Source organism: Anolis sagrei, chromosome 5, assembly GCF_037176765.1.
Source record: "Anolis sagrei isolate rAnoSag1 chromosome 5, rAnoSag1.mat, whole genome shotgun sequence".
NCBI lineage: Eukaryota > Metazoa > Chordata > Lepidosauria > Squamata > Dactyloidae > Anolis > Anolis sagrei.
Genome location: NC_090025.1, coordinates 128,382,834 through 128,641,459, shown reverse-complemented (window position 1 = coordinate 128,641,459; position 258,626 = coordinate 128,382,834). Strand labels below are relative to the sequence as shown.

General features: G+C 38.8%; 1 protein-coding gene across 5 annotated transcripts; it reads left to right on the top strand.

Moving 5' to 3' along the window:
* Positions 1-130,293: 130,293 nt before the first annotated feature.
* Positions 130,294-257,963, top strand: PTPRZ1 (protein tyrosine phosphatase receptor type Z1). 5 transcript variants are annotated; one of them, XM_060777729.2, is made up of 30 exons: positions 130,294-130,694; positions 170,599-170,664; positions 185,793-185,972; positions 187,524-187,675; positions 195,008-195,103; positions 195,305-195,371; positions 201,150-201,307; positions 202,235-202,385; positions 206,668-206,852; positions 209,717-209,843; positions 216,247-216,281; positions 217,968-221,409; positions 226,528-226,657; positions 230,938-231,029; positions 234,802-234,887; positions 237,699-237,719; positions 237,860-237,956; positions 238,767-238,849; positions 241,080-241,214; positions 243,100-243,234; positions 244,752-244,915; positions 247,096-247,231; positions 248,210-248,356; positions 250,097-250,190; positions 251,189-251,262; positions 251,990-252,118; positions 252,844-252,993; positions 253,865-254,007; positions 255,121-255,256; positions 256,976-257,963. In XM_060777729.2, exons 1-30 carry the CDS (start codon positions 130,634-130,636, stop codon positions 257,114-257,116), a joined length of 6,813 nt encoding a protein of 2,270 aa, XP_060633712.2. In that variant the 5' UTR covers positions 130,294-130,633; the 3' UTR covers positions 257,117-257,963. The 5 variants fall into 5 exon arrangements, with proteins under 5 accessions (XP_060633712.2, XP_060633713.2, XP_060633715.2 ...); XM_060777732.2 differs by having other exon boundaries at positions 130,302-130,694; positions 217,968-218,820; XM_060777730.2 differs by lacking the exon at positions 237,699-237,719.
* The last annotated feature ends 663 nt before the right edge of the window (positions 257,964-258,626 follow it).

The window sequence follows — 258,626 nt, the reverse complement described above, 5'->3', positions numbered from 1 at the left end:
GACAAAGGGGTGATCTCCCATTTCTTCCTGGTCATGCAGACACTATATTTTGACATTGGCAGAAGTGCCTATGTGACCAGGAAGAAAGAGGTGAGATTATTTGGTTGTGCCGATGCCTCTGCTGATATCAGAATGTTGCACCTTCCCCATCAGGAAAAAGGAAGGGAGCTCGGAATAGCTGTGATGGCAGCATGGTCATGATGCATCTCCTTTCTCTGCATTGATGGGTGCGATAAAGGGGAGTGGTGTAAGCGTAACCTGAACAGTGGTTCAGAGCGAAGCAAACCAGATCTAGTTGTCAAGACTGCTGCACATCCACAGGATACCCTAAAGTTTCCAGCAAATTCCAGTGTATTCCCTGATGTTGGCCAAAATGGAGAAAAGTCAATTTAAAGCAAAAAAACAAAAGTACGGGCTAATCACTGGAGGTAGCTGTGTGTCATAGGTGAGCCCAGGGTTTTGTTTTGTTTATTTTTGAAAGTGTAGACGGGCCATGAACAAATAACAGTTCTCAGGGTCCTTCTACATTGGACGTTATTCCACTTGGGAAGCAGGGAGGCACCATATTGTGACATTATGTCCCATTGTATTGGAAAGCAAATAATATTGTTTCTCAGATCCCATCACACGTTCTTTCTTTCCTTTTCTTCCAAAATCATCAATTTTCATATTTATCACATGATAAAAAAGGAAAACTTGGGGGGGGGGTGGTAATGGGGGGGATACTGGGCTTTCCCATCCAATCCTACTCTGGAGTAAATCCAAGGTGCTGATCTTAGCTAGACATCACTTTAGGGATATTGAGCTTTTCCCTCCAATCCCACCGCTCTGGAGTAGACTCAGTGCACTGATCTTAACTAGACGCTACTTTGGGGATACTGGTTTTTCCTCCCAATTTCAGTACACTCCATTGTAAATGTCAGAAATTTAAAATCTAGCTGTACCGCAACTTCAAAAGCCAAGAATACTATGAAGGAGAAATGACAGGAAAAACAAAGATATTTTGAAATTTTGGTATTTATAATTTCTACATTATTTTTTAAAAAATTACTATGCCAGGCTCACAAAGCAGGATTTTGAGAGAATAATGTTAATCTTGGTAGGGGACTTCCCACAGGAAAACCTCTTACTCCACATCAACATGGGCAAATTTGACAAATCTCATCCTGTGTGTTTTAGCTGTTTTTTTCCCCAGTTCTATACCAATTCCAGAGCTCAGAAGATGGTCTCTGATCTTCCTCTTCCACCCACTCCCACTTTCTAGGACTTTTGAAACACTTTACTGATGATTTATAATGGGCACAGACAGTAAGCTCCCCTTTGTCATGGGATGCGCTCCATCATACATTATCTTTCTGTTTTCAAAGTGTCTAGAAAGGGGGTAGGGCTGCAAGGGATAACGTACATTGACTATATAATGCAGTTTGAAGCATACTTGAGGCTGCAGTGGTCACAAAATGAACACTAGCATGGATTTAAATACCCAAGGAAGCCGCAAATGCTAGTGTATCCCAGGAACAACAAAAGCCCTTTGAAGAACTGTGTTTGTCCTTGTGTAGGTATGTGTATGTCCATGTCCATCCATATAATGCAAACCATAGTCAATTTTTTCCCCAGCTTCCGTCTTGTTTTTTATTTTTCCCCGCACCAATTAAAACCTTTTTACCATTAAGTTTATGAACCTTATAATGAGATTCGTCTGCACAGTCTGTACTATTAATGCCACAAAATCACTTAAAACTGATGAAAGGCAAACTCTTGCATGCATTTTAAATAGTACGCTGGACAGTGCACTTAATGTTTACAAAATGCAAATAATATTGGTATTAATATTTTCCAAATAAGACTATTTTATTAATGCCAATGAGTACTAACTTATTTCAGAAGTATTTTAGTAGTTTCACAGTATAAAATCTATAATTCATAATGTAAAACACACATCAAAAGCAAGCCAAAGATCCAAAACCATAACGTGCCAATCTTTCAGAGGGTGCTTTCAAACGGACAGTTTCTAGAACTTTGTTGTGTTGTGTGGTTCCAAGTCTTTTCTGATTTATGGTGACCCTAATGTAATTTAGGGTTTTCTTGGCAGAATTTGTTCAGGGGAGAGGGTTGCTTTGCCTTCCTCTAAGGGTGAGAGTACCTGACTTCCCCACAATTACCCAATGAGTTTCCATGGCCAAGCAGATTTGAACCCTGGTTTACCAACATCCTAGTAGAACACTCAAACCATGAAGAAGAACACACAAACTGGGAGTGACAACATTACTTTGATTTTACCTTACTCTTTTGGGTTAAGTTTCCACTACTTCCCCTTTTTGCTCCTGCCAAATTAATTGAGTGCAAACTACTTTTGCACTGGGAACTCAGTTTGCAGCAATGTAAGATATTGGATTTATAACTCACCCTTCTCCCAAAGTGAAGTCAAAAGAGGAAAGGCGGAAGGAGAGAGAAATTGAAACATTTTAAAAGCAGTTGAAAAAATGGGATGAATAAAAAATACACCTGTCAAGCAGGGACCATTGGAGAGGTAATGTGAAGAACAATGCAGAACATTTCCTTAACTGGGATCAAAATACAGAGATCAAGGATGAAGAACATGAGCATTTACTTTCCTTGCTCAAATACATCTCCTCCCCACTCCCATCTGTTATCAAGGATCTAGCATTAAAGAAAAGGAGCCAAATATCCCATTTGCCTCCTAGATTTGGAGGACCAAATCTAGCACACACTGGTAACCTCAAGGTTGGACTTTTGCAGCATGCTTTACATTGGGCTACTTTTCTACCAAGTCCGGAAACTCCAGCTGGTTCAAAATAGGGCAGCCAGATAGTTCACAGGAACATTTAGGATTTTACATCTATCCTCAAGTCCCTCCATTGGCTGCCAATTAGTTTCCAGGCAAAGTAGAAAGTGTTGGTTTTGACCTTTAAAGACCTACATGGTTTTGGTCCAGGTTACCAAAAGGATTGCCTTCTCCCATACCATCCACCCCAAACACTTAGGTTCTCTTGGGGGGTGACTACTCCAACCAGCCAGAACCCAACTGATGACCATCACCCAGAGGACCTTTTCATTGGCCACCCTAAGACTATGGAACAACCTGCTGTGAAAACTCTGACAGCTAAATGAGCTATAGTAGGTGGCAGATCTACCCAGCCAGTTTGAATCATGAGTTTTAAACTCAAGTCCTGTGTTTTAATCTCTGTTCTGAATATTTTAATATGTATTTTATAGAAATATATTTAAATATGTATATTTTATAGAAATGTATTTAATATGTATATAGAATCTTTTTAGAATCTTTACAATGTTTATGTGTTTTAACTATGCTGTAACTTGCTTTGAGCCATGAGGAGAGGCGGGTTAATAATAATAACTATTATTATTATTATTATTATTATTATTATTATTATTATTAGAGTTGAGCTCTTTCTCCATCTTAGGGGTTGCCTACACTAACCAAAGGGAAAAAAATCAGCTGCAATTTCAAGTATTCTGTTTTGGAATTCCCCTGAATTCGCTTTGTTGGTTTGAAATTGTATTGATAGGCACACACTATGAATTCAAAGCAGCATGTTTTTTTCCCTTTTACTTAATACTGCTCTCACAGTCAAGTCCAGCTATGAGATTAATAGTAAAGGGGTTGATGGTCTAACATCTCACCATTCATGGCATAGCTGGGCTCAACTGGGGAGCGTCTTTAAGCCCCAAGGAGAAGGAGTCCTTGGAGTCACTACCACTGCCACTGTCATTATTATAATTATAATTATTACTATTTCAAACATTTGTACCCCATCCTTCTCAGGGCGGCTTATAATTGGCAGCAATTTGATGCCAAGTAATACACCATAACAATATAAACACAGATTTACAATAATTAAAACATTAAATTATAAAGTAGCCATTTAAAACATTTAGAACATTATTAATAACAATATAATTGCATCCAAGTTCAATTGAGAGACCCAATCCTAAACCTGTCTTCCCAGCCAAGCACAACTTTTTTTGTTCTCCTTCTCTGGGTACCCACCTGAGACCCATGGTACCACTTCAACTACCACTTCCCCATTGTTTGCATGGTTGATTGTCTGGAGCTTTGCTGATGGAGATCTGCCGAGGAGGTGCTTGGCCATGGAGGAAGCTGTGGCAGTAGCCACATGGAGAAACAAACAAAATTTTTTTTTTTTCAACAGCAGAAGCCTTGATCTACCCCCACACTGTTGATCTCTTGTAAACCTCAGTGGTCTTCATTAATCAAATGATATACGAGATCAGCAGACTAAATGTTAAACCCTAGCAAAGCAACATTGTGTGAGTTTTTTTTAGAAGGTGACACTTGCCAGATGGAGCATGCCACCTGCTAATCTCGGCTGATAAAACCTTAATCCAGATGGGCACAAGGAGAAAAATATGTTTTCCTGGAAACTACAGAGCAAGGAGTGAGCTTTAAAAAATCTAATTAAAGCCAATAATAAGTATTTTTACTTTTAAACAGTTGTATATCATGTGTTCATACAGCACCAGAACAGAGATGGGCATGGATATTTTTTGCTAGTATAAATGAGACCTAGGTATGCCCTTCCTCAGGCCATAAGATACTTTTTACTTTTTGGACTTCATCAGATGGAGCAGGAGAAAACGGGATAAATTTCTTCTTGCATGTAGAATCATCTTCTTTGTGTGGGATTCCATCTTTAAAGAAGATGAAGAATTTACTTATCCCCTTCACACAGGATCACCTTCTCTCACCTCAACCATCCACTTAGAGGAGACCCAAGGCATCATTCTAAAGACAGACACTTCTGGGCTCTTTGACTTTCCCTCTCAATCCCATTACTCTAGAAAAGATCTAACATACTGTCCTTAAGAACACTCATTTCTCCAAGTCACTGAAATTATTCAACATGGGCGAATCTGACAGATCCTTTCCCACATATTTTAAGCGATTTCTCCCATTTCCAGGCACACCAGGAGCTCAGAAGACTATTTCTCCCCATCTTGAGTTCCCCCTGTTTCTCCACATTTCTGACATTTGTTCTGTATTTACAAGGCTAAACTACACCCTGACCTGAGATGATTTTTCCCTGCAACGCTTCCTTAGGGATTGGCTGCTAGGTCAGAATTGTGCCCTTGAGTAAGGCTGGATCCAAGGCATCCTGCCAACTTTCATTAAACAGTGGTGAGTTATGGTGCATTAAAAAGCAAACAAAAGGAAAGCTGAAAACATATTTCAAAGTTTAGAACAAACTGAACTATGTGACTTTTACTTTTTTTTAGAAAACCAGTCACGTCAGGAATTACATTTCTTGCTACCATTTTAAAATTAACTTAAACTGTTGAACAGTCAAAATTGTTTGTGGTTAATGCATAGCAACATACAGTAGCCTGCCATAATTATTATGTTTAATTGATTTTCTAACAATACGTTCTGTTTCACCTGTAGGGAAGTGAAAGAGTCTAATTTAAGAGCTCCGGAAAAGCTTTCTTTGAATCAAATTACAGAAGTGACAAAATGTCTCATTCCCAAAATGCTCTGTTATAGTGAAACCTATTGAAAGTAATGCCACCTCTGTCAACATAGCATTAGAAAGACCCTAGAAACTGGTGCTGTAAGACTCTTGCAGCTCTCAATAGGCTTACATTATTATCTTCAGATTTTATGTAGGAAAGGTAAAGTTTTCCCCTGACATTAAATCTAGTCGTGTCAGACTCTAGGGTGGTGGTGCCCATCTCCATTTTTAAGCCGAAGAGCCAGCATTGTCCATAGACATCTCCAGGGTCATGTGGTCAGCATGATTACATGGAGCATTGTTACCTTCCCGCTGAAGCAGTACCTATTGATCTACTCACATTTGCATGTTTTTGAACTGCTAGGTTGGCAGAAGCTAAGGTTAACAGCAGGAGCTCACCCTGCTCTCTGGATTTGAACCACCAATCTTTTGGTCAACAAGTTCAGCAGCTCAGCAGTTTAACCCGCTGCACCATTTAATGCTGTAAGCTTATGCACTTACAGCATCATTGTATATAAACATTTTGTCAATACAGTATGGCTCTCGTATCCACTGGACCAGTACCCGCAGCCAACAAAATATGTCCTCTCTAAGTACTTTCTAGATTATCCAGTGAATCTCAATGAAAATCAGTGAATCTCATTTGAAATTTCAATAAGGTTTTCTATTATCTGTGGTTTTGTGTATCTAGACAAAGTGGGCACTAATATGATACTGGACCTTAGCTTCCTCTTTTTTTTCTTTTTCTTTTTTTGGAGAAAACTGCCAGTCCCCAACTACAGATAGCTGGGAAAGCATTGTTCTAGAAGCCATGGAATCCTGCACATCATTGTGTTAAACTTTAGTTGACTGAATACAAGAATTAAAGTGGAGTTGTGGAATTACATAGTAAAGTGCATTTCCCCATGCCAAGCTGCTCATGGGCTATACTCTACAGGATATTTTCCATCAAATGCTCTATATCCAGCCTGAAAGACTTGAGCAGAAAGTACTCTGTTCTTGAACGAGAGTACATCTACATGTGACACCTTTGAAACTTGGAGGGAACGAAGTGTGGCCCTCCATATGTTGCTGAATTGCAACTCCCAGCATTCCTCAACATTGTCTATGTTGACTAGGGCTCAAGGGATCTATCATCCAATGATATTTGGAGGGCTGTAATGGTGAGGACCGCTTGGATGTGCTTTGTCTTCCCTGGTTTTAAACTATAGCCTTTTGCAGCTGTGTTGATTTATTTTTAGTTACTGAAGCATAGAACAAGAAGAATTTTGCTTAAGGACCAGCAGACCCATCTGGTGTTTATATTTGCTTAAAGTCTAGCCCATTGGATGTCAAATAGAGAACTGCCAGACTAAAATAACAACTAAATCCAAATGATTATGTCACAATGGAGTTATTCTACATTTCAGTTTGTCCTTGGTCACCAAGCCAAGAAGGGTTGGACACACAAAAGCAGCAGCTTCATTTAAGGAATACTTTATTTATTTATTTATTTATTTATTTATTTATTTATTTATTTATTTATGTATTTACTATATTTATATACTGCCCCACTCAGCCCAGAGGCGGATACATGGTTTCCTCCTCTTCCTACATTTTATCACAATGATTCCATAAAATAGATCAGATTGAGAGAGATGCCCCCATCTACACTGTGGTTTGTGCAATCACCCCCAGGCCTCAAACTGGTAACAAGGATTTCCTGCAGAATGAAACTACTTCCCTCGATACCAGCTTGAAACTGAATTAAATGGTCAGTGTAGATATACCCCGGGGGGGGGGGGGGAGAGAGAAACTGATCTAAAGACTTGTATACTGCTTCTTGGATAATTCGGAGCCCGTTCTATACTGCCCTATATCCCAGGATCTGATCCCAGATTATTTGCTTATTCCAGATTATCTGGCAGTGGGGACTCATGTAATCCAATTCGAAGTAGATAACCTGGTATCAGATCCTGGAATGTAAGGACAGTGTAGAAGATCTCTCAGATAAGTGCATGTGTGGGGAAACTTTTTTTAAATATTGGCAAACCCCATCTGTTTGGCCAAGATAACCTTAGATTTCATGTTAAAGAAACACCCTTATGGTATGACCCCTTTGCTGTTGTTAACTACTGTCAAATTGGCTTACTGCAAGTCAGGCCCGTAGCAAGAATTTCATTTCGGGGGGAGGGGGGGCTGAATTTTTTTCAGGGGGGGTTTCGGGGGGGGGGCTGAGTTTCGGGGGGTTGCGTCTGAGTGAAGGAGGGTCTAGCCTAGCAAACCTTTAGTATCATTACCCCAATACCCTTATGCATATGGGATATATTGAGTATGGTGATCAGATCATGATATGAATAAACATAACAGTTTAAATAATGCACCAGTAAGGCCTTTTCGCGAACCACCATGAGAATTTCAGGGCGGGGGGGCTGAAGCCCCTCAAGCCCCCCCCCCCCCCCCCCCCGGCTACATGCCTGCTGAAAGTGAGAGATCTCCAGTCCATCCTTTTATTCACTGCCTTGCTCAGGTCTTACAAACTTGGGGCAGTGGCTTTCTTGATTGAGACTATCCAACTGTAAAGTAGGGCTGCTTCACATAAGCATGAAAATGCAGTTTGAAGCTGTCTCAAAGTCTACAAAACGTACACTCCCATTGTGTGCTACACCACACATCCAATCCAAAACAGTGTGCCCAACTAGATATGCTGCTGCTCATCAGTGCATTCTGCCAGACAAGGCAAGAAAAGAAATTCATGCGTTCAGATTGGGTCTCATCCAGCAAAACTTTGTAGCTACTGTCCCAGATTGGTTTTTGGGCTGCTTGTGTAGGTGCTTCACAGCAAACCTGTTCTGTTCAATCCATATCCCAACTTGATTCAAATACCCATACTCTTTCTCTTTTCCTACTGCCTTTTACCTTACCAAGCATCTTTTTCTTTTCTAGTGAGTTTTCTCATGATATGCCCAATATCTTAACTTAGATATTTTGCTTCTAGAGAGAGTTCAGGTTTGATTTGCTCTAGCAACCATTCTCCTGCAGGATTTGAACTTCTTCCTGTGTTTTTGTTTTTGTTTTTTTTAGCCTGGGGTGCAATTGCATTAAGTTGCTTAGCTTGGGCTAAATTACATCAGCCTGCATGTGTGGATGCATGTAAGCTGATGCAAACCCCACAGTGCATTAAATGGTGGTTTAGAACAACCCTTCAAAACCCATTTGCAATTGTATTAAATGGTCAGTGTAAATTGGGCCTAACTATACCAGGAAGCAGATCTTGAAAGGATTTGGAACAAAGTTATCTCTCTTTCTAAAAAGAAATAATAACTATTCGAATTTGTAATAGGTGATGGCATATTCAACATTTTGAGATGAGCCAAAATAGTTTCTTTTTAATAGAATTAAAAACACTTGAGAATGGAAGTTCATGAGATGCAATTTCAACAAACCTGGGTGTACTTTCATCAGAGTTCCAGAATACTCATGAGAAGACAACAACATTTTTGACAAATGCAAAGCTATTCCCTATGTATTTCAGTTCTTATTTAATTTCTGCGCTTCATCTCCCTAAGTATATGTTGGAGGCCTGCATTCCCCTGGAATATGCCTGATCTACCATGCTGAATTAAAATTTAAAATAGTATTACTTTTGATGAAGGAGCCCTATAAATCTTAATAAAACCTTGACACAGATGGATTTGAATGCTTCAGCCCAACAGTTTTAAGAAATTCGAGACTTAGAGGATCTTATATTGCTATCTAGTGGTACATTTAAGTAATTGCACGAGCCCTTAATTTTACTGATAGCTTTTCTGGTTGAAATTAACAAATTTAAGCACATATAATTTAAGGGTTGGATTATGATTATATGCTATGGTTCAAATTCCCACTTGATCGTAGAAATCCATTTTGGGCATGTCATACACTATCAACATAAGAGGAATGCAAAGGTGAGCCCACCTGAACAAATTTTGCCTAGGAAATCTCGTAATAGGGTCACCTTAGGATCACCATAAATAGTGACTAGAAGGCAGAAAACAACAAGGAAGTGGTTGCAAATGGTTAATTATTTATTTATTTATTTATTTAGTACACTTGTATACCGCTAATATCTCAGCCTAAAACGGCGACTCATTGCGGTTTACAACATTTAAAAACAACAATATTCCAATTAAAAATATAAAACACATACATATACAATACACAGTATTGGGCCACTAATACAGACCAATGCATCTCTTAAATTAAAATCATAATCCAATTTCGTTGTCTGTGATTGCCAGTCCTTGATCAGAGATTTCATCGCATCGGATTAGCCGAATGCTTGCTCAAACATCCATGTCTTGAGTTTTTTCCGAAATACTATCAGCGAGGAGGCTGATCTTATCTCTATAGGGAGGGCATTCCAAAGCCGCGGGGCCACCACAGAAAAGGCCCTGTCTCTCGTTCCCACCAGCCGCACCTGTGAAGCAGGCGGGATGGAGAGAAGGGCCTCTCCCGAAGATCTTAGGGTCCTGGTGGGCTGATAGGTCGAGATACGTTCGGATAGATATGTTGGGCCAGAACCGTTTAGGGCTTTAAAGGCCAATGCCAGCACTTTGAATTGGGCCCGGTAGCTAATCGGCAGCCAGTGGAGCTGGTACAGCAGAGGAGTTGTATGCTCCCTGCGCCCTGCTCCTGTTAGTACCATGGCTGCCGCCCGTTGGACTAGTTGGAGCTTCCGAGCCGTCTTCAAAGGCAACCCCACGTAGAGAGCGTTGCAGTAATCAAGGCGGGATGTAACCAGAGCGTGGACTACCGTGGCCAAGTCAGACTTCCCAAGGTACGGTCGCAGTTGGCGCACGAGTCTTAACTGTGCGAATGCTCCCCTGGTCACCGCCGAAACCTGGGGATCCAGGCTCAGCGATGAGTCCAGGATCACACCCAAACTGCGAACCTGTGTCTTCAGGGGGAGTGCGACCCCGTCTAACACAGGCTGTAACCCTATACCCTGTTCGGCCCTGCGACTGACCAGGAGTACCTCTGTCTTGTCTGGATTCAATTTCAATTTGTTCTCCCCCATCCAGACCGTCACAGCGGCCAAGCACCGGTTCAGGACCTCGACAGCCTCCTTAGTAGCAGGTGGGAAGGAGTGACAGAGTTGGACATCATCTGCGTACAGATGACACCGCACCCCGAAACTCCGGATGATCTCGCCCAGCGGCTTCATGTAGATGTTAAACAACATGGGGGACAGTATTGAACCCTGAGGAACCCCACAAAACAAAGGTTGTGGGGTAGAACAGGAGTCCCCCAGTAACACCTTCTGAGACCGACCCTCGAGGAATGACCGGAGCCACTGCAAAGCAGTACCTCCGAGACCCATTCCCGCGAGGCGTCCCAGAAGGATACCGTGGTCGACGGTATCGAAGGCCGCTGAGAGGTCGAGTAGCACCAACAGGGACACACTCCCCCTGTCGAGCTCCCGACGGAGATCATCCACTAAGGCGACCAAGGCTGTCTCGGTACCATGCCCCGGCCTAAAGCCAGACTGTGCCGGATCCAGATAATCCGTGTCTACCAAGAATGCCTGGAGTTGTGAGGCCACCACACGTTCCATGACTTTGCCCAAAAAGGGGAGATTGGAAACAGGCCGATAGTTGACGAATTGAGTGGGGTCCAGTGATGGTTTACAAACTTATGATTGTATGTTTTCTGGCCAACGAGAACAGATGTACAGTAATTTTCTCTCTTCCAATGTCTCCATGGGCCACGTAGCCTTATTCAAGTTGAAGTACCTTGATTTTTCTTGGCAGTCCCTATTGAAATGACAAGAGGAAGTGACCATCCTATTGTTGCCAGGTTGAGAATAACTGTTGATGAAAACTGATGCATTTGGACTTGTTCTTTGAAGGAATTGTGAGGGCATGGGGTATTTTCTTGCATTTAGGCAGTTTAGAGCATACTTTTGGGGAAATTGTCATTGCTGTTGTGTGACTTCTCATCATTTGTGACTGATGGTGATGCTAAAGCCATTAAACCATGGGTTTGGGGGGGGGGGGCTGAGTGTGTGTGATGTGTCCAAGATCACCCAGTGGGTTTCATAGTAAAGTTGGGAATCACACCCAGACCTTAATTGCTCAAAGCACTACATCATGTTGGCTCTCTTTAATGAAAATACTACGACAGGAGACTGGTATGGGCTTTAGGGGTCCCAGAATCTGGGGCCTACATTAAACCCACATGCCACACTATGATTACCCCTGTTTTAAAGTATATGCAGTTTTTAAATTAATCACTGGTTCAGACCAGATTTTAATGAAGTTGCATTTCGGGGACTACAACTTCTAGAATATACCAGAATGCACTGAACTACAGAATATGAGTATACACAGTATAAACATACACAGACCATATAACATGATTTCAAACTGTGTTATAAGGCAGTTTTTATCCATGCATCTGGCCCAGCCCATCCTGATTTACTCCTTGTCTGTAACTGTTATTTCACTTCATACCCGGTGTTATATCCCACTGTGTTACCTTTCCTTTACTGTTTGTATGTTATTGTGATATATTATTTTAATTTAATTTGTATTTTAATTCTAACTACTATTTTGCTGAATGTATTTCATTTGTTCATTGTATTCGTCGGGCTTGGCCTCATGTTAGCATCCCCGAGTCCCTGAGGGGAGATGGTGGTGGGGTATAAACAAAGTTTAATAATAATAATAATAATAATAATAATAATAATAATAATAATAAATAATAGATGGGCCCCCAGTTACTCACCATGCTGATTAGAGAATTCTCTACTATCAGCCTTGCTGATTCAGGAAAGCACTGAAAGGATGATTTAAGAAAGAAAAGCCATGTTCACTGCCCTGAGCATTTTGATTGAAAAACTAGAGATAAATTAATAACACAACATTGTATTTTAAGATCTTGCTTTTTAAATATTTCATATATTTTTACCTTAAAGTAGCCTATTTTTCTTTCTGCAAGCCACTCTGATGATTTTTTTTGTGGAAAATTGGAGTGGAAATAACAATGCAAATAGTCTTCCTCCTCCTCCTCCTCCTCTTCTTCTGATGCAGGTTATCACGCAATTCTGGAACAGCTGGCTGGGTGGCAGGGATCACCCTGGAGTGTTTTCATATTCCTCTGATGCTTGAATGATCATGTGCCATCCTGCAGGGTTTGGTTCTATCGCTCATATATCCTCCAATATTTCTCAGATGAAAATTAGACATATATGCCAAGAAACATGGGAGGCCAATTGTTTTAATTAATGTTTTAATAATTAATGTTTAATTTTATGGTTTTAGTTGTATTTGTTTTTTATATTTATATGTATTGACATCGAATCGCCTCCTGTAGGGCTGCCCTAAATCCCTTTTTAGGGTGAAAAGGGCAGGATACAAATATGTGAAATAAATAAAATAAATAAGTTATTCATGAGGATGAATACACAAGCTAGGAAAGAATGCAGCAGTTTGATTTTGCTTCAACTTACTGGGACCTAGAAAATTCCTAGAACTGTGTCCTTGTTAGGAATTTACTAGTGTGACTTTAACATAACTTCAGACAGAATCAAAGATTTTGAAGAGAGCACAAGAGCCTTCAAGTCCACCCATATGCCATATAAGAACACACAGTCAAAGCACACACGACAGATGGCCATTCAGCCTCAGTTTCAAAAGGCAGCATATTCCACTATTGAATAGTTCATAGCATGAGGAAGTTCTGTCTAATATACATATGGAAGCACTTTTCCTTCTGTTTGAAGCCATTGCTCCGTTCACAGCATAAAATTTCCCGGAGAACCTAGAAAATTCCTGTATATTCCATCAAATGTTAGTAGATGAAACCATGGCCACCAATCACAAGAGTATAGGAGTTCTTCCTTTTATGCATGCCTCTTAAATATCCATCTACAGGATAAAATATGCCATATTAAAAATCAGATCCAAAGGAGTCAGTGTACATACCTTCCAACTATGATTTGACAATTGCAATCCCAAATAATCCTCTGTGTTCTTGTTTTTTATTTGCTTTTGAAATGTCCTGGGTTTTTTTCTTCCTTGTGCTCTCTACTTAGCTTAATTTATTATTGTAAACTGAATTTAAAATGCAATTTCATGTGTGAAATACTGAAGTGTTTGAGTGTTGTACTGGGAGGGACTCCAGGACAGAAAGGTTCACGTCCTTTTCTCAGTTTTGAAAGCCCACTGGGTAACTTTAGGCCAGTGGTTCCCAACCTTTTTTTGACCAGGGAACACTTGACCAGGGAACACTTTGACCAGGGAACACTTGACCAAGGACCACTTTGACCAGGACCACTTTGACCAAAAACCACTTGACCAGGGATCACTTTGACCAGGGATTACTCTCAAACATTAGTACCAAAAGGGTTACGAATCAGTTTTTTGTCAACTTTAGATTTGGTTTGGTTATTTGGGGTGCTGATTCAGAAAATTGCATTGGATAGACCACATCAGATCTAGTTTCTGATACAGAACATATGCCATCCAGTTGTAGCCATCTGCTCGCCCACAGAAAACCATATTTAGTAATCTAGAGCTGATGTGGTCTATCCAATGCTTTTTCTGAATCAGCACCCCAAATAACCTAAGGAACAAGCCTAAAAATGAAGACACCCCCACTTCCAGGCACCACATGGAACAGCTCCACTCAGGGGAAGGGAGGAGGAGGTGATGCAGCAGCCAGGAGGCTTGTTGATGCATCTTTTGTGGGTAGTCAGCCTCTCCTCTCCTGACCTCCCTGTTACCTCAGCACTATAAGAGGGTTTCGTGAGACCAGTCACTCTTGTTACAAAGGTGTAGTAATGGTGAGGCCACCAACCATAATTTAGTTCTTGGGGACCACTGGTGGTCCACAGACCACAGGTTGGGTACCACTGATTTAGGCATATCACACACCCTCAGCTTCAGAGAATGGCAATGGTGCACACCTACACACTCCTTAAGAAAGATTGCCAAGAACACCCTGTGAAAGATCATAATAAATCAGTGTCAGCTTGGAGGCACACAGGAAATTAGATATCAGGGGACAAGAAGCAGTTTTCCTGTTGCAAAGCAATTCACTTTCCACTGTAATGAAGAGTAATACATAACAGACGATTGTGCATCAAGCAGCAATTTAATCTTGGGGAATTTTCTGCTGAGGTATCGAAGTAAAGCATTTGGCTTGGGTGATTTATGAATGACAACAGACTTTGGAGATTAACCCAAAGTGGAACCCAATTGTTCGGTCTGCAGTTCTTCTTCTTGCCTACCACAGAAAAAAGACATTCAAAAAGACACCATGAATCGGTCTATTCAAATCAATAAGAAAAAAAAGAAAGCTAAATTGGAAGGATCCTGCCAGAAATATTTCTTGGAATTTTTTTTGCAACGAAGACATTACCATGCTTGCTGCAAATAATCATTTATTTACATTCACATACATAGATCTTCATCTTGCTGTTGAGCAGTATCTTAAGAGCAGCTATATTGTGGGTATCTGATACAGCAGTGCAAGCGGAATTAGATGCCACAGAGCTAAAAGGAGATTACAGTACATCTGGCAGAGGAGGGGGTTTTACAGCAAAATAATTTGTTCTGGATTATAAAGGGGGATTCTCTCCTAATGTAAACATGACATGGGGGTTTTGTGATGGGAAACAGAAAAAAAATCCCATTGATGCACTCAATTCTGGTGGGAAAGAAATATTAAGTATTAAGAGATTTATTAACTCACTAAAGTGAATTTTCTAGTACTCCTCCCCATCTAAATTGCATAAAGCTAATATTAAAAGCAACATTTTTGCAATTAACTGACACAGGAGCAATAAAAGGTATTAAAGCATTTTATCTGGCATATTAGTAATAAAGATTCCTTGCCAAGAAGCCACATTTGTAAAATTATCTCCTTCTGGCAGTGCAAAGGATTGAGATATTCTCTCTGTGCAAGCCGTCGTATGCCATTGATAGGTTTGTGTTGGATTTCAGAGTTAAAATTAAATCATAGAATTGTAGGGATGATTGCCAGTTGGCCTACTCCTCACCTCCAAGCTTTTTGACCAATTCAAATGAACCGTTTCACCCTAACCGACCTTCTCATAACAGCAATCTAGGGAGGGAGCCAGAAAGTGTACCAAAACAGACTCTGTACATTGCTGCCTATGTGTTCCTCTGCCCAGAAAGGCATTATATCACTAGAATTTCTCCAGTTGACATATGAAGTGTTTGACAAAAACCTTTGTTGATTTCTTAGTCTCAGGATCAACCTAGAAAACATGTGTATTAATATCTTAGAAGAGGTGTTCCTTTAAGTGATTAAATATATCTATTTGTACTAGCATGTCATTTCTCTCATCTGTATCTTTCATTCCAGTGTGATTTGTTTTCATATATTAAGCCTATTTTATCATCAGATGATAAAACAGGCTTAATCTTAAAGCCTGTCAGTTCAGAGAGTTTTTGGATTGCAAACCAAACCACTGACCCTGGGATGTTTTGAACCAAACTAGGGTCTGTCCTTGATTTAACATAGTTGCTAACTGCTTAGAAACAACACAAAAGACTGTAATAGATGATGAGAAATACTGGCAACATACTTGAGAGAGAGAGAGAGAGATCTGAGTCCCCCTGGGGAGATAGGGCAGGCTACAAATTATTATTATTATTATTTGAAACACAATAAGATTAGTACACAGCAAAGAAGATCACTATGCTGGCTGTTGTATTGGATCACACGTCGGACACTTCCCAAGTGTCCAGGACTATGTGATGTATCGGTGAATAATAATAATAATAATAATAATAATAATAATAATAAACAACTTTATTTATACCCTGCTACCATCTCCCCAAGGGACTCGGTGCGGCTTACATGATGCCAAGCCCATGGTACATCAATAACAAAGCAATTACAAAACAATCAATGCAATACAATTAATATAAATTACATAGACAAAATAATAAACAATAACACACAAGCATTTAAAAACCAATGGCCGGGCCAAATGTAATAATTTTAAAAAAATTAAAATAACGCTGAGCATGAACAAGGTACGATATAACTGGTATAGGGTTTTCAAAAAGAGATGAGGGAATGCAGTCGGTCCTAAATCAATGGTAATGTGCATTTTGAGGGCATATTGCTGTGAGTTTTCCTTATTCTGGGAAGGCACACTGAAACAACCACATTTTCAGGCATGCAGATCTGAGTAGGGTGGCCTTTTGCAGCTGACAGATGGTAAGTTTGTCAGCGCCAGTTGTGTTTAAGTGCAGGGCAAGGGTTTTAGGCACTGCACCCAGTGTGCCGATCACCAATCTTTAAATACTCATATTGTGTCAGCTTTTCCAGTTGTATCTCTTCAATCCTGCTGTCACCTGGTATTACAACATCGGTAATCCATACTTGGTTTTTTAACACAATTGTGAGATCAGGAGTATCGTGCTCCAAAACTCTGTCAGTCTGAATTTGAAAGTCCCAGAGTAGTTTGAGGTGTTCATTTCCTGTAACCTTTTCAAGTTTGTGATACCACTAGTTCTTTGTCACAGGGAGATGGTATTTGTGGCACAAGTTCCAATGAATCGTCTGAGCAATGGTATTATGCCTCTGCTTATAGTTTGTCTGTGCGATCTTCTTGCATCAACTGAGGTCTCCTTGGTCTCCTTTTTCAAAGTTTCACTTGTGAGCCAAATCCATGTTTTGCTTTGCCAATTTTGCTCTCAGTTTTTTCCAGGAACTGTCCATGAAGAGCCCTCTTTGGCCGGTTTTTCCTTCATTGTTGTTGTTGTTGTTGTTGTAAAAGGATATGTTCTGTTGACTGAAGGGCTCCACTGTTCCCTCCTTCTCCTTCCTCCCCTCCAAGCTTTCCCTCCTTTTTCTCTCATCCCCATCCCCCCTGCCTCCCTCGCCACCAAAAGCTTTTTTCCCTCTGCCCTGGTGAATTTGGTGGGGACCAGCAGGAAGCGTGGAAAACTTGCCTCCCCATGTCCTGCATCATCCACCTTCCCCTTCACATCATCCCACGAGGGGAAGAGTAGCTACCCGGCTTCCCCCCTTACTCTGTTGTTTCCTGTGCAACAAAGGAAGCCTCTCGTATTGTCTCCACTGCCTCCTGTGACACTTCCACTTCACTTGAGGGATGGAGCCCTGCTGAAAATAGATTGACATTGTGTGATGGGAGCCAGACGGCTCCATGCCTCAAATGAAGTGTCATAGGATGAGCAATATTGCCCATCTGATGTGGTCGTTATAGAAGCTGACAAAAGATAACTGCACCAAAATATCTTTGCCAACTTATTTGATATAAATTAGTATTTTAAGCTACCACCTTGTACAATACGAAAATAACACTGCCTGGCAACTGTCAAATGTAACTTGAAAAAATCAACATCTGGATTTCAGAACAGTGTGCCAATATCTTTCACTTTATAAAAGCTTCTTCCATTAAAAGAAAAGCAAGAAGGCAACTTGACAAGTGCTATCTTTGGCAGGCAGGTGAATATTTTTCTCCCTCTGCAGATTTTCAATCAGTGATGGGACAACTTCTTGATGTAAATGGTCTAATTGGAGTGCCTGCATTGAGCAGGGGGTTGGACTGGATGAGCTATGTGAGTTATTTCAGTTCTATGATTCTATAATTCTTTTAAAGTTAGGTTTGTCTGATATACGAGATGTTCTTGTCACAATGGGAAGGAGCAAAGTCCAGTACTGCCTCTTCAGATCTAAATATAAACAATCCCTCCCCCCCCCCCCCAAAAAAAAAACTACTGTGAGGAGCTACTCTAAAAGGACCAGGATGGGCTGGACACATGGCAGATCCTTGGAATACACAGATGTTCTGTGTCCTTGGAAGCTGATACATTGGAAAACTACAGTAAGATCCTTATAACCGTGGAACCAACATCTGTGGTTTCACTTACCTGCACTAGGATAAAATGGTCTCTTTAGGAATTTGCTAGATTCTCTGGGTGATTCTATGGTGTACTTCTCTTGGGAATTACCATAAGTTGTGTTGAGGAGATGGCAAATTCATAAAGAAGATACCTCTAGAGTCTCCAATGAAACTCAATGGTATGCTGGGACTGGTGTTTGGTTATGTTCATGATTTCACATAAGTACATCTAGGAATACACCATCTATGAATACTGGGGTCTTAATAAATTGACTTGTAAGTTAGGATTATTATTACAAGTAGTGCTGGCAAATAGCACTGCATGTCAAAACACACAGCCATAGCAATTGTTAAGTAAAAGTAAAGGTTTCCCCTGACATTAAGTCTAGTTGTGTCCAACTCTGGGGGTTGGTGCTCGTCTCCATTTCTAAGCCGAAGAGCCAGCGTTGTCTGTAGACACCTCCTAGATCATGTGGCCAGCATGCTGCATGGAGTGCTGTTAACTTCCCACTGAAGTGGTATCTATTGATCTATTCACATTTTCATGTTTTTGAACTGCTAGGATGGCAGAAGCTGGGCCTAACAGAGGGAGCTCATCCCGCTGTCATGAATAACTTTTCAATAACGTTAAAGTATAGGTTCTTTTATTGCAATTTCCAGTGTGAGAGGGTAGATAAGATTACAGAACATTTAGACAAAGAATGACTTTAGACATACAGACATACAGATTCTAAGCAACTACCTTGGATTCACAATTAAATGGCTAACAAACAAACAAAGGAGAATTACATTTTCCATCACAATTCACACACATGTACATGCATTCATCGTAATGCATCCAGACATTACCATATCCTTTTCTCCTTCCTTGGAGAAGCATCCGTTAGGCCAGACCCTGCTTTCCTACAACCTGCCAATACATAGTTCCAAAACTCCCATAACACCCTAACTTCAAAACTCCAACATGCATCCTTTCCCTATGCACAATGCCAAGGATTAGATCTGTGTTTTCCATACAGCAGAACCTGACTCTCCTTACAAAATCTAAGATCCCAAAAGCGCACTTCTTCCTCTTCCCTTGAGAAAGAAGCCCCAAAGTGACCAAAATCAAGCTTTCCCATAGCATACCCGACACTCTCCACATACACCATCTCTGTCCTTCCCATGGAGCAGAGAGGTGGGTGAACCAGACTCCTCAGGTCTATCACAATTTGAGCATTATTAGATTGAGTCTTTTATAGGAATTTTCTGCTGATGTAGTCCCAAAGTTGTAAATTAATGATAGACATTTTCATCCTGGTTCCATCTCAGTTTCCTGGCCAGATGTTGATTCTTCTTGATTGGTGTTGATCTTATGTTGACTTCCTTCTTAACATTATAAACATGTCTGTTATCACTGTCCCAGTTCTTATCAGAGTTTACTTTTCTGATCTTATTAGCAGCTTTTAATTACAGTCCAGCAAGCAGGTAGTGAGTCATTGCAGACCTTTGTCTTTTACTGGTGTTTCCAAAATTATTAACTCCATCCATACATCCTTCCATTCTTCCATTCATTCCCACACATCATATTAAATTCACATTGATCAAATCTGCAATAATATTTTCATAATAGCGCTCCCCAGATTCAAACTGCCAACTTTTCAGTCAGCTAGTTCAGCAGCTCAGCGGTTTAACCCACTGCACCACCAGAGGGCCATGAGCAACTGTTATTGAGTATCAAATATTTTGGAACATCCGAGAATGTATATGCAGTCAAATAATGTGTTAAGAATGTTTGCCATCAAATTCAGAAAGGAAAATTTGGAGGATGAATGTGTGGTGGAGCATGCTGCTTTCAGGGAAAGATCTGCATTGAGAACTTTTTTTGTATTATTTATTTTATTACTGACATGCAGTGAACTCAAAGTCAAACATAAGGCTGACATCCTGCACACTTTAACTTCACAACAAGCCTGCAAATTAAATTGGTCTAAGAGAGAGTGATTGTCCCAAGGCTTTCACCCAGTATTGATAATGAAGAATATCTATGACAGAATTGAGCCTTGGGGGGCTGCACAAGACCACTCATCCATCAGGAGAAAATAAAAACGCCTTAGGCGGATCCCTGTCATGCTGCCAGCTGGTCAGCAGACTTCAAGATTTGCATGACACACTTTATTTAAAAGGATTTTTTTGTTTTATTTCAACCCTACGTTTCAGCTCAGAAGCACTTAGAGAATATCTTACAGGATAAAAATGGGTAAATTCAGAGGAACACGTCAGTAAATGCCAAAAACGATGTGAAATAAAAAACCAGGCATTGAAACAGGCAAACACTTTGAAATGAAAGCTATTTTTTTTTCCTCTTTCTATCTATGCTCTCTCTTTTCCTCCAAGGAGTTCACTGGCAACAATGAATTGTAGTTCTCATAGCCAGGACTCACTGCAGCCTTCTAAATAAAGATAATGTAACACACTCTAGCTCAGAAGCAGTGAACACTTCTTATCTGATATTCCTTCCAAACTAGAAAGGTAAAAGAGAATACACAAAGAGACATCAAGTACAAAAAAAAAAAAGACAGATGTAACTGTAGTTGCTGTCTTCACATTGTCAGTTTATGCGGTCTATAAATAAATATAATTGTGCATAGGAAGCTCGCAGGAGGACCTTTTCAGTGCAGAGATTTCTGGAAAAATAAGGAGTGCTGTGGCAGTTCATGTTTTATTCTAACTCGCCCTAAGTAAAAATATCACAAGCTTCCATCACCCATTCTTATAGTAGCAGGATTGAATTTGTTGGGAAGGGTTCCCAACCCAGAGACCTTGGAAACATTCATTTTGTGTGGGAGTTATTGAGCTTGAACAAAGAATCCCACAAAACGGCAGTTCCCAGAATTGTTAAGGCTCTGGCGACAAAACTGCTTTGAAACTGGCTTGAATTCACCATGCAGAGGTGCCTCCCCCTGAATTAAAAATAAAACGTCCTTTACATCTTAATGAAATCCCACTCAGCAGTTTACAGGGAGAAATTCTGAGGACATCACCGTTCAATTCTCTATTTTAAAGTTGTTCACATGAGTTGTTTTAGGACAAACTGAAGGCTTCGGGCACTTTTGCTTTATTGTTTTGCTTTACTGTTTCGATTGTGATATGGTCAATAAAAAAAGGCTGGAGCCTGGACATATGCGGTTTTATCATTAAAGCATACTGAAAACTGAGTTGGTTGTGGGTAGAATACAAGTCCAGGAATGCCTCATTTAACAAACCCTCTAACAGTGAAAGTTCTGAGTTGCTGTGAGTTTTCTGTGCTGTATGGCCATGTGCCAGAAGCATTCTTTCCTGACATTTTGCCCACATCTATAGCAGGCATCCTCAGAGGTTGTGAGGCCTAAGAGTTGTGAGGTCTCATCCTCAGAGGTTTTCAGTAAAAGTTCTTTTTTCTTTTTTAAAAGGTATTTTATATCTGTCCAGACTCTCCTTTTCCTCCTTGTGTTCTGTATAACTAGACACAGACATTTTTTTCCTTCAGGCTGAAGTAGTATGCCCGCAATAAATAATGAAAAAAAGTTTGACTGGGGATGAGTGATAGTGCATGTACACTGTAGAATTAATGCAGGTTGACACAGCTTTAATGGTTATGGCTAAATGTTATTGAACCATGGACTCTGTAGTTTACAGAGTGTTAAGCCTCTTCTATCAAAGAGTACTGCTGTCTCATCAAACTACAACCCCCAGGATTCCACAGCATTCAGCAATGGCAGTTAAAGTGGTGTCAAGCTGCATTCATTATTAATTAATTTATTTATTTATGTCAGAAGCGAATTCAACGTACAGTTATAATGTATTTAAAAGAACACAAACAAAGTAAAAAAAAACTTGGCATTATCCTAGATGTCCTTTGACCAGAAACTGGCCACTTGGAGTGCCTCTGGTGTTGCGGTGAGAAGGTCTTCCGCTGTGCATGTAGCAGGACACAGACTGCATTGTAGTAAGTGGTCTGTAGTTTGCTCTTCTCCACACATGTTGTGGATTCCACTTTGTAGCCCCATTTCTTAAGATTAGCTCTGCATCTCATGGTGCCAGAGTGCAGTCTGTTCAACACCCTCCAAGTCACCCAGTCTTCCGTGTGCCCAGGAGGGAGTTTCTCATCCAGTGTCACCCATGGATTGAGGTTCGGGGTTTCAGCCTGCTACTTTTGGACTCTCATTTCCTGAGGTGTTCCTGCATGTATCTCTGTAGACCTTAGGAAGCTGTTTTTTTTATTTAAGTCATTGGCATGCTGGCTGACACCTGAACAGAGGATGGGCCAAAGATGTCAATGCCTTGGTCCTTTCATTACAGGCTGCTACTTCCTGACAGATGTCAGGTGATGCAATATCAGCTAAACAGTACAATTTCTCCAGTGGTGTAGAGCATAGACATCCTGTGATAATGCAGCGTGTCTCATTAAGAGCTACATGCACTGTTTTAACATGGTGAAATGTATTCCACACTGGGCATGCGTATTCAGTGGCAGAGTAGCAAAGCACAAGGGAAGATGTCTTCACTGTACCCGGTTGTGATCCCCAGGTTGTGCCAGTCAGCTTTCGTATGATATTATTTCTAGCACCCACTTCTTGCTTGATAGTCAGGCAGTGCTTCTTGTCAGTATTCATTCTTTGATTATGTACTCTGAGATTCCTCTCTAGCAAATTCCAGTTTAGCTGTTTGTACTTGACTACAACAAAGCATCTAAACAGCAGCTGCCTCCAGAGTTCTTTACTGGGCATTCATGAACAACAAAATAGAAAGAAACAGAGGAAAGAACTAAGCCTACCTCACCAACTCTTCCTGCCATGTTAAAAAAAAAGCAGAGATCTATGAGTATGGCCATAGAAATGGGGGGAAAATGGAGGTTGGTTAAAAAAATCAAGTTTAGATACATTTTAGCAGCAACTCAAGCAGTCGCCATAAGATTCGGGACAGTTTTCATAGGCAAGATTTATCTAATCGGCTTGTTTTATATGTGCCTATTTTTAGTTTTTAATAAACACTTTACTGAAACATCTTGAACTGCTCTTTTTCTGTAATGAAGGAGCATGTCCTAGTCTTTGTGTATTGTTTCTGCCTCTGTTGCCAAACTTTCTGTTCAAGAAGTAATGCCCAGGAACACATCTACTCGGTTAACTCAAGTATTTAACTTTGAATGTATTTTAATCATGTCTAATATGTTGTAATTTTAAACTATTTTAGGTGATTTTTTTTTATTTGAGGCACTGTGTATGTGCCATTGTAAGCCGCCTTGACTCCCCCTGTTGGGGTAGAGAAAGGCAGGGTATAAATATGGCAAATACATAAATTAATTAATAAACCTAGATTATCAAATGCAGATCTCCAGCAAGAGAGGCAAAACTAGGTCATGAACATTTTCCATGATCAAACATTCTGTGAGCCATCTCCCTTTTCTCCAGAATTTTTTTTTACTTTGTTTAGCAGAACTTAATAAAATACACCCTTTTGCTAGTAGCTTGCTCTTTTTACTAACATTAACAATATGTAAAGCAGTAGAGATTTTATTTGAATGTATTTGCCTTGGCCAAATAAGTCATCTTATCCCAAATGGCTGCATCAGGTGAAAATAACTGGCCAACCACAAATAAAAAAGAAGTGCATGTCAGCTGTGTCCATTGCCCAAGTCAGATTCCTCAAATAACTTTCTGATTATTGAAAGTGGAACTCACTGCTTACCCAGTGGATTTTCATAGCCAAATGTGTACCTTTCATGCAAATAAATGCATTGAGCCCTCCTGCTGCTGCTCTCTAGAATACATTGAACATCTTTCCCAACATCTTACTCATGATTAAAAGCAAAATGAGGTTGCAACTTTCATGATTTACTTTGGTCTTTAGTCAAGCATGAAGACATATACTTGTACTGGAAATCTTATCTTACTGCTTTGTATATTTCAAGTGCATCTCCTCCTGCATTATTTAATGACAAACTGCTCTCTCACTCTCTTTTCATAATGTTATCGTTTATTCCCCACCTCCATTCTGTTGTTGATATAATAGGTTGCATGTGGGTGCGCATATTTACTTTAGGACTATATTATTGCTCTGGATGTTGGGTGAGTTGAAAATTGTCACATGAATCACTGGTTTTATTACCATTGAAGTTGTTATCTCAGTCTTCTGTCAACCAATCCCACTGAAATTCAAAGTGATTGCAGCATGATGAGCTGTCTTCGGTAACCAGGTACATGAACATGTAGTTGCCATGTAGTGATTATTTGGCCAATTGGCACACTTCTAACTGATGTGTCAGATGAACAATGCAAACACAGGGTGTTTCTACTTAAGGAATATGCATTCCTTTCTAGACAGACCTTTAAAGATTGTGCTGGATTTTTCTACAAAGATATATGTGTTGCTCAGTGATTCAAGAGTCTTCACCTGCTGAAAAGTCCTGTTTTTCCATGGCTCTTAGTTATATTTTACTACATTACTACTCAATCCTTAGTAAAGCTGAAGATGACAAACCTGCCAACATGCCCTGTGTTTACACTCCAACATCCGAAGGGTTGCAAGCCTCTTTTCATTGCTAAAATATCATACTGGAAGAGGGAAATAACTCAGTGACAGGGAAAATGGTTTATATGTGAAGCCACAGGTTCTTAGCATCTAGAGCATTATGGGGACTGCAGCAAAGCATTCTATGCCTCCCTCCCCACTCCCATGCAAAAGTAGAATGGCAATGGTATAGAGACCTGCAAAATAGTTATGGTGATATGCTACTTCATAGGGTCCAGAACAAAAGTTATTTCATGCGACAGAACTATAACTGTAATTCTGTTGTGATTGCCATGAATCCCTCTTGGGAGTCACTCAAGCTCTCTGGCAGAAAAGTCTAAATACATTTCTCTAAACTGAAAATTCCATAGGATAATATGTCACATGATGGAATCATGGCAGCTAAAGTAGAATGGTGTGCTGTAATAGGGCAGCTTTAGCACAGCAGGTTAAACACCAGCTGCAGCTGCAGTAAATCTTGCGAAGCCAGGTCAGGATGAACTCCTGACCTTCAGCCCAGCTCCCCCGCCCACCTAGCGGATCGAAAACTGCAACATGAGTAGATGAATAGGAACTACATTAAGTGGGGAGGTATTTTAGGGATGTCATTTCGGAGGAAAGTTTACGAACAAAGAAAGATCTTCGGCAAGGAGATGGAGCGACAGCACCCCTTGTGGCTGGAACCGAGCACAGCCTCCAAAAGATACTGAATGATGAGAAAAAGCCTAAATATACCTCTATCTATTCTCTGTCTTGTTATTGTATAATCGGCATTGAATGTTTGTCGTATATGTGTACTGTGAGCTGCATTGAGTTCCCTTCAGGGTGAGAAAGGCGGAATATAAGTACTGTAAATAAATAAATGTTTAGTATGAAATGATTCCAGGATACCTGGAAAACATAGCTCTAGGAGAAAGAAATGTCTCCAAACACAGGATGATTGGTTTTGGATAGTGCCATTCTTGTTCTCCAGCATCTGATGGAGGTATTTCCTCTGTCAAATGGACTTGCTGGTTAAAAGAATCAGGCAGGAGAACACTGAGGCCCATGTCTCTAGCTGCAGCATTATGTTGAAAAACTCTACGTTATATGGGCCAGTCATCTGATCTGCTAAATATATGAACAAATCAAACTCTACAAACAACTGAGGGCCCAGCGCAGAAATCATAGAAATCTTTCCATCTCAGGGCCATATCCAGTCCAAAAAAGAAAAAAAAAAGACAGATAAACAAGCAGGTAGGCAAAACCTGGTAAGAATATCTGGCTTTTGATGTGATGATATTTTCATTTAATAATTTTAGTTCTTTGACATACAATGTATCTTATAATGTAAGCCTATTTTAATATTGCCTTTGTTTCCATCAAGAAAAGGATGCAGAGAATTACCCAGTGAACTTCATTTGAACTGTTTTGTGCATCCAGGTACTATTATAATATTGTGCATGGCCTTGATCCTGTTCTCTACTACATTATGTGCTGGAAACGCATGGTTGCTTAGCAATGCCTGATGCCATCCAAATACTCCAGTACAGAAGAACGTGGGCATTCTATTTACGTGTTTGCCTTTCAGCAGCCTTTAATTTATCTTTTAGTTTTAAGTATGCACCTGCAATATAATGTATCATCTACATTTCAGTTTTATTATTCATCTGTTAATGAAATACGAGAGAGTTGCTAACGGGGCGGATTATGTCTCACCTGCCTTTATGGAAAATATGAATGTGTCATCAAAGAAAGACAGAATATTCCTCTGTTAACCAGCATTATAGTCTTTTAATAAAAATATTTTTCTCACTGAGAAAATTGTCAGATCTTATAATCTTAGTAAAATTGCATATGCGATAAGTAAAAGCAAGTTGCAGGGAAGATTTAAACTAGGGAAAGGATTAAACTAGAGTTGATCAAAGTGAAGCTTTTGGACCACATGTGACCCGTCCTGAATCTCAGTATGGAAGAAACAAAAGCTGACTCATTTACTCATTCCCAGTTCATGGGAGTTTTTAGGAGGAATCAGTAACACAATTTTGTCACTCTGGAAGCAAAATTATTAGATTGGCTGTGCCAACTAAACAGAGTAAGCGGCACTCATTTCTAGGCTTGTGATTTTGGGGTAAACCTTGCCTAGTTTCATATCCCAGCTTTCGTTGGGGGCCCCAATCTGTTTTCGCAAGCCTTCCAAAATCGAGAGGGTTGTTTTCAGTTCAGGGCCCCAAAATCGAGCATTCTTCTTACTTGGCACCTACTGTTTCTCCTCTAGAGTAAGAGGCGCTCCATTGCAGGTGTGCTCCAGTACCTTCTGCACACCCCATCACACACACCCCGCCACACTCTCAAAGAGTGCAAGTGTGGTGGGGCCTGAATGCAGACCTGGAGCACGCCTGCCACCAAGCTCTGGGCCTGCCTGCACACCCTGGCACACACACACTTTCTTTCCAAGGCAAGGAGACTATTTTGCTCGACACAAAAGCAGGCTTTTGTGTCAATCAGATTTTCGTGTGGGGAGGGAGCTTCCCATTTTGTGCTTCCAAACAGAAGACATAAAAAACGGTAGAAATGATAGGAACAAATTTTGCACACATGTCTATTTATTTCTTTTCCAGCTCTCATTATTTTAATATAAATGTGCAAGAAAGAGTTACACATTCCTTAGTCTTCTATTTCCCAATTATTGACTTATCACTTCTAGGACTTTTTCACAATAAGCAATTATAGCACAGTGATTCCACTTTAATTGCCATGCTTGCATCCTATGGGATTTGGAGTTTTGCAAGGGAATTGCCTACCAGAGACCTGTAATGCCACCCAGTCAACATATCACAGGATTATGTAGGATCCCACCATGGCAGTTAAAGTGGAATCATAATGCTTATAACTTATCGCACCTGCACTGCTAATCAGATGTTCTTAAAAAGAACCATCTGAATATATCTGTGTTTCACTACAAATTCCATCATGTTCAACCTGCAGAATTCAGAAAGCTATTTAAAGATGTTTTGCTATGTGATCTGCAAGGTGTTGGATATAAGCTTTGAACAAATATATTTTATTGAATTCTAACACCAAGTATCATTCTGAAGAGGGACAGATTATAATTTTATAATTTTCCCTTTTGTATTGATAAATTTCTTCTCCAACCATATTTTAAGAACTGTGTCAATAAGAGTAATATGAGAAGTAGCTCTCAGTGACATCATGGAATTTCTTCTGAAAACTGTTTTCAAGTGTTGAAAGGCAAACATTTGAATTTTCCACTCCTATTGTTATACTTAGAAGTAAGTACTGTTTCTTAAACAGTCACACTATTCATGATTAAAAGGAGGAACAACAATATTGTCCTCTGTATTTCATACGATGTATTCAAACAGTGGATTTCATTGTGTGTGCAAGTGAAGGAACAAAACCTGTCTGGCTGAGAGCCGTCCATCCATCTACAACACTATCTTGATTAGAAGTTTCACAGAGATCACAAATAAATGTTTTGTGTTATCAGAATGCAATGAGAGCTCATTCAAATGACTGCTGGAGGTACAGTGCATTTCTCCTCCACCATGTGTTTCACTTCCACTGAGCTGCACCAAGGGCTTTATCACATATGGCAGGCAAGCCACTGCCATTCTGCCTTCCCCTGCCCCCACCATAGTTATCATGTACTTCAGTATTGATGGATAAAACCAATAGCTCACACTCTCTCAATGTTACCATCACCTATCTTGGTGCAATTGGTATGTTCCATTTTGGTGCTGGCATACTGGCACTAAAGTGATGTCCGGGGTGGAATTCCCTGCCTCTCTATCCACTCACATCACTATTTTCAATTTGTCAAGTTTCCATTTGTTTTATATTTTACAGTCATATTTGCCTTTTTTTGCTTTTTTAAAGCTGAAATTGCAAAATTTATATTTAAAATACCCAGAACAATATAAGTGTGGGTAGGCAGGGTTTTGAGGATGACTGTGGGACAACGATTCGTCAAACTGGCACAATTGCATGATTGAAGAGAAATACAATATCAAAAGTGCTTCACCTTACATGTATTGAATATCAACTGCAGTGGAATAACAGGTTTGTGTGATAAAGTCCTAGATGGTTTGTTCTGCCTATTTCTTTGACCTACAACATTCTCAAATGTCAAATAAAATGCAATTAATACTTGACCTTTTCATTATGAACCTTCAGATAAGGTTGGCATTATCATGGAAGGAACTGACCCAGAATGTAATGTTTTGGATTACAGTGGAATGATGTGAAATGGGCAACCTTCTGTAGCTGAATTGCACTCCTTTTTTACTTTGTTTCAGTTGAATTGCCCTAAGTTCAGAAAAGAAGTTGGAAAAGGTATCTTTTGGGTCAACTCCTCAATTTCTCAACTCAGCATGACCAGTGGCTATGACAATTATGGACACCAAAAGTAACTTTTATGCTCTATTTGAAAAGTTATAATTTACCCATCTTGCAGAGTTCTAGTGATGAAAAATATAGAAATGAAAAGCACATTGTATTCGAAAAATTTCTATAATGTTCTTAGAGAATCTCAATTGTAAAATGAATAATTTTAAATTCCCCACACACCTTTTAGTCAACGTATCGATTAAATTAAGGTGGAAATTCTGGGGCCTCCAAATGCAACTTCCAGCATTCCTCACCATTCTACTTCATGTTGCTGGGAATTGCAGACATCATAATCTGAAGAACAACAGCATCTTCATACACACACAAAAACACACATACAATTGTATATATAAATAACTATATTTAAAGAAAACTGAATACAAATACATAGAGAGAGCACATATTTTTATCCCATCCTTCTCACTCCAGACTCAGGGCGGCTTACAGCAGGCAACCATTTGATGCCATCAAACAAAGTCATAAATATCACACACACATATCTACACACACATTTAAACAATAAATCTCTAGGTAGATAGGAATTATTACATAAGCAATATTATGTAAAGAAATCTGTAGATTGCCAAACCATTCAATGACAGTACAGAAAGTGAAACTCATTTTTAAAGGACACATTTTTAAAAATCTGTAATATTTAACAATTAAGTTCCATCTTTAATGTTTCTGCATAATGTATTATAAAAGGTATAACATTCGTGAAACATATCCCCTGAATGAAATACACCCTTGCTGTTTGATTGACTAACATTATCTGTTGATGAGTTAATTTCCCAGGATCATAAATATATCTGACAGGCTCTTGGCCTTAATATATCTCTGAGAATACTTTTGTCTAGGCGTTCCCAAGCAACCAGCAAAAAACATGTGGTTTACCATGTCCCTTGTGAACTGTATCGTAACTGGCCACACCCAAAAGCGGAGTGAAGCAACCACTACATGCATCTGATGGCTAAGGAGTGGCTGTAAGACCTTCTTGATTCCCCCCCCCCCCCCGAACTCCCTGGTTGTTCTCCTCTGTAGCAATATATGCCACACACTCTGCTCTAAATTCTTAAAACTAGTTTCCTATCTAAGGTATGCTGCTATAAGTAAACAATGAAGGAGGGTACTTTGGATCATTCTAACTTTCTAATCCTATTCCTATTCCCCATTGTGAGGAATTTTTGACTTTTCAGTTTTAAGTGTTGCTGCACTGCCAACACCCCTTCTCAACAATGAATGTAGAAGTCCACAAAAATACATTATCCTCTTACAGGTTGAGTATCCCTTATTCGGAATTCTGAAATCCAAAATTGTCCACATATTTGGCTAAAATAAGGCTTATCTAAACTGATCACATAGATCCGTTCGGAAACCGGTTTGGCAGAAACCAATATCAATGTGCATTATTATTAGATTGCCATTGCAGGAACATGTTCAAGGCCAGAATGGTGATTACATTAACCATGGTAGGAGGCTTCAAATCAGTTCTGGAATCCACAGTATCCACAACTTGACAGCCAACAATTTATTTATTTATTTATTTATTTATTTATTTCGGTCATTTATACCCTGCCTTTCTCACCCCCTAGGGGGGACTCAAGGCGGCTTACATCTGGCACAATTCGATGCCCACAATTACAATAAAATGCAATAGCAAAACACAATAGATTAAAAACAGACAACAAGGATGCCTTCCCCCTCAATTTCTAGGCAAGATTGCCAATTAACCCCCTTGAACAAGTTTTCAGTTACCTGTCCTGAGGGGTCAATTGTCCACCTGCTGCTCAGCCATGCCCTTGGTCATTTTTTGTGAGCTTGCTACATTCTGAGCTTTACAATGTGCATCGGTGTGTTGCCTGTCCACAATTTGCTTCGTGGTCTGCGGAGCTGATTTTTCCGTGTGACATGGTTAACATTGCTGATGAGCTGCAGTGCATTCAGGTTATTCTGACCCCCCACCCCACCCCTTAGCTTAAGCCTATTTAAACTCCCTAAAGTGTGCTGAAGCATTCATAATATAGCTGCTGAAGTCTGAAGCTAACTTCTTAGTACAGCTGACATTCTTTAAAGCTTAGCTTCAAACTGCATTACATGGTAAGTGTAGATGCGCCCACAGTGACACTTTGTTTTCTGAGAGTTCAATGTATCAAAACTTTTTATATACTTCAGACATAAATGAATGTCATATTTAGACTTGGTTCCATGTTATCTCATTCTATGCATATGCGCAAATATTCTTTAAAAAAGAAACAAAAAAACCCACCTTTTGATCCCAAGCACTTCCGAATAGATATTCAACCTGTACCAATCCATATTTGTACACATCTTGGGAAATGGACCATGCACTTGACCCTACTTCTAGCTGCCATACCATAAAATCATAGAGCTGGAATGGGCTCTGTGTACCATCAAGTCCAATCCTTTGCACAATTCAAGATCTCCATCTAGAGCATCCCCATCAGGTAGATGTCTATTAATAATAAAGCTTTGGTAGCTCTTACTGTAGTAGAACCTCACCATGTGATAGAACTAGGCTTCCTTAAACCCCTGTATTGTGCTACCATTAGAAATTTTTGACTCTGATATAAAAATGACAAAAGAGAAGGATGCAGGTTGAAGGTACAGAATGGTCCCCAAATGAACTGTTTCTTGTTACTTCATAGTAAGACTAGCAGCAGCTAGTATGAAGAGACATAGATGTATATATATGTATATGTATATATAGAGAGAGAGAGAGTGAGAGAGAAAGAGAGAGAGAGAGAATTACTTATAACTGTTATGTGTAAGGTCTTAAAATACCCTAGGCACCATTTCCTGTCTGATCATGGAAGCTAAACTAGGTCAGTACTTGGATGGGAGACCACCAATGAATACCAGAGTATATTTCAGAAGAAGGAACTGGAAAACCACTCTGAAAATTCCTGCAGTATTCCTTAACTATGAAAACCCCATGAAAATAATAAGGTTGCCATCAGTCAAAAGGTGACTTGAAGACACACAAATACACAGACTTGTTATGTTAAGGCAGAGACTCCAGATGCCAACAGATAAATGTAGCAGATATAATCGGTCTAGAATAAAATTTAATCTGTGCACATGCAGTTCATGCTACATAGCCTGCCAGGCAGAAATTGTGTGCTGCAGTACAGTAATAGATAGCCAGGCCTTCAATTTTGTAATTTATGAGTAATAGTGTTCAGAACCAAAAAATGTAGACCTCCTACCTTTTATCTCCATTTATGCTGCTTTTGTGCTTGTGGATAGATGCCACATTCTCAGTAGCACCAGAATTATTGTTGATCATGTTCTCTCTGTAATCTCTTAATGTTCTCTTCTGCCTTTATTTGCTGCATTGCCCTTTGAAATATGTTGTTACCAGTGGCTAGCAGGGACAATTCACATTCCAACACCACATGAAATGCTGTAGAAAATAAATCTTAATGTTCCTGGGTAAGACACTGTGGAAATTGGCTACTGAGCCATTTACAATGCCACGGGGGTCTAGACAGAAATAAAGGCAGAAAACATATACTTAGTCCTGTTATTGTTCAGAGCAAAATGATCTGTTTTGAGGAAGAATCAATGATGGCATGATTTGTGTTTCTGTTGCTTCTTTTTAAGCTTTTAGTCCTGAAGTCAAATCACTAAGCATAGCGACTGGTCCCAAAATTGCAATACCTATGCATGCTGGGGCTTCTGGGAGGTGTAATCTTTGTTCTGTCCTGAACTCCAGTTAACCTTGAAATTTCTCTTGAAACTATGAACCAGGTTTAGCCTTGAAGCCATTTTTATGAGAAAACTGGAGGATAAATAAACATATCACAGAAGATGGGGGAAAAACAAAAACCTGAGATGTCATTAGATATAAGGTAGTACATGTGTGATTAGGATATCTCACATTTTAAAAATAATAATAATAACTACTAGGTAAAGGGCAAGGACTGGAACTTTGGATCTAGGAAAGATGGGATAATTTATTCTTCTTCTCGCACCATTTGGCTGATATAAATCACTCTCATCAAAACTATTGCTTCCTTGTAAGGGAAAGCATTCTGAAATCTTGTTGTAGCTGGAAATTCTCAGTTATGGGGGAAAAACAATGGTTCAGGGGGTGATTTAAATATGTAAATAATAATGAAGACTAACAACTCCTGTGTGGCAGCTGCTACTGTTGCTTCTTAATATACAGGAGTTAACTCAGAAAAAACTAGGTGGGATGGGATACTCCCCATAACCTAAGTTGGGAAAGTGGCTCATAGCCTACATGCATCCTGCAGCTCCCCAAAATCCTCCCAGCACCTCTCAAAACCATGATGCAACCACAAATTTTCTCAAGAATAGAAATGCCCTCATGGCAAAAGCCTCATGCGTCTGGAGGTTTCAGGGTACAGCCAGAACAGTGTCTCACTTTAGGCAGAATGACACTTAGGGAGTTTCCAGAGAGAGGTAAAAACCTGCTTCAATGTGGGTTTTTGTCCCCCAAAAGGGCCCCAAATCCCAGGTTTTCCTGAGCAGGGTGCCATCCTGGCAACTACCAATATGGCATGTAGACACCAGAAGCTCCCTGGAAGAAGCCCTTAAAATTTGAAACAACTCACCTGCCCCTCGAGGAGATGGGGCAGGTGTCCAAGGAGGGAAATCACTCCTGGCCTCCCAAGTTCCCCCCCCCCCCCGTCTTTTGGCATGTCATTTCTACACGCCAGGTGGACTCCAGGACTGCCTTAATGCCAGCCATATAAATTGTTTTACATTTTAAGGCCTTCTTTTGAGGTTTTGAGGGAGGGGTGAATATCCTCACACTTTCCCGGGCCCTTGGAGCTCAGAAAACCAAGATGGCTGTGTGGGATTGTGTGGAGTGGTCCTTGGGACCAATCCACACAGGGCCCACACCTGGTAAGACCTGGATCTTATCTAAGATCCGGGTCTTACCAAGTATCTAATTAATTCGCTTTTACTGGAGGCATCGTTTGGATGTCTCTGGTAAAAGCACCACAGGCCCCACATTTTTGGGCCTGTCTTGAAGGGCCCCTAGTTTTAGAGGAATGGCAAATCAAATAACTTCAGCCCCATGTCCAAAAGAATTAGGAACACCAGCCAGAAGTCATTTATGGATAGCACTTCCGAGCCAACAATCCAGTGGGTCAGCCCGCCATGAGGTGAAGGTTGGTCCATCAGTGAAGAAGGATCCATCCTACTCTTTCAAAATAGTTTCCAAGGAGAATGTATAAAACCAATTGCATAGGAGTCCTCTAACCCAATCCTACCCTTCCTAACCACATACCCAGTAATTGCTCTTGGAAGTGAACTTTCTTTGTGTACAATACTAGATCCCTGTTCTGCTGTAGAGACAGCTGCCTACAACTGTGAACAAAGCAACCTTTTTCATTCCAGAGTGCCTGAGTGTTATGTTGAGTTCCTTTGCTCTATCCTGCATTGCTATGGAAGCGAGCCCACACCTGTGCACAGTCAACTGTCTCATTATTGTTTATGCTTCGTGGATTTAAAGAGTCAGAGGCTGTTTATACAGAATGAATGGGGGAGGAATGAGATGTGCAGGGGTAGCAAGAGTTTGATACTGCTGTTACTTTGGAGGAAGAGAAGCAAGAATAGTTCCACCTGTAAAATGAATTACAGATGAGTTCTTGCTTGCTCAGTTTGAAGTAATGTTAATAACATCTTAACAGACCAAAGTTTTTTAAAAAACCAATAAATTAAAATTAATTTTAAAATGCACAATTTAAACAGTCAAGGACTAAAGGCTGTAAAAGAATGCAAGAAAAAAACTCACATAAAAGGATTTTAAACAATAGTTTTAAAATATAGACACCATTATTATAGGATCAAAAGCCATATGAAACAATGCAGACTTCATTTAGAAAGGAGTTCCATCAATGATGTCTTATTACCAAGAAAACCCTGCTTCTTTTGTTCACCATATTTGAATAACCAAAAGCTCACAGGGCTTCTGAAACAGCGTCATCCCTCCAGACCACAGTTTTCCAAACATATCTGTTGGTGATACACTTTTTAGATATGCATGATTTCCTGACAGTTTTACTAGCAAACCAAAAATCAAACCAACCTCTTATAAGCGATACAGGCACATACATAAATTGTAGTAACAATATACATGGGGATACAACATATCTCATGGAAACTCTTCCATTTATATTTCTTAAAATATATGATTTATTGCTTATTTCACATAGGCTCAGAGGTTTCTCATTACATTTGTGCGACACACTAAGGTGTCTCAACGCAGTTTGGAAAGCTCTACTCCAGACAGCTGACTATACAAAGACCTACATATATACATGCAGTAATCTTTTAAAAAAGTTGACACCATGCTTTCAAGGTAAGCATGGCACATGGACCCATGGACTTTGACCACCTTCCACCCATACTGTCAAGACCCAGGCCAGGCAGGAACACAAACGGCACCCGTTAGAGTTAAAAGAAGGTGTTTAATGTCTATTAACAAAACAAAGGAGACTCTTGCTTCAGAGATGCAAAATAGAGAGGCTTGCAGGCAGCAGAGAAGTAAACAAAGCAGTCCCAGTCAGCTTGGCTGACGAAAAGGAAAGTCTTTCTTAAACCAAAACAAACAGCTTGAATTCAGCAGGAAAACAGAGTCCATTCCAAAAGCCAACGAAACGGCATACAGCAATCCTCATGAGGAGCGGTTCAACGAAGTTAACAGGATAAAGCAGGGGCGTAGTCAGGCAGTCCGAGGGTCAAAGCACAGAAGACTCACGAGTCAGGAACCAGCAGGGTTGTTCACAGGATCAGGTAACACGAAGCTGTAACAAGAACTCAGGCAGGAGTTAACACAAGGCACACGGCATGCGACACTTTGAACTCTGCGATTAGTCTGTCCCCAAGCTGCTGCTTAAATCTCATCCGAATCGCTGGAGTTGCTGTCAGCTGGGTCCAATTCCTCAGGTGAATCCATGCTGCGCCATTGTTGCCAGTCAGCACTCCGTGCTCCATCCTGCAAGGAATTATCTACATCCCAACTATCCTGAAACCCCTGGAATTCATCGCTTGAGGTGGGGGCGTTAAGGACATCCATGACTTCTTGCACTTTAGTCCAATCCAGATTTTCCTCTTCACTGTCAAATTCCCCACAATCTGCTACATCTCTCAGGCGTTTAGCAACAGATCCTACATCGCTATTTGAGCTGCTGGCTACTCTTTTTACACCTCTGTAATCATCCAGCTCCATTTCCTCGCGAGTAAAACCTGCAAAATCTTCTTCATCGGTCGTCTCTAGGAACAAATCCCTGATCCTTTTCAGCTGCCGCTGAGCTTCATCATTCTCTAAGCTACGTTTCCTCCTACTACTAGTAGTAGGTGCATGAGACAGACGCTGAGTCTCAACACATACATACACTGAATGTTAGTTCTGAAAGGGACAGCTTCATTTCAGAAGCCCTACAAGGTTTACAGTTTTTGAATATGGAGCTGCATACATACATACATACATACATACATACACAGAATGTAAAAATAAAAAAAAATGGTGAGACCATACTTTTTAATTGCTGACACGGGTAGAATAATATCACAATCCATTACCATTTTCAAATATTGAAGTACATATTAAAAACATATCAAATATTGTTTACATAGTATTCTTATTAATTCCACCTTTATCTCCCACTTGTGTCTATTGATGTTACACCCCTCTCCTGCTCCCCCCATCTTCACCCTCTGGGAACAGTATTTGTCTTCATTGAAATATTAATTTAATTGAACAATCGAGTAAAGAGAATGGTTCGGCTCTTTATATCTTTCTTTTCCTTCGACTTTTTCTATCAGTCTTCCCCATTCTGAACCCAGGTCTTCTTGATTTAGCAGAAGAGCTAAATATACAGCATGCCAAATCAAAACACAATGCTTTCTTGACTTAGGTACCACCTCCATTCCAATTCTGGCCACAAGTTACACATTTTAAAAAACTTTTTTTCTAGAAACCGTGGAGTGAAAAGGTTTCTTTCAAAAACCACATTAAACCCTTCAGGCATCTAAAAGAAGTGCTTTCACTTCAAAACCGATGTGTGTTCAAACAGCATCAGCATTCAAGGTAAGAATGAATCATTTTGCAGAAATGGATTCCCTCCATGAGAGGCATTGTCTTCTCTCACTGATGTGAAGATATTCAGGAACAACAGGGTATATCTATGTGTTTCTTACTTGCTTGAAAACTACAAACCTCTCCTGAAGGGATCTGTGTGGGGCCAATTAACCTTACAGTACTTATATCTGATGAGCAGATTTGGACATGACTGGTACCTTATATGGCCCCATATCAATCTAATCCTATGAGAAGGCACTCAAATTATAGCATTTGATTACCTTAGTTCATAAGATATCCCACAGTAACCATCCTGTTATGTGTGTACTACGCGAATCCTAACTGAATAATACATGACTGAGGTCATTCCGTATTATGGAGGCAGGCAGCTTAGGTCGATTCTAATATAACAATGCTAACGTGAAACCTGATTTGATTCTGTGCAGTAATATTGTGCATATTTTTAGGGGAGGAAATTGCATTCAAAAACTGGCAAAACAATGCCACCTATAATGTTATGGATGAATAATACATTATTTCATTTAAATTATTAGCCTTTTAAGGTGAAAATACATCTACTCTATATAAAGGTATCCATTATATAGATTAAATGGCAGCCATTTTAGTAGGCTGTAACAAAGAGAACTAGTAGAGGATATTTTGAAGTAATAATTCATTTAAAAATCAAATGGAGAGAGATTTAATTTTTTTTCTCACCATAGGAACCAGGGCTGGGATAGGTCAAGGTCAAAGAAACATTTGGGATGGCAGCCCATGACCAACTATGATAGGGGAACAAAGCAGTTTCCTGCCCCACGGTTTCCCCACTGTCTCCCAGTTTCTTGACCTCCATGTGATGAGATCCTCAGATAGCATGCTAGGATCTTGCCAGTATGGTAGCAACTGTATTTTTATGTGATCTACATTTGTTCAGAACCTAGTAGTTCCATATAAAAAGGTAAAGGTTTTCCCCTGACATTAAGTCCAGTTGTGTCTGACTCTGGAGTGTGGTGTTCATCTCCATTACTAAGCCAAAGAGCTGGCATTGTCCGTAGACAACTCCAAGGTCATGTGGCCAGCATGACTGCATGGAGCGCCATTACCTTCCCACTGGAGCAGTACCTATTGATTTACTCACATTTGCATGTTTTCTAACTGCTAGGTTGGCAGAAGCTGGAGCGAACATCAGGAATTCATGCTGCTTCCTGGATTTGAACCTGCGACCTTTCAATCAGCAAGTTTAGCAGCTCAGCAGTTTAACCCACTGCGCCACCAGGGGCTCCTGGGCTGGGAAAATTGAGGATCATTTATAGTAAATTGATAATGTGTCACTGTAACCTCTAGTTTGACCTTCTGCATGAAATGTCCTCATGCTACTGAGGAAAATGCATTATTCATTACCAAATTTTATTGATGCTTCTCTTTGGAAAGAAGATATTGCAAAGGAACACAAGGTTTGCTCCACATGCAGAAAGGTCTCAGCAACCTCATTGTTGGAAAGATGAAAATTCAAACCCGATTACCACCTTTGTGATTGAGGCATTTCACAATCGTCCACAAGAAAATTGGAGCATTAGTCCCAAGGCCTGGCCATGGCTGGAGTTTTGCTAAAGCAAGGCCACCTCCTGAACTATTCCCACAGTTCTTGAAGAACAGCTGTGCAAGATTAATGTATTATCCACAACAGCCTCAGATGAATTGTCAGAACAGCTGCAAATCAAGAGATAACTTGTGCAGTTATTTTTGCTCCACCACTTTCTGAGTGAACATGAAGCTGACATAAATACTGGGGAGTGCTTAGTGCTAAGCTTGAGCTATGATTCTGGGAACTGTGCCTGCAATTTCTCCACTCATTTCAATACTTCCATTTGCCTCCTTTAGCATATCAAAGAATTTCTCAGCACCGCACAGCTCCACCTGCATGTAAAGCATCTGTTAAAGTATGCAACTCTTTGCTACAATTGGTATTTTATTACATGCAGTTTCTGCTAGCATATACCAAGGGCAAAATCTTGGTCAGATGAAAGGGAAATGGGGAAAGCAATTATATTCCTTGGGGATGTTATTGAAATTCAGTAGTTGCCAATTCCAGTCCAGTACTACACAAGGCTCTTCTAGTTTGGTCTAAAGAGGTGCAAAATCTCACAATACAACTCCTGCCTCTGTATCTACTCATTCCATTAATTGGGAGGCAGTTTGCAATAGAGCTGTTGATATTTGACTATACAATTCTCACAATTGAGGACAATTTCCACATTTTTCTCCCCATTGTGGACAAAATGACTATATCTATGCAGTTTTCACCCAGACTTTTGGAACAGCCTCCTGTGTGTTTTGTTTCCTGTAAGATGGCTCTTTTCTAGAAATAAATTTTAATGTGCATATGTGTGGTATTTTTACAATATTTATATGTGTAATTATTCTGTAACCTGCCTCGAGCCACAAGGAGAAGTCGGTAAGAAATAAAATCCTTATAATTATTATTGTTGTTGTTTCTATTCCAAACCCAACAATCATTCACAATGAAACCATGTAATGTTTTTAAAATCCAGATTTCTGGGGTTTGTGTAAGATTTTGTGTGTGTGAAAGATGTTCATTGTACAAGATTGCTGGAGTTTGTGTAAAAATTATATCAAGAACATGTGACTGTTTGAAACATGGATTGGGCATAAACTCCCACAATTCTCACATAAAAGCATGCATTTCTGCATAAAATAATTGTCCAAACTATATGTCCAGACTGTGCCAAAACTTACAATTATAGATCCCTGAGCAGGAAACCTTTCATAAAATAAAGACAAATGGAGGAAATGGTTAACATTTTATGATTTCTTACTGTTTGAAAATTGCCAATACAGATTTAAGACACAAAAAGAGTTAAATATGGAAGGTTGAGATATACAATGGCACCATTGTAGACAGTTAAAGGAAATGCATAATATAGACAAAAACATCTATGGGTTTTAAAAAAATATAAAAACAATTTGAAATACAGGTATGTACAAATGAGAAATAGCTGATCAGCAAAATGTATACGTTATTATTGAGGTTTGAAATGGAGGATGAACTAATGAAGGACTCTATGGCAAAATGGGCAAAAGAAAATAGAATTAGAGAAACAGGAAAAAATATGGTGGGAGGGATTTAAATGTATTTTATCCTACATGTTAAGAGTACATTTCTACAAAATGATTTACCATTGATACATAACCCCAGCCAAATTAGCAAAGATGTATAAATGATGTTGGAAGGTTCATTTTATCATGTCTGGTGGACATGTAACAAAATGGAAGATAAGGGAAATGATTCAGCTCATATTTTCCTAGCATTATCAATTTGAAATTCATAGAAATTTGAAACGTTGTCTTTTTCAACCACAGGTCCTGGACTCATCCTTCCACTGCCCAAACTGGGTGAAGGTATGGGGAAGATGTAGTCCCAAGAGGTACATTTTTAAAGATATGGAAGTTTCTATGGTTCCCTCTTACTTATACTTCTTGAAATCCTATGTGTACACACACACAGAGAAAAAACTGAGAATGAATCCACCCCAAATATCTCTAAGTAGAAGACTTTGTGATGGTGTGCCAGATATTGTTAAATCTCACAAGTTTGAATGCTAGCCAAACAATGAAGCTTTGATAAAATGACCATCACCAATGCTTGAAGAAGCTCCAAATTGTTGACTGACATATTTTTCAGCATTGTGGATGCAAAATAGCCTGTTCAAACCCATGCTAAACCCATGTCTATAATTTGATATTTGGAAGTATTTTTATAGTCAGCAGATTTTAACTAATAGTTAATGATCAACAGCTGTCCAAAACGAGCCATTTGAATAGTCAAAGTAATATGACCTCCTTAGATGGGTCACCGGATTTGCCACACATAATGGCAAATCCAACAGTGCCCAGTGAGGGGCATGGGGAACCCATTAACCCACACCCTGTATTGCCTGGCTTTCTCCCAACCTCATTCCATGGGGGGAAGTATCGACCACCTGGCTTCTCCACGTTGACTCCAATTGAACATGGAAAGCTTCCTATGTTACCACCATGGCAGCACAGGGTGACTCCTCTATAGTTTTATGACAGAGCCACCCTGGAAATAGTTCTATGTCGGGGATGGGAACCGGTAGGCTCCACTGTAAAACTATAGATGAACAAGTGCATGCTACCGAAAAGTACCCTGTCTGATGAGGTCTGATGTGTGGATATCAATGGAAAGGGAGTCATTTCACAAAAGGTGAATTACCTTTATATTCACAGAAGAAAAAACTCCTTCCCCAATTAAAACTTCCCTTCTATTAATATAGGAGTTCTCAGACTTTTTAAGCAGTGGGCCAGTTCATGGTCCCTCAGACTGTTGGGAGGCCAGATTATAGTTTGAACACTGCACATATCTTATTTGTAATGGGAAAAGAACAAGTAATATCAACACAATATTTAAAATGAAGAACAATTTTAACATACATTTATGAGAATTTCAATGGGAAGTGTGGGCCTGCTTTTGGCTAATGAGCTAGTCAAGTTAATTGGGACTGTTATTGTTGTGTGCCTTCAAGTTGCTTCAGACGTAGGGTGATCCTAAGTCTAAAGTTTAGGGTGGGGCCAGGTAAATGATCACATCTGCCCCACAGACCTTAGAATAGGACCTCTGTGTTCATGGAAGCCCTTTCCATAAGAAGAACTGTAGGGAATTGGACTAATCCCAGGGTGTTAGCCCTTTGGGATAAAAGAAATATATAACAACTAGATCTGTTAGGAAACAACCTCCCTCAAAAGAGTTTAGCACATGTAACTTGATGATACTGACCTAAGTGTAGGCAACATCAAGTTACAAATGAAAGAACTTTATTAATTGTTTTTAGAGTGCACATACGTTTGGAATTCCTACATTTTAACTAACTAATGATAAAAGTAAAAGGAAGAGCATCAGTTAGTATATAATTTTAATCCACCATCTCAACATTGAGAAGCACAGTGATTGGACAGAAGCGAAGAGGAAGTTGATAAGGAAGGGGGATTTTTATATGAACAACAACCCTAGAATTTTCTCAGGTCTCATAGTCTAGTTGCTTATAAATGCTTGATTTTCTCACAAGAACAATGTCTATAACTAAGGGAACATATACACTGACTGTTTAATGCAGTTTCAAACCAGTAATGAAGAAAGTGGTTTAACTGTGCAGAGGATTGCATAGGAAATCCTTGAACCAGTTTCAGGTATGAATGGTGATTACACAAACGGCAGAGCACAGATGCACATTAATGGCTTTCTTTTGGAAGCTTTTGTGAGTGTCGGCTGTCTGGCCATCACAGTTTGAAGCTTGCTTTGAACTATCTGCTGATTGTATCCCATTTGTTAGAGGATAGAAATTTCAGGGTTGAGTATTTTTTTTAAAAAAACTGAATTAATACCATTTGGTCTGGTAGTTTTCTTTATTTTAAATTTATCAATAAATGTATCAATAATCTATAGAATGTCATGTCTTCCCACTATTTGCCTTTTCCTCATCTACTCTATTCTTTAAAAAATGTCAGTTCAGGCAAAGGTATTGTGGAAGAATATCACCTATTGCTCAAAATATAACTTCCAGAAAGTTAAGGCAACCTAAGCACAAGTCATTATTTCCATGACTTTTACAAATATATATTCTCATAACATTTTATTCATAAATGGACTGCAATCATCATCACTGGCCCATAAATTATGTGAATCTGTTCCATGTATGCTTGGTTGCCTTATCCTCAGTGGACCATAGTCTAATTCAGGTCTGTTCCATCTGTGACCAGACTTATTGCTGTCTGTGGACTATGAATTCTCCACAGATCTGCTTCATCTATGCTTGGTTAGAAAAAAACTGTAGTTTTTTCCTTCAGGCTCAAAGTACATATTTAGTTTTATATAAGAGACCAAAAATATGAAGGTTCACTCTTGCCTCTAAACTGCCTGGGGAGAGGTGGGGAACAGAGATGAATGGTATTAGACAGGAAACAACTGTTTTCTTACTACATTTATAGTTAAAAGTTGTGTTTTTTAAAGGAATATATTCTGCAGCAAAAGATACTTCTTTTTGCAAAATGGAATTACCACCAACACAGCTGGTGGACTCTTCTCCTGTAATAGTTTAAGCAAGTCAAGCAGGCAACATGAGTCTAATTTCCATTCAAACAATGACACATTATGCCTCATGTGTTTGTGATGTACTCAATAAAAACAACGTAGGAAAAGCTCTGGAGCTCTTCAATGGTTTCTGCCTCATGAATTTCTGTAGATGAAAGCTGTCACAGAGAAAAATGCTCATGTAAAGAAGGGTTTATCTAGAACAGGGCTCCTTAAACATTGTCCACTCATATCCCTTTCCATCTGATATATTTTTATGTGAACTCAGGTACATAGGTATATAAAATAAGCATAAAATCAAATATTTACTGATAATAAATCAGTATTAAAAGGCCTATTTTGCAAGGTTTGCTAAACAGGTCTTTTCCTTTTTATTGAGTGTAGTTGACAGGGATGTGCAATCCAGCAAAAACCCATGCCATTTTTGGTGTCTAGTTTTTGTCTGCCCCCCCCCTTCTGTTTTTACTGAGTTTCCTAAAGTCAGGAGGGGTTTCAGTTCATTGTCACCAATTGGGGAAATTTAGATGCTAATTTCTCTGTCATTTTTAGGCCTATCATCATGGAACCCACCTCGCTTCTAGACCACCTTTACTTCTGCAAGCCTGCCAACTTTCAGAATGTTTCACCAATTTACCAATTTTTGGGAATTTTAATTTTTTTTTTACAATAACATTTTTTTTAAGAAAAATAATCCACAAGAGGGGTTCTGGGAACTGAAGTCCCAAGTGCATGCAAAATTTGGCAATCCAGCTGCCGGATCGTCAAAAACAGATTGGGTAGGACTTAACCAGAATGGATCGTGAGCAGCTGGATATTTCTGCAAATGGAGGCGATGAGGCTGGTGGCACTCTACCTGAGGCAGGAACAGGCAAGAGCTTCTTTCTTCCCTAGCAGCCTCCTCCATCTCTTCCTGAGCCCACCCCCCCCCCCAGCAGAGTGCCCACTTGAGGCAAATAAGGCTGGAAAGAGAGAGAGAGAGAAAGAGAGAAAAAGTCGAGAAAGGCTTCCCCAGGTCTCTCCTCCAGAGAGGGCCACAATGGAAACTTGCTTTCCTGGCAGCACTTTTTGTAGCACAGACATTGAAGGAGCCTTTGCGCTCCCTCCTGGGGCATGATAGGATTTGACTTTTTTTTTCTCTTTGTGTTTCTCTTTTTTTTTCTCAGCCACAGGTCTGATTGACTGTGTCCATTCTCCTTCCCTCTTGTGGTGCATACTGGTTGGGACTTCAATTCTCAGAAACCCCTCTTGTGGTTTTTTTTAAAAGTTATGATAAAAACTTTAAATTCCTCAATCAGTGGATTTGTGAAACTTGGCAGACTTGTAGCCATAAACGGACATACAAGTGAAGCAAGTTTCATCCTGGTAGGCCTAAAAATAACAGAGAAACAAGCCTCAAAATTGTCCTCATTGGAACCAATGGACTGAATCTTACCGGCACGAAAATAACACCACCTTCCCAGTTTCTGGAATTTTCCAGAAAATGGAATGGAGGCAGCTGAAAATGGAACCAAAAATAGTATGGGTTTTGGGTGTTGTGCATATAAAGACTAGTCGATGGCCAAACGATCAATCCCACCATCTAACACCCATATAAAGAATTCACACCACTTTGGCACCAATATAACGTTTGAGGGGATATCTCACTAATTAACTTCTGCTGCCACCATAAACTAAAATGCACAGGAACACCCTAGCTGTTTAAAATATTAAAAATGCTTTTTAAGGACCACCAAGCACTGTGTCTTCTTATTTGCTTCTTTAAAGAAAACTAGTTGAGGTTGAAAAGGGACTGTATCCACAAATGCACACTTGACTCAGGCTTTTTAAGTTTCAAAATAATCAAGGAAAGTTTATTGATGGAAAATACAGGAGAAAGTAAGTGCTGTTTAATAATCTTGGCTGTTACATAGAAATTTTGGTTCTTCTTGCAAGCGTAACGGTTACATGTAATGGCTCTTTCTTTGTTACAACATAGAGATTTTCTTCTCTTTAAAACCAAGTACACTTGACAGGAACTGAATCTCTGTCAAGATACATCTGTAGCTTAGCTACCCTGAACCTATGGCCTAGCTAACTACAAATCCAGCTATTTTTCCCCTAATAGCTGTTTCCAGTTTGCTACAGCTTACTTCGCTGGCAAACCTAAGGCAAACTGCCTATTCTTAACTAATCTCAAACACGAACTCCTAAAACTACTTCTCTAATCCTACTCTAAACTCTAACAACAACAGACTGACTCAAAAAGCCCTCTTCTTTCCCTCCAAACCATTCTAAACTCCGCCCCCTTTTCTAACCCAATCCTGGCTGTTCTAGTGCTGACTCAGGCCTAGGACACTCCCCCTCTCTAAAATGGTGCTTTCCCTGAACTAAAATGGCTACTGCTGCCCTCTGCCAGGCCCTCTAAAGCTGCAACCAACTGGCTTGCTTCTCCTAGGCCCTGCCATCCAGGCTGGCAAGGTAAGGGATCTTTACAGTGCACACCCCTAATTCATAACCCATATTGATCTATGCATCTGCAAACCCCATCACCAGCTTTGCAGGGCAATTGTAGAGGAACAAAGAATGTTCCTCATTCTGTTAAGAGCAAAACATGAAGTCATTTCCCCACATTATTCAAAAGAAACTGCAAGAAATTCATATTGCCCCTTATTCTTAATGTGGTATCTCCAAGCTCTGGCCCTTTCTTGGAAGCAGACATTGTGGACAGGGTGCTAATGCCTCCTAATTTGGCACAAATTGGCCAAAGTTTTGAAAAGCAAGGCTTTCTAGAATATGAGCAGCACCTTGTAGCCTCCTATATTCAGAGGCAGTAGATGGCATTTTCCCATCACCATCCCTGAAATAAGATTTATATGACAACTTGATCAGCTTTTGCTCATGAAATGTGGGAAGAGAGGAGCACAGTATCAGGGTCTTCGTTTCAGGCAACAGAATGTCTCATAGTGGCTCTGAATGACTTTGGGAAATGGGAAACTCCATATATATTTAATGAATTTGGGGAATGATGCTTAAAAAGTGTTGATAATGACATTCAGTCTTCAATTAATCTGTAATAAACACATCATGCTCCTTCACATTTACTTCTATATTTCCAGTGAGGAAATATTCAAATAAATAACACAACAGAGAGTCAGTTTAATGCTCATGCGAATGTGTTCCCTATTTTCACTCATAATTATCCTTGACCAATTGTCCATATCCAGCCATAGTAGAGTGAAACCAGATATTCAGTTTGAATTTGAACAATGTTTAAACCAGAACAATCCATAATAATACACAGCTGCAGGCATATAATGGACTTATTAGAGCAATATCATTATTGTTTATTTGCACATTTATCTTCAAATTATATCATCCCTGTGAATATTTGTCCAGGGTTTTTATGAAGCTGGAAAAATGAAGGCACGAACATTCGCATGAATATGAGATGTGTTCAGATGGATTGTATTTCAAAGAGGAATCTCAAATGGGATTGAATCATTTGAATATGTTGAATAGTAATTGAGTGGTATTTTAGGTATTGCTGCAACTGTATTTTAATGTAGATGTAGAGATCAGTAATGCACCACGTGTAAATAATTAACATTAAAAAAACAAACAATTTTTCCAAAAAGTGGACACTTGGATTGGTACTTAGAATTGCCTTCTTTTAAAGCATATTGCATGTGTTTATCCAAACTCACTACTGGGTGTGATTGTGTACTAAGAATCAAGATGTCTAGGCTAGTATAGAATTAATTGCTGTCTCTAGGGAATTATTTTAATCACAAGATCTTGCATTAGGCCTTCTATATGTTTATTAAGAAAGAAGAGGATTAAAGAAGACTTGCGGGACATTCATTTGGCAGCAAAGGCAATTAAAGCCCCTCTTCCATTCTCATTCCAGTTGAACTCATTACATGTCAGCATCAAATTTTCAGATTAAGAGCAAACAAACATGGTAATGCATAGATTGTTATTTATTCTTTTGCTTTTAGAGAGCATTCCTAAAGCATGTCGAGCAATCTTCATTTTCGATCTAAATGATTTCTTTCATACCTCATTACGTTCCAAGTTATATCAAACTAAATGATCGATGCCTGAGGGGGAAATGAAAACTTGACTCAAACAATGAAGCCTGCAAGGTGAGTTTCAACAAGACGCAACGCCTAACTGATTAGTCAAGCTTTGTGAGGAAAACTATTCTGACAGATATTTTCATGCCAACCAATAGATTCCATCTCAGAATGTCATCACGGTATCAGAATAAAACAACACATGAAGGAAAAGACAACCATTTAGATATATCTTTCAGCAAAATTAATTTACCATATGACAGGCGGCTTCCTGTTACGCGCTGTTAGCACCATTTGTCATTAAAGTTCTGAGAGCCAAGAAAACATTTCCTTTGCTTAGAGAGTGTTAAAAATATTGGCCTACAGGAAGATGCTATGAACTGTGTGAGGAAGTTGGGGATTTGGCATCAAGAAAATTCACTGGCATTTGTGTGTGTGTGTGTGTGTGTGCTTTCAAGTTGCCTGTAAACTTATGGTGACTCCATGAATCTCAAATGGTTTTCTGACACAAGAGTGTTCAGAGGGGATTTTGCTTGTTCCTTCCTCTGGAATATAGCCTAAAGCATCCAGAATTTACTGCCATTGTTTCTGTTGTGAGCCTTCAAGTAATTTCTGGTACCTTAATATAAGGCTGTGATTTACCTAAAGTCACCTAATGAGTTTCTATGGCTGAGGAGGGATTTGAACTTTGGTCTCCAGAGTCGAAGGGCGGATCCAGACACACCTTTATCCCAAGAGAATTCACATTTTAAAAATGCAGATTTTCATGGGGGCCTGTTCACACATACCCCAGAAAGTGTGTGCTTTCTGGGGTAGGTGTCCAGACATTCTCCCAGGACTAGTCCAGGAGAATGTCTGGAGGCCCTACCCCACTCCCACAAAGCCCCCAGCCCTTACTGAAAAGTAATGAAAACTTACCTGGCCTCCATTACAGGCTTCGAGCAGCTCTCCTGGCATGTAGAAATGATGCATCAGGAGAGCGGGGAAGGGAGGAACGAATTTCCTCCCTCCCCCCACCCTCCTGGCGCATCATTTCTACACACCAGGAGAGCTGCTCGAAGCCTGTATTGGAGGCCGAGTTCATTTTCATTACTTTTCTAAGGGGTTTGGGGGCTTTGTGGGAGGAGGGTAGGTATTCCCACAGTTTTCTGGGCTTATTTAACCTGGTAAACTGTGGGAATGGTGTCTGGACTGTAGTCCAGACACTGGAAAAAGTGGATTTATCCTGTGCCTTCCAAGAAGGCATGGAATAAATCCACTATCTAATTAATTTGCTACAAACCAGAGGTTTCCTGTTTTGTAGCGAATTAATACGGGACTGTCCAGAATATTGTCTGGATAGCCCCTTCTTTATTGCGGGAGTTACCACAATAAAGGTATTGTCTGGATGAGCCCACAGTCTAGCCCTTAAATCAGACTAGCCCTCAAACCACTACAGCACATCATCAGACGGGCTGATTTGCCCACCGTACACTCCCCCCCCCCCCCACACACACACTTTCAGCATGGAGCCAATTAGATGGCACAGAGATACTTTTAGCTGGACTCCGTGCTGAAAGTGGAGAGGAAGCAGCACACAGTACCTTCCCATGTTGCCTTACCAGCAATGGGGTCAAAACGAGGTAGCAACACTTCCCCTCATGGGATGAGGGGTAAGCCAATTTGTGCAATGCAGGGTGTGGAGTGATGGGTTCACCACGCCTCTCACCAGAAGCCCATGGATTCTCCACAATGCAGGGTGAATCCATAGGCCTTTATGATGAGGTTGAGATGGTCTTTCAGGTTTGAAGCATGGAAATGAACAGGTTAGAGATGTGTGTTCTCTTTTGCAGCCCTCTGCTTGAAAGCTGCAAGAAGATAGTCCTTTCTTCAGAGGCATCCTCTATATCAGTGGTTCCCAATCTTTTTGATTCACAGAAACCTTTTTAGAATCAATTTCCATGGCCTACCTTATGGTTTATAAGTTAATGGAGTTTAGGAGTAGTGTTATGGGGGAGAGGGGATGTAAAGTAAAGAGATATCTTAACAATTGTGCAATGTCCATGCAATGAAATTGTATTCTTAAAACTTTGAAATTTACCATTATCACAGTTTATTCTCAACTACCACAATACACATTATATTGTCAAAACTTGGCCATACAGAAAAATTCTTCAAAAATTCAATAAATCAAACCATTTGCATTACAATAGAACTAGAGTGAACTGCAGTGCAATGTTAGGCCTAAATTAAGACATAACATAAAATGACGTATGAACATTTAATGAGACACATGTGGTTGCATTTTTAAATGGCTTCTGTATTTGGTTTTGATACCTGTATAGGTGGAGAATCCTACTTCACAAAGGTATGTAATTAAGAAAAGCAGCAATACTAATTTTGCTTTCTCATACAAGATTTTGAATTGTAAATGCAGCCAAAACTCCAGTAGACTTTGGTTTCAAAACACGATTTTTAGTTTGCTGTGAGATATCAAGCCTATGAGGATTTTGTATTCTGCTGGGTTTAAGTTGGGTGGTTTTTTTGTTTATGCTGAACACACTCAGAACCCATTTAAAGCCTTCAGGCACGTCACTTAAGCTGTTGGAGAATAATGTTCAAGTGAGTCTTTCAAAGCTTCAGGATGCACCTGAATATTTTTCTGTAGTTTTTCAAGAAACAATTTGTAAGAGCAAAGTAATTCCAAAATATTGAATCTTATGTTTGCTCTACATGAGGGCTGTTAACAACACCAAATCTTTCATTTCATAGTATTCAGTTTCCAAATGCATGACAATAGTATTTGGAATCTGAATATTATAAAATGACAGATTTAGTATTGTTAGCAACCCTCATGTGGAGCAAACATAAGATTCAATATTTTAATTGTTTATTTAAATAATTGTTTATGTATTCCTGCATGGCAAGAGATTGGCGTGGATAGCCCTTGTTGTGGCCTCTTCAACTCTATTATTCCAAATACTATTGTCATGAAGGTGGTGAGTCCGTTCCTCCACGTTGGTGCCATTGGAGACTCCCCAACAACTGACGGGGTGAGCTGAACACAGATCAGGAAAGCCCCCTCACTAGAAACATTTAAAAAGAATCTCAAAACCTGGCTTTTCCGCTGCACCTTTGGTGAGTAGGTACACAGCATGATATATTACACCCCTCAACATTTTCTGCTAATGGAGTTCGTGCCCTCCAAATAGGATATTCTGCCCCACAACTCTGTGTGTTTTTTGAGTTCCATATAAATGCCCTGCTCCTATCTTATCTCATCATAGTTTGTTTACTGTTTTTTATCAGGAATATGTGGCCCACCCATTGTCATCACTATAATGATTTTGTTTATTGGAAAGTTTATTTTATTTTATTTTATTTTACTTATTTTTCTTTCATGTCATTTTGATAATGTTGTTGTTGTATGCTGTATAGGCTTTGATTTTATTGCTGTATTATGTTATCCGGGCTTGGCCCCATGTAAGCCGCTCCAAATCCCCATTGGGGAGATGGTGGTGGGGTAGAAATAAAGTTGTTGTTGTTGATGATGATGATGATTATTATGATTATTATTATTTGTTTATTTACATAATTGATTATGTATTCCTGTATGGCAAGTGACTGGAGTGGAGATCCCTTGTTGTGGTCTCTTCGATTTTATTATTCTAACTGGTTCTTGTTTAAAGCTTTAAGAGATAGTGGTTTTGGAAGAACCAAGTTCAACATGTTACATGGCACACAGCAACCATGTCACCAAATATTCTCAACAATCATAAGCCTTTAGGCAGGACTAGAATGATCTGGAAAACCGCAAACTAGTTGAGATCAAGATAGAGGTTCCTGCAGTGAAACTTGTTCTTTCCAAGAATTGTGCATTGTGTTTTATCCACTCCAAAGCTCACACTTATCACAATATTGTGAGTGTTTCTAGTGGCATTTCTCAGTTTTGTGACAGTATCTTCTTCTCCACAAATGTCACTTCTTCATAGTACTTGACCTCCAGGCCTCATTGCCACTCCCATTTCCAATATGCTTTGAGGTGCCTGAACCCATTGCTTCATCCCTTCCCAGAAAAAAACCAGAACACCCAAGACGTTTACTCAGTATTGCAACCCACATTTTAACATTTCCCAAGCAACTTTTGTCTTTGCACTAGGTTTTGCAATCTATTAGCTGCTCCCTTTTATCACTACACCCACTTCTGGGTTTATGTCTATTCAGCATACTGTAGATGATTAGCTCTCCAGGGCAGCCAGTCTAATATTTCAAAATTAAAACCACAGAAAAGAGATAATATTTAATTCTTATTTAACACTTGTGTGATTTGACAGCACTTGGAAGTCAGCAGCAACTCATGTGATAGTTTGTTAGTAGATTATTGGAGGATTCATAAATGCCAATTTTTTATTAGATGTCATGAAGCATCAATACTCCAAGAGCTCAGTTACTGAATGGTACAAAGCACAGGTACAGATGATGATGTAGCAACTAGTGCTGGGCTCTGTCATGAATTCCACAGCTCACCATGTGTCTGCCATTTATTGTGCAAAAATCTTCAAAATAAGATGTTTATTAAAGTTTCCCATTACAGCAAGGGAAATGTATCAAGGTGTTAACCTATCATGGTGTTTTCTTGACAACAGTTGTTCACGGGACGTTTGATTTTGCCTTTCTCAGGCTAAGTGAATGGGATCTGCCCAATGTCACCAAGTGAGTGTTCATAGCTGAGAAGGGATTCAAACTGCTCTGTTCAATGCTCAAACTACTATATCATGCTGGCTCTGCTAACATGCGTCTTAAAATTATCTCAGAGATCCAACTACACTATACACCTGGAATGGTTATGATATGAGTTTACCTGTTATGGCATCTCAAAGAACCCTTGTAATTGTAGCTTTAAAATAAGAATACTTCATGAGAAATCCCTTAATCTTCCTTAGAGCTAAATAGAGAACACGATGCCTTTCTCAACATGAGGATTGACTCCTTTACATGAGTCATCCTGAGCCCTTTCCCATGCTTTTAGCATCTGCATGAGATGAAGATAATTGTTTTATTTTAAAAGGATTCTATTTATTAGACTTTAAAACATACGGATTGATTCACAATATCTAATCAAAACAATCAAAATGCATAAAGAGAAAGAAAAAAGACAAGAGAAAGAACAGAAAAGAAAAATATCCTATAAATACATAATTCTCAAATGTAGCTCAGTGGTGGCCCCTCGGCTATGGAACGCCCTCCCTGGAGATACCAGATTGGCCCCCTCCCTTTTAACATTCCGGAAAAGATTCGAGACTTGGCTTTTTTTGAGCAGGCGTTTGCAAACACAACATAACTGACATAGGAAAATGGAATGGTTGGACGATGTGATTGGACAATGTTTTAACAAGGAGACTCTAATCAGGCATGTAGCCGGGGGGGGGGGCTCGGGGGGCTTCAGCTCCCCCCGAAATTCTCATGGTGGTTCGCGAAAAGGCCTTACTGGTGCATTATTTAAACTGTTATGTTTATTCATATCATGATCTGATCACCATACTCAATATATCCCATATGAATGGGGGTATTGGGGTAATGATACAAAAGGTTTGCTAGGCTAGACCCTCTTTCACTCAGACTCAGCCCCCCCCCGAAACTCAGCCCCCCCCTGAAACCCCCCCTGAAATTTTTTTAGCCCCCCCCCCGAAATGAAATCCTGGCTACGGGCCTGACTCTAATGATATTGTTTTTATTGACCGTGCTATGGTTTTATATTATCTTAATGATTTTAATTGTTTTGTAATTGTATTGTCGAAGGCTTTCATGGCTGGAATCACTAGGTTCTTGTGGGTTTTTTCGGGCTATAGAGCCATGTTCTAGAGGTATTTCTCCTGACGTTTCGCCTGCATCTATGGCAAGCATCCTCAGAGGTAGTGAGGTCTGTTGGAATTAGGACAATGGGTTTATATATCTGTGGAATGACTGGGGTGGGGCAAGGAGCTCTTCCCTGCTGCAGTTAGGTGTGAATGTTTAGCTGATCACCTTCATTAGCATTTGAAGGCCTGCCTGAGCCTGGGAAAATCTGTTGCTGGGAGGTGTTAATCTGTGCCTGGTTTTTTCCTCTCTGTTGTTTAGCTGTTATAATTTTAGAGTTTTTTAATACTGGTAGCCAGATTTTGTTCATTTTCATGGTCTCTTCCTTTCTGTTGAAATTGTCCACATGCTTGTGGATTTCAATGGCTTCTCTGTGTAATCTGACATGATGGTTGTTGGTGTGGTCCAGCATTTCTGTGTTCTCAAATAATATGCTGTGTCCAGGCTGGTTCATCAGGTGCTCTGCTATGGCTGACTTCTCTGGTTGAAGTAGTCTGCAGTGCCTTTCATGTTCCTTGATGCGTGTCTGGGCGCTGCGTTTGGTGGTCCCTATGTAGACTTGTCCACAGCTGCATGGTATACGGTAGACTCCTGCAGAGGTGAGAGGAGCCCTCTTGTCCTTTGCTGAACGTAGCATTTGTTGGATTTTCTTGGTGGGTTTGTAGATTGTTTGTATGTTGTGTTTCCTCATCAGCTTCCCTATGCGATCAGTGGTTCCCTTGATGTATGGCAGGAACACTTTTCCTCTGGGTGGATCTTCACCTTTACTCTCGTGGCTTGTTCTTGGTCTTGCAGCTCTTCTGCAAGACCAGGCACAGATTAACATCTCCCAGCAACAGATTTTCCCAGGCTCAGGCAGGCCTTCAAATGTTAATGAAGGTGATCAGCTAAACATTCACACCTAACTGCAGCAGGGAAGAGCTCCTTGCCCCACCCCAGCCATTCCACAGATATATAAACTCATTGTCCTAATTCCAAGAGACCTCACTACCTCTGAGGATGCTTGCCATAGATGCAGGCGAAACGTCAGGAGAAATGCCTCTAGAACATGGCTCTATAGCCCGAAAAAACCCACAAGAACCTAGTGTTTTGTAATTGTATTTTATAGTCCTTGTACCAACCCTAAATCGCCTGAGTGGCCTGCAGGTTGAGAGGGATAGTATATAAATATAGTAAATAAATAAATAAAAGCTAAGTACAGAAAACTAACACCATAACACTGTTCGAGAACCCATTTCTGTGATGATAAACACAGACTAACTAAAACACAGACCTCTTACCCCTTCCAAGAACCTCTAAATGAGAGAAAGATCAATTAATAACATTTATGTTGTTCTGTGATTATAGATCATTACTTAGTCAACCTGCTAGTGTTACTAGCAATCATGATAACCACACTTTACTTACTTACTTAGGTGATCCCTCATTGTCAGAGTAGGATGGTCTTCCAGGGTCATTGTGCAGTGTGTGGTGGGTCCGTAGGTGACTGTGGAGTCCTATTCTTGATCTGCATTTTCTCCCACAGTGAGGGCAGCGGTTTCCAGGTGGAAGGCGGTCCTGGTTGGGGTTGATTTGAAGCACCTTCCTCTTGGCACGTTTCTCTCTTGCTCCCTCCATTCATTCTTCTTCAAGTTCTACAGCACTGCTTGTCACAGCTGACCTCCAGCTGGAGCGCTCAAGGACCAGGGCTTCCTAGTTCTCAGTGTCTATGCCAGACTTTTAAGGTTGGCTTTGAACCCATCTTTAAATCTCTTTTCCTGCCCACCAACATTCCATTTTCCATTCTTGAGTTCATAACCACAAATCATTACATCATTAGGAGGCTTATTGTCAAACATCCATGAGATGAAGATAATTGTTGATAGGTCTCTTCTTTATACTACTTACACAAAGCAACCCCATGCATGTTGATTCAAAGTGAATCCCATTGCTTCCAACTGAGTTTACTTTCAGGTAACTGTGCATGGGATTTCAATCTTAACTGTACTGGTTTTGTCGGAACCCAGACGCCTTAAAGCGCCAGACTCAAGAGTATGTCCAAAAGTAGAGTTTATTTAAACAAAGCAAAAGAAACTCAGAGACACTTAACTCAGTGTCTCTGGTCAAAACTCAAAAGTAGCAACTAGTACTAGTTCAAAAGGTAAACTGAAGTAATAATCCGGATTATCCAGAGAAAAGATCTGGATTAAATCAAAACGCTCCAAAAGTCACACAAAATAACACAGCAAGTAAAGGGTTAACAAATAAAGAGCCGAAGGAAGAAGACATAGTCAAAATGAAGTCCGAGGTTGTAGTAAGCCAAATCCAAAGTTGCAAGGTTCCAAAATCCACGTAGGCAGTGTCGTAGTCAAAACCGGTCCAAAGTCAGAGAAGGGGAAATCCGCACTCACGAGAATCCAAGCCGAGTCGAAACACATACGAATGGAAGCAGCAACCTGCAGATCCAGGATCCAATACCAACACGAAATAGGCAGCGACAAAACTCAAGGCACGAAACCAACACTTTGCCTTCTGCAAAGAGTCTCCATTTCAGAGCCTACTTTTATCTTACACCTCATCATCCGAAGATGAGCTGACCTCCACCCCGTCATTATCTCTTACAGCTGTTCTTGACTCCACACGTGAACTCCGATGCCCGTCCCTCCAACTCCTCCATGTTCTGTCAAGACTTAGATCCCCCCAAGACTCAGAAGTATCTCCCGACTGCCAATCCCCACCACCAGAAAACCCCACAAATGTGTCACTAGATGTTGGTTCCCCACATACATCTTGTACCTCTTGTACCTTAGTCCAATCCAATGTGTCATCCTCACTTTCATCACTCTCTAACCCATCACTCCCAGAGAACCCTGCAAATGACTCTTCATCTGTGGGAGCAGTAAGTATATCCCAGATCTTCTTCCTTTGTCGCTCCTCATCCGATTCTTGCTCCTGAGTAACCCTCTTAGTTCCCCTATTCACATCCACTGTATGTCCTTCCTCTCCCTCACTCATTGACCCTTCGTTATCAGAGAACCCTTCGAATGAGTCTTCATCGGTAGGTGCCATATATATATCCTGGATCCTTTTCCTTTGTTGTTCCTCATCTAACTCTTGCTCACGAGCACTCCGTTTTCCCCTTCTGACACCCATGCTACCACTTGCACCTTATTTACAGGCTCTACCACAACAGGTTTATTTCTATAATGATAGTATACCGCATCGTCGTTCAATTTAAAAGTGGTGTAATATTATTACTTGTATTTATTTGTATTGCAATTGCAATAATCTCATTAATTTAACAGTTATGTAGCTAACATTATATTCTTCCCCTCCACATCCATTCAAAAAGTGATTTGAACCAAGATTATCTGCAGACATGTCATGACTAATACCAAATTCAACATGACAGAATTTCCTGGACTGGAAAAGTGATTTTTTTACCACATAGTAAAATGAACTTATGAATAAGTCTCATTAACAAATACCTAGAAAACTCTGCAGAACTTATAGTGTAAAACGGCCCTTTGCTGAATTATAAAATTAAGAGCAAGTGGCCTTCTGTTGGGAAACACAAAGCAATTGAAAGCTATACAGTGTGTTCTGGTGGAATGTAATAGCTGTTTTCCCTTGTAAGGAAATGAGCCCACTCAGAACTAATTAACATGTCAAACTCCATCAAGGCATACAGTGAGTCAGAGTGTGTCTGCTGTCACAGCTCAGCTCCAGGAGATTATTATTTACTATTCTCTTTATTTACATCAAGCTTTGATGCTCTTGACACAAGACAGGAGAAGAAGAAAGACTGGTCCTGTCCCCACAGAGTTTAATATAATGGGGCTTTAAAGCGCAGCCCATTTTGGGGCATAGCACAGTGCTATAATCACTGAAGGTTATTCCTGACAGTCAGGGTCAAGCGCCTACTGTTACTTCCTTTTCTCCCTCCCAATCCCTCTTTGATTGCAAAAGAAACTAAGCTGGTGATCCCATGCACACATGGATTTGTTTGTTTGTTTGTTTGTTTGTTTACGGCATTTGTAGCCTGCCTTTCTCAGCCTTACGGCGACTCAAGGCGGCTTACAGAATTGGCAGAATTTGATGCCATGCATTCATAAAGTACAATTAAAAGCAGTCAACCTAATATTATAAAAACCATATAAACTATTAAAACCATTAAAAACATATCATCACCAGTGTCGTCCTGTTAAAATTATTGTCCAGCAGCATCGTCTAGTCATTCCATGTTCATTCCTCCTATTTCAAAATTATTTATTTCGTTGCATTTCCAAACGCTTGTTCAAAGATCCAAGTTTTTACTCTTTTTCTGACGGTCAGGAGGGAAGGGGCCAATCTAATATCCCTAGGGAGGGAGTTCCACAGCCAGGGGGCCACCAATGAGAAGGCCTTGTCTCTTGTCCCCGCCAGGAAGGTGGGATCGAAAGCAGGGCCTCCCCAGATGATATTAAATTCCTAGATGGTTCATAAGGAGAGATATATTCGGACAGGTAAGCTGGGCCGGAACTGTTTAGGGCTTTATAAGCTAAAGCCAGCACTTTGAGTTGTGCCCGGGAGTAAACTGGCAGCCAGTGGAGTTGGTGCAACAGAGAAGTTGTATGATCCCTGAGCGCGGCTCCTGTTAGTAATCTGGCTGCCACCCGCTGGACTATTTGAAGCTCCCAAACAGTCTTCAAAGGCAACCCCATGTAGAGTGCATTTCAATGGTCTATATGGGATGTAACCAGAGTGTGGACTACCGTGGCCAAGTCAGACTAGTTCACATGCATTTTGGTGTATAAGGAACTGTGGCTTTTTTGAAGTAGTTTTTGGATCTATATTTTTGAAGAAGGCAGGGCATGATACATGATGCAATTCCAGCATGTATTCAACACGATACATTTAAACAATCCCCTCTTTTCAAATACCCACAGGAACATAAGTTAGTTTAAATTCAGAAGACAAAGCACCCAACTTCCTTCTTGAAATTGGAAGAGAGGGGCATTTTAAGAGTATGCTGATTGTGCAGCAGGGAACTTTGGTTTCTCAGACATAGAATATTAGGAGGAACTATAGTTAGTTTAAATTTATGCACATGGTTGCAATCTTCTCCTGGTTTATAGCAGATGACAAGAGGGAAAAGAAAATGTGTGCATGCCTGAGGCTTGGCGTGGCCAGTCCATGTGGCAAGAAAGCATTAAGTTCTGGTTTGACCACTCACCTGGAGTACCGTGTCCAATTGTGACACTACAGTTCAGGAAGGTTATCGATAAACTGGAACATGCCTGCAGGTGATGACAAAAATGGTAAAATGTCAAGAAATCAAGCCCTAGGAAGAATTGTTTAAGATGCTAGATATGTTAAGTTGAAGAAAAGTAAAGGTGGCATGAAGGCTATTCTTAAATATATGAAGACAGATGTTGAAAATGTAGTCAACTTGTTTTTCACTGCTTCAGAAACTTGGGCTGGATCGACACCTACTGAAATAACATGGAGCATTGTGCTCCAGAGCTGCTTTGCTTAGCATGGGAGCACCCTGGAGCCCCTTTTCTGGCCAGGCAGCTAACTGGGCTGACATTGGGGCCACCACCACTATTGTTTCACCTGCAATAGCAGCTTCCTGGTTTCTGATGAGATCACAGCAGGGCGCCCAGCTATATGATCAGAAGAATCAGGAGAAGCTATGCCACCAGCAAGGCTCAACTAGTGACACACCAGTGCATCTATCTGGCATGTGGACACTGCATTGGGCCAGATCCAGCTTGATCCAGCTGTCCACATCTCAAAAATACAGGGCTCACTTCATAGCTTACTGAATGATCTGGAGTAAAATCGCAGATCAAAATGAAAAAAATATGTGGTCAATCAACAACAGAGGATGGTTGAGATGACAAAAATGGTCAAGATGACAAATGAATGGATATGGAAATTGAGAGGGAAGACATCCAAAAGAAAATAAGTAATATAGTAAAGGAAAAATATACTGTACTAAGGGAAGTAAGAACGAAAATGTTACAGAAATTGTATAGGACTCCTGCACGACTTTCAAGTTTTTTACCAGGGGTAAAGGACAGGTGTTGGCATGGTTGTAAACAAAGAGGTGTGCTAATCAGATGATATGGGAATGTGATAAAGTACAGGCATACTGAAGAATGTTTGACGGAGTAATTAATAGGATATTAAATCTTCAAATCTTCAAATAATAATAGCCAATAGAAATGTATTACATGCAAGGATACCAAGAGTGTGTAATGTGCAAAAGGCAAGAGTTGTTGACAATTTAATCGCATGTACACAAATTGTTTTAGTGAGAGGTTGGAAAAATAAAATAAATTGGTATAATTATACAGTTAATATGTTAAATGTGGAAATAATAAATAGTAAATGGAACAATATAGATTAAATAGACATATTTTGATAATTAAGAGTATGTGGGATGAAGTTAGGAATTATTTAGAGAATGTATTAAGATGTGGAGTGAAAAAATTGAGATTCAGACGTTTGAAATATAATTTCTGTAGTTTATTGTACAAACTGTATGTCCAGGGGAAAAGGGCGGACGGTGGGAGTGGGGTAAAACAATAAAATGAAAATAAATATTTTAAAAAATGAGAAAAAGTTCTTAATAAGGAAGAATACACACTTTAGCCTGAATCTACTGAGAAAGGTAAAACTCTTTCTCCTCCTCTTCTCCTTCCTCACTTAGCTAATTCAGTGCAAGCTACTTTTGCACTTTAAACTTGGTTTGTAGTAACTGAAGTGCAAAGGAAGAAAATAAGAAGAGAGAAAAAAACTGAGACATTTTATAACCCATAGAAAAGTGGGACAAAAAAAAAGGTTAACAGGGACTGTCCTTGTCAAATTGGAATAGTTGAAGGACATGAAAAAATAGATGGCATGGGAGAAGACATGAAAACAAGAGCAGAGTATTTTGAGTGCTTTAAGATGAGGACACAGGAATGGGGGAGGAAGAAAATAAAGTGTGTAGGGCTCTCGCTTTAGACATTTAACCTATACCGTGGACTGAACTGGAAAAATCTTCAAAAGATTGCATTTTTGGTAAAGATAAATCAAAACTAGAATGTTAGAAGGGTCACGAAAGACCGCAATTTTGTCACGATGGCAATTTTGCACAGGGGAAGTTCCCTTTCTCATTTGTCACAGGAGTGGGAGTGGATAGACAAAAGAGTTTTCTGGGTAAAATGAATTGAACATGGACACCAGCCACTTAAATATTGCTTTATATGTACATAGAAAGCATCAAAGTCATTTACATGAGCAACCTATGCCATCCTGTTTACAGTACCACTATACTGTACATATTTTTCATCCCCAAACCAGTACAGTACTGCCATGGGTTTCCTGCACATTTTCAACATAATTGTTTCAGTCATAATATGGAATGATACTAGTCCCTTTGGTATAACAAACAAAGCTGCCTCGAGCAACTGTGCATTGTTTGCTGAATTCTAAAAGTATGGATTCATGTAAAATTCACAAAACTCTGGGGTTTTTTTGTCTTGTATACAAAGGTGCAACACTATTCTATGAGTGTTTACTTAGAAGGAAAACTCATTTAGTTTATTTGGTTAACACTGTAATATGAGTATTTAGTTCTACAGAAGTAGAAAAATGGTAAAAGGATGATATTGACACCCTTCCCATTCTAACATTCAGACAGTTTTTGCCTTATCCCTGCCTATTGCATGGACAAATTGGGTACAGACCAGAGTGGCTTCATGTCCAGAAGCATGTGGCCTGTGGGGAATGGGCACATTAAAGTGCATAAATGCATATACTTGAATCCAGAATACTGTGTATTTCTGTCTCCATTGAGACATGCATAAATGTAGCAAGGTGGTCAGATTATAAGGAAAATGGGACTGCATAACTGTCTTGTACCAAGAACAATTTATTTATTGTATCAGGAGCAAACCAAGGGTACAGTTTTAATGTATTTAAAAAGCAAACAAACAAAAAACCTCACAAAGTTTGAAAACTTACCATTATATTAAATGTCCTTTGACCAGTAGCTGGCCACTTGGAGTGCCTCTGTTGTTGCTATAAGAAGGTCCTCCATTGTGCATGTGGCAGGGCTCAGACTGCATTGTAATAGCTGGTCTGTGGTTTGCTCTTCTCCACATTTGCATGTTGTGGACTCCACTTCGTGGCCCCATTTCTTAAGGTTGGCTCTGCATCTCGTAGAGCCAGAGCGCAGTCTGTTCAGCGCCTTCCAAGTCACCCAGTCTTCTGTGTGCCCAGGAGGGAGTCTCTCATTTGATATTAGCCATGGATTGAGGTTCCGAGTTTTAGCCTGCCACTTTTGGATTCTTGCTTGGTGAGGTGTTTCTGCGAGTGTCTCTGTAGATCTTAGAAAACTATTTCTTGACTTAAGGCATTGGCATACTGGCTGATATCTGAACAGGGGGTGTGCCGCAGATGTCACTGCCTTGATCCTTTCACTGTTGGCTGCTTAGAAGGTATTTAGCACACCCAAATACCTGGAAGTTACTCTGGACCATTCTCTGACCTACAAGAAGCACTGCCTGAATATCAAGCAAAAAGTGGATGCTAAAAACAATATCATACGAAAGACAGGGATCACAACCATATACAGTGAAGACATCTGCCCTTGTGTTTTGCTACTCTGCTGCTGAGTATGCATGCCCAGTGTGGAACACATTTCACCATTCTAAAACAGTGGATATGGCTCTCAATGAGACATGCCGCATTATTACAGGGTGTCTGCATCCTACACCACTAGAAAAATTACACTGCTTAGCCAGCATTGCACCTCCAAGAACAATGAAGAAGCTTCTTCCTCTGTTGATTGTTTTGGAATATAATTCCTACTAGCTCACTTTGTACATCCAATAATTGGGATGTTTTTTGTGTCGGTGTGTGTCAGGAGCGACTTGAGAAACTGCAAGTTGCTTCTGGTATGAGGGAATTGGCCATCTGCAAGGACATTGCTCAGATGTTTTACCATACTGCGGGAGGCTTCTATCATGTCCCCACATGAGAAGCTGGAGCTGACAGACTGAAGCTCATCCTGCTCCTCAGATTCGATCAGCTGACCTTTTAGTCAGCAGTCCTGCGGGCACAAGGGTTTAACCCATTGCATCACTGGGGGCTCCATTGGGATGATGGGAGATGTGGCTCAAAACATTTGAAGTGTGCTAGGTGAAAAGATTAAGTGTTCATGCACCAGAGATCATGTTGTAATATATCTATGCATCTGTAAAATGTAGTGGGTAATTATGTTGTTTTTAGTGCTGCAGCCTAACAAATACCAACATGCAGCTTGAGGTGTGTGTGTATATATATATACACACAGACTTACTTACATACATACATACATAGGATAAATCAACATCCTGGCAGGTGTTGCGGAGACTTTCAGTGTTTAGCTGTTTTAGACATTGGAAATAATTAGGGTGAAACCATATCTTTAAATCATCATATTTGTCTGTTGAAGTAACATAAAGTTTTAAGAAAATTGGGACATAGTACTCAAAGCAAACTCCTTATTTTCAACTTTCACATCATTTTCTTCTAGTGTCAGCTTGTTTTGTTTTGTTACACTCTCTCAATTATTTACTTCAGGTGTCTCTCATTTCTACCATGCATAATGTATGGTGTCTGCATCTTTAATGCCCTATCTAATATATCAAAAGGCTTCAAACCACTAACCAAAACTTTCTTAGAACAGTTCAACATAGGCTGGAAATCTATGGGTTTTTCAAAACTATTTCTTCTCCTGGTCATTTCTTTCTGTCATGCTTTACAAGCATTGCTTCTCTGGAAAACAATATGCTATTTCAAGACCTAGTGAAGTGATGTATTTATTTCATTTAATATGTGTTGTAGATAGAGAGCAGAATACAAACCTTAGGCTATAATTTGTTATGATTTCCCAGGGTAATGCAGCAACTATCTCCCAAAAAGCTTTTGTAGGGAGATTGACACAATATTTGAAGTGTCTCAGGACTCCAGTAAATGTCACCTGTGGATGCCACATGCCATGTTTACAGAAATCCTCCAAGATACACAATCAGAAAAGTACCGTTCAGAAGTAAACTAACTCAGTAGCTAGTTATCCTGGAATGCAACACCTTTCAATGCATTATTAAAGGCTTGCCTACACTAGAAAAGAAATCTGTGTTCAGCCCAAATCTGGTGCTGGCAGTTTTCACAACACAGTGACATCTGATAAGTATCTGGAGGTGTTTGTGATTTGCTTGTTTTTTGCCTTTAACCTGACTTTTCCCCATACTAAGCAAAGCTGGGGACAGTCCAGAGATTGTAATTATATCCAGGGTATCATTTGGCTTTATAGGCATCTGAACAGCTGGATCAAGTGCATTTCATCCTGATCTATTGTCCACATCCACTGTAACTATCACCCTTTCTCTGCATCGATTAGCATAGCACAGGGTCATCCACTTGTTGCTGTTGGTGCTCCTTGCCAGCCACAAAGATCATTGTAAATGCTTAGCAATAGTATCTTCACTGCATTTATACTTTTCTCTCATGAACTGAGACTCAAATGGTTCCGTGCATGTGACTACCATCACAGTTGATCTGGGGCCAGCCCAGAACATAATACCACTCTAAGAAGGCCCTCTCAAATGTCCTCCCACAGTTTTCCCCTGTTGATGGCACACAAAGAAAGGCCCCTCCAATAGATCTAATTTCTTAGGCAGACATATATATATATAGAGAGAGAGAGAGGTGCTTTCTTAAATTTCAAGGCCCCAAACCATTCAGGGTCTGAAAGTGTTATTCCCCATAACTTTGAATTCCAACTGGAAGTTTATTGTCAGCCAGTGCATTTCCTTCAATGCTGTTGTTACATGGTATCTGGAATCCTAGTGAGCAGTCTACTTGTGGCAGTTTGCACTAGTTGCCATGTCTGAGTCATCTTCAAAGGCAGCCTCACATATAATGTCCTACAGTTGAAATATGCATTTATTGTACTTAAGAAATATGCATTTATTTCACGTAAGTTACAAATATCTAATTTTATGATCTCTGATGTGAACTATGCTGCTGACATGCTGTGTGTGTGTGTGTGATTCAATGTGCCTACTAGACCATCACTTTGGTAGTGTACAATGCACATTGGTTAATGTTAAAAGCTGAATTCATATGAGTATTTAGAAGTTTTATAATTCTGGAATTTCACTAAATTCTTTGCATATGGTTAACCATCTTTTGTGAATGAGACAAAATTCTGTTCTTTGCCAGTGATATAGCATGTGTATTCTCCTCTTTGCGGATGAAGCAACACATACTTAGCAAGAGATCAGTTTTCCAGAGAAAATGTATATAAGACCACTGGAGTGAAGAAAGCCTGTTGATTACAGGGTTTTATTTATTTGATAGTGTTTTAGACTGTCTTTTAAATTAACTAAGACTGCATATAAAAGCATGGATTTTCATTTACATATATCCAACTTCATAGATGCAAACCTACCAGGCATGACACAATTTGTAAATATCTTATTTGTGAGTCTGTAGTTGCTTTTTGTTTGTTTGTTTTTTTACTGAATATCCTTCAGGCTGTCATCCTGTGGCTTTCAGAGTTTGGAAGAAAGTAGTTAAAATACCCAGTTTTTTAAAATTTACTCTCTTTTCCTTGTAATGAATTTATGTAACATTAGATTACAATATGTCTGCTAACACCACTTCTTTGTGAATCATAATAGTAATTTGATTTCCTCTTATAAGAGGGGTATGGCTTTACTGAACAGTGGAGCAAAAATATGTGATTCAGTCATGGGCTTGCACTGCAGACCATCAGACAAGAATATTATTTTATGTTTTGGAGAATCTTAGAGAGCAAACAGTATTTTGGTTGTGATGCACAGAGCATTTTCTCCAAAGCTACAGATTTGGCCTTATATGCTCCACCTAAAAGAGGTCATCTATTTTACATAACAGGAACATAAAAGTAGGGAGATTGAAACAGCCAAGATCCACAAGGAGAAGAAAATACTATTTTAATTTAGCCATTATGCAAATTAGTCACTGGCCTTCTACTCTTTCTTTTGAGGTCCTTTCTTTTTTCTGTTATTGGATGAAGGTATGGGAGAATAATAGGATGGAGCCTCCAGCATTTATGGGAAACAACAAGAATTACTTCATGAAACAGTACATTGTAGGACTGCAGTAGTGGAGGGACTGTCTCTTGTTTAACAATTGCAATATTCTCTAATTAGCTAGCTTATATGGAACTACTAGGTTCTGAACAAATGTAGAGCACATAAAAATACAGTTGCTACCAAACTGGCAAGATCCTAGGATGCTATCTGAGGACCTCATCATATGGAGGTCAAGAAACTGGGGGACAGTGGGGAAACCACGGGGCAGGGAACTGCTTTGTTCCCCTACCATGGTTGGTCATAGGCTGCCATCCCACAATGTTCCCCTGCTATGCCTGGCTTCCTCCCATGCTGTTTCCAGCTTCTTCTATAAGTAGTCAGGGCTCCATGTCTCTATGCTACTGACACAGAGCCCAATAGAGCCCCACCAGAAGTAGCCTTGCATCATTTGATGGAGGCAGCATCAAATTTGTGCTGGCAGCACATAGTGATGGAGAAAACCATTAATGTGATAAGGTCCTAAGCTGCAGGCCTCAAACCACTATGGATCCAAAGCATTCTTTTTATGGGACAAAATGGTTAGCAGAACAAAAGCAAATGACATCAGTATAATAGGACATTGTTACCAACAATAGCTAGCCACCGGAAACATTGGGTGAGAATAAGTGCCAAGCGCACACTGCTACTTTGATCAAGGCAGGATCAAGGTAACATATTGGGTGAAGTCAGTAGAAATTGAAGTTTATTCAGCTGGCCAGATGGATGTCAGAACAGCATAAGTGCCAAAAGAACTGGCATAACCCATACAGGGAAGTGCAGCACATTTAATACATTTTGACAGCTATTCTAACCTCCCTCTCTCTCTCCTCGTTGGTCAGGAGGCATGCCTCCTAACATCCACCTTCTCATTGGCTGAGGCTTCCTCCTGACATCACAGACTGTGGTAGAGAATCTCATTCAAGTGAGTAAACAAAGTCCTTGATGAATCCTGGGTCCTTGGGGTTGCTGACCATCAGGCTCCCAGTAGGGAGTCCTCTCACCCACTGAAAAAATCTGTGAAGTTTCCCAAAGCAGGCAAGTAGTCAAATGTCATATAAGCACTACATAATATAAATTATGATATTTTAACAAACATGTATCCAATGGGTCCACTGTACTGCAGGGGCTCACTTGCAGACTGGTTAATTATTAGACCTGGTAGTTTGGCTATGCAATGTTGCGCAACAATGAAGAAGTTAGAAGGGGGGTGGGGAAGAGACAGTCCTGGCGGACCTAGCAGAGAGAAGGAACCAGGTCTATTTCATTCATATATATGTAATTTTTTATTGCACCCAGTCTAGTATAGTATAATATAACACAAAGGGAGGGGATGAATTGTTTTGATAAAACAAGACTGGAACTTGTGTGGCCCTTCAACTGTGATTAGTCTACTACTCCTGGCAGTCCTACCAATAGTGAAGAATGCTGGGAGCTGCAGTCCAACAACATCTGGAGAGCCCCCTCCCCCCCCCCCCACATTGTCACCCTAGTTTTCTATTCCCAGGGCAATTGCCTCTTCACTCTCCCCATACACTCTACTACCAATATAAGTATAATTATGATAACAATTTCAAAGTGTATCATTGATTATTGTGTCATTGATTATTACTTTCTTCCAGAGTGAGGCAACTATCCTGAGACACTGCTTCCAGTATCGGATAAACTGCATATATAATTTTACAATTAGGAAGCAATGGTTGTGATTTTTCAGCCTTGCCTGCTCTTGGGTACTAGGGCTCTTAAGAATGTTGGTGAATAGTGTACCTCGTGAAAAAACATAATTAGTAGCTACAAGTAGAAGATGAACAACATTCAGCCCCAAACCATCGCCACCTACGCTTTTGATAAGGTTACCACAAGGTACCTAGTCATGTGACCAGTAGAAGCAACTTTGTCAACAAGGCTCTGCTGGAGAGCTGTTTCTAGCTGAAAAAACAGTGATGATTCTTTTAGATGTTAGCCCTATCCAGCTGTCCCAACCTCAGAAACACTGGGATCACTCTGGAGTTTCCTGGAAACTCCAAAATAAATTATGGTTACCCTTGAGTTAAATTGATAGCTGGAATCATCACTTTGTATATCATGTAGATTCTTTGCAGCAGTTGCTAGACAAATCCTGTTTTTACCTAGATAGATATGCCCTAAGACTGACAGATTGGTAAATGCTGGTCCTGGTAAAGTCAGATGCAAACTTACTATTAATGGGTGAAGTCCAATGAAGGAAAAGAAGCCATCCATTGCCTTGCAATAGGAAGCCAAATACAGTATATACTCAAAGATAAGCCGAGTTTTTCAGACCTTTTTATGGGCTGAAAAATCCTCCTTCAGCTTATAATGGGGTCAAGCTGGGCAGTGCAGCCTGGAGGCCATTGCTTGCAAAATATGATATATTTCTCTTTTATCTTCCCCTCCCTAAACAATATGGTTTTTTGCTTCTGCTTCTGCTCTTCTTCTCCTCCCAGACTTGAATGGTTTGAAAAGGAAAAGGAGAGGAATAGAAGCCTTTGCAAGTCAGGAATATACATAAATCTTATAAAAACATTTGCCCCTGAAATATTTGTTAATCTATAGGCATTGTTGATACCATATTGTTTTTGTTGACAGTATTTTTCTACTTATAGAGCTAGTTTAGTGTTTTTCTTTGAAATACAGTAAATATTCAAAAACATTTAACCTACTAATGCCCCAATTAATGTAATTTTATTGGTATCTATTTTTAGTTGGAAATTTACCAGTAGCTGCTGCATTTCCCACCCTCGACTTATACTTGTCATCAATAAGTTTTCCCAGGTTTTTGTGGTAAAATTGGGTGCCTCAGATTATATTTGGGTTGGCTTATACTTGAGTATATACGGTATATTGGTCCAGTTCTTTGTATCTAAATAAACACGTGACATAATTTTTCCTGGTTTGAATTCATTTGTATCTAGAGCAGTGTTTCTCAACCTGGGGGTCAGGACCCCTGGGGGATCTTAAGAGGGTATCTGAGGGGTCGCCAAAGCACAGTATTTTTTGTTGGTCATGGGGATTCTGTGTGGGAAATTTGGTCCAATTCTATCTTTGGTGGGGTTTAGCATGCTCTTTGATTGTAGGTGAACTATACATCCCAGCAGCAACAACTCCCAAATGTCAAGGTCTATTTTCCCCAAAAGCCACAAGTGTTCACATTTGGGCATATTGAGTATTCATGCCAAGTTTGGTCCTGATGCATCATTCTTTGAGTCTACAGTGCTCTCTGGATGTAGGTGAACAACAACATCAAAACTCAAGGTCAATGCCCCCCAAACCCTTCCAGTATTTCCTGTTGGTCATGAGAGTTCTGTGTACTAAATTTGGTTCAATTCCATCATTGGTGGATTTCAGAATGCTCTTTGATTTTAATTGAATTATAAATCCCAGCAACTACAACTTCCAAATGACAAAATCAATCCCCTCCCCCAATTCTACCAGTATTCAAATTTGGGTGTATTGGGTATTGTGCCAAATTTGGTCAAGTGAATGAAAATACTTCCTGCATATCAGATATTTACATTATGATTCATAACAGTAGCAAAATTACAGTTATGAAGTAGCAACAAAAATAATGTTATAGTTGGGGGTCACCACAACATGATGAACTGTATTAAAGGGGTTGTGGCATTAGGAAGGTTGAGAACCACTGATCTAGAGGACTCTTCTATCATATTCAATAAAAGCCAATGAAGGAGAGTTCACCACCATCACTACATTTTCCAGAGGTTCTTTGCTGCTGTAATTTTTAAAAAAGCATGTATCTCAGGTTTAAATCTTTTATAGAATTGTAGAAGACAGAAAGGAAACAGAATACCATTAGAACTTATGTGCCCTAGGAAAGAACATTCCATTTATTAACAGACATACACACATATTCAATTAACTCACCCTTCTCTCCCTTTCACTTCTAATGTTTCTTTTGTGAAGAGAAACTGTGAATGTGTGCACTGACCTTTTTAGGATTACACACATTGAATATTTAACAAGCTTCAGGAAATCTGTGGGTCACTGCCTAATACACTTCTCCCATTTTATGAAGGCGTACAAGCAATCATCCACATTGAGCATAAACAAAAAAAATGATCCCTGGCATTTGTTTAATTAAAATATTGCTACTGTAGTGGGTAACTTCAAATTATGATCAATATTTTTAGCAACACTGAAGTTACTTCAAGCAATTGCTTACCTGTCTTGTGATAATTGTATTGGTCACATTTTTCCCCCAATCAGGCAAAATTGGAGCTCATTTTTCAAAGCACAACAGCATGTTTGTCAATGCCATAAATTATATGTCTTTGAGACAAATAAATGCCTTTCTTGATTTTCTCTCCTAAAGGCCAATATGTCATCGACCTGAATTCTGTTTCTATGCAAATTCTTCTACTGAGGAAAGGAGTAAATGGTGAGGATGACAAACGTATGATGGTTTCTGTGTCTCCTTACAACCGGCATACAGAAAACAAATCTCAGAAATGGAATTTGATGTATCCACACAAGATAACACAACAGTTTTGTTTCTTTAGTAGCCTGTCCAAAGCAGGGAGCTGGTGGATAATTTTACTTTTCTGCTACACACATAAAACAGTGATACACACACATAGTAGACAGCCCAGAACATTTTGCATTGAAACAAGAACAATTCACAACAAGATATTCTCACCTCCTCCTAAGCAGAAAGGGAAGTTTTGAGGGATGGCAAGTGATGTCAACTTTCATGCTAATCAAGAGAGTCCCAGTGCCCTGATCCTATAGAACAGTGATACCCAACTTTTGGTCCTCTGAGTGTTTTGGACTTCAGCTTCCAGAATCCCTGAATCAATCTATCCAGGGATTAAGGAAGTTGAAGTTCCAAACACCAGAAGGACCAAAGTTTGGGAACAACTTGTAGTAGACCCTGTTGCCACTATAGCTCTGTGCTCTCTTGGCTCTCAGACCAGTCATGCTTCTGTTATTTAAAATCCTATGTGCCACTTCAGATATGTAAAGTGGGAACTCCCACAGTTCACTATGCTATCCCTTAGTTTGTAAACTACCGTGGCCTGGAGGGTTGCAGTAGGTCAAGCATCTATAAGTGAGGTGGAAAACTGTGATCTTCTAGATGTTGGCTCATAGCTTGCATCTGTCTTAGAGCAAAGAATTAAAAATGAGGGTTTACAGGAGTTTTGAATCATCTAAAAATATCTGTTGGGCATAGTTCACACCATTAATCTCTAATAACCAGGCATATAGGTTCTCCAGGGGAACGAGTTAAACTCACAAGATACATTACTCATTATATTAACCCTTTGTAACTAAGGTGACAGATGCACTCCACAAGCAGGTTGCATTTATATGATTTTGTTGACTTCAAACATAGCGTTTTACAATATGTGGTTAGTGCACTGCAATTATAGAAAGTTAGAGTTTTGTTTTTTTAATTCTTCAGATGGATGTGTCAATTTTTGGGTGTAGTTGGTACTTGATATTCCTCTCCCACATCCCATATAGTAAGATCCTCATAATCACAGAACCTATGGTCCTTAGAAATTTGCTAGATCCTCCAGTCAATTCTATGGAAGTAGAATTTCCTTGGAAATAAATTCATTTGTAGGAAATCCCCATAGAGAATCGCTCTCTAGGAATCTCTAAATCTTCCAGTGTAATTCTATGGTAGGCTTGCATAGGAAGTCAGGTAACTTAATGGTGGCTGCTCACACCCTTGGTTTAAGGTAATAATGGTCTAGTCAATAAAGCATTCCACACAGACACAGGGGTGTTACTATATATTTTCCTTATTTCTGGTAACAGAACCAAAAGCTACATTGTCACTCTAGATGCCTAAAATAGTATTTGGGTGTTCTTGCCCCATATGTTCATACCAAAGATAGCATATTCAGATTCCATGAGCATATGATTTATGTAATGTGATTGCTTCTATGAGATCCCCTGAAGGTATAATTTTGTTGTAAGGCACCAAACAAGAATAGGCCTTTCATACAAGACTGCATGAGGAAAACCCATCCATAATTAAAAAGGGTGTTTTCTCTGTTCAGGTACTTATGCTATAATTGCCTGTTTAATTTTATATCACAAGCCTTAATTGAGATCTTTTGATAACCCAATGAGAGAAAGGGTGAGGTGCACAAAATTTCACAGCACAGCTTCATTTTGATTGTGCAATCATCACCATACCATTACCCGCTGCTTAGAAATGGACTTTCTGACACAATTTTCAATATATTTCTCATGGGAAATGTTAAATCTTCTCATCAGTTCCATGTAAATGGTCATGGTTTGGAAGCAGTTAAAATATGAATGCCTTACAACTGAAACTGCAAATATGTATTGTCCTCTAACAGGTTACAACAGAAATAAAGGAGAGAAAGAGAATCAGGACCATTGCATTGGTTCCATTGAGACAGGCATGGGTGCTTTTTCTCCCACTTCTGTAACAACTGTTTTAGTTTTTACAATAACAACACAAATGCACTTAATGTGTCTATCCATTCATTTCAAAAAATTATTTGGGCCCTGCTTGTTCTCTTGGGAAACTGCTGATTTGTGCAGCATAGCTTCAATTAATGCATCTCAAAATTTCAAAAAGCTTATTAGCATTAGAGCAACTTTTACATGTCAAAAAAGAGCAGCTGTTTCCAGCAGTTTCTCTTTGAAGAACCTGCAGCTATCAAAGATTCCTACAACTGAGATTTGATGCCTTTCATATACTGTGAAAAAGCACGCTTTCATTACAACTGTTCTATTTTTCTTCCTTTTTGTAGCCTATTGTTGGGTAGAATTCCACAACACACATAGATTCATTTATAGATTAAAGTGTCCATTTTGTTTTGCTATTAAAGTGTTTTTTGAAGCATGAGCTTTATCTTCTTAAAAAAAATCAAGTATTTAATTATTTTTGATATTTGGATCTGATTTGGCTTTTGAGCATTAAGAGAGAATGCCTCTAGAACACTTTAACTCCATCCTATTCAAGCCTAGAATCAGTAGTTTCATAAAGTTCTCAGAATTCACTAGTGCCTTCCCCTAACACGGTATTACGATTTGCTGGCAAAATGACAAATCTCAGGATTTTGTAGACTTGAGCCAATATGGGTAAACTGTTATCAAAGTACTATAATTGTGTAGTATTGACACTCCCCGGATAACACTCCCCCTCCCCGTTATAATAAAAAAGATATTGGATTATCCACTTTGGTTCTGGATTAGACTTCAATCTCATTGAGCAATTTACATAAATCTGTATACTAAAATGTGATTGGAAAGGATATAGGCACTTTCACAAAATGTTTATAGAACAGGCTATATCTCAGATTCCTGCTTATATTCATAAATATTGTGATACAACACTGTGACTACAAAGCCATTTAGGAATGATACAGAAGAAATTGGTTCAGGCAGCAGAAGATATCTCCACAAGAGCACTCAGTTTGTCACAAGGGTGAAAAGAAATAATTATAATCTATACTCTTAAAATACATTGCAGTAAGAGACCACACATCCTGGATAAGATCAAGGATGTAAATCTTCATAAATGTCATTATCACAGGCAATAATGAATAATTCTACCATTCTTCCTCTTCCCCATGAGAAAGTTTTCAAAAGCTTTAGAGTTTTTGAAGACTATTCACAGTTCAGGGCTTACTAGGAGCAACAAACATGCATATTTTTAAGGTACAGAAAAACAAATTGCACTTTCTACGCAGAAAACATTGATATTTATTTACATTTTATTTACAGTATTTATGTTCCTCCCTTCTCAACCCAAATGGGACTCAGAGCAAATCACAGAACACATATAGGGCAAACATTCATTGCTGTTATACAATGACAAGGCAGACAACCGTACACAGATAGAGGTATCTAGGCTTTCCCATCTTTGGCATCTTGGAGGCTGTGCTCGGTCCCAGCCATGGGAGAGTGCTGCCGCTTCATCTTCCCTGCCGAAGAGCTTTTGTGCGTAAACTTCCCCCTTCATCGAATCACTGGCATTTTTCTGGCATTTCCCTATAGGTGCCTTTAAATACCTCCCTGCTTAAAGTGGTACCTATTCATCTACTCACAATTGCTGTTTTTGATCTGTTAGGTAGGCAGAAACTGGACTGAAGGTCAGGAGCTCACCCCACCTGGGCTTTGAATTGTCAACCTTTTGATTGGCAAAATTTATTACTGCAGCTGGTGGTTAACTTGCTGTTCTAAAGCATGGCCCTGTACTTCACCCACAGATTTAATCTTGAATGGTCTATTCTGACCCATTTAGAATTCTCCTAGCCAAAGGTTTCTGACATTTGAGAAACTCTTTTTTTTTACCCTCTAGGGGGAATATTTTCACATATTCTTCACATTAATATTTGAGATAATTTGGCTGGTGTGCCATGACACCTTAATTCCTTGCACTGCTGTAACTTCAGTTGCTCTTTAACACCACTACAGGATATGAGAGGTATTGCAGCTCACCAACTCAGGTGATACATACCGCCAATAAGGTTACATCTGGATTTGTATTGTCAAAGACTTTCATGGCTGGAATCGCTGGGTTGTTGTAGGTTTTTCGGGCTATATGACCATGTTCTAGAGGCATCCTCTCCTGATGTTTCGCCTGCATCTATGGCAAGCATCCTCCGGGGTTGTGACCTCACAACCTCTGAGGATGCTTTCCATAGATGCAGGCAAAACGTCAGGAGAGAATGCCTCTAGAACATGGCCATATAGCCCGAAAAACCTACAACAACTCACATCTGGATTGGTCTAAAAAGCTGCTAACTCCCATTTGGCCTCTCAACCTCATTATTCATACATATATACATGCTTGTGTGCACTGATGTACCTGTTTAGATATAAGATACAGCCTTTGCAAGGTGTCTTGCACTGAATAAATAGGAAAACAGAATTCAGTGTCAGACTGTTAAACTGCATCTAAACACAGTGCTGTAGATCAGCCAGAGGCTGATATTTTAACTGATGATTTAAAGAGGATTGTGAGCTTTCCTGTGGCACAAAGTGATAGACCCTTGAGTCTGGAAAATTCAGGTCTGGGAAATGATGGTTCTCCTTGTGAGGAAACTGGCTCAAAAAGTGCAGGGCCTCAAGGCCTGTCAAGGGAGCCAGAAGTAGCAACAGCAAATAAGAAATTGAGTGAAGAGCTGAGTGATAAGGAGAGTTCCCAGGAGACACCATCGGTAGGTATGGAGATCAACAAAAGTTTTCATTAACAAATCAGAGCCAAAAATAGATTGCATTGTTCAGAGAGATTATGTGGGAAAGTTGTGGAGAAAATTCACGGGAGATGTAATGCTTTCATGGGTGTCTATTATTTTTTATAATACTTTTTATTACATTTCTATTAATTTCATTACAAAAATCATCTCTACTATTCATATAATTATTGCTTCTCCTTTTCCCCATTGTGCTACTCGTTGTGCTCCCCATTCAAGGGTGTTTATTAAACAAGTTGTTTACCTTAAGGGCAGTTCAGGCAACACTGCATCAGAGTGAAAAGCTAAGCCTGAATTCTCTGGTTCAAGTCAAGCCTTGGTTTATATATATCCTGGAAGTTTTCTATGTTCCTGTTCATGTATTTCTGTTCAAGTTTTGACTAGTTATACCTTCTTGCTTGTGGACTTATGCTGTACCTGTGATTTCTAGCTGTTCCTGGACCTTGTTGCCTCTGAAACTTTGTGAGACATTTGGATTATTGTTTGATTATCACCTGTTGCTCAACCTTTTTGGATTATATATCTTCTTTTCTTATTCCTGCTTTGTATATGCTTTTATGTGTCTTACAATAAACTATTTGCTTATATTCCTGGACTATTGTGTGGTCTAGAGCACAGAGCAGTATACACTTACCACAGGCCTCACACTACCTCATGGGATTGCCCACCCTGAATAGCTTTTAAAATTGCGGTTTTTCCATGTAACCTGGAATAACCTGTGCTTCCATGTAACCTGTGCCATGTAGGTTTTTAATCTTTGCAAATCTTTCTCCCATCTCCTAGGCCCTGCCCCATTTGAAATATGCCCCTGGCCCTATGCTTGGATACACAGAGAAAGGTGGAAAACTGAGTATTGCTTTAGAAAGTGTGTGTCTGTGTATGGTTTTTAAAAACAGAGCAAAAGCCTACAACACTAAAAAAATTCAGACAAATATAGAAAATACATGACAAGTAATAGCAGGGTAGCAAAGAATCAACATAGTGAGAATGAAATATTTAGGGCTCACGCAGTGGGTTAAAGCACTGAGCTGCTGAGCTTGTTGATCAAAAGGTTGCAGGTTCGATTCCAGGGAGCGGCGTGAGCTTCCGCTGTCAGCCCTAGCTTCTGCCAACCTAGCAGTTCGAAAACATGCAAATGTGAGTAGATCAATAGGTACCGCTCCAGCGGGAAGGTAACGGCGCTCCATGCAGTCATGCCGGCCACATGACCTTGGAGGTGTCTACGGACAACGCTGGCTCTTCTGCTTAGAAATGAAGATGAGCACCACACCCCAGAGTCAGACATGACTGGACTTAATGTCAGGGGACTACCTTTACCTTTACTTATTCATAAGAGAAGAAATGATCAGGGGTACAGTAGAAATAATTGGGAAATGCTACCTCTTTCAGCATTTATTGCCTGGGAGATTATGTCTCCATGCTTAATGATAGAGCTGGCCAAGGAAACCTTAGTGAGATCTATGTTTACTGTTGCTGACAAATGGCTGCTGATCTAAACACAGTTGCAAGTGAAAGAGGATATTCATAATACACACGTGTGTGTGTGTGTGTGTGGAGGATCTGGTTTTATGCCAATTTACATCTATAGAGCACTGATTCTGGGTTTTTTTCCCCTTCTCCTGAAGTATATTATAAAACCTGCTAGACTCAGACGTCTTTGTTCTTTTTTAAAGCAGAAAGTACTCCCAGCCTTAGAGGCACACCTGACATTGTGACCTTGGTGACTCCTCATATAATTGTGGCATATCTTATGTTTAAGTGCACTATAAGAATGAATAATTTATTGGGGACAATCTGGGTGTAGCCATTCCTTGTTTAATTCTGGATAGAAGGATAGAACCTGTTCTCTTCCATGCTAATTGCTGCCTTCTCAATAATAATAATAATAATAATAATAATAATAACTTTATTTTTAAACTCACCACCATCATCCTGAAGGGTGAATTATGACAATAGCTAATGTACAAATAATAAGCACTTACCCTGTCAGTCCATCACATCCATACATAGGCATGTTACCTAAAGAGCACCCCAAATGGATGCCAATGCATCAAAAGCCATGGTGAACTAAAACATGCTAATTCTTCCATTTGGCCAACCAAAAAGGCATCCAGATATCCTTTAAATGTAGAAAATATTGACAATATATAACTGATTATAACTCTTTTCTTTTCACTCGAGAAATAATAGATTTTTTAGTGTTAACATCACCGTCTTTTGTAATCAATGGATGCTGAAAAGTCCTTTCATATGAAAGAGTGATAGGATAGAGTCCCTTTCGTTATCAGATTTTCAAGTAGGTTAGTCTTCACATGAGTTATTCGAAGAATGTTAGCATTTTCATAATGTTAAGAAGGTTGCAATGCTTTAGATGTATCAGATTTGCATATAATGAAAAGTAGGTTACAGCAGCACTGCAGATAGAAATTCAACTCAGTTCTATTCCAGTTAATTTTAAAAATTGTGAGACACCAGACTGTGACTTCTACAAAGTCTTGTTCTACATGCAACATATTTGTCAGTTTCTTTGGTTTTAGAAATGTCTCACATAGTAGGGCAGATTTTAGCTTCATTTCATACATGTCTAGACAGTTGAAAAGTATTTAAATTCAAGAGTAGACCCAGTGATGTAGTGGTGTACCATTCTGTAAATAATTTGATGTAGTTTCCTCTAGTTAAGAGTAGTGCAACCGGACTTTCTGATTACTGTCCGTCCTTGGCCAAAGAAGCCTTATCCATGCATTTCTATTATCTGTCGCTATGCTTTCCCACACCACACCTTGAATTTGTCACAGATAATAACATTAAGGGACAGTTGGAATGTAACTATTAACAAGTTTGAATTCTACTGACATACCAATGCAACTATAAGCCATGTGTTTTTCTGTAATGGTAATATATTGCCCATATACATAAATTGCATGATGGACACATTGCTGTTTTTTAGAAAGTTTCACAATCCTAAACATGGGATGTTTTGGCCATGTTGTTTAATTCATATAATCTTTCTGGTACCAGATTAAGACTTTTGTGTTTCTTCTAGTATTATGTTGCCCCACTACAGTTTTAAAAAATTATCTTTAATGCCCTTTATTTGATAATTGCAATGATGGATACCATTCTATCATACCTGAATTTTTGAAATACCTGTTGTTTATTGAATCTATTGAAGGATGGTCAATTTTGAAAGAGGTTAAAGTAATTAATATACTTTCAGACATGTTCTACTCAATTATAAGGTATGTTTCTAAATGTTGTAATGCATTATTTTTTCTATAAATGAAAAAAATTGAAAACTCTGTATATACCACTTTATTTACTTGATATTTGGCTTTTGATCTTTATAATGGCACAGTTGAAGCTGCAAGAATGACACATAAAAAAGAGAATTCTTTCCACTCCCAAAGCTACCAATCAAACCTCACACATATTTTGTCACAATTTATGATAAGATCTAGAAGAATGGCCTTTCTTCAGAGTTATATGATTCCCATTTATTTGTGTGCCTGGGATAGAAACATTCTCACTTGGGATGAGCCAGTAGCATATATTCCCAATGCTAACAGCCTCAAAGAATTCTCTTGAAGGGGTTGTCTGATATTTGTTTTGTTCATATGTTTGTCTGTTGTCAAAGAGGTATAAATTATTTAAGCAGAACTATTTCTAAAGGAGATGCAGTATACATAAAAAGGTGTCACAAAGTAAAGCTCATCATGTAGGGTTACACCATTTTGGTGGCAGAATCTTCAAGAAAAAATAACAGATAATAATAAAAGTCCTAAATCAAAAGCAGTAATAACAAAATAAAAAGCTCTGTTGAGCCTAACTTTATCTGTTACACGCACTTAATCACTCTTTTGGTCACCACAAAAAAGTCATAAAAAAGTACAACACAAAGCAAACTTTCAAACTGATTTAAATTATTTTAAAATCCAATTGTAAAATCTCAAAGCTATAAGGAAGAATAACATTTTGACTGCTCTTTGGATACCTAGAAAGGATGAATCCAATCTAACATCCCTTAGGAATGAAAGAAAATCCCATAGTTAAGGTGATGTTATAAAGAAAACCTGTCATGTACTACACAACCTAGGATTCTGCAGTGATCGGATATGCAAAAAGGCCTTTGTTTAAGATATCTTTGATTCCATAATTACATAATCTAAGAGGTGCTTCCATGATGTCTTAAACTTGTTTTTCTGGTGGAAGAGTGTGTTTATGATGACAAGGTTGTGTTCATTTGGTGAGAAGCAGGATGCCATTCCAGTTACTGTTTCCCACCTCATCTTTTCCTATAGTCCCTGGCCACAGACTGAAGTCTTGTCCGACTCTTGTCTTAAAACCCCCCTGGAAGATTGTTTTGTCCCCCCTTAGGTATCTCAGAGAGGATGGTATCCAGCTGATAGTAATTTTTCCCTTGATAGCTTCATCAGCGTCTAGTATTGGTGCTTAGGCACTTATGATGGTTGCCTGCTAGTTTTTGGCAAGGTTAATTTGGAGCGTTGGGAGTCGTTCGTTAAAGCCAATGGGTGTTTCAGACAGATGCTTCACCAGGTCATTTCTGATAGCAAAGCCAATTCAGTGTATTCTTTGTTCTTCCTCAGACAGTCCCTCCCAGAAGAAGGTGTAGCCTCCTTTTTCTTCCTTCAGCTGCCCCTCTCCCACTCTCTGGGTCTCCTGAAGTGCTGCTATGTCAATGTTAAAGCACCTCAGCCCCCTTGCAATAACAGTAGTTCTGTGTTCAGGGTGTTCAGTGTCTGTGTTGTCCAATAATGTTTGGACGTTCCATGTTCCAAAGTGACCCCTCTGTACACAGCAGTCCAGTCAGTGATTAAAGAGGCAGATTATGCTTAGTGCACCCTTTCTAGCCCCCTTCCCTTATGCGGTGAGCAGAGTGGATTCTAAAAAGGCCACTCAGTCATGGATACAGCTGCCAGACTACTCAACTGTCTCAGACCTTGAATTAGAACAACTGAATCCATATCCACCATCCATGTGCCAGTCTGGGGCTTCCAGATTTCACAGTCCTGCCCCCAGCGCCACTCCTTGATTGCCATATTTTATTTTTCTCGGAAGACACCTGTGTGTGAGTTTTTTAAATATGTGGAGATCACTGCATGGCTGATCAACACACAGTCTTCACAGAATGAGGTTCCCAACCAGTGGCATGGCTAACGTGACAATGGTGGCTTATCATCTATTGCAGCCTTCTTCCACCTTCACAGCCATTATAAAAATGTACCAAGTTGTCTTCCGCCTGTTCCACCATTGAGGTCTTCAAGTCTTTGGATTGTGCTTGGTCTGCATCCTTCCCAGTGGCCCCTCCGGAGAGTACATGACTCTGGTGGTTACGCCTGCAGATTCACTGAAACATACTCAACACCATGATTATCCATCAAGGGGGTGTGATCACTATACTAGTCCTAATAAAATAGTGTTTTATATCTCATCTGATAAGGAATACAGTTCATGAGACTGTCCATCATATGACACCAATGTGCTTTGGAAATTTACAACCCTTGTACAATGTACTGAGGTGAACATTGTACAGATACAATTTAGATTACCTGGGAAAAGGGCTGTGCTATTTCACTAGTAAATCAATATGCCAAATTTGCTTTATGCTGCATTCTTCAATTTCATTGTGCGAATGCTTCTTGCAATGAAGATAAGAACTACATGCCATATTATGATACTGTGCTCAGCAAAAGGAGGCAATTGGTCACTCAACATTTCCTCTCTGTAAGAAAATCTCACTAGGATGCTTTGATAGCTTCTACCAGAGTTTGAAATAAAGGAACCCTAAGGATCAAAAGGTTTCATACTCTATAGTAAACTAATTTTGAAAAAGGTGCAGTGAAGCATGCCTTAACTGACTATAGCAGAAAGGGGCAACAGATGCCTGCAAGTAACGGACACTAACTGAATGCCAAGCTGTGACTAATAACCAAACCTTTCCCCAAAAGATTGGGTTTTATAGCGATGGGGAAGACATGTCAGTGTTATCAAGGACATCAATACCAACTTTACATCAATACGTATCCCTGCAACTAGATCAGTTTTTAGGGTTCTTAAAAGTCTTATGAAGTCTCTTTAGATGGTAACGTGGATTGCTTCATAATGTGCTAAAGCAGCTCTGTTGCATTTGAGGACTTCTTACTCTTTCTGCTCAATTGGACCTTGGATTTCTGTCCCCCTTCTTGCACCCTTTACATTCAATTTTACAATAACACCACTTACTGCATATTCCACTTGTCTAGTTTTAAGTCCATTCTGTGTTATCATCACAACCGTCATGTGACATAGATCCAGCTGAGACAGCAACTTGGGAAAAGTCATTCTGTGAATTTCGTAGGTCACTGGAGACTTGAACATTGATTTTCCAATTCTGAGACTCATCCTCCTTCCCTCACAAAAACTGTATCTTCACGGTTCAACTTCTGCTCTTTGTTTACCCTATCTCGATGCAAGTGGACTATATTAAATATTCCTTATCCCTAAATAGGTGTGAAGGAATATTCCTATTTTTACCTTCATGCAACAGTCTCTTAAGTCTTCTGTCTAAATTTCCAAATATAAATATATGTTCTTGTCCCTCCCCTCTCCCCCCCCCCCCCTCTGCATTTGTATCTGTGTATGTGGTGGAATGACAATCTGTGAACATTTGGTTGGTACTTGATGCATGATGCTCTGTGGCAGTGGTTCTCAACCTGTGGATCCCCAAATGTTTTGGTCTTCAACACTCAGAAATCCTAACAGCTGGCAAACTGGCTGGGATTTCTGGAAGCTGCAGACCCACAGCTTGACAACCACGGCTCTATGGCATCATCCTAGGTTTCAGAATTCAGCCCCTAAAACTCAGGACTAGAGTCAACCCTACAATTTCTCTCTTTTTTCCCCCTTATCTCCCAGTTACTTTAATTTACACAATACCTGCAGTTGGCCTTCAAAATCAGTTCATTCTTTTCTAACCCTTACACAACCAACCATTTCTCTCTAATCCCAATAACTTCATTAGAGACTTTAAAGCTGAGGTTGGGAATCTTTGGTCCTTCAAATCTTTGGGCTTTCACAATATCTCAGCATGTTTTTTCTGTTGGGTGGGGCTAATAAGAACTCAAAATGAAAACATCTCCCTATATAGGAACTAGAGGCATTTTAATGTAAATGCATTAAAATATAAATATAAAATTATTTTAAAAACCCAGGATTGTTTATTTTTAAGGGTTCTTCTGTGGACTGTAGAAAAGGAAAACCTTCAACAAGAAGCCTGTTATGGCAGACTCTTATACTACGTGGGGCACCATCAGAATAAAAGAGGGACAGATATGAATGTCTTAGAAGTAAATTAGCTGGATGTTGGTACAAATTCAAATTTCTCATATGAAAACTTTGAGATCAGAAGGATATTTCAAAATTAAAATGCATTCGCTGTCACCAAGGAAACAGCCCCTAAATAATTTTTCTGCAGAGCATTTTGTCTGCCGCTCAGGATTAAGAGAAAGATTGAAATCTTCCATGAAATGCATTTCATGCTAGTGGAAATCAAGTTCAGAACAAAGTAATGAAATAAAGGGAGGATGGGAAACATTGAAAGGGGCATGATAAAGAACAGGGCATGTACATGGGTAAAGCTCAAAGAGAAGTAATTTAGGGTGAAAACCTGCAGAAGAAAGGGTTGAAAAAAACAAAAACAGATGCGCCAGTTGTAGAAGGTGGTCAGATATGGCTTTGATATAAAAGACAGATCATGTGGGTGTGTTGGGAAAGGGGAACAGGAAAGAATCAGCAAACATGTTCCAAATAAGAACCTTTTTGTTTCATTAAAACCAAGAGAAACTATACAGAATCATAACTGTACAGTATAACTATCAAGTAAGCTAATGCTATTCCTATGTTTGTTCTCCTTAACACTGAATGCATATCCTCCTTGTGGCATTGGCTCCCAAGGATATCAATCAATATGAGAGGAAAGGAGTATGTTAGCTTTGCCACCTTTCTGCTGTCTCTTTGGTCACACAAAAAGTGATGACTGTGCATGGATGTTCTCTACCTAATGCCAAATCCCGATTTTCAAGAATTATGTTTTGCAAGAGGTTTCCCAAACATACTTGAAGCTCTTTGCTTCAGACTCAGAACTTTTCACATAAAGCAACAACCGGTGGCTTCCATATTTGTTTGCATTTCAACTCTTATAATATTTGACCTTGACTATGCTAATTGGGTTGGGATGGCAGATGGGAGCTGGAGTCCAAACTTTTGCCCAAATGACAATGGTTCCCCACCCCTACTTTAAGATGACATGGAGCAAAAGGTGAAAATGAATTAATCAATGCCATGATTCATGACAATACAAAAAGAAGTTAGTTTTTTTCCAGATTTTCAAGGGAAGAGACCAGATCAAGAACAGTCTTTTTAAGGGCCTTTCCACACAGCCCTATATCCCAGAATATCAAGGCATAAAATCCCAGATATCTGCTTTGAACTGGGTTATCTGAGGGCCCTTCCACACAGCTATATTATCCAAAATATCAAGGCAGAAAATCTCACAATATCTGCTTTGAACTGGGTTATCTGAGTCCACAATGCCATATATTCCAGTTGAAAACAGAAAATGTGGGATTGTATTGAGCTGTGTGAAAGGGCCTGAGTTCGCACTCTGATAATGTGGGATTATCTGTCTTGATATTCTGGGATATAGATCTGGGAGAATCCCCTGGCATCATTTCCTGGCAAATTTACTTTCTTCATTTTTACCCCGCCTTTCTAACCCAAGTGGACTTAAGGCGACTTACAGCTCTGGCAAGAATTCAATGCCATTAAAACCAACAATAAACAGTAAAAACATATCCCACAGTTAAAACAATTAACAGTAAATAAATAAGACACATAAAACAGTATACGAATAAAAAACATATAAGGCGCATAGTTCCATTCATTCAATAACCTTGTTCAAATCCTTAATTCAGCTCTGATCCTGCCCTCAGTCTCTCTATTGCAACCAATTGGAGCTTGCACAGACTCCAAATTTTGGACAACACGATAACTCATAATATATTTTGAGGGCTCGCAACAATCCAAGCAAAGATACTGCTGCACATATATTATATTTACTTACTTCACTTGTATGCCGCTTTTCTCACCCCAGCGGGGAACACAAGGCTATTTCCAACATAATTATGGAAAAAGGAAATGCCTCACATACAGAAACCTAACATAACAATAATAACATACAATTATGAATTAAATCATAAAACATACAGCATGAAACATTTTAAAAAGCTGTCAAAAAAGAATTAAATTTAAAAATTGAACTCTTTTGAAACTATTCACCCTGAAGGCCTTCTGTATGACTTCTGTGCTTTACCACCAGGTCAATATTGGTCTTATTTCTCTATCCATCTTGCTCCAACCCTGTCTTCCAAATGATCATATCATCTGCCCTTGATGAAAAAAGACAAAAAGCTGCAAAGGCCTTTGATCAATGAAGAGTGAAAATTGTGTTAACTACTAGTGAGTTGAGTTTTGGTTGTTCATTCTTTTCTCTCAACAACTGAAGAGAGAATGTTTGATTACAAAATGAACCATGTTTAAAAGGGATTTGTGCTAATTGCTCTACAGTAAGACCTAAATACCATACAGGGGCCCTTCCACACAGCCCTATATCCCAGAATATCAAGGCAGAAAATCCCACAATATCTGCCTTGAGCTGGGTTATCTGAGTTCACACCCAGATAATGTGGGATTTTCTGCCTTGATATTCTGGGATATAGGGCCATGTGGAAGGGCCCCAGATTCCATCCAATATTGGACATTAAGCAGGGTCGGCTCTGGTTACAACTTGAATGGGGGCCCTTCCACACAGTCCTATAACCCAGAATATCAAATCAGTTAATCCACAATATCTGATTTCAACTGGATTATCTGAGTCCAAACTGCCATATTTGGAGGACCTAAAGATGGTAGTGCACACGTTTGTAACATCAAGGTTGTACTTCTGCAATGGGCTTCACATTGGGCTACCCTTGTATCAAGTTTGCAAACTCCAGTTGGTTCAAAATACAGCAGCCAGATTGGTTATAGGAACATCCTGGAGTGAACATATTATACCCACTGGCTGCCAATTAGTTTCTGGACAAAGCATACAGTCCTATGTTGTTTGGATCCAGGTTAACTACAGGATTGCCTTTCCCTGTACAACCTGCCCCAAACACTAAGGACATCTGAGGGGTGGCTACTCCAACCTGCCAGAACCCAACTGATTACTGTAATCCAAAGGAATTTTTCATTGTCCACTCCAAGACTGTGGAACGACCAGCCGGAAGACATCTGACAGTTAAATGACATGTCGGAATTTAAGACACAGTTAAAGACCCAGCTCTTCTGGCAGGCCTACCCACCCAGTTTTAATTAGGAATTTTAAACTTGTGTCTTGTGTCCACTATATTTTTATCATTGTTCTGTGTATTTTAATATATGTATTTTGTAGAAATGCATTTTAATATGGCTGTGTATATCATTATTAGGTGTTTTTAGATATGTTGTAACCTGCCTCAAGCAACAAGGAGAGGCGGGTAAGAAATAAAATTGTTGTTGTTGTTGTTGTTGTTGTTGTTGTTGTTATTAGTAGTAGTAGTAGTAGTAGTATTTTTTCAAGGGGTGAATTGTAGGTGTCCGTCTTTCAACATTTTAAATGATATTTTAACACCTTTTTAGTCAGATTTTGCTAAGTTATTTGATAAATTTATGCATATATTTTATAGGGACATCTTGAATCTACCAATCAATCAAACTCAAACGCTACTTTGTTCTTTCATGACTGGAATATTGATCAATACTATAGTCAAATAATTGTAGCACATGTTGAGCAACCCTTATCTAGAAATCCAAAATAGAGCAAAATCCAAAATTGTCCACCTGGGTCAAATTCCCATGTATATTTCAATCCTAGTCTCCAGAGATGTAGTCCAACACTCAAAGCATTACAGGTAGTAGACTAACATTCATATTATAGGATTGAGATTTACCCCTAGAAAGTTCAGAAGTCAAAAGTTGTCAATTTTAGCATCATTATTAGCAAAATTGATGTAATTTCTGAGGGAACTTGTTTATTGGTCTGGGCTGTGTTACATAATTTCCCCATCATTATTTAACTTCTTCTCTGGAGCTATGTCCTTAGAAAAGTCAACATAAAATCTGTTTGTTAATTACAGCTCTCTCTACAAGGGAAATTGCCAAACGGTTGTTGACTTGCTAGGTGTAGCTGGGAGGTATTTCAGAGTGTTCTGTCACTTTCTTCCTCCCTGAAACAGTACTATATATGCATACTTTGCTTGCTATGCATTTGGCAAAACCAGCTAACACATTTCATGCCCTGGCTTGTGCAATGCCTTATTAGGCTGCAGTGAACTGTTATTTTTTGTGAATTTTGTTGTGCATGGCCAACTTGGCTGTCCTTGGAGATATTCACATTAGTGGTTGTTTTCTACAGATCTCACTATATTCTCTTGACTTTATACAGAAAGTTACTGGGGTCATGAGCTTCATGCTCCTTTTGTTAAATTCTCCTTTTGTGAATTGCAATTAAGTTTCTCGCAACGTGGCAGAGTTTTGCACAGCATGGTCTCAAGAAAATAGAACCTTCTGCTTTGCAGACGAGCCACAATTCTCACAAGTAAAGCATATAGAAATGTCACATTGTCAGTATTGATTTCAGAGAAGTAAAAGTGTCAACAACTGAGAAATTCACTCACCTTAACACATCATTTTTTCCAGTGAAATAATGATACAGAAGTATTTTTTAAAAAAGAGAGAACCAAAGGGGGGAAAGGAAAGGGAAAGGAAAAGGGGAAGTGGAAGGAAAGGAAAGGAAACGGAATCAATCTTTTATAAGTTGCTTCCAAAATCAATCAGAGGCCCTGTTGGGTATCCCAAGACCCCTTGAGACTAGACATGTGTTGGTGTGTACACAATCACAGGACAGGGTTTCTTTTGTAGTAGCTCTTCAACTGTGGAACTCCCTGCCAAAGGAAGTTGGGCTCACTCCATCTCTTCTCAACATCTACTGGGCGAGTAAGATGGTCTTGAAATTTCTCTGGTAATTGTCTGGCTTTAGAATTTTTGTAGGGACCATTTTTAATTTGTTTTAAAAGTTTTAATCTATGTATTTAAAGGGTTTCTGTGAGTTTTCTGGGCTGTATGGCCATGTTCCAGAAGCTTCTCTCTTGACGTTTCGGCTGCATCTATAGCAGGCATCTTCAGAGGTTGTGAGGTCTATTAAAAACTAGGCAAGAGGGGTTTATATATTTGTAGAAATCCCAGGGTGGGAGAACGAACTCTTGTCTGTTTGAGGCAAGAGTTAATATAGTAATTGTCCACCTTGATTAGTATTGAATGGCCTTGCAAATTCAAGGACTGACTGCTTACTGGCTGAGGGAAATCCTTTCTTAGGAGGTGTTAGCTGGCCCTGATTGTTTTCTGTCTGGAATTCTCCTGTTTTCTGGGCGTTGTTTTTTATTTACTGTCCTGATTTTAGAGGTTTTTTTTAATACTGGTAGCCAGTTTTTGTTCATCTTCCTTTCTGTTTAAATTGCCCACATCTTTGTGGATTTCAATGGCTTCACTGTGTAGTCTGACATAGTAGTTGTTAGAGTGATCCAGCATTTCTGTGTTCTCAAATAATATGTTGTGTCCAGGTTGGTTCATCAAGTGCTCTGGTATGGCTGACTTCTCTGGGTGAATTAGTTTATAGTGCCTTGTTTCAGCTATCCTGAGCCCCTCCTCGGAGAAGTTGAGAAGGACAGATAATAAATGTTCTAAACAAATAAACAAATAAATATTTGGGCACTGCATTTGGTGGTCCCTATGTAGACTTGTCCACAGCTGCATGTGGACACAGCTCCTGCAGAGGTGAGAGGATCCCTCTTGTCCTTTGCTGAATGTAGCATTTGTTAGATTTTCTTAGTGGGTCTGTAGATAGTTTGTACATTGTGTTTCTTCATCAGCTTCCCTATGCAGTCAGTGGTTCCCTTATGGCACAAACACCTTTCCTCTGGGTGGATCTTTGTCTTTACTCTCGTGGCTTGTTCTTGGTCTTGCAGCTCTTCTGGTGTCTCTGGTGGAGTATCCATTAGCTTGTAAAGCCCAGTTTAGGTGGTTCAGTTCACCTTGGAGGAAGTTGGGTTTGCAGACACTTTGTGCATAGGCTGCCAGGGCTTTAATGGTGCTTCTTTTTTTACTTGAGTGGTGGTTGGAGTTTTTATGTAGATATCTATCAGTGTGTGTAGGTTTTCTATAAACTGTGTGGCTCAATTGTCTATTGGGTTTTCAGATGACTAGGACATCTAGAAATGGCAGTGGATGCTTTGAGGTGGTCCTGGAACTTTTTCTTCTCCATGGCTCCAAATGGTGGAGGTATCATCCATATATATATGAACCATATAGTGGACTTTTTGTTGCTGTTTCTAGGGCTTATTTTTCAAAGTGTTCCATGTAGAAATTTTCTATGACCGGGCTATATGTATTTAAAATCTGTAACATTTTAATGTGTTTATCTCTTAAGTTAAAAAGAGATACATAGATGATCAATGAATCATTCAGTATTTCTACATATGACCAAGAAGTGCCTATGAGAGAAATGGTCAAGCCAGACTTATCCTACATAGTTATGTAAGAGTCTAGATATTGTAGTCAAAAAAATTATTCTAAAAAAAACAAACCTCTGCGCAGAATGACCCTCGGCTTATTCATGAGTCATGTCAAAGTCCATAACTTTGGCCCCAGAACTTGTCCTTGAGTTATACTTGAGGTGGGCTTATACATGAGAATACATATGATCTTAAGGGGAGGGATACTAGCACAATATTAACTCTGCTTCTGAACTAAGCAGAGTTAATGTATCCAATTGTTACTGCTCATGCTAAATATTTAGCACATTCATTTTCTGTTATTATCAAAATGATTTTTTTAAAAATTGAAATGTTTAATCAAAAGCTAATATATCCCTGCTTCCACAGCTATTCATTATTTTCAAATATACCCCTGGTATAATTCTGATACTATTTATGAAACTACTTTCTTTTACTGTATTGCTCTATCACAGGCATTGATTTTTGAAAAAGGAAAAGTAGGTCAGTCTCCAACCTTCTCAACTCCAAAAAATATTTTCATTGCCAGCTTCAGAAATCACATGCTGAGCTGCTGCATGCTATCAAGAATTGCCCATGATTAAATAAATGTTACTAGTATTCAGCAGTTCAAATTACACATTCTGTATGTAACAATAAAATAACCCCCTAATGCTGATTGGATTATGTTGTCATAGTATAGAAACTACTGCGGATTTTTACATAACTACTTATATCATAAATAAGAAGTTGAATCACAGGTCTTTAATGTGAGTCAGTTTTGTCAAAATCCACAGGACTCTGCTTCAGTGCTAGAACACCTGCGGAATTCAAGTTCCACCGCATACAAAAATCCTTTGTTCAAAAAAGCAACATATATAATATTGAATTCCTGCCTGATCCCATCTGTGCAGACCTCTGTGCAGAGCTCTAGTTCTTCAGAGCTATCTGTCTGGAAGGGAATATTTGAAAATAATACAAAGTGTTTTGAGATAAATAGCTATGGAAGCAGGGATAAATGGCATTAACCTTAGGTTTAACATTTCTTTGGCAGGAAGTTCCACAGCTAGAGTGCTAATACAGAGGATCCCTATCATCTGTACCAGTTCATTACCATCTCTTTTTCCTTCATGGATTTTGATGGCAGGAAAATAAAAAATGAAAAGAGCCTTGGGAATACATGTAAGAGTTACAAACAGAAAACAATATCATTTAGATTCTGTGAATGTAGTAAGATGACTGGCCAATAATGTTTTAATTTGGATGCAACCCAATATACTCTCACCATTGGTTGCCCTCCTGTCCCCGTTTTCAACCACAAAAAATCCCTGTGTACATTCCACATATTTGTTGACCTTATCACATAGGAGTCCTCCCTGTGCCATTTTGCCAGCAAACATAGTGAAACAGCAAGCGCAAGGGGTGACTCTGTCACCCTGTGTGCAACTCTGGCATGGCAATGCTTCCTCCATCACACGGGGGAAGTGTTGTTGATTAAAGCCATCACAACACAGGAAGTCTCCCATGTTTGGAGGGAAGCGACCAAGGATGCTTCCACTCCAGTTGAGGACAGGGCCTTTGCCAGAAGTCACATGATAGTGTGTGATGGCCAGCATGGGGATCCATCCCCAAAGCAGGCTGCAAGTATCCTAGGATGTGATTAGGTCCTATGTGTCTCCTAGGCAGTAATGGTGTCCTTTTTTAATCTAAGTGCTCCTCAGTAAGTGTTGAGCTATTCAGTTTCTCAGTTTCATGTCTTGTAACTTGCTTGTACATCCAGTCATGTCAGACATGGCCTTTGTCCACTTTCTTTCTCCAGCTTTTGATATGGTTAACTGTGATGCAGTCGAAGTTTCCTCCCCCCTCCCCCCCTATCTTGTTCATACATCTTCAGAGTAATCAGGCCATCTTGAAGTACATAAGAAACAGAGGCAATGGAAACATATGCAATATTAACTTCTCCCTGTCTCCATAATTCTTGTGACAGAGGGGAAAAAATCAAACAAACAAACCAAAAAAGAAAGTGGGTTTGAGAAATAGTGGCTTGTTCCAGTAATTCATGGAAAATAAACTGGAACAGAAAGTACATTTGGATATTATCTTTTAAAAGTTCAGAACAGATGGAATGACTGTCAGATTCCAAGGTTCTTTACAGATGGGTCCTTAACAACCTAAGTAAAATATATTGTTGAAAGCTTTCATGGCCGGAATCAATTGGTTGTTGTAAGTTTTCCAGGCTGTATGGCCATGTTCCAGAAGCATTCCCTGGAATATATATAAACCCAATTTTCCTAGTTTCCAACACACCTCGCAACCTCTGAGGATGCCTGGCATAGATGCAGCTGAAACGTCTGGAACATGGCCATACAGTCCGGAAAACATACAACAAGCCAACCTAAGTAAAGAATGCTGTCTTTTGCACAAGAAAAAGAATAAAAGTAAAAGAATACAAGTTAGTGGTGAATGGGGAAAACGTCTTTCTTCTGCTTTTGCTGGAACATGAAGCCTTTTGTTATCTTTGTGAAATATCTAGTTTGGCCCTTAATCCTTAAGACTGTATGAAACTAATTTAATATCTGTAATGGTTCACTTTCAACAGAACTTGGATAGCTGCTTCCCCATAAACATCACTTTGTGTATCTATACATTCTTCTCTTGTTCATGTTTCATCCTCTCCATCGTTCTTTTCCTTCCTGGCTAGGGCCACACTTTTTAGAAAAATAGATGGCTGGACAGAGAGATAGATAGGCATGAGGAAACATCTCAAGAAGAAGAAAAAGGTCTTATGTTAGTCATGAAAGGATCCGTTCAATTTCCTTTCCTTTTAAACTTTTATTTTTGCCACAAGGAAGCAGAGTTGAGAAGTCAAAACTGAATCTTCTTTATTCCCTTTCCTCCATCCCTCCCAAACCTAGCACTATCCAACTGTGCCTGTCTAGTGTGCCATGGAGATCACATAGCAAAAGCTCTGATAATTGGATCACTCAAAAGCTTTTCACATCCACATTTGAGTGTGATTCACTTCAGCCTGGAAAACGAAAGGCTGTCTGAAGTGTATCCCACATCTATGGCCAGACTGTGAGGTTATTGAAATCAGCAGAAGTATTCGCATTGACCTGAATAGGCTTTGGAGCTGGTCTCAGTGGTCCATTGAAGCCTTCTGTAATTTACTGTGAGCCTTCTAATGCTCCCTTCATGGATAAGTCCTTTGGTCCTGCCAACTCTGAGGGCACTTGCCATTATCCTGGCTTCCCCTCTTTTTTAAAAAAATTGCTCTCTGTTTGCCAATTGTTGGATGTGTTCTATACAGTTTGTGGGCAGCTAGGCCAACTCAAGTTGGCTTCCTCTGAGAAGATCCACCAATTTGCAGTCACTAAGAAGTTCCCCCAAAATACTTTTTTTTTCTTTACCGGCTAGGAGAAAACCCTTAATGGAAATGTGCCCTGGATTTGTCAGGCAATTTGAGTTACCATGGAGTCTGAAACACTACAGACTTTACTGTTGCTTTCTGTGCATTTGTTTTCTGCAAGCTTCAGAACTTCTACTCAAGTTAGTTGGCCTAAATAGATCAAAGTGGAAGAATATTGCATTGCTCAGTCTGTTCTGAAATTGTTGGGAGATACATTAAAAAGTGACGTTTTATCTATGTTGCTTATTATTCCAATGCAATTTTTTTTCTGCATTTTGTTCCACTGTGTGCAGTGAATTCATATGCATGCTTGTAAAAAAGCAGGTCCTGTTTTCAGTACAAAATATTGGCAAAAAGGGTCTGCACCAGGTTTCAACCCAGTCATGTAAGCATACTTTCATTACTGAAGAAAGAACTAAAGATATTGTATTCCATCACATTGCATAATGATCTCATTCCCATTTTTGGGATGCTGGTTTCAGTATTTTCTGATTCCTCGCATAATAGTTGTGTACACCCCCCCCCCCAAAAAAGGGGGTAAATTATGTCTTTTATACAATGAAATATGGTAGTTTTTACCTGAAACATAAAAAATAAAATGACAGTAACCTGGTAATGTCAATAAACTGGCCATTTTGATGTTTTGTTCAAATGATTGAAACATATACCTATATATTTTAAAATTAGTGCATTTTATGTGTTGCTGTATGCCTTCAGTTTTGATTTATGGCAACTCTGAAATAGAGTTTCCTTAGCAAGATTTCTTCAAAGGAGGTTTGGCATTGTTTTCCCCTAATGTGAACTGCCCAGATTACTTGATGGATTTCTATGGATAAAAGGAGATATGAATTCTGATTTCCCAGAGATGTAATCCAAGGTTCGAACCACTATATAATGCTGGCTGTCTTCGAATTATATACCTATATGAGGTAAATGGAATAACCTACCTCCCCTTTCAAGGTTCCCTATTCTCTTTGAGTTTAACTTTAATCCTTACAGTAGGGAGAAGAAAAGGGATTTGTATAGTATATTGTTGTAAAATGTTTGGGGATATGTATGCATTCTCTCACACATAAGCATACATATATTTATTTATTTCACATATTTGTATCCTGCCCTTCTCACCCTCAGAGGGGGGCTCAGAGCAGCTTTACAACAGGCATTTATTCAATGCCAACAACAGTAATACACGATAAAAGCAATTAAAACAATTTGTTAATGCTTTAGAATTACATTGTTTAAAACATGCAAGTTTGAAATCATAGATGATATGAATGAATGGAGATGGTTCAACTTGAGTGGAATGACCATGTGAACTGTCATAGTGAACACCTGCTCTTTGTATCACAAAAGGATTGCTTTGTAATCAGGATAAACTATTAGTATAAATCAGTGGTTCCAACCTGTGGTCCATGGACCACTAGTGGTCCGCAAGAATGAAAATATCATCACAGCCTCACCATTACTACATCATTGCTTTGACAAGAGCGACTGGTCTTGCAAAACTGTCTTATATTGCCAAGGCAACAAGGATGTCAGGAGGGGAAGAGTCTGACTATCCACAAAAAATTACTACTACCACATCAGCTCTAGATTATTAAATATGATTTTCTGTGGGTGTGCAGATGGTGACTACTGGATGGAATATGTTGGGAACCAGTGGTGTAAATGGTTTATCATGGTAGTAGCTGCCATATGCTCCAAGACTGGCCAGGATAGATGAGAAAATGGGCAGTAAGCTTGTAAAGGTTTACCTGAGTGTAACTATTCCAAAGATTGGGAATGGAGGAGAAAACTAGAGTTGTTGTGGGAAGCTAGATGTGTTAAAATACATCCTATTGCAAGACCCGCAATCTGAACCAATACACCTACTGAATCTGACTTTCCATCCTGCACAGTAATACTGTTCATAAATCATAATCAACATCCTCAAGAAAGTGACAGATTGGCTGAAGGTTCTTTCTTATGCATCATAGTATGTATTGCTAAATAATTCATTTTTAATATGGGCTTATTTTTCATCTCTTATGAGGTGGTGTGAATTGAAACCATCTATCCTGTTTGTCATGTAGTAGAATTCTCGTAAACAATGGGTTCAGTGCTGCCCATGTCAAATAAAGAAGAGCTTTTGTCATTAAGTTCAGGGATGTCATGTGGCTCTCATTCAGCCTAAATAATTCTGTCCACAACTGTCTCTCTCAGTTTATAATTCATGATGTCAAAGAGAGCTACTTTTTTTGGCAGTATATATCTATAGTTTAATCTCAGATGCTAAAAAAGCAAACAATTATTTAGCAGATCTTATACACACCATTTGATAAGTATATAATAGATGCAAACAGAAGGCTTCCAGAAACAAATTGAACCTTTCTTTAATGGAGCCTGGAATAGGATACTCTAAATTCATAAAAAGAATATAATGTTCTCTAATTACTGAGCTTAATTGTCTCCAAACTAGAGTATCCAATAACAAGAAGCTTATGAATTCTTCATGTATGGCTGTTTTAAAGTTCTCGAGTCAAGTTCAAAGCATGATAAGAAGGCAACATTATAAATGTTTATTCACCAGTCATGCTGCTCGCAAACAGTGCAATCCAAAACTACAATGTCCCTTTTGCTACAGTTGCCTCAAGCATCAATTCTTCCACTTCATTTTCTATGAAGAATACAACCAATGAAGCAGATGCAACCTTTGTTAAAAGAGACACCATATTTGAATGATAGCTACTTGTTTCAAAAGAAAGACTTAGAAGTAGCATTCAAGTGAACAGGGAAATATATAAAAGACTGCCCTAAATCCAATTGCTGTTAAGGTGTGCCTATTAACTCAAAAGCCAAATGATAAGTCAACACTTGTGTAAATCCCATTGACTCAAAGACTGAAGTCTAAATCCAGGTGTTCATTCCAGTTAGAATTATGTTTGATCTAAATAGATCCAGTATCCTTCCTTCCCTCCTGAGCCAGCTTTTGATCTAGCAAAGTCCTCAAGAGTTAAAGTGAAAGATTTATAGGGCGATTGTATAGGAGATGAATGGAATTTACTTCCAAGAAGAAGGTGCAGGATTGTAGCCTTGGAGCTCAAATTTATTTATTTATTTATTTTGTGCATTTCTACCCCGTCCTTCTCAACCCCCGAGGGGGGACTCAGGGCGGCTTACAAAAGGCACAATTCGATGCCAACAACAAACAATAAGATAAAACATGTATCAATAGCAATTATAAACAATTAAAACAAGCAAGATATATATCACAATCAATAAAACCAATCTAATCTTCAACGTTCGCCAGCTCAGAATCCCTATGTTCATTCCACATTGTCAAATCCTATCCGTTCTAGTCATCATTGTCCTTTGTCTATCTGCCAGATTACCCAAAGGCCTGGTCTCATATCCATGTTTTTAGTTTCCTTCTGAAAGAGAGGAGGGATGTCGATGACCTGATTTCCCCGGGAAGTGAATTCCACAGGCGAGGGGCCACCACCGAGAAGGCCCTGCTCCTTGTCCCCACTAATCTCACTTGTGATAGAGGTGGGGCCGAGAGCAGGGCCTCCCCAGAAGATCTTAAACTCCAAGGCGGGACGTGGAAGGAGATGCTATAGTTTGCTATAGCAGTGAATCATTTACTCCATGTGCAGGCTTCTATGCAAAAACTGATCAGGATCATACCTAAACATTTCAGGAATACAGCGTTTATCATTGGTTAAGAAAATTACAACCATATCTAGTTTATACTGGAAAACTGAAACATAGTGAAAGAAACTGAAACTGAAAATCTTGGTCCTAAATGAGCTCAGTTGTAAATATTGTTATTAATGTCATCCGTACATATTCTTACATGACTACATGTATGATTTACAATGGCACATATAATTACATTTTGGTAATATCGTTAAATTTTACCAGATTTTGATTCAAAGAAATTATTAAAATGGAAAGATTAATTATGCTCTTCTAACCATTGCAAAATAAATTAATCGGAAACAACTTTAGCACTGGGGCAGAACAACATTTTCTATTAAATCTGAGAGCATCAGAATAGTTAGGGGACAAAGACAAACAAGTAACTAATCATAAGTCCTCCCTACTACTAGATGGTTGAAATGAGGAATTTAAAATACCCACCTTGGGTTCCATGTCAGGTGAAAGGCGGGATACTAGAGAGAGAGAGAGAGAGAGAGAGAGAGAGAGAGAGAGACAGAAATAGCCATTTACTGTGAGATTCAATCAACTCTCCTTGTGCATCTATGGATTCTACCATCTATTATGTGATTTCAGCATACGCAAGAACTGTGGGTTCATAGCCCGGCATATCTGGTGTAGTGTTCCTGAGGGCCAGATGAAACACAGATGGGTTGAAGGCAAAAACAGAGTATTTTTCTCAATGGCCAGAGAGGAAGCAAGTGGAGACAGCACTCCAAAGAACTGACATACTGCAAGGGTAAATACATAGCATGTTTATTGATTTTTGACAGCTATTCAAGACTCCTGTGCTAGCTTCTGATTAGTTCAGGAAGAGTCTTGCTAGAATCGACTCCCAGGTTGTTCTGGGATTCTCTCCAATGTCATTGCTGGTTGGTCTCTATTGTGGTGGGAAATGTCAATAAACTGTCATTGAATTATTTTGAAGATTGTGTCCATTCATTGATCTGCCTCTGTAAAGGGCGTGATTGGGGAGGAATGGAGAGAGGTAAGTGATAATGGGCTGCAGTTGGTTTTGATGTTCCAGCCCCAGGGAGAGGTCCAGGTTCACGATAGGTATAAGGAAAAATTCCCATTAATAAATTGGATCATATCAGGTAGGAACAGGAAGAATACCACCACCACCACCACCACCACCACCCTCCCCCCTGAGCTCTTTCACAAGACCATTGTGTGATCTCCAAGTCTTCTCAGGGCACTGTGAGGGGATTATGATAATTACAAGATTATATCTTGAAGTCTAAGGTGTGGGAAGCAACTTTCCTGGGGAAATTCATGAAACATTTGCTGCCTGACAAATGGAGAAGATAGCACTATTAGCAATATATCTAAATGGGACTATGGTTCACATTCATAATGTTAGAGTTCAAGGTTATATGGCAAAGCTTGAAAATATTTTTTAAAAATCCACAAGGAAACCTTGATTTTGCCGTTTTGTAAAGGGGACATCGTTTTACTATGTAACTGTACAGAACAGGACTTGGGCATCCATGGATTCTGGCATCTGCTGGCAGGTCCTTGAACCAAACTCCTGTAGTGACCAAGGGACCACTGTATTATGAGATCCTTAATAGAATCTTTAGGCTATTCCACTGATTGCCTACGGCAATCAAGCATCACTTCCTGTTTCAGAAACAATCATTACTATCCAATCCAATATGGAACAAACTATCTAATCAGCTCAGTCTCCATATGTATTCCTAGTTGCCCTTGTGAACTGCCCACAGGACCATGCTTGAATCTGTGACACAGACAGGTGAGAAAAATAAAAGTTTTGTATGAAGGAGTTTATATCTTTTTCTTTTACAGTTCCTCATTACAGCTGGCAATTTCAGCAACAGATGAGCTCATAGTCTGCTGTGTGCCTGCCAGAGAGCTTGCATACAAATAGATGCCTTTGTACCGTGGCCCATAGAAACCAGCATCAAATTGGCCTTCTTTCCTTAACTAGAGCTGCACAAACAAAGATGAGTTTGTTGCTGATTAAGAAGCAGAGAGCTTTGTTTCCTAAGACTCTCTGAATGCAGTGCACTTTACCAGAAGAGAAGGTCTGCAACTTAAAAATAAAAAGAAGGAGAAGGGGAGAGAGAGCCAGGGAGAGCGAAAACAAGAAAAGAATAGTAACGGAAACCAGACAACAAATCAAAGTGTATACTTTTTGGGTAGATATTGGTGCTGGAAGTATGGTGAAACTTTTTTCTCCTTTTTTTCTCCTTGTGAATACTGGTCACATTTCACGAGCTGAATAAAAATGAAAGGGAAAGGGGCTTTAATTAATGGGATGCCTTTTGATTTGTAGAGCAAAACTGCCAGAGCAGATGTAGTAGCAAAGAGGATTAGATTGTCCCTTTGCTGACACTCTGAAATTTTCTTTTTCTCCCTTTTGGAAACCCCCATTGAGGAAGGGCTGCCTTTAGTAAATTCAGCACTGCTAAAGAAACTGTTGTATTTGATTACAATAGGCAGTTCTCCTAAGCCTAGACAGAATATGTGAGGAGAGAGCTAATATTCATTTAAATGTAAGGGTTTCATTAAGAAGAACTGCTGAGTCTGAATTCCTTCAAAGTCTATAGAAAGGGCATTAAAAAGAGCCCTGTAATAATCTCAATTAGAGATTTTCATTTGTATAGCACAAATAAAAAAGCCAGGACAGTTATATTTACTTTCTGTATGTTACATTAATTTTAGACTAATTTTGTCCATCTGCTTTCAATCCTTTTCTTTGGCACATTTAATGTCAGAACCTAGTCCCATACAGAGTGGTCTGCTGAAGAAATGAAATGATTTTCCATACAACAATTGATTCAGTAGGTTTACTCTACCTAGGATTAGCACTTTAGTCTAAATAGTTATATTGCTAGATTTCAATGCATTGTATAATTTTATTATTGATATTTTAAAAAATACTTTTATTTAAGAAAGAGGGAACACACTAGAACAGCAAACGTAAAACAAACAAGCAAAATTTTGCATCATGTAATACTAAAACTACACAGCTACATTTTACCTACTACCATCAGTTTGTACAAAATATCAACTAAACACAAAAACAAAACACATATACACAAGAACTAAGCTAACTAGCAGGAAACTATTCTATGAACCTCACACTCATTATCTGATTTTTTTTTATCCCTTACTGTTCTGCTCCATTTAAATAAACATACCTCTACTTTTGGTAACATTCTACTAATTCATCAGTCCTTTACAAAATACAATCCTCCCCCCCCCCCCCCCCCCCGCATCATTGTTATGAAAGGGTAATAAACAAGTCCCAATCTTTCTTAAAATTGGTCAAATATTTCTCCTTAATCAGCATTTGTCCATCTCAGCTAGTTTATAAATCTTCATCAGCTATTCTTTGTGAGTTGGTATCACTGGTAATTCATGTTGCAATTATCATATATTGATATCATTTTCCATTATTTTGCCTAAATGGCTGTCTAGCATCCCCCCCCCCCCATGTGTGATGGGAAGTTGCTGCCAATTGCAAGAGAAATAAGGTTGAACACTGTGAAAGCCACCCACTATATGGCTATTAGCATCCTCCCAGTAGACTCAAATCAAGGAAAAGTTTCATGAGAGCCACCACTCCTCTAAATGTTCCTCTAGCAACAGCAAGAATATTCTTGTATGCAGCAAAATCAGACAATTCCAACTGGATGGCCCCCCATGAGGATCTTCCTCCAGGGGCACACCAAGAATGGGCAACATGGAAGTCCCTGAACAGACTCGGAAGCAGAGTTGGCAGATCAAAAGACAACCTGGGAAAATGGAACTACCTAGAAGAATCCTCCACCTTGTGTGACCGTGGAGCAGAACAAACAACTTAGCATCTGTATGCTTGCCCATGGTGCCCTGCCTCATGCACAGAGGAAGAATTGTACAAAGCTACAGACAATGTGGTCACTGTTGCCTGTTTTTGGACTAAAACTATCTATCAGCTTGTGATCCCCTTATTTTATCAGTTTTAGATAAATTATTTAATCAGTTTTAGATAAACTTTTTTATACAATGCTTTTGACACTAAATAAATAAATTTCCAGCAAATGGAACTCTGGGCTTATCATAAAATTAACTTTATTTTTTCCATTTTTTTATCTTTCTTTTAAAAATATTTATGATTCCTTTTTATTTAATCTGTACTTTTCCTAACAGGAAACATAATGATACTGCAGGAAAAGAGGATACCAAGTTAGCTCTAATTACTTCTTCCTTCCAAACAACTGCTATGTGCAATGCCATTATAGTGGCCTTTGGTATCTAAAGGCCACTGTAGGTGTTGGATCTAGAACTCCCTAATGGATATTAAAATCCATGGATTCCCAAGTCCCACTATATATAATAGTGTAGTAAAATCATGTTACTTATATGAAACTGCAGAATCAACTGAGAACATAAATGCCCCAATTGAATCAATTAGTAAAAGGTTATCATAATCATACTTGCATAAATTCCATTGATTCAACAAGAGTCGTGTCAGAAAATGCATAGCAAGCTAAAATGTGGCCAGAGAAGGGTAACCAAAATGTTTGGTGGCTAAATCGTATGAGTTTAGGAAGCTGGGCATGTTAAGTTTAGAGAAAAAAAGGCCGAGAGGGGAAATTATAGCCATGTTTAAATATTTGAAAAAATGGCGCATTGATGAAGGGGCAGGCTTGTTTTCTGCTATTCTGGAGACTAGGACACAGACAATGGCTTCAAGCTGCAGGAAAAGAGATTTATTCTAAACATTAGGAAAAACCACCTAATGGTAAGAGCTGTTCAACAGTGAAATATGCTTCCTTAGAACACAGTTGTCTCCTTCTCTAAAGGTTTTTAAGCAGAGGCTGGATGGCTATCTGTCAGGAATGCTTTTAATGTGTGTTCCTGCATGGCAGGGGGTTGGATGGATGGTCCTTGTGGTATTTTACAACTTCATGATTCTATTATTCTCCCTTCTCCATGTCTTCTTTGGATGTATGCAGCCTCATTTCTGAAGAAGAATAGAAAGTGAGATCATCCCAGGCTGGATGACAACCAGGAGAATCTGCAGAAGTTGGCTTTATACACAAACATGTTTTACATTGCAAGGACCTTGAGGGAGTCCAGCTTTAACTCTTTGAGAAGCTATGTGGAGATTGGGGGAAATGGGAGAGTGCTGAAAAGAAAAGATTTACATATGTTTCTGGTCACCAAAGCAAGTTCTACTGAACTAATCCCTTTTATGTTTGAAATCATCTCATTTGTGCTCCTTCTTGTTTCTTAGATGAATTTTCCTAATCTTTTCTCAAGTGGTGTATTTGACTCTTGGTTCTTATATAGACAATCCTCAAGTTGCAAACATCCGACTTACAAATGACTCATAGTTAAGAATGGGGGTGAGAACACAGCAAGTGAGAGAAATCTACCCCTAGGTGTGTGTGTGTATGTGTGGCTGGAGTTACACTTTAAAAAGTACCTGTTCCGACTTCCATACAAATTCAACTTAAGAACAAACATATTGAACCAATCTTGTTTGTAGCTTGGGGACTGCTTGCAATGATTAACTCCAACCGTTCAATTTTATGTCCGCTACCCTGGTTATTTTCCCATTCTAGAGGTCAGCCAGAGATTCAACAGAATTGCCAGTTGAAGTGACAGAAAAATCCCCAAGAGCCATCAGGAATTCATTTGGATCCATCAGCCCCCTATGGTAGACCATCCTAATTGGTCTCCTACCCCAGTGAGTCTCAACTAGACCAAGTAATGATCAGTTCATGAAAATGGAACTGTAGAGGAACTCTATGGAGAGTTCCTCAACACCATGATCACCATCATCCCATCCCACAGAGGAAAAGGGTCCAGAGTGTGTTCAGCAGCATGAGTGGAACCAGACACCATTTTGGACAGACCCATAGTTTCATGGAAGTTGTGAAGTTCTGAGCCACTCCTGCAAGGGCAGTCTCAGCATGAATATTGAAGTCTCCCAACACTATTCACTGCTGAGACTCCAAAGAGACCCCTGGCTAAATCAAGCAGAGGATTGGGCAGTACAACAAGAGAATCCAATGCTGTCCTGGCTACCCACTTTTAGGTATATTCACACTCAAACCCTGAAGACTGAGGGATAGGTCACCTGATCAGGGAGATGTAATCATGATAAACCACTGCACCTTTTGGGCCCCCAGGTCTTGGCTGCTGCTGTACTGGTGGAGATGAATACCCCCCCCCCCCCATCTCATGATCTATAGAGACATTAAATTCAGTTTGAAGCCAGCTCGAGGGTGGGATGTCCACAAAATGTATACTGCTGATGCGTACTGCAGCATGCATTAAGCCAGAAGGAGTGCATTTTAAAAACTCACCAGAAAATCCAGAGCAAGCCAGATAATGTGTTGCAGCCAATCAGAGTGTATCCCTTGCAGGACTTTAAATCAGGATATTTAAATCACACAAACATGTGATTTAACAATAGAATCATGAAGTTGTTTAAATCAGGATATTTAAATCAGGATGTCTGCAGGACATCATCTACATCTCAGTAGACTGGTTAAGGGAGGAGGAAGGCCCCACATTTTCCCATGGCTGCAGAAATTGTGGCTGCTGGGTTTGGTTCCAATCCACAATTAATTAATTAGTGGTTCCTGGGGTATTTGTGTAGGCTCTGCACAGTGAATGTCTGCCATAGATGCAGGCGAAACATCAGGAGAGAATATTTCTTAGAACATGGCCATACAAGTCTGAAAAACCTACAACAACCCAGTGATTCCAGCCATGAAATGCTTCAATAACACATTGAAATCAGTGTGTTTTGCTCTACATCCAAACTGGATTATAGTGTCTGGGTTGAATTGCTTCTGGTCAAATGATGTCCTTATATAAAATGGCAAAATCATTTTTGAATTTCACAAAATTAAGCTGTGTCTAGTTGAATCTGTAGAGGCAGAATCTGTTGATATTCATTCAGGTGTATTCTACACAACCCACACTAAGCAGGGTCATGGAGATATAATGTTCATGCACTTTTTAAAACATTATAGACTTTTTGACATAGAATTTCCTCCAGTGTCATGAAATTTCAACATGCCTCAGCTCCAAGTATATTGTTCCCATGTACCTTATGAAGTGAATCTCCTAAGGGCTATTTCTAGCCATTCCAATGTCCTTCACCTTTGGTGCCCTTAAAACATTATGAATGCCGGAAATAATCTCTTAATGAACTTTATAGATGGAATGGGAAAAGTGGAACTTTGCCTTGTCTCAGCCTATGGAGGCTCACCGCATGCAGTCTCAGTTAAGCATTCGGTTTTCGAATATCTGTTGCTTGGCAACCGAGAAACCCTTATCTTCCAAGGGTGTTGTTTTGTTAAGCTGTACTTTTATATACCAGTCTCTCTTCCTTTAATATGCTACCTAGTAAACAATATCAAAAAGTCTTTAACACTGAGGGGCATCCGGAGACACTTCAAAAGTGTTCTGACATTTGTTATTCATGCAAAAGCTCTGATGCCACTGCTTAAATGACCCACATTTTGGATGTGCTGTAATTGAAAAGATATAATAGGCGTATCAGTTGCCATGGAAGAAGCTCCTTAAGTATGACACAGCCATCTTCCTCCCCCCATCACTGGCCTTGCCCCGACACCCTCCTAGGACATCAGCAGGCTTATGCCAAGTGGAAACGGAAAGGTTATTTCCTAGAAAGCATTCCAATTCTTTCAGCAGAGCCAAATTACTTATTTTGTTATCAGCCATTTGTGTCTCTAAAAATAAGTTACTACACTTGCATTGAGATTCTTCCACTTGCTCTGATATTTTTATATGAACATATGTTTTTAAGTCTGCAGGATTTGAATCACAATTCTGAAGAAGTATATTTGTATTACATTTGCAAGAATCCCCCATGCCATGCTGACTAGAAGATTCCAGCAATTAAAGTAACTTTTTCAAGTATCTCTGCTATAAATTGTCTCATTTGCACATAGGGAGAATGTTTAATTAAGAATGCAGAACAGAGAAAAGCTGGATTTTCTTCCTTCCCTCATATCAAATATGAACTCTATTTATATAATGAATTTCTCTCCTTTAGTTTGGTTTCATTTGACAGGCATATATTATATACCTATGCAAAGGTTTAACATCTGTTTTCCTTTGGGCAAATATATATAGAAAGCATTAATGGAAAATATGGGTAAGGCGACACATGCTAAAAAAAATTAGCAGAGAGAATATGAGTGATTTCTGCATAAATATATAAAGCATTTGCAGTGAGTGTGTTAGTAAGTGTTAGGCTGATCTCATGCATCATTGAAGCAAAATAACAGGAAATGCATCTTTGAGAATTGACCCAAAAGGTTTGCACAAAATCTACAAATGCAAATAGATATGTGAAAACCATTTTATAAAATACTACTATGATGTTAATAAAATACAATACATTCCTATTGATCTGGAAGAAGGCTAGGATCGCATGAGCTTAATCATAACATCCTTAAGCCTAGGAATGTCTGCTGTGCAACAGAGACACATATATAAAGAAAATTTGTTGTCATTTCAATGGTAAAAATAATAGCCAGGACAAAATTTGGGATATATGTTGATGTGCCAACATATTGATGTGGCACGATGTAGCATATTGATGAGACATGAACAGACACATATGCATAGCAACTCCTTGTAGGTAGCCACTAAAGAAGGGAAAAGTTACTTTTTGGACTAAGCTTCCAAAATTATCTAGCCTGGATGGAAATCATAAGAGATATAGTCCAAAAAGTAACTTTTCCAAATTCTGGTGCTGCAGCATCTCAAGTGATGGAAGAATTGGGCTTTTCCTGCTCCTAGGTGGCACAGGTAAATGCTACTACTAATTTGACCTTGCTTTTCCTGCTCTGGCACTGTTTGATCTTCATGATATGTATAGGTGTCTCTGCAAACATTTGCCACTTTTATAATGTAACCTCATGTTAACTCTGAAAATGCTGGGTTCATTTTCTATACCACTCTTAATATATTTTTGATCTGAACCAAGAGCACATTCAAAGATAAACCAAATTTAAAATTATTGGAATTATAGACCAGATAGTGAAAGGTAACATATGACTATAAAACAGTGAGTAGTATAAAATACGAGATAATGGTGGGCAAAAGTATGATAGCTAGGACCCAATGCTGCTGCAAAATTCATACTGCTGCAAAATTCGATTATGAAGTCCATGAATCAATGTCTTCTGGAACCAAGGTTCATCGGAGGTGACAGCCTTTATGCCTCAAACACTTTTTCTTTGCTTCTGGCACTACAAAACATGCAATAAACATAAGCCACAATTATGTTCTTCTGATAGGCTTCCATATAAGCAACTGACCACAATAAAACCAGAAAATTGGACTAAGGTCCTCTCTAGCCCCCGCCCCCCCCCCCCCCGGCTGCCCCCCGGCTGCCCCCCGGCTGCCCCCCGGCTGCCCCCCGGCTCCCACTGGCAGCCAATCTGCTACCAAGCACAATTCAAAGTCCCTGAATGGTCCTAGTCCAGCTTAACTATCTGAACTAATCTCCCTTTATGAGCCAGTTACAGCACTGAGATCAGCTGGGAAAGTCCTGCTCTTGGTCCCACCATGAGGGCCTTCTTGGTGGTGGCCCCTCAGCTGTGGAACTCCCTCCCCAGTGAGATTAGATCGGACCCCTCTCTCCTGGTGTTAAGAAAACAACTTAAAACTTGGTTATGTAAACAAGCTTTTGGTGAGTGATAATAACATCGAAGCAGATAGACAACAATCTTGGGTCCAATGCAGTGTCTAAATGTTTAATATGCAGTGTCTAAATGTTTAATATGTTTTAGGTCTGTGTTTGAAGTTTTATAGTTTTAATGGTTAAATTTTTAGCTTTATGTCTTTGTTTTAAATTTGTGATGTGTTGTTTTACTATATGTGAAGCAATGCATTTTGCCATTTACTTGATGTGCATCACTTTGAGGCCCCTAGGGGTGGGAAAAGTGGTATAAAAGTGCAATAAATAAATAAAATAATTGTCAGACCCAGTGTTGCTCTTTATATGTTGTTGTTACTGATTTTTTGTTGTTGTTCAACAATGCTTTAAATCAGCAATTTAATCTGAAAATTAAGAAATACACAAGTTTTGAAGATTCAAAACTTGCTCATAGGATACACAGAAGGAAAAAGAAAATGAAAGGAAAGCTATAATTGTGGCATAGACTTAAAACAGACATACACTTAATGTTGCTTGAGTCCCTGGCAAATGCTTACCAAGTTTATAACAGATAAACTCTACCAGTATGAAAAATATATTCTGGAAGTGAATTGCACCAGTCCCTTTGTTTTGTGGTCCTGGCAACTCAAGGGACAATGACAGCAGGAACACTTGAGCTAAATTAACAGGCAGTATCGAATGACCTAGTTCCTTACATAAAGCAGATCCAAAAAGGGTTCCATTGAAAGAAAATGCTGGTTGTTGAAGAAAAATGAGAGCAGAAAAATCTGCTGTCATACAAAACTATGTTGCTGCCATGTATACTGGAGACATTGTAAATGAACAGTGCTCCCTCACACAGAGATTATCCCTTTAGCTTTGCCAGCATCAGTTCCTAAATGGTTGATCTGCCAAGGAAATGCCAGTTTTCTAATATACACTTTTCAGGCATGGAAGCAATCCTCACTTTCACACCCATCTCCTGAATTGGCAGTCTTTGCCCTTTTTGTGCCAACTTTTCCCATTCAGGACTATTGTGGCTCCCATGCAAAGTCAATGTCTATGTGTTTGCTTGGTAGGAAATTATACCGGGTAGTTTTTATATTCCACCAAAAGCATGAAAGCTGGCATGATTTCCCATTGACTTTAATGGAAGGGAGAATTCTGTAACCTCAAAGCTTTCCTCTAGTGATGAATGGTGAAGTGCTTAGATGTAAATTAGAATATGTTTACTGAAATGTAAGGGTCATCCAAAGAGGAAATAGGTTCTTGTCAGTATTGAGTACTTCCAGTTCTTTTCATTTTGATTTACCGGCATGTTCCCAGGATAGCATCCAAACTCTTACTTGAAGTGTCTCTTGTGATCTTCCCCTCCCACCAATCATCTATATTCATATAACATTTCAGAAATTGATTTTCACCTATTTCCACAGAGTCTTAGACATGTAGACCAATAATGGCAGTCCCAAACTGAAGCAATTTACTTTCTTTGAACTTAAAAGGTTTGGGATCTTTTCCTCAAATGAAGTAATGCAAAAGCTTTAAAAATACTTGATTTCAGACTATTTTTTTCCAGGAACAGTCAAGGAAGATTCCTGCAGCAGTCTATGCTCTAGCTAATGAAAAGGGTCAAGTTAGTCATCTTCTTGCTTTTTCTGGAAGCAAGAAGGCCAGACCTCTAACAGTCCTTTATGCGCTCAGCATTTGGCTGTGGACAGACAGCCCAGAGAGTCCTTACTCCTAATCACATTTACCTAAGCTAGATCCAATATTACTCTTGCAGCAACAATCAAGCCTTTTTTCTCCATCCCCTTGGAGCCCACTGTGAAGAAAACTGGCTTTAGGAATGGACAAACTTCAGCCCTCCAGGTGTTTTGGATTTCAATTCTCACAATTCCTAACAGCAGTGGAGAGAAGACACTCCTCTCTCTGCATCTGATGAGGTTCATAGTTTCTTCAGAATGACTCTATAGTATTCTTGATCTTCTGATGGCCTTTGTTTCAATAGGTTATTCAATATTATCCATGGTTTTGTGTATCAATGAGAAGTCTGGAAATTATCCCACACAGATACACACAGTAGAAGATACAAGACTGGTTGCTTGTTTTGAGGCAATGCTAACCTCAAAATAATATAGAGAAAATTAAGAGTTTAAAAAACAAAACAAAATGGAATTACAGTTAGGATGCATTTAGGATTAAACATTTACACTGCCTTTGGGAGATGCTGAAATCTTACTGAAATCCATTGATGTTGTTACACAATGGACATCAATCTTATTGTTTTCAAGGGCTCACAGTAGGCAAGCTTAACATAACATGACTTATATGTCTAGGCTTCAATCCAGTATATGTTATATGATGCTAACATTCTGCCACAATCAATGATATTCAGCTTACAATGTTACTTCCTATCAACAGCAATAACCATGAAGTTTGGCACCTTAGGGAACACATCCACCAATTAAAATACTCTAATGACTTTCATGTCCTGCTGGAATGGACAAATGAGTGGCCCCACAGTGCCCTTCTGATTAGGAAGGGGTCACTGAGCTTCACAGGGTCTTTCCTCCATACTACAGCAATATGGTCTTTGGCGAAACCCTAGCTTTTAGGCAAGAGGGAAGTTGAGAGAATCTATGGAGATGTTCAATGGCACAAAGGAGCATGATTATTCAAATCAAGACAGGACCAACAACAACAAAAAAGGGGAGGCCTCTAGCAAGAAGTACTGAACCTGAAGAAGAGGCAGGCATGGTAGAGAAAGAAAAAACGGAGAACATGGAAAGAAGAAATGAATGTGGAAAAAGGATGGTCTGAATGGGAAGGGGAGAATTGTAAAAGGAGCTGAAAAGAAAGGGAAGGGCAGGAGCAAAGACTGAAGGGGAGGAAAAAGAAGGAACCCATTAGCATAGGGAAATTAAAACATAACTTGAAAAATTACTACAGCAGATTATTAGGCAATAGGGATAATCTCCACAGTTTACAGAGTTAAGGACACAGACAATTACACTGACAATATCTTGTTGAAAAGATAAAATAAAATGTAGAACACAGTTCTATTTATGTCTGGGACATAATAGTTAGTTACATAAAGATTATTGATCAAAGATAACCAACCAGGGCAAGTAGATATCAGTCTATCAAAAACTATTATTTGTCTGATTGATGCAAATTGTGGCCTACACAACTTCACTGATAAGATCTGTTTCTTTGTTTATATGCTTACTTTCAGTTTCTGCAATTACTTTTTTCTGAGTGGAAAATGTAATCATAAAGAGACTGCTTTTCCTGAGAGCTGCTTCCTGTCCCAGAAAGCATTTTAATTCAGTCAGAGACAAAGCACCCTGTTTAGTGTCTGATTTCACCCGGTGAATCATGAGAAAGGGAGGGAGAAATGGGAATTATTGTGAGATAAAGGGCTGTTGTTTCAGAAAAATGGAACATACAAAAAGTTGTATAAATAAATATTACAAAGTAAATAATGAAGACACTGACCACCTCATCACACAGCCTCTGAAAAAGGCAGACATTGCTTCACTGCGCCGCAGGGTGCAGGGAAGCCCCCGCCTCACGGCCTGCATCACCTGGTCCTCCTACTGTTGATCCCATGTGGGAAAGCATTCAGCTCCCCCCATTAAAGTCAATGGCAACACGGGAAGTTTCCCATGTTGCCACGGTGACACACCAGTCTTGCCCCACTTCAGCCACAGAGCTGGCGCAACATTGTATGATGGGAGCCAGCCAGCTCCATGGGTGACCGGGGCTAGATTGGCACATGGCACCAATTTTACCCCTGTGTGATGAGGTTGTGTAATAGCTCAAAATTGTCCATACTATGGTTCAGTCATTAATCTGAATGGAAACTGCAGAACTCAAATGATGAGCAGCTCTGAAGAATCTCAATTGTACAGATATATCATTTAACACCAAAGTCAGAACTCCCTATGTCACTGTGTTTCTGTTTCTATATATGGTTGGGAAAACTGGGCAGTGAAGATATCTGATAGCAAGAAAATTAAGCCATTTGAAGGTGTTGGGGGAGAGTTCTGCAGATATTACAGATTACCAAAAAGACAAATAAATGAGGCCAAGAGCAAAACAATCCTGAATTCTCCCTAGAAGCCAAGGTGACTAAACTGAGAGTTCTGTGCCATGGACATATTACGAGAAGACATAACTTAATTTAAAGATAATAATAATGGTGAGGTAGCATTCAATAAAAAAGAGTCTGCATTACAGGTAGATAGACTTAATCAAAGAAGCCATGACCTCCAGGATGTCTTGGAGGTCTCTCCTTTAGAGACCTGTTGAAAGTCAAATTGGACTTGAAGGCAATTAACAGCAACAATAACAAACTTGCTTAGAACAATGATGATTTTTTTTTAAAAAAATCCATAATATGACAGGTTTAGTTCTAGTGAAATTAAGTAGTGTGAACATTTACTGAGGTTCTCTGACAGTAAAGATAACAGTATGATTTATAAATCTATGGCTTATTATTAGGGGGAGGGGGAATCACTCATTGAAGCAGAGATGAGTATTGTCAGCTTTGGCACAGGATCATTACAAATCTATATAAAATATACATTTGTCAGGTGGGGTAGACATTTACCATTTCTGATGTTATGATGAAACATTTATTAAACATGAAGCAATGCAATGTTATTGTATTCTCTAGAGTGAGGTATTAAAGGGGAAAAACTTGTGCCAAATTAAATGCTTTCCTCTCGCTTCTTGCCATTTTTCCCCCAATATGCTTATGTTTTGCAACATCAAGTGCTTGCGGCATGGAATCTGTGTTTTGTCTTTTTGCCTGTCTCTTAGAGCCTTATTGTATAAACTTCCTCTTCTACTATAATTATGTTGTTAGTAAAAATGCTATCCATGAAGATTTTCTTTATTTCCTACCATGCCATTCGGGGATTGCACTATCCATTTGCACAAAAACCAGATAACATGCAGCACTTTGGAATGCAGGAACAAAACATTGTCCATGGCCCTCTTCACTGTTTAGTACACACACAGAGACAGACAGACAGACAAAGAGGACCCACCCCCAACATGAGACTCCATGACATTACAGCATTGTAGCATTGTAATCAAACCTTGATTTGATCCCACTAAAAAGGTGAGGGATGCCCATTTGGGTCTAAGACTCCTGGTCGCCATGTGCCCCACACTCCTGGTTGCTAGGACATACTCTGAGGCTCAGAGTCAAAGACTGGTATTCAGAGCTGAGTACCACTGTCTGAGAGCTTCTGCCCTTCATATTCACTATGTTTCCCCACTCAAAGCATGCTAGCCCACCCAAAATTGCTGCTGCCCACCAAAATTGGAGTGAATGCAGGGGCCTATAGCTTGGCATAAGAGGGAAAGAAAGTGATGAATTTTTTTTCAGTTATAAAAAATAATTGCTTTAAAAAACTGTCTGCCATAGGAGAACTGAAGAGTGACAACCACCACAACCAGGCACTATTGTCCTGCCACAGTTCCACTTTCCCTGCCTCTTAGGACCCTTCAACACAGTCCTATATCCCAGAATATCAAGGCAGAAAATCCCACAATATCTGCTTTGAACTGGGTTATCTGAGTCCACACTCAGATAATGTGGGATTTTCTGCCTTGATATTCTGGAATATAGGGCTATGTGGAAGGGCCCTCAGATTCCCAAAAGATGAATAGCATGGATTAAGACCAGCCACTGAAAGGATTAGGAAAGAAAGGAAACAAATATGAAATTTTGGCAAATAAATGAGACCTCTTTGGAAATGTATGCAGAGGATTGCTGTTTTAAAGTCTGCAAACAAATTGCAAGGCTGAAGAGGAAGTAGACAGTTCTTCTCCCTTTCCCTTTCTTTGTCTTTGCTTGGCCTTCCCCTTCCTTAGAAAGCTCTTGTTTTTCTGAGTAGCTGTTGTTTTATATCTAGAAAGTAACTTTAGTATTCATGGTACATTACCCAAGAGTTCTTTCCAAGAGGTACTGTGAGTCAGATTTTTTTGGCTAGAAAGGGATTCTTCCAGAACTAGAGCATGGTCGGGCCCACTAATAGCTCTGACTGCTGCAAATAAATCACTGTACTAATGGATATTCTAAATAATACTATTGTCATCTCTGGTCAATATCAGCAGGTGTTAAGGCCTTTTCAAATGATAACACAGATCATATTCAGACAAGCCTCCGCCTAGATTTGGAATGCAGATGGGGCAGAAACGCAATATGTAAAAAGTGAGCTCTGATCACATGGTAAAGCAAGCCATGAGGAAACACATCATTGTGCACCTAAAAGCAAGGATTGATTTCTAAAATGACATATGCTGAGGCTTACACTGACTGAGACCTAGAAGTTTATTTTTTCTAGCATTAGCTGTCCAAAACTTCAGCAACTCATTCATGTCCAGAAAGGCTATACAAGCAATTATTTATTAATGATTTAGTTCTTCATTGAAGAAATTATATCACCAAAATTGTACCCTCTGGGACCTGCCACTGGATTTCTTCAGCAGTAAAGAAGGAGGCCCATTATCACACAAGGGATAAAAACCTGTAAAGAGTGCCAACGAATGAGACCAACGCCTATTTAGGATGTCATTCTGTTCACACATTGATCAACTAGTTGACATTGAGAAGCACACCAGTAAGTCATAAATTCATTTCCCTACTTATGATTCAAGGTGCATGTTATGACCTACAAAGCCCTGAACAGTTTGGTCCCCACCTACCTTTGTGATCGCATCTTCCCCTATCAGCCTGCACGGGCTTTAAGATATGCCGGGGAGGCCTTCCTTTAGCTTCCACCACCATGACAAGCACAGCTGGTGAGGATGAGGGAGAGGGCCTTCTTGGTGGTGGCCCTCCAACTTTGGAACACCCTCCCCAAGGAGATTAGGCAAGCCCCCACACTGTCCTCCTTTCATAGGGATTTGAAAACCTGGATGTTCCAACAAGCAGTCAAGATTAAGTAGTCCCTAGTTCTACATACCCAGTCCCTAAGTTGCCAGGTAATGCTCTGTTTTGCACTTCAACCAGTTCCCCAGCCTTATGGTACATTATTTGCACTATCCCTTGCCCAGCAGTATTATAGTTTGGCCATGCCCATTTTAGAAATCTTAGTCATTGTCTTTGTTGAACCTGGTCGGATGGAGCTCCGATATAATTTGTTCAATTTTGTTATGCCTAGTCTATTTTATCTTGGCTGCTGTATTTTATGATGTTCGTATTGTTTTTGCTTTTATGTTTGTGGACTTCTATTCCACTTGTAAGCTGCCCCAAGTCACTTCAGGGAGATAGTGGCGGGGTATAAGAATAAGGTTATTAAAGTTATTATGATTCCCAGAAACTCTTAAACAGAAACATACTACCTGATACAAGATAATTAGACACAATATACAGTCAGCCCACCACATTAGTTGGTGTTATGGGCACAGGAACCCAGTGAAAGCAAAAAAAAAAATGCAAAATAAAAACTTCTATTTTTATTGCATTCCTTGTATTTTAGTATTATACAAATCTCATTTTTTTAAAAACATTTTTTTTTATCGGAGATAACACCTCTCTAGATCCTCCAGCACAACTCTATGGTCCAAATCTGCTAGAAGCTGATGGAATATTTGTACTGGAGTGCACAGAGATTCCCAGAGAGAACATTTTAAATCAAATTCATCAATAATTAAATCCACAAAAGTAAAAACCACAAAAATTGGAGGACTGACTATATAGTTATCATGATAATATCAATACTATACAGTTCTGAAAGTGCTCTGACTCCCATGATTTCATGAAATAAAATCCTGGGATTTGTACTTTGGTGAAATGCTTAGAATTCTCTGTTAAAGAGCTCTAACATATTTCCTTGAACTGCAGTACAAAAGCACTCCAGCAGAGAAGTCTCTCATCAAACTGCAAACCCCAGGATTGTGTGGGAGAAACCATGGTAGCCACAGTGGTATCAGACTTCTATCAAAACTCTACAATTGTGTAATAGAAATACAACCTAGATAGACACTGATGGCTATATCTTAACTCAAAGTTGTTTGTTCTCTCTTCTAAATACCATGAATAGAATCGCGGTGGTGCAGTATGTTTTCAAGAAGCTTCTGACATGATAAAAACGCGGTGGTGCAATGGGATAAACCCTTGTGCCGGCTGGACTACTGACCTGAAGGTTGGGTTGCTGACCTGAAGGTTGCCAGTACAAATCTGGTGAGATGGAGTGAGCTCCTGTCTGTCAGCTCTAGCTTGTGAGGATATGAGAGAAGCCTCCCAGCAAGATAGTAACACATCAGGCATCCCTGGGTAACATCTCTGTAGATGGCCAATTCTCTCACACCAGCAACAACTTGCAATACATTTTCAAGTCACTTCTGACATGATAAAAACACACACAACAAATTTGTGGTTATTACTGTAGTTTGTGACAGTAATTATGGCTGTGTAGAAGGAGTTCTTCGCTTGTCTTTTTTTGAATCTTGTATTATTTTGTTCCTATGGATGACTTTATCAACTTTCTTGAAAATATTGTAAATATTTTTCATGTCTCTATCCATCTACTACTGGCTCATCTTAATTATTTTTAATTCCTTGAACTAATTCTGAAGGATACTTGTTATGGGAACTTGCATCTCAAAGAAATGAAAAGGACTTCACACTTCATAGAAATCACTGGAAGTTTCTCTCAGCAAAATCAATTGAATTCTACATGTCAGCAAGCGGGCGTGGATATTGATTACAAACTGTGCAGTTATAAAGCCTACTGATTTTAATGAGACAGATTTGTGAGAAGATTTCTTATTGTGCCAGAAATATGATCGATATGAGCAACTTCCTAGCCAACTCAGCCAGTGGTGAGGGATGACGGGATTTCCAGTCCAATAATGCTCACCTCTGCCATGTAGTCATTGTGATTACTCCCAAGTGCTGTGCATATAATGGAACAGTGAAAAGGCATTTATCTTCCACTAGGCTGTGTGAGGAAAGCAGCACTTAAATAAACCACAACATCCATGGCTATAGTTGCACAAGACAATGTGTGTGCAAGAATCATTTTTGTAGGAGAAAACACAACGGAGGTGGCAAAACTGAAACTCCACAGCAGGAATGGCAGCTTTCGAAGGATAAGGGGTACCTCCTGCTCCTTCTGTAGCCAATCAACATTGCTATTATTTCCACCATGAAACACACACAGAACACTTCCAAAAAGAAACATTGTATGCAGACAACATTTGTCTTGTTTCCCAACCAAGCTGTGCTCCCAGAAGTCTATGGGGGGCAGAATTCTTTTGAAAAACAACGCGCACAATCTCTTGTTTTGTTGTCAGCCTTGACTTATGGTGCCTTCATGAATGAGAGACCTCCAAGTGACCTAATCATCAACATCCCTATTCAGGTCTTGCACATTCCTTATTTGAGTCTATCCACCTGTGATATGGTCTTCCTCTTCTGCTTCTGCCCTCTACTTTACCAAACACTATTGTCTTAGGCCCCTTCCACACAGCTGAATAAAATACCACACTGTCTGCTTTGAACTGGGATATACGGCAGTGTGGACTCAGATATCCCAGTTCAAAGCAGATATTGTGGGTTTTTCTCCCTTGGTATTCTGGGTTATATGGCTGTTTGGAAGGGCCTTCAGTAAGTCAACTCTTCTTATGACATGTCGAAAGTACAGCACTCTTATGGTGTATCATAATGCAATTTGACATCACTTTGACTGTCATGCCTCAATGCTATGAAATCACAGGAGTTGTAGCTTTAGATGGGCCCCTTCCACACAGCCCTATATCCAGAATATCAAGGCAGAAAATCCCACAATATCTGCTTTGATCTAGGATATCTGAGTCCACGCTGCCATATATCCCAGTACAAAGCAGAAAATGTGGGATTTTATTCAGCTATGTGGAAAGGGCCTGGGTTATCTGAATCCACACTCAGATAATATGGGATTTTCTGCCTTGATATTCTGGGATATAGGGCTGTGTGAAAGGGCCCAAAGCCAAAAGATGCTGGTGCAACTGCTATGATTCCATAGCACTGAACCATGGAGGTTTAAGTGGCATCAAACTGCATGAACTGTTCAGGCCCAACCTTTCTGTCCAACCACATCTCCCAATATGAGCCTGCCTGAGCCCTACGATCTGATAGGGAGGCCCTGCTCTTGGTCCCACACCTGTCTCAGGTGCAGTTGGTGGGTACGAGAAAGAGGGCCTTCTCGACAGTGGCTCCTGAGCTGTGGCACTCCCCCCTGCCCCCCATGGATGTCAGAATGGCCTTCTCCCTGCTTTCCTTCAGAAAGCAAATAAAAACTTTCCTCTGGAAAGAAGCTTTTGGGGAAGACAATGAGCAGTGAGCAAGCACATTAGATGACAATGGATTTTGACATTATAGCAATGAGGTGGAGCCGGTTGTTAATTATAGCTGGTTTTAACTATTGTTTATTATGTATTGTAGTTTTATATGATGTCTTAAAATTTTGTATCTGTGATTCATTTTTGTTTTGAGTTTTGTAATGTCTTAGATTCATATGGCATATAATTGCTGCCAAGTGTTAGCCACTCTGAGTCCCTCAATGAGGGAGAGAGGGTGGGATATAAAACAAAGTAAATAAATAAATAAATAACTTCTATAATATATATGCACCCCGAGTCCCCTTTCACACTGCCCTATATCCTAGGATTTGATCCCAGATTATCTTCTTATCCCAGATTATCTGGCAGTGGAGATATAGGCAACCTTTATACTGTCATATAATTCAGATGACCAAAGCAGATAATCTACATTATCTACTTTGAACTGGATTATATGAGTCTACACTGCCATATAATTCATTTCAAAGCAGATAATCTGAATTGTATATGGCAGTGTAGATGTGATCTCATAAAATTCAGTTTAAAGTAGATAATCTGGGATCAGATCCTAGGGTATAGGGTAGTGTAGAAGGGGCCTAAATTTAGTTATCTTGTATTGTTATCACTACCTCTGAGGATGCTTGCCATAGATGCAGGCGAAACGTCAGGAGAGAATGCCTCTAGAACATGGCCATACAACCCTAAAAAACCTACAACAACCTTAGTTATCTTGGTTTCTATAATAGTTCAGGCTTGATTTGCTCTTGAACCCATTTATTTGACTTCCTAGCAGTCCACGGTATCCATAGAATTCTTCTCCAGCAACAAATTACAATTGAGTTAATTTTCTTCCTATCAGCTTTCTTCTACATGCTATGCCTTCTGCAAGCTTCCTAGAGTATTAGGAGAGCAGAAGTAGTAGTAGCAGTAAGTGACACTTTTTTTAAGGCTTAAAAATGCTGGTAGCTGGGGTATGTTGTATGCACTCTATGTGTTGCCCACCTCATATGTAATGATGTGATGCCTCAGCTCTGTACTGCAGTCAGAACCAGCACGTACATACTGTGTTAATAATAGATTTGCTGCACATTGTAAATAAAACTATATACAATCTGGCTATTTGCCACATGCCATTTATATCACTCTGGCCTGTTTAGATTGTGCAGTAGTTTGAAAATAACCCTTTTATGCCCAAACACATAATGAATCATATAAGCAGAAGGAAACAGATGCAAGAAATTTTCAAGGAAACAAAATCAGAAAAGTGAAAATGGAGTAAACAAAATTAGCTAAGTTGTTTGCAGGCTAGCTTATGCCGCTAATGGCTTTAACATGACTCTCTGAATCTTGTGAATTGGTTTCTGCAAAGTACGTCTCGGTTTCTCCTCCTACATAACAAATGGTACCTGGGCAATGTTGCCAGTTTTATTTTAACACTGTGTAACCGATAATATGCAACCCACACACTGGCAGCCCTGATTAAAATTTTGTGACAGATTGCCTGGATATACTCGCTGTATGATATAAATACATTGAAATCACTGGGTGCTATCATAATTATGGCTCGAAAGAAAACAGGATACTGCCTGAAGTATTTTTGCGCATGACAAATAGCTGTTTGTAAGAATTTAAAACAAGACTGTCTTAAATTTGGCAGGGATATTTAAAACTATGGGAGTGGCACCTGGAACCATGCCCATGTAGGATGGTGAATGCAATGCATGAAAAATCTACTTCTTCTGTTGACAGCAGCTGTCAGTACCTCTCTCTATTCTTTGCTTTGAATTAAGCCTGTTCAAATAATAGGTGAAAATCTAAGTTCTTTTTCTCTAACACTCTTAGCATGTCATTCCAATGAGCAGAGAGAATGGTCTTTGAACCAGCAACAGTCTGAGCAGAACAAATTCAGTTTGTATTGCAATGACAGACAGGGTGGTGGAAAGCAATACAAATAACACTAGGTAATATAAAATATGAGATAATGCTAAGAATAATGGCTACAGTGTAACAACTCAAACAATTGTAAAATGACTAACAAATAAAAATATAATACAAGGTACTGACTAAATCATACCTATTAAAGAGACTATCAAGCATAATTACAGTTACAGTGTAGCTCGTCTAAAAGGCTATGATGAATAATGAATGAAATAGCAATCAAGACATCATAGATGTCAACTAGTGTATAAGCTAATCAGAACAAATATCTACTGTTTAATACTAGCTCAGACATCTACACTAGTCTAGCAAACTTACCATATATACTTGTGTATAAGTCGACCTCATGATTAAGTTGACGGAAGGTTCTTGAGCCAAAATATGGATTTTGATATGACCTGTATATAATGATCATTAAGCAGAAAGGGGAAAGCATCAGCTGCCCAGATAGTCACTGCCATTTTCACACCTTGGCATTTAAAAATACCAGAAGCAGCATTGCAGCAGAGTTAATAAAGTAAAGTTAGGGCTTCTTCTGGATCCCCCCCCCCCCCCCCCCCCGCAGGATGGCCTAAGCTCTCACCATTCTACACAGAGATAATTCCTGAGATTAGCTTTCTTTGGGCCCTTCCACACAGTCCTATATCCCAGGATATCAAGGCAGAAAATCCCACATTATCTGAGTGTGGACTCAGATAACCCAGTTCAAAGCAGATAGTGTGGGATTTTCTGGGATATAGGACTGTGTGGAAAGGCCCTTGGTGAACTATTATCCCTGAAAGCCATATAGGCACTTTCAAAATCTCTTGAAACCATTAGAAAGCATCTTTTATCTTGAAAGAAGGGGAACGCATGGATGATACCCACAGCAAACTGCAAGGGTGACATTTGCAGGTGGCTGCAAAGAGCAAGTTAAGGTATGATTTTGTGCTCTTTTTGCTCCTTATTTTCATTTCTTGAGCAGTGGTGTAGTTGAATGCATGTGTTTGAGAGGATTTCAGATGGCCCAAGGTATTCCAGGTCTCCTTGTTGTAAGTAGGCATGCGATTGAGTTTTTATGCCTGTTGCAGATCTTTATTTAAAGAAGTGGATTTTGGATATCAAAACCTGATCCTTGGTACAAAGCCATAAAATCCCTTTTTGCAAACATGCACATCCTGGATTTTTGTACTGCTGCTTTCTTAGATTTACTCAGAGTAAGCATAGAGAAGGAAAATTGTGTTATCATCTTTTTGTGGAAAGAGGTGGATTTTAGATGCTGTTCAGGCTCATGGATGCTTAGAGGATCTTCTGCTCATAGTTGAATTTGCGTTACGCTGGTGCCAAACTATGTCAGAGTTCCTATTCCATTAAGAACAGATGCAGGGGGAACAGCAGTAAAATAAAGCAGTAAAATTACTTTCCCCCATGCCTACTGTCTTCTGCTTTAAACCCAGCTGTTTCCACATTCTTCAACTTTGCTGGGTAGCTACCTGCTTCTTTGGTTTTTGTGCCAGATAGAGCATTGAAACAGCTTTTCCTTGCCCAAACTTTGCCAGCTACTTGCTATATATCTTTCCACAGGTCTTCCTCTAATTGCTTCTTGAGTAATAGCTTTAGGACCGAGTGGGCCACCTTTGGAAATAAATCAAATATGTATTTGTTGGCATTGCTCACTTTTGGCCACTGGGAGAAGTTTGGCAAAAAACGAATGATCACATATCAACATCAATAAAACAAAACAAATAAAATAAAATTCTTTTGTTAAGGAAGCAGCCTTGGCCTGGTAGGATTCCAACTGAAAAAAATATGTGAGAAATACTGACAGTGTGGTATCAAATGGGCCAGCAGTCTGTTGGTTAAGTGTGATCAAATTGCTAAACAGAAGTGACAGCTTCTTGGATAAGTTCTGTTCCCACAGGGGTAGAAAACCCAATATGTTTCCTATCAAAATTACTTATAACTTTGGCCAAAAAATTATAATTATTTTTGTTTAACTGCCTTTTGCCTGACTATTAACTCCAAGGGAGACTCAAGGCAGCTCACAGTAAAACTAATTACTTATCCTAAAATGTAGATGTCATTAGAGCCTTATCATTTCAGTCTTTTATTCACAATCATGAAAAATATAATTTCCTTAGAAAGGAAAAAAGGGAGAGATGGACAGGTGGAAGGAAGGGGTAAGTGAGGGGAAGAAGCTTCAAACTGAACCTCAGCAAGTGCTCTCTTCACATTGCATATGTTTCTAGTTGGACCATGGTTATCTGAAACTATAATAAAACCGAAAGTGGCTGACTTCTGGTTCCAGCATACCATAGAGTTGTGCAGGATGGCACAGCAATGCCTAGAAAATACCTTCTGTTTAGGAATATTCTAGGTCCTGCAACATGACTCCATGATAACTTCCAGGGGAAGCAAAGCATAGAATGGACTGAGCAAATTCCTAGAAACACTGTTTCTCCCCATGCGCTGATAAGTGAAACCACGGATATGGATTCCAACGTTATGAAGGTCTGAGTGTATTTTTAACATAGCAGCAACACAAGAGTGTGCATAGCTTTCGCTCCCCATCCCCTAGACATGCTGCAGTGTTACCATTCACCCCTTCTGTTGTCAGAAGAAAGCCACCAAGAAAATATTTAATGGGTACACCATGGGGCTTAGAAAGGAGACATAAAAATGGATTTCCCTGACTGAATTTGGAATTTTGTTGATTATTAGACAGCAAATTTCAATTGATTTTTTAGGAAGTAAAATGTTTTTCTTGGGATGCTATGACTGTATTCTAGGCATAGTGGGAAGGATTCAAACATATATTTTCAGGGCAGACATAAAATATGTCTGCCTTCACTCAGAGCATGGAATTTGAGTCTTGGGGTCAAACTAAATTACACCCTTGGAATATATTCAGAAGAGCAAAAGACATCTGCTTGTCCTAAAACAGGTTTTTCTTAACTCATTCATTGTGCATATTTGCTTACTTTGTTTTTTTTATTTGTCAACAGAAGGGAAACAATTCCAAGACCATTTTAATGCTAATAGTTACCCCCACATCACCACAGGTTTGACCTAATCAGGTGGGACAATCAACGCTATTTCACAATATTATTTCAGCACATGTAAAAATTATCCCTCCTCCCATTAAAATCCTGAAACAGCTTTTCAGCCATATCTTTAGCATCATGAACAGGCCAAAGTTTGCCTTTTTGTTTTCACTACATTTCCTAGAATACCTAAGCTAGCAAAAGACTCTGGAAGACGTGGACCCAAAAACCCCAACATTTTCCACTGCCTCTGGTATAGAAAGCAGTCAGAGTACCTCAGAATGTTAGTAAAATCCATAATATTTTGTTAAAATGCTATCTCCAACCTACGAGGTATACATACATCTTTTCCCTGCTCCAAGGTCACAGAGTGCTTATGAACTTTCATTCGACCAAATTTGTGCTAGAGGAATTAACCATATTATACACAACAGTCAGGGTCTGTTTTGTGTGTTGACTCAATGAAAGATATCTGTGCCGGAGGTGGTATGTGTGTGTGTGTTTGTGTGTGTGTTGAATAGCTCTGACCATCTGGAAGTTCTTTCTAATGTTCAGGTGGAATCTCCTTTCCTGAATTTGAACCCATTGCTCCCAGTTTCCATGGCATATATTTAGGGCAAGACAATGAACAACATTTCCTCAGCTTTTGTAATGATATACCACAATCTTGTGTGGACTAAATTCTACATATTCTATCAGGATACCCAGGAATACTTCCTCATGGACTGATATGGTACTAAATCAGAATCGGCTGGCTTTTCTTGTGGCTGCCATGGGAACAGGACTTTACTCTGACATGAAAACAGAAAGAAGAAGCAACTCTTTTTTTAATCGTTACAAATGTGGGTCATTCAACACTGCCTTAATCCACTGCATGAGGTATTTGCAAATTCCCATATCATGTAAAATGCTAAATGTAGACTATGATGTTCTGCTCTCTTGTGTCCTTATTGACCCATTTTCCACAGTTTCTCTAACATCAGCTAAGATGACAACCTCTAAAAATGGAAAACTTTGCAAATTGGAAGCAGTGTAATTTTAATTGCAATCTTTTCCAATCCAATAAGTGTGGACTTTGAATATGAGCAATCCTTTTAAAGAAAGCTTAAGTTGTTATTGTTGGAAGCTGAATAAGAATTAAACATAAGGTGCAAAACAAAACTGAGACTATAATGCTTCGATCTACTCTGATCTCATACTGTAGTTGATACAGATCCAGTGGTGGTAACCTTGGCTCTGCTTGACATGTGTTATTGGATCATTTCAATTTGTGCAACCCAAGGATGTAGACAACGCATCATGAACAAGGAACAGGTACCACATGCATGCCACATGTTCTAAAAGTAGTCTGAGGATGAATAGCTGAATCGATACAAGAAAATAAAATTCTCCACTCAAGCAAAGAAGGTTTCCATCTTGCTGAAGTTGAGAAAGAAAGAAAGAAAGAAAGAAAGAAAGAAAGAAAGAAAGAAAGAAAGAAAGAAAGAAAGTTCTTCCCGAAACCTACCATATTGGAGAATTTCCAATCACTTTCCAATATAACTTTTGGGGGGCAAGGTTCTATAATGTGCGGTGTCCCCTCATCTCCAAGGATCCCTGGATGAGATGTGCACTTCAATCCTGCTACAGGCCTGGATATAGAAAAGAAATAGCTTTGTCCAACTTGGTAGATGATCTAGACCATAAATTGGTTCTGATGGATCTCTTAGCAGTTTTCAGTATTGCTGACCATGATACTCTTCAGGAATGGGACTTGGCATACTCCGCTTGACAGTGCTTCTATTCCTTCCTGAAAGGGAAAACTCAGAAGGTGGGGATAGGGAATGGTTATTTGACACCTTAGCCATTGGCCTGTGGAATCCCTCAGAGCTCAGCTTTGTTCCCCAAGCTTTTTAATGTCTGCATGAAGCCATTGGCAGAGGTAACCCAGAGTTTAGGAGTTCAGTACCATCAGTATACTGATACTGTCTAATGTCTTTTAATGATACCCTTTCCATCTAATTCCAAGGAAGCGACTTTTATACTAAATCATTGTCTGCCAATAGGCTGGATGAGGGTGAACAAATTGAAACTTAATTTAGACAAGATAAAGAATTAATTATGGTCAGTTGAAAGACAAATTAGAGAAATCCAACCTGTCCTGCATTGGGTAACCTTTCCCTGAAATCTCAGGTTCATAGTCTGGACTCTGATCTGATTCAGGATGCCAGATTCTAGTGGTGACCATGAGTGCTTTTGTACATCTAAAACTAATACACCTTTTTCTGGAGATGTCAGATGTCTATGATAATGCATGTATTGATTACCTTCTATTTGAATTACTATAACAAACTCCAGGAAGGGTCACCTTTGGAAACTTTATAAAAACTTCAGTGGATCCAAAATGCTGAAATCAGGCTAATGACCAAGGCTGATTGAAACACCTTCAATAGTTAACAGTCCATTTCTAGGCAGAATTCAAAATGATGCTTATGACCTTTGAAGCCATACATAGCTTGGATTCAAGCAACTGAAAGACTTCATTTTCCAAAGTGAGTTTGACTGAGTTTGGAGGAAGACTTTTTCTCAGTTCTACCAACATCTCAGGCACATCTGGTAAGAAAATGGGAGCCATAATAAAATAAATATTTAATGAGGGAAGGATGGAGTTTGGAAAAGATGTGGGAGTGGATGCCTGAAGCTGGGACTTCATTGATAATCCTGAACAGAGACAGGGATTTCCAATTTATTCTATAGCTAGGTTAGGTACCCAGAAATGCCCATGTTAGGTAATTTGGTAACAACAACAACTACAACAACAACAACAATTTTATACTTGTATCTCACCGCCATCTCCCTGAAGGTATTCAGGGCAGCTTACACACGGCACAAGGTGTCCAAAAATAGAACATAAAACAAAACATATAAAATACAGTTGAATAAAACATATAGGCATATAAAACAACTTAATACTCAATTAAAAACAGCACTCATCAACCAATGGTGGTAAACTACTGTAAACATGGCCAGACTGTAAACAATAGGACAAAGGAATGGGATAAATGGGTAAAGATAAACATTAGAACAAGTCATTGTTTGTTTTTGGATGTCATGAATGGACCCATTAGAAAATGCATAAGGATATAAATGGGTTGTGAGTCCCATCATCCTCTGTCATTTCTCCCCAAACCCTGTATTGAAAGTAGTCATGGGGGGATTTGTGTGCCAAGTTTGGTCCATATACATAGCTGATGAGGTTTGCAGTAGTCTCTGGAGTTGAGTGAAAATACTACAAATCCCATTGTTCATGGTCCATCGTCTCCCAAACCTTACCAGGATGTAAAGTAGGTCATGGGGGAATCCGTGTCTCAAGTTTGGTCCAGGTCCATCATTGGTGTGGGTAGCAATGGTCTTTGGAAGTGGGAGCCCATGGAAAATCAACCACAAAAATACATTGCTCCCCCCCCCCCCACATATATATACGCACACATACACACATACACACAGAGGCGGGGGGGGGGGGAGAGAGGGAAGATACCTGGGATGTGTTTCCTGGAATGCTAGAACTATATTTTAAGGAAATAGTTCAAGCACTTTTAAAAAATTGATGGTGTATTTTCAGGACAGACACTAATTCACCTAGGATGTGCCCTCATTTACCCAAACAAGACAATAATCTGGATTGTATGATCATACTAGATGACATATTTAGAAGCGTAAAAGACATCTGTTTTATCTTGGAGAAATAAAGGACATGATAGCCACGTTTAAATATTTGAAAGGGGGCAAGTTTGTTTTGTGCTGCTAAATATTTGAACATGATAGCCATGTTTAAATATTTAGGAGGAGGCTGCTCTAGAGACTAGAACATGGAGCAATAAATTCAAATTTCAGGAAAAGAGATTTCACCTGAATAATAGGAAGAACATCCTGATGCTAAGGGCTGTTTGACAGTGATGGTGTCTGAAAAAAACCTTAACAGAGGTGTTGACAACATCATGTCTTGGAAGTCACCCAAGTTGATCTATAAGATGTCACAGTCTGCCCCCCCCCCCCGTCCCCTCCTCCTGAGTTACATTTCTGTACCAATGGGGGCACAGCTTGTGATGCATTTCTGTTTTTTGTCATGAATCATGGGAATGACAATTGCCACCTTCCAGCTGGTTATGGACTACAGTCCTGCAATTTCCCCACTATTGATGACTATAGAGGCTGAGGCTGATATGAATTCCAGTCCAACGAGATATGTACGTACATCTGATTACCTTTAATGTAAAGGGAACCCAGCAGGGACTGAACAAAAACATCAGAAACAGATTTAACTTGCCTGGGTCAGTTTAGCAGCAGATGGAAGTTTACTGTCATAGTAATTCTCATTGGATTTCTTTTGCCTGGATTCCATTTTATTTGTGCTCTTCATTAACTTTTTGGCCCCACTGGAAAACATTCCCTCATTTAATGTTTCTTTCTGTAGGTAATTTCATCTCAAAGAAAAAGACAGTGATGCCATCATGGACAGTTTGCAGCAACGGTGCTAACATTTAAAAAAAACAAAAACATTAAGGTGAGACACTGAGGAGAAAAAAGACCATGGACTTTATCACACTAACCCACAGTCACATTGGCACAGATAATGGAGACATACCTGATGGTTGAGCACTTTTGATATTGCACCTCTCTTTAGTAGCACAATTGTACTGTTTGCCTATGCATGATACTTTAATAAGGTTTCCACACATCCTCAAAACTCTGCATTCTTGTATCATTGAAGTTCCTTTATTTTGGTTCATTTTATTATTAGTATAACTGTGCAATTTTGGCATTATAATTTTTTTAAAGCCAAAGACATATATAAAAGGAAAATACCCAGCCTGGGAAAAGCAAGGAAGAAAGAAGAAAGGAGGAGAATCCCACCCAATGATGTCACATTACTGATGGCATTCTGGTGTGGAAGCAGAAGGAACCCATCACATTAAGGTAGATGGTGGTAACATAAAGGGATTGAGAGCTATTAGTGGGTTTTACCTATTGATAACTAGAGATGCACAATCACAGAGGAGACAAACTTGAGCAGGATCCGCACAACATCATTTGATAGCTGCAAGGCTAGCTTGTCTGCAGTGCTGGATTTAGGATACATGAGGCCCTGTGCTAATTAAGTTATGAGGCCCCTTACTTGGGCCCTGAAGGAGGTAATCCTGGTAGGCCTACACTGCCTCCTTTGTGGCACACTCCAATAGACTATCAACTCTATCATTTATATTCCACCCTTCTCACCCCGAAGGGGACTCAGGGCGGAGCACAGCATATACACAGCAAACATTCAATGTCGGGACATAAATTCACATACACATACATAAACATTTAAAAACATTTATCAAAATATTAAAATACACCATTTAAAACCATCCTAGTCATCCGCGTCAAATCTAATTGGTCTGGTCATCTTTCCCACTGCTGCTTTATTGCCCTGTCCCGAAAGCTTGGTCCCACAGCCAAGTTTTTACCATCCTTCTAAAGGACAGGAGGGAAGGGGCCAACCTGATCTCACCAGGGAGTTCCATAGTCGGGGAGCAATAACCAAGAAGGCCCTGTCTCTCGTCTCCACCAATCGCACCTGTGACAATGGTGGGACAGAAAGCAGGGCCTCCCTGGAGGATCTTAATTTCTGGGATGGTTCATAGGAGGAGATGCGTTCGGACAGGTAATTTGGGCACATAAGCAAAATCCATCATTAAAAAAAATTGATAGGAAGATCCCCACCCCAACCCAGGCAATGGGGCTCTGTGCTTAAGCACAACTAAGCACAATGGTAAATCCAGCACTGTTTGTCTGCCTCATGTAATAAAGTCCCATGAAAAAACTGCAATACACCTGGAGGCAAAATGGGGTGGACTACAACATATCATCAAATCATTGGACACACCTACATTTAAACATCGTAAGAAAGATATCAAGAAATGAGCCTTTTCATTGAAGAGTGTTTGGGGCAAGGAAGTGGCAAAGATGGGCTATTATGTGGTATGAAACACCATGTAACACAAATTGGCTGTCTGGAGGAGTCTCATGATGCTTATGTACAGATAATAGTACAGCAAGCCCTCTCGAGTGCTCTTTTGTATAATTCAAAAATTGCTTATTCTGACAACCAGAGAAAATGATCTAATAAAAAGCTACAACATTGCTTATTTTATTATGTTTCTTATTCTCTAGGACAAGTGTAGCAATAGATAAGTAATCCATTTTTCTGCTCTTGAAAGGGTACATTCTTCTTCATTTCATTCTGTCCTGTGCCTTACACCTACCTAATGGTTCTCCCTTTTTATTCTGATAGAGTGAAGATTGTGAAACATACAGGGATCAATGGGGCTGTGTTTGTGTGTGTATGATGCATCATGCTCCAATAAAAGATAAGCATGCCGTCAAATGTGTAGCTTTCTCTCAGCTGTTGGGACTCGAGTGTCCCACATGTTATAATTTGCCTTGAATCCCATGCTGGGGGAAAGGATGGATATCAATCAATTAATTGTGTGGGAGTTCAGCAAACGTTTTCTAGGTCTAGAAACCAGACCACATTCTTTGGCCCAGAGGTCCTTCATCCTAAAAGCAGTGTTGCTCTAAATAGTCTAGGATTGCTATTTTTTACTATCATTTCACATTTTAGCAATGAGAAGTATGGAAAAACCTATGGTTATCTTCATGTGAAGTCCTGATGTTCCTAACTTCAGTCATAACATATGTTAAGAATTGCATGTCCCTAGGAAAGGAAGGTAGACCTTCCCTGAGATGGGTTAACTCCCTTAATCCAGCTCTACAATTTAATACAGTCTCATTTGTAGGCAGATGTCAAAGTCCCTCCAGTTTTTCCAGTTCTTCTTTCCTAATAGATTTTCAGCAGTAAGGGGAAATACAGAAGAAATACAGATAAACAAGAGAAGATTATGAATGGAATTGTGTCTGAATCTACCACCACAAAATTAAGTCAACAAGGGCCAAAACATTTAATCAGAAACTATGTCTGATCTGCAGGGATAGAGCACATTTCTGGGTTGACTGGGGCATGGACATCCAGTCTGATTGCCTATAGAAAAGTGATTCCCGGCCTTTTTTTGACAAGGGACCACTTGACCAGGCAACACTCTCCAACATTAGTACCAAAAGGGTTATGAATCTGTTTTTGGTCAACTTTAGATTCTGTTTGGCTATTTGATGTGCTGATTCAGAAAATGACATTGAATAGATCACATCAGCTCTAGTTTCTGATACACAGCAGATGCCATCCAGTAATTACCATCTGCTTCCCTGCAGAGAACCATATTTAATAACTGAGAGCTGATGTGGTCTATCCAATGCAATTTTCTGAATCAGCACCCCAAATGACCCCAGGAACAGGGGTTAAACACAAAGACACCAAGGCGGCTCTACTTCCAGGCGCCACATGGGATGGCTTCGCTCAGGAGGCGGGCAGGAGGAAGGAGGAGAAGCAGCATCCAGGAGGCTTATTGTCATGCCTTTCATGGGTAGTCAGCCTCTCCCCTCCCGACATCCCAGTTGACTCGGCACTATAAGAGGGTTTCACGAGACCAGTCGCTCTCATTGCAGTGGTGTAGAAATGGTGAGGCGGCAGACCATATTTTAGTTCTTGTTGGAAGCCACTGCTATACAACATTTGGAAGCTCAAACCTTCAATTCCAATTTAAATTACAGTTAATGCAAGCCATGGGTTGTGATGATGTCTAGATACATCAGGTTTGCTTAGAAAAGCTTAACTCCCACTTCATACTGAGGAAGACTATAACTCAGAAGTAAAGTGCATAATTTGCATGCAGTTTAGTTCCTTTGTGTGCCTTGACATTGCCTTTTGAGCTAGGGCAACTCTGCAAATTTTATAGTTGTCTTAGCCAAGAAATACTTAAGAGCTGGTTTGTCAATTTCTTCTATTGAAATTTAGACTAGAGCACTAGAATCATAGAATCATAGAGTTGGAAGAGACCTCGTGGGCCATCCAGTCCAACCGCTCTGCCAAGAAGCAGGAAAATCCCAAATGGTACAATTTTGGGATCTTGAAAAAACATTACAGAAGTTTTCTGAATGCCACCTAGGGACTGTTTTAGACATCCACACTACTCTGTTTGACTCTGCCAAAGATGCTTCAGCTGTACTTCATAAAAAGGGAACTCAACCTGTTTAGCAAGGCTTGCAAATGTGGATTTGTTATCTGCAAAAGTTTGGTTTTTATGCCTATTTTATATACTTGGGGTCACGTTAAAATGATTTGGGTCAAGAGGGGCCCCAAGTGGAGAAGTTTTAAAAGCCCTGACATTTGTTAGCGGTGTCCTATCTCAGATGAGATCTAGTGCCTTAAGTCCACTGGTTCCCAATCTGTGGTCTGTAGACACCAGTAGTCCGCAAGAACTAAAATATAGTCCTCAGCCTGACGATTACTACACTGTTGCAGCAAGAGTGACTGCTCTCACGAAACCTTCTTATAATGTCAAGGCTGATGAAATATGGGTTTCTGTGGGTGAGCTAATGGCGACTACTGGATGGCATATGTTCTGTATCAGAAACTAGAGCTGATGTGGTCTATCCAACACAATTTTCTGAATCAGCACCCGAAATCACCAAACCAAATCTACAGTTGACCAAAAACGGATTAGTAACCCTTTTGGCACTAATTTAGGGCTGTTACCTTCAGTTCCTAAATACTATTGTAGGTACAAGTCTCCCTTTCTTCTGACTCTAAGGCCATGTCTTTGGACTCATAACTGATTCTTACAATGATAGTATTTTGAGCTATCAATCATGTTGTAACATCCCTGGTCAAGTGGTCCCTGGTCAAAACGGGTTAGGAACCACTGCTTTAATCCCTAAAAAGGTAAAGGTTGTCCCCTGACATTAAGTCCAGTTATGTCTGACTCTGGGGTGTGGTGCTCATCTCCATTTCTAAGCCGAAGAGCTGTAGACACCTCCAAGGTCATGTGGCCGGCATGACTGCATGGAGCGCCGTTAATCCCTAGCACCTCCAAATTAAAGGATCCTGGGTAGCAGAATAATGCTTGGGGCATTCTGCTTGCTTACAGTTGCTTGGTGTCAGGATCTTGGTGAACCAGCATTGGGTTTTTCTTCTTAACCCTGACACAGATTCCTTACCCATTCTTTCTGGGAAGCGCTTCTCCATCATGAGAAGTGGTTGCTTGTGAAAAGCAGCTGGTTGTTTTTGTTCAAAAAGGAGTATGTGCTCCTTTAGTATTTCCTCATCTTGCTGGATGGTAAAAATTGGGTTCGGGGAGGCGGGGGCATTGAGGGGAGCCCTTCACCACCTTCAGCCTCTATTCTGGCAAGCCCAGAAATCCTCAACCTGATGGGAATTCCAGCTGGTGCTCACCCTGCAATTTGGTGGCAAAAGGAAATGCTCACAGTCCCTTCCTGCGTTGGCATTTACGATGAGCGGATACTCCCCTTCTCTTGCATAGCACACACAATAGAGATTGATTCAGCACCATTCTCCTCACTGCCATTGTTCTCGCATACAGAGGTAAAAGAGAAGAAGGCAGTCTTTTCCGACTTAATGAACCACAAAGCCTTTGGACCCGCTCTTCTTTATCTTCGAGGACATTAAACGTGAAGCAGGCGCCTTCAGGTGCAGCAAAGGGCTCAAGGCATCTCTATCCCTCTTGCCTCTTTTCGCCTCCCACTCCCCATCTTGAAGACCTCCCTTCTCCCTTCGCTTTCCTTCCAAGCTTCTCCTCCTCAGCCGGGGAGCGTGCGCGCGCGCGCCTGGGAAAGCCAGCCTGGAGCCCGGCACGCGAGGCTCTCCAGCAGCAGAGGCGCGCGCCCGCCGCTAGTAATCCCCCTTTCGCTCCACGCACGCACGTATGCGCGCGCCGGAGTGGTCGTGCGTGCGCGCGGGCGAGCTCGCGCGCTCCTCGACGGCCAGAGAGCGAGCCAGCCTTTGCGTTTGGAGCGAATTTTAGGGGAAGCCTCTCTTTCTGTGTGTGAGTCTCTCTCTGTTCAGAGATGCGCTCCGGGAGGCGGCGGCTCTTGCCAGGCTCCCGCGCAGGTTCCTCCTGCTGAAAGGCGCCCTTTTTTCTTCTCCTCACTCCCCGTCCCTGGCTTCCCTCGAAAGCTGAACCGTGCCCCTGGTGAGAGGAAACAGGGACTCGAAGAAAGCAAGAAACAGAAGAGGAGGAAAGCTCTCCCCAGGCGGTGTGGAAATGCTCGCCCTTCGGCCCTCGCTCCTCGCTGCCCTCCAGCTCTGCTGCCTCTGCCAGATAGGTGAGTGGGAAGAAGAGACGACAACTGCCCCAGCCCTTAAGCCGCTCCTCATAGGCTTCCAAAGCGTGGGTCATTTGGGTCAGGGAACTTTGCCCTCTCCTTTCCTTCTGCCCCATTCTGTCGATTTGGAGAGATATCCCCCTCCTTCCTTCCCTCCTCTTTGGTTCTGAGAGACAAACTTCTCCTGTAGTGCCCCAGGAAAGAACTGGAGAGACCTGTGGTGGCCCAGAAAAGCACCTGTTCTTTGCAATCCCAATAGCCATCCAGTCCAACCCCATTCTTCCAGGCAGGAGAATACAATCAGAGCATTCCCAACAGATGGCTGTCCAGTTCCACTGTCCAGCCTCTGCTTCAAAACCTTCCCAGAAAGAGACTCCACCACATCTTCCACTGCTCAATAGCTCATCAGCAAGGTCTTCCCAATGTTTAGGTGGAATCTCTTGTCCTGCACATTGACTCCATTGCTCTGTGTCATAGAGACATAGAAAATTTATTTATTTACTATATTCGTATACCGCGTTTCTCAGCCCGCAGGTGACTCTAACCCTAAGGCACCCCCCCCCCCCGCCTCAATGTGACATCCTTTTAAATGGGTTGCTGTGAGTTTTCCAGGCTGTCTGGCCATGCTCCAGAAGCATTATCTCCTGATGTTTCACCTACATCTATGGCAGGCATCCTCAGAGATTGTGAGGTCTTGTTGGAACTAGGAAAACAGAGCTTATATATTTGCAGAATGTAGAAGGTTTGTGGGAAACTAGGGAAGTGGGGTTTATATATCTGTGGAATGTCCAGGGTGGGAAAAAGAACTCTTGTTTGCCTGAGGCAAGTGTGAATGCTTTAACTGGCCAGCTCGATTAGCATTGAATAGCCTGGCAGCTTCAAAGCCTGGCTGTTTCCTGCCTGGGGTAATCCTTTGTTGGGAGGTGTTAGCTGGCCCTGGTTGTTTCTTGTCTGGAATTCCCTTCTTCTGAATATTGATCTTTATTTACTGTCCTGATTTTAGAGTCTTTCAAATATTTAAACCAGTATTTCATAGAATCATAGAGTTGGAAGAGACCACATGAGCCATCTAGTCCAACCACCTGCCATGCAGGAAAAGCACAATCAAAGTATTTTAATCTTGACCCCTCCCCCACATACACACACACAACCTTTATTTCTCCAAGCTAAACAGACACAGTTCCCTAACCTGCTTCTCACAGGGTTCAGGTTTGATGAGTTTGGCCCCTTTTTTTCTGGGCACATTCCTTTAGGTGAGATGAGCATCTTCTAAAACCAGGGATGTGCCTTGAAGCCAGGCAAAGCGGCTCCTCCCCCTTTCTTGACCAAAGGGTTGAGGAGGAGGTTTATGTCTTCTCAGTGTCTCTCCTGGGAGACACATTGATTTGGAGGTGCCTCATGCTCCAACCCTCCATGCTCAGGGGCTTTGCTCTGAAACATGGGAGTTCCCCAAAGCACGGGGAAGCAGGGGTGGGCGGATAGTATTTCAGCCATTCTCTTCTGAAACACTCCCCTTGGAGTCCCTGCACACATGACCAAAGGGAGGGAGTCGGAGAATGAGAAATCGCCTACAGTCCAACAGGCATCGACCTGCCTTTGTGGGGTGTTGGATGGCATTGCGTGTTCGGGCAGTTAGGTACTGAGTGCTATCCCAAGGATATCTCTTCCTACTAAAATGCAAAATTAGCAATGGGATGGCAGAGGCTGGGAAGCCATTGTATGGCTGAGGGGGTTCCTCAGACTAATAGCATCACATAGATTTCTATGTGTCAGGAGAAAATAATATGCTCACCGATCAATGCATTCAATTCAGGACTCGTGCATCCAGACTTGATTTTTCCTCCTTGACAGTGCAGCTTACATAATCAAATTAATATTGAATGTGTTCACTTGCATATTAGTGTGCCCGTCCCTCCTATTTAATTTTGCCAGGACTTGAAAACAGGCTTCTGAGTTAAACCAATATTGTGTTAAAGAGTCAGATTGCTAAATACCAATGCGATAAACATCAATCACCAAACAAAACGCAAGGTTCTTATTTGTATGCGACATACAATCGTGGCTATTACGTTACAATACTAGCATCTGCCAAAGAGAGAGGAACATATTGTTTCTACTACTGTGAGAATCAAGATTTACTGCAGTCATTTCTATCTAAGTCCCAGTTTTACAACCGATAAAGTAGATATTAACCTATATTTGTATCCAATAGGTGGTGCTGCTTTTAGTACGTTAAACCTTTGTTAAACAGCAGGATCAGTGTCATGCTTGATCTTTGCAAGAAATTTAATTATCATGTGATTTATTGAATGTGTAAAATTAACTTGATGTTTCATTTTGAAGACTGCTAGAAGTGCTTGGTTTATAAATAAAGATGAACTAAAGGTTCAGTAGAGGTAACCCTGAAATGACATGAGCAATGCAATGGCATTCTTAGTTCTGTTGTGGCTTCCCTTTAAAATGTTGCAAATATGATTGTTTCAATAGGAATGGTTATCTTATCCAGAGAACCAATAAATATCTATCTAAATATCTGATAGAAGTCTTTCATTAGTAAACTCAGTTTCAGCTGGAGTTTGCTTGTTTCTTGACAGCGAGCAGCATTTTCATAGCTGCTGGAATGGCTGAAAGCAATATGCACTGTTTATATTACTAAATTTTATGTTGTTCCTGCTTTTGGAGTAACCGCATTATAATTTTTTTTGTAGTGAGGTATAAGTCAGAACCACATTTTTTAGTTTTATATATATTTTCAAAACAACATTTTTGGAAAGTCGGTGTTACCTTTTAATGTGTGCTACAATATGTTGTTGACGGCTTTCATGGCCAGAATCACTGGGAGTTTTCTGGGCTGTATGGCTATGTTCCAGAAGCATTCTCTCCTGGTGTTTCATCCACATCTATGGCATGCATCCTCAGAGATTCAACCATAAGGTTAAAGGTAAAGGTTTTTCCCAGACATTAAGTCCGGTCATATCCGACTCTTGGGGTTGGTGCTTATTAACATTTCTAAGCTGAAGACCCAGCATTGTCTGTAGACACCTCCAAGATCATGTGACTGGCATGACTACATGGAATGCCATTACCTTCCCGCCAAGGTGGTACCTATTGATCTACTCACATTTGCATGTTTTCCAACTGCTGGGTTGGCAGAAGCTAGGGCTAACAGCAGGAGCTCACCCTTCTCCCTGAATTCAAACCACCAACCTTTTGGTCAACAAGTTCAGCAGCTCAGTGGTTTAACTTGCTGTGTCACCAGGGGCTCTGGATCATGGTCGTGCAGCCTGGAAAAACTCACAGCAATCTTGTGGTGCAATGGTTTGAGCATTGAACAAGGACATTGGAAGCCCAGGGTTCAAATCCCTCATTGGTCACAGCAACCTACTGGGTGATCTTGGACAAGTTATGCACTCTCAGCTTCAGAGGAAGGTAGTGGCAACCCCTTCTGAACAAATTCTTCCATGAAATTGGTTCACTTTATGGAATTGGTTCACTTTAGAATTGCCACAAGTCAGGAATGACTTGAAGACACAAAACAACATTCTGAGAATGCTTTGACATGCTTAATATGCAAAGGGGTACAACAATTAAATGAATAAGAACAAAGTTAAATTAGATGTGAGATTAGGTGTTACTTGGTTGTATCCCTCTGAATCATCTTTTTTAAATATGAAGTAACATAAATTACTTGGTCTAAATGGTAGTGTATTCCTTATCTTATAGAGCCACACTACTTCTTTATTCAGTTATGTAATAATTCTTGTGCATGAATACACTTGTTTCATAAGGAGCAAGTGGACAGAACATATTGTAAAGAACAGAAATAACTTTCTGGGTATTGTCAAAGGGTTTCATGGCCGGAACCACTGGGTTGTTGTATATTTTTCAGCTTGTATGGCCATGTTCTAGAAGCATTCTCTCCTGATGTTTCTCCTGCATTTGTGGCAAGCATCCTCAGAGGTTGTGAGGTTTGTTGGAAACTAGGAAAATGAGGTTTATATATCTATGGAAGGTCCAGTGTGGGAGAAAGAACTCTTGGGCTAGGTGTGAATGCTTCAATTGGCCACCTTGATTAGCATTTGAAACTGGCATGACAGTTTTTAGGTGTGGCTTTCTAGCCTTGCACTACACATTTTTGTGGATATATTAAGACAGAAATAGTGTTCAATTCTGAAAGTATTGCAGAATGTCATGGTGCAGTCTAACTCTAGACTATCAAATTGTCAGTGTTTATTTGGAGGTGTCTTTATAGATGTAAATGCTTTTTATTAGTGTCTATTTCCTATGCAATATTCACATTTTGAATAACCTGCCTTTATCACTAAAAAGTTTTTTTAAAAAATTGGCATACAAATTACTCAACAATCCTAACATCCATGTGTCATGAAGATGATTTTTGTGGTTTGTATCAGCAATGGCAGCTGGTAGCTTCCATGGCAGTGGGGTGGAGAATCTGAACTTTAAAGGACCTATCCAGTGTATTGAAGTTATTTTGGGTTTAGCGCTTTGGATAACTACATTACATTTGGAGTAAAACCCACCACAGCGATATGGAAGTCATTATTCATGGCTATGTATCACTGTGAATAGGTGCATATCATTTGCCATCGACTACTGCAGACTTTATGTTGCAGTCTTATAATGTTGGTTGCTTTGATATAACATAATTTCACCACATTCAATGTGTTTGTATATGATCTTACTGTTATACACGTGATGATGAAGATTAATATATGTAGTCCCACTCCGATTAAGGAGTAAACTCACACCTTTGTCTTTGCAGCAAACTTTATGCACACACACACACACATATATATACACATACATACAGAGTCAATTTACAGTGCCTGAAGACTGAAATATTTCTTCAGCCTTCTTTTCCTGTTACTTCCAGATAACTGGAGATTTCTTACTTGAAGCAGGTTGTTTTTTGTAGTCCAATTCTTCATGATATTCCAACCTTCAGTTTCCTCAGGACACAAGCGTCTCAGAACTCCAACCTTCCAACACCTCAACAAGGAGTAGTGTTTTGCTCCTTTATTGCCCTAGCAGTTACTTCACCCTGGCTGTAATTACACAATGCTAGCCAGGTGGTTTGACTCTTACTGCTTGCTGCCCTGATCCTTACACTACCTCTTACTTGAGAAATGATAAAACTCTAACTGTACATATCCTTGAGTCCAATTGTGCTATGTAAAGACATCTGTGGGCACCTGCATGGCCTTCTGTATAATCTCTGTCTCTTGAACACATTGCCTGTTTCCTATTTATGACTAGCAGCAACCTCTGCAACTTAATAACTTTTGTAAATTTTTCCATGTTTACTTTTCTTCATAAAAACCATTGCAGCATATTTAATGAATTGGGACCAATTAAAAATGAAGGGCAAGGAATACTTTAAACCAGGCATGAACAAGAGGTCAAGAATGATATAAATGACATTACAGGTTCTATCTACTAATAGTTACAATTTTGGATAGAAAAGATGAATGTCAAATAATATTTTCATAACTTGATGAGCTCTAGGGACCTGTACAGTTTATTTAAATCAAAACAACTGAAATATTACCTAAATCTATAACAGCTTTTAATAAAAAGCAGTCTTCAGGTATTGTACATACAGAAGGGAGCAGTCTAGTTTTCAAGTTTTAGAATATTTTGATCATTTTTCATGAGGCAATTTAGTCTTCAGTGAAACAAGATTATTTACTTCTATTTAGATGCATTTGTTGCATTATAAAAAAAAGTCACTGTGATCATATTGTAGTAAATTGACACAACTGTTTATTCTAATCTCTCAACATTCTCCAAAATATTAGACTCACTTGCAGTTTAAACCACAACATAGTTAAGCCAAAAGGTTGAATTTCAGGCAGTTTAAATACAATTACTGCAATTGGACCAAACTGGACTTAAATAGCCGTTGATGTCTTTGTGTCTGATGAAATTCTACTGGAGATGGCATGATTACTGGGAAGTAATTAGTTTGAGTACAGTCGTCTTAACAAGTCTTGTTTTCCTTCTTTCTTGTACTTGTCACTTCAATGGTCAGTTCCCACTGTGGCTGCTCTAATTAGGAATTTAAGGGCGAGAAGGTTCAGCTCTCTTGCTGACAGTTTCAATTCCTCTTGATACAGTGTTTTTCCTTTCAAGTCGGGAAGTTTCAGTTGATCCCGGAACTTCAGTGTCCAAACTGAGGGATTTATTCTTACCACTTCATATACCATTTATGGACCTTCTCAGTATGATACATCCTTGGGTTATAGTATGCTTATAAACTCATCCACTCATTAGGACAGGTAGCTGTTCAAATATAAGAAGAAGACACAATTAGACAAGAAGGAAGGCTTTAAAGCTTAACAATAAACACCAGTAATTTAGTCATCACATTATTTGGTGATATATAGACCATTCTTCCAAAAAAAAAGTATATAGTACTTTTTATCTCTGAACGTTTTTGAAGCATTTTTGAGCTCATGCGCTCTTTTCATTACTCGTTTGATACAATATATATTTTTCTGAAGTCTGAGTGGCTAGGTCCCCAAATTAGAGGACTAATAGCAGAAATGTTGAAATGGAAACACTTTAAAAAGACTTTGTTATGGCTTCCTTTTCCACCCAGTAATCATAAAAGCATCAGTATTCTCTCTCTACATCTATTACTCCCTTCAAAATCATAAAGTCATCTTAAGGAAACTGTTTGCCCTTTCTCTCATCAGTGAGTGTCAGATTTATTTGTTTAATTGATCAAAGTTTTATTTCTGTAGCACCAGTGTGGTTTAGTGGTTTGAGTGTTGGATCTTGGAGACTGGGATTGGAATCTCTTCTTTGATATGGAAATATTATAGGCAAGTCACTCTCTTTCAGATCAAAGAAAGGCAATAGCAACCCCCCTCTGAACAAATTTTTTCAAGAAATAACCCTGATATGTCAGCCTTAGGGTTGCCATAAGTTGGAGAAGGCACGTTACAACAACATATGCATGTTTATATACCTGCTATTGACTTCTGATGTTTAGATTAAGACTATAACATAAGGAACAGCATCTTGTGCAGAAGAAAATGCACGAAAGCAGCTGTGCACATTCAGGTTATTATGCCAGTACTGTTGTCGTGTTTACACATATTCAAACAATGAACTAATCAGGTTGGAGTCAGTAGCATAAATTAGGATTCCATGAAGTGAATTTAAATTGGTTTACACCATTCCTGTACTCTTGATACTCTGACTATTACATGTCCTCCCCAAAATAGTAGCTACTCCATGTCAAATTAGTAGCTTCTTTATATAAATTTAACTAAATAAGATGCTGACAGACTTAACGGTGATAGAGAATTTCTACAGCACTTGCAGATGTTTATGGACTTCAGATAGTGGTCATAATAGTATAATAATCATGCAGCATTTCCTGTATATACTCAGAGCAACTCAAATACATTATATCAATTATACTTAGCTCATCAAGTTGGTTGGTATTATCCCCACAGCATGAACAGAAGGCCTTGGGCTAATAGAGCATAACTTACCTACTGGGTTTGTGGTTGAATTAAATTTATAATGGTTTCTTTCCCTACTTCACAGCTTATTCTAATAATACTACACCAGTTCTAAGAGAAGCTGAACTGCTGTCAGGAGATCCTTGCCTTCGGTAGTTTGCTGTGGGTTCCACTGTTCCATTCTGGAACGTGTACCACAGTCCACATAGCTGTAGCAATCCATATGATAAATAACCTTAAATCAGGGCATTGCAATATGTAGACCTCCAGGTATTGTAAATACCATCACTCCCAGAAGTATAGTAAATACTGAGGGACAATTGAAGTTTTTCTTCAACAACATGGTCTTTATGCGTGTCCTAGATGTTAGAATTGCCATGCATACAGTGACTTCTTTGTTAAGCTAAATTATGAGTGGAAAGTAACAAGTGTAAAATATTTGTTTCAGTGGCATTTTATTTTAATTCATGTGATGCTTATAAATAATATCTATTAATACCTACAGTAAATCCCTCAAAATCTACCTATTCACATCTAATCAAAGATGTAAGTAAGTAAGTAAACTTGATTATGGTCGATGACCAGATCATAACAGGGGGACCCAGTCCCGTACATCCACATCAAACCCAAGGGGTTATGTACTTCAAACTTCAACAAATTTTAAAATCTAACAAAAAACCAATACAAGTAGTTATTAAAACCTAACTCAACCCACGTGATTATCTGAACGCTGTCAAAAGAGAGGTAGTGGGGATAACACTGGGGTGGGGGGTTTGGGGTGGGGGGATATCCAACACTATAAATATCAGGAACAATGAATAGGATTAGAGCCTAAAACTGGACCAAAATTCTTCTGGTATTTGCCTCCATCCTAACCTTAGTATCAAAATTTAAAAAAAAAACCTCACAGAGGCAAAGGTCAAATATGATCAAGTTTTTTTTTTTCATGGCATTGTGTTTGGAATTCAGAATACTTTCCCAAATAAGACCAATATCTTAAGAAAGATGTGAGACTGTGATTTACCAGCTTGTCTGAGAAGCAGTATAGGGTGTGGTGTCTGTCAAATCAATGCAAAGTTTCATTATGTTAAATTATATGTAATGTAAAATATTTTGTAAATAGGATTGTGTGTCTATTCAGGTGACCATATTAGCAGTATGTACAGGTAAATCATGTAAAGTTGGCAATGCAGCAGATAACAAATGGAGCTGAGCATCCTGAAACTAGTACCCACTTCATCACATGCATGAAATGTTATCCTAAATTGGCAGGCATACATGTGAATGTAAAGGAAAATGGGAATTATAAAGTGAGAGGAAAATAAAATCCAAAAATAAGACCGTGGCAAGTGAATTTAACTTCAAATATAATTGTAACAATTGTTATCATTATTAATTGCATAGCACTATGGAATGCAATGCAAACATGTTGGCATTTCTAATTAAATCAAGATTGTTTATACCTCCACTTTTTGTGGATTTTTAAAAAAAATCTGAGGGAGCATTTCTCTAGGAATCTCTAGATATTCTTTGGCAACTCTGGTCAATTTCTATGTGACTTTGGCCATAGAATCACCCTGGTGCAGTGTTTCTCAACCTGGAGGTCAGGACCGCTGGGGGGGGGGTCATGAGGGGGTGTCAAAGAGGTCACCAAAGCCCATCAGAGAAACACAGTATTTTTTATTTGTCATGGGAGTTCTTTGTGCCAAGTTTGGTTCAATTCCATTGTTGGTGGAGTTCAGAATGTTCTTTGATTGTAGGCGAACTATAAATCCCATAGTGCTCCCAAATGACAAAATCAATCCCCTCAATCCCACCAGTATTCAAATTTCATTCCAGTGAATGAAAATATATCCTGCATATCAGATATTTACATGATAACTCATAACAGTAGCAAAATTACAGTTAAAATAATTTTATGATTGAGGGTCACCACAACATGAAGAACTATATTAAGGGATTGCGGCATTAGGAAGTTTGAGAAACACTGCCCTGTAGGATCTAAAGATTCCAAGAGAGAACATATTAATCAAATCCTTAAATAATCACATCTGCAAAAGTTAAACTCAAAAATATGGAGGGCTGACTGTAGTATAAAAACTATTATCTCAATGCGAACTGCAGTGTAAGTAATAAATTGAATGTCTTGATACAGTCAGCACAAACGTTTTTATTGGAAGTAAATATCTCATATAGTGACATGTACCACAGCTATACATATGTAGCTATTCTGATGCTGTAATTCAACTGGAATTCCCATTAACAGTTTGCAGCACATCTAAGTCAAGAAGGCGTGTTTCCTCTTCTGTGGGGAGAAATATTTAAATTATAGAGATATGGTCTAACTTTTAATCTCTCTCTAGACCAGGGGTCCCCAAACTAAGGCTGCCCTCCAAGGCCAAACTTAAGACTGAAGGTTGCCATAAGTCATAAACAACTTGAAGACACACAACAACAATCCTAACCAATTTGACTATCTCATCAGCCAAAAACAGGCCCATATGTCTTGTTGAAATACTAGTACATTTATGTTGGTTAAAATTGTTCTTCATTTTAAATATTGTATTGTTCTTTCATATTTTTGGCACTTCAAATAAGATATGTGCAGTGTGCATTAGGACTTCATTCAGGTTTTTTCCAAATTATAATCCGGACCCCAACAGTCTGAGGGACCATGAATCAGCCTTCAGCTTGAAAGGTTTGAGGACTCCTGCTCTAGACTATAAGTAAGCTTGTGCTCTATTTTCATCTTTCTTTTTGGCAATATGTGTATTCTTTTTTTGCAATGGATAAGTGGTCACTCAATGAACATTTCACATAGGTGCTAAACTCAGCCCCAACAGCTAGGTCTGCCAGATATCTCCAGATTAGGACTCCTAGATATAGCATTCCCTAAATTAGATTTGCTGAAAGACCAGGGTCAAACTATACTGTCCCACTATGAGTCAGACAGGCATGCTGTGCGGGATGGGAGGGAGTCCCAACTGCTCAGCAGTACTGAATGCAATTCACCCCCATTGAATGGTCACCCTTACCATCCTCTCCCATCTTCCATGTTGCTGAGATCTCTGGGCATAACATGGATCCTATTAGTCCACCATCACCTGCAGTGAGATTAGTCAGGGCAATGGGAGAAGTGCCATGTCACCCAGGCTGACATGTTTGGAGATCATGGGTGAGAAGTAGAACCTGGGAACCAGCAGAACATGATGGGAGGAGACGAGCCTGGTGGAAATAGGATGACAGTGAAAATAGTTTTCATCAGTTCCATCTCGGAAACAACCCAACTGTTTATACAACCCCAAAGTCAGGGGATACTTCAAATTCTGAACCAGAATTCAGGGTTTCTCCTTACTTTAGTTAAGGTTGGTCACTGCCATGTTAAGATAGCCTTAGTCCACATTACCCCAGATTAACTCCATATATCATTTGACAGTCACAGAGCAGATCCAGGTCCATTCCACAGTAAATAGCCAGTATAGATGTCCCCCAAACTAAAATCCCCTTAGCAGGGTTTCATATGCTCCAGTGTCTTATCATGATAAGCAATGCATGAGGTGGAAACAAGTAAAGGACTTTGTGAGAGCTTTCATTTGGAAAGATTTAAGGTAAGTCGGCAGACGAAAAACTGACCTAGTGGGATTTCAATGGGAAGACAAGCTGAAAAGATCTCAGTTGACTGCTGTACTTTTACAGAGCTAGTGGCTGACTTGGAGCTATGCTAGATCCTGCAATACCAGTATATCATAGTACCTATATACCTACAGCAAAGCTTTTGCTTTGTCAAAATAGGGTCTTTTTAAGCTTATAGTTCTTCTTTTTCCCTCCCCCATTTTGATGTAAAAGGCAAGATTTCCTTTTCTGCTTCCTTTTGTTATTCTGTCTTATTTTGTGCCAGTACCTGGCCAGAGTTCAGCAAACAAAAGTTTTTTATAATTTCTGAGAAGATAGAAATCTAATAATGTGCATTCTTTGTTTGTTTTACTGTTGAATAGGCAACATGTTCAACCCCTCTTAGGATGCACATGCTGAGCACATGATTAAACAGGAGTTTCAGTGTAACAGCCTTTCCATTTCCATAAGGAAAAAAAAATCATCTTCTCATTTCCTTTTCAGTTCTCTCTGAAGACTGAACAAGGTATTATCAAGCTAATTTATGCTCTGCTGCTCCATAATTATGTTCAAAATTGCTTGCAAAGACTATAAAACAAAACTTGAATATACACATTTCATAGCATTAAATCCTCAATTGCTGAATCATATTGATATCAAGTACTGAAATTACCTTAGTTTTACAAAGTACCAGAATGCTAATAAGGTAATATGCATAATATCAATCAATATAAGAGCAGCAGAAAATACGATTACATATTCAGTACTTTTGAGAACTCATAAAGTCTACATTAAGGGAGTTTACAAGTAAAAGCAATGTGAAGGGCAGTTTACCTTTCCCCTGGGTTTCCTAGTCTTGTAAGAGAAGGAAGATGTCCAAGGTGAGAATTACAAGAAAACCAGCCTGAACCTCCATTTATTCTCTAAATACACCAAATGTCATCACAAATTAGCTTCCTTTATAGCGAAAGTCACTGAGGTTCCCATCCCATGCACAGACTGTGTAATGAGCTAAATACATAAAAAAAGAAACTGGGCATTTAAGGACTTTTTTCATGTCAGGAGTGACTTGAGAAACTGCAGGTCATTTCCGGTGTGAGAATTGGTGATCTGCAAGAACATTGCCCAGGGGACGTCTGGTTGTTTTACCATCCTGTGGCAGGCTCCTCTTTATCCCCACATGAGAAGCTGGAGCTGACAGACAGGAGCTCACCCTGTTTCCTGGATTTGAACCACCGAATTTTTGATCAGCATTTTTGAACCCATTGCACCACCCATGGCTCCTATTTCAGGACTTATACCCACACACTCTGTGCCCAAACTCAGCTGTATTATACATCTTTTTGATCGGCAGTTTGTATAATTCTGTTGGACAGCTCCTAGTAGTGCTAACTAGAAAAAACGTTGTCAATACTCTATAATTATATCTTCCCCCACATATTCGATAGTTAAAGGTGGATTCATTACGGGCTATTGCTTCATGTATAAATATTTTGGCTCAGAACAACAAGTCAAAAATATCTGCTATCACATATTTCAACCCTGTTACAATCTGAAAAAAAAGCAAACATTTGGGAGAATTTGATACAATCCATAGAAGATGCTGAAGACACATCTCAAGATGATTTTATGTTGTGTGATACTATGTAAAATCATCCTTCCACATTTCCAGGTAATCATTCAAGGATTGCTGTATTTGATGCTTCTCAGCATGTGATTGAAAAAAATAATCTTATCCAGCACAATTCTTTGGTCAGTTTCTGCTGGACATCCACCATAGAATCATGATGAAGAACGTAGAAATGCCTCGAGAAGGGTTCTCTCAGATGAAACAAATGGGCCTATAGTAACAGTTTTTCCATTTTCACATAACATAAAATCATATTTAGATTAGTACATCATTTGTGGCCTGTACATCTATTTAGGATTAGGTGGTAGATCCAGAAATTTCTGAAGTCTGATTCTGATTTTATGGTGTTATAATGTCTCCTAAAAAAAGTCCTTAAGGGTAAACAGAAGCTTGTTTGGCTATCTTACAAATAAAACAACTATCTTTTGAGTATCTTGAGATGTGTTTCCCATCTTGCCTATTATAATTTGAGGCAGCCTATTGGTTGCCATGGAATGTTATAAAAGTTCTATGCTGCTCTAGATAAGATAATGTCAGCACGAATGTTGCATTGATGTCCACTTATCTCAGATCAGATGATGAGGTGGTAAAGCAACAGTATCCTAGCCCTTGTTGAAATGAGGATCAGTAGCTTGAGGCATTAAGCTAACAGGTAGTTGTTAACTCTTCTAAGAATAGATAGGCAGCTAAACCAATGTAAATCCAAGCATTTCTGTGTAGGAGGTATCTTTATGGATCCAGATTTTTTTGCAGCAAATAATTTCATCACTTGAAATACATTAATGAGCTGTGAGATATTAAACTGCTGTGGGCTTTTGTCTAGTTTCCTTCTTTGGAATATTGTATGCAGATAAATGGAATCAGATATGTTTTAATGGACAATGGACAATTTATGTGTACTGTCATTGATAGAATTTTTCAAACAGGTAAGGCATAAATATCATTTAAGGTGACTAGCTTTCTGTTGCTTAAGAGGCAGTGTCTGTACATTTTGGTATTCCATCATTCCATGGAAAGTTTTAATTTGACTTTGGCTGTAATGGGGGTTTTTTAAGCCATTAAGTCTTAAGACAAACTTTGTCTAGTAAAGTGAAACTGTAGAACACTGTAAATTGAAAAGCTTTAAAGTTCATTTTGAGACTGAATGGAAGGAAGCCTTCAGACTTACTTCCTCGGGGCATTTGGACTTTACTTAGGAGAGCAGATACAAATTATTCTTCCCTGTTTCACCTCAAATGTGTTTTTGGTTAATTCACAGGACAACCCTAAAACATAGTTTTCATGTCAGTGGCATTGCAAACACAGAATGCTGGCTGATCTATGTTTTGGTTTAACTCCGTTCGCAGTTTGTCTATTTGCTCACAGCAAGAAACTATTTCTTCTGTGCATGTAGTTTCATTACTCTCCAATTATCCTGTGTTTGTAAATGTGAGCTCACTCACACATGTACAGACACACAGCTTTTTCTGTGTGATTTCACCTTACATCTTCTCTATAGTGCTAATACAAGATCACAGCAATGATACAATATGAAATTGACTTTGGAGTTCCTTCCCTCTTCCCTCTGCTAATCTTGCTTTTACTACGCAGTGGACATTTCTGCATGCCCTTGGATTGTGTGAGTTTAACAAGGATGGCCCACAGTTACCTCCTTTTAAATTGTCCTGGCTTCTCTCTCCCATCCATCCCCTTTCCCCCTTTGTTTTTGGCCTATTTCCATTCATGAAACAGTTCAAAGTACAAAGTAGTTTGTATTCCATTAACTGAGCAAGTGGAAGAGGCTGGGATTTGACCTGTTCTACAATGATTTACCTGTCACACTTACCTTAAGAATAAGCAATAGTAAATCCTATCTGAATAAATCATGCAAAAAGTATGTTTTCTTTAGGTTCCCAGTAAGCTGAAAATAATTTGAAGGTGTATGGCAACAATAATTTGCTTCAGATAGAGAGTTTGGGTGTGAACACAACATTCATACAGCAGATGTGGGATTTTGAGCAAGCCTGACAAAGGCATTTTGATTTTAGATTAATGCATTATTAGTTGTCCTGTGCCCAAAGATGCACATGCACACAATGTTGCATTTAGTGGTTTGGGGGCTTTGTTTAGAGACTTTCTTAAACTTAGTACATAAAATGCAGGATTTTCCTGCTTCAAATAATAGATTTCTGTGTTTTTTCTCAGAAATTATTTTGTCTTTAATAATGCTTGTTGCCCAATCACAACTTTTGACCACATTGATGTTGCTCAGCTACACATACCCTAGTTTGCATCTGTGTAATGTTTGAGGGTATGATTCTTCCTTTTCTAAAACTTCTGGGGTTTAGTTGCTGCCTATAGCTAAAACATCTGAAGTGTCCAGCCCTCCTAGTAGAGAGATATAAAAACCGGGGAAATCTTCATGAATGCAAACCTCACTATACAGTTGTTAAAATATGGAGCCATATCTATTATCTAAGGCAAAGGACAAAGTTTCTCATCCATATTTTATGGAAGCTGATAGGTCTAGCAGTTAATTACTTGCTATTGTTTCTTAGCATTGCAGCTGATATAGGCTAATTTAGGCAATACATGAACAGAGAAACGTCACACATAGTTCTGTTCTCCTCAGAAGAATAAATAAATGGTAACAGTTGTGCAGGAGGAATGACTGGAGTTTGAACACTGCTTCCCTTCAGCACCTACCATCTAAGGTGAGTGTCCCCCTTTGCCTATTACTGTGGCCTAGAAGACACAAGGATTGGCTGGAATTGCAAGGTTGTTAATCTTCACCATTCTTCATCCTAGGTAGAACTGCCTTATAGGTATCATAAAGGGAGCACCCAGGAGGCTTAGGAAACAAGAAGATCACACTTTTAAAAAGGTCACTATTCTATATAATGGTGGTTCACAAGTATGAGTATCCAGGCAATTCCATTATCATCAACAAACTGATGGGTAGTATTATGAGAGTTGTAATCCAACTTATAGGTGGCTAGATTTGGGAACCACCACAGTATAGTGTATTAAGTTCCTTTCCCTTGCCAATTGGTTCATCCTTTTTGTTTTAAAACATGTAAACCGGTTGTGGGCAGTGCACTGAGTGGAGTGTTGAATTATACCAGGGAACTAAATGAAAATCTAATCAACCATGAAGTTCCCTGACAGTTTTTTGTTTGAAAAAAAAATCCATTTTCAAGATCAAAAGGAGGAATACAAAAGAGATCCATGTAGCTGCTAGAGCTCTTTGGAGGGAAGGTTGGGATAAAATTATAATAAAAAATAAGCTATCCAGTCACAACATTTCCCCAGAGATAATTAAGGCACTCTCTTGTGATTGATATGACTGCTTAGACTGCTGTCGCAGGTTTCTAGAATATCTTGAGAAGATTCCTTCCTCTCTGTGTGAATTTCATCATCTTCATTTGTAGGAGGCCTGCTTTAGTAACACAAGGGGGGAGTAAATAAGAAACAATAATTGAAAAGTATTTACATGTGAAATATTAATTTGGGTCATTCAGAACATGTTCACCACAATATTTTGAATTTATTTGGCATCAAAAGGTGCTATTTCGTGCTGTTTGGCATGAAGTTCATGTCAACTTTGGTAACCCTTTAAATGACAGATTTCCATAATCCCTAGCTATCAAGTTCCTGCTCACATCTTGCAAACTCGGGGCTGTGAATTCCTTGATTTAATCTCTCCACTTGTTATGTGCTCATGGTTTCATTCGTGGTGGGATTGCATGCAAGAGGCTGTGCTGATGGCAGTAGGGTGAGATAGGATTTATCTGATAAGACAGACTATGGGTACATCTACAGTACACAATTAATGCAACTCAGCACCACTTTAACTGACATGACTCAGTGCTATGGACACTTGTAGTTTTACAAACTCTCTAGCCTTCTCTGGCAAAGAGTTCTGGTGCTCACCAAAGTGCAACTCCCATGATCCCATTGAGCCATAACAGTGAAACTGGTGACAAACTGTATGAATTCTATGCATGGGCAAACTTTCTAACTTGGGGGCCATATAGTGGGCCAGAGCGGGATGTGTTTGCCAGGAGAGGATGTTCTCCCTAAGTCTCCTCCCTGCCCTTTTCTCTCCTTCAAAGGCAGAAAGTGAAGGAAAGATGGAAACATTTGGATCCAAAAAGGGTTAGCCTCGGTCAGGATGAGATGGTGAATGGGAGTGAAAAAGTGTAACCATTAGACCCTGTATTGCCAACTCCTGATATAGAATCCTAGAGCTGGAAGAGACCCCCAAGGGCCATCCAGTTCAACCCTCTGCCAGGCAAGAAAGCACAATCAAAGCACTCCTGATAGTCAGCCTCTATGGAAAAGCCTTCAGAGGAGACTCCACCACACTCCGAGGAGGCCTATGCCACTTTCCAACAGCTCTTACTCTCAGGAAGTTCTTCCTAATCTTTTTTGTCAAATCTCTTTCCCTGCCATTAGAATCCATTGTTCCCTTGTGACCTGGTCTCTAGAGCAGCAGAAAATCAGTTTTCCCCTCCTCCTCCTCAATGGGACACCCTTTAAAATATTGAAACATGGTTCTCATGTTCCCTTTCTACCTTCTCTTCTACTAGCTAAACATCCCCTAGGAGGAAAGGAGGACGGAAAACAATAAGGAAGGAAGAAAGTGAGAAAGAGAAGGATGGAAGGAAGGAAGAGTTGAAGGGAATGGAGGAAAGGAGGGGAGGGAGGAAAGAGAAAAGGAATAAAAGCTAAAAGTGGGAAGGAAATAAGGAGAAAGAGAGGGAAGGAGGGAGGAAAGAGGGAAGGATGAAAGGGTGGAAGGGAAGGAAGGAGGAAGAAAGAGGGAGGGAGAGAAGGAGGAAGGAATGAGAAAAGGAAGGAAGGATAAAATGGTGTGAGAGAGGAGAGCCTGAGAAAAGAGCCCAAGAGGCCACATCTGGCCCCTGGGCCTGGGTTTACCCATATCTGGTATAGATGCACTCTAAATGTCCCAAACAGCTACTGGGCGGAAGCAGTAGTACTGGTGATTAAGGATGGCAATAGAGGTGGATCGCTTAGAGGTAGCATCAATAGCACCATAACCAACTCTAAAAGGGCTAGTAATGTACGGAAGAAAACAATTGTAACCTACACCTGAAACCTTTTATCAAAGGCAGTGATGAGACAAAGGATATTATACAACCAATAGGTTATGAACTATGAACTGCAAGAGATCAATTGCAAAGGGAGGCTATGTTTCTACTGTTTTTGTAGCTTTTAACAGAAAATACAGCTTGTTGTATAATAATGATGTAACTATAACAGGGATATGTGTGTTTGCCCCAGTATGACTTTCTGCCTCCTGAATATGAAAAGGACTGGAAAAAAGGAATTCTTAGCTTTTATAAAGTTATTTGTTTGGACCAGTGCATTACCATTTTCTATTACTGTTTTAAGTCTTTGGCATCTGTTGATCAGAGCAAGGAAACAAACTTCAGTAGTCAGCACTACAGACATTTGAACACAGAATAGATTCAATAGAATTTATTCAAGTGTTCATCCAAATTAGCCTCTTTCTCCATTCCTGACCAGTAGATTTGTACAAAAAGATTTGGGGGTGCTACTATTTCATTCTTAGTGGGTCTGTGCTTTTTCTGAATCATACTGTCAGCTATTGGATTTGTATTGTATGATTCTGGCTCTGAAATGTTCTGAAGTGAGCAAGTCTTCTTTATTATCTCCACATGGGAAGTTCTGGTTCCCCCTGCTCTCCCCCCATTTCATGGCAGCGTGACAGAAGCACACAATCTGTTAGAGATTTCTCTGAATCATGGTTTCATCTCCTCGGCAGAAACCTCAGGGGGAAAGTGACTGTGGGAAAGATTTTTAATGTATCCTGTTCTTTCTCCTGAGAATCTACATATGCACAAATTCGTTTATATTCCAGAAATATTCAAATGTTCACAATTGCTGGCAGCTAGAGTTATTTCGGATTAACTGTGTGTCTACTTTGGAATGTGATTCAGGTGCAAAATGTGGTACATATCCTCAGTGAATATAAAATCTTCTATCGCCACTAACATCAAGATCATTTGAGAGAAACATCACATGGAACTAATCAAATAAATGGGGGGGGGGGTGGAGATACTTGCAAAGGAAAGGGTTTCCCCTCCTTTTTTGTCAGCTTGATGTTAGAAGGAGAGGAGGAGGAGGAGGACAGTTATCAAGTCTTCTTCATGCATGAACAGCTAGTGGCTCTCCGTGTCATGTACTATCCAAGGTGCTGAATGTATTTTGATATTATTGTTCAGAATGTTGGATAGTTTATTTAAAGTTTGACTAAAATGCTTATCAGATTCACTACTCTACTGAGACTGAACCTAGCAGCTGCTGCTATCTGCCTGCTGCCATTTCCAGTTTCACAAACATCTGTGTTTTGTGCAAAGATAGAATATAGAAGCTAACCTCAATGTCACAATGTTTTTCATGATTATAGTCAATAACTGACTGTAATTGTTTAAATGTGTAGATATATTAATCAAGCTTTTTAGCATCAGAGATTGGAAATAACTAATTTTAAGTGCTATTATTATTGTAACTGATCAGGCGATATCTTTTGTGATGTAACTGTCACTTTTCATTGTGTTCAGAGTTATAGGGATGTCATTTTTTTTGCAAGTTAAAGGACTGGTCCAACCCCAAATTGGGAAAGAAGTCGTTCAGGAATACCTGGCCGCTCTTAATGAGTTCAAGTCCCCAGGGCCAGATCAACTACACCCCAGAGTATTGAAGGAACTAGCGGAAGTCATTTCGGAACCATTGGCAACCATCTTTGAGAGTTCTTGGAGAACGGGAGAAGTTCCAGCAGATTGGAGGAGGGCCAATGTGGTCCCAATCTTCAAGAAGGGAAAAAAGGATGACCCAAACAACTACCGTCCGGTCAGCCTCACGTCGATACCGGGCAAGATTCTGGAAAAGATTGTTAAGGAAGTGGTCTGCAAACACTTAGAAACAAAAGCAGTCATCGCTAATAGTCAACATGGATTTATCAAAAACAAGTCATGTCAGACTAATCTGATCTCTTTCTTCGATAGAGCTACAAGCTGGGTAGATGCAGGGAATGCCGTGGATGTAGCGTACCTGGATTTCAGTAAGGCCTTCGACAAGGTCCCCCATGACCTTCTGGCAAGGAAACTAGTCCAATGTGGGCTAGGCAAAACTACGGTGAGGTGGATCTGGAATTGGTTAAGTGGACGAACACAGAGAGTGCTCACTAATGCCTCCTCTTCATCTTGGAAAGAAGTGACAAGTGGAGTGCCGCAGGGTTCCGTCCTGGGCCCGGTCCTGTTCAACATCTTTATTAATGACTTAGATGAAGGGCTAGAAGGCATGATCATCAAGTTTGCAGACGACACCAAATTGGGAGGGATAGCCAATAGTCCAGAGGACAGGAGCAGAATTCAAAACGATCTTGACAGATTAGAGAGATGGGCCAAAACTAACAAAATGAAGTTCAACAGTGACAAATGCAAGATACTCCACTTTGGCAGAAAAAACGAAATGCAAGATACAGAATGGGTGACGCCTGGCTCGAGAGCAGTACGTGTGAAAAAGATCTTGGAGTCCTCGTGGACAACAAGTTAAACATGAGCCAACAATGTGACGTGGTGGCAAAAAAAGCCAATGGGATTTTGGCCTGCATCAAGAGGGGCATAGTGTCTAGATCTAAGGAAGTAATGCTACCCCTCTATTCTGCTCTGGTTAGACCACACCTGGAATATTGTGTCCAATTCTGGGCGCCACAATTCAAGAGAGATATTGACAAGCTGGAATGTGTCCAGAGGAGGGCGACTAAAATGATCAAGGGTCTGGAGAACAAGCCCTATGAGGAGCGGCTTAGGGAACTGGGCATGTTTAGCCTGAAGAAGAGAAGGCTGAGAGGAGATATGATAGCCATGTATAAATATGTGAGAGGAAGCCACAGGGAGGAGGGAGCAAGCTTGTTTTCTGCTTCCTTGGAGACTAGGACGCGGAACAATGGCTTCAAACTACAAGAGAGGAGATTCCATCTGAACATGAGGAAGAACTTCCTGACTGTGAGAGCCGTTCAGCAGTGGAACTCTCTGCCCTGGAATGTGGTGGAGGCTCCTTCTTTGGAAGCTTTTAAACAGAGGCTGGATGGCCATTTGTCAGGGGTGATTTGAATGCAATATTCCTGCTTCTTGGCAGGGGGTTGGACTGGACGGCCCATGAGGTCTCTTCCAACTCTTTGATTCTATGATTCTATGATTCTATGGTGTTGGCTTGTGCTCCATTGAGGTGAGGGTGATAAGGCAGATGTATGAAGAGTGTTTTGCACTGCAGAACAATGGTTTGTAGTATTAGGTGCTTTCAAAGTACTTTAAATAAATACTAAATGGTCTTTGAGAAAGGAGAAATCAAAACTGCTTCTATCTTGCTCTAGTCTTCTGTTGGTCTAGATCTAGGATAATGAGATTGACTGCATTGCAAGGAAAAGACAATAGGTTCTTTGAATCAAGTAGTGTTCTGTCTGTTAAAATGAGAAATTGATGAAAAATATGTGCAAGCTCACATATTTTCTATGCCCATGTATGAACTTGAAAAAATCTATAGTAAATATATCAAGTATACCTTCAGGCATTCCCCACCAGTGTTCAGTGAACATATGAGGAAAGAGAATGCCCTATTCCCTTCCACTGAAGAAATGGAGTCCAACAGCCCCATCCCCCACCATATACCCTGTTGACTTGAACATGTGGAAGTTGAAGAAGAAATATTTTTGTATCCCTTGAACTCTCTATGGAAATATATTGATACAGGAGACTCCCACTTTGGACCATGATCATTCACATCAATAAAGTAGGATGCTGGAATTGTTTATTGGGAGGAACTAGTGTACTAACTATCTCATATGTTAACTGAGTATGCATAAAGAAGATGTGAAGAAATCTTGTGTGCTATAAAAAGTGAATACAGTCAGCCCTTCACATTTGTTGGGGATTAGGGCTGCTGGACTCCATGCAAGTGGGGAAAATATAAGTAACTGAATAAGAAAGCTCCTTGCAAATACTAAATAAACAAATATATTAGAGCCAGGAATTATGGGTAAAGGTGGTCATAATCTAAAAACATATGAAGAGCTATGCATTCCTTTCCCTGCTGAATTACCTACAGGTTTTATGTGAATAAACTATCATTCATGCACATGTGTGCCTTCTACATTCATTTTGAGGCAATACAGGCAGGTGCAAATCAAGTAGAATGAAAGCTTTTATTTGGAAAGATTTCAAAGAAGTAGAAGATTGTTTTCTTTTTCAGCATAAAAAGGAGGAAGGAAGGAAGGAAGGAAGGAAGGAAGGAAGGAAGGAAGGAAGGAAGGAAGGAAGGAAGGACAAAATAGAAGAAAAATGTAGCATCATTTTTAGGATTGTAGGGTTGAATTTGAAAAAAACCTCTAGTAAGAATAACAATTATGGTTAAAATTAATGATTTCTGATGATAAGCTAAATCTTTCTTTTTTCACTATCTTAGTAGCATACTTTATTATATTGGCATAGTTTTCTGTAATAGACAATTATTGCTTCTTCATAAATTGAGATAATGTTGATTCAAGATGCCTGGTTTCCTGGGAATCATGCAGCTTTTAGCAAACCCCCAGAAAGTAGCGTGAGGAATTGAGTGTGTTCCTGTATGTCAAGAACAGGGTTCATCATCCACAGAAATGAACATATGCTGCCCTCTTGAAAGCCTTACTTATGTAACTATGGCACTAATTCACTGCACTTTCAGTGGGTGCTAGTTATCGTTGCTGTATCCCAGATGGACTTCTAAGAGGCATTGACTGTGCTGGAGGGTAGAACAATGAACTACAGTGTTCATAAAGTATAGCAGCTGGTGGACCATGAAGAAGAATAAGTCTACTTTGCTGTATTTGAAGTGACCTTTATTTTTGCTCTGAAAGATAAATAGCTGTCATGCAGAGTATTTGGTTGACCAGATACAATACAGACTAGACCTAGTGTACTGTTTAGAGTTGCATAGAAAATTGTAGGTACAACTTTCCTCATTCCTGCATCATTGTGAGATGCATTTTCCCATGGTTTTTGATTTTATAAAAGTATTGAAAGACCAGAAATCTGAATGTCTGTTGCATTGGTGGAAATCATAAAGTTCTTCAGATGTAGTTGGACTCCAGGTGTTACTTAGCAATGGCTAGGACTGATGGAAACATGCTATATGATTCCCAACTAGAAAGCCATATGATTCCCAATCTGGTGTATTACAGCATTTGGGTCAAAATTTGTTCTTACTAAGAATAGACCAATTGAGCTTAATTACTCTTGCTATGAGGCCCATACATTTTAGATGTCTTTTGCAAAATATGACTAAGTATTGATCACACCTATAGGTGTCCAGTGTTATATGAAGTGCTGACCATACCATTCCAAAGGAGGTCAGCTATTCATCTTGGGCAGCGGAAAAATTGCAGGTCTTGAATGTAATGCACAATGTTAATTAAACTATGAAATGTCACTAGTTAACAGATATCTTTGCCACTGTTCTGTGCAGAGTCAGGCAGTTAGGGACCTCTGGGTGTTTTTGAACAAATCCCATCATTTCTCAATATTGGCAGCCCTGTCTAAAGCTAATGAGGTTTGTTGTTCCGAAGCACCAAGTTGGCAATATGAAGTTACAATTGCTTGATTCTCTTCACTTCTAGTCTCTTATTTAGATTCTTTCCTATTATTATACTTAAAGCCTTTAAGATTTTTTAAAGACAGATTGCCTGTTCATCCAGTGGGAAATTGTACTGTATTTGGCTTCAGGCCACCATTCGTTTTTTCATTTATAGAACAAATACATGAAAAGATCTCTTTTAATTTATTTTTATTAGTTGTTGGATCAAAGATTTATATCTTTTTTTTAAGGAGACAGTAGGTAGTAATAATCTAGTCATATTTTTTTTTAAAAAAATGCCTGCTCTTTACTGTGTTACATTATTATAAGCTGATCTTTAGACACCAGAAAGCTTCATATTAATTTCCTGCTGTAAGCATTTTTTCCTTGTTGAAAATTATTTTGCATGGAAAACACATTTTTTTATTATACAATATACTTTCATACAACCAAATCAATCACCTAATGAAGTTGACCTGTGTCATATTGGGCATACAGATCTAACACTCTTTTGGTCCATATTTTTATTACAGATCAGAAGCACCTTATTTTTGTGTAGGAGTATAGACTTTGCATTTCTGATAGGAAAAACAAATCTATTGCTGTTTCTGCACCTGCTTAAATGCTCCAGATTAAACTGCTCCTGTGCTGTCCTGGATGCCATATGGGAACTCCACACCTACTGTTGTGGAATCCAGACAGTCAGTCAAGCCAACAGGGCAATGGCACTGGTGCCCTGTACTCCTGAAGGCCACCTCTGCAACCAGAAACAGCTCCAAACAGCTTCCCAGCAGAGCCTTGCTCATGATGTAACTTCTGGTGAGATCTCAACAAGGCACCTAACCATATGATCTCCAGAAGCAACATCCCCAGCAAGACTGTGAAGACTGTATTACCCCAGATCTAGTCCAATCCAGCTGCCTACATTTCAAAAAACAATAGGTTCACTCCTGGAAGGTCTAAAATAAATTGTGGCTCCTCTTATACCATATGAACAGGTGCAAACCATTTCTGCTGTGAGAGCAGCCATACATCATGCTTACAACTCTCAGTGGTTGGTTGCAAGAAGAAACTATTTTGTTTGACCCTTGTAGACTGGACAGGGCGTATCTTTAAAAAAAACTAATCTATTTATTTATCTTATGTTATTCATGTGCAACATTGACATATATTTCCTTTAACCTTATAATTTTCAATGATTTGTGCCATTCTGTCCTGATTTTACCAGTATGTCCTACTAATGCTAAGAATGAGAGTGGTCTTCTACTGATATTTATTTATTGAAAATATATTTATTTCTGGAAAAGCTGGGATGATAGAAAGCTTTGATAGGCATTTGGGCCTGAGCTGGATCACTTTGTAGCCTATGCAAAAATAATACATTATGGAGTTTTCAGACATCATAATGGAAATATATCTTCCTTCACCCCTCCCAATGCCTACTTAAGTGATCAGAAATTCAAGTCATACTTTTCTTTGAAATTAAGACTGCAAGAAATTGATAATATATTTGGAAAGAATATATTTACTTATGAATAAGCACATTTAGAAGAATGATACAGTGGCAGTGCAATACAATATTTTGTAGCTCTGTGGACACCTTTTCTTCAGTACTTATTTGAATCCTTTATTACAGACAGTACATTTACCCTTTCATAGTTTCCTCCACTTCATACACATACACACACTATATTCTAATAGCAATGTGTTGGAGATTGTCTTAGGCTGGCAAAGGTTTCTGTTAGAATAGTTATGCAGCTCTCCTAAATGTAGGTTGATAGGTAGCTCCACCCTCCCTGCTTCTTACCCACATGAACAACAACAGTCTTCAGTAAAGCTGATAGTTTCAGGGTTGGCCTTGCATACCCAGAGAAGAAGGACCCATCTTTATCCCCACTACAATGCCGCTGCTCCTTCTTCCTTGGATCCACAAGGACAGCTGAAACATGCACATGAATGTACACTATAAATGGATGGTGGGAATCACAGTGTGCCAGAGAGAGCCTCAGCTTCTGTTCTACACAGAGAATGAGAACATTGCAGAAGAAGGTACTGGGTGCCACCTTTCACAGTGCACGAAAATTACACACATACTAGGAGTGCGCAGTCAATTAAAATGTTTCAATATTCATTACTAAATTGAGGTAGGGGGAATGAATTGTTTCTACAATAGTGTTAGGGGTCTGTATCATACAACTATTATTCTGTAACAAAATTTTCATTACTATTTCATTATAATTGCAGAAGTGGGTGTTCTTCCAGAACTCCTTACTCCCTCATTTTTAGAGCCATTGGGATGAAACTTGCTACAATTGTAGAACATGTTTATCACTGTTACCTCTCCACCCCAAGTTTCAGAACTTTTACTCACCCACAAATCTTTGGGGATTTTAAAAAGTTTTTTCAAACATCATTTTTGAAAGAGTTATCTCCTTGAATACAATGACACAACATAGCCAGGGCATCATTCCCCCCATGTTTCAGAAAGATTTGCACATGTTCTGATTTTGGGGGATTTTTTTATTTTTGTCATTTTTAAAAAGGCTACAATAGAATGGTTTTGGAAAACTAAAGCTTTGGAACTGTTGACCCAGTTACTCCAGCATAGTTACTCCAGATGCAATAACTGAGAAGAGTTTCCTGCCCACAGAATGGTTTTCTGCTCCCAGCAGTCACTCCTTAGCAGAATCAATATCAAATTACATTATAGAATTAAAATAAAATAAATATAGAAGACTCCCAGCAGCCTGGATTCCTCCTAATAGCAGTCAGTCACTCGGTCCTCCTAGCCTCTCTCAATGTAGCCTAGCGTACTGTTTGTCTTTCCTTAGCCTAGCCTGCTGCTTTGCTTGCTCGCTCCCCTTTTCCAGCTCACAATGAAGGGAGCCTCATGATGCTCCTTAATTTAGAGGGGAATTGCTGTGGCTCTGCACCCCCACCCCCCCCCCCCCCCAGCCCTGATAGGCCGAGAAGCATACCAAGTTTGGCTTCGCCTCCTGGTACAGTTTGCTTGTGCTGGAAATGAAAACTGCATCACTGAGAGAGTTAAGACATGCAATTTACACAAAAGTACTAGGTGAGAGTTTTGATTCTTAAGTTTTTGACATGGTCATATGTATAAATCTTACGAAATAGATCCCACTTATGACACTGATGCAAATTTCTGCAGATCCCTAATATATACTGTGTAACTGTAGTTTGACTCTGGAGACCAGGGTTTAATTTCCCACTTGGCTATGGAAACCCATTGAGTGAATCACACACTCTCAGCACCAGAAAATTCACCATAAGTTTACCATAAATGAAAAACAACTTTGAGGACACAACAACAACAACAACAACAACAACAGAATTTGTTGCCATCAGATGCCATCAGTAGGATGTAATTAACTGCATATGTTTATATAGCATAGTTGTTTAACTATTCAATGTATACCCCATCTTTCTGCTTTTAAAAATGGCAGCCAAACCAGATAATGGTATTACTACTGTAGTGATACAAAGAAAGTTAGAATCTTGGGGCTTCATGATGTCTGTAGTTTCCCTGAAAGGAGAAGGTTATGGTTTCTTGGAGATGTAATACCCCAAAATAAACTTAAAAAGTCATACTTCAAGGAAAGTAAATATATTCTTGTAAAGGTATTGTATAGGTGTGGTAGGATGGGAATGGGATGGTAGGATGAGAATATGTATTTAAATAAAATAAGACAAAAATGTTGAAGGATGGGAATTAGTTAGCTGAGCAAGAATCTTGTGACTCAATAATTCAAGCTTAATAAATGTACACTTATTTTCTATTATTGGAACGAAAGGGAAACAAGGGGGCAAGAAGCAATGCACAAGATATCTAGTTCTAATTAAGATTGATTTTGCATGTTTTTTGTTCTTAAATTTTCAGCTCCTCCATCATTTCTGAACAATATTTACTGAAGCTCTAGCATAGTTTCAGCATTCACTCCATGTGAGTGTTAGGAAAAGGTTAACATACAGCTAGAAAGAATAGGAGAAAGATAATTTCACAGGCAGAGCCTACTCCCTGCGGGCCATAAATGCGATGAAAGAAGAAAGAGGAAAAGTGTCAGGAAAAGAATGCTTTCAGTGTTGATAATGGATGTGAAATGTGAAAGATAGAGAAATATCACCACAGACTGTGGCCGCCTGTGAGGAGCCTCTGACATGAAGAGGGGAACTCTTCAGAACTTTCATTAATATTTTTATTGGGTTTGTCTTCAGAATTGCCTTACTTACTGCAAATGTATGTATTTTGTTGTTGTAATATTTTATGAAATAAGTACCAGTGCTGATCTGCAGCTGGAGAGTTCCAGCTTTAAAACTGCAGTCATCTGCCAAGGATGATGATGATGGTGATGATGATGATGATGATGATTATTATTATGCCACTTTTTCTCTAAAAGAGACACAAAGCATCCGTGTTAGCCATGTGGCAAAATAACACAAAATCTAAAATCTGCAAAATGGTTCTACCATATTTCACAGAATGAATGTAAAGCGTGTTGCACACAAGCAGGTTTCATTCAGGTCCAATGCAAAAGACACAATAACATTGCACACAGGCAAGAGAAAAATGAACAGAAAAAAACCTCTTATCAGCAGAGTTAAAAAATAAACTTGCAGTGTTGCAAACAAAACAAACAGTGCAACAAATTTACATAGTCCTTGTAAGCAATACAGAATAAAGCTTCTTCAACTTCCTCCAAATGAGAGAGTAATACAAATGGTTGAGCAAATTGCCTGAGCAAAGGCTCCTCTGAGCAAAAGCTGAACTGTATTCTAAAATCCATACAGTTATACCCCACCGGGTGTGGTCCAAACTTACTAGTTGACCTACATTAGCAGCTGCACATAATAATCAACAGTATAAAGTTTTCTTTAACACACACACACACACTTGATCTTGTTATGACTTACTGTAACAAAGTGCACCCTGTTTTTGACGTTTCAATTTATGGGGAAAAAACATTTTCTATCAATATTCCTTTGCACACCAAATGCCTTGCTTTTGTTTCAATGTGGCTTTGTGACGAAATCTTTCCAGTGGAGTGAGTAGGGAGTCCTCTTGCTTGCATGAGGCTATTTCACTAAGTCTATGGGCCCATTGGGGAGGTAGCAAAATCCAGAAGCAGCACTTAGCTCAGTCAGGTGGTCAACAACCATCTGGTTGAGACTGAGGTCAAAATGATGGGGGCTGGCAGAGCCATTTGGGGCTGTGGTGCTTCTTCCTCTCTTGAAGGTAAGATAATTGAAAAAAATCCCAAACCAGCATAATCTAAAACACCACTGAATCTAAAGGCACATCCAGACAGGTCTTGAAAACAAGACCTGTAGTGGTTTTACTGGAAACATCCACACGATGCCTCTGGTAAAAGCAAATTAATTTGGAACAAAGTAGACTTTCCCTGGTTTGTTCCAAATTAATTAAACACCTAGTAAGATCTGGATCATATGTAAGATCAAGGTCTTACCAGGTGTGAGCCATGTGTGGATTGGGCCCAGGGACCATGTCACATGATCCCAAGGCCCAATTCATGCATCCATTTCAGTTTTTCAGGCTCCAAGAATCCAAAAAACTGAGAAGGCACCGACCCCCCCACCTCCCACCCCCACCCAAACACCAAAATAGCCCCTTAAATGTTAGAAAAACCTACCGGCTGCCATTATCTTCCTCATTGCACCCTTTTGGCATGAGGAAATGATGCACCAAGAGAGGGAGAGGGAGGCGAGGAGCCTCCCCCCCCCCCCCCCCCCATCATCTGGTGTATCATTTCCTTGCCCCAGGAGGGTGTGAGGAAGAAGATAATGGTGGCCAGGTACATTTTTTAACTTTTAAAGGGTTTTTTTAACTTTGGGGGGGGGGGGACTTCAAGGTGGCTGCATGCCATCCTGATTGTTATTGGGATGGCATGTAGCTACTCTCCCCGGAAAAGCTCGGGTTTTGGGTGGGTTGTGTGGACTTAGAACCACGCCAAAGTGGGGTGTTTTTTTTTTTACAACTGCTTCAGCACATGTTTAAGTCCTGGGTGGAAGTGCCGTAGGACAAGACACACTCCATTTTTGAAGCCTCATTTTTTAAGTGTGCCTTAGATTCAATGAAATATGGTACATATTGGGTCAAATACAAAATACATCATGCCACCTTTTGAAGTTTCCTGGCTTCTTAATCAGGCAAAGATGTTTAAAAATCATTCAGAGGAAGAAAAGTGATTATGTTAAAACTACGGGCCTTCAATTTTTCTCAGATGTTACTTTTGTTGTCAGTTGTTTTGTTTTGTTTTGTTGTGATCTGGAGGGATCTGAATGAAGACAGGGGTCACTCCCCTTCTTGACTATGTGGAGACTTGGGACAAAAGCCAGTAAAAAAAAAACAGGCAATAAATCCATTGGTGGCAACAAAGTCAGGTCCTGATGAAGATGTCAATGAACCTTACAAAGCTTGCATAATGTATTTTTTGCATTGTAGTTGGCCCAATAAAAATATCAAAGCTTAAAATGCAACCTTGGACACTTAATCTCAATCTAACCTTACTTACAGTTCGCTATTGTTGTACGGCTAAAATGGAGGAGGTGAATGATGTCAATGATCACAAGCTACATGAGGAAAGGAATAAATAAATGTAACTAAATAAATCTGTAATGAGATGCATCCATGAAGTAAGGTCATTCAAAGTTAGAGCAAGACTCTTCAATTCTTAAAATGAATTGAGACTAAGTATAAAGAGCAAGTCATTAAATGAGAAGCTTATTTATTAAGTAGATTAACTAAAACATGGTGTCTACAAAAAGTCACAATAAAAAAAATACAGAATTCCTCAGGAGGAATCCCATTTGAAGGAAAATGTTCAGTGAAGAAATGTGTTTATTTATATTTTGTGTTTCCTTTCCTTTTCATGTTAATTAGTGGGGGATTTTGCGTTGTGAATTCTTTTCCTATGGGGGCATATGATTAGAAAGGTTACATGATCTGTCCTTGGCTTTTGGAGGTTTTTTAAAGCTTGTGATTGAAAATAGTAATTAACCTCAAACCTAGTAAGTTTCAAGCCTGCGGGATCAAAGGCAAACACGTTAGCACCATAATTAGCTTTATATGCTACAAAAGTGGATTCCAGATGGGAAAAGGAGATGCTTTTATGAGCTTAGTCAAAAGGGAAATGACTTCAGTGCAAAAGCAATCCTAATTGCTTTGGTTGAGAAATAAACAAGATGCCTGTTTTATGATAATGCAAGCAATGCATGCTAAGTGGTGACAAAGGTTTGAAACCCACAAAATTGTTGAACAAGGTCATGGAGGTGAATTCTGAATTTGAAATGAGCAAGAAAGGTAATATGAAATCATTATTCTAAGAATTTTTGTTGAGAGATGGCAGTAGTAACATCTTACAGGAATAAATATTACAAACTATCTATTCTATTAGAATTCCTATAATCTGCATAATGTTTAATTAGTTCAGTGATTCATTATGCCTACCATGTTTTGTTTTGTTTTGTTTTGCTTTGCTGTCAAGCGAAAAGGGAATAGAGAATGGAGATCCATAGAGCAGGGCCTCTTAACCTTTTCACTTACAACCCCTTTCAGTCTGATAAATGTTTACATGACACCAGTATATAGGTATATAAAATAGATATAAAAACCAAGCATTTGCTGATAACAAATTAGCATTTGCAAGGCTGAATGTGTATTATGTACATCTGAAGCATTTTCTGCAGAATGCACTGTAAATATTGCGCAGCAGATTCATGCAAATGTCTAAAACAGCCTCTAATGACATTCAGATTTTGTTTTTACTGTTGCCAATTTTTCAGGAGCTCAGCATTCAGCTGACAGGACCCCATTTGAATAATCAAATTTTCTATTTTGTTTCTACTGTAAAATAAAAAAGTTCAGTAGATTCTAGACTGATATTTTGGGTGTTCATCACATCTACAGGTGTGGAATCCCAAATGTGTTGCCGCAAGTAGAATAAAATGAACTTTAGCGATGCTTTAGCACAGCTGGTTAATCACCAGCAGCAATATATCTTACCAATTGAAAGGTTGGCAGTTTGAAGCCGGGTTGGGGTGAGCACACAACCTTCAGCCTTGTTTACTGTCCACCTAAGCAGTTTGAAAACAGCTGTTAAGTAGAGAAATTTGGCACCACTTAAGCAGGGAGGTATTTTATGGCATCATAAAGGAAATACCAGAAAATTCTGGCAAGCAAAGAAAAGAGGAGTCAAGGGCTCTTCATCACGTCATAGAGGATGGAATGACAGCACTTCCCTGCGGCTGGAATTGAGTACAACTTCCAGGATGCCAAAGTTGAGAAAAATGGCAACATAATACCTCTATCTGTTGTCTGTCCTGTCTGCTTAACAGGATTGAATTTTTGATGTGTATGTGTTCTGTGATCTTCCCTGAGTCCCTTTTGGGGTGAGAAGGGTGGAATATAAATGCTGTAAATAAATAAATAATAAACTTGTAAAGGACATCTGTAACGGATTAACCTACCTTACAAGGTTGGTGTACAGGCAGTAACATGTCTGGCTGGGAAAAACTGGGGAGAGCAGGGGGAGGAGCAATCAAACAGCTTCATAGCTGGTGTAGTTTGATTGGCTGATGAAATTGGAGGGAGTTGCTTAGCAACCAGAGATGGGCGGAGCCAAAGGAAAAGAAAGAGCTATGCAGCCAGAGTTTTGTCTGTTAGGCCCGTCGCAAACTCTGTTCCTGCGGGAGAAAACCTTGCTAGCATGTCCCTGACGTCACGAGACTCCGCCTCTCGTCCCGCCCCTTTCTCCGCCCCTTTCTCTTTGCCAGCGTGGTTTTTCCTTTGCTAGGGCAGCATTGCCCGCATTTTCTCTCAGTTGAATTCTGCCAACTGAGAGAAAATGCGGGCAATGCTGCCCTAGCAAAGGAAAAACCACGCTGGCAAAGAGAAAGGGGCGGAGAAAGGGGCGGGGAGAGAGGTGCAGGCTCGTGACGTCAGGGACTTGCTAGCAAGGTTTTCTCCTGCAGGAACCTAGTTTGCGACGGCTATTAGAGTTAGAGTTAGAGTTTGAAATTTAAAGAGGGAGTTAGGTGAGGAGATTTGAAAAGGAAGAAAGGAAAGAAGGAAGGAAGTTTTTGGAAACTGTTATTAGAAAGATACCACTTTGAGGAATATAGTTAAAACCTTCAGGGAGAAGGATTAAGAAATATAGTGAGCCTCTATAGTTTTAGAGTGCTGGTGTTGAAGCCTCAGAGTGTAGGGGCAAAGAAACCAAAATATTTCCCAAAAAAGACAAAAGCCCCCATTCTAATAGGGAGGGCAAGAATGGACACCGCAAAAGTTGAATCTTTTAAACTGTAAAAACTATTGTGTGGCCATAGCAATAACAACAAACAAGCATATGGGGATGCAATCAAAGAGTTTGTCGCCACCCTCAATGGGGCTGCAAACCTTTTATGGTAAATGGAATATACATTTTCATTGGTTCCCAAAGACAAATCATTTCATTGGTCTAAATCCTTAATAGTAACTTCTTCTTTGGAGCACTGATTTCTCAAACAATCAGCATTTTCAGTAAACATAGGCCTACTGCAGAAATAGGTCAATATGGCAGTAACTCATGACATATGGGCATTGGGAACATCTCTGAAAATTCCCTTTTTAAAACCACGTCCCCTCTAAGAGAAAGAGGATTCAAAAGGCTTGAAAACAACCTGTTTGTATTCCTGTGTGTGGAACATTGTTTGTTTGTTTATTTTTTAAAAAAAAAACCCAAAAAAAACCTCATGATATAAAACCATTCTCTGTAGAAGTAAATCCTGGCAGTTTATTGAAACCATTATGCATCTTTACTGTTCAAGAACTCAATAAACATCAGTTTCTTGTTTTTATTTCACCTAAAGAGTTTGTGTGTCTTCTGAAACATCCTAGCAAGGAGGTGGCCTATGGATCAAATTGTGGTAGTGAAAGAAACCTTTATAATAAATGGTGGCAGCAAAGCAATGTATAAGATCACAATCATACGCGCACACACACACATATATATACACACATATATATATACACACACATATATATACATACACACACACACACATACATGTTTGTAGCACCCCACTGTCCTGTTTTGCGTGCCCTGTCCTTTGGCCTCACTGGTATCCCTTTGCAATGTCTGTGTACAATGCAAAAACAAGATTTCTTGTCCTTTTTTATACTGATGCCAAATTGCCATTATATTACATACATATAAAATGAAGTCTTCAATTTCACTTTGGGTATTATAGTCTGATTGTAGCAATGCTGCAATCATTGCTGCGTGATTCTGACTTGGCATGGGATGGCATGACAAGTGTGAAAGAAATCCATTTTTTTGCTCTACTTTGTGACTTTCACATTTAATAATTCAAAATGTTGATGCTTGATAGAGTAATAAAAGCTTCCCTACACATTCAAAAAGATATTATTATTATACACTGTGACTATTTCCCTGTATAATAAACAAAGAGTGAACAACTAAGAAAAAGTAGCATAAATAATATTGCAGTATTAAAGGGGGACTCATGTTAAGAAAAATAGCATTAATTACAATGGTTCAGAACTCTGCCATTATGTTTGGGGATTCAGAGCCACTAGATTTCATATTGGCTGTTCTTCATTTGTGCTCATTCATAGAAAGACTCACACACCACTTTAAACTTCAAAAAAAAAAAACATGAAAAGCTTGGCCTCTCACTTAACATTGAAGAAAGTGACATAGACACCAAAAAGTGGGAAACCCTGGCTCTTGAGTGTTCTAACTGGAGGTCAGCTGTTACCATCAGTGCTATGAGTTTTGAAGTGGCATGAATACAGGGCAAAAGGGAGAAACATGCCAAGAGGAAGATGCGTCCAGCAAACTCTTGTCATGAGTGCCTTCCATCTGGAAATCAATGTCCTTACTGTTAAAGACCATGTGGATCCAGGATAGGCCTCCACAGTCACTTAGAAACCCACCACCAAAACACTAACCTTGGAAGACAATCACACTCAGCCACGAGTGGTCACCTATGATGATGACCGGTAGCAACATTATTTGGAGACCATTGTTCTCCAAACAGTATGAAAAGTTTGACTGGAGCAAGGAACAATTTACTGCATCAACACATTACCAAAAAAATGGTATTTGATGGCATGACCTTTCTGTATACTGTTATCTAATCTGTAGATGGCAACAAAGTGTCATTGCTAAAGGACATCCTTTTGAACAGAGAATTAAATAGAGTGCAAGATGACAACTAAAAAAAAGTCCTGGCTTCTCTTATTTGGTTCAACTCATAAAATAAGGCTTTTCATGCTGTGTAAGTAGGAGAAGCTGTTTTAAAAAGAATAAATGTTGTTTACGTAATACATACGATATGTATTACGTAAAGTTGGGACTCCATAGCCATTCTAGCTTTCCATAAACTTAGTGGGTTAAAGCACTGAGCTGCTGAGCTTGTTGATCGAAAGGTCACAGGTTCGATTCTGGGGAGCGGCGTGAGCTTTCGCTGTCAGCCCTAGCTTCTGCCAACCTAGCAGTTCGAAAACATGCAAATGTGAGTAGATCAATAGGTACTGCTCCAGCGGGAAGGTAACAGCGCTCCATGCAGTCATGCCGGCCACATGACCTTGGAGGTGTCTACGGACAACGCTGGCTCTTCGGCTTAGAAATGGACATGAGCACCACACCCCAGAGTCAGACATGACTGGACTTAATGTCAGGGGACTACCTTTACCTTTACCTTTAATGATTTGAGATTTGATTGTGTTTCAGTTTTGTTTCAACACAATTCCTCTCCCTCTCCCTCTCCCTCTCCCTCTCCCTCTCCCTCTCCCTCTCCCTCTCCCTCTCCCTCTCCCTCTCCCTCTCCCTCTCCCTCTCCCTCTCCCTCTCCCTCTCTCTATATATATTCTGGTTTTCTGAAGCATATCTTAGATTTTGATTGTTGTACTGGGATTAGCAGGGTCTTTGATAAATGTAGGCTTCTTCAAACTATATGTTCAATAGCTTTATAAGGATTGACTCCAAAGTTTGAATTGCTTCATTTCATTTTGTTTTGCAACTGATATATTTTTGTTTAAAGGTGAGAAATTTTGTTGTGATTAACAAGCACTTTGAGTACATGGAAATAAGCAACATTAAAAAGGCTGGCCTTGTAAAATTTTTAGACTATAATCACAGATTTTCTCATTACAGTATAGATGAAGTCGCAAAGCAGAGAATAGCTGTCTTTTGAGCTTTCAAACAGCAGAGATCAGCAAAGTATATGTTAATCATAACTGCTTCAACAATTTCATTAATTATATTTTTGTTTTTAGAAGAAGCCCTCATAAAGCAATTTACAATAAATATTTAACAGAATACTATGAAGGAAAAATAAAAAAGCATCAAATTCAAACAGCCCACAGAGCACAATTAAATTAGGGTGCAGAGAACGATCTAGGGCACATAGAGGGTCAATTGGAAGAGGCAGCCTTTCAGTTAATTTGGTTTTAATTCTATAGTAACAACTGCCTCATTGGTCTCCCATAGAACCATGGAGAGCAAGAAACTTTTATGATGTTTCACTTCTAGTTTGAGGCTTTTATAAAACATTCTTTTTATAATGCATACTACAGGTTGGATATTATTTATCTGGAAATTTGAAATGCTCCAAAATATTATTATTTTTCACATAGGTGAATCGGACAGTGACACCTTTGCTTTTCGATGGTTCAGTGTACACAAACTTTGTTTCATGCAGATAAAAATATATTAAGAATTGTATAAAATTATTTTCAGAGTATTTACATAAAGTGTGATTGTAGTATAGTAGTTTTGAGCATTGGACTATCATTCTGGAGACTAGACTCAGCTATGGGTGAACCTGGATGAGCTACATATTGTCAGTTCCAGAAAACCCTGTGATAATTTTGCATTAGAGTCACCATAATTGAGAAATAAGTTAGAGGCACGCAACAACAACAGCAATAATTGGTTGGTGCAGGACTTCCTCTGGTGCAGTAAATGCAATACCTATTGAACTCATTTGTAGAGGAAGGGTAATTGTAACAGTAATAATAAACTATAAGGATATATAATCCCATCCAACTTGATACCGCATTTGGAATGCATCTGTAAAGCATATTAGGATTGTAATTCCATCTGACTAGATGATTTAGGGGGATAAATTTGGTTATTTGTCTTGTACACTGTAAGTTTGATTTAACATTGCTACTAAGAAGTCAACTGAAGATTTGAAACAGTTTTTTGATGCAGTGATTCCTAATTTGAAAGGAAGCCTACGAGCATTGTAATGGGTTAGGTGGAAGATGTGGTAGCTGATTATACCGCCTTCATTAATTGTGAGTGGAGAAAAGGAGCACTGTTTGTAAACATATTTGAAATTCATAAATAAATATTTACAGACTCATGCACTTTATTCTGGAAGCTTAAATCCCACTGGGCACAAGATTACAGTTATTATTAAGTAGAACTGGTTGGAGAAGGAAGACAGCCTTCCTTGCTCTCTTTCCTCTTCTTTTTTTCTTCTCTATTCTTTTCCTTATCCTTAGAAGAAAGCACTGTTGACATTAACAAAAGAAACAAGTTACGTTGTTTGGAATTTTTTCAAAGAAAGAAAGTCTCATGTTGTTTAATAGCATGTTGTCTAGGACAAGGGGCCTGGTCTCACCCAACTGCTAATGTAGGCTTGAACTCAGAGAAATGCCAAAACATCCTTCTAATTACCTAGAGAAAATATACAATGGGAAAAAGAAGCTTATTTATTTCTCAAAACCAGACATACATGCCTAATTTATTCTAAACTGTAGTGTATTCAAATATAGTACTCATAAGTCAACCTTTATTATAATAATAAACTGGCTTATATAATTAAAAAGTAAACAACAAACTGCAGGTACACACAGTAATAAAACATAACTATTTTCAGTGGGAGGTAATGATTATTGTAATTAATTTTAACCAACTGATTTCTTATAGAGCATTCTGGGCTATATTCAATGCTGCATTCATCAGTTTTATTCTGAAAATATTATGTGTCTGTCTTTTTCTTCCACTCATATTGATATATTTCAAAGAAAAAGGATACAAGGAAGAAGTGTTCCTATAATATGTATATTATTAATTGATTTGATAAATAAATAAATAAATAAATAAATAGAGACCTTTGTAAGTAAGATGGAACATATGCAATGCCAGTACATCAAAATGTTCTTCTGTGTTAATAATTTGTTTGTTGTATTGCCATTATTTTTCCATTACAACCCGTTGTGGAAATTTTAAAGTGGATATGTTCTGATGCTCAAACTTCATTTTGTTTGTATATGAATGTTTCACAGACTGAAGCAATCATTTGGAGAACAATGGATAAAGGAAGGAGTAGTAAAGGTCAGCTAATGAGTGAAAAGTAACATTGCTCCTTAGCTGCAAATATCTCTTTAGCTGTGAGATGCATATGGAATAAATGGAATTACTTGGTAATGTAGCACTTGTCAGCCTTACGTGTCATATTTCTTTTTAAAAACATTTTTCATTAAGTCTTAACATGAGCAATCTAATCTCCAATTGAAGTACTATACATTCAAAAATAAAGATAAAGAAGAAAAAGGGAGGGGGTGGAGGAGACAAAAGATACTTAACCATAGATAATTAGGCTTGGAAACTCCACCCCCACCCGCAAACTCTAAGGGAAAAAAATCTACCATTGTCATTAGATATCCAATTAAAATTATGGTTTAGAATTAATTTGGCATTTGGGCTAACTCAGCAACCTTAATAATCCATTGTAAATACTTCAATACATTTCCAATTTGAGCAAATAATATGCTCATTGCTGTTGAAGAAGTAATCTATATTTACTCTCCAGTCCTTTGATGTTGATGACCAATAAAAACATTTAAGATAACACTTCAAAATATAGTAATCATACCAGTGATATTTCAGTTTCTCTAACTCTCATCATTTTCATGCAATTACTCTGAAATGAAGTGACTAACTACATAGGAGATACACATTTCACAGCATAAACTATCACGTAGGTATGCAGTTAATTTGCTCTTTTCAATTATGTGTCTTTTCCCTTAGATATTCACTAATTAGATTAATGACCAATTTAGATAGCATTTGGTAGTGTAATGTGATTATGACAGGCAGGCATTTATCAGGATGAATCTTCCCCTTTTGCCAAGTAGAAGATGCCATTGTAATTGTGCCAGCACACAACACAGATGTAAGTATTTCTAGGATGTGGGTGTACACTATAACTAAGAATATAATTGCTGGAACATTAAAACACAGGTTGGGAAAGTTACTTTACAGTGAAGCTGCAGATTCTGGAAGGTATAGCTTTAAAAACCCTCCCAAGCTCAGCACTACAAAGAGAATAACCCCAGACCCACCCAACCCCATGGAGACCTGAAACTGCAGATCATAGTGAACCCTATATTTTGACTGTATTTAGGTCAGAAGCATACCATAGAATAGCAGTGGGGGACCTAGAAAAGCCCCCAAATACATCAGTTTGTTGACCTCTCTTATGTCCTCCAGAGTTAATTTATGGTACACTTCAGCTGGAAACATAGCCAAGCCCATAAAAACTTTGGGGGACAATAATGTTGGTGGTGCAGGTAAGTGTCTATATAGAGTCCTTGGATGAGGGGTCATACTGTATTTTATAATCACAACGGATTTTGGACTTCTTGCGTTCTTGTCGTGTTTTAAAAAAATGCTTTGATGCCAAATATACATGGATTGTCATCTTTCTATAAATATGTCAAGAACACTAAAAGTAAGACCACATATGAGTCTAATGGTGATGGTGATTTGACAGACAGATAAGGCTCTTTCCCTGAGTTATTGCTTATAGAATGATGTCTTAATTATCTTTGCTTTTCTTGTTTAATTAAAGTCATGTCTACAAATCCATGGAACTGATATGATCTACTAGAATGTTTGGGGGTTTTTTTGTTTGTTTTGGTTTGGTTTGGTTATTATTATTTTTTTTTTGCAATTTCAGAAGTATCAGACCATGTCAGTTCCACAAGATGGCTGAAAAGAAAGCATTATCTTGAGTCTTTTTTGTGTGCTTCAGTCTCCGTGTACTTATTGTAGTTCTAGTAAGTGTTCCAGTCACCATGGCAAATAAATCCTAAGAAAAATTGTTCACAAACAATTTTCCCCTGGATTAAATCTATTTGCAAAAGTGCTGTACTCAATCAATAATCCCATTATCAGTTGGTCTGCTTTATTAAGAAAGCTGCTCAGATCCGAAGTAATAGGCAGAGTAGAGGCTGAAAATATTGAAGCGAGAACCAAACACTGGAGACTGGCTATGGAATTATTCAAATAACAACCTACATACGATATCAATGGAGATCCCCAGAAAGACCAAAGGGCACATTGTTTCTGTTTTTACATTATGTTAATAAAATAGCAAACAAATTAATGCATTGACATGGGTGGCAATTGGTTTTTTACTCTTTGTTCTAAAGGATACTGATTTTCTTTCATTATTTTATGTTTATTTTTAGAACTGGTTTCTGGATACTTTAGACAGCAGCGGAAATCTCTTGAAGTAGTTGATTGGTCCTATTCAGGTAAGTTCCTTCTGTAATATTTCATAATATTTTGATGTTACAAATATTGATGGGCAAAGCAAAATGAAACAACTTAAAGAGTACTCCCACAAAGACCAAATCTTAGAGATATTTGAAGGTCAGGGAGTGTTCATGGAAGGATATGCTTATTCAGCTCTAGGAAAAATTGATTTTTTTCTCTAGTTGGCTGAGCATTTTCACTCCTAGATGCCCTTGCAACCTAAAAGCATCCAGAAGATAATGAGTCCCTGGACAAGAAGGAGGAGGGTAAAATTGTTCATTTCTCAAGCAACATTCTTTATGGAAAATCAATGAAGAAAATTCTAGAGTTGAATCAGCTTTCCGGCTAAACTCACAATTTTCTGGTGCTTACAGAATTATGGGTTTTTAAAGCATTGTCAGCAGACAAACAAACATAAAAGGATTCTACCTGTCACCAATATAGCTATTATTCCATTTTTGCCGCATCTTTTAAATTCAGTTTTCCAGATGAAATCAACTAATTTCCTGTTGGGCTCCTTCCTTAGAATAAAGGTTACAAGGCATTGCCAAAAGCTTTCATAATCATAATCACAGGGTTGCTGTGAGTTTTTCAGGCTGTAAGGCCATGTTCCAGTAGCTTTATCTCCTGGCGTTTCATCTGCATCTGTTCCTGGCATTATCAGAGGTTCTGTTGCTAGTGAGGCAAGTGTTGTGTATATATATCTGTGAAATGTCCAGGGTGGAAGAAAAAAAACCCTTGTCTGTTTGAAGCAAGTGTGAATGTTGCAATTGTTGATTAGCATTAAGTTACCTTGCAGTTACAAAGCCAGTATTTGCATGGAGGTAGCTTAGCTGTTGTGCCTGGAGGCATCTTTGGTTTGGGAGGTGCTAAATGGCACTTTATTTTTTTGTCTGGAATTCCCCTGTTTTAGAGTGGTGTTCTTTATTTACTGTCTTGATTCTGGTGTTTCCAAGATGAATTGAACCACCTAAACTGAGCTCTGCAGACCAATGAGTATTCCACAACAAACAGCAGGAGAGCTGCAAGACCAAGAACAAGCCACAAGAGTAAAGACAAAGATCCACCTAGAGGAGAAGTATTCTTACCATACACAGGGGAACCACTAACCACATAGGGAAGCTGATGAAGAAATGTAACCTACAAACAATCCACAGACTCACTAAGAAAATTCAACAAATGCTATGTTCAGCAAAGGACAAGAGGGATCCTCTCACCTCTGTAGAAGTCTACCGTATATCATGCAGCTGTGGACAAACCTACATAGGGACCACCAAATGCAGCCCCCAAACACATATAAAGAAAACAGAAAGGCATTGCAAATTAATACAACCAGAAAAGTCAGCTATAGTAGAGCACTTGTTGAACCAACCTGGACAGAGAATATTATTTGAGAACATAGAAATGCTGGACCACTCTTGCCAACAATCATGTCAGAATACAGAGAAGTCATTGAAATCCACAAGTATGTGTACAGGTTCAACAGAAAGAAGAAAACCATAAAAATGAACAATATCTGGTTGCTAGTATTTTAAAACGCCAGAATCAAGACAGTAAATAAAGAACACGACTCAGAAACAAGAGAATTCAAGACAGCAAACAACCAAGTGCCACTTATTCCAAGGTAACAGCAAAACCTATTGTATTACATTGTTCCTCTTCTGTTGTTCTCCTATTGGAAGATCATTGGAAAACATTTCTTCTACAAAAGGAGGTCATTATTTTTTTATGTATGGGTTTGTTTGTAAAATAAGTGTTTTCCAAATGGTCTCCCACTAGCAGAACAAGAGAAAGGGAACAATGTCATGTGATATGTTCATTCCAAATATTATCCTGCTATAATTGTGATTTACTTGCCTTGTGTGATAAGTTCCAATGACTTATCATGATGGTCAAACCTACTTTTTTCAATGTGGCATCACCCCAGCCAGAGAGTCTCCAAAGGACTAAAGATCAGGGCACTGGGAAATTGTATCTGCAGTGCTTTCTTAGTCCCAAGGTGCATTGAAATAAGCCGTTCAGGATGCCAGGAGATCTCTCCAGTTGCCTTTTCATATTTGACTCCATGATTAGAAAAACACTGCAGATATCATATCCCAGCACCTCAGAAATCCTTAGGATGATATACTAGCAAGCTTAAAAGGAAGAGGTTGGGAGTGTATTGGAAGTTTTGAAAATAATATCTAAGATTCTGTATTGCATGATATAACTATAATGATGGAGCTCCACTGTTATAATTACATCTAATAGCAACTGTGGGCTCTATCATCATCGTTACATTTTACAATACTGGATCTTGTACATTATTTTCACAACTTTTAAGTTTATAAAATTAAATCACTGTTATTATGTTTGCATTTGTGTATACAAAAGGCAAAAAATGTGTTATAAAAACTGAAAGTTTGATGGTGTGCATGGAAAATTTAATAATTAGTTATAATCCAGGACAAGTGAGATCCGGTTGGTGGGCCTGGTCTAATCGCCAGAATCTCCCTCTTTATTTTCATCTCTTGGGTTCAGCCACACTTGGCAGATGTTGACAGAACCTTGGTTTTATTTGCAGAAATCAAGTACACTTTGACTGTATTTATAATCATTGTAGAGACTCATATAATGGAGTCCAGTGTAGTTAAACTGCATTATATGAGTCTACAACACTAATCATATAATGCAGTTTCAAATTGCAACATATGATAGTGTAGATGGGGCCCAATCTCCTCCTGTCTCAGGGATCCACCATGTTTCCCCATCTGCTATAGCATCTGACTTAGTAGACCAAACCACCATCTTGCAAAGAAAGGTAGTCTGTTTTACTGTTCCTGAAAACGTCCACTTTTTAAAAAAGAATAGCTTCTTTAAAAAGTAATTTAATCTCACAATTTTGAGCAAGTTCAGTCCTAGATATTTCTAGAAGCGCTGAAATAGTTTATGGGACACATACTTCTCAATCTGCCTGCCTGCTTTTTATTTTTCATGCATACAAGCATGGAAGATGATCTTTCTGAAGAATTCTTGTAGACAGGCCATGTGCGAGATATCAACATGCATTTGCAAAAGGACAAGATTTCCCTTAGGGTTGCACAAAGCAAGTAGGCTTTGCAGGCCTTTTCTAGCTTTTTTCCTTCTGTAGCACCTGCTGATGTCTTTCCTCTCTTTCCTTGGATGATATTCATGGGAATGGACTTTTCTTGTTAATCATTTCTAAATGATTAAATTCTCACTTAAGCTGGCTCAGCAAAACAGTTCAGATAAAAGCTCTGGCATTCTACTGTTAAGGAATGCAATTTATTTGTCACAAGTCTTCACTAATAATACTTTCGAGTGTGCTTTTACAGTTTTGCTTTGTATAAGAATCCTTATAGCTATCAAAATAATATTTTACAAATTGGATGAATAAATCTACAAATGTAGACTACTAATAATTATATTGTTATTAAAGTATTTTTTACCATAAATCATATCAGGTTGGTGTGAAATTAAGATTTTAATATTGGGTGAGAAATAAGTTATTTTATAATTAAGAAACCAGGGTCAAAGATTATTATATCTAATTGATAACCTTTAAGGCCCACAGTACTTATAATGCATGTTCTTCTGCATATGCCATTTAAGGAGGTATAGTGTTTGCTCCAGATCATGGTACAATAAAGAGGACACAAATGCATGAGACTGAATTGCTATAGAATGTATATTTAAATGTGAGAAATCTTGCTCAATAGCTTACAGAACAGTGTGAATAATTGTTTTCCTTTTGGCCATATGTGTTTGATTTCATTTACCTCCCATGAGAAGACTGAAAAAACTCATTGCTTTTGTTCACCTGGAGAAATGATATACAGCACTAAAAATTCTCTGCAATATGCAAGGTGCTGATTTAGGAGCAGATTTACCAAAATGAATATTATACCTTATAATGTTCTCATGTATGCATTTTTTTTTCTTTTTAGTATTTTAAAGTTTGATCTCTTTTTTGCTGTAATTTCATATTCTATGTAATTATTTGAATTCTGTAGTTTTTAAAAAGAAACATTGAATAGATACTTTAAGAAATGTGATAATTGAAAAAAGAATTTGTGGGGGAAAGAAGCAGTAATGTTTCCTGGACCAAGACTTGACTGTGATAATTAAATCTATCCACATGCATTTTAATGTGGAATTTTAATTTTAGCCCCAGAGAAATTCAATTATTATTTTCAGTAATCAAAGGCCTGATTTAAAATATCATCTCTGGGACCTATTGAAACTCCATGCTGCTGAAGTGATTTGTAATGTATAGTCTGGTTTATTTTTCATGCAGCCACTGCTATGACATAAAGTATTATAGTGATGTTCACCAAGTTAACCAGGAGTCTTAAGAAATAGTATAATAGTGGTGTTTTACTATCTATTCTGTAAGAAAACATCTTGATCAAATGTGGACATGAATGCAAGTCTCTCAGTCCAAGTCTAACACTCTTATCAAAATATTTCACAGTGGCTTTCCAGGACACCTAATAATGTAATTACCTTTTCTAGATGTGTAAATCACTAACAGCCGAAATGCCCATGTAGCATGCAAGTGACTTTATTAACATATAACATTGTCTTTCTTCTTTCTGTTGTATTGTTTCATCTGCACTAGTAGAAATTATAGCACTATATAACAAACCATTTTGATGTAAAATTATGAAGTCATTTAAGAAAAAAATTGGTAACATTTCTGTTGTTTGTGTGTTTTGACTGTACTGTGACCAGCCACGAGGAGAGTCAGATATTATAAATATTATATGTATATACAATATATTATATTATATTATTACCATAGCACAGGAGACAAGATGGAACTGTCCCCTCCTCCCCCTTCACTCTGGCCCAGAGCAGCGGTTGATGCTGGGGGGAGGGGTCCCCAACTGATGACATATGCAGGAGAAAAGGTGGAACTGTCCTTTGCTCCCCCCTCTCTTCACTCTGGCCAGAGCAGCAGCTGGTGCTGGGGGGAGTGGTCCCCAACTGATGACATATGCAGGAGACAAGATGGAACTGTCCCCTGCCCCCCCCCCCCCACTTCACTCTGGCCCAGAACAGTGGTTGATGCTGGGGTAGGGATCCCCAACAGATGACATGTTAAGGAGACATGATGGAATTGTCTCCTGCCCCCCCCCCTTTCACTCTTATCCAGAACAGCAGTTGGTGCTGGGGGGAGGGGCCCATTAATGGTTCATATTTTTGTCAACAGTTTAATTGAGCAAAAAGCATTTTTTTCCTAAATGCTCAGCTTGCCACTTACTTTGTGGCACTTGGAAACAATCTACAGAAGACATGGATAAACCCAGGTTCATGGACCAGATGCGGCCCTTTGGGCTGCTTCCTCTGGCTCTCCTCTGTCTCTCCATCCTCTTGTTTCTCTGCCTTGGCCCCCCATGCCCTCATGCTGAGAGACAGAGGAGGGCCCGCCTGCCACATGCTGCTGTGCAGGGCTCTCTCGAGAACCTCATGCATGTGAAGCTCCCCTTTCGGCAGGAGGGTGTGGCAAGCTGCTATGTCTTCCTGCCAAGAGGAGAGCCTTGCAGGCATAGCCGTGTGTGGCACATGGGCTCTCTTCTTGCTAAAAAGGTGTGGTGGCTGCATGGGGCTCTTGAAATTTCTGAGTTTCAATCCTCCCCTCAAAAGCAAAGATATTTTGCTTTGGAGTAAAGTTTCCCTTCTCAGAAATGGGAGGTTTCATCAAGGTTTAATGACATGAAAGAGGGAACAGTTCAGATTTGAAAAGTTGCAAGTGCAGATAGGTAAACCTTTTCTTCTGTGCTGTGGTGTTTATCCAGTTCATGTGCTATATCCCTATTCTTGCTATTAAAGAAACCCCAACAAAGTCATGCAACAGCTGCTGATATGATTACCAATATGTCTAATTAGACCTGAGATCCACTTCAATATTTCCTTAGAAAGGGACTTGTTTTGCAATTAACTAGTAACATATGCTGTTATAAATCTTTTTTTATTTTATTACATTCATTATATAAGATTATGAAAGCAATACTATTTAACCCTTCTTGGAAGCAAACCTAAGGGAGAAAAAAGAAGCAGATTTGTGAAACATTTTATTTTTCACAAATGTTTGTGAAAAAGTAGTTAAAGTATGTTTCAATTGTCTGTAGTTGTTAAATCATGAAACAAGTTAGCAAGTACTTGTCACTCTCTATTATACTAATGAAAGCATTGTAAGAATGATAAATAATCTAAATAGATTAGGTCTTGCAAAGCAGCGATCCTCTTCAAAGCCATACCCCCAGCAGAGCAATGAGAACAAAAGGCACTGATAATTTTTCAGATTCTATATAGCAAACCATGCACTCATCATATTTTAAATGTTCATTTCATCATTCCTTCAACTGCATAAGATATATGAGAAAGTTTATTTTTAATCCCAGAAACAAAACTTGTTTCATTACTGCTGCATATTTCAAACGAATTCTGCTCTCATTTAGTCTTACACAATCTAAGAATAATGAAAAAATTAGACAACATTGTATTTTAGCTTTTTAGTTATATTTCATTTGATATGTCACCATATTTCATTTTTTCACTTTCCCTATGTGGTATATATAGATTTTCTCGTTATAATAATGTGCTGAGTCCTCTGGCTTCAAAACTGTTAAACTGTAGCATATCAACATAAAGTTAATCCTTCATTGAAAAAAAAATAGAAATAGAGTTCAATCCAAATTTAGTTGTATTTAGAGGAGACCTACTATAATTGATTTAATTGGAACTTTTCTAAGTATAGCTCAGGTGTCAGTACTCTCTCTCTCTCTCTCCACACACACACACACACAATATCAGATTCTTATGATCTTTTTTAAAAATGTATGAAACATACAATGGAATGTGCTTTGGGCAAATTCTGAATGGCATTCTTCTGATACGGACAATTCGGGAGGACTTCTCTGAAGCAGAATAAATGGCAAATTGAACTTTCTGGAAAAATTTGTAGTTGAGTTGCAAGAACACAAACACAGATAGTATACCTTGAAAAATTGATACATTTCTTTAGAAAAATGTAAAAGGGAATGGTAAAATATACTTTTGTGACTGGGAGTTCCAGCACAGAGGTCTCCAATTTCAGTGTTTTGGGGCCTGCCTAAATAATATATTATAGGGAAGTTGATTTTTTATTCAGATTCGGATATGAAAGCCCTGTCAAATTAATGCTGATGGAGGCATATATCTATTGTTCTGACATCACAGTCAGTTTTTCTAAGGCTCCAAAAGAGACCCTCACTTCAGAATGCATGTGAACAGCTGGGCTGGCTTTGATTTGGCACCAGCCTTACTGTTCACATCAGCCATTGCCACCATTCTGCTTTCCCCGTGCTCTAAAGCAACTTCTTCTTTGTTGACATTGGTAAAGGTGCCGAAAGACAGTCGGGAACTCTCTGGAGCTATATGCCACCATTACAGCAACTAAAAACAACACAGGAAAGGGCAAATATCCATCAAAGTTTTTGGTCTTACTGTACAATGAAGATTCTTCTTCCGCTGGCGATGCCATTCAGAAATCAAGTGGAATAAGCATGGCAGATTCCAGAGCTGTTTCGAGGCAGCAATGATTTGAACTATTGCTGGATTTTGTGGCCCATGTAGATGGGTCTGAAAACTATTTTGGCAATGCTAAAATGGTTTTAATGACTTTTGTGAGAAAGTACTTCTAAATATCTTTTGAAAAATGTTTTTCAACCAGCTTCTCTTACTGCAGGGTGCATGACAAGTCCTTGTGCTGTACACATATACTAGAATAAAGTAGTGCTTGGGTGATTGACCCTTCATGAGAATCTGAAAGAAATTCTCATTCCACTTAAACAGAATATACTCATATATCCTATTTGATTTTTGTTTTAAAAAATTGCTTAATATGCCAGGAGCAAAATTGGATTCTAGTGCATTAATTTTAATAACAAAATGAGGGGATAAATGTATTAATTTTCCTACTGAAGAGAACACAGCCTTTGGGTTTGAAATCCTTTAATAAAAATGAGTCTACATTTCAAATTTCAGCAATAAAGATGAACTCAGCAAAATATTGTAGATTAATGGACCACACATATTCGGGAGATAGCAGCAGGAGTTGAAGAGCAAAGGAAACTGAGAGGCAAGGAAAGAAGTAAGCCATGCCAGCAGTTCCGGACATATTTTGTGACCAGTTGAAAGTTGGGTTGGGTACAATTGAAAAAAAACCCCAACAAATTATATGACAAGATGTATACATAGCTCATTCCCATGCTTTTCAGATACTTGTAGGAAAAGCTAAAGCTTTAATTTATTACTTCACTTTATTTCTTAATTACATGGAGCCTATGTGATTTTTAGGTTGTATCACAAGGAGTATTATGTCTAGATCGAGGGATATAATAGTCCCATTCTCTTCCACTTTTGTCAGACCTCACCTGAAATACGGTGTCCATTTTTGGGCACCACAATTCAGAAAGGATATTGATTACTTGAAACGTTCAGAGAAGGGGTAATTATAACAAGAGTGCCCCCTTCTTTCCCCTCTCCCTTCTCCAATTTCGTCACTCTAGCCACATCATTCCAGGTGATAGGTGATTGGCATAAGCCATGTCGCAAATGCTGGCCTCCATGGCAAGTAGGGTGGGTTAGTGCCATCCTGTACCCACAGGCCACCAGAACCCAGAGAATGGTCATGTAAACAGTTGCAACCTATTCTGTCTCAGTTTGTTTGGATTCTGAGGGAGAATCCAGGGCAATCCATGACTTTAACACCATTAAGCAAATTCGGTCCATGTTAACCTGGATCAGCTCTGTTGTACCCTTTAGCTGCCACACAACCGATTTGCTGGCCCTTTGCACTATGTGGTCAGATGAGATATGCAAAGGATTCAAACTATAGGAAGATAGATGCCTCCTAACAATTGGAAAAAGCTTGCTGAGGTCAAGAGCTGTTAGACAGTGGAATATATTGCCTTGAAGTGTAGCATGCTAGAGCCTCCTTCTCTTGAAGTTTTTAAAAAGTGGTTAATTGACCATGTGCCAGGAGTCCTTTGACTGTGTATTTCTGCATGGCAAGGGGCTGAATGGGATGGTCCTTATGGTCTCATACAACTCTTTATGATTCTGCTATTCTTTGAAGGATAGCTCACATATCCAAATGGTTTTGGACTCTCTTCATTGTCTCTTACCCATGGCTGTGGTGGTGGGCTGATGGGAGATGTAGTCCAACAGTCTTCAGCAGTGATTCTCAACCTTTGGTCTTGCAGGTGTTTTGGATTTTAACTCCCAGAAATCCCAGGCAGCTTACCAGCAGTTGGGAATTGTGTGAGTTGAAGTTCAAAACAACTAGAGGCTGAAAGGCTGGAAGCCACTGGTCTACAGTATTTCTGTCCATACTATATCTGAATAACCCAAATGCAAGCAAAATTACCTTTATTATGGAAGAAATGTTAACACTTCTGATTCAATTTAAAAGAAACTTTTACAGACATATTTCAGAAAAGTCTAAGTGGATTGTGATTTACATGGGAGCTGCTAAATTATTTTACATAATGTTATCAAGTCAAGACAGAGCAAATCCTGTTCAGTACAAAATTCATATATCACTACGCTATTCAAACTCTGAAAGTCTTTAAGGAAAAATGGTTACAGAAATATGACAGGACATGGTTTCTGTCTAATGACTTGTATGTTCTTGAAAATGTAGTCATAATTCTAAAGGAGCTATTTTAACGAAATTGGGTGAGAGAAATGCATAATAGAATCTAAAATTAGCTGCAAGAAGGAAGAAAATGTGTATTTATCAAAACTTCAATCTTTTATGTTATAGTCCATTTTATCATGTGCTTGGATAAAAAATGAATGAAATTAAGAACAGTTTTCATGCAAGTGCAAAATGAAAAAAAAAAAACAATTTTTCCAGAAGCAGTTTAATTGGGTGGATTTGTTCAGTCCATGAGATTTACAGCAGTGGGCAATGAAATTTCTTTAAAATAGTTTGAAAGAAAATAAATTATTTTCTGTGCAGAAATGTATGTACTATCCGTAAGAGGTTTAAAGAAATGTCCTCTCTCTAATGACATTTCTATACTAGCAGAAGTAAAAGAATGGTACTTTCAATTAATCAAATTTATTTTAGAGAATGCATATATGCATTTGGATAAGAGTTAGTAGTGACACTGCAGTCTAGAATGCTATAATGTCTCAAAATGATATGTTTTGTAATGTAGCAAAAGGAAGGAACAGAGAAATCAAATTAATTTAATGCTCTGTAAAACTTCAAGATAATGTTGATTGCTAAGGCTCTCGTAAGTTGATGCCCAATAAAAGCTAATATCTCTGTCTACCTTATCTTACTCTGTGGGACCAGCATAATAGTTCAATATGTATAGCTGACCCACGTATTATGTGAGCTGGTTGAATGTAATTTCAGGTATATGTGAGAAGTTTGAATACCAAAGAATTCTGAGGGTCCTTCCGCACAGCTCTATATCCCAGAATATGAAGGCAGAAAATCCCACAATATCCACTCTGAACTGGGTTATGTGAGTCAACTGTGTGGAAGTGCCCTTAGCGAAGTGTTCTTTCTAGACTTCCAGTGTGATTCTCTGGTTAACTTCTTCCACAGGTTTCACTGGAAATCCCACCAGAAGTTGACCATAGAGTCATGCTAAGGACACTTCTCTGGGCATCACTAAGTCCTCCTGCACAAGTCTATAGTGTGCTTTGGCTAGAATCTTAAACCATGGTTCATTTCAGTTAAAAATTGTGTATGAACATCATATTACATAAACAGATTTTTCACAAAATACTTGGGCCTTCTGTAATCTTTCCACACATACTGAAAGCCTCAGATATTTATTAACAAATGAGATAGGAGAGAGGTCCTTGAGTTTTTGCAGCTTTACATTGCTTCACTGGGAGTCCTGATGAATTCATGTTCTACTTTTTAGTGGTTTTATTGATGAACTATAACTCTGAAGACCAGGGTTCAAATTGTCAGGGATTCAAATCAGCATGAAATTCTTTGTTGTGTAGTGAAAGGGATTCTTCACTCTTTTTGGGCAGGCAAATAACTTATTCTGTGGTCTCATCAGGAACAAAAACAACATGCAGGCACAAAGCTGTTCATTCCAATTGGAAGGCTTTTCTTTCTTAAGTTGCAGTAATAAATAATAATAATAATAATCATCATCATCATCATCTTTATTTGTATCCCACCCTATCTCCTCAAAGGGACTCAGGACAGTTCTCAACATATAAGGCAAAGTTTACAAATACTAACACAATATGTACAAGTTACTACAAACTTCTATGCAACAGCCTCAGTACTCTGCTACCACACCCAATTACAGTGACACAGGTGTTTAATCCTAAAACATTGATTCTGTTAGCACTTAAATAAATGCTGAGTAATTTACATATTCTGACACAAATCAGTCATTGAAACCCACTGGGCGACCTTTGGCAAATCACAGTCTCTCAATCTCAGAGGAAGGCAAAGACAACCCCCTCTAAACAGTCTGCCAAGAAAACCCTGTGATAGGGCCACCATAAGTTAGAAACAACACGGAAACACACAACTATCACCAATTTCTACAGAAATGAAACAGACAATAAGAACACAGATTGATCAAACTAAGACTTCTTCTACACAGATATTTAATCTGAGTGAGAATGTAGACTAAAAAGAGCGAGTTCGCTGCAGAGTACCTACACAAATACCCCAGGAACAGCCAGAAGCTGAAACAGTAGCTATATATTTTTTCCTTATCTTGTCTGGCATAATGTGCTGGTAAGAAGCAGCTTGCCTGATAAGAATAACACTAAATGTAATTAAGGCAAAGCAAGAAAGAGAAAACAAATGCTGTGGTTTCCTCACAGGGAGGTATTTATTTACCTTTCCACTGAGTTGTGTATCCAGTTTCTTCCCCAAAATGTTTTGGTGCTAGTCTTATCTTCAAAGGTGCTCCACATTTTGGTCTTGGATTGCTGCTCTGCATGGGATATACACTGATCAGCTACAGCTGATTTTATGACTTAAAACTGGGCTTTCCAGTGAGGTTTTTTAGAAGTGCTGTTTCTGGCTGGATGCACATTGCAATGCACATTGGGGGTGTCCATTTTGTGGACACCCCAATCTTGAGCTAGCTTGAAACTGGATTTTAATGCCTGTGTAGATGGACCATAAGAAATTGGACTGATCACCGGTAGTTCCTCCATACTTATGCATAGAGATATATATAAAAGTGTTTCAGTAAAACAAGGAAAGGTTAAATATTTTGATAAACAGAAAATGTTTGCTTTGTTTTCTATCTTCTAAGTAGCACCATTTGAATAGAAAAGATAGGTCCCTTGATTTCTGAAAAAGAATTGATTCCTAAAGTAATAAACTTTAAAAAGTTTATCTTCATTGCTTCACACAGTTAAGTAAATACTATAGGCTAAAAGGAACTGTATTGGTGTTATTTCAAGCAATTAAGTTTTTCATCAAGATTCATTGGCACCTGATTTCACCATTCTGATAAAGTCTCGAATTGACTTGTTTTTTGTTTTACTATTGCTGATTGTTAAGCTGATTCCATATACTTAATTGACTGTTAATCATTCCTATACCGTTCATTCTCCATCTGTTTGATTAAAAAGACTCTGATTTCGATTTGGTTTGGTGAAATGTTTTTTAGTTGAATCTTTTGTAAACATTATTCAGTAGAAATAAAAACAAACTTAAATCTTTTTTTGCTATGTCATAGTTTTACTACATTCCCAAGTATTTGCCATGTTGATGCTTCTCGGCACAGATGACAGGTTACCATCAATTTGTGATATATTGTCTGTGTGGTTGTTCAAAGTGATTTATATAAATATACATGTCATTGTGTCTGTTCAAAGTCGATTTCTGTAAAAGGGATACAGAATATTATTGAAGAGTGATGGACTGCATTAGCATCTGTATTCAAAGAGTAGGACACTGTTATTAGTACTAAATTTGCCAGGTTAGCAGATAAAATAATCAGTGAATTTGGTGAGCCTGATCATACACGAGCAGTAATTCTAAATTTGGATTAAAATTCATCTTAAGCACCTGTGATGAGATTTAAGTTATTAAGTATATTGTTTGTCAAATAAATATCTAATACTGCATTTGAGAATCGTTACAACCTCCCTTGTCTCATGTTTATCAGAGAAAGAGATGGAGCGCAACATATCACTAGAGATCTGTTCTACTTTGGCTAATAGCATCTCAGTTGGCCTATAGTTGTTCCTAAAAATGTATTAAGAGCTGCATTGGCAAAATCTTATATTCATCCAGTCTAGTATCTTGACATTTAACAGTGATCAGACTCAAATACCTAGAAGAGTAAAAAAAATATATAGGGGGGAAAAAGTAATTATGCATATTTGCAGATCAAAAGACATAAGAGAAGCCATAATCGACAATCTCCTGATCCTGCTACTTACACCAAAACCGGGTCTCTTCTACACTGCCATACATGGCAGTGTAGACTCCTATAATCCAGTTCAAAGCAGATAATGTGGATTATCTGCTTTGATAATCTGGAATATAGGGAAGTGTAGAAGGGGCCTCAGTTATCTTCCTTCCCAACTCATCCAGGGCACATTGATCCCACCACCCCACCTTTGGTACACTACTGATGATGCCATTCCATGGTTCATCTGAATCAGGTTCAATCTTCCCTGGATTTTGTGTCTGTCTGTCTGTCAGGAGCAGATTGAGAAACTGCTAGTCACTAATAGTGTGACTTCCCTGGATGAGTTGTGTCAAACCAATTTTGTTTCTGAGTACAGGAATATGATACGTCATACTAACCTTGGCAGAAATAATGGTATTTCATTTTCTTTAGAAATAATAATATAAACAATATTTACAAAATTATCATATGACTGAAAAATTGTATCTTCAAATGATACTTTGGTGTGTATAGTTATCCTGACTGTCATATTTGGTCAGGTTTCCCTATATATCTATATACCCAGGGACACATAAAATTTTTATCTGTTGGAAAGTGGAAAAAGTTTAAGAAGTTCTGCTCTAATGTAATTCAGGTCCCTAAAAAAAATGTACATTGCAGACAGTCCCCTATATGCTATCCAAAGCTATATATATAGCTTTGGATAGCATAAGAAAGTATTAACAACCCTGTGGTGTTTGTTTTGCTGCTTGTGCCCCTGTCCAGAAGATTTCACCTCCCTTTCTTTGATAAGTGGCATTTGGAAACAACAGTTGGTGAGAAAGCTTAAAGACCATCTAAAGATACATCTCTTCCAGACAGTTTTCAACTATGAATCTTAAACTCATGTCCTTTGTTTGATGTCTATTTTGTGTATTTTAATATGTATTTTATAGAAATGCAGTTTTAATGTGGATCTTTTATATAAATATATATATTTTTGCAATGTTCATGTTTTTTAATTGTGTTATAACCCACCTCGAACCACAGGAAGAGGTGGGTAAGAAATAAAATAATAGTAATAATAATAATAATAATAATTATTATTATTATTATTATTCCCATGGTAACTCTTTCAGGACTGAATTTCCCTGCATAGATTTCTCTCACTTCCTGTTGTCTCACACCCGTTCTTAACTATGGGTCATTTGCAAGCCAGATGTTTGTAACTTGGGGACTGCCTGTTGATGCAAATCTGGAAGGGTTGGATATTGTCTGATAAAGAAAGGAGTAACACTGAAGTTTTGGGACTTGATATTCAGTTGGCCGCCCTCCAAAAATGAATGTTGCCCTTTTAAAATAGAAGCCAGTAATGTCAAGCAGGACAAAATTCAGGGCTAAGAAGTGCCAGGTTTGTTAGGCTCCCAGCTCATATAAAGTTAAAATGTCAAGGAGAAGACTAGGGCAAAGCTGTCTTCCTGATAGCTTTCCTCAAAGAGAGAGCTTTCTGAAGCGATAGAACAGTCTTCTGTGTTCTCCCCTTAATCTCTTGTCCCCATGCGACTGTCATAAATCTCCACTGAAAATGTTTTAAACAATTGTGGAGGGTTGTGGTGGCTTTAAAAGAACTTCATTCTCCTATATGAATATTAATGTTGCATAATCTGTGTATTCCATGTAAAACTAGACATTCTACACACAGTTACTTACCATGTATTTTTTATGTCTAGGAGCACTAAATCAAACAAGCTGGGGGAAAAAATATCCTGCATGCAATGGTGCCAAACAATCACCTATTAATATTGATGAGGATCTAACTCAAGTGAATGTGAATCTTAAGGATCTGAAATTCCAAGACTGGGAGAAAGAAACATCAAAAGATACTTTAATCTACAACACAGGCAAAACAGGTACAAAATTCATTTCTAGCATTTTGAATGACTTAATTTTCATACAGTGAATACTTTTTGTATGGGAAATAAATGTGTATGGATATTAAATCTCCTGTGTCGTTTCCCCCCTTTTTTCCATCTTCTTGAAGTTAGCAGTTCAGCAATTAAGGGGGAAACAGCTGGCAATAGCAATCAAGCATCATGTCAAGAAGATTCAAAGAGAAAAGAAAGATGCTGCAAAAATAGTCCCCAGAAATCACATGGTTACTATAATTCAATAATGTATACATGCTGAAAATGAAGATTTGGATATTTTACACATAGTAATTATTAGTAATGCTGATCTTTTCAGAACTACCCAGCCAGTAATTACAAAGATATTGGTGCAAAGACATTTACATTGAATAAATTATTCTTCTTACATGTAGGGTTGTAAAGAGGACACATCTGTTTCATTATTCATCTACTACTAGCCACAACTGATCCTATGGAAGATTGCTAGTGAGCCATGCAAAGAGAGATACAAATAGGAAAAAGAATATAAAGTACACTAATGCAATTTGCTTGGTTTCCGAATTTATAAAATATCACTCTGCTAAGTTGCTGATGAGGTTAGAGATTTGACAGAATATCTCATGTACCATAAGGCCAAATAAAATTGTGAATCTTCTTCAAATTCTTAAAAAGTCACAGTTCTGAAGGAAAAGAACTTTCTAAGGCTGGATCTACACTGCCCTATATCCCAGGATTTGATCCCAGATTATCTGATTATCCCAGATTATCTGATAATGTAGACTCATATAATCCAGTTCAAAGCAGCTAATCTGGGATTGGATCCTGGGATATTGGGCAGTGCAGATCCAGCCTAACTTAATCTGTTTCCTGGGTGCGTGAGTTGGTGGGTTTTTGGCTTTTTACTCAAACAGCAGTTTCTCATGCTGAATTAGCTGAGAACACATCATTTGAAAACAGAAGGATGTTGCTAAAACATCTTGTAGATTGATATTGAAGTCTGTTGATCAAAGGAGAAATTTTGGAAGTTCTACTGGCATTTTAAAACTATTAGGTGCACCAGAAATCTTTGCTTGGATCCCAACTTCAGAATTTCTTAAAAGGACATGAATGTTATTTCAAATTGCTATGTTTCTGTTCAGATGCGAAGGACTTTTTCCTCTCTTTACACATTGTCTCACTGAACTGTAACTCTATGAAACGATTGCATTTGGAAATTTTGAAAGAAATTTGAAAGAAATAGTAGGAGATATATATATTCTTATTTAATGTTGCAGTTTCTGGCTCCTCTGACTAAACTAGAAGCCTTGCACTTTCTGAATCAGATTTCTCATAGAGAGAAGCATCATTCCCCTGACTTGAATCTTCTTCACTTTGAGCACCAGGAAATCCCACAGGCAATCCCACAATCCTCTCTAAATCATCAGTGAACCCATCAGCCTCAGGAGTCACAGGCTGATCTCCAGCATGACCTCACTCTAGTGCTGATATGTTTTAATAACAAGATGTTGTTTTTATATCTTAAGAATTATTAATGACAACTCTTTTTCTCTTTAGTGGAAATTAAGCTGATAAATGAATATTTTGTGACTGGAGGAGGCTTAGAAGGAGTATTTAAAGCAAGCAAGATAATGTTTCACTGGGGAAAATGCAATATATCTCAAGATGGATCTGAACATAGCATAGATGGACAAAAATATCCTCTTGAGGTAATCAACAAAACTTTACGTAATTGAAATTACTTTATAAGTAATCCGAAATGCCATGGTTATGTAGGGGCAGGCCCATAGCCAGGATTTCGATTGGGGGGGGGAGGGTGAGTTTGTTTCAGGGGGGCTGAGTCTGAGTGAAAGAGGGTCTACCCTAGCAAACCTTTTGTATCATTACCCCAATACCCCCATGCATATGGGATATATTGAGTATGGTGATCAGATCATGATATGAATAAACATAACAGTTTAAATAATGCACCAGTAAGGCCTTTTCACAAACCACCATGAGAATTTCGGGGGGGGGGGGCTGAAGCCCCTCAAGCCCCCCTCCCCCTGGCTACATGCCTGTGTAGGTGTGACTGTGCTCTTTGTCCCACCATCCACTCAAGCATAGAGAGGGAGGGCTAACCACTAAACAAACTCCAAAATACACACAGGTGATACCATTAGTAGGGTACAAAAAGGTGCAAAACACGCTATCTTTCTAAACTCATTGGCTCTTCTATCAGGCAAAGTGGGTAGAAAAATCATGCAAGAGAACAAAAGTGATGTTTTTGAAGCCACGAGTATTCAGGTCTGCTTTTTGCCCCTTAACCCCTGAAATAACGAGACAGACAACAAAGGTATGGATTCAAATTGGGCAACTTTTATTGAATGTTACCTATTTAACTTTTCCTGAACTAAACTAAGTGTCAAGGAACTTGGTGGCTAACCGAGGCAGCGTCCTCGGCTACTTAGTGTGTAAAATTTGTGTGCCCTGGATCCCCAACCGGGCAACCTGAAGGTAAAAGTCTGGAGAAGCCTGTGTCCGATTATTGATATCAGCTTCTCTCCTTACTGTGCCAATTGATGTCCCCTCACCCATTTGTTGACTTCTAGGTGAGTGTTTGTTGTATAGTGACCCCCACCCTTAAGGGGTGCCTTGCGTATACCTCCATGTCTGTGTTTTCCTGATCTATTTATGCCACGGATTGGGGGCAAATGTCTATTTCACCCCCATCCCCCACCAAGCCCCTCAAAACTTCCTGAATGCCTAACTGCAAATCAGCCAAAAATTGTGCGTTACCCAAATCTGTAAGGCCTAACTGCAAATCAGCCAAAAATTGTGCGTTACCCAAATCTGTAAGGTGTACACCATCATAACGGTAAAACTGTGTTTTGTCATGTGTAATGTCTCCATGGTGTATGTAAAATCCCCTGCCCCGTGCCGAAGCCGTGTGCATGGCCCGGTTCACACGCGGTCTGGCCTTCTCGAGCTTCCTGACGTCACCGCCTCCTGGCCACCGAAGGCGTGTAATGATGGCCGACCAAGCGATGTGAAACCAGGGCCATGCCTGCCAGATTGTAAGAATGTCAGCACGGGCTTGTAGATACAGGGCCCTGCCGTTAAGCAGGCCCAGATCGTAACCTCCGATATGGAGCACCGGCCCAACGAAGGCCCCGAACACTCTTCCACTCGACCAATGCAGTGGAAGCGCAACCCAGATGCTGGCCAAAGGACGAGTTCCTGGCGTATCTCTCCGCCCAGTGGACATAATTATGCCCACAAACAAGGATTCTCCATCTATGCACCAGCCTGGCAGTCCCTGCAAAATAAACAACAAACAAACAAGCGCCGAGCGAACCTATAGCCTGTAAGCGTCCTATTTCCCCCTGCCCATTGATTTAATGGCCACAACATTATAACCCAGGTGAGCTGCCAAAGATGCTGCCCCTATACGAGAAGAATGAGTGCCAAGTTATGGGCACCCTAACCCTAGCATCTTCGGCGCCCTATCTGTGATGGCCCAAACTGATATTTTGCAAGGGGGTGGAATCCTGAAGGCAAAACAAATATTCCCTCGACTCAACCCTAGCTCGGGGTCCCTGTATCTAGCTAATGCAGCCGGCACGCGCAGGGGATCATATCAGACTTATCATTATTTTTTTATTATTTTTTTTTGAATTATTCCTATACTAGTTGGAGTTAAATTATGGGTTGAGGCCTTTGCCAATTCGACCGTTCATTTTGGTGTGATAGTGAGTTTCACGAGTTTAGGCAGTTTGACGAGTTACCATCCACAGTACCTATTCCTTATGGGCATTTGGCGCAATTCCGCGTGTACTCACACAGAAGGGGCCTAGCGCTGCACACTATCAAGTCCCCGCTGTCAGCGTTGGCCTACTGGTCAAAAGCGCAGGGCCTTTTAGACCCCCATGAACGATTTCCGCCTACATAAAATTATTGCGGGAAGGACCCGTCATCGAGGTCCATCGCAGGATAAGAGGGAACCCGTCACCCACAATTTTGAAGGGATTGAAGTGAACATGGGCCAAAGAGTGTCGGTCCGAGTATGAGCAGCGGTTATTTCATGTATCTCAAATTAGAGGATAATGTGTGAAACCAGGGACCCTGCCCCCCTATCTGGGTACTGATCCAGCCAAACCCTCAACTGGTTTAACTTAATTGGGCTGGGGCCCTTGTGAAACTGCGGCCTGTCCTGAAGGTTTCTTAACGAATTGGGTGTCCCTAGTATTACCTCTCGTGGCACTCCCCTTGGGGGCAATTTCGGGATGGGTGGGTCCCATAACAAATAGAGCACGAGTGCGCGTATCGACAGTCCTTCCATGAACAGGCTCCCTGAGCCACAAATTCCCAGCATAAAGGCTTTTGGCGCTGGGACTGCAGCTGGGGAGCCCCCTGCCGAGAGGGATGTCCTGCTGTGTTCTGAATAGTGTGCCCACTGTCCGCCTTCAAGGCAGAGGAAGCCCTAGATGGATTCATAACTTCAATCCAAATTTGGTCATCAATCAAGTCCCAACGCTTGTCTGGGTGGCACGCCGCTTCAGCTCTAAAACGCCTATCATACTCTAGCCAAGCATTAGGAGGGCCGCTAACATAAGCCTTGTTGATAATATTCTGATACTGCCACAAAGCTGTAGCCCTTTCCGGGGCAGCATCAGAAAGCAGATTTGCATACATCGTGAAAAAAGGGAGCCAGTTCCCCCAATTCTGCTCAACCTTGCGTTTCTTAATTTTCTCCTTACTGTCCTCATCTAACTCATCCTTCTCCTTCTTATCCAGATCCCTAAAGTATAAAGAAAAGATATCGATATATTCATTTCTCAATATCTTCTCCATAGTTTTGGTTGCCAAATGGGAACCTAAACCTGAAAGACTGACAGTAGGAGTCGCCTGCGGTAGCCATTTTGCTGTGCCCCAAAATTTGTTAGCCTCCCCAGTTCGGGCCGATTCCAAGGTGACAGTAGCCGGTTTGGCCAATTTAGTGGTGGAATCATCCCTATTCTCCCCTATACTGTGTTCCAACCCACCAGCAGACTGACTCCCAACTGCAGCATGTGACTGAACCCCCACCACTGGTTGAGCCCGCCCCTGGTCCCAGGGCCATGTGAGTGAGGTGGAAGTACTTGCTGATGTGAGTGTGGTGGAAGTACCTGCTGGGACAGCCGTCACCAACTGCTCGCGCCCTGCTACCTCAGTGGAAGCAGCAGTCGACCCCACTGACTGAGTGGACCCGGCCACGGCACTGGACATAGAGGCCAATGCCGCGGGCTGACTGGGTCCGGCCACAGCAGCCGCCATGGACCCGGACGAAGTCTGCACAGATGAACGTGCTTCGGGACTGGTGATGGTCTGCACAGCCGAAGACACCGAAGAAGAGCTCTCCGCAGCCCCCGGAGCCGCCGGCTGGTCAGGAAGTCGAACCGCCTTTTCAGCCCCCGCGGTCGAAGCCGACTCTAAAATAGAAACCTGGGACAACAAGGATTTAAACAATTGCTTCTTGCTTGCCCGGCGAGTGGGGCGTGAACCAGTCCCACCAGTCCCGACCCCCCTATCCTTTTCCACTTGGTTAACACGCTGCAGAAGGGCCTCTAGATCTTCCATAGACGCTCCATCTTCATCCGACGATGACCTGTCCTGACGTAAAGGGCGCTTGTGACCTGTCTTCTCCGCGGGACCCTTTCCCTTAGGGCCCCCCTTGTTTTTCTTCGAAGGCATCCTAAAGAACAAATGGGAGTAGAAGATACCAATGAGCACCGGCACCGCCCACCGTGCACATGTGCCCCCGTAGCAGCCTCCCCCACTTGCCATCGCGGCAATGATAGAGTGCATACAGCCCCACCTAATCATAGAATCAAAGAGTTGGAAGAAACACCATGTGCCTTCCCAGATATCCCACTTATGGTGCCCTATTGTTTACGGCACCACATAACCATAGAAACAAAGAGTTGGAAAAACATATGCGTCGTTCCCCTTCCCTTGCTCATGCCGCCCTAGACCATAGAATCAAAGAGTTGGAAGAGACCCCAGGCGCCAGATTCCCATGCCTATGCCGAATGGGCAACCACCTGTTGGTGACCCAAACCGTGGCCCGGTTAACACAACAAAATGGACCATGTGTCATTAGCCACCACCCCCCTGTGGCGCCTTAGAATCATAGAATCAAAGAGTTGAAAGAGACACCATGCTCCCTCACCTGCCTCTGCCTACAGAATAAGTATGCTAATACTTCCCATTGTAATACTAATGTTTGTATTTGTTAAAATTGTTCTTCATTTTAATTATTGTATTGTTTTAAGCGTTTTTTAATATATATATATACATATATATATATATAGTTATATAATATTAAAAACCAACACAATTTTAAAATTGGACCATATGGACCATAATCCAAAAGGAATCTTCCTAGTCCCTGACATTCGCTATAGCAAACTTGTCCAAGTCTCCTTATAGCAGGCCAAAACGGGCCATACCTGTTGACAATACCAATACCAAATGGCAGCCGCGCTTCCAACAAAATGGCGGCCGCTTGCTTAAAGGGATTAATAAATCATCCCTCAACAAAGCGAGGCTGGTGAAAACAGCCGCCGCCGCTAGCGCGACCGAATCGGGGCCTCGCCTTAACTAGCGCGCAGCCGGATCGAGGCCCCAGCCTCACATATGGCCGAACTGCCCGAAAAACTAATTGTGCAAAACTGCGTCACTGTGCAAAAGTGCGTCACAAAACGGGACCAAAATGGCACCCGGCGCCGCGGCGCACAGCCCCGCAGGCCAAAATGGCGCCCTGCGCATCCGCGCTCGGCCCCAAAGGCCAGAATGGCGCCTATCGCAGCAGCAGCCGCCCAAAATGCCGGCTGCTGCTACCGCGCCTCCAGGAAACCTCGCGCGGCCCCAAAGTTGCGGGCAAGGTCCGCGCAACAAAACAATCGCGGGAAAGACGCCCTCGCGCCTTCCCAATGTCAGCGGCGGCCTTGACTCGGGAGGACCCGGGCGCGCGCCACTCGCTCCTCCCGCCGCGCCACGGCGGCGGCCTTGACTCGGGAGGACCCGAGCGCGCGCCACTCGCTCCTCCCGCCGCGCCGCCGCGCCGCCGATCCTCGCGGCGAACCCCAGCAGCCTGGCCACCGCAGGGAAGGAGAGAAGGCTCCGGAGCTCGCGCCACTCGCTCCTCCCACTGTGCCGCCTCGCCGCCGATCCCCGCGCCGGCCACGGTGGCCTGGATCCGCAGGGGAAGGAGAGAAGGCTCCCCTCCTTCCCGGCCCTTCCCAGGAGCAGACCTTAGTTGCGTCCTCCTCCTGAAACGTCTAGCAAGACTGAGGTAAGGAGGCTGGCTCACGTGACTAGCCAGCCCCCGCCCCTCTTCCAGGAGGTTCTAAAGGAACCTCCAATTCTCTCCCTTCAGGGGGTGGGGCAAATCGCTCTCCCCATCAACTGTGTTGGTGTGGAGAGTCCCTTATAGTGGAGTTACAAAACCCAGAAAACAAAGGAGAAGCGGTGAACCAATAGTACAAAGGCTGTGGGAAGCAGACTATAAAAATTCAGTTCTCTTTTGCAGCCATTAAGTCTCACACCTTGAGATTTGTTCTAACCCTCTCCAGAAGGAGCACAGACGTGTTGGCAAAGTTCAGTGATCTCTACAGGAAGGCCACATTCTGTCAACTCTGGAGATAAATTAAATTTAAATGTGATAGACAAGCACACCAATAGAATCTAGTTTAGATCATTTTACCTTGTATTTTAAATTTATATACAATGAAACAAGTCCAACAAAATTAGATTATAATGTTTCTGCTCATGATTAAGTCAGATCTCTTCAAATTAAAAAAACTGGACTGTAGACAACAAAGTGCACATTGTTTAGAGCTTTATTGGATGAAATAGGTAAAAGTAAAGGTTTCCCCTGACATGAAGTCCAGTCGTGTCCGACTCTGGGGTGTGGTGCTCATCTCCATTTCTAAGTCAAAAAGCTGGCGTTTTCCATAGACACCTCCAGGGTCATGTGGCTGGCATGACTGCATGGAGCGCCATTACCTTCCCTCCAGAGCAGTACCTATCTACTCACATTTGGATGTTTTCGAACTGCTAGGTTGGCAGAAGCTGGGGCTGATAGCTGAAGTTCACACCGCTCCCTGGTTTCGAACCTGCGACCTTTCAGTCAGTAAGCTCAGTAGCTCAGCGCTTTAACCCACTGTGCCACTGGGGGCTCCTATTTCTAGATGAAATAGAAGGCACAAAATAATTATACTACCTTTTGAAGCTTTTCCATTAGACAAAGATGGTATAAGTAATCACAAGGAGAACAAAGTGACATTGTTGTGCTCACAAATAATCTTATTGTGTAAGAAAGTTTAGATGTTGATTGTAAAGTCAGGTGGGACAGCTTTTTACAGTCAGATTGGATAACAGATAATCTCCATAAAACTGTCTCGGTCATGCAAAATGAGGACACATCAAATTAAGTAAAGCTTTGTAGGTGAAAAGACATCATACACAAATGGACTCTTAGAACCATCTTTTCTAATGTCTATTTCATTTAGAAAATTTGAGAATAGACCCTTAGTCTAAGTCAGTGGTTCTCAACCTGTGGGTCCCCAGGTGTTTTGGCCTACAACTCCCAGAAATCCCAGCCAGTTTACCAGCTGTTAGGATTTCTGGGAGTTGAAGGCTAAAACATCTGGGGACCCACAAGTTGAGAACCACTGGTCTAGGTAATAGTTATACAATTTAGAAAGAGACATGGCAATGTTTTGGCATTCTGAAATTTTGTCGAAGGCTTTCATGGCTGGAATCACTGGGTTGTTGTAGGTTTTTTGGGCTATATGTCCATGTTCTAGAGGCATTCTCTCCTGATGTCTCGCCTGCATCTATGGCAAGCATCCTCAGAGGTTGTGAGGCCATATAGCCCGAAAAAACCTACAACAACCCATTCCGGTTTCTTTTGTAATGAAATGCTCATATAGAAAATAATATGTATATTCAACAAATGATTTTATTTATATAATTTGAGGGAAAACTCACCAAAATTAATATTATTCTATTTACAGATGCAGATCTACTGTTATGATCCTAATCGGTTTGCAGATATTGATAAGGCAATTGAAGGAAATGGAAAATTAAGAGTGTTGTCCATTTTATTTGAGGTATTTTTATTTTCATATTGAATCATATTAAGACCAAAATGCAGTCATTTTCATCTTCAAGATAATAGTAGTAGTTGTGCATATATCATTGCTAATGGATTTTGCTGAGTAAATCCACAAAATATTTGTTTTTGTTGGAATACAAACAAATTAATAAATAATTGAGCTCAATAATGAATTATGTAACATTTTTTTCAACAGGTTGGTCTCGAAGATAATGGGGATTACAATTCAATTATTGATGGAGTGGCCAGTGTTAGTCGTTTTGGTGAGTTTGTGATATAACATGGAAACCATTTCCACAATTATCAATTTGAATACATTAAACCACCAATTATATGAATGCATGAACTCTGAATACAATGTGTTTGAACCAAAAAGGAGACAATATGCTTCAGATCTCATCACCTTTATTTCATAAATAGATCTAGAGGAGAAAGGAAGCAATTGGTAAATAATTTACAAGCCATTTGTGGAAAAACTCTGCTCTCTGTCTGAAGAAAACCCTCTATTGCTAACTCTGACGCATGAAGTTGGTTATTCAGCATGCACACCTGATTTCATTGCCTACCCATATTGTAATTGATCTCCTTGGAAACTGATAATTTCACACATGTCACAATTGAGAATGAAATAATCGGTTTCCATTGCTTTGAACCTAAAATGTATATTCTGTTAATCAACACTCTTTCACTGACTTCTTCTGAAAGAAGTTTTTGGAATACTTGCTTTCTGAATCTAGGACAATCTTACTTAAGTGTATTCCTATTATCCATCCATCACCTAGGCTGAAAAGATAAAATGTTGAATTCAAATAGTTCATATTGTTTAAGTTAAGAAAACCAAGTCTGGAACATGTCATTATTCACTTAATTTCAAAAATGCTTCACCTGACTTACTGGGCACAGTTGTTGTGGCAGCAGACACCCTCCTGCTCGCCATAGCTCCTGGGAGCTTCTTCTTCCCAGGACCCCACTGTGCCAGGCACGTTTCACTGATGAGCCCCACCCTACCCTCTGATCCCCAGCCAGTGCTTCTTTGGCTGTCCTATTCCACCCACTATTTGTCCTATTCCATACAGTGGCTTAGCAGTTGTGTGGCAGTAACAGTGTTCTGGTATTGAGCCGGTTGGTAAACAGCTGCACCCCCTGGCATAATTAAGAGGTATCTGTCATCACTGGGCTGTCTGATTCCTGATGCAGGATTCATTCATGGCAGTCAACCCTGTTTCTCATTTATAACCAATAAACAAGTTGTGGCCTTTTGTTATCTTTCTCCTGGTTCAGTGGCAGAAGGTGGGTAGTCGCCCCTGCCCATGCAATTGTTAATAAACTAAAAGAAAAAAATGGCTTAGAATTGTGTAAGATTGTATTCTTTGTAGCTTTGCTATATTCACTTTTACTGTACAGACTGAAAAATTGAATGGTTCATTTTGTTGATCTGCATATTCAGACCTGTGGCTAGGCTTTATTGTCCCAACACAAGCCAGGAGAAAAAAGTTAGCTTTAAACTATGGTTTAAGTCAAGACTCTGAGCTGGCATAATTTTGTCTCTGTGTGGGACAGGATGGAGCAACAGGAAAAGACAAGGAAAGTATTTTCCTTTGTTGTCCAAGGAGAAATTTGCCAGTAACAAACTAGACTATTTCTTCTGTGCCAGGATTCCAGATGGATCTTTGAAGCAAAAGGCCTCCCATGAGAATTGTCTTGGAACAAAAAATTGCCAGGATTTTCTGAAACAACCTTCCCAGAGTATCTTTAGCTTCAGGGCATTTTTACCTTCAAGGACCCACATAGAAACCAGGAAATTAGAAAGTAGACTGCTCAGAAGCTGGGCTTTCTCTCTGAAAGGAAATAGAAAGATCTTCCTCTGTCTCCTCTGCCCTCATTTTTTATGCAGCACAACAATGAAAAATAAGCACTATGAATAAGATGAATGAACCTGTGCAGTATCCCAGCAAGATTCTGGCTAAAAAGTTGACTTGTAAATTTAGACTCCTTTAAAACAAATTAACTATAGTTCTGACTTCAGGCATAAGGGACAGTGTTGTTTGTGGCTTTCCTGTGTTTTTTTTAACCTGCTCATGAAGAGGCAGAACCACAAAAGAATTGAGCAATCTGCATGTATCAGCATGCTGCTCGTGTATGTCATGATTTGATAAGCCAGGAAGCTTGCCATATCATGGAAATGTGGCCAATGTAATCAAGTGGGAAAGAGCTGAATACTCAATATCAAAATATTGATACATTTCATAATCAGAATTATTATAAACGTTGTGGATACAAAGAGATATGGGGAACAGAGGAAGAAGAAACTAAGACAATGGCTACAGTAATTTGATTTATTTACAGAGATGTGGCTTTGAAATTAAACAGATGGCCAGATCACATTTTATCCTCTTAATGAGAGAACACCTGTACTATACTCCCTCTACTCTTGTTGTAGCCTTGTTTTTCAACAATCAATAAAAACAGACTAGCTGAAAAATTGTTACCCTGCTATCATGATATAAAGATACCATGTCCTCCTTGTTGTAGTACCACCTAGCTATTCCTTGGCAGTGAGATCAAAGATACTGTTTCTCCAGCTGTTCTTCTTGGCAGTGGATATTTTTGCCCGCAGTTATAAGGGGGAGGGAGTGGAGGACAATGGGGTTTTTTTTCTGGGAAAGGAGAAACTAACTGCTGCTGTGAGGAGAAGAGTGTGTGAGCATCAAGCACTTTCACTGAGACAGAAGCCACAGAAATAAGGGCAGGTGGATAAATTTTGTAACTTTATTTCCCTCTTACTAATGATGCATTGTCTAACCACCAGCTACAAGAGCTGAAGGTGATCATAGGCTCAGAGCACCCCTTTAAGAAACTAACTTGTAAGCTATTACTGTTACAATTAAGAGGCTTACTTGTGAATTGAAGAAAAGGTAAACACCACTTCACTGTAACTACATCAAGAAGCAGATTAAAGGCCATCCCTCCAAAACCAACCACAACTGCCCTGGCCTTGAAAGGAGAAAAGAGTCAGTCACCGCTCCATCATGACTTGACATAGAAGCCAATGAGAGGAATTTTGCCCTTCTCAACTGCCACTGCCTTGGCCTTTGAAGTGGGGAAGAAGAAGTGGGTACAACTCCATCATGCCTCGGCCCAGGAGCAGATGAAAGATCCCCCATCCATCCCAACTGCCACTGTCTTGGCCTTGGAGGAAGAGAAAATTGCCAAGCACATCACCATTATGCCTGAGCCCAGAAACATACTGCCATTGCCATGTCATGAAGGGAAAGAAGAAGAGGCAAGCATGGCTAAACCATTTTTAAGCACAGAAGTGGATCCCCCCCCCCCCCGCATTCCTACTGCCATTGCATAAATCTCAGAGAGGGAGAACAATAGGAAGACGGAGCTCCATTGATCCTAAATGTAGAAGCAGATAAAAGGCCTGTCCTCTATCTCAACTACTACTGGGAAAAACCACCAGTATCTGCTGGCCCTACTCAGCTTCCCAAGTGCCTTCTTCTTCTGCTCCATGTCATATTTAGAATGTAAGCCTGAGATCAGGGAACCATGTAATTAACAATCTGTATGATACTCTGAGAGCCTTTGTGGCTTACGACCAGGGCATAAATATCCTAAATAAATCAATACAGTTTGTATGTGCCACAATGTGTAGTGACATAAATAATAAGAAAGATTGTATCCAACATTATTCATGTCAGGGATGTAGTATATCTGCTCCAGTTTTTAGCTTAACTTTAAAAGAAATGGCCTCAAAATAAGATCAGCACCTTGGATAGCTCTTTTAAAATTCCTATTAAAACTAAGAGCATATTTAGGTAGTTTGTTTCCAAAAGGTATCATTTTTTAAAAAAATGAAAAAAGAAATTATAGATAACAGCACATTGTTGGCTAAGAGTAGAATATTATGTGTATACAGAATATTTCTGTATAGGACTTGGAAAATTGCATTTTATAGGAAAATAAAGCATATCCTCCGTGTGTTTTTTTTTATTCCTGTAAAATTTGTTCAGGTGAATTTGATACCTTTTGGAAACAAGTTCCACATTTATCATTCTATTTATAACAAAGCCTCCTGCTGTCATTATCCAACATGTAAATTTTTACAGATCCATAATTATTTTAAGTATGAAGTTGATTTTACAGAATATGCAAATTTATCATAAAAAGTTCATATGAATTAGACTAGATACAGAAAACAGAAAAAGTTGCAACTATCTTATATTTACATTCAAAAGCTTATGTGTATGTGTATATGGATATGGATAAAAATAAATTAAATGGGAACAATTATTTTATTAAACTTAGCATGTTGTTGATGTTATAATATTTATCTGTATCCTTCTCCCCTCCCCCCAAAAATTGGACTGGAAGTGGTTCACAATTTAAAAAAAAATACAAGTTAATAAACATACATTAAAATAGTGAACATTAAAACAGAAGTAAGATATTCACAGTATTTAATCAATTCAAACTTCAAATTAAAAGAATAAAACGGAATTAAAAAGATATACGACTATTTAAACCATTCATTTAAAACAATGCAGCACCTTCTATCCTATCCTGTATAAATGAGGAGTCTAGGGGCAGCCACCAAGCAGGCTATAAAAGAATTAGAAGATACCTGGGGCAGGGTGGACAGACAAATCCCACCTATGCCCTTAGATATATAGCGTGGAACAAAAGGCTGAGCCTAAGTGACCGAAGCACTTGGTAAAAATAGCTGCCACCACCTCAGAAATACCGGCCTGAGGAACCAAAAAGAGTGTGATTGTATTTCAAGTAAAAGGATGTTTGAGCACTGAGACTTCTGTGGCTGACTGGAGAGTAAAAGATGTGTTGAGAGAATGACTTTTGAGGGAAACGAATGGATTGAGGCGAACAACAGTTAAGAGTAAACTAATAAAGAGTTTATTTTAACTTGAGAATAACAACAACTCGTTGGAATGAGAGGTACAAAATCTTGATGCAGTTGCAGTAACTTGGTTGCTTGAACACAAACAGTTCTCCTGACAGAATAGCTTTCTCAGCTTGAGTCTCTTTAATAAACTGTTCTATTATTAGACACAGTTTTACATAGAGCACAGACCCCTGTCTGCCTCCCTCAATTGGCTATAAGGTATCCTTGAAACCTCTCCTAGGCTCAATAAGACACAGCTCTCCTTTACTAACCTCTCTAGTAAAGCTCTAGCCTAATGTCTTCACCTTATTCCCTAACCTAGAGACTAGCTAAAAGCTCTTCCCTTTCTGTCAGTTTCCTGCTCTCAAAAATCCAACTCTCTCTGTCTAACTCTCAGACTCTTCTCTCTTCTCTCCTGTCAGACAAGACAGCTCCCTTTTCCCTCCATCAGCTGACTCCACCCCCTGATTGTTACACCCAATCAGGAGTCAGCCTGACTCCTCCTCCTTCTTTGCTCAAAACCAGGAAGCCAAACACTGCCATGCAGGCTTCGGCCTAGCCGACTAAAAGGTAGATTTATTACACAGGCCAATGCAGAAACCTTGTCCTTTATGTTCAAGGCTAAATCCAGCATATACCCAAATTGTGTTCCTCTCCATAGGACGTGTAATCTCTTCTATTCCCTATCTGCCTTTCAAATGATTAGAAACACCTCTGTCTTGTCTGGATTAAGCTTCAATTTGTTTGCTCTTATCCAGTCCATTGTCAATCACAAGCACTTGCCGGAATTTATGTTATACCAATGCACTGAAAACCAAACCAGAAAAAAAAAAGTTATGCTAAGTGGCTTTCATCACAACTTTAAGAGCTCTTTATTTCAAGCTGTTGTTATTGATATGGGTTTTTGAAAACGGTTGTTATTTTAATATTATGGGTTGTTAGTTTAGATTGTAGCTCCATCAAGTGAAGACGGATTGCTTACTGTTGATGTAGATTTTTGTGTTATTAATTTCAGATCATTTTTGTTGAACAGATAAATCAAAACTGAAACAGATCAATAGTTCAGTCTTCACCTTTATTTGACATAATCTGGTTTTAAGAAAGTAATCACTGTTTACGTATAATATCTATTTTGCAGGGAAGAAAAGTGAACTTGAACCCTTCATCTTGTCTAACCTTTTGCCAAATTCAACAAACAAGTATTACACTTATAATGGATCTTTATCAACTCCCCCCTGCTCAGAATCAGTTGAATGGATTATATTCAAAGACACTGTTAACATTTCAGAAAATCAGGTAAATTTTTATCCAAGGAAATTAATGCTGAGTTGTTTGGGTTGATGTTGATGGTTTTACTCAAGATTGGATTACTTTGATTAATTCAAATGAACTATTTCATTAATGAAAAGTATTACTTATACCATATTTATTAGCTTACTACTCTTGAGATCGATTAACAATCAGAAAATTGTTGTTTGACTGGTGGCATTTAAACCCTTTAAAATTTGTTTCACATCTAGTTTTATGCAAAAATGAAAGAAAACCAGTAGGGTTTTTTTCTGGAAAAAAAAAGAATGTCAAACTGCATCAAATAGCCTCTATCATAATTTTTCCATTATGGTTAGAAACCATGTTTAATTTCAATTTGCCTACAAAAATAATGGCAAGTTCTTTTATGTTTTACATGTAAAGTATAAAATGGAATAGCAATAGATGCAGAGCATGAACATTACCTAGAGCAGTTTAAGATGGTAGAACATGATCTTTTCCCCCCAAAAAATAACTAGAAAAAGCCAACTGGGATGAGAGTCCTCTGGTTGACTGTGAAGGAAGCAGTCTAGATAGTTTGTCTAGAGCAGTGATTCCTAACCTTTGGTTCTCCAAGTGTTTGGACTTCAGCTCCCACAATTACTAACAGCTGGTAAGCTGGCTGAGATTTCTGGGAGTTGAAGTCCAAAAGACCTGGAGGACCAAAGGTTGGGAACCACTGGTCTAGAAAGAGTGGAAAAGAGTAAGGTAGCTAAATCTCTGCTGAAGCAAAAGGTGATATAGAAAACCTAGAAGCATGGAATGTTTAGTGTGTTTGTATAAGTTGTGATGCAACGTCAGATAGGTGTGAAATTCAAATATGGATGTCTCCATTGCCCTAGAAGTTCCTTTTATTGGTGCCAATTATTTATGAAGGAAATTCCCTGTCTGATTGTATTAACTGCTTTTTCCTAGCTGACAGTATTTTGTGATGTCCTCACCATGCAACAGTCTGGTTATGTGATGCTGATGGACTACCTGCAAAATAATTTTAGAGAGCAACAGCTTAAGTTTTCTGGCCAGGTGTTTTCCTCATATACTGGACAGGAAGAAATTCATGAAGCAGGTATTTATTTCTTTATGCGATAATTGACAGATTTGACAATGATTTTGACCACAGTGAGTTTCTCATAGAAGAAAGATGTTTATTTGTTGATTCATTTTATTTGACCCAGGTTCCCAAGCCTGGATACTAAAAGGAGCTCCAATTGCTTTAGCAGAGTGCAGAACAGCATGAGGTACCATAAAGTTATCTCAGTTGGGATGAAGGAATCTGTTCTCCTTCATCTTCTAAACCCAAATCTATAACTGTAGCCATCACCTCCCAACACAGTAGTTGTCTCACTGAACAAGCAAGGTTAGAGGAGCATTTGGTGCCTAGAACAAAATTGGACAGAACGAAGAATAGCCTACAACAGAATTTGGTGCCTTCCACTGTCTGCAGCACAAATAACCAGGTCAGGAAGAGATATCTGTGACTGAAAGTTGGGGTCTAGAAGATGAAGGAGCACAGATATTCTAGTCACGCTTCGTGAAATTTTATGGTACCTCATTGTTTTCTACAACCTGTTAAGGGTCAATATTACAGGAGCCTCATCAGGTATCTAATCTGAGAACCTGAATTCTGCTCTCTATCCAAAAATCTCAGGGTAGTATAATATAAAATAAATTTGGGACACTACATGCGTTGCCCCCTCCAGTAACCTGCATGCTTCAGTTCTAAAGATTTAGTACAGAGCTAGGCACTCCTCCCCACTCTCCATCCACTCCACTTTTTCCTTCTTACCAAGATAGTGGCTCTGATTCATATGAGCTAGCAGGAAATTAATAGATATGATAACCCATAACTCCCAACCCCCAAAGCATGGAGGGGCCAAACCTAACTTTACTCAATCCTGAAAAATCTGGTCAGAATGGTTTCCCAATTTCCAGGTCTAAGACTAGATAAATGCAGTTATTGAACCTAGACTGAGGAATGCAGCACATATGAAGTATGTTTCATAGTACAGTTGTTTGGCCAGCTAGAAGCATGCACATAGATGTCTGCTTCCACAAGCCCATGGTTCCTAATTCTGTCAGATGTGAAACATTTATTCACAATACAGTAATTCCAGTAACATTCAACTGTAAAATTTTTCAAGTAAAAAGTACAAAATAAACTGTATATATCTGTTGCATTGAGCATGAGTAATAAAGACTATATAACTTTCTGTCTCCTTTAAATGTGTTCCATCATGAACAAGTGTCAGTCTTAGAACTTCATACTATACTTTTTGGTTGTATAACTAAAGTGATAAATTTAAGCCAAACCAGACTGATATGTATTGAAATATATAAGCCAAAACCACACAAATATGACCCACATTTTCCTTCAGTGGAGGAGGGTGGAATTTGTCACACTTCAGATTATGGATTTCAACTTCCAACAACCCCATCCTGTATAACCAGTGGTGAGAGATTCTGGTTCCTTCAACAACATATAGAGGACTGTAGTTGTTCATATCTACTTTTGTCTATAATTCTGCAGTATGGACCATCTCTAGCAGCATTGCTCATTTTGTCTCTCCAAACCCAAAATTTGTATTATTATTACCATTATTTTTCAGTACAATTTCTTCTTTTCAGAAACAACATTTACAAAAAAGTGAAACAAAAATCATGAGATGCACAGTGATATTTCTTGGTAGTGGTTTGGCCTAATTTAACCCTTAGGTAGTGATTTGCATTAGATAATGTTTAAAAAAGCAAGCAGTTGCTACACTACTTATCAAGTAGTTTTCAATGACATAGCTCTGTATTGCATCTGTATGAGTGGGTTTATCTCATGAAAACTCATGCTAAAATAAAAACAGTTGGTCTACATTACTTCCACTCTTTCTTCCTCCTTTTTACACTACTTTGAGGACAAGATTACACATGAGAAGAAAAACTTGTGTTGCAGTATTTTGCTTCAGCACATCATGTATTGAAGTTTGATTTACAGATATTGCTCTGTATTTCTTTATTCCAATTTGAGTTTATTTTATTAATGTTTAATTTTAGTTTTATTCATTATTAACTCATCTCTGCTATCAGTTCTGTTGTATTATTGGACTACTGTAGGTCCTGCTACTGCACTTTTCTATTTCCTGATGCCCTAAGTATTGGCTGAGTGCCTATAGTTCCCTCTGCAGCTGTTTGCTTCCCATCCTTAGTTTTGTCCAATACATATTCATTTGGGATTGATGTTATCTCCTGAACTGTTTCTGGGCTCCCAGCATCTGTTTGGACTACTGCTTGCCAGGTGGCATGCATTAAGCAAAAAGGTGAAAGATGACTGAGATACATAAAAATTCTGAGAGACCAGGGAGACATGTTCATCTGGTTTAAATATAAATACACATGAATTTCCATACATTACAGAAAGACTTTTTCCAACAATCATCCAGCAGGGATCCACATGGAACTGATCACTGACATACATTAGGCTCATAGGTTCATCTTTCAAAGCAGAGCTCCTACATAAACCAATATATATTTTAAGACAATGACAGTGTGGTGTGACTATGCTATTGAGTCTCATTTCCACCATTATTTGTAATATCCAAAATAGAGCTTTGTAATATGGTGCCCAGTAAAGCCACAGCTGAAGATCCACAAGTGAATCAGTTGAATGTCGATTTTGAATCCAGTAAAGATTCTGACAGCAAATATATTATAGGTAGTTGATTACAAAGCAAAACAGAACAAATTGATTATTTTAAAAAAACAGGGAAGGAACCTCAACTAATAGGATTCATCTAAAGATTATGGTTTTTATAAGCTTAAATGCTAATTTACTAATATTACTAATAGTGTGTTCTTCTCTTCCTCAAATTTACATCAAGCACTCTATGTGTGTTCAGCTCTTTTTTTAACCCTATATCTTTCCTGTGAGATAGGTGTTAGGATGAAAGAAACTTCATAGCCAAAAAGAAATTTGAATCTGGGGCAATGCAAGTCTCTCCTATGTTGACTTATGTCATCTGCTGAGCACTACTTTAGAAAAAAAACAGCACCAAACCCTTTCTCATTTATTGCATTGTGTTGTATGATAGCAATGTCAGTATTTTATGGCCGTGGACTCGAATACACAAGTATTTTGCAAAATGCAATCTTATACCTGTTTACTCAGAATTTAGTCTTTTTGAATCATATGACATTTCTTCCCAGATTAGTTTATATTGGATTGTAGCCTATAGCACCAAATTCTTTTTTTCCTCTTGATCATTTTGTACAGAAAAAGGAAAGCACTAAATGTTTATTTATATTGAGAGTGGTGTGTTCAATCCCATCTGCTTCAGTTTCTAATATAATGCCTCAATATAACACAATTGAGCTAGTTTTGTTTTTCCTGATGGATTCACCTGAGGATATCTGAGTAATTGCTAAATGTAATAAACCTATACATTACCTCATTAGAAATGGAAACTGACACAGTGATTGGTTTTAGTGTTTGGTTTTGAAAGAGACTAAATGGACCACAAGTTCAATAAGATTGTTTCATTATTTTTTAATTTGCGGTTACTGTGAAACAACAAGGGGAAATATCTTTGAATGCAGCCTTTAATGCTGAAAAACAATATTAAGCCTTGGGTGCCCTCTTGTGTTATAAAAGCAGAGTCTTACATAATAAAACAAAATCTGCATCCATATTGTTTAGATGAAAATTAATGGCACCAGTGATTATTGGCAGGGCCCTTCCAACTAAAAGCCAATTGAGTTTTCCATGTTGCTACACTTTACTTGTTCACATTCAGTTCTACAGTGCCATCCTGAAATGACATTCCATGTGCATAGCCACTTCCTCTATGGAAAATCATTGACTTTCAACATGCCCCTGCAAATACGTTGTTTTGTTTTAAAGGCAATGGGAGGCTATTTTCCTCTCTCAGTTTTAGATCAAGGAGAAGGTTTGAGGCAGATGCATTTATTAATTGCTCCACCTTATCTAAAAATATAATAATCTCCCAAGTCTTTGAGATGTTTTGTATCAAACAAGAATACCTTTCTGCATTCTTCACTTTAAGTAAAAGGAAGCAAACAAGTAGAAGAAAATGATGACTGAAATCTGGGGATGTTTTTTCCCCTGAAGTGAATGTGCAAATAACAGGCCAGAATTTGAGACAAATGTGGTCAACTGTATCCTGCCTTTCTTCCAATATGGGATCCAAATGCATTTACAATATACATGAAAACAATATACAGTATGGCATTCATAGATAAAACAATTAAAATACATATAACATATATAATATTTTAAAAATACTATACTATCCCAATCTATGTATTTTTAACTTGTTGTTTCTGTGTTTGTTTTTGTTTTTAAGTTTGCAGCTTGGAACCAGAAAATGTTCAAGCTGATCCAAAGAACTATACCAGCCTTCTTGTTACTTGGGAAAGGCCACGAGTTGTGTATGACACAATGATTGAGAGGTTTGCTGTTTTTTACCAACAGTTAGAAGGAGAAGACCAGAAAAAGCATGAATTTCTAACAGATGGGTATCAGGACTTGGTAACTGACAACTTTAAAGGTTTTTTACAAAGCAGAGATACTAAATCACTTACAAATACTTATTGTGGGGAATTTTCTTGATTTTGGCAAAGCTAACAGTTATACTGCTATGCTTCCTACACCGTATTATTCTCTTTAAAACCTTTATTAACAATGGTGTATGCCAGGTTATATCAATGACAAGGATAGAGGCCTAAAGCCAATGACTATCCCTCACTAGAGTTTATCCATTGATTTAATGGTATCAGCATAATTAGTCTTCAGTAATTGATTCAATAGCTCTACCGTAGTTGGGACTGTCCATTGGAATCAGGTCATAATAGAACAACCAGACAATTATAGTGGTAAAAAGATTGCCAACAGTAGCAAGTATTTTATTCAATTTATAACTGCAATTTATTGTTTTGTAATTTTTAGATGGCAAAATTTATTCAGAGGAGGTTTTTCATGTCCTTCCTGTATGGCTAATAGTGAATTGCCCAGGTGTTCGAGTGAGTTTCATTGATTAAGTGAGGATTTGAGGCCTGCTTTCCCTGAATCCTAGTCCAGCATTCAAACCACTACAGCACACTAGCACTTTTCATTTTAATTTACCACATATTTGCATAACTGGTGTACTAAATCCCTCTTACAGTAAACTATGGGGTACATGAGGCATCACTGTGCTGAAATCTGCATATCTTGCCCATTCAGTTATCTTTAACAATAAAAGGGATACATGGGAGAGGAATACCAAATCCTCTCCATTTTGCAGGGCCTTAAGTGCCCCATTCATATTTGCTCCAGTCACTTTTCTCTCTTTCAGCTCTAATATGAGAAGTGAGCATAAATGGAGAAAATTAGCTGCTGGCATGGACTGAGGAGAAGTTAAGGTGTGTGATGGTTTAGGATTCAGTTTTCCTCTCTTGTGTATTCCTTCTGATGCTAAAGGAGTTATAAAGCCATAGAATCATAAAGCTGGAGGGGGCCCTATGGGCCATTAGAGCCGACTTCCTGCTCAGCACAGGATATCCAGCTAAAGAATCACCAGCAGGTAGCTATCCAGTCTTTTTTTGAAGACATTTAAAGGAGATTCCACCATCTCTATAAGCAAGTGATTCCACTGTCAAATAGCTCATACTATCAATAAGTACCTTCTCAAGTTGTGTCAAAATCAACTCTTCTAAAACTTCAAGCCATTAGACCTGGTCCTTCCCCCTTATGGCAGCAGAGAAAAGCCCCCCTCCTCTCCACTGTAGTCTTTGAAATGTTTGAAGAGTGCAACCACATTGCACTTCAATCTTCTCTTCACTAAGAGGCCATCCAGACAGGGCCCAAATTGCACAAGCTCTCATGCTTTTACCGGAAGCTTTCAAACAATGCCTCCAATAAAAATCAATTAATTTGAGACATAGGAGGAAAACCCATCATCATCATCATCATCATCATCATCATCATCATCATTATTTTAGTACATTTATATCCCACCCTTCTCACCCCAATGGGGGACTCAGGGTGACTTACAGACCACGGCATATCATGCCACATTACACATATAATAATAAACATAACATATCAATTTAAACAATTAGCATATCAATTTAAACATACAGTAATAAACATGACATACCAATTGTCCCAAATTAATTTGTCCAATTTGTTTAAAGGCCCAGTTCTAATAGGCTATAGGACCTGTTAGGACAGACTCCTCGGACTGCTTCTGCAATCCCAGGAATCTGTCTCACAGCCCAATTTGCTTATTTGGGCCCCATGGGTCAGTTTGGTCAGTTCTAATGCAATCCAGAAATCACATAAGCTAGAACTGTCTCACCAGGATATTGAAAAGCCTTCATTGACACCAGGGGCGGCTCAACCGATTACGCAAAGTAAGCATTTGCAGTATAGTTGATTTTGCCCAGGGGCACTCTTGAGGAGCTCTTTGGGGAAAATAGACCTTGACATATGCGAGTTGTAGTTATTGGGATGTATAGTTCACCTACAATCAAAGACCATTCTGAACTCCACCAATGGTGGAATTGAACCAAATATGGCACACAGAACTCCCATGATGAACAGAAAATATACATCAGTGATTGGCTGGGGGGGGGGGGGGGACCAAAATACTATTTGCTTACCGTTGAAAATTACCTAGGGTCACCTGCCTGGACAATGGAGGCTCATGGTCCAGGGACAGAAAACCTCATCTTGCAATGGCATTTTTTACCTCTTTCCCTTTCTGACCATAAGCTGTTATGTACAGTAGACCCTTCATGTTTTCAGGAGTTAGGGGCACAGGATCCACACAAAAGCAAGAGAACTGTGGGGGGGGGGGGGGGGTGTTAGAAAAAAACGTTTCATTTAACCTGGAAATTGACTATAGGATTGTCCTGAAAAACCTAGAATTCACTAGAGAAGTGTTCTCTTAGGGAATCTCTCTACCATCCAATATGACTCTATTGTCAACTTCCTAGAGAATGTATTCATCAAGTTGCCAAATGATTGGCAAATAATCAAAGTTTGAACCTGCAAATGTAAAGGGCCAACTGTACAGAGTTCTCCCAATATTACAATGGATAAGAGTATGTCCCACATGTATTTCTGATTCTCTCATGTATTGCATAACAGTTTTGTCCAAATACAATACTGATACCAGTATATATTAATTGCTTTCTACATTCAGTAGTGCTATTATTTGTAGTAAAGTTAAAAGATTTACTTTTTTATTCTTAAAATACTTGGAAATAAACCCCATAATTGGATGTAGATTTTAAAATAGACATGCACGGGTACTGCATTGCTTTTTCTAATGAAGCACCATTGTATTTTAAGAAATGAGATGAAACTTTAATGAAACATATAGTAATGACTGGTAATTATTATTTCAGGGGGCCATACTGAACAATCTCTTGCCTAATACAAGCTACGTTCTCCAAATAGTTGCTATTTGTGCTAATGGTCTCTATGGAAAATATAGTGATCAAGTCATTGTTGACATGCCTTTAGATGATCCAGGTAAGTTCACAAAGGTAATTTTTAGCTGAAATGCCATAGCAGCCTTTTATTTGCAAACCAGCTGAAAATACAATGCAATGGAATTTCAGTATCAATATTGTTAATTTGAAATATCTGAAATTTATTTTTAACATCCATAGATAATCAAGGTCTCCATTAAGGATGTTATTATTTTAAATTTAAATTATAGGTTATCATTGTGACATCCTGCCACTCTTTAATATATAACACCATTAATCTGTGTAATTAATGAAATATAAATTAAAATGTATGCTTAACCATGAACCATCTTGATAGTTTGTTTAATCTGGTATTTTATTGTGAGAAATGAGATGAGTACTATGAAAATAATTTATATTAAATAATGGAACAAAAAAGTGTAAGAAGTAATGATACTTTTAGATTGATTATGTTGATTTTGAAATCTTATTGCATGGTGCTTCTTATGGAATGTTATTTCAGTGCAAATGTGGTGATGGAATTCCCTTGCTTCTTAATGTTGGACTGCAACATGCAAAATGACTAACAATAATTATTATTTTTAATTCAAACGTTCTATTTTTTCTCCTTCCCATGAAATATGTTAGATGTTTGACTAATTTCCTTTCATAATCAACATTGTTGAATTTTGCAGTTTGTGGCTATTGGATTGTAGCTGACTTTCATATTACTTCCATCTTTTTTATAAAACACTTCATTTGAAATATATGTTGTTAGGACAGGTGCCATAATTTCTCAGAGGGTACCAGCCAATTTCTCAGAGGGTACCAGTATTTTAGAAAATACTGTTTTCTGTGCAAATATGTTGTTTACTCAGAATAATCCTTGAATTGCAGCACAGAAAACAACATTTCTATATAGAAATATTACATTTTGCATAGGAAGTGCTGTTTCCTACCCAGAAATTGCTGTTTTATGTGAAAAAGGACCACCTGGATATTGTATAGGATAAGTGGTGAATGTGGGGATTCTCATGATTTTTTCTCAAGTTTTCTTGACAACTGACAAACATATTTTTCAACCATTTTTTACAGTTTTGTATTCTTTCCATCCATAGTTAATGCAAACTCTGGCCTTTTTGGGCTCCGATGCAATCAATGTTTGATTGCATTGTATGTGGTCTGTATTGATTTCTTCATTCCTGGAGTTCCCTCCTGCACATTCCTGCATAATTGCATTTGTTGTCTCCAATTCATATTTATCCATATGGCTTCCTGAATGTCCTTCTGGAGAGCTCTTTATCTTGGAAACTGTTAGCTAATCAAGCCATTAGGAAAATGCAGAGTTTTCTTTTTCAGCTCAGTGGATGGTGCTGTCCATCCTCATCTTAATCAAAACGACCTTCTCCAATAGTCTTCTTAGTATGCAAGATTCATAGCCACCTAGCCCCATCTGTGCTCTATTACCCCCAAATTGATGTAATTGTGTACGTGAAAAAAATGGAAATGTTATAACTTCCTTATGTGTTTCTGTTATACACCAATCCTTGTAAGAAGCAGCATTCATCTTACTTGCCTGTGTAGTTCTGCTTTTTTCTGCATACTTGCTTTGTGATTGCAGTCCTGTCTTACCAATCACAACTTAACCAAATACTTCATACATCAAAACTATGTAATCACAAATGTAATTATAGCTTCTGGAAAATTGAATGAGACAGCAAGGAGAGCTAAAATGAGGAGAAATAACTAGGCACCATGGACAGAGATTATTTTAATCACTCCAAGGCTTGGGTGGTTCTTTTTATTTCCCTATGTTTCCTATATTATTTATTTTATTTGCACAGCTTTGCAAAATGCAAGTGGACAGATCACTGCTTTGAGGAATTTGGCATCTAGAGTCTGACATGGGAAGGAAAAGAAGTTAAGGAAAATAGATCCAAATGGGGTTTGGAAACAAAGGATTATGCCAAAGACTGCTAAGTATTTGCAGCCTAATAATACTTGCCAGGCTTGCTTTTATTGACATTTATGCCTAAAAGAATACTGTTGAAAAATTCTACTGAACTTCAGTTTGTTTGGGGGGGGGGGGGGGGATCCTCTCAAAATAAATAATTTTGATGTTCCTTTATAATTGCTTGTTTGTGTGGCTCTATTGAAGTCTCTCCACGTTTGTTTATGTCTTCTTAATTGGAGAAAGGTGTACTGTAAGTTGTTTCATTTGCCTGCATTCAAAAAAGAACCTCTTTTGTAATTTGATCAAACATGTATTTGTCATTTGTATGTATTGTGATACTAGCTGGGGTAATTGCAGTTCAGTAAAATTGAATGCCGAATTTGGAGTGTTTCAGACCTTATAACACTGTTTTCAAAGTAATAAAAAGAAAGCAGTTTTCTATTTGTTTGCTTGATTAAAACAGCTATACCCAGTATTCAACTGGAAATGTTCCAGGCTATAAGACAATTTCAGCTTCCAAACTGACAAACTGAAAACACTAAACATAAAATGAAAAGGAGATGTGAAAGATAAACAGAGGGGGGGAAAACCCCCTCTGGCTTTATTGATATACAATTTTTACCTTAAGAATCAGTGGCAGCTAATGGTTCCCATATCCCAATTAATCTGTCTCCTTAATACATTTAGCACCTTGGATAGCTTCTTTGAAGTCCCAACTAAAACATACAGTTGATTCACTGAAGTCCCCATCTATCACTGCTTTAATGTAAATGTAATCCCACAGCCAGGAATTGTTGTTCTTATTTTTGTAAGAGGGATGGCCCAAATGATTATGAAAATGTTTATGAAAATATTACTTCTGAGAGAACCAGAGGTTGGGGCTATTTTCAGTTTCTTTTAAATGGACAACAACATGATAGAAAGACATTGTTTTGTGATGCATTGCTTGGGAAAATCAATGAAACATTTGCAGCTAAAGGTGAGTTTCTATTATCTATATTGATAGTCACAGGAAAAAATAAGACCTAATGAGTCTTCACGAATTCCTGTGTGCTTCAGAAATTATTGACATTTTATAGATGTCAGCTATCTAAACTGCCACATGTGATTATTGTCTTGATTTAGTTCTAAATTTCAAAGCTCAATCTTAGGTAAAGCCACAGACAGCAAATGCCAAACAAGTTCCATAGGAAAGGTTTTATGGAGCATTAGCAAAATTTGCTGGATGTACATTAACAACATGATCCTCCTGGACCTCTGGGGTGCCCTTTGGAGATCCCAGGAGGTATTTCATCACCATATGTCCAGGCAAAGATACATATCTGGACCGTCACTGCTCCCCCTATGGTCCCCAAGCAAGTAAACGTCTCTCTTGGAAGGGGTGCAGCATGTAAAAGACAGGGTTTGGTTGTCTGTTGTGAGAGGGTGAAAGAAAATTCAAACCAATGCAGAACCAAAAAAAAATGTGTAATTGGACTTAGCCTCCATATGCCACTTATAGGATGCCAGATATTAATACTGAAATAGCACATTAAATACAGAAACAAAATGTACCCTGTTTATGAAAAACCAATAATGTTGTATAGTTTGGTGCAATGTTTATACACTCGAGAACAATGTTCATACACCTCAGAAAACTATCACATCATAAAACCTTTGTTTAATTGGAGACTATATCCCTCCAATTATGGGGGAACCCATTGTTACAGCACTATAAATGTGTACTGTGAAATATACTATGTTTTGGAAACAAACACACAGATGAAACAGACAAGCAAACTGTAATTCCACCGACCCCCCCCCCCCCCCAAAAAAAAAATGGTTGAACACATATGGTGCTTTGAATTGGCATTAGTTAGTGTGGGTGCAGTAGTGTGTAGTAATAAAGGCACAGTTTTTTTCTGAACTTAATAAATGTTTAAATATAAATGGAAATTTGTTGATTCCTTTGTATTCTTTCATTAATGAGGGTTTTTGATCCACATATCTATATTGTTCCCTTGGATAAAGTATTTGTTCTGCCTGTAGTGTAAACGTAAACTGAGTGCCACAAAAACAAATCAAAACAAAAACCAAGAAAGGATGAAAATTCAAATCAAAAGGATTTGAAGCAAACATAATTAATGATGACTGTTCTTCTTTTTAATTAAAAGAAAGCTTGTTTTACAAGCTGTTGAAATATATATTATGAATATACAGTGTTAAGTGTTTTCATGGGCATCTTACATGTTAATTACAAACAATTGAGAAGCCAGGGAATATCATCACTATTTTGTCTCTAGCCTCCTAAACTTCTGAAAATAACAGGTAAGATTTTTTTCTAAAAAATAATTGCATTATATTTTGTGTGTGGTTATGCTTCTGCTTCTAAATTGTTCTGTTAAATGTTCAAGTATTTGCAGAACAGGCTCTCATTGTGCAATCACCTTTTCACACAATTTCATCAGGATTGTCTTTTAATCCTACCATGTTTTTACACACCATAACTTCAATCTGTTTTACTTTTGTCCCAGAAATTGCTGCTGCTTCATTTGTTCATTTGGACAGATAAACTAAGGAAGTGTCTGTATGAAAAACATCTTTCTGAATATGTATTTTTAAGAATTGTCCTTGAGTCACATGCAGGTGTCCTTCCTCCTGACTCCATGGGCTACCTTTTTGTTGTTGTTTTGGCCATGAAAGGATTAATTGCCTATTCTGGGGGCTTCCAGATAAATAGTTTACAGGAACCCTGTGAACCATTTAAATATCATTTAAAAAAATAACTCATAGCCATAAATTGACCTTGCTGCCATTTCCATTTTGGAGGGTGTATGTGTGTGCATTTTTGGCACTCTGCATGATCGCCTGGAGGATTCCAGCAGCACAAAACTTCCCCTCAAGCCCTATCTAAGTAAAGGTAAACATTTTCCTTTGACATTCATTTTAGTCGTTTCCAACTCTAGGGGGTGGTGCTTATTTCTATTTCTAAGCCAAAGAGCCGGCATTGTCCATAAACACCTCCAAGGTCATGTGGCCGGCATGACTGCATGGAGTGCTGTTACCTTCCCACTGGAGTAGTATCTATTGATCTACTCATATTTGCATGTTTTCGAACTGCTAGTTTGGCAGAAACTGGGGCTAACAATGGGAGCTCACCCTGCTCCTCGGATTCTAACCACTGACCTTTTGGTCAGCAAATTCAGCAGCTCAGTGGTTTAGTCTGCTGTGCCACCAGGGGCTCCTCTAGGCCTCATCTACACTGCCATAAATCCAGTTTCTGAATCCAAATTATCTGTTTTGAATTGGATTATATGGCAGTGTAGACTCATATAATCCATTTCAAAGCAGATAATTTGGATTCAGAAATAGAATTATATTGCAGTGTAGAAATAGCCTCAAACCTTCTATAATTGTGGAGCATTTACCTGATTGTTAATATAACATGGCTCTTTGTCAATTATTCTTTAAAATCTTCCATGTACTTATTCTAGAACAGACCTGATATGAAATTGCAATGAGGGTGAAAGACTACCGTCTTGCTAGACTTTAAAATGGTGACTGTCATCTAGAAGTGAAAGTAAATTTTATAAAGAGGAACTACTATTGATATATCTAACATTTTATCTTCCCATACAAGTAGCCAAGGTTATAGAATCAGAATTTGAAGTGACCTCAAGGGCCATCCAGTCCAACCCTCTGTCATGCACAAACACACAAAGTGTAAACATAGCAAAAGTAAAATTTGAGATAACACTCTCCATAGCATAATTGGTGTTAAATTATGTTTTATTCACATGTTTACAACCTGTATCTCTATAAAATAACACCATTTAGGTCATCTGATAAGAAAACTGTTAAAGACAAACAGACCAAAACGAAGGAGGGAAAGCCCAAACTATTATCTACTGACAAGTATTTAATAATAATGCACATATACAAATTCTTCACTAAAGGACATAAGTACAAATATTTTCAATTCAGGAAATTAATTTCATACCAGAAAATGAAGTTCTTCACAATAGGATGACAGGCCGTCAGAGGGGAATGAGATAAGCCTACAAAATTAAGAGTCCCAAAGTTTAACGTTAGCCACCTCCCAGATTGAAGACTCTCTGTCATACACATGCACAAAAGCAAATTCCCAAAAACCTACATAGGTGGTACATATATTTTTCTTACTTCCTTCAGCATCTAGTGACCATTGGGTGGGAGTTAAACTGCATGGAGCAAAGCATTAAATCCCCTTTCTGCTACAGTTCTTCCCATCATCCACACCATGCCCTGTTGGTTATAAGCAAAGGAAAACGTGCTAGAAGACATGGTGATAGTAGCTCATTGACACAAATTTCTATAAAAACAATTGACTTTTGAAGTTACAGGTTTTACTGTGTGTGTGTGTGTGTGTGTGTGTGTGTGTGTGTGTGTGTTTAAAGCTTCCATGGGTTTTATGATATTTCTTAGAATGGTGGTGCCTCTGTGATATTCAAATAATAGTTTACATAGTGCATGTTTTTATTTTACTTTATAGAAATTGACTTTCCTGGAATACCTGAAGATTATGAGGTATTGCATTTACATATTTTTCACTTATACTGTTCTAATATATTATCTTTCAAGGTAACAATATTCAGTGGGCACCTTTTGATTTTTAACATAAACTAAATAATACGTTATATTTCCAGATGCTACAATCACAAGGTTGGCTTAACCCCATAGTTATACACCAAGGAAACATAGCTTCGTTCTCCTAACTAAGCCCCCTCCCTTCTACATTGCCCTGTATCCCAGGATCCAATTCTAGATTATCAGCTTTAAGATGAATTATATGAGTCTCCACCGCCAGATAATCTGTGATAAGCAGATAATCTGGATCATATCCTGGGGCATAGGGGCAGTGTAGAAGAATATAAGAGAAATGTAGTTTGCTTTGTACCATTTAATGTAGGAGGTGTTAAAGCAGCTTAACTGAATGAAATCATTATAGAGGATATATGGCTGCAGCACTGTGTTTCCTATCATCTAAATTTCCCTACCCTGCTCTACTTCATTGGTTCTCATTTCCAGAAGCTTGGAAACTTTGGGGCTGGAACTGGAACCGGAATAAGGAAGGTTAGTTCTGAACCACATTTTGTTTGCACTAAGCTTCCTTAAGCCACCTCAGCATTGGGAGACTGACCACCACACAGCCCAGCCATGCTAAAGCCAGTTTAGCAGGTCTGTGCATGATCAGTGCATTAATATCCTCCCTGCACCCTGATTTTCCTTCCCCCAAGCTATGAAAAATCCTCTTTACTGTCGCTGCAGAGTTTGCATTTCCTGAATCTGCGTCAGCCAGGACACAAAGAGTTTTGGGACAGTAAACCATCTCTCCTCCTCCAAAGTTCCATCACATCCTGACTGATGGATATTTAGGAATTCCAGACCCTACAGCAACAATAAGGAGAATGTCCTATAGGTTTGGTGGGCATGGGGTGGGTGTAGGAAGGCACTGCCATCCCACCTCCCTGGGCTACCTAAGCCTGAAGAGTGCAGGATGGCTGTGGGGATGCCATCCCATCACGCATGATGATCTTAGATGGCTGTCCGTACTGCCAAAACATCAGCAACGATCTGGAACATGAACATGTCTGGACCCAAGTTTAGAAAAAAAATACTTTTTTAACTACAACTCCCAGAATACCTGATTATGGTTTTATGCTAAAGAAATATTTAGCATTAAGCCACCACTCTGGGTCCCCTTCGGGGTTGAGAAGAGTGGGGCATAAATACAGTAAATAAATAAATAGATATGTTCAGTGAAGTGCTGTATCTCTCTTATTCTGGCCCTGGTGACATTCTCCAGCACTGAACAAATGCCAACAACATTTTCATACAGAAATATTGAGGGTTCAGAAGAATTATAACTATGACATTGTTTTGTAGTCTAGTTTTGACATGATGTAGCTACAAAATAATTTAAGTACCCATAATTGCTATCATCTTACAATCCCTTGTGTTATATTATATGTAAGAGGTTTAGACAAATTGCTATGTAATGCTAGTTATTAATTTTTAAAATATACAATTTCAATTGCCATTTTTCTACAGTAATTTATGGGAGTTTTTCTACAATAATTTCTGTCATAATATACGGGAATTTTACCACCATAATTAATCAGAATGTAGTGTTTCCTTATAATGTGCCTTCCTTGTTTTAGATATCATTTGAAAGGACATTGAGAATGTTTTCTCTATGCTGTGTTTTCAAAGGAGGAAGAAATGGAAGAGACAAGGGAAGGAGTGGGTGAAGAAGCTGCCGTAATTTCCAGCACTGATAGTATGACAAATCAAATAAGGAAAAAGGAGTTCCAGTTTACTACATCTAGCTACGATCAAGAAAGAATGGGAACAAAATTCAATGAAGCAGGAACACACAAATACGTAACAAGAGAGGAAGATGCTCATGGAAAAGACGACCAATCTAAAACATTTTTTCACCCAACTTCTGAATCTATTGCTGAAGGACCAAAGAAAGAACAGGATGATTCTGTTGAATCTCAGTCAGCAACTGCAAGTAGCTCCACCAAAGGTAATGAGGAAGAGTATGCACATGCTTTTTCTGACAATGAGGCAAGAGCACCTACTACAGATGGTATTGAAGATGATATAGAGGTGTCTGCCTTTAAACCTGATCCAGACACCGATGACTCTTGGAGTTCTATTCATACCACCTCTCCTTCATGGTTAGTTACTGTGGAGACAGCCCAAGAAAGCATTGTTAGTTCAGGAAGCCCAGAAAAAATGCATGATGATCTCTCTCAAGACTATATTAAAATTCTGTCAGAAGATGTCACACCTCCAAGTGCTGAAGATTCTGCAGAGAAGGTGCTCGAAGCCAATGGAAATTTGTGGTATCACAATGGCACAACCATGCCTTATCCCGGTGGTCCACTGGTGTCACAAGAGTCTTCAACTGTGGATATAGAATTGCCACATTCTTCTACCTTTGCTTTCTCCCCTACTGAGTTGTCACCATACTCTGCCTCTTCAAATTCTGAAGAACATGGCTCTGCTTCTTCTGCCAATGAGGTACTTTCTCAGACAACACAACCAGTGTATAATGGTGAGATACCACTTCAACCTTCCTACAGTAGTGAAGTGTTTCCGCTAGTCACCCCTTTATTGTCTGGCGCTCAGATGCTCAACACTTTCCCTGCTGCATCAAGTAGTGATGTGACCTTGCATGCTACGCCTGTATTTCCCAGTGTTGGTGTGTCATTTGAATCCACCTTGTCTTCCTATGATGATGTGCCTTTGCTTCCATTTTCCTCTGCTTCCTCCAGTAGTAAAGTGTTTCACCGTCTGTATATGGTTTCACAAACATTTCCACGAGCTACTCCAGCTGTTGAGAATGATCAGGTGTCCCTGCATGCTCCTTTGACACTGCCAGAGGCTGGCACATTAATGCAGACACGCCTCACTCAGTATTCTGATGTGACATCACATCAGACAGTCGGTGCAGCTTCAGAGACATTGATATTTGGTCATGATAGAACTCACTTGTCTCAAGTTGAACCATCCAGCAGTAGTTCAAATATGCATGCACTGCCTACAATGTCTGAACTTACTTATGCTTTGTCTAGTAATATGAGCTCTCTCAAAACTGTTGCTGCTTCCTATTCTTCAGAGTTTGTGCATGAGTCTGTTGGCACATCTCACCAGGGTCCGTTATTTAGCAGCTATAGCAATGTGCTGATGCATAAACCTTCTTCTGCAATCTCGCAAGCTGATTCTTTGCTGCAGCCTACTAGGTCTCTTTCTAGTGAAATGGATTGGTCTGAAGCATATTCTGGTAGTGAGTCCCTTTTGCCTGACACAGATATTTTGCCAATGCTTAAAATGTCTTCGCATGATTCTTCAGGTGAATTGATAAGCACCACACCTGGGATTACTGGTGATATTGAAACGCCTCCAAAAAATGGTGTAATTGATGCATCTGACAAGGAACTGCAAATTTCTTCTTCTTTCAGTGAAATGCCTTCTCTTGCTGAAATTGAAATGGCTGAACTTACAACAACAGTTTCTAATGATGAGATTACTAAGCAGGATGCAACTTTGCAAGAAATCCTCGTTACTGTTTCTAGTGCAAAGGGAATCCTTCCAGTATCTATTGCTTTTCCTGTTACTAAGGTGTTTGATTATGATGCTAGAAAACTTGCAGAAAGTCATGTTCCTATTCAGCCTTTGCATGTTACAACGCCAGCCTTTGATGACACTTTGCTTAAGCCTCAGCTTAATGTATTCTCACAGCCAGCTTCTCTTACCCCTGCTTCTAGCAAAATATTGCATCCTTCCACTGAGCAGTATTTTAATGAGGCTTCAGCTATATTAAAAAATGATGCATTGCCGCAAACTTTCTTTCAGTCTTCTCATGATGATAAACACCTTAGGTCAACTATAACTGATTCGAGCGATCCAGTATTGACTGAAAATAACAGGAGGCCTAATAATGGTAGTTCTGTATTTGACCAAATGACACTAGATTCTGCTGCAAATAATAAAAAAATGCATTCCACATCAGCGCCATCTGCTGTAAATACATCATATACTACCAGTAGCCTTACAAATTTGCAAGGTTTAACTCTTGGCTATATCAGTGATGAACACAGTTCACCCAGATTGCCCAACAGTGAAGATGTACACCAGGATGCTCCCTCATTGTACAGTAATGATGTGTCACATCAGTCAACCAGAGTAGAAAATAAAAGTGTTCCTTCCTTCAAAGTGGTGAACACAATGGCTGCCCCTGTCTTGCCAACTGATACACTACCAAATGTAGCCACATCTGCTAATAACAGTAGTCTTCCAAATGTTTCTCAAAAGGATGTAATTCTCACTTCTTCTGCAAGTACTAATACTGTTGATACTGGAGTTCCTGTGCCTGAAACAATTTTTGATTCTATTAAGCATAATTTTAAAAGCACACCAGATAAGCAGATTTCTTCTACAGTTGATTCTGCTAGAACCAAAGCCAGCACAATTTTAAAGACTTTATTAGTTCCCACTAAAGTAACCACAGAGAAATCCACAACAGCCAGTTCTATTACAGATTTGTGGTCCTCTATTGTTGATGAAGATTATGACGAGTATGATAGTAGCTTACCTGTGAATGGTTGTCACAGATGTCTTTCCCATAGAGAGACACAAGAAGAGGTAGATGAGCCAGATACACAAGTAGATAGTACAAACAATCAATATAGCCTAATTACAAACTCACATTTTGAAACATCTGAAGAAGAAGAGAAGAAAACCATAACTGCCTTATTGCATCATACATTAACCAATGAGATGGACCAGCTGAAATATCCATCAGTCCCAGCTGTGGCTTCAAACACAAAGTCTAAGAAACACAGTGATTCAGCCATATTGAATAACCAAATCCAGACTTTTAGAGATCCATTGAAAAAAGGACCAGAATCTAAATCATGGGCAGTTTTTACAAGTGATGAAGAAAGCGGTTCGGGTCAAAGTGCCTCAGATAGTATTAATGATAATGAGACTTCAACAGATTTCAGTTTTTCTGATGTTAATGACCGTGACTCTGAAGGGGTAGTTGGAGCAGGTAATGCAGACTTAACCTCTGGATCGCAGCAGTCATCAGTAGGATCCATCAATAGTGGTCACTCGTCAGTATTCAACGTTTCAGAGGCAGGTTAGTTATGGTCACATATTGTACAAGGTCTTAATGAGAACATCTCCTGGTGTTTGCTGTGAAGGGAATGCCTTGGCAAGATTATATATCTGACTCCTTTTTGAAGGCACTGACTGTACACACCCCATAGTCCAAGCAGAGGGTGTTCATCACAACTTTTTGAGATGTTGCCCCTCCCCAGTTTGCGCTGTGGGCGACTTCTGATTTAAATGTTTTCACCTCAGGCTTAACAGATAACCACATGTAGTTTTATGCTGAAGGTTATCATTTATCTTTGAGTCGTTCCAACTAAACTCAGTGAGTCTTACTCCTGAGTAGATATGCGTATAATTGCACTGTTCAATATACTGCTGTTAGACTTACGGCAGTTAAAATATCAATATCAGAAATATTTATTAATATCCAGAAACCTTTCAACTTTAAAAATATCTATGCTCTGAAGGTATGGTTAAGTTTTGATTCACTGTGACATTTAATTATGGTATGTTGAATATTCTTCAAGTAATGTGAAACTTTTAAAATCCTAAATGTACTCTAATCTTCGCTAGGGAAATGACATTTTGGGTTTTTTAATGTTCAATGCATCTACAATCATTAATATTATAATTATCATAACATGGTTAATAATGATAATATTTTTTTCTTCTGTGAATGTGAGAGGCTTGCAAAATCATTTGAATCTATGGAGTTTGAGCTCTGTATATCATATTGTATATTCAATTCAGGTCAATAGTTTTGATCATTTTGTTGTATACTAGCTAACTTGAGTGGGGGGAAAACAACTGATAGGTCAATTTTACGTGTTCTAAGTACGTATCTTAGACTACTATCAGTCATATTCTGGTTAAACTGGTATTTGATTTTCCCAGGAAACCTAGGTTGAACTCACACAGCAACAAATAATCTAAAATTGACATCTGCCAATCAAACAAAACATAGCATTGACAGTTAAAGGATCACAAACTGTATTTCGGAGTCCTTAAAATTAAATGCAATCAGGCTAATGTGTACAGCGTGCATATTTTCCTCATCTTCCTATATATTCATTCCCTATAGAGGGCAGTATTACCCAGCTAAATATTTTGTTTCATATTCAGAAAACACTTGGTATCCAGAAAGAATGCTGAAATCTTCTCAGGATATAGTCTTATATAAATTGATTTCACACATTTTAGTCACAAATATATGAACAAATATACTGAGACATACATTTTTCTAATGTTACTTTTGTGCCTGTGTCTTTCATTGAGACCATTTTGTGCTACATAGCTTAAAAGTAAGCAACTAAAATGTTTACACACTTTATGTCTTGAATTTAAAAGAAAAAATGGCTATTTAAAAAACAAAATGTAATTATAAATGATAACATGGTATTTCTCGTTTGACAGTAAATGCTTACTGTCAAACTAGACAGGGAGCCCCAGGTGGTGCAGTGGATTAAACCCCTGTGCCAGCAGGACTGAAGGTCGCAGGTTCAAATCTGGAGAGAGTGCGGATGAGCTCCCTCTGTCAGCTCTAGCTCCTCATGCATTGACATGAGAGAAGCCTCTCACAAGGATGATAAAACATCAAACATCCGGGCATCCTCTGGGCAACGTCCTTGCAGATGGCCAATTCTCTCACACCAGAAGCGACTTGCCATTTCTCAAGTCACTCCTGGCACGACAAAGAAAAAAAGTAAATGCTTTATTTATTTCCATTAACATTGAAAAGCTCTAAAAGGGCTAAATGTTATATTGCTTAGGAAATTACTAACTGAGCCTAAATCTTTCCTTCTCAGGGCACTTTCATGAAAATTATTTCCTCCTGACATGCACCTTATTTTACTTTTATCATAACAGCAATTAAAAATGAGTGCTTCCCATCAGGAAATTTTTTGCTAATTAACTAGAGATACAAATTAACTTTCTTCTTTTTTATGACAGCGATACTGTTCCATTATCTGTGTGGAGGCCAAAAGGGGGTGCTAGATAGAGAATGATAGTCCATTTTATGGGGGGGAGGGGGTTGAAAGAGTAAAACTATTTTCCCCTGTGTTCCTTTTATCCCCCCCACCCATGTCCTCATTGTGGAAACAACCCTCATTTATGAAATGGCAAGTGAGGAGGAGGAATAACCAGTGAAAATGGGGGAAATTGTTTTCCTTCTTTGACCCCTCCCCCCCCCCCCCAAAACTTGACTTTCCTTCTCTGTCTAGTGTCTCCTTTTAGCCCTCACCTGGATAATATAATAATACTATGACAGCAACATAAATTGAATGCTAATAAATAAATGCTATGAATCTTTCCTTGTTGAGCACAGGAATTAATTATTTTATTGTGTTAATACTGAGACTTCATAGTCTAGCCTTTTTTTGGTCATTCACTGACAATATAGAATTTGTATTCTTATAGCATCTGCTTAGCAATGACTTCATGAGCATTATCTCTGGTAGCTCTTAAGAAAGGGAACCTTCAAACATTCATATTGCTCTACCCATGGAATGTAGCACTGTGGACTACATAGTGAAGACATCCTCAAACTATGGCCCTTCAATTCCCAGAAGCCCTAGCCAGCTTGTTCAGTAATCAGGAATTCTGGGAGTTGGAGTCCCAAACAGCTGGAGGTCCACAGTTTGAGGATGCCTGATCTAGTGGTTTTGAGGCTATGATAACATTGGGTTGGATCATGTTTTTTTAACTCTACATCCAATAAATAAAAGATGAAAGTCAGTTTTTAGATTTAAATGTGCAACGTATGTAATTACAAAGAGGAATCTGCAAACCTATCTGATGAACTTCTTCTCATCCTTCAATGTGGCATATAGACGACTGAAGGTCAGAAATGGGAAAAATCAATCCTATTTCTTAGGGCAAAATCTCATCACCATCTAAATACTTAACAGAGCTTGCACTTAAGGGCAAGTTAGTGTGGTGATTAGGACTGTGAGATATGAGGATTTGAACCTGACCCTGTAATAAGAACCTACTGGGTGACCATGGGCAAATCACATGCTCTTCGTCTCAGAAGAAGACAAGGGCCAACACCTTTGGACCAATTTTGACAAGAAAATTATGTTGTAAGTTCTCCTTAGAGGGGCTAAAAATAAGAAATTACTCAAAGGCACACAAAAACAACAACAACAAAGAGCTTGCTTGAAACAGCTTCTTATTTGTCCTATGACTAAATCTAGAGCGTACTTTCAGTGGACCCATTCCCTATAGCAATAAACACCTGGAGGAGAAATGAAGAAATACCTGATTCTACCGTAATAAATCTTTCAGTTAACCAGTGGTTCTCAACCTGTGGGTCCCCAGGTGTTTTGGCCTTCAACTCCCAGAAATCCTACCAGCTGGTAAACTGGCTGGGATTTCTGGGAGTTGTAGGCCAAAACACCTGGGGACCCACAGGTTGAGAACCACTGAGTTAAACCATGCCAATCAATTTAATGAGACTCCTTCAGTCAGATAGAGACAGGGGTGCTCCCACCAATGGTTAAGTTGGGCAGAAAAATATGCATACCTCTCATCTCTTTCTCAATTGAAACCAACTAGGAGCAAAAGCAGGACCTAAAACATATTGTTCTACTGCATCTCACTGTCCTCTGCTTTTGCATATGGGCCATTCTCAGATTCACCTGGGAGTGTGTACAAGAATGCAATATTTCCTACTGTCTAACTAGGTCTGTCTTAATGCTAGTTCAGAAGTCTAGAATTTGTATTTTAGTAAAAATGAGATAAAGCTATTATGGCACTTTCATGATCTTTTGATGCAAAAATATCATAATTTCTTGTCTTGTGAATTATTTCTGTGAGTGATGCCTTTGTCTTGGAATCTGACTGTGTGGATACTTAAGTTTGTTCCCCTGGAATACTCATGTCACAGACATTAAATGTTCTCTTATGGGCTTCAGAGTAAATGGATTATTATTAAGACTAAATTTGATGTATCTTGTTGTAAATAGAGAAAATGTATATTTGGAAAGCTGGTTAATATTTTGACTTCCCATGCATGTTTGAATGCTGGGTGCTTCACTTTTGACTTCAAATGCCATTTATGTACCTGTTCAAATGCAGAACAACTTGTGAGGCATTCCTTTATTTGAATGGTTGCAGATATCTACTTTCCATAGTAAGATATGTTTCATATCTTTATATGGTGGTGAGAAAAGGATCAAGTTTAAAGCTAAGTACAGAAAGTAGGCAGAATGAATAAACTTCTAGTAATTTTAAAGTGAGAATCTAACACTTCATTTTTATTTCCAGTTCTGGTCTAATGTTTTTTAAGTTACCTACAAATTCAACTGACTTACAGATCTAAGGTGCACTATGAATTCTAGTGAGTTTTGTTCTTTAGTTTATAATTAAATAAGGTCAAATTGTTCTACTTTTATCTCCCTTTCTCTCAGTAATGTTGCATAGATATTGCTTGATTCTAAACAAAGGGAACTTTTTTTCCAAGTATGCGCAAATATGAAAAGGTGGACAAGTACCCATACTATTGGTTGCTGTGACTAAGTCTGTCTTTAAAAAAAAACAGTTCTTTTTTAACAAGGTTTCTTTTGTTTCATATATATGTTTTATGAGACTGATGTTTGCAGAGTGAAATATTTTCTAGTTTCTTCTCAATGCCAATACACACCACAGCAGATTGTTAGCATTCTGTATGTGTGTGTTGAGATTTGTCATTGAAGCCATAGTTACAATGTGAAGTTTATTCTCTTTATAGTCTTTTTACTTATACTCAATAAAACAATGCCTAATTCAAATGTTAGGTTAATACAAATATGTCTGCAGCTCAAATATTATTCAGTATTCTGGACATATTTATTGCTTGCTAACATAAAACTGAATCAAACTGTCCCTTTATTTTGTTTGTTAAACAAAAACATAATTGTAAGTACTGTTTCTGCAAAATGAAATTTTGCACTTGTAGAGTGTTTAGAATACTATGCTTTTATCTTCTGCTTTTGCCATCTGTCTGCTTATTTTCTTTACACTGGTTTGCAAATATGTATTGCAATGTTTGCTAAAAGAATTAAAACGGTAAGTGAGAGTGCCTAGGACTCTGAAAGCATGGCCAATTATGCTGTGCATTTTTACCAAAGTTTAAAGTTGTTTCAATTTTCTCTGACTACAGAGGCAAGTAATAGTAGCCTTCAGTCGCGTATTGGCCTCCCAGAACCGAAGACTGTTATACCTCTTGTGGTCGTTTCAGCCCTGACTTTCATCTGTCTAGTGATTCTTGTTGCTATACTTATATACTGGAGGTAAGTTTTATTAAGATAATGATGATGATTATTACAACCCACATAGCTCTTTTTATATCTGTGATAACATAACACAGAGACCTAAGTCCAATTGGTATACCCAGTTGGGATATGTCTATTGAATCAGTGGTGCATTAATACTCCTCAATGTGTCTGCACCATTTCAATAGGATCGAAATTTATGTTGAACTATTTGTATTTCCTATCATTCAGTGACGATGCCTTGGCAGCCCTGAAACAAAATGAGATTGCATTGCGCTACAGAAATATACTATTGCTATATTTCTCCTCCGCCTCCTATTTTTAAAAATAATAAATGTTTCACTTCCCAGGATTAGAGCTAGTTCACACATAGCATTACTCTGTCAACATTAGGTGATAACTTGTATATGTGGATGAACCATCACAGATTTAACGCTACCAATCATGCTTACAAATAACCTGATTCCATTTGAATATGTCCTTCTAATGGAGTTTGTTCACACATTCAACTGTAAATAGTCATAAATTGTCTGTACATATCGTCTACCACATAGAAAGAAGCATTCAAAGTGCAGCACATCTTATTTTTACTTTACATTTCCTAGACAATTGTTCAGGATTTTGCTGAGAGGATTTATAGCTAACCATAATTTTGGTGACAAGCTTCTCTTATAGCTTTGTGGCATTCTACATGACTGTTCACATCCATCTTCCAAAAGGTTTTATCTTTGAGGGTAAATAGTATTTTAAATCTCTCATATTTACAAAGAAAAGGCTGCGATACAGTTTAAGACCAGGATTGCATGGTGTAGTTTTCGTAATCCTACATGTGTCCTGATCCTTGTTCTTTTCAGATGACATTGTGTTCATTTTGTTTTCCTTTCTTGAAAATACAGTTTGGTAACCTTGATTTTTAAAATAAAACAAACATCCCATTAATGTTAATATCCCTTTAGATGTTTTTTAGATGAAGTTTAATCTTTCATGTCTTTCTTATGTGTTACAAAATAGATATTGTAGCTCTCTTTTTGTTAATCTGAAAGATAAATTGTATTGACCACAAGAGGTCACTAAAAATTTTGTTAGAGTTCTGTAGTATCACAAAATGATATACAATTATGTGAAATGCTTCAGTTTTTCTAATAGTTTTCTGTCAAAGTTAGAAGGATGTTTGCAAATTTTATCTTGATGCATTGGGTCATTAATATGCATCTTAATAACTTTGATATTTGTACTTTGCTGATAAAAAGGAATCAACTTGCCTATATTATAAACTATTCTCAATTGTTTTCAGTGTGCATCAAGTTCACAAGAATGCACACTACTCTCTCTATATATTATATAATACAATAAGATATTTATGAGACCTTTACATGGTTATAGATATAATGTTTTAGCAACATCTGTGATAACTAGTGTAGTCATGCTGGGTTCTACCTGGCCAAACAACAGCTCAGTGCTTGAATTCAGTGTCACAAGCAATGGGGAGAGGATTGCTTATGCTATCAGAGGGCCTCTTAATCAAGGAGTTATATCCAGACACAGATTAGCTTCAACATAATGACTGGCATTAAACAGGAAACATATTTTGTTACCACACACCTGTATGTATTTGAAATTCCTTCATTATTTCAGGAGAGTCTGCAGAGCGTATACAATTTATATACTATATTATCACCTTCCTTACTCACTGGAGATAGTTAGTTTCTTCTCCTTAGGTTGCTAAAGCCAATTTTCCATATTGATGAATCCCAAGCTTCAAAATTATGCTTAACATTTTAAAACTAATACTCTCTGAAACAAGCAATATTGCCACACAGTCTAGCATTTCAACATTTACTGAATGTTCCACTTGGCTATTATCCCCCAGCTAAAATTGTATTTGGCAGAAAGGATTTGCAGCAGATATCTTTAAAAGGAGGGGGGTTGTTTCCCTGAGAAAGAAAGAAATGGCATTCAAATTGGCTAGGTGTTTGAAAGTTTGCATATCTCTAACTTCTAATTCTTTCCATCCTCTTGAGCTTAAGATGGCTCACTCTATAGTTATACAAGTTATACCGTATGTGAACTCTATTCATTCTCTTCTTAATGAGCCTCTGCTCAGGGGAGTATTTGGTGGGAAGGTGTTACAATAGGTGAGTCTCTAATAGATTCAGACACCTGCCTGATTTATACCTTCCCTGTAAGCTAGCATTGGTAAATCCTATTCTTAGTGGAACATTATTTACTGTAAAGGTCCATTCTGGAACCAGAGAAAAAGGGACATACAAATGTATTCTGCATGATGCTGGTGATCAAAAACTGTTTTGATTTGTTTCTTAATTTGACTCATTATGATAACCTTGCATATGTCCAGTTAGTCACCGCTTAGTCTATTTTTTTTATTTCCTGAGTACAACTTGTCTTACATTTGACTGTGGGAAAAACTCAGGGAGAAACTAGAGATTCTGCTGGATAAAGCAAACTTTTGGGTCATGTAACCCTGCTTGGCCTGGATAGCCATGGGAATTAACCCATTTCTGAATGTGTCTTCCCTGGACTTTCTTAGTAAGTAACCAACATCCCGTGCACACTTAAGGGGGCACACATGTTAATGTCCTAATGCTTGCAAAACTGGAAGAAACAGTGGAACTCCACTTGTTGTTAGGTGCTATCGTCGGTTTCAGCTTATATTGACCCTATGAATTGAAAGCATCTATGATAACCTGATGAGAACTTTGTTTTGGCAATCATTTTTGCTGTTCAGGACTCACTCTGAGCAAAATTCACATTTTTTTTGTACAAAAAAATGTAATTTTCTGTGCAGATCAATCATGTGCACATTTTTCCACAGTAAGTCTCTAATCATAGAATATTCTGAACAGGAAGAGCATTGTTTTTTGCACAGGAAAGAAATATTTTTTGCATGGAAAAAGTAGTTTCCAGAGAGTTAAAGTGCTATAATTTGGGACTTTTCCAAGCCAATCATGTGTTAGGCAGGGAGTAAGGGGTACAGAACCTGCTAGTTGCTTGAAGTGAAAATAAATGTAGAATGTTTGATCTGATTCAAACTGTTAATATATTTCATGCATATTTATTCTATATTCCATTGTTCAAAACTGTGGAAGTAGCTCAGTTTTAATAGTATTTGTGGATCAGCCAATAAGATGGAAAAGGAAAGGGAAAATGATATTTTGACTCTGTTGCTGTAAAGTAGAATTTAACACATTAAAATTTATAATTAACTTTTCCTGATGCAGTTATTGCATTTTAATGTTAACCAATTGTGATTAATATTTCAAACTCAGCAAATGACCCATATAAATTGTTACTAACAGGCTTAATTCTCTGCAGGTTGATTTATTTTAATTAAGAAGATACATTATTGTTTAAAGCTGTGGTTGATTATCAGTCTTTTGAATTGCCTATCATAGACTCTTACCAGATGCCATTGCTATTATTTCAACATCTGGAATATGAAAGAAGATTCAAATAACATTATGCAGTACTGTAAATATTTTCATCCCAAGCTCTAACTCCTTTGATTAGAAATCACCATGCATTACACTCTTCATATTGAAACCACTTGATGGGATACGATTTTTGTGTCCTGGTATGGTGATTAACCAACCTTTTTCCCTTGGGTGTTTGTTGTTGTATTGTAAGCTTGTGGATTGTTTTATTCACAATGGATATATTTTCCCTTCAATTACATTGGCTCTAGAAAAAGAAATAATTTTAGTATAAAAACTGATTTGAAACACAACCTAGGACTGTTGGCTAAAACCTGGTGAAGGACAATCTGCTAGCAATGGAGCCTGATCAGGACAATCATTTCAATACTCCTGATATGTAGAACAGCATAAAAAGTAATACCTGAGTTATATGTGTGCCTTCAGTGTTTTACAATGACAGATGCCTGCTTCACCTTCTGCCTCCTGTTCAGGTAAAAACAAATAGCATACATTATAGGAATGTTATTTTTAATATTGTTGCTGTTGTAAAGTCATGAACTGTAATAACATGCTACAGCTGGAGTTCAGTAATTTTAGGTTTCACTGATGTTCATGGGAGACATATTTATGTGAGTTTTTTTCTCTCCAGATGAAATCAGTAAGACCCAGATATGCTCCGCTTTGGTTGCAGCATGCCTTCTGTAATTTTTACTTTCACTGTAATGTTGTCTAAGACCTATGTTAGTAAAATTTTAAACTGACTTTGAGAAAACATATTTTGGACATGGCTGTAATGTGTGTCATAAATGTTTTACAATCATTGTGCATTTGTATAAAAAAATGTGGGTTTTTTTATTCATTTAGGAAGTGCTTTCAAACAGCTCACTTTTATTTAGAAGATAATGCATCGCCTCGGGTAATATCCTCTCCTCCTGCACCAGTCTTCCCTGTATCAGGTAATATGATTACAATTTGTTATATTAACTATTTATAAATGAGGTTTAAACTGGTAACACGTTTATTCATCTTTAATTACAAATAAAAATGAACCAAAAGCTTTCTGCACATGCAGAGCTCAATCACACAGTAAGTTATTCAAAGAAAAGCAATATGGCAGTCAGAGAGATAATGTGTAATTTGGATTTTCACGTTCTGCTCTCTGGAGAACCTTATGTAAGAACTTCCACAAAAAACATCACTCAGGTCCTCTGGGAGCAGCTACTTTAACCAGCTGGAACCCAAGTGGTGACTGTCACTTTTCATTGGCTTCCCCACAACTGTGGAATGACCTCCCAGAAGAGATCCGACAGCTAAACAAGGTGTCGGAATTTGAAACTCAGTCGAAGACCTATCTTTTCTGGCAGGCCTACCCTGTCAACTTTCAATCATGAATGTTGATTTACATTCCATTACCACTATAAATCAATTCTGTAGCTGTGTCTGTATAAATTTTCATGTGTGTATATGTGTTTATTTATGTAATTTAGTATTATATTGTATTTTTATTTTTATTTTTTAATTTGTTGTACCCTGCCTCAGGCCATCAGATGAGGCAGGTAAAAAAATAAAAAATATTATTATTATTATTATTATTATTATTATTATTATTATTATTATTGTCATCACACTAACATAACTGCGAGAGAGAAAAAGGATAGAAACCTGGAATCTATCCCCATATTAGTCCTTTCTACTTATTATTTCAAATGCATTCATTTAGAAAAGTATAAGAAGTTGCTACAAAGCTCTTTTCTGTCCTTGTTTATTTAGTCAGTGACATTCAAATTCTCTTTTGTGTAGCACTCAACAGCTTTTTCAAGTGAACCCTCTTCTCTGTATTGGGACAGACATCTGAACAGTGATTGGTTGATCTTTGTGCTACTTACTTCTGTCTTCGTTTCATTTTTGTCAACATTTGAAACCAGAATATGCAACCTTGACCACATCCATTGAATCAAATGGATCACAAACTATTAGTCTCAGTGGGTGTAGTGTAATTGTAACTGCTTTCTTTCCTACCTCGTACAATGCAGCCCCATGTGTTTTCTCAGAAGTATGCATCAGAGTGAAACCTTTTTCGATTAGAAAACACATTTACTGACAGGCTCTTTTGTTAAGGTGTGCAAGTGGTGTTACTTATTTATACAGTTTTGTAGGTTTGAGTAGCTCATTCAATTCATGTATTCAAATCCACCCCAAAAAAAGAGAAAAGATGGATCTTAATACAAATTTACAATTTTTCAGGGACTAAAGTGTGCAAAATGCTTGGCATTTTAAATGATTAAACATTTAAGCATTGATACAAATAACAATTACTTATGTGGTTTATGTGATGTTTTTTCATCATTTTAAAATATGTTATCAGTGTATGTGTGCAATAAGAATGAAGGAAGACACCTGTAAGTCATAATAGAAGCCCATCAAGTTCAGTATCCAGTTTCTAGTAGTGACCATCCAGATGCCTCCACAAAGGCCACATGTGGGGCAGGAATAATCAGCTGAATAAACATTATTTTGAGAGATTTTTTGCCCACTGGAAGCAAATCTGATTAATCCTGTTTACAGGGATCTTGAAGTGTGCTTTGCCCCAGTTATGGAGATTTCTCCGTGGGGGGCTGTAATTTGTTTTTCAAGTACTAGACATCCCATCTTCTTTTCTCCCTCGACACACCCCAATATAGAATCTTTGGGTTTTGTGTCTTTTTATCTCCCTAACACAAAAACGCCTATTACATAGAAATGTACTGGAATGTTTTAATGTTTTCCAACAGGTGTATTTCTTTCTACTACCAGGAGTAGGGGGCTAATTCTACTCTCACGTGTTTGTTTTTAAGATAAATGTTTTCTTGGGCCTTTCTTATACATTTTGGAAGACATGGCATTCCGACTTCCTGTGTTTCCCTCCAGTTGTAGTATAATATCTTTTACTCACACTGTTTACCAAATGCCTTCTTAGTAGTACAGATTACAGTTTGCTTTACTGTCTGTTATAGATAAAAAAAGCTCTTGTTATCCTTTGGTATTTTACTATCACTATTTCTTTTAACACTGTAATAGGAAAGCAAACTAGGGACATTTCTATATTGCCCACTTAGGTTTGTGTGGAAATGGATCAGTTCTGTGGTGCAAAAACTGCCACATGGGGCTAATCCAGGTTAACCCAGGGCAAGATGTCTACATAGACAGTCCCTATAGCTGTTTTGCTATAATGGAACAGTACATTTTTGTTTTTTTGCAGGAGATTTCCTTGCCAAGCTAGGTAAAAAGAAATCTATTTTTTCAAGATTATTTAGTGCATTGCTTTCTAGTCATCCTAGTGCAGTGGTTCTCAACCTGTGGATCACCAGATGTTGTGGCCCTCAACTCCCAGAAATCCTAACAGCTGGTAAACTGGCTGGGATTTCTGGGAGTTGTAGGCCAGAATACCTGGGGACCCACAGCTTGAGAACCAATGTCATAGTGTTCAATCTTTCTTACTTTTCCAGGTCCCTAGTTTCCTTCTACTTCCAGTTCTATGGCAACATTCCCCTTCCCTAGTGGGAAATATCAACATTGCTTTCCAAAAGATGCCTTATGCCCTCTTTTGCTCAGTGGCATGCCTTCCTTTCTGGGAAGACAGCCACATAAAGGTTAACTATCACATCCCCTTTACATATGTATGTCTGAGAAGCCATAGCAGGATTTCTGCTAAGAAAGAAGCTAAGACATTCAAATAAGTATGCAGAACCTTTGGTAAGAGCTATTTGAACCCTCTTGGTTGTCAAGATGGATAGTTGCTTTTCAGGGTTATTGGAGTTTTGGTAATGCGGCTTTTTCTTTTTACTTACCATCTTCAGCTCGTTATTAAGTATACTTTCCAAAGGGGGTTAAAGCTGCACATAGACCCATTGTATATAATATGAAGTTTTTGAGGGCAGATTGCTATTATGGATTAGTAGCAGTGGTGCTCACCATTTCCAGTTTTCACCTTCATTTTATAAATCCGAAGAAATTAGTCGCAGAAATTAACTGGTGTTTCAGTGCAGATGACAAGAGTTTAGTTAGACTATTCAGAAGTGCAAACAAAATGTTCTCTTTGGCACAGTGCATCGTAAGCATATTCTGCAACTTTAATAATTTATATTCCAAAATGTGAATAAAATGTTGAAAGCTTTGAACTCAGTGAAACATTAGAATAAAGGTCTTGCACCATGATGAATTTGAACCTCAAAAGCCAGGAGAACAACAGCTGGTTGTTAAGATAGATTTGAGGAGCTATGTCAAGGGAAAATACATAATTACACATTCATAACTATTTCTGGGATGAAAGATCTTGACCATTGTCTGTCTTGGATCATTAGGATATCATTAGGATATTTAGGGGAGATCATTAGGATATTTAGGGGAGACACTTTTCAGACCATTGGCAAGTGTTCTCTGTCATGGCACCCTGTGATAATACCCATATATCATTTTCAGTGTAGGGTTTGAGCCTAGTTGTTGCCCCAAAGTTTATGCTATTTTGCTTCAGCTGGTTGGAGTGAGAAGTCTGCTTTAGGTATTTCTGTCCTTCTTATACTTGTAGTTGTTATGATTTTGTTATTTCTGTTGAATTTACATTGTATTGCATTTTGTATACCATCTTGGATGAAGTATAAGTTTAAAATAATTATTATTTCTCCCCTTCTCCCTCTTTCTTTCCCTTTCTCTATCCTTTATTTTTTTTTCTCCTCAAAATTCATCATTAAGATGATGTTGGAGCCATCCCAACAAAGCATTTCCCAAAACATGTTTTAGATTTACATGCCAGCAATGGATTTGCTGAAGAATTTGAGGTATGAGATACTATATAATTAAAACAGAGAACTGAAAAGTACTGTTGAATATTCCTATATGGTAAAATCCTAAGTATTTATGTGATTGCACTACTTGAATTGGCATGTGGTTAGGAGGAAGCCAACTGAGTAAAACCATTGGTACATCTAGCCCAGTATTGTCATCTCTAACTGGCAACAGATATCTAGGGTTATAGAAATCCCTGTTCTCCCCTATCTTGGAGACGTCTGATATTAACCTGATGGTCTGTCATCTGGATGCTCACTGCACCCAACCCCACTTAGTATTCAAAATTCATTGGTTTTAGGTTGGTTAACCCACTAATGGGGGACATTGGCAAACATTTATACAAAACACATCTTTAACTTGCATCCGTAGTAATATATGGATATCAGGAGGATCTGTTAGATCTCTTAGGGGAAAGTTAATGAACCCACCCTCTTATTTTACAGCAGTTCAACCCATAGCTGCTGTAGGTTGTATAGGACCCATCTTGTTGCTGGACTGTTCCCAGCTGATATTTGGTTATCGGCATGCTCTCATGCAAAGTCAAGCAGCTGCAAAAAGAGCAGCTGTGGCTCCTTCTACACTGTGACCCTTCTACACTGTCATTATCAAAGCAGATAATGCATGTTATCTGCTTTGAACTGGATTGTATAATTCTACACTGCCATATAATCCAGTTCAAATCAGATAATCTAGATTTTATATGGCAGTGTAGAAGGGAAAAACAGAGTGGATTATTTGGTCCTACAACAACAGATCCACCTGCTGCACAGGGGTGACAAAGTTCAACATATGAAAAGGTCTGTGATATCAAAGTACTGCAGAACATGCATTTATCCCATTTGACTATAAAAATCCTGAATTTCAGTGGACACAAATTATACTTTCCATTTGTATAACTGACCACAGGCATAAGACCTTCAAATTCTGGCATCTAAAGGGCAACAGGAAGCAATACACAAAAGACAAACAAGTCCAAGATACTTTTTGATATCTCTTTTTGCACTTCTTTTTTATGTATGAAATGGGGACTTCTGCATTTCTCCTGCAGTGAGGCATAAGTGCTCTGTGGTGTGGATCCCAAACTTAGTCATGTCCTTACAGAAAATGCTAAATTCTTATTTTATTCATTACACATGGTCTATGAAAATGAAAAGTGAAAGTCAGTAATCCCTTTTCACAATTTGTGTGCAGCATTTAAACTTGCTTTGAAGATGGATAGAAGATATCTGCTAAAACAGTGTTTGGAGTGCTGGTTAAAATGTAATGGTTAAATGTTAGGATGTAATTTCCCGAAATCAGAATAACATATGAAAAGAATATTGATGTTTGTTATGCTTCACTTGTGTTTCAAATTGTACTTCTGATAACATTATAGACACACAATATATATGTATTCAGTACTTGCTATGACTAAGAAGTGATAAATGTAAAGAATTGATATTAAATTAAGAATATTCTCATTAAACATTTAATGTGTCTTCATTTGCTATTCATGTTTTAGCTGTCTTTTGCATGTCTGAATCTTTGCATGGTTTCCATGAAATTAGCTGTTATTTTAATGCAGTATTATTTCTAATGCAAATCTATTTGTAGCTGCAGATCATGATCTGTAATCTAAAATACTGAGTAGAATATTGAAATGGAAAGAATTTTTAGGTGGCTTGTCTGTTGAATTAGCCATCCTAATTCGTAATAATTTTTTGGCATTGGTGTTTTGCCATTGACTTCAGTAGAATTTGAATTAAAATTTTAATCACTAAACTATATTTATAGTGGCACCACCTCTATGGATCTCCTCCTATACTACAAGATTGCAGCTAATATATTTGACAAAATCAGGAACTATTTTTTAAAAAGCAACAGCACATGTTTGTAACATGTGCAGATGAAAAATATGATTCAAAGTGTGACTATAATTACATAATAGTGCCAGACAGCTTTTACTAGACAACATATGCACTAGAAGGTTCCAAGAGTAAAATAGCATGAAGTTTTAGCCAGTCTCCAAGTTACAAACATCCAAGCTACATAAGACTCATAGTTAACAATGGAGACGATACAATGGGAAGTGAGAGAAATCTACCCCTCAGAAGGGAATTTTACTCCTGAATGAGTTATCTTGGAGATAAGGTCTCTCCACTGAAGCTTGATCGCCTATCCTTGTTCCTACAACAAGTCGTTTTCTTCAAAATCCAATTATCACAGGGACAGAAAGTGAGGTGAAATCTTCTGAACAGGTACACAGACAGCAAAATAAACATTACAGGGCTGTTAAAACCCCTTCTACACTGCCATATAATCTAGATTATCAAAGCAGGTAGCCCACATTATCTGCTTTGAACTGGATTTTATGAGTCTACAATGTCATATAATCCAGTTCAAAGCAGATATTCTGGATTTTGTATGACAGTGTAGAAGGGGCCTAAGTCTTCCCCATCTTATCCAAAACTAAAACATAGATAGATAGATAGATAGGGCTGGATTTACACTTCAAAATACACAGGAATTTAATACACAATCATTTGGGTGTCACCCCTTCTGATGGTGTCACCCTGTACTGTTCACACACACACACACCCCTAGTGGTGCCACTATATATTTCAAAATAAATTTCTTTGATGTGCATGCTGTATATTAGAAATATCCAGCTATGTTGTATTATCAATATTTACACATGATTATACTTCTCTCATAACCATACTTGCTTTTCATTGTATTTGTAATATATAAACATTTACTCATTTGTTATGTGCTGTGGAATTTGATTTATTTTTACTTTTTTGCATTCATTTCTTCATTAGACACTGAAAGAGTTTTACCAGGTAAGGAATTATTTAACATCTTCTTTCTCTTTTTCTTTTTTATAATTACGTAGTTGCAAGATGTAAGGGACATTTAAAGGGAAGGGGACCAAATATGCAATTAGATATGTCTCCACAGCAGCATCTATTTCTCTTTTCAGGAAGTCCAGACCTGCACTGTAGATCTGGGTATTACATCAGACAGTTCTAATCATCCGGACAATAAAAATAAGAACAGATACATAAATATTGTTGCCTGTAAGTATTCTAATATATTTGTTGGTATTTATGGTAAGAGTGTATACAGAGCCACTTTGGTAGGCCATTGAAACTTCTGCATCAACTTACTTATCTGATTTCATCTGGTTTATATCTTGCCTTTCTCTATAGCAGACCTGTGGCTCCCAAACTATTTTTTAAAATTGAAACAATTAAAACCATAATTCTAGACTCACTCATATAAAATTAAATATAATTACACCACAAAAACTAAAATAAGTGATGCATTTGCTTATATGCCAAAAGCTAGGGCCAATATGCCATTCAGTACTGTCCAAATGCAGGTCTTTTTCTTGTTATGATTCGCTGTCAAATCAGTTTTGACTTATGACATCTTTTGATTGCAACAATGCCATGAACCCCATTCATCAATCTGCTCGTATTATACATCTTCACTACCAAGAAAGCCACGCCATGGTTACTTCATGGGACATATTCCCCACAAGCACCATCAGCAGAACAACCTTACATTGGTTGATATTAGGGCTGGTGGTGCATCAAGTATTTGGGTCCTGAGAAATTTAGAGCTTTATCTGTATTTCTAGTATCTTATTTTGATTTTTAGAACACTTTGGCAACTAGTATAGCAATTTCACAATTGGAGCAATAAGACAAATTGCTTAAATCTTGCTGTTTTTAACATGAGACTTTTTGCATATAGGGGTAAATCATTGTATATATTTATATTTCAACTGATGGTACTTGTACTTAATCTTTCAAAAAAGGAAAAATCATGATTGTTACTTAAACTATGTGTTCATTGTGACTTTTCTCCCCTGCCTAATCTAGATGATCACAGTAGAGTTAAACTTGCTCAGCTTACGGACAAAGATGGAAAACTCACTGACTACATTAATGCCAATTATGTTGATGTAAGTGAGCCTTTCTGTTCCACTATCCATTTTGAATTGTCCAGCTTGGGTGAGAATTTCCTTTAGCAGTTTGTAGAAAAGTGGCCTTACTTAACTGTGGTATATGAAAAAAAAATTCTAATGCTAGAAATAATAATTAGAACAGAACAACAATGCAAATCTGTCTCCTGATCTGGAGTGAGAGGAAAGGAAGTATCATCAAGGTTTGTCAAGTCACAGGCAAAATATACTCAATAAAGTGGGACCACAGATATGCAATGCATGTATCTGGTACATGTTTTTGGAGAGGGTGCTTGGAGCTCTTATTATGTACATCAGGCATGGGGAAACTTTGGCCCTCCAGTTGTTTTAGACTTCAACTCCTACAATTCCTAACAGCCGGTAAGCTTTTAGGAATTGTGGAAGTTAAAGTCCAAAACACCTGGAGGGCCAAAGTTTGCCCATGCCTGATGTACATTATATATTTATTCTGATTCTTCAAGAAACATATGTGTTCCATGAGTAGTTATTCTGTGTTGTGATTACATTATTCTTTGAAGCAAGTTAAGTTCAGAGCATGGCTTTAAATTACTTTTTGAACAGTGAACATCTAGTAGAGCATATGACATTTTAATATCACAGAATGCATCAGAATAGAGGTTTCCAGTTCCTCATAGAGCAACACGAAAGAGTCCTCCCAGTTGTCAGACCAGCTCAAGATTGGACACTCTTCTTTTGAGACATGAGGGAGGATTTACACATGTGTGTTTCACAGTGCTACTCAATTATGTTACCTGGACCAAAAGAACTGTAATCAGGAAGAGTGTGAGCCAGCTATACTCCTAACAGATGGACCCTGGCCTTTGATATTTACCTTGAGACAATTTTGCTATATATCAAACAATCAAGAATTAGTATATTGTGAATGCAACGTACTCTCACTAGGTTGAAAAGTATGTATTTTCAACTCCCATGCAAAATGGTATGACTAGGAATCATACTACATAATTATTTTTTTAATTGCAATTTACATAATTCAATCATGAAACATGTCAGTCAGTGATGCAGCTAGAGAAGACATGGGCAAACTTTGGTCCTCCAGGTGTTTGGGACTTCAATCCTCACAATTTCTAACAGCCAGTAAGCTGGCTGGGATTTCTGGGAGTCCAAAACACCTGGACAGTCAAAGTTTGCCTATGCCTGAGCTAGATTGAAACTTTAGGGTGAAGCCCAGGGTCCTGCACCAAAGGGAGTTCCCAAAGAGCCAACTAAAACTGGCAGGTATAGAAGGAAAATCATAGCATCAGCACCTCTCTTTGCACCTCATCTAGTGCCAGTTGCCTTACACACCTTTTCTTCTAAATTTTTTACTTTTTTCCTTTTAAAAATTGTATCATTCTTTTCTATGATAAAATGGTGCTTATTCCCAAATAAACGGCTGGCATCCTAGTCAGTAATAACAGTATCGTAATCTCATGCTTTGGTACTTCATTCATCGGTACTGCAGTGAAGAGTTCCTTTGATTGTATGGCTGACTGGTTTTAAAGGTGGATTTTAGGGAGTTAGATCAGAAGACAAATCATGCCACTTTATCACACAAGAAAAAAAATCCACTTAAAATCCAGTTTCTGCCTCCTGCAAAATTCTGGGGTTTGTATTTTAGTGAGGCTGTTAAAGACTCCTTCCTAAACAACAAACCCCAGAATTCTGCAGGAGGCAGAAACTGGATTTTATGTGGATTTTTTCTGTCATCTTTACATCCCCCAATCAAGATCTTGGCCATTGCATTTAACATTCAGATAAATGAAGTACACTTCATTCACCACCACTATTTTAAACATTTCCATAAGCCCATCTGAATAAAACTTTTGTATGTACCGAATTAGGTCTGTTTTGCTCAATAAAATTGTAGTGCATGGAATCTGCCACACAAAACATACTAGATAAGTGGATCCATGAAATTGGAAGGTCTATGATTCTATAACCTTCTTTGGTCTATGATCATAGAACATGCTTTTGATGTTCTTCTTTTCTAGTAGGAAATCATGCAATTATCTCTTTACTATTAAGCAGTACAAGTGGAACAATGAGTCTGATAAAAAGCTTTGGTCTGAAAATTGTGTCATAGGTATCAGTTTTTCACATCTGGTAGAAGAGATTTTTTGAGTATTCAAGGTTTAGTCAATGAAATGTATTTTGCAACCTTTTGTAATTTATTAATTGGTACTTGTCTTTCATTTGTTTAATGTAGGGCTACAACAGGCCAAAAGCTTACATTGCTGCTCAAGGACCTCTAAAATCAACAGCAGAAGATTTCTGGAGAATGATTTGGGAACATAACGTAGAAGTCATTGTTATGATAACAAACCTTGTTGAGAAAGGAAGGGTATAATAATCATTTCACCTTTTTCCCTTTATGTATTAAATTTCTTTGTCAGTGAATCTGATGACAGTGTATATGCATTACACAATTACAGCTTACATTGCCATAACCCTGTCCTGTGGAATCTTTAGGCTTGTAGTTTTGTGAGGTAGCTAGAATTTCCTTTTAGAGAGCTCTGGTTCAATATAGTCTAAATACCAGAAGATCTACGAATGTGTGCATATTTTCCTTTTGGAATAAAGGGGTTGTTTTAGAAGCAAGAAGAACATGCCTAGGATTGCATTGTCAAACTCCACTGAAGATTCTGCAGAATGGTACTAAGAACCAAACTAGATGACACAATTGTGAAAATGCAATTAGCATGTCAGTTATTTGTTTTAACAGTAGGAGCCACAAGGAAACTAAGCAACAGGTGGGAGGAATGCATAATTCTTACTTTCCCTGTCATGCTGAGAGCAAAAGTTACTTCACTAAAGCCAGTGTTTGCTTGCTAATGGGGTGCAAATGTCCAGTCTAGTTTTTTATTCATTTATGAGCCATGGTGGCACAATGGAGTAAACCCTTGTGACAGCTGAACTGTTGATATGATGGTCAGTGCTTCGAACTCCCATCTGTCAGCTCCAGCTTCCCATATGGGGACATGAGAGAAGCCTCCCAAAGAATGGTAACACACCAGGGCATCTCCTGGACAATGTCTCTGGAGACGGACAGAAGTGACCTAGAGTTTCTCAAATCGCTTCTGACACAATAAAAAAATAACTGCCACTTTGACACACTCTGTTGTTGTTGTTGTGTGCCTTAAGATCAATTCTGATTTATGGAGACCCAAAGCAAGCCAGTTTTCTTGACCAGATTTGTTCAGACTGGATTTGCCTTTGCTTTCCTCTGAGGCTGGGAAAGTGTTACTTCCCCAAGGTCACCCAGTTGGTTTTCAGGACCAAATAGTGATTTGAATCCTGGTTTCCAAAGAACCCCCATGTATCTCTGTACCTCATGTTAACTGGACTAGTTACATTTTTGGTTGTGTTGTCACAGTAGCCAAAACAAAAATAAAAAACAAAAACACTGAAAGAGCCACATTGTCTATGTGTTGCCTACAATTGCTCTAATGGTAGGATTTCAATGACATATTTTGCGTTCTGTAGAAGGTATTGTTATACTACAATACTTTCTATGTGTTTACTATTGAAAAAGCATTTTAGGAGATTGTGGAAAACAAAAGGAGGAATTACTAAAGCAACTTCTGACATGCAGAAGTGCCTCAAGTGTGTGCCATGGATTATTTGGATCTTTGCCTAATTCATTTTGTCTCTGATATCTATCCTGGAGAAGGAGTTACTCAGTTTCCTTGACATCATTTATAGTCAATTTTCGATATTTTCACAATTTTAATGGAACAACTGGGACTGTTAAGGCTCTTTTGCACATAGAATTATATCATTTTGATACCCCTTTAACTTCATCTGCTGCAGCCTACGCAGTCCTGAGGTTTGTAGTTTGGCACTAGAGCCATCCAGCAGTGACTTGTAATATCTTACAGAACTGCAAATCCCAGTGTTCTGTAGGATGTACCCATAACAAAGTGGAACTGGAATACTATTAATTGCATTGTGTAAAAAAGATGCTTAGGCAACAAGGCATATTTATTATTGTCGTTTTTATTTCCTATATAAAAATACCTTCTTGCCCAGCCTCTCAAATTCACATTCCTTTTGAATGGAAAAGATAATAAAAGATACACAAAAAAGTTATAACTGGAACTTCTGTTCTCACACAACCACAAATGTATCCAAATATACAGCAAGGAAAAAGGCAATTTGTTACTGTGCTAATGAAATTTTAAAGCATTGTTTAAATGTTTACAAATATTGATTTCTTTACCTTCTAGAGAAAATGTGACCAGTACTGGCCAGCAGACGGTAGTGAAGAATATGGAAACTTTTTAGTTACACAGAAGAGCATTCGTGTTCTTGCCTATTACACTGTGAGAAATTTTACTATTAGGAACACAAAAGTGAAAAAGGTAAGTCACAGTCTAATTGCATATCACTGATACTGTAAGAAAATCACAAAATATGGACTGATTGGTTAGATTTATTTCTCCTGTCAAACTGCACCAAGAGCAATGATAAGACCAGATATGACTACTACTGTATAATTAAAACATAAAACTAAAGATATCCATTAAAAATAACAGGTTTTTTTCTTGGGGGAAAATAGACCTTGACATATGCGAATTGTAGTTACTGGGATGTAAAGTTCACCTAAAATCAAAGAGCATTCTGAACTCCACCAATGATGGAATTGAACCAAATATGGCACACAGAATTCCCATGATGAACAGAAAATATATATCAGTGATTGGTTGGGGTGGGGGATGCCAAAATACTGTTTGCTTACCATTGAAAATTACCTAGGGCCTCCTCTGCATTTATCCTTGATGTATCATCAATAACATCAAAATACTGAGTTTTGAAAACTTCAAAAATCTATCTTGTAATATTCAGGGTTGATAAGGAAGGTGATATTAGGCTATAACAGCATGTTTGGAGGTTAGAAATCTGACTAATGAGTGTGATATACTTAATAAGAGAAGTACTATGGTTAATGCAGTCCTGTAAACAGATTTTAGAAAAGCATATAAACTAATCTAGATTAATCCCCAATTTGGGGCAAGCTATTATAGATGAGTGTCAGTTAATATGGATGAGAGGAGGAAAGTGACCCCTGATTAGTCAAGCAATCACTTTCCTATGTAAATGTTTGAACATTTGGATATAATTTTGGAATTTGCTGGTTTTTCCCCATTATATATAAATTTACTAAATACTGAGGGTTTACCTCCAGTTCCCAAAATCGAATCTCTGATCTCCCTTACAACCCCATGTCCTTTGCGAAAGGCTGCTGTAGAAAGTTAAAGACAGTAACAAGGAAGACAGAGAGAGACCTGAAATCATGGCCCTATACCTTTCCTCAGCCCTCTACAGATAGAAGGAATCCTTATGTTCTCAGACAAGGCATTCTGAATCTAGTCCTAGAACTAAAAGCTTCAACTGATAGATTAAACAATTAAGACTGCAGTCTTGCCTAATACTACAGATTGTACTACTGAGTAAACATGTAAAGGATTGTACTGTAAAGCTTTGTTACATTGCATCAATGTGTGATGTGCTAAATATGAAACATAAGTAGTTTGTGTTTGGAAATAGTATATAAGAGGAAGTTCTTCATGGATATATGTTGTTCTACAAATGCAGAAATAAAGAACCAGCTGTTATCTACCCTACATAAACAAACTATTCTGGCATTCATTGTTCTCTTTTGCTATTTTCACATCAACAGGTCATTTGGTTTAAACTGATATTTGCTCCTGTTAGATCCAACTTAAATTACTTTAAGTAATCACTTTAAAGTGATTACTTTAAAATTGCTTTTCAATTTCTTCAATATCACAAAGTGTGCATTTTGGTATTTTATATAATTACTACATATTTCTCTTGTTCCTTCTATGGTTGTCTGACTGTTATTATTTATTTTTAGGGTTCCCAAAAAGGAAGGACTGGTGGTCGTGTAGTTTCTCAGTATCACTACACTCAGTGGCCTGATATGGGTGTCCCTGAATATACTTTACCAGTACTCACATTTGTCCGAAAAGTAGCATATGCTAAGCGTCATGCTGTAGGACCAGTTGTGGTTCATTGCAGGTCAGTTGTTTTTATCAAAATTCTCCTGTATTTTAATCTCATTAGATTACTCATTAGATATGCATCAATATCCTGTAGGAGATATAGCTACAACATTGTAGCTATACTGTTGTAACTATTCTCCCATCTACACAGACCATTTAATTCAATTTGAAGCTAATTTCAAGCTGTGGTGGCCAGACAACAAACTCCAAAAAATGTGAAAGAAAGCCCTTAATGTACACCAGTGCTTTGTGGAATACAAAAGTGAAAAAGCTATCTGGGCTTCAAATTGGTTGCAGAATTTTCTATGTACTCCATCTGCACAGTGAAACCACTTTCTTCAATACTAGTTTGAAAGTGACTTAAGTGGTCAATGTAGATGAAGCTTGAGCCTTCTAACATGGCATCCAAAAATCTCATCTTAGAAGTCAGACAGTGACACCAGCATAGAGAGTCCTGGGCTGCAGGGAAATGGGGGTGGTAAGAATAATTGAACCATGGAAGAGACCACATGGACCATCCAGTCCAACCCACTGCTATGCAGGAAAAGCACAATCAAAGCACCCCTGACAGATGGCTACTCAGCCTCTGTTTAAAAGCTTCAAAAGAAGGAGCACCCACCACACTCTGAGGCAGTGAAATCCACTATTGAATAGCTGTTACGGTCAAGAAGTTCTTCCTAATGTTCAGGTAGAATCTCCTTTTCTCTAAAATGAACCCATTGCTCCGACTGAAGTAGTATCCATCCCTCTCCTGGAAGCACTTTCCAAAAGACAGCTGCAGGGATTCCAGTGCCAGAAATCTCTATGCTAGTAACACTGCTTGGTTTCTAAGTTTGGTTTCAGGGTGCATTATTAGATGTTTTATTGATGGAGTAATAAAAATATGAATGAAAATATTTGCCATGTTGTAAATCTGGTTTACAACCTCACAAAGACAGTACAGGATGTTAGCCATAGTTTATAGAGATAGCTATAGGCTGTAGTATTGCTTCATCATAGTCAATCATTATAATTTTGACCTGCTTTGACAGCCTGGCATCATCCTAACTAAAGCATTTCTGTGGAGCTCAGAACATTGGGAGATGATTTCCAGAGTGCTTTCCTAGCTGCAACATGCCTTGAGGCATGACAGATGGAAGAGATCCCTCAGGGTCCTATCATGATCACTTGTCCCAAGGCTCCCAGTAGCCACACTATTGATGTAATTTCCCAGTGCTCCAAAGTTTAGTCCCACAGTAATACTTTGGTTGGTGAGCCTCCATGTCTGTATTTGTCCACAAACATTCCAGATCATGTTTAGTAGTTAATAATATTAAACATGAATCACAGTGCTAGTTTACAGTATGATAACTATTGAACAGGCAGACAGACAGTAATATAGCTATAGACCAATGGCTTGAGTGTTGGACTATGACTATGGGGAGCTGGGTCCAAATCCCTGCTCAGCCATAAAAACTCATAGGTGATCTTAGGCTATATACTCTTGGACTCAGAAGACAAATTGTTGTTTTATATACTACTGGTTTTATTTAGCATTATACAGCGTGTTTATTTTATGTGTTGTTTTAGGCACATTGTGCCATATGTAAGCCGCCCCAAGTCCCTTCAGGGTACAAAAATATTATTATTAAGACAACAGCAAACCACCTCCCAAGAAGATCCTTAGGGTCACCATAAGTCAGAAATTGTTTAAAGAGTCACAACAAACAAGTAGCTATAGATAGGTATAAATACAGGACCTTTCCAATGTTCTTTGAGGTAAACGGTATAACTATTATGAAGTCTCATGTGAACTCCATCACACTTAACAATGTACCATGTATGTTGGGTTCTCTATTCATTTAGGGGTCAAGTCATTTTAGTTATCATTTTAATATACCAGCCCTGAACTGCAGCCTTTGGTGGTGGTTGTTGTTATTATTATGTTTATTTGTTTATTTATATCCCACTTTTTCTCTCCACAAAGGAGATTCAAAGTAGCTCATAACACACACACACGCACACACACGGTTCATAACCATATATATATATATAATTTTAAAGGTTTTTCTTTTGCGGGTTGATCTGTCCACAAAGGCATTCATTTTTTCATGTTAAATAGTTTGATATAATAGATTTATTGTTATTACTATTAATAAAAACAATTAATATAAATATATAGTAGTATAAAAGCAATGTTTAATGTTCTTTTTCCAGTGCTGGTGTTGGAAGGACAGGTACATACATAGTGTTAGATAGTATGTTACAGCAAATTCAAAATGAGGGGACCGTCAATGTATTTGGATTCCTAAAGCACATACGAACACAGAGGAATTACTTGGTACAAACAGAGGTAAGAGAAAGTAGTTTGTCAATATTTTAAATGTAGAGTTCTGTATCATAAAGTCTCAGAAAAGATACTTTAAAGTACTGATATGTGCAAAATGTAAAAAGTCAGAAAACTTTCATGGAAGCTTAAGGCCCAACTACCAAAAACAAGAAAGAAGGAAGGCAGGCAGACAGATTTGAAAAACGTGGTCTAAGCTTGGTCCTGTAGCATAACTTTAGAAGACAGAACAAGAATGCATGTACCTGCTTATATAATGGTAAACATGTGTCTGTATTTGTCCACAAACATTCCAGATCTTATTCCACTTCCTCTCAAGGATCCATATTCTGCATCCAAGGCTGTTTAATAAGAAGCACCAAAGTATAGAATAGCATGTCTCGTGGCCCTAGAGTTCTTTTTGGAAATAGTAGATTCAAAAGCCTTTTATTTGCAATAAAGGGCACGACTGAGGAGTATTAAAAAGCTTAAAACAGGGAAATGAGTCATTCAGCTGTATTTTCATAGATAATGCCTAACCCATTTTGGAATGTGTCACTTTCTTTCAGCCATCTACAAAAATAAAGTTAGTGCAGACCTTGAAAAATGAATGGAATTGACTGGTTGGAACAATAAACTTATTTTCAGATGCATTCCTTCTAAATTTTCACCTAGTTAGTCCTATCTGCTATGTAGATCAGTCCTAGATATTATTCAAACCTTCTAAGTTGATGCTAAACAAATAGTGTTACTTGGTTAATACTTATGTAAAAATAAGTTGGGTGAACTTATTTAGTTGTAATGGTTTCTTTCAGTTTAGAGGAAAATATATTTCTGGCTGCTGTGTATATGATCTCAACAAATCTATCTTGTTTTTTGTTTGTTTGTTTGTTTGTTTGTTTGTTTACTTATACCAATGTGAACAAAGTTAGGAGGCAGTTATATTAGAATAAACATTGTGCTTAAAATGCTTTTACTGAGTTTCTTTCTTTTTTTCCAAATCAGGAACAGTATATCTTCATTCATGATGCACTAGTGGAGGCCATACTTAGCAAAGAAACAGAAGTACCTGAGAATCATATCCATGCCTATGTAAATTCACTTTTAATTCCAGGAGCAATGGGAAAGACAAGATTAGAGAAACAATTCAAGGTGAGAAATTGGAGTTCCAAAGATTCAGAAGATTCACTTTGGCAGAAAAAATGTCATATAGTGTTTGGATAAAGCTAGTAAAGCTTCAGCATTAAAAAAAAAACCTGAAGTCTCATTCTGGGTTCCCATTGTTGAGTAACACTTGGGGGGTAATGGTTGGGAGGGATGAGTGTTCATAATGTAGGAACACCTTGTTTCCTTTTTATGGTCACTCAAGGGTATACACTTGAATGCATGCAAATTCCAATCGTCTGGCAGCTGAATTGAAGCTAGGTAAATGCATCTTAAAAGATTTGCTGAGTGCATAGGCAGGAGTCCTCTGTTGCTATGTATGGAAATAAAGGCACGCTATAGTCCAAAGGTGGGCAGGGAGATTATAGGGCTCAACCTCTGCACCTGTATGCTATGTCAGACTGTTCTGCACCATTTTTGGCTGGCAAATTGATTGACAGTTTTTCATTCACAACTTGCTTTTCAAGCCACGTTATTATTCCAGTTCTGCAAGAATTTGCTATGCCATTCTCCTGTTGGTGACCTATACTGGCGGTTATAATTTTCCCAAGGTCATGCAACAGTGGTGACGGAAAACAGGCAAAAGTTGCCATGTTAATGCAGTCCCTTTCTGTTTAGTCCTACTTCCTTCATAGCTGCCAGATTTGTGTCCTTTTCCCTCCCACTGCCTCTACGTCCCACCTCGTAACTTAAGATCATCTGGGGAGGCCCTGCTCTCGCTCCTGCCAACATCGCAAACGCAGCTGGCGGGGACGAGAGACAGAGCCTTCTCGGCTGTAGCCCCCCATCTGTGGAACACGCTTCCAAAGGAAATACAGTCGACCCCATCCCTCCTGGTGTTCAGGAAGAAATTAAAACCTTGGTTTTGTGACCAGGCTTTCGGACAATAAAGCAGCACTTTCGGACAATAAAGCAGCACTTTGACTGGAAATGGATTGGCAAGACAGGATACGATTTTATTGTTCAATCAATGGGTTTGTGGATTGAGTATTGTTTTAATGACTGTTATGATAATTTGGTTATAATTAATTGCTATTGTTTTAAATCTGTATGTATTTATGATTTTATACTGTGTTACTGATTTGTGGCATCGAATTGCTGCCTTTGTTAGCTGCTCTGAGTCCCGTCTCCCCTGAGGGTTGAGAAGGGCAGGGTAAAAATGCTGTAAATAAACAAATAAATCATTAGATTATTGCAGATAACTTCAGTTATTTTGAATTGATCAAATACCCCATTAGATCCAGGCCTTTCTGAAAGGCCCAGGTCTAATGGAGTTTTTGGCCTGTCAGGACTCACTTCCTGGTAGTCCTGGGACTACCTGAACCATTTGGACTCTTGGAGCTCAAAGATCCAGAATGGCGCCCAACCCCTCTCCCCAGCCCCCAAAATACCTCTAAAAACTAACGAAAACTTACCTGGCTGCTATTAAGTTCCTCCTGACAGCCTCCTGGCACGAGGTGTGTCAGGAGAGGTGTGTCTGCATGCCATTCCAATTGTTATCGGAATTGGATGTAGCCTTCCCCCCTCCCCAGGAAAGCCTGGGTTTTCGAGGTGCAGTGGGGGCCCGCTTTAGCATGCATTTTTGGCCTATCTGGAAGCACAAAAGAGATTTCGAGTTCACTGAACAGTAGGACCTGTAATATGTTGTCTTGGCATAAACCCTATTTGCATGTGTGGTCCTGTCACACATACATAAACTAAATTCTGTTCCTTTTATTTTGTCTTCAGCTACTTAGCCAATCTAATATTCAGCAGTGTGATTATTCTACTGCACTAAAGCAGAGTAACAGAGAAAAGAACAGGACTTCATCCATAATTCCTGGTATGTTTATTGAGAGAATCTTAACATTTTGGTCAATGAGTCCTTTACTCCAGTATCAGCAGTTTCTAAGGATTATAAAGAAAACTCAATGGTCATGGTATAGCCACTATTCAATGTGTGGTCATTCTAGATCCTAATGGGTAACATCCTTAGTGGTCTATGTGAATTTTTCTATAGTTGTGCTGATATTTAATCCCTCATATCTAACTATGTACCATTATGTGTTTGCAACTAATTAAAAGGGGGTTATGGGAGCAGCATTCCATTAGGAGAATAAGATCTTAATTTGATGCAGGCAGTGTGTGCTGAATTGTTACACACTTTTTCTGGAGTATGTACAAATGTGATTGACATAACCCCACTCACAATGGGGGAAAATTCTTTGGGAAAGGTTTGGCATGAGTCTTAATATACTTTTCACACAAATGGGGTTTCTCCAAGTTGTATATTATTGTTGTGGTACATATAGGATTGCCAAATTGAAAACTGGAAATCTCTCCTGTGCTATGAATGGTTGTGTAGGCCAGGAAACTTCAGAAGATATTACTGGTCTTATAACCAGACAACAAGCAACACTTCCTGAAATTTCCTCTTCTACATAACCATTAATGGGGCAGGATACCTCCCCAGTTTTCACTCTGGCCACTCTTAGCACAAGGTAGGAAATGCTTTTCCATAAGTCAATTCCAACCTCTGATGTAACAGTCAAACAACATGCAATAGAAGTGATACCAACCTGCCTCCACTGTACCTCATCATTGCTTAGATAAGATAGGGGGTAGAGATAGCGTGTTGTCCGTGTAATCTCACCCTAAATTTGGAAAAGTTGCCTGGACTGCTTTTCCTAAAATCCCTCATGGGATGTGGAATTCTTATTTTGTATTGCAAAGAAGTAAGATTTTCAAGCTTGACTTGGAAAAATGCAGTCTGGAGCATCTAAACAGCAGGATTTTGCCCATCTGCTTGGCAAAAACATCAACCTAATGTTCATTTTACAGTAGAAAGATCAAGAGTTGGTATATCATCGTTATCTGGTGAAGGCACAGACTACATCAATGCTTCCTACATCATGGTAAGTGTCCTATGTTGCTGTGTGACTGTAAGAAATTCTTAACTCAAAATAGAAATTGTAATTTTCCTCATAATCTGTACACTTATTTGAATAGCCTGCATTTTTTTCAGCTGCTCTGGATGCCTCATTAGGTGGATTACACATCTTTTCTGTGATTGTGTAAATCACTCATATGCATATGTTTATGAGTGTTTCGATTAGAAAGCCTTTCAGCAAGGCCTACCACTGTGCAGTAATGTCTCATTCTGACACAATTAATAGTACTTTTCAGGGGGGAGTACTATAATAGGTCCCTGCTGCACTCCTCTTAACCGAAGCTTTCTCTTCTGCCAGAAGACATTTATCCACCTTATGTCTTTTCTTCCCCTTGACTGCATAATTCCTTCCCCTCTTAAATTGGAAAATTTGTCTGATTCCCCACCCTTCTTTTCAAACAGGCATGAAGTGGCATAAAATATGGTAGCATAAAATACAGATGTCCATGCATATGCTTTCTGATGGTACAAAATAATAATACAACAGTTTGAGGGAGGCATTGGTATTAGCTTTTGTTTCTCTTCTGTTTTCTGTGTTAGGAATTGGAATAAGATAATATAAACAGTTTTATCACCTGTTCTTCTTTTTATTATAATTAAAGTCTGGGGTTTTATTTTATTTTAATAGAATGTTGCTTTATTAATATTGATACAAATATATCTGGTCTCAAATGAATGTGTTTACTTTGCAGGGTTACTATCAAAGTAATGAATTCATTGTTACCCAGCACCCCCTCCTACATACTATTAAAGATTTCTGGAGAATGATATGGGACCACAATGCCCAGATAATTGTCATGCTTCCAGATAGTCAAAATATGGTAAGATGAGTTATTAAATATGTCCATTCATATCAGTATTTTCATTAGGTGACTATATGGCTCAGCAGGAAATATAGAACTGCATACGCTTTCATTCTGTATCAGCTCATCTAATAATTGTTTTGATGTTAGTAATATATGTTTGTCTTTATTATAGTTTGAAATAATCTCATATAGTAACAATAATTATATGGAGTGCCAAAATGTAAGAATTTTGGAGAGTTAAGATCTGTTCAACATTTGTACTAGAGATACCCAAGAATGGTGATGTGTTTGGAATTCAGCCCTTGGCAAGTAAAGATAATGGCCCATAATCTCTACAGGCCTCCATCATTTTTTTCATGTCTTAGGGATCTTTAACTGCAATGACATAAATATTTTTAAATAAAATTGATCAAACTTAATGGATAGTGTTTTGTTTAGACATAACATAAACTGGTCTTTATTATACAATTACAGTCTGTATGAATTACCATAACTAACTAAGTAATTCAAACATATCACCCACAGCATACATTCCTTGTATCTTAAAATATGTAGATGCAGATACGGTTTTCAATGTTTTTGTTAGTCCTGATTAGATGAGAAGTATTGAATATATTGTATTTATTTATGAGTGACTCAACCTTCAACAATCAGTTCAGTGGTTCTACTCAAACTGATATCTTGATTCCAATTTATGACTGATGTGGAATTTCATTACATTTTTTTTCTTTTTCTTTTAGCAGGCTGAAGATGAATTTGTATACTGGCCAAACAAAGAGGATCCTATAAATTGTGAGAGCTTCAAAGTCAGTTTGATTTCTGAAGAACATAAATGTTTGTCAAATGAAGAGAAACTAATTATCCAAGATTTCATTTTAGAAGCTACACAGGTATTCTTCTATCTTACCACTGATTTAATGGATCTACTCAGCCATCTCTGTCAGGAAAGGTAGCTGCTCTGCCATCTCACAAACAATTTGAGAGCAATTTCTTCTCCTAATGGAGATAGCTTTTCTTGCCATCTCTCCCCCACTGTTACATACTGCTAAAGAAAGTGCTAATGTCAATGTAATGGGCAGTTTCCCTAGTGTGAGTCATGAATACGATTCTGGCTGGACCTGAATCATTTGTCTATGACAAACAAGTTTATAGAAATAAACTATTTCATACATAAATACCTGTTTTATGAAGAAATAAATGTATGCCCAGACATGCTTTCTCAGTATAGTCATCCCTCCACCTCCACTGAGGTTAGGGCCATTCTAAAAATCTCAAAGTTCTCCAAGTAATCTCAATAACAAACTTCCAGTATAATTGCTAGAGAGAATCTTTTAATCACATCCACAAAAATCAAATATATATTTGTATCAAGAAAGACCTTTCTGCTGGTGATCAGGGTGCCAATAGGTGATACTTTCACACCTCGCACCGGCAAGCAAGATTATATATGGTGATGCAACAGGAACCCTTAATAGTTGCAGCCTCACTTATTGGTGTGAGAGAGATAGAAATGATATCCTTCCATGCTACAATCACTGGAGACTGATTTGGTGCCTAGTAAGGTAAATTGAAGGGGGGAGTTACAAAATTGGTGAAAGTATCCCAGTCATGACTATGTAGCAATCATGAATATGGATCAGTTGTGGATGATCAACTTCACGCTAGGCATCTTCAATATGATACTGAATTCCAGCCATAGTTTCTATAATAAATAATCCAAATCATTGGGGATATTAATCCCATCTCTTTCACTTTTTGAAGGATGATTATGTTCTTGAAGTGAGGCATTTTCAGTGCCCGAAATGGCCAAATCCAGATAGCCCAATCAGTAAAACATTTGAACTAATAAATGTTATAAAAGACGAAACTTCCAACAGAGATGGGCCCATGATTGTCCATGACGAGTAAGTAATAATTTTACTACTGCAGTTGTTGAGTTGAATTATATGTTGAATGACAATATACATATGTGCTTCACTTTTATCTCTCTATATAAAAGTCAAAGTATGCTTGTTGTATAGTTAGTGGTTTTTTGGTTAGTACCACAAAGGCTATTACGTGGCATGATGGATCTGGACCAAACTTGGTACACATACCATTTAGTATCCAACTTAAAATCCTTGTCAAAAATACCCTTTCAGGCATGCAACTGAGAGAGAGAGAAAAAGGAAAAATCAGATTGGCTAAAACTAGGTGAAGAATTGGTTGTTGCTAAGTAAAGTGGCCCGGATGTCACTTGAAAAGAAAGGGAGTGAAGCAGCTTGCTGCTGCTTGGTGACATATGTATGAAGGGGAGGGGAAATGAAGGAAGAATGAAAGAAAGAGGAAAGGAATGGAGAAAGGAGGGAGATGTGAAAGAAGGAAATAGGAGGGAAGGAAGGAAGAGAAAGGAAAGGGGAAAGGGTATGAAGAGAGGCAAGGAAAGATAGAGAAAGAAAGAATGAAGAGAGATACAAAAAGAAAAGAAGAAGAGAGGAAAGAAGAAAACAGAGAGGGACAAGGTGTGATGGAAACAAGAAATAAATAAAAAGACCCCCAAAGAAAGTCTGCCCACCATTCAATAGCATTGCCATAGAGCAGTGGTTCTCAACCTGTGGTCCATGGACCACCAGTGGAACACAAGAACGAAAATATGGTCTGCTCACCATTACTACAGACCCATTCCTAAACGTATCAAAGTAAACCACCAAAAGTGGTTTTAAGACCCTTTACTGTGGGATGTTTTTGCAGTAGTAATATTAATCACATGGGTCAAGTGGTTGCATATATTCATGTTCCAGGAAACCCGTTTTCTTTGACATGAACACTTGGTAGATATGGCCATTTGATTGTTTATGAAGAGTAATCATGTATAGAACAAATTGGTTACTAGGAGTAAATCCCATGTTATCTGATCCTCTGCTCCTGCTGCTGTTTCCTAAATTGCACTTGTTTAGAAAACTGTATCTTGTCAAAATTCAGGAAATGAGGTCTCCCTCTCTTTTTCTAATATTCTGTTGTTTTTAACCTTCAAAAAGGCATGGAGGAGTGACAGCGGGTACCTTCTGTGCATTAACAACGTTGATGCATCAGTTAGAAAATGAAAACTGTGTCGATGTTTATCACGTAGCCAAGATGACCAATTTGATGAGGCCTGGAGTCTTTATAGACATTGTAAGTAAGCTGGTATCCTGCACAATTTTCTTTGCGATATGAATAAACACTAACAGCATAATATCGTTCTATCCTTTTTTTAAAAAAATCTATAAAACATCATTAAAACTTGCAGGTTGTGTTTTATCTGAGAATGGTAATAAGATGAACACAGCCATTAAAGGGCAAATATAGTTGAACAACTGCTACCTTCTTTGCATATTTATCAGCACAGTATTGATTGATTTGGGAATGAAATGCACATGTGTAAAATGAGAAAACATCCCATATAATAACAGGCCTTTGTGGTAGTGGCAGTTTTCATTTGGTGTGCTGCCTATTGGAGCAGGAAGGTGCAGGAAATTTGACCTTTCTGCATCAGTCTAATTGTAGACTGTAAATATGAAATACACATTCCTCTCCTGGTATGGTACTATCTTACAGACTCCAGAGATATAAGCTTTTTCTCCCAGGTCAGTGAAATATGTGCTTTAATTACAGTTTCAAGTACTTCCATGGTTAAAGCAAATATTTTACCCTAATAAATGATTTCTTCTTATGATTTATTTATTTTTATTCCTCTTTTCTCCCACATGCGGGACTTAGCACAAGTCCACATACATAACCTTTACAAAGCAGATTAAAACAATAAATATTGATGAAATGGTTCCATCTCATCTTATAAACCAGTTTGGTCTCGCCCCCATCTTAAGTACGGCTGGTGGGAACGAAGGAGAGGTCCTTCTCCATGATCGCCCCCCATCTCTGGAACTCCCTCCCTAAAGAAATAAAGATGATCCCCTCCCTCCTCTCCTCCAAAAAACATTTGCTCAGTAGCGTACAAAGAGGAGGAGGACTAGATAATGAGAGATCACTATCTGACCTCTGAATTGAGAATTATTTCTGTTTTTGGGCTCTATCATTTTATGTTAGCCCAGCTACCATCTCTGGCCACACAATCTACTTTGTGAACCTTAGTTGGCCCTTGTAAATTAATGTTCAGATTTTATGTCATTATATAATTTTTGTTTTTTTTTCCTGATGTATTAATGTTGAGTTCTAGTGTTGTACCCATATGTGGGTTTATGCAGGATTATTATGTTGATATTTGTTAGTTTTACAGAGGCATCAAACGTTTGCTTTTTTGTATGTTGGAATCCACCCTGAGTCCCCTGGGAAGATAAGAGCAGAATATAAATAAAGATGTTGTTATTGTTATTTACTCCCATTTCAGTACAAACTCTGGGCAGCTTCAGTTGCCCAGATAAACGAGACCTTTTTGTCTCGTTTGTCACGAGACGAGGACAAACAAGAAATGACTCACTGTTACTACTCTCCTCACTTCTCTGTGGCATTTGATGGCATTAATGATGGCATCTTGCTTCATTTAACCCTCATGCTATTTAATATTTCTATTACACTCTCTGTAATAACTTTTATTACATTTGTTTTGAAATCTTACTAAGTCCATTGTTTTATGATCACTGAATACAGTCACTCGATGGGATGGTTTTGGTGGCATTTGTACCTTTCAGATACATTGTCTAAAGACTTTGCTATATTTCTTCAAATGTTAAGGTTCTGCAGAATAGGCCTCCCTCTTGTTTTGCATTGATTCCCCAATCCTGTCAACACAACTTGCCAGCTGCATTTGCTGTTGCAAGGAATGGTTCTTGTCTTTGGGATCAACTATACTCACCATATTCCTTTTCTCCTCACTCCATTCCCCAACACCCTTAGGACCACTATCAGTTTCTCTACAAAACCATTCTCAGTCTTGTTAGCTCAAGGCAAGAAGAAAATCCTTCGGTATCCATAGACAGTAATGGCTCAGCTTTACCAGATGGCAATGCAGCAGAAAGCTTGGAATCTCTAGTTTGACTGTGGGCAGAACATGACCGACCATGATTATCCAGAGCTGGAAATTTCAGTATGACTACATTTCTTTCTTTTTTAAAAAATGGGGGGAATTATCCAGCTAGACAGATAATCTTTTTATTTCTTTTCTTCAAACAGACACTGCAAATGACTTAATTACTGAACTTATATCATTAACAATGTGTGCCTTTTTGAAATATTTCTTGTAATGCATTTTGTTATGTTTGAACTAACTTGATCGAACTTTTCTGTGTTTCTACAAATGAAATTGTGGTCTCTTTTACAGTATTAGTTTCTAATTTCTCAGGCTTTATTTTAACTTAAATTTAAGGTTGTCAACAACAAACATGTAATGTTTTAGTATCCTGTTTACTTGCTGTTATTTATAGCATTCCTTACATTTGTTAGAAATTAAACTTTTAATATGGTAGAATGTAAATATGCTCTTCTCTGTAATATTCCGCATTTTAAGATTTTGGTAGGCATTTAGAATAGCTGTTACTTACTGTAAATATTTCTAGAGTGGATTCCATGGACCAAATTTATATTTATAATTGTAGATTTTTATATTTTACTACAAAGTCAGTTTTCTAGTTCTGTGTAATTGCATTGTTAAAATGATGTAGTTCCGTACCTGTTAAATTTTAACAAGCATCTTCTGATACGTTATCATGCATCCTAAGTGAGTAACCGTATCTCTGCATGCAGTTTTAACTTTTGTGGGAAATTGAAATATCCTTGTTTTGAGATAAGAAGTTTCTATGAAAATAACATCTGTACTCAGCATTGTTTAAAACATTTTTATCCAATGAATTGCAAAAATAAATATCAGTACCTTGAAGGCACGTAATCACTGGTGCACGTAGTCCCCTCTACTGTGGCTTCACAAAAAAATCTCTTAGGTCTCATGGAGGGAGAGGAGATATTGACAGTCCTCCTCTTGCTGCAATTGTGGAGCTCTTTCTTATCTTATTTGCATTTCAATTCATCTGGTATTTATATATCCCAGCCTGAAAATAAAGCCAAGGGTGGTTTTCTGTCACTCCTTCTCCCCTCACCAGAACCACTTGCCTGCATTAGTTCTTGTGCCACTTCTATTATATTATAAGATGTCACTATATTTTATAATATCACTATATAAAATAAATTTAATTGTGTAATATTATATAAGCAGGTCAAGATGATGGTAGCCAAATACATCTGTCCTGTAAGAAGGTTTGTATGGGATGGATGGAAGCAACAAAAGTTGAAACTTTTTCAGGACAAAATGTGGCCCCTGCCGCACAGCTGAATAAAACCCATATTATCCACTTTGAAGTGGAATATATGGCAGTATTGACTCAGATAATCCAGTTCAAACCAGGTATTGTGAAATTTTTTGCCTTGATATTCTGGATTATATGGCAGTGTGGAAGGGCCCTTAGATATAATGAATAATTTAAGAGGAATTCAGTAAGGCTCACAGAGTCCGAGGGACCTACCACACAGCCCTAGATCCCAGAATATCAAGGCA

Bases quoted from the DNA above. Each gene is read 5' to 3' on its own strand.
- PTPRZ1 (XM_060777729.2), top strand. From the start codon at position 130,634: ATGCTCGCCCTTCGGCCCTCGCTCCTCGCTGCCCTCCAGCTCTGCTGC. The intron at 237,720-237,859 runs GTAAGGAATTAT...TTCTCTTTTCAG, and splicing joins CACTGAAAGAGTTTTACCAG to GAAGTCCAGACCTGCACTGT. The intron at 241,215-243,099 runs GTATAATAATCA...TTTACCTTCTAG, and splicing joins ACCTTGTTGAGAAAGGAAGG to AGAAAATGTGACCAGTACTG.